Source organism: Eretmochelys imbricata, chromosome 10 (assembly GCF_965152235.1).
Source record: "Eretmochelys imbricata isolate rEreImb1 chromosome 10, rEreImb1.hap1, whole genome shotgun sequence".
NCBI classification, from domain to species: domain Eukaryota; kingdom Metazoa; phylum Chordata; order Testudines; family Cheloniidae; genus Eretmochelys; species Eretmochelys imbricata.
Window position 1 is genome coordinate 46,554,976 of NC_135581.1, and position 274,008 is coordinate 46,828,983.

Consider the following 274,008-nt stretch of genomic DNA (forward strand, 5'->3'; position numbering starts at 1 on the left):
GTCTCTGTAGTGGGATTGCGGTCATCCCTCCCCTTCTGGGTCGAAGGCAGGCCACCCCCCCTTACTACGTCACTGGGATTACTGCCTAGTCTCAGGGGAATTAGGAGCGCAGGCATTAGTGTCCCAACCACCTTAATGGGCAAAACCCCAGCCAGTCTATAGGCACCAACCCTCAGGCCCGGGCAGAGCAAACAGGGAGTCTATGAGCTCCGGCCCGGGAATAGCAACAAAGGTTTAGGGGTCCAAGCCTCAAATAGGGCACAGCACCAAACGGTCCAAAACTCCAGCCCTAAGGCAGGGCAGTGAATAGTCAAGTGTCCTAGCTTTGGCGGAGGGTAGGCTAACAATGGCCACCAGTGGGGAGGTTGACACCCCAGAGGTGGGGTGGCAGTGGGTAGGGGGACCTGGGCCCATCTGACTCCACCGGGTCCCAGCCCAGGGCCCTAACAGTGGCGGAGTGTTCAGTCCCTAGGGCAGCAGGGAATCCCACTGCAACACACTGATCGCGTTTCGGGCAGCACTACAGCCAGATTGGAGTTGGCTGCCCCTAGGCCACTTCCTACCCTCCCTTCGGGGTGTACCTGGATCAGTGGCTGTCCTCCGTCTCCCCTGGGGCAGGTGGCCAGCATCAGTCCCGACAGCTCCTTTGCTAACACAGGTTCCTCCAGGAACAGGGTGTTTCTTAGCTTGGCAGCGAAGCCAGCGGACTGGAGAGAGCAGTATGCATCTGTCTCCCTCGCTGTCTCAGCCCCAACTGAGCTGGATGCTTCACCTTATACACTTCCTGTCCTGCCTATCCACTTCCGATGAGAGGGATGAGATGGGTCTGGCTCTGGACACAGAGGATGGTTCCTCCCCTTCTGGGTCGGAGGGAGGCCACACCACCTCACATTCAGTGTTGCCAGCTCTCATGATACATTCTTAAAGCCCCAGCTCCTGGAATCATGCGATTCACAGCTTTCATTTAAATAAAACAAAACAAAAAACCTGACAAAGTACCCTCATGGTTGCTGAGACAATAAGCAAAAACAGGAACCCTAAAGGCTCAAAAAGCAGAAAAAAATAAAACCACAAGATTTATTATTTTTGAGCCAATCTCATGGTTTTGGGGGACTGATTCATGATATGTGAACACTTGGGGTTGGCAGTGCTGGTTTCCCACAATTGCAGACGGGGAAACTGATGCACAGACAGACAGAGCTATTTGCCTGAGAATACAGAATCAGTGTCAGAGCCAGGAATAGAATCCAAAACTCCTGCCACTCTGGTTTACCTCCCCAGACCATGCTGCCTGTGATGGACAAACCAACCACCAAGAGACGATGGAAGAGGCAGAAGTGTAAGTCAAGACAAGAAAATGGGGATTAAAAATAACAAAATGGCTTTCTCCCCTCCCTCCAAGAAGAAAATGTTATAAAGGGATACCACATTTGGCCTTAGAAACTAAACAATTTTGTGTACCATTTTAACTGTATTGCCTTTCAATTAATGGAACACGGCCTTATTCTTAACAATACAGGGCTGCCCTGGTCCGTTGCTGTTCAGCAGCAATTTACCAAATGTAGTTCAAAGGCTGCAGTTAAAACGGTTACCCACTTCACTGCCTCAGGGCTACGCGGGCTTTGCACTAAAGAAGCAACTGCATGATCCCCAAGCTGTGACGTTCCTGTAAATCAGAGCCCTGAGCTGTAGCCAGGAAAGGGGGTTAGCACAATAGGGCACCAGTGGCAGGGGCCAATGTAAACGGAGCACAATTTAAATGAAGTTACCAAAACCCAACTGGTTCCCCGATGGCTGTGTTACCAGAGCTGTGCTTGGGGCAACGGCTGGACTAGCCAGGGTTGTTACAAGACAAGGCTGGGGCGAGCGAATAGTTTATGGACTTTGCCTACCCTGGCTCTGGTTTCTACAAAGGTCAGGACTGAAGGAACAGGGAGGGTGTATGTGGGATGGAGAGACATTGACAGAGCTGCAGGGGGTCGGCAGCTGCCGGTGTGATTAATTTTGCCTGTGGCATCAGTCCCTCCCGTTCAAATACGAAAGATTTACTCCAGTTATTTAAAGACACGTCTCTGTTCCCCATCTCATGAGGCTTTCAGAAATGAGGGCACAGGGGTAACAAGGGAGGCAGCAGTGCAAATTAAAAACGCTCCTGCGGGGCGCTGCCTTTGTTAACCACGTGGCTTTATTGGATCCCGTTGGCAAAACAGGAAACATTACAAATAACTGGCTTCATGTGCCAAGGCCAACCGTAAACACATGGAGAGATTCGCAGATGCACGTTCCTGCTGATCCTTTATTCCATGCACTGAGCTGCCCTGGAAAAGGTGGTAGGTGCGGGGGGTGGAAGGAAAGATAGAAAAGCTGCATTTATTCCCCCACAGGCAAGAGGCTCCTTTAGAGGAAGTGGAAAGAACAGAGGCAAAGTGCTTTTTAGGGGAGGGATGCGGGGGAGCAAGAAGGGACTAGAGAACGCTCCATCTGCTTCAGCTGCCTGAAACTTCCCAACCTCTTACGTACGACTGGGAGAGTTGCCCCAGCCACAGGGATCCCAGATTGCTGCAGGAGTTCAGTCAACAGGTGATGTGGAGCTGGCCTAGCCGCAGCGTTTGGTGGGCTGCAGCACGCTACGTCTCCAGAGGAGACATGGGAGCCCGCGCGCCTGCCCTGGAGTAGCCACAGGAGGCAATTCAGGCAGAAGCAAAAGGGCAGATCAGCTCCCTGCAGCTGTTCAGGAACAGAGCCACCAACAAAGGGTTGGGCAGGGGATTTCAGGGTCTTTCAGTGTTAAACTAGCCTCCAGCCGGCAGGCCTGGGTATTCTCCGGAGGTGTGTGTGTAACACGGTGGCATGGCCCAAAGGTTTGGACACCTTTGTTATGGGAACTCCGAGCTGAAGCTGGTCTCGAGGTGGAGATCTCGTTAGCAGATGCAGAAGCCACCAACCCCCCCATCCACCATTGCTCTGGGGATGGGTCCTGGGGTGGGGGTCCTGGAAGCACAAGGGCTTGTAGGCAGGTTGGAGGAGGGGCAGGCAGGAGACAGCAAGAGAGGTGGGCAGGGGAGACAGCAGCCAGCAAGAGTGGGAAGAGCAGTCATCAGTGTCAGCTGCAGGGATCTGAGAAGGGAGGAGAGAGCCCAGTCCAACCTCTGCCCAGGCAGTGTCTGCGATTGTGTGCAGCGAGGGGCTTCCCCAGCGGAGGAACCGCACCCACCAGACTCTCCAACGGGCTGCTGCACAATCAGCTGGCTCCTTCCACGCTCGCTGCCCTCCTCAGCTGAGAGTTTTCATCATGGCATGGGCCTGTCTCAGCTCTGAAAGTGGAAGAGGAGATGCAAACAGCCAATGGGGGCAGAGTGACCTGGATCTCAACAGGGGACGCTGCAGCCAGTTCCCAATTCACTGGTCACAGCAGGGCAGAGAATAACCTCTCCGCTGTGAGCAGGAACAGAGAAATGACCCGACAGGAGACAGCCGATCTCGGCCCCAGCCAGTAGGGGGAGCAGAGGGGACACAGGAAAGGAAGCACCAGCTGGCAGGGCAGGGACGAGGCGAGCGATTCCAAGCTGCCCATCTGCTGTCTACTCACCTGCCAGTAAGACCCGGAACTTCTCTGCCGACATGGTCATGGCAAAGGGCTCCGTCCCGCCTCGGTCCCCGTCTCGCACGGTGAACTTCAGGTGCACGAGGGGCTCGTTGACCTGCTGGAGCTCGCTGGAGCTGAGTGTGTGATCCACCCTCCAAGACACAGAGTCCAGACGGTTCACTGAGGACAGAGGCAGAGCCAGTCTCAGGTTTGCACTGTCAGTGTAAAACACTCTCTCTATGCACGAGCCGGCGATATGGATTTGGGAAGCATTTTTCAAGAGCATTAAGCGGCTTCTCCCACCCCTGAAATGCAGCCACCTCTGGTGTGTGCGCAACACAGCAACTGTCTTACCAGCCCACAGCGACAATGTAAGACATTACAGGAAGGAAATGTCTCCAGTTGAAATAACAAGGGAGTTTCGGTCAGTGGAGTGGAGCGCTCCGAGATAGCTGTGTTATCCCAGCCACAACCCTCATTGCAAAGATTCCCATGAGTCCAAGTGGTTAGCACCGCCTCAGCTCTGTCTCTCTTTGTGGCAGTGAAAGACAACGTAGAGGGCAGAGCACTGCCTAGTGCATCACCTGCACCACTCCCTGCTGCACTTGGATTATCCCGGAGGTGAACTAACCTGGGCAGCTCCTAACCTACCGGGCTGACAAGGTCCCAGCTCAACGGGGTCGGACAACAGGGTTCTGCTCCCAGCTCCTGGTCACCCCCTCGGTTGTTGCTGAAAACCCAGGCACCCTCAGCAAACTGACCCGGTCCCACAGCCCTCAGGAGCAAGTTCTCCCCAGGAAGTCCCAGAGGAGAATGGCTGGGGAAAGTCCTATTGAACTTCCATCCATGGACACAGGAGAACAGCTGGAGGAGTGGGGGCAGTGGGTACCAGCAGGGCCTGTACCCCTGCTGAAGGACCATCTCCCATCTGCGGCCTGGAGCAGTGTCAGGTTTGCACGGCCAGAGCGGGAACACTTACATCTCAGGCTGCGTGCCCTCAGGCTGTCCTGTAGGGGGCTCTGTTTCTCCTCATAGGACCGGCATAATCCTGTGGCATGTTCTACAAAACACAGAGACCAAGAAATCACCCACCAAAGAGCATCAGATCGGTCCCTGCACAACACGACTCCAGTTCCAATGGGCTCAGAAGGGATCCTGGCTGCAAACAGCTGAGTTGGCCTGTTTAGCAGGGGGACTCTAACAGGATGCTGATGCTGGGGCGTACAAGGGATACCGGGGGGACAGTGGTACCCTAGGGCATTTCAATCAGAAGATGGCCCAGGTACTGCTCCAAAGTCCTTCCTGCTGGTTGACACAGCGAGTTCTAACTTCTCGCTGATGGGAGAGTGCTGGAGCAAGGGTGGAAGGACACAATTATCCAGAGTTACAGCCTGGTGCGTGGGGTGCATAGACCGGGCTCCTCCTCTGGCTGACGTCACACCAGACAGGTTGCTGCTACTGACCCCAGGGCTCCCCAGTGCACTGCAGCCCACTCTGAGGGACCCATCCCCTGGCACTTCCCCTACCTTTGGGCAGCCCCAGCTGTTGCAGCTCGCTGGACAGAGAGTCGCTGTCTACGCTGTGTTTGGCCGCGCTGGAGAGGATGAAGCTGAGCACGGCAATAGTGGCCTTCACGTCCCCAGACTCTGGAGAGAGGAGGAGAAATCTTTGGGCCTCTGCATGGCAGCAGGGCTCTTCCCCGCAGGGAGGCAGCTTTGATAAACCCTTGCAAGGGTCCGTCTCCATTGACGTAGGATCCGACAGCCCTTGACGTGGCCTGCCCTTTGCAGTTCATCGTCTGCAAGAGACTAGAGAGGGTGCACGGACAGATGCCGCCTCGCACTGGGCCACGAGGGGCAGCAGGGAAACAGGCATAAAGAACTGGACTCATTGTCACCAACCTGGGTGAGAAGCAGCAATGGGCAGGGGACTAATATGTGTGGTAGGGGGAGAAGAGTCAAGTGCAACTGGCAATGGTCAAAACAGGTTAGGATTTAAACAAGCCTGGGACAGGCAGAGGTTAAGTCTAACTATAATCAACTGATGCTAGGGATCCAAATACTAATAATGGCCAAGGGCCAGAGGAGTAAGGGCCTGTCTAAGCGAACACTTAGCTCGTGGCAAGCAGGGGTGTAAAGCTGCCCTGCCCTAGCCAGCTGCGCACTGTCCGTGGACCCTGCTGCTGCAGACTAACAGCTCCCTAGGGCACTTTCACCTACTCCTGTTTCCAAGCAGGGCGGATCCCAGGCGCACTGCAGAACTCGGGGTGTGGAGCAGGGTCCACCCGGTCACCTAGCACGTGGCCGATTTACACCCTGGTTTGCTGAAACTAACCATTCATACAGCCAAAGCCTAAGGTTAACACTGCACCATAATTGGGCCAGTGGCAGTAAGGGCCAAGCCACAGCACGGCAACTCAGCTGGGGTCAGCTCATTCATAAAAACCAAACCAGACATTTCACAGCTTACATCACGGTCCCATCTGGCCTCGATCGTCCAGTCTGATCTGTGTAACACAGCCCACTGGGCGTCCCTGAATTAATGCCTGTTTGAACCAGAGCAGATCTGGATTTAGAAATCGCCAGTGATGGAGAGCACTTGGGCAGTTGTTCCAGTGGTTAAGGACCCTGTTAAAAACACCTTATTTCCAGTCTGAATTGGTCTAGCTTCAACTTCCAGCCATTGGCTCATGCTAGACGTTTGTCTGCTGGAATGAAGAGCCAATTATCAGCTGTTTGTTCCCCATGTAGGTACTTACAGGTTCCCATCACGTCACCCCTTAACCTTCTCTTTGTTGCGCCGACCAGGCTGAGTTCCTGGGACCCATCCCCTCCCCTCTGCATTGCCACACTAAGACAGCAAGTTCTGCAGGGCAGGGACGGGGGCTGTTCGGGCAGCGCCTGGGAAGTTTTGATTGCTACTGTGATCACCACAACCATCAGGCGCAGGGCTCTTCCACACACTCAGGAAATGGTGTTATCCCCCAACGCAAGGGCCCAGAACCACCCAAAAATATAAAGCCAGGGCAGCGTTTGGAGTGAGAAGGGGAAACTCGTCAGGCTGCCAATTAGCAGCATCTCCCCCAGACAGAACAGGGGCAAGGACCCTGGGAGATTAGCAGGGCTCCTGTGCTTGCTCACAAGCAGAGGGTGCCGTTGGTTTCCAATGGCTGAGCATTAACTCTTCAGGCCTTCACTGCTTCAGGACGTGCCTCTCCACTCGTGACCCCAGCCAGCGACGCTTTTCAGACAATGTTGCTAACAAAGCCGAGCCTGGCGCCCATAAACACTGCAGGTAAAATGTCCTCAGCCAGGGCACTGGGGTGTGGAATGGGCCGGGGGGGAGGTAAGAGTCAGCCAAAGCCTGGCCTAGCATCCCAAAGCCACCGGTTTTCCGCAGCCTTCCTGCCGTAAGCACAGACAGAGGAATGTCAGTTCTAGTAATGAAGCCAGCAAAGCTCCCTGGAAGGCGGGTGAGGCAAAGAGCCAAATCCACCGTGACGGCCTCACGGACAGCACTAGAGGAGCCCAGGTTACGGGCACCCAACTGCTCTGAAAAGGAACGACACTCACCAAACTTGGCATCCGACGTTAGCTTCAGGATCTTTTCATACTGCAAGAGAAGAGCAACACGCAGGTCCATCAGCCCCAGGGGACCCTGCTCCCGGCGCACACAGCACGGTGCAGAATGATCACTGAGCCCTCACTGAGCAGATCCTCCATGGGGCAAGCAGAGCCAGGTTAAGGCCAACACAAGGGGCCTCTGGTTTTGGGTGCAGTTGGAGTCAATAGGAGCAGTGGGGGCTCAGCACTTCTGAGTAATGGGGCCAAGGTGTCTCAAGGGGGGACCCAAATTACTAGAAGCTGTTGGATTTAGCCTAAGTAACTTGCCCAAGGCCACATGGCACATGACTGATCTGGGACTAGGACTCCTGGGTTCCTGGCTCCCACTAGACCAAGCTGCCTTCACAATGAGCGGGTACAGGATGGGCCATTCCCACTGGCTGCTAGTGCTCCAGGCATGTCCTACAGGGAACCTCCACAATCCAAACAGCGGGTCAGCTGCTGTCTGTGATGGGCGTTACAAATGGCTCAGGCCCATGTCCCCAAGCGGCCAAACCCCCTTGCTGGGAGACTGCAAGGGAATCCATTTTGTCAACCACCGGCCATTCTCCTAGCAATGGCAGGGCCAATGGGTGGATGAGGTGAAACAGACCACACAGGACCCTTAGAGCAACTATTATTTACTAGTAAGTATTTAGCAGCTGTACGACCCTTTCCACCAGCAGATCTCCCCGATGAGGGACTATCACTGGCCTTCTTTTACAGATAGGGACACAGGCTTTAGGCACCCTGCCCAAGATCAGTGGCAGAGCTGGGAATAGAACCCAGGTGTCCTGACTCCCACTCTGATACCCTACCCACTCCACCGCACTGCCTGCCCTGAGGCTGGCCAGCTCGACATGGTCCATGCCACCTAGCCAGTGGGAAGGGAGACTTGAGTCTCTGCAATCGCAAGATCCGAGCTCAGCTGGGCTGAACATGGGAGAAGAACGCCCTTCACTTACATCAATCCCCTCGCCCTGCAGGTCCTTGAGCACCTGGCCACAGATGAGCTTCAGCTTCACCGAGGACTGGAAAGGAGAGAGCAAGAAAATAAAATCCCAGCACAATGCTGGGCCCGGCGGGCACTGTCTGGCAGGAGTCTGAGCTCCCCTCAAAACACACGCTCTCCGCTACATCAGCGGGACCCATTTCAGCCTTGCCCTGCCCCAGCCAAACAGCCACTGGTTTGGGTTGTTTTTAAACCACTTGCTTCTTGCCACTTTGGGGCACACCATGGTTTGGATTCCACAAAGAGACTCCCTGAGAGTTGGATGCAATGGTCAAGCTAAAGCCCCAGCCAGCTCTTGTAGTGCACTGAGCATATTGCTCGAGCCCTCAATCAAAGCCTGTTCTACATACTTCCCAAGCCTCTCCCCGCTCTCTTAGAGATGCCCTCTCAACCGGGGACAGGTGCAGAGTTCACGCCGGTTGCTCAGGGACCTGAGCTCTCCCCCTTCATCAGACACCCCAAGTCCCAGAGCTCAGATCGGGATGATTCACTCAGATATTCCCATTGCTCCCCCAGGCCGTAGATACCCCTCTCGATGGTCAAGGTTCCATGCTGACTGTCTGGTTTCACAGCACCCGATACTGTCTCTGCGGGGGTTTAAGAGCAAAAAGTGCTCAGATCCCAGGCTGCTGGGCACTGGGTAAGATCCAGAAGAAAACAGAGAAAGAGAAAGCGTCCACTTAACTATTTTGGCCAAGGTGCTGATTTCGGCCAGGACCCAGTCGGGACAGTCCAAGTCTCCGCAAAACCGGAACCTCTGGAAGGAGAAGATCGGGGGCAGTTAGGACCCAGGCGGCCTTTGGGCCAGGGGATGTCAGCGGCAGAGAGTCCTTTGCAGGGCAGCCCTGCTGTTCTTGCCAGAGCAGGGGAACCCTCATTTCCCACCGTTATTGCTGCCCTGTCTCCATTGCACCAGAAGAGCCGCCCCCCCCAGATTTCTCTCTTCTCTGGGTACTTGGCTGCCCTCATCTCCGGTCTCTGCTCTGGCTGAGCCTGCTGCAAAGTCGGACAACAGCTGGGTCGATCTGGAGATGTACAAATAACTCTCCTCCTCAGGCCCTGGGTCCCCACTGTATAAGGCCCCGTGAACTCAGGCGCAGCGGCTCCGTGCACAGAGACCGTCAGCCTTTGGAGCAAGCTCCTGGGGAGAACAACCAAACTCAGCTGGCCAAGCTCAGCCCTGGCACGAGGGGATGCAACTACCCTGAATTCAATGGGCTTCCCCCAGGGCTGAACTGGGCCCAGAGTCTGAAGGAGACAGACTCATCCCTGGAGAAGGAAAGAGTTGGAGGGACCTGGGGTATGCCCAGAGGGATCAGTCTGATGAAGGGGTGGGGTGAAGGTGGGACAGGGCAGATGGCCCCTTCCTGTTCCTAAACCTCTTCCGTTCCTAATAGCTGCCAGTTAGGCCGCAGCTTCAGCAGTTTAACCCAGCAAACGCTGGTACAGACCATGAGCCCACATCCTGGAGCAGCTGCTTTATACCCGCTGCAGTTAGGCAGTGAGTGCAAGGGGACAAGTCCCTGGCAGGTCACGTACACAGGTCCACAGGCTACAGAACCAGGCATAAGTCTCTCAGAGCAGGGGACAAACAGCTAGGTTGAGGGGAGCAGGATGGCTGATCCCCCCAGTGTTTAACATTAACGTGGCTCTGAAATGATCCTTTCCCCTCCCACTCATTCTCCTGCACATCCAGTGCTGAAGCCTTTAGTACTCCCTGCTTTGGAAACACAGGTGCTGCTACAGCAACAGCCCATCAGACCCGGCATCCTGCCCCCAGCCCTGGCCAGTGCTGGCTGCTTCAGAGGAAAGATGCATTACAAGGAGTTGTCACTTGCCCCATCCTGCAGGGCAGCACTCTGGGTGGTGGGAGTGAGGCAGGGAAGGCAGCATTTCCTTCCTGACCCCTGCAGGCTACTGGCCTGCACCCTGAAGCAGGAGATTCATTTATCCCGAGCACATTTAACTAGGAGAGGTATTAGAACTCAAAGGGGTGTCATTCCATTCACCGGCTGCCACTGTGGGTTCCCCAGGCCAATTACCCACTGTGCAAAGGGGCAGCGCTTTCTATTTGCTCCAGCTCCTTCCTGGGACCCCACTGATCTCAGGTCACCGGAGGGAGGAAGCAGTTTTTAAGCCAGACCCTTCACAATGTTTAACCCCAAATCCCTTCTCCCCCCAGCTCTCCCCCTTCTCTGATGCACATGTTAGGAAGCTCGTGACACTAGCCTGGCGAACCCCAAGGACTGGGCTAGTAACGGGGAGCCCCCAGGCGTGGCTCCCGTTGTAGCACCCAGAGTCCCTGCTGCCCCAGGAACTCAGCTCTGCATCGCCCCCGGCCCCCAAATCCCAGCAAAGGCCTAACACCCCCCAGCCAGCCATGCACAGCGCCTGCGCTCACCATGGTTTCCTGCTGTCTCTGCAACGCCGGGCACGGGACCCCTCACCCACGCCAGGGCTGGAAGCCATCAGCTGATCTCGGAGCGCAGTCAGCTGACCACAGACTTCCCTGCGCCGCAGCCTGTCAGCAGCTCGCTGAGCCGAGTCAGCTGACCGCAGATTTAGTGACACGTCAGCCGTGGAGCCTGCTGACTTATTGCACAGACTGAGCCTCAGCCCCTGGCAGCTCTTCTCTGCTGCCAGCAGGGGGCGGCAGAGGCCTTCAGATCTGGGTCTTAGGCGTTCTAGTCCCAGCTGCGAAGCAAACACCGTGGGTTGCCCCTGCCCCTTCGGCTACTCTGAAAGGGAGACAGACTGAATGAGCAACTGGATGTCCACTGGCCTGTTAACCCTGCTAGCTACAGCTGCGGCCCCCTGCTGCACAGGATGTGAGCATCTCATGCTCTTAATGTATTTGTCCTCACAACATTCCTCAGAGCTGTAGATGCTGGTGCTGGGGGTCGGCCCCACGCTGGGTTGAAGTGGTTCCCATCATATACAGGGTTTACAGTTTAGTTCAATAACTCTCAGCACCCCCACTAGACAAACTCTTCCAGCGCGCCTGCTCAGAGGGAGGGAAGTACATAGCACAGAAGAGGAACCGAGGCAGAGAGACTAAAGCCCAGATCCTGAAAGCTACTGCCTTCCCTTGATTTAAATTCAATGGAAGTTGGGAATCTAAATATCTTTGAGGATCTGGGCCTAAGTGATTTGCGCAGGGCAGGGACTGGACCGGACCCCCCACTCCCGGCAGCAGAGCCCCTTGGAGGAAGGGCACCTCTGCTCTGGAACCAGTGTCTGCCAGGGCTGTCCCGAGGGAGTGAGCTGGGCAGGGAACAAGAAGCAGCAGAAGAACCATTCCATGGGCCACCCTTCCCCGGAGAACTCCCCAGCTCCACTCCGGGCACGGCTGAGAAGAGCTCAGCTCACTGGGTTAGGAGCAGAGCAGGTGGATGCTGAGCTGTACTGAAAGTCCAGCTTTGCTTATCTGACCTTTGTCACCACAGGAACCCAGTGCCTCACAGTCACTAATGGGTACTCCGCTCCCCACACCCTTCCACATGCTATCCCCATCATGGGGGGTCGGGAATGGAGGCCCAGGCTCAGGGAAATGAATTGCCCGAGGTCCCACAGGAAACCTGGGGCCAAGAGGGGAATTGAACCCAGCCACCCGAGTCCCCACCCCATGCCCCACCCCCAGGGCCATTCTTACAGCCCTGGCACCTGAGTCCCCACCCCTGTCCTGCCCCCCAGGGCCATTCTTACAGTCCTGGCGCCCGAGTCCCTACCCCGTGCTCCACCCTCAGGGCCATTCTTACAGTCCTGGCACCCAAATCCCGACCCTGTGCCCTGCCCCCCAGGCCGTTCTTACAGCCCTGGCACCCCCTGGGTTCTGAGCTCTTGAAAGCTTGGCAGCACCTGTTCACTATTGTAATTAGCCAAAGGCTGCTGGCCACAGACCCACCAGGTTTCCTTTTGTAGGACAAAGGACACCCAGCTGCACCAAAATCCAGCCCAAACTCTCTTCGGGGGAGGCTGGAGTTGGCCTTTTGAGCAGAGATGACACCATCCGCGCACCAGCTGTTCTGAGCAGCTGGGCTCAGCCATGCCCCCCAAGCAGCAGAGCCATGCACAGGACCTTGCCACGCTAGCCCGAGAGCATTAACTCGTGCCTGGCTCCTAGAAATGGCTTACCATGGGATGTCGGTTACTGGAATCAGGGTGGGAAAGGAGGGACCCTCCCCCACTAACTCCTCTTCCAAATCCATTCAGCCAGGACCAGGAGCTTGGGGAGGGGACTGAGCCCGGGACCTGTGGAGTCCCTGCTCCCACTCCCTGAGCCTCCAACCCCCTGAGTGGTGGGGCTGTGATGGGCAATGGGGCAGGAACAGAGCTGGACAGTTATCCCAGCTGAGCGCGGTCTGTGGTCTCCATGGTATTCGTGAGCACACTAGGTGGGGAGAGGCGCTGGAGTGTCTCCTAGCAGGAGGCTCTCAGGGTAATTTCAATGGAGAGCTAGAGGTAGGTTTAAGCTGACACCTTCAGATCGCAAATCCATGAAGGCCAGCGGGTTTGGGGGACTCCTACCTTCCCCCCTGCGACAAGGAACAGACAACAGCAGGGCTGAGTCCGCAGCTCCAGGGCGGAACAGGAACACATGGGGTGCTGCTGACCTCACCTTCATCCTGCGGCAGCTAGTTCCCTGGCAGCACCACACTAGGATTTCCACACATACACCCCCAAGAATAGCAACATGGGGCTCCTGGGAAACAAAGCCCCACTCTGAAATGCAGCGCCCTGCCGCATACCCTGCCTCTCCTAGGGAGGCTCCTGAAGGGGAATAAAGGTGTTTTCCAAAGTGCCCAGGGGTCTGACCTCCTGGCCCCCTTGCTCATTAACAGCATTCACAGCAGCATTCCAGGCAATACAGGGGTCACCCCCACTCCAGCCCACCCCAGGGAGGAGCTTCTCGTGGGAGAGTCTGGGATACAGCTAAAGGGTCACCTCCTTCCTCGCCCATTCACTAGCGGGAACATCCTCCTCAGGCAGGCAGCAGCCACCTCAGTCTGCTCAGTGCTCTTCATTTACTCTGCAAGGATGGCAGTGTCACTTGACAGCTTGGGCAGGGACTGGCTGGAGTTTGTGCCTAAAAGAAAAGGTCCCAGAGTAAGACAGACCAAATCTGGGGTAGCAGCTGCCGCGCTCAACCCCACCAGCAGCGCAGGATCTACAGCTGCTGGAAGAGGAAAGCCAGGGTTAGAACTGGAACCGAGAACTTCTGCCACATCCCTGTCACTTGCACATCCCACAACTGGGAGCTCACTCTGCTTCATGCATTAGCAGACACTGCAGCTGGAGCAGTGGGAGTTGTGTTTGTGCAGCATGGCTTTTGGAGGGCCCTGGGGTGGTGCTGCCTAGTATGATGGGCAGCAATTGCTTTATAATTCCGCCTACAGAACTGTTGATCATAGACCATCAGCCTAGCCACCAAGGCTCTTCACAGCCTAGTTGTGATGGACTGGGGCAGGTATTCAGTGGAGAACCCACCCCCCATTTCAGAGTGGTAGCCGTGTTAATCCGTTTCAGCAAAAAGAATGAGGAGTACTTGTGGCACCTTAGAGACTAACAAATTTATTTGGGCATAAGTTTTCATGGGATAAAACCCACTTCATCAGATGCATGCAGTGGAAAATACAGTAGGAAGATATATATACACAGAGAACATGGAAAAAATGGGTGTTGCCATACCAACTATAAAGAGACTAATCAATTAAGGTGGGCTATTATCAGCAGGAGAAAAAAAACTTTTGTAGTGATAATCAGGATGGCCCATTTCCAACAGTTGACAAGAAGGTGTGAGTAACAATAGGGGAAAAATTAGCATGGGGAAATAGTTTTTACTTTGTGTAATGACCCATCCACTCCCAGTCTTTATTCAAGCCTAATTTAATGGTGTCCAGTTTGCAAATAAATTCCAATTCTGCAGTTTCTCACTGGAGTCTGTTTTTGAAGTTTTTTTGTTGGAGTATTGCGACTTTTAGGTCTGTAATTGAGTGCCCAGGGAGGTTGAAGTGTTCTCCGACTGGTTTTTGAATGTTATCATTCTTGACGTCTGATTTGTGTCCATTTATTCTTTTGCGTAGAGACTGTCCAGTTTGGCCAATGTACATGGCAGAGGGGCACTGCTGGCACATGATGGCATATATCACATTGGTAGATGTGCAGGTGAACGAGCCTCTGATGGTGTGGCTAATGTGATTACGTCCTATGATGGTGTCCCTTGAATAGATATGTGGACAGAGTTGGCAACAGGCTTTGTTGCAAGGATAGGTTCCTGGGTTAGTGTTTTTGTTGTGTGGTTGCTGGTGAGTATTTGCTTCAGGCAGGGGGGTTTACAGTCCTTCTGTAAGCAAGGACTGGCCTGTCTCCCAAGATCTGTGAGAGTGAGGGATCATCCTTCAGGATAGGGTGTAGATTTTTGCTACTTCCCTCTTCAATCCTCACTGTTATGAATAATTCCCCCCACCCTGCCCCAGGATGAGACTTCAGGATTTTTCCCAGGTGGGTGGAAGCTCCCAGTCCTCCACCAACAGAGAAATAGATTCATAACACAATGCAGAAATCTCTCCAAGGTGCATGCAGGTCAGTCACTAGGTACCATGTGATGCTGCCTGCATTGCTTCATGTTGGTCTTCTAGGAGATCCTTGGACCCTTGCTAGGCATCTAGGATTAATAGGGGTCCTACCACACCATGAGCCTCTGCTACCCTGACTGAGGACTCACCTGTGTGGGGATACAAGAGTGTTACCAAGAGCACATTAATATTTCATTAGATACACCCTCCCCCACTCATGTTGGGATGAGGACCCCTTAAAATAAGGGGTCATTTTGATCAAGCCAGCCTCTGTTCTTCAGGTCAAAGGTGTATACCCTGCCCCCCTACACAGGTTGGGTGGGGAATCACAGAACCTACCATGCCCAGGGGCCACATCTCTCTGGAAGCATCTCCCTGGTCCTTTGTCCAGCGGGCTGCCTCTCCTGGACTGTCCTCCAAGCCAGGGCTTCTCAACCTTTTCCTTTCTGAGTCCCGTCCCCCGCATGCTATAAAAACTCCACGGCCCTACCTGTGCCACAACAACTGTTTTCTGCATATAAAAGCCAGGGCCAGCATTAGGGGGTAGCAAGCAGGGCAATGGCCTGGGACCCCACACCACAGGGGACCCCGTGAAGCTAAGTTACTCAGGCTTCAGCCACAGGTGGCAGGGCTCAGGGCCCCGGGCTTCAGCCCCATGTGACCAGGCTTTGGCTTTCTGCCCTGGGCCCCAGCATATCTAATGCCAGCCCTGCTTGGTGGACCCCTGAAACCTGCTTGCAGCCCCCCAGGGGGTCCCAAACCTCTGGCTGAGAACCACTGCTCCAAGCAACCCACAGTTCCCAGTCTCACCGCAGCCGTAGATGTCTCTGGTGCCTTCCACTGGAGACCAGCTAGACCAGGAGAAGTGGCAGAGTCACTTACAGTAAGACTTGTCCTCTCCGGGCTGCCCATCCCACGAACCCCACCTGCCCACAAACCATCACCTCCATAGGGTCCTACTCCAGCTACTCATGTCACCTGCTTTGTTGAAGGGATAAACCTTGTTCCAGGAATCTGGGGCTTGCTCAGCTGCAGTGACTTTCAGGTGGCAGGTGATCTAGATCTGAGGTGAAGTGGGAAGAGGGGTTAGGACCATCCCAGGGGACACTAACACCTGCTTAGCCTGGAGATCTGACTGGAGCAGAAATCTGGGAGCTCACCATCTCCTGCAAACCTGAACACATCCACCATGAACTGCAGTGTGTCCTGCCTGGGGGATATGAAGGCTGAGGGGATGTCATCTGATCTCCCATCCACCAGGCACCTACACACAAGAAACAAGGGTCAGTAAGAGTCCCTGATCAGTCTTGTTTTAGACTAGAAAGGGCTCCCAGCTCTTACCCACTGAAGTCAATGACAGCATAGCGAGGAGAGGAGTCCCTGTCTGGGGTCAGGGTGGCCACACAGCTGTCCACAAAGAGCCAAAGAGTCACATGGTTCCCAGTGCTGACATCAGCTTGGATATGCATGACCTCCCCCAGCTGGAATCCATTGGAGGGTCTCTCAGCACTCCAGTCATCTGCAAGGCAAGTTCACAGTGAGCAGGACAGACGGGCAGGCAGTGCTGGGCTCCCCTGAAGGCTCCTCCCACCTACCATTCATCAGGTACAGGGAGAAATCCAGCCTCTCCTCAGCAGACAGGGTGGAGCTGAAGGGAACCCACATCAGCTTGATGGCTTTACTGCTCACATTGTCCTTCCTGGGAGAGGAGCAAACCTGACACTGAGCTAGATCCCACAACAGCGACTGAATGGGAGGGAGGGATCTGAGCATCTCAGACATTCAATGGGAATAGTGACACTCAATGGGAATCACAGCTGGATTGGTTCTCAGGATCACTGGGTTGCTGGCAGGGGTGAGGTTATACTTCAGGCTTGTTCTGTAAACCAGGGTGTCTGGGGTCATCTGAGAAGAACCAGACATGGAAGCGTTAACACTAGCATACAGGTCATTTGAAAAGCCATTGAGATAAGCCTGAGAATGAGCCTCAGCCAGATAGAAACAAGATCTAAAGAAGGGGTCTCAAACTCAATTTACCGTAGGGCCAGTGCCAGTCCTCAAATCCTCCCCGCGGGCCAATAATGTCACTGAAGATGGTGTTCAGAAAAGAAAATGTTTATATTGTATTTTTTATTTCGAATTTCTTAGAAATAATAAAACTGTCATATAACGTTCTGCAATTCTTCGCCTGCCAGAGGGTGTTTAGTGTTTGCCAGACATCTGGCAACATTTCAGTTCTGTCAGTTTTTTGATGTTTGGCCTCAGAGACTGAGCAGTTGAAACCTTCAGGATTGCAGCAAGGTGTGCGTCAGAGAATTGTGTTCGGTCGTTATGTTTGACTTATATTCATTGTGGAAAAAAGGGATGCTGCCCCCATGGCTGACTCTGCCCGGCAACTAATGATGCTGCCTCCATGGCTGACTCTGCCCCGCAACTAATGATGGTATCTCTGTCCCTCTCCCCCAGCCAATTGGAGCTGCGGGGCACAGTGCCCGCAGCAGACATCGGGCAGCGTGTCTGCACACATCTCTCCCCCGCAGGCCCCAGTGGGAAGGTTCTCGGGCCACAGATGGCCAGCGGGCCGGGACTTTGAGACCCTTAATCTCAAATTTTCCAACAAGTGCCCGGTCAACTGGGAACTGCCTTTGAAGGACTGGACACTAGAAGCAGGGGATTTCAGAGTTCAGTCTGCTAGAACATCCATAGGAAGACTAGCGCCACAGTAGTGCCATTTTACACAACTCTACTCACCAGTTTCCTCTGTGCACATTGTGAAGGAATATCAGACAGTAACCCCCCCACCCTCCCGCCCAGTATAACCTGTTGGCTGCTTGTAACATACTGGGGTGCTATCCACAGCAGTGGGAAGCTGTGTCACCCATTGCCCTGTAACCAGCCACTAGCATGCAGGTCACCACCAGATGTTTTTGTGTAACTGCAACCTGCCAGTCACACCTTGGCTCTCACCAGCCTGATTCTACTGCAGGGGGACCCCAACACACTCCCAGTCCTAGACTTCCCCCAGAAATGTATGTACACACACCCTGCTGGAGGTTGGAAGAATTCCACTTTTCAGATGTGGTTTTCCATCCTCTCTGGTAAGTATTTTTTTAAAACTGTATCTGTGTCTTTATTTGGCCTTTTATTTTACTTCGGTTTAAAAAAAATCACCCATTTACGTTGCTTATGTCATATTCCACTGGTTCTTTATTCCATCGCTTCAATATTGGCTGAAGCCCACAGACAGGTTTCAGGCAAAGTTTGCTTCATTTTATACCGTAATACCTTGTTTATTTGTTACAGGCAACACATAACAGGACACAAACCCAGGGCCAGGCAACGGAGGAGCAGGGCAGGAAAGATCCATCTCCATTTTGAGCTCCCCCCTTGCCCAGTGAAGTTGGGGGAGCAGTAGGAGCTTAGCCTCTCTGGGCGTCAGGCCCCAAGCAGCTGAAGTGGGGCCCCTTGGAAAGTTTTGCCCCTCCCCTTGGTGATACCACTCCAACAGCCTCCCTTCCCCCACTGGGGCAGGATTCCTTCTCATTTGGGGAGAGGTGGATGGGGGGAGACTGCCCAGCGTTCACGAGCAGTTGGGTCAGATTCTGCCCCCAGTGTCAATTAGGAGAGACCCCACTGAAGTCAGTGAGTGACCCTAGGCGAGTGGAGCGCAGAACCAGCCCAAATAGACTGACCACGGGGAGATACTGGGGTGACTGGGATGAGGCCCCTTGGGTGTATGAAGCAGCAGGCTGTGGAATCTGCAAACCCCCAACCCCAAATTCCTTTCATTTGTGTTTTCCCGGGGTCAGAGCCAACCCACCCCCACCACCGCACTTGGCCAGTGTGACCCCCTCCTCCTCAATGCTATGGGACCTCCACCATTCCTGCCCCCAGCCGCTGGAAAAGCAGAGCACAATACCTGAGGCGTGAGTGGCTCCTACCTCTGCTACTGGCCTAAGAGCTGGGGGTTTGGCCGCTCCCCTGGAGCTTCTGCAGGGAACAAGACATAAGGGGTGCCTGGGCTAGGCCAAGCCAAGCCATTGTGGTGCAAAACCCCCCTCCCCCAGACACCTGGGCAGTGGGGTGGGATTGCAGGTGAAGGGGCGCCTTGGTTCCAAGGAGAGGGAAGATGCTCCCCCATCTATAGCCTTTTCGGGGGCATCAGATCCAGCCTGCTCATGCTGAACTGAAGCACCAGGCGCCTCCCTCTGGGCAGGGGAGAGAGGAGGCCCCAAAGGGGTGGGGGAAAGAAGGGACACACCGCATCCCCCATCCCCTGAGGACCAGGTGGAATATTTGTCCCTCCCCTCGGAACCTGCCCAAACTTTCCCCAGGGTTCAACCCTAAACCAGAATATTTTCTGGGCTTCCAAGACAGTGGATGGGAAACACCCCCCCTTCCAAGTCTACACCTGCTGAGTCAACTCCCCCCACAAACCATCCATTGCCCACACAGCCCCAGAGACACAGCGGCGGTCAAGCCAGGCTCCTACCTGAGACTTTCAGGCCCCGGAAACAGCTTCCATCGTTGGCTGAAGAGCTCTCAGACCTGTCCCCTGGCTGGAGAGAACAGACCCAGACCTGACACCTGGGGGATGGGCTCCCAGACCAATCTCTGCTGAGAGCTCCCCATGGCGCATGCTAATGGGGCCTGGGTACAGGCACTAGGAGGGAAAACCCAGAGCTCAGTTCTGGCACGTCCCAGCCAGGGCCCCCCATGCCCACTGAGACACACATCATGGGGCCCCCACTCCCTGCTGATGGGTTCACCAGCCCCCACCCAGGCCCCACCCCTGCTACAGAGACTGCCGCATTCTCACCCCACCCCACCCCGCCGTGCCCAGCCCCCGAAGTTCCAGCCCAAACGTCGCAATCAAGGGCTAAAGCCAGAAGCAGCTCCTACCTGGGCCCCTGAGGCACCAAATCACCGGATCCCTCTGCTCCTTCTGGTGGGCAAGGCGGGCACCTCCAGCTGGGGACAACACCAGGGATGGGCCAAGCCACACGGCTAGAAGAGGGCAGACCCTGCACTCACTCCCCCCATCACAGATCCCACTCACCCCCCATCCTGATTGTGTGGGGCTCCAGTGGGGCTATAGGGATGCACAGGCATGAAGGTGGTCGAGTTCATGACATGTAAAGTGCCAGACACCTGGCCACCCTTACAGCGTAGTCATGCTAAGGCCCTCCTCAGCGATTCTTGCTTAGCCCAGCACAGTTCTTCAGTAGCAACAGGGCCCTCCCTCCATGTAGGTTCTTGGTCAATATGGTGCATTAATGGACAAATCCTCAGCCCAGGGCCCAGCCTGAGTAGCTGGCCCAGGCAGTGGAAAGCTGGGCAGGGGGACAAATCCCCTCTCCATCCCCCACAGGGGATGGGGGGGGTGGGGGAGGGGAAGAAAAGAGGGTGCCACGCAGCAAGAAATGGGTCCTCCAACTCACCCCATCTCGTCTCCTACCCCATCCTCACCCACTTTGTGCCCCGGCACGCCCGGAGCTGATCCACAACTGAGCTCTGCGCAGTGCTAGGATGCTCAGGCCTCCTGCAGAACTCGGCCTTCCCTCCCTTCATGCAGCAGAACCCCGCCGCTTCCCCGATGGCCCTGCCCATTGCTGGGGCGGTGAGGGCACCATTCTGCCCTAGATGCCTGCAGTACTGTGCTTCCCTCCCCCACACGGCCTGTTGTGGAGAGAGCTCCCTTTGCAACGCTTCATTGCTGCCGTGACCCTTTCGAGAGCTGCTCCTGTGACTGAAGCAGCCCCGAGCGGCTTTGAGATACTTCACCTCTCTTCCCCCATCCACCTGCCTGGCCAGGAACAATGGGCGGAAGGGAGAGCAACAGCTGCAGACTGGAAACTTGCACCAGAACAAGAACATCCCAAAGGGAAGCGAGAACGCCACCATCCAGGCAGAAAAGAGAAACACGCCTCCCCGTGCCTGCCAGCGAGCTAAAGCCAGACTCCTCTCTGGGTCAGTGAGGGCTCAGCTTCAGGAGACAATGTGATCCGCAAAAAGAACAGGAGGACTTGGGGCACCTTAGAGACTAACCAATTTGTTTGAGCATAAGCTTTCGTGAGCTACAGCTCACTTCATCTGAATGCATCCGATGAAGTGAGCTGTAGCTCACAAAAGCTTATGCTCAAATAAATTGGTTAGTCTCTAAGGTGCCCCAAGTCCTCCTGTTCTTTTTGCGGATACAGACTAACACGGCTGCTACTCTGAAACCTGATCCAGTTGCTCCCTCCTATGCTGGACAGATTATCCAATGTACTCAGTGGTGAGCTGGAGCCGGTTTGCACCGGTTCGCTAGAACCGGTTGTTAAATTTAGAAGCCATTTTAGAACCGGTTGTTCCGCGAGGGACAACCAGTTCTAAAAGGGCTTCTAAATTTAACCCTCCAAAAGTGGCGCCTTTGGCCCTGGAGCACCCAAGGGGAAAACTTGGTGGGTGCAGAGCACCCACCGGCAGCTCCCTGCCGCCCCCACCGCCGGCCCCAGCTCACCTCACCTCACCTCCGCTCTGCCTCCTCCCTGAATGCGCTGCCCTGCTCTGCTTCTCCGCCCCCCCACCCCACGAATCAGCTGTTTGCACGGGAAGCCGGGGCAGGCTGAGAAGCAAGTGGCGGCTTCCCGCTCAGGCCCAGGGAGGCGGAGGTGAGCTTGGGCGGGGGGGGCGCAACGAGGGCCGCCCGTGCCGCAGCAGATAACCCCGGGGGAGGGGGGCGCAGGGGAACCACTTTCTGTCCCAGCTCACCTCCGCCATCCTTGGCCTGAGCGGGAAGCCGCGGCCTGCTTCTCAGTCCTCCCCGGCTTCCCACCAAACAGCTGATTTGCGGGAAGCTGGGGGGGAGCGGGGCGGGGGCGGAGAAGCAGAGTGGGGCGGTGCGTTCAGGGAAGGAGGCAGAGGGGGAGTGAAGGTGAGCTGGGGCCGGGCGCGGGGTGGGGAGCTGCTGGTGGATGCTCTGCACCCACCAATTTTCCCCATGGGTGCTCCAGCCCCGGGGAACTTTTGATGTGATCAGTGGGGGAGCGGCCGCTCCCCATGCTCCCCCCCAGCTACGCTCCCACGCCCCTAGGAGCCAGAGGGACCTGCCGGACGCTTCCTGGGAGCTGCACCAGGTAAGCACCTCCGGGACTCCCCACCTCGCCCCCTGGCAGGTGTCTCTGGCTCTTATGGGTGGGGTGGGCACCCACTACGGTGGCCCATGAGACCCTCCTGCCTGGTTCTGGGGGCAGTCAGGGGACTGGGGTGGATGGGGCAGGGCTCCTGGGGGGGCGTCAAGGAACGCGGGGGGGTTGGATGGGACAGGAGTCCTGGGGGGAAGGGGTGGGCAACGACCACCTCGTGGGGTGAGGAGGGAACCCGTTGTTAAGATTTTGGCAGCTCATCACTGGATGTAGCCCCTGCCCGGGTGAGCACAGACCCTGCCCTGGGGCCCCAGGAACTATCAACAGTCCCCGCTGTGCTGAGGGCTCTGATGCCACACGGTGCCCAGATTCCAGGAGGAAAAACCCAGAGCTCCCTGCCTGCATCCCACCCTACTCCTAAGCCAGGTCAAGACTGAGGTGCCTGGGCAGGGCTGGGATCATGGGATGGGGTTGGAGGAGGCTGCAGGTCAGGACTGATGGGCATCAGGCCTGCATTCCTTCTGGCTTAAGTACCAGGAAGCACTCCAGCTCAGTGTTAAAGTGCATTAGCCCCAGGCAAGTTCACCCAGCCCCTGCCCATGCCATGCCTAGCCCTCCATTATCCCCTCTCCTTGGGGAGAAGAAAACCCAGGTAGCAACACATGGGGGAGAAGGGGGAGAGGGAGTGCACAGCTGCAGGGCCCCCTCGTCCCCCTCCACCAGCTGCTGATTCACTGCCTGGCACCTCTGCCCAGCTTCCGGTTCTGAGCTGGGGGAGGATGCGCCATGAAAAACAGTCCAAAGAGAGCAGAAGAGGAAGCTCCTCTTTGCAACTTGCACTCCTCCTGGCAAAAACACCTGGCAGATGGACGTCCTAGAGGAGGAGTGCACGGGAGGGAGGCGGGGGGGGCATGCCGTGGGAAGGAAGGCCGCAGACTGGAAAAACCCCTCCCTTGTTCCTCTCTCACCCTGGGAACACCGTCATTCCCAGCTTCCCACCGCAAGGAATGGGGCTGATCACTGAGGACACGTCCCACCCCTAGAGACAATGTTAGCATCATCATCCTTTAAATGCGCCTCCATAGCGATTCAGGGCCAGTGGAAGCATTTTGCTCAGAGAGGAGAAAGGCTCATGATCCACGTTATTGCTTTCTGTTTTGTTTCATCATGAAGCTGGAAGAGTTTCGTTTGCAAGATCAGCAGACAGAGCGATTGCTGAGAAAGGCAGGGCCCGTGGGGAAGAGACACAATCTGTGGGTAACGTTCCTTTCTGTAGCATCCATCTAATGATCATTCTCCTGCGCGGCCTTGTCAGAAAATGTCCTACTCACAGTCAGCCTCGACATGCACGTCAGCAGAGTCCAGACCTGCCACCCTGGGCTGTAGTCATGGACGAAACAGGGGAAGGGCTTGTTAGTTCCTGCCTGGGAGATGGCCACGGAACCCCTGCGTGACACAGTGGAGCGTGCTTTTCCCTCGGAGCCAATGCCCCGCAGCTGAGTTAGCAGGCGCTGTGCTGCTGGAGTCGCTGTATTTCAGATTAAATGAAAAAACGAGGTCCTGTCTGCTCGTGCCCGTCAGCAATCCCCCCAATCTGAAAGCACCAGGGGGTCAGTCTCATGTTATTGCTTGTATTGCTGGAGGGCCTGGGAGTCCTAGATCTGAAAGGGCCCCATTGTGCTAGGCGCTGTACAAACACAGACCAAAGATGCTCCCGCCTCTAAAGAGCTAACCACCTCCAACTTGGGTAGCTAGGTTCCGCCTCCCTAATTTCCCTCTGCAGTGGCAGCTGGAGACAATTGTTTTCTCCCCTTCCTGTCCTAAACTGCCACGCAACATTGCTGTGTTTTAGTACAGACTTGAGTGGAATCCTCCGATAGGCATGGCCAGCTCTGTATCACTCCCTCCCAGGCCGCTGCAGAGGGGGCACAGGAAAGGAGGTTGTGGCCAGTGTATCCTTGCGCTTCAGCCATCTGGCTCCTAAAGTGGTCTCATAGGGGCTAGTTCAGCCAGGCCTGAGAATCAGCCATCTTAGGGCCCTTCCACCCCCTTTGCAAGCTGCACCACTAAGAGGGGGGTCAGTTTGGAGGATCTGGCCCAAGCTGCAAATCAACAGAGACTCAGGTCCACCGTCTCCATATTTGTTGCCTCTTTGGCTTCCTCCCACTGCTCCACCAACAGTCCCTTGACCATCACAATATCTTTGCACACTGACAGTGTACGCACTGCTCCTCACTGGGGAGTCCCTAAATCTCTCTGGTTCTAAGGCCCCAGACAACCCTAATCAAATGCTGGCTCCAATCCAGACTGAGGGGGGTGAAATACAAAAAGGAAATTGAGCTGCCCCTGCTTTCTGTTCTGCAAATATCGCCCCTGCAAGGAGCTCGGAGGGGAAGCTGGTGGTTACACCGACTTGTGCACTATGCTCGGATGCACAGCTCGCAGGAACTTGTGTCGGGGTCCCTTGCTGAAGTGAGTTTAGTGGCGTGGGGTGAGGTTTTGTCTCCTTGCAGAGTCACCCGTCCACACCTGCCTGTTGGACTTGCATGTATTAGATCTGTTTGCTCCATCTGACTAGCTGTGGTAGTAACTCTGACGGAAACACTAGTGTAGACACGGCTCTGGCATCTTTGCCAACCTGGTGTCTCGCTCAGCTCAGAGCAGGTCTGCACAATGCAGTGCCTAGTGCCGCAATCTGCGCCAGAGATCATGCAATTGCTATCACTGGTGGAGGTGAACCTTGGGCGGTACTGGGAGAAAGGGCCTTCAGAGGCCAAATCCCGCTCAGTTACACTGGTGTAATAATAGTACTCCTCTACACAGATAGCACTTAATGGGCCAGATCCTGCGCTGGCGTACAGTGGCATAGTTCCAATACCTTAAATGGAGCAATGCTGATTTACAGCAGCCAAGGGTTTGGCCCTATGCCTCAAAGCACTTATTCCCAGACAGTTCCTCCTAATACCCCCGTGAGGTAGGTGCCAATCACATCAACAGAGTCGCTCCAGATCTGCGCAGACGTAGCTCAGAGTAGCAGCTGGCTCGGCCGCTGCAAAGCTCAGAAGCTTTGCCCCGCTGTACAAAACAAAACCCGTCTGCTTTTCTAACCACTTCATCTTCCATGCTGCTGTTTTAGCTCTGTCTGGTTCATGGTCTCGCCACCCTGTGCTCTGGGGCTTGGTTGGTTTTCTGGTGCTGGCTCTGAGCCAGCCACTTGGTTTGAGAAGTGAGTGGGCCTGACCCAAATACCATCAAACTTTGCAGTGGCTTGAAATTCAGATCTCAAATTACTGCCACAGGCCCATCCCTTCTCAATCATAGAAGCGGATGACTGGAAGGGTCCTTGAGAGGCCAGCTAGTCCAGTTCCCTGCAGTCAAGGTGGTCCTCACAATTTGCTATCCATCTGTCTGTCCAGATGCCCCAACCTACATTCAGTAACCACCCGAGGCCCCTGCTCCCCAGATCAGAACAGCTGCATTTCAGCACCCCACAGGTATAAATAACAGCCCAAGAAGGCATGAAGAATCAAGCGTCTTCCACAGACACAAGCTAGCGCTTAGCCCAGGTTTGCCCCGTTTCTCAGCTGCGCTAACAACATATATTAACCTGCAGCCAATGAGCCAAATTCAGCTCCCGCTTCTTCGGCCTGCTAGTGATGATAATGTAGCAGTCAGGCCTGTAGATTGGCCTGAGCTAGAATTTTGGGTTTTGTTTGCCCATTTGACTTTACATATTTGTATATTCTTACTCGTACGTGTGAACAACGACACTGTGTATTACATGTGCCCACAAGCAGATGGGATAAAAAGAGAGAGAGCTTGTGTGTTACGTGGTATAGTGGGAGTGTAATATATAAGTGTACATTTGAAGACTACCTCGACTCCTATCTCAAGAAAGGTCAAGTCAAGAGGGGCCAAGGAGGGGTCAGGGGAGAAGGCATAAGAAACAACAACAAGCCAGAGAAAAGGTATCCCTGCCCGGTACATACCCTCACTCCCTACCCCTCCCATGGGATACAAAAGAGATGGTACCGAAGGCCCCAGACTCAAGACCCTCCAGAACAGAATATGACCATGAATAGTAAGGGGCATGCACTGCAGGTATATTTGGGCCTGCTAAGGAGGAGGAAAGGGGAAAAGGCTCTGCAGCATATAGAGCTGTGGATATGCTCGCTGGGATTAATCCCAATAAACATCACATTGCCTACACTTCGGACATCTGGTCTTCTGCTTTCTGGCTGCATGACAAGAAGCAAGGGAAGGGCGAAGGGAAAGCCCTTGACACCGCTTACACCTGCATCACCCGGCTGACATCTGTAGGAGCTGCACTTGCGTTTCTGCCAGCATGAGTGAAAACATCCAGTCCCATTTTTAGGCAAAGCCTTGATGCTCTTTCCACATTGATACTTGGTGACAAGCTCCAGGCAAGATGGGAAATTGCTTCTCGCAGGCTTGTAGCGAGACACTGGGGCAGGCAACCCCTCGTCCAAGTCTTAACCCACGTGCGTGACCTACGGCAGCTGAAACTGGAATCGGGGCTCTGCAGGGTGAACCAAAATGAGGCCTCCTCCTGCTTGAGCCAAACTCATCTCAGCTGGAAGCAACTCTAAGATGCATGGAGCATGGGAGAATAAGCACAGGAGTGCTTGTAAAGCCAGTATGGGTGACTGTGGTTGGTAGCCAACTGGTGGAGCAGCATTGAAAAACCAAACAACATGGGGAATGAATTCCCCTCTGCTAAGCAGGGAAGAGGGATCTTTCCAGGCTAGACAATAGATACATTGGCAGAATCCCAGCTCATTGCAGAGGATTGTCTTGAAATTTACACCAGGAATTTAACAAGCAGCTTGTGTTTAGCTGCAAGCTCTGGGGCTTGACCTCATTACCACCCATACCAAGAGCAGCCCTGGGATCCCCATGTGATAGGAACTCAGGCTAAATGAAACCAGGCCCCTCGTGCCCTGGCAGCTCAATCCCAGCACAGAGCAAGTTGCACAAGGAGTTGTGTGGTTAGCAATCAATTGCATCTGCAAGCTCCCCCAAATCTGCAGCTGTATCAGCATCGCTCTGCAACGAGCCAGGCAGGGGAGAATGAAGGTCACGGCTTCCTCAAATAGAACAGTCTGATCAGATCAAACCAAGGAGCTACTGGGCCAGATTCACCAGCATGCTCCAGCTGTTTGCACCACTCCAGGAACAGCAGGTCTTAAATTCTCCCCGAGTATTTCCTGGAGCCCCCAGTCTTCAGCCCTGAGTGGGGAGGGGAGAGCACCAGGGCTCCCACAGGTTTGAAAATATTTACTGGAGCTCTGCTCCAGACTGCTCCAGCAGAATTTAAGCCTTGAGTGACAGAAAGCAGCTGGAAATCCATCTTACCCAGCCAGTTAAATGGATTTTGCAGCTGTTTTGCATCAGAGGAGTCAATGCAAGGGAGCCATGCTGTGAACCTGGCCTATTTATTTTCAGGCACAGCAGAGACAACTATAGAAGTCATTTCATATTGCTATCTTGGGCCTGAATGCAAGGGCTCAGGTTCTGACCTATGCTATGCTATGGCCTCTTAGTGCCACTCGCTCACCTCAGCAAGGTCATAATCCTGCCCTAATCAACCCACTGGCAATTCCCTCAGCATAGCGGGCAATCTGCAGCTGGCAGAGGGCCAGCTCTACAGTACCCTACCCTGCCATTCTAAAGCCAGCAGACCTTAGAGCAGCCCTCAGGCTGCTCTAAGTTATGCCCAGGGTAGAATCAGCCTCTAGCTGCCCTGAAAATTGGGAGAGCATAAAAATAGTTTAAATCCACCTATGCCTCCTCTGGTGGGTCAAGCAGAGCTCTGGTACTGTGGACAAGCTATTCCATGCTATTATACCCAGCCCCTATGCAGGGGCATAGCGGGTAGAGGACAAATCCTTGTGCCCGCTTCTCCACCTTGCATCCACTGCAAGGCAAAGCGCAGCCTGACCCCAAAGGTGTAAGGCACTGAAAGGATTAATGAGCCACACTCAGCTACTATGGGACAACCAGCACAAGGGTTTTAAGGGAAAGATTATCTGCTGGAGACAGCCCTGCCAGGCGCCGGCTGTGAAACAGGGGGAGCAATGCTCCAAAACAGTCATGGTTCTGGGGCTGCAGTTCAGACCCCCTTTCCCGCTTTGAATCATGTGTATTCCAGTGGTGCAGAAACACCCACCAACTTCTCCATTCAAGCTGAACAGGTCCAACTCCCAGTCCTAGCTCCAAGCCAAGTGGGCACCTCAGAAGGGGGCCGGGGGTATTTCCTGAGCTATTCTGGTCTCCGAGGGTGGATATGGTGGTTTCACTTCCTCCCCAAATGCACTCAGCTCCCCTCCTTAGTCAGCCTGGGGATTCACACCTTCACATGTCACCTCCCAAGCAAAATGATTCTGCTGTTTCGACAGCTAATAACCCATAGGGAGGAGAGATCATGCAGGGTTCACACTGAGATCAGGGCAGCAGCTGTTGATTACAAACTATTCAGGAAATGAATCTTTCAGGAGAAATCCTGTTCTAATGGGAGCAGGAATAAAAAGAAAATTATCCTGAAAGAGAACCTGGTAATAATAAATATAAAGCACATTCCCCCAGCCAGCCACCTCTTCTTGCCTTATGTTTTCCCTCCCCATAAAGTTACTAGTTGGATTGTTACAATATTACAGTCCTTTATTATTTATTATTTATTATTTATAACCAAGAGGGCTCAATTATGCTAGGTGCCGTATAAACACCAAGTAGCATAGTTCATGCCCCAAAGAGCTTACAGTGTAAACTGACAAGCTGGGGAAAGGGCTGGGGAAAGGGATAGAGAACTGGTTGATTCCCTCCCCCGCCGTCACTGCCCCCATCAAAAAACAGCATATATTCAAATCTGAAAACTTTGACTATTCGGTTCCAACATGATGATTTGGTTACATGATAAGTTTAGTTGAATTTGGGGGCTTTGGGGTGGCTTTATTTTTTTTTCTAAAACTTTTTGGGGTTTTCTAAATTCTTCTCATTTTTGGTTTGCCATGTCATTGCATGGGGTTTTCCACACTCCATGTTTGCATGGGCACACACACAAAATACTTGAGAGGCTTACTGCTGCTAGGTCTCATGCCTGGGGGCAGTGGGGAGGGGTCTCTTTACAGTTTGGAAAGTTTTCAGAAGTCACAAAACAAAACAAAAAAATTGGTAAAAAACAAAAGATATTTCCATTTCCAAAACGTTGAAATGGAAACACTACATTTTGAAAAAAATAAAATAAAATAAAATAAATCAAAAATAAAGAGTAGGGGGAAACTCAACCAGCTCTAGATTTTGCAAAAATAACCAATAACATTACCATAGTGTCACGAGCCCTAGTCATGGTCCCCGACCCTATTGAGCTAGGGGCTGTACAAACTAAACAACAAAAATGACAGAGTAATGGCTTGCCAACGTCCTGTTCTTACTTCTGCAAGCAGCCCCATTGGCTCCAGGGGGACTACTCACATGATTAAGAGCTGCAGGATTGTTGTATGTGGCATATACATACACACACCTGCCTGGGTATCCTTCCTCAATGCAGTGGAATCATATTATAAAAAATTCTTCAGACCATCTCCATTTGGATCTGCCTAAGCAATCGCTGGATCCTGTACACCACAGCAGGCGCCAACCTGGACTGGGAGGGGAACAGGAACAAAACTGCAATCTTGCAAGTGCCAGCAGACATTTTAATTAGGAACCAACCCTTCCTGCCCTCCCCACCCCCCGGGCAACTCTTAGCACCCCTCAACTCTGGGGAAATGGGAAGAAAATTGAACTTTGGGGGTCTGGCCCGTAGGTTGTGTTTATGCCAAGGCAGGTCAGACAGGCAGTAATCGGTTCTAACCCATCTTCCCTCAAGAAGCTGCATCGTGGGGGTAGTGTACAGCCAGGGGGTAGTGGACCCTTTAAGAAGGTGGGCAGCACATAATTTCCTCTATGGCTGCCCAGTGCTACTGGCTGGCGGAGACTTGGCAGCGGGATCATGGATCTGCCCTTCTCCACTTTTCCAACCCCTTTGGGATGGCTAATGATGACAGAAGCATTGGTCCTGCAGAGTCCTCGCACTGCCTGAACACAGGGACCCCCACTGCCCCAGTCCTATTCCTGGCAGGACAGACCCTCTCTGTCTTTGGAGCAGGTGCACAAAAGCCTGGCCCCACCTGTATTGACACCTCAGCAGAAATCAGGATTTCCTACATCGGCAAGACTCCAAGAAGTTACGTCCATCTGATCCTTCCAAATTCTCCCTGCTCATCACAAGCAGGAGCGGCTGTGAGTGTGGACTGTGCGATCAACAGAGTCAAACGCACATTACCAGTGATGAGCCCTAAAGCAGAATATGCACCTGTGCACATCACCCATCTTCCTGACAGGGCAGGTCTCTTAGGCCTTGTCTACACCAAAAACGTAGGTCAACCTAGTACATCACTCAAGGGAGTGAAAAATTCACACCCCCGAGAGAGGTAGTCCAGCCAACCTAAGCCCCAGCATGCACACCAGCAGGCTAACGGAAGAATTCTTCTGTCACCCTTCTACCATCCCTCAAGGGGAGGGGTTACTGCAGCATTGGAAAAACCTCTGGCATCACTGTAGTGAATGTCTACACGACGGGGGTGCAGTGGCGCAGCTGTGTCCCTGTAGCACTTACCGCAGACGTACCCTTTGTGGGACAGGGCGGAGTGCTTTGAGAACAGCCAACACGGTTTGACTACGGAAGGGGACTGAGAAGCCAGCCAGTTTTGTTCTCTGACTCGCTGGCAGGTGAGCCTCCTGTTACACACCAGCTCGGGAAACTGAGCTTCACGGTCACTGAGAGAACAAAGTGCAATTTGCTCGGACGTCATGAGCAGATGTGAAATAGGGCTCACACGCTGGCCAGCTGTGCACGCCTGCCAAAGCTCACACACTCCTGAGGAGACTCCCTCCTGTAACTGAAGGATAATTAAGTCTCTCCCCATTGCAGGGAAGGATTTTTGCAACGATGCTTCAGTGAGACATTTAGGGTATGTCTACACTGCAACAAAAGACCCACGGCCCAGCTGGGGCTGGCCCGGCTCAGCTGACTCAGGCTGCAGGGCGTTCAGCCTGGTCTCTGAAACCCCATGACGGGGGTTGGTCTCAGAGCCCCTGCTCTAGCCAGAGCATCTACAATGCAATTTGTAGCCCCTCAGCCCAAACCCTGTGAGCTCAAGTCAGCTGAGCCGGGCTCTGAGACTGGCTGCCGTGGGTTTATCATCTCAGTGTAGACGTACCTTTAAAATCTCTGTCAGGATTTTAGGAAACCTCCTTCATCCTGACAGTCACCATTTTACCACCTTGGATCACGTAGGCAGGAAACCCTTGCGTGGCGAGCCATCAAGAGGCCTTGACACCCCATTAAATCCCACTTAAACCAGAGTTTAAATGACGCATGGGCCACATCCAATCCCTCTGCACAGGGGTGAATTTCACCCCCTGTGCTTGATTATGGAGGACATGATCATAATCAACGTGCAGTATGCTAAGGGTCTAGGAACATCCATGGGCCCCAGGCAACTTCCTGCACTGAGATAATTATGGCTATGAGAATGAAAAGAGATCAGGGACAGTGTCTGACTGATGGGCAGAGTGAGTTCACTTAGTCCATACAGGGTGTGAATGCCTTCTGCATTAGCTAATCCCTTTCCGCATCTTTTCCAAAACCCCACACCACCTCGGCTGTATTGTAAACAGAGATAGGCCATGTCTAGCTCCCCTGCAGAGATCTTAACTAGAGATTCAGAGCTGGTGTTGCAGCCTGAGCCATTCCCATACTGTGAATAAGGAAGGATGATTCACAGGGTAACTTGAGCTCCTACACTCAGTGGGAAGTTGCTCTGTAGAGGAAGGTTTTAACCATGGAATTAGCGAAACACACAGCAGAAGGTGGGATCCTAGGGACAACTCCAAACCACATCTGCCCTAGAGGAATCACTTCCCATCACATCAGTGTCCCTCCCCCCATCAGTTTTGCTATGATTTCTATCAGACATGTGCAATTGTGTCTAATTCATCCATGTAATTATCATGGCTGCACATGCAACCCGGGTACCTGCATGCACGATTGCACGGACATGGCCCAGGCCAGCTGGGAGAATGACAGCCGTCGTGGGGATAGGAGATTTGCCATGCAAACTATTAACTGCACTGGTGCAGCATCAGGCCCTACACATCAGTGTATGGTTAGACTTGTAAACATTTTCACACATCCAACTGCACACAAGCACACTCTTCTGAAATCCCACTGTCGGTTACTGGACTACCTGCTCCTCTGGTCTCAGAGCACCCAGCTCAGGTGCTCAGCCTCTGGCCCTTACCTGTCCAGCAATTCTTCCCCTCTTAGACCAGAGTGGGCTCCCCCCCATACCAGTCTCTTTTCACTCTGCAGGCTTGACGGGGTTTCAGACAGGAGCGTTTCCTCCCGGTGACCAGTGATCTAGCCCATGATCCTCAAAGATATTCAGTCTCCCAACTTACGTTGATTTCAGGGGACATTAAGAACCTAAATACCTCTGAGAAGTTGAGCCATAGTGGACGGCCTTCTTGGGCGGAAAAAAAGTCTCTTATTTAGCAGTTGGAACAAAGCAACAGAGGAAAGGGATTTTAAAAATAAACAGCCTGCTTGTACATTTACCCTCATCTAATCTTATGCTTCACAGCTAGTGAGACAGGCTTTGCCCTTACATTACAGGACCAGAACCAGCTCACAAATCTCATGTCCTAGCAAGCCTGAGCTGCCCGTGACCCCTTCCCCCGTCACCACTCCCAGCGTTCCCTGCTACTCTTCCCCCATTGCTCGTCTGAGAGTCTCACTCTGGTTCTCCTAGACCCACCCTATTCAACCCCCACCATATATCCCACCCATATTCAGCGGGAGCAGCCATGAGGGCCTACCCAGGAGAATGCCCCTCTGAGACACTCATTCAGTTGCAGTGGGTTATAACCACCAGCTTGACAGCTGTGTCTCCCCCCAGCCTGTTGATAGTGTCTGATCCTATTAGGAGCCAAGCACACACATCACATTTTGGGATGCAGATCAACAGATGCAATTAATAAAAAGAGCTAGGACCACATTTCATCACACCTGCCTTCAAGGCTTATATAGTTAAAATATGAATGGAGTAAAAGGGGAAAGTAAGTTATGCCACTTCGAACAGCCTCACTAACCTGGATAGTAAAAAGGGAGAACTAGAAGGGAAAAGAGGGGACACGCAAACAGGGACGAGAGAACAATAGCAAAGGAAAAGAAGGAAGTTGATTTCTTAAAAGAAAATATTTATATATGCTATGTAGGAAGAGACTTCCAGCCAACTCAGAGCTCATCTCATTTATAGCAAGTGATTCCCGTTCCCAGGAACAAGCATCTGTCTCCTCTCTGACCCAGCAGGCCTCTGACTCCTACACTCAGAAGGGGACATGGGAACAAGCACTTTGTACTGGGTGGAGAATTCTGGCCACCATGAGCTAAGGGCAGAGGTGTATCAAAGGGAATCTAAGCTATTGTCATTTACACCTCCTTCATGCCCCCCTGCAAGCCATTAGGAGGTAGGCTTTTTTGGTGGGGGGTAGCACCATCTTTCTGCTGGTGTTTGTACACCAAAAAGCACAATAATAATAATTAGTAGTAGCCCACAAACCTCTTCTTGAAAATCACCCCTATAGCTGATTATCAGGTTTCAGAGTCGCAGCCGTGTGGGACTGTATCCGCAAAAAGAAAAGGAGGACTTGGGGCACCTTAGAGACTAACCAATTTATTTTATGTCACTCCCCAAAGCAGCATAGGCTATATCACTGTAATCCAGCAGGCCCAGTCTCCAGCCACAACCCCAGCACAGCACAGAGAAAGAAACATGGAACAACCAACAAACACTAGTTCTGGTCCCAGACTGGGCTGCTACCCTTAGTTAGCCTTTCAGGCAGCCACTGCTTCAGCCCCAGACAAATCCAATCTCATTCCTCTCCTAGTCTACTACCAGGGTCCTCATTCATATTCCCTAGCTGGGACTCATCACATCAGACCCACTCATTGATGCAGGCCAGCTGGGTCACACAATTCCCAACACCTGTCTGCTGGGCCCTTCACCAGACCAGGGCCGGCTGCTCCCCAGCCCCAATGGCTCCTAAAGGGGTGGACAGCCCTTTTACAACTGCCAATAGCACTTCCATGCTGGTATAACTGCATCTGCCCTAGGAGGGCTTGGATTGTACAGCGATCCCAGCAAAGCTTCCCTACTGTATACTAAGTGTGAAACTATCTCCAAAGCAACTTACTCAGATCCCCTCCCAGTCAAAGACAATGATCCTAACGCTGAGAGTTTATCTACATGGGGAAATTGATCAGAATAGCTGCTGCAGAATAAGTGCATACACCCAAGGAGCTATTCCACAATAGCTATTGTGCTTTAAATCCTCACCCCACCTCATTGCAGAATAACTTCCCCAATTGGACAAGCCTAATGATGCACTTCTCATGTTCAAAGCCCTTTTCAGACAATACCTAACTGAAGTTTACAATGGCTCTTTGTCATAAGGAAGCATGGTTTTTCTCATTTACAAATGGGGAAACTGAGGCACAAAGCAGTGCATTGAATTGCCCAAAGGCCACAGAAGAAGTTCGTGTCAGAGCTGCAGTTAGACATCGGGACTCATCGACCACACCTGCTCTATGACATAGGAATCAAACCGGATGTGCGAAGTCTGTTTGCTGTTCCACACCCTCTAGCCCTCATTCACCCTGTGACATCCAGGAAGCAGTGAAACCTTCGCTCTCCCGCCTTGCCTTGATTCCCAGAGAGAGGCTTTGACTCGGACTGCGTCATCCAGCATTCCTGACTGTGCCACTGACAGTATCCGCCACAGAGACCATATCAGAGGAGCCTACATACTCGATATCTGCAGACACAAGGAAATAGTCAGTCACGAGTCATAGATGCAGTACTCCAGGGAGCCTTACTAAGAGCAGGATGGGGATGAAGTCATGCTGGCTCACAGCTCTGGTCAGCCCCATATTTAGCTGTATCCCAGGATCACCTGTGTTGTCAGCCTCCCTCCTGCCCATCACTGATGTCAGCATTGCTGAACCTGGAAAGGGAGGTCACAGGAAACATTGTGCAAGTTATAAGCGAGACCTCGTGCATTTCCCAGCTCCTACCTCCGATGCCATGTGCTGCTCTGTCCCCAGGGGCTGGAGCTTACCCCTTCTTACATGGTTTGTAGTATCCATAGCAACAGCTGAGTTCAAAGCTGGGCTCTTTGTCAGGGCTCTGCGGAGCTTCTTATCTGGTCCCCATCACCTGAGGACAGAGGCACCGACTCCCTGGGGGCTCTGGGTCTGGAGCACCCATGGGAAAAAAATAGTATGTGTTCAGAACTCACCAGCCACAGCAGTTTGGCAGCGCCCCCCATTAGCTGATGGGCGGCACCGCCAAACAGCTGTTTGGTGGCTGGGGGAAGAGCTTGAGGGAGGGTGGAGAGAGCAATGAGCCGGAGCGAACCTTGGGAGGGGGCGGAGCGGGGTGGGAGGAACCGGAGCTAAGGTGGGGCCTGGGGAGGAGGGCAGAGTGAGGGCATGGCCTTGGGGAAGGGGGTGGAGCGAGGGTGGGATGAGGCTGAGCAAGGGCTGGACCTCAGGGGAGGGGTGGAGTGGGGGCAGGGCCTCGGGGCAGAGTAGGTGTGGAGCACCCCCAGGGAAAAGCAAAACTCAGCACCTATGCCTGAGCACCTCATCTTCATTAATGAATTTATCTTTACAACATCCTGGGAGGTAGGGAAGGATAAGCCCCATTTACAGATGGGGAAACTGAGGCACGATGAGGCAACGTGACTTGTCCCTGGCCACACAGGGAGTTTTTAGGAGAACTGAACCCAGGTCTCTGGAGTCTTAGGCCCAGAGCCTTAAGGGTAGTGAGGATCCCAACTTCTACTGATTTCAGTGGACATTAGGAGCTTCCCTGCCTATGAGGAACTGGGCACCACAAGAACTTTCAGCCCCTTGCACCAGCCAGGAGCTGGTGTAACTTCCACTCTCATCTGGAGTGAGGCACACAGGGCTGAGGTGTTTCCCTGGGTGCTGTGAGGGCTGATTGCAACGTTGGCAGGAGGTGGAGGGAGCGACACAGGACCCTTGGACTGGCTGTGGCCCTGCAGGAGGGGAAAGGAAAGGCAAGACCCTGCTGCAGGTCAGGGGCAGGGGCAGAAGGACTTTGCAGGCAGGCTAAGCCCGAGGTCTCGGTGCTGTGCTCAGCCCTACAAGTAGCCAGGTCATTAGCCCTCACAAAACCTCTGTGGCTGTAGTTACACCACACATTTCCTGTGCCCTCCAGGCAAGGAACTCCAAGCACTTGGCAAATATCGCCGAACAGCTCTTGCCACACCCAGGCTGAGCTTGAACAGCATGTTCACGCCCATTTGACCAGCAGGGATCTGGGGCACAGAGAGGGGGAGTGACATGACCGAGGTCACAGAGCAGTTCAGTGGCAGAGCAGCGAATAGACCCTAAAACTCCTGATTCCAACCCTAGGCTAAACCACAAGCCCACCTGCCTTATGACACGAGGGTTAATTAGTGGGTTCCTCTGCTCTCTCACAGTTTCCAATGTAACAAGGTAACAAAGAAAGCCCCGGGGAGGAAGGGGGTGGGTGGGTTGGCCCTGCACAAATCGCCTCTTTCCTGACCTGACCAAGACCCCACTGTCTCTCCGCAAGGAAGAGGGAGCCAGAGACCACAGGGTGGGAGTGTTGACTTTCACACAGGAACTGTTGTACCTGGCCTTGCACTGGGAACAAATTTGTCATGTAAAAATAGCCTCAAAATAGCTGCCATGGAACAATTGAGTCATTGTCTGCATGAAGGGTTGATGTACAGGTTTTTCCTCTTCCATGATCTGCGTTTTTCTTCGCTTCCAGAGACAAAAATAACCCTGGCATGCCCCAGAGAATGGGCTTTGTTCTTTTTTTAACAATGCCACTGCTCTTTGGGGTATTGTCTGCATAGGAAATACATGTGGTGCCATGGAAGATACTGCTAGGAACCAAGCAGTAGCTTGAGTCATAGACCCCTTATTTCATGCCATGAAGGGCAGCGGTTCTCAAACAAATTCACAGTGCCTACAGTTAAAACCACGTACTAACAACACTTACACATACTTATTTGGAAGTAAATAAAATAAGCTTTTCCAGGTCAAGAATAATATGTACTATTAATAATACTACAAATGTTACACAGTTATGACTAATTATATCAATTTTTTTAAAAGGTTTATTGTAACAAAATTTCTCACATGAGGACCCTGATGACCATACTTGTGAACCCCCGAGCTAGGGTTTCTTTCTCTTATTAAATGGAGAGGACAGCACTGCTTCCTATTCTGGCAGCAGATGGGGCCTTAAATGCGACACAAGGAGCCAGGAGGCAGCCCCACGCTGAGCCCCTAGCTGAGGGGATGTGCCAGGGCAGGCGGGTGGAGCATGTTGGGGGCAAAAGGGGAATAGCTGTAATGCTCGCTAGTGCAGTGGATTCTGGCCTGCTGCACGGCCCTTAGGTAACCCTAGGGAAGCTTCCTGGAGTGGTCCCAAGGCTGCTTTAACTTCCATCAAGGGCTGTTTTGGCCCACGCAGAAACTGGCTCTCTATTTTCTGTCCATCTCCATTGCAAAGATAGCGCTCAGCCTGTGAATCAGTGGGTTGCTGTCCCATTAGCCCAGCCTTGCTGAAAATTATCTCTAGCTAAAAGAGAAAGGGGAGCATAGGAGCCAGCCAGTCTGGCGCCTGGGACAGTATGTGGGCCCCCACACATCATTGGCAGCAGAACCCCACCCCATACTGTAGAAATGGACTGGGCTTCTTACCCTGAACAGATGAACCGAGTGTAAACAGGCGCAACATTATCTTCTGCAGGCAGCCTGAAAAACCAGCTGCGAGCGGCGTCCCTGTCAGCTCATAGCAATGCATTGTTAACTCTGAGACCTCTCAACCGCCCTTTCAGCTAAACTATAAGATAATAATTGTAGTGATTTCATGGCTAATGATTTTTACCAGGGTGTGCTCACATTTAGCTAATGTACTCACCCCCACAACCCTAAACTGCTTCCCATACCTCCCCAGGTGACCAAACCCCCAAATAGCGCCCAACCAGATGCCCAGACCTCCTGCTTCCCCTTGCTTCCCCCTCTAAGATGCCGTGAGTCATTGGCATAGTCGAAAACATATGTGGACACAGTGTAAAATACATTGCCTTTAATAGCAACGGTGATAACGCTGGGGTTGCTGCATCGATTGAATTATTTACATTCCCTTTTACTTTATTAAAACCCCACCCGTTTGTAACGTAAATGACAATGATGACGATGCAGAATGTCCAGGCTGCTGCAGCAGCGTGTTCCCTGGGGTTAAGCTCACCACATGGCACCTCGGTTTGATCCGGAGAGCGGCAGCACGTCATCGCATGTTGAGGGCTGTCAGCACCTCTCCGGTTTGCACTGCCTGGTAGCCGCCAACACCTGCTGCTACGAATGCAGAATCTGGTGTGTATAGAGACGTGCAGAGCTGCACCCCCAGCCGCGGGGGCTTCCTCCCTGCTTCAGCAAAGGTGTGACAGCATCGACCTAGCCTTGTCTACAGTGGGGTTTAGACTGACCTACCTAAGGTGATGTGGCACGACATTTTTCACTCCCCTGAACGATGTAGCTAGGTGGGTCTAATTTTTAAGTGTACACCAGGCCTTAGAGCCAATTATTTGGTGTTCACCACCTCCAGCCAGTAAGACGTGGACACTAACAGACTTCTGGGCCTGACTACACAGGGGTTCCTGGATCTCAGCTCACAGCCCAAGTACATGGGGATCTCTATGGGGGGAGGGGTTTAGACATGGCTAGGTCGATGAGCAAATTCTCCTGTCAACCTAGCTACTGCCTTGCGGAGAGATGGATTAACTACGGTGCCGGAAAAGACCCATCCCAATTCCTGCAATGTAGGAAGCGTTTGCATTACAGCAATGGCTGTGACGCTGTAGCAACTGGAGTGTAGCCATGGCTTAATACGCCTGTTCCTAAGAACTGTTCGAAGGCATTGGGCTGGCTCCTCTGCCCGGGTAAAATGGCACAGCTCTGCGGGGAGCTGAGAGCACAGCTGGGTGTCTGGTCTGAAATGTTCATAACAATGAGCTTCCAGTTACAGTTCCATGGTGCCTTTCAGCTGGATGGGATCTAAACAGGCTCCTGGAATGGGCTAAATCTTTGTGCTTGCCAGTGTTTTAACAGTCACAAGAACACAGTTCGGTCCCACCTATACCCTGGCTTTCCACTGGGTAACAAGCAAGTGCCCTTATTTGGCTAGAGCCCAGTGGGCCTTCAGACTGTCCATTCTTAGAAATGTTTCCATGTGGCTAGTTGTAACTAAGCTCTGCGGTTCACACCTCCCGGAGCTGCACTGCATGGTGTGGGGAAGGATTCACACCTTGGCGGTAGGCTCAGTGGAGGCTGCAAATTGCACCTTGTGGAGGGCTGAATGCTGTGAGAAGAAGGGGAGCTCACACCTTTGCTGAAGCAGGGAGGAAGCCCCTGCGGCTGGGGGTGCAGCTCTGCACATGTCTCTATGCACACTAGGTTCTGCATGGGGCTAGAGGAGAGCAGCCCGGAGGTGACTCGCACTGGTATGCTGGCAGGAGGCCCACAGGAAGGACATGCCAGCTGGGCACACCTGGTACGTCGTGAGTGACTCTCTGCAGCACCACCCTCAGTGCAGGTTCCTGCAGGGTGACATTTTCCTGCACACACAGTATCCGTCCGGCTCAAAAGTCAGCCCAGGGGTTTCAGCGTGAGTACCCCTCTGAGACACCAGGTGCATCCGTGGGTAGCTAGCCCCACCCACTGCGTGCAGCGCCAAAGCAATGCTGCTATTTATAGCGTGCTCAGCACTCGCTTAATCAAAGCTAGCACAGGCATGGCTCCTTGAACGGGGATTCAGGCCCCCAGCTGCAAGGGCCACAGCCACACAGGGCAGGGTCCGTCCCCTCCACCAGCTCTGGCCCCCACCCCCTGCACCCAAAGTTGCTGTGGGTGCCGTGCTTTATTGCTGCCCTGGGACCCAGCCTGGCACACAGGGGCCGTGTGGTAACAATGTTGTGGGCTCCCCCCCGACCCCGTCTCCTAGTCCCACCTCAGAACCCCGGGCCGTGGCTGTTTCAGCCTCTTGCCAGAGGGAAGAAGGCTCAGGGCTAAATCCTGGCATCGATCTCCTGCACAAGTCACAGATCAAACACTCACGCAGGCTTTTCCCAGGACGTGCCCTCACACACATTCGCAGGGTGAAAGGATGCTGGCACTTAGCACAGAGTGAGTGCTTTTCTGCCTTGCACTCCCAGTGCTTTGGAAAGACGGGCACTTTTCATTGTTGGGGAAACCGAGGCACCTAGAGGTGAAGTGAATTGCCCAGAACTGAAGCCTATGGGAGAGATCATATAACCTACCTAGAAGAGGAAGAACCATATCCCAGGCTGTGGGAGGTCTCTTGGGAGAGGCAGAGGGCTTTAGTGGATAGTGCACTGGACCGGCTCTTGGGTGAGTCATGTTGCCGCTCTGTGCCTCGGTTTCTCCTCTAACCCTTTTTCTGTCTTGTCTGTCCAGATTGTAAAATCTTCAGGGCTTACACGATGTCTCTCACTGTCTGTTTGTTCAGCACCTAGCGCAGTGGGGCCCTGATTTCAGTTGGGGGCCTCTCCGTGCTACCATAATAACTAAGCCTTGTGTTGCGTTTGGTTTCAGAAGCCCCTCCTGCACATCAAGGAACCCAGGGAACACATCTCTGACAATGCTAGATGGCAAACCACCTGTAAATGCACTGACAGGCCAGATTGTAGCCTCAGCCATGTGGACCCATTGAGAGTGGCGGAGGGCTCAGTGCGAGTTGATCACTAAGGTCATGCCCAGGAGCAGAATGTTGACCACCAACAAACTTGTTTTGCCAGCTGTGCCCCCTCCAATTCCTGCCTTTGTTTAAAGAGACGGGGCCAAGATTTCAGGCTGCGATTTGGCTGTTTTTGGTTTTTGGTCCATTGTCTGACTCCCGCGGAAGCTTGACTCACATTCCACTCCCCGCCCGCCCCATCGCCCTGCTCGTTTTCATTTGACTAACAACAACTTCTTTTCCCCATTTTTCATTTAGCACATGTTTTTTGTTTCATTTAAAGAGACGTTGTCCCAATTACTGCAGGTCAGCCAGAATATAGGAGTTTAGTTTTGCTTAAAAACTACAGCTCTTTACTGAAATGAATACACATGGAGTATCAGAGTGATTACTGCTACAGCCAATACACAGCAGCCCCCAGCCCGCAATCGAATCCATGTAAGGCCTCATAGGTGGCTGGCGAACCCTGCCTTCGAGGAGGTTAGCCCCCAGCCCCACGCCTTCCACCTGAGGTCCTCCCCCCTGCCCGCCAGAGCCCCGAAGACCTGCCTCCTGCCACCGGAGGAGCCCCGGCTGGCCTGCCCCAGCCCGAGCACCGGCACTAGCCACCCCTGGCCCCCTAAGGCTCTGACCGCCAACCTGAGCCCCAAGCTCCAGGCCACTGGCTGGAGCTGAGCCCCCACTGGCTTCAGGGGAGAGGGTGAGTGAGGGCGGGGCCTTGGGGTGGAGCATGGGCGGGGCCCTGACCTCAGTTACAGGTGACTTAGCCTCCCCTGGCCTTCGATACCCGCTGCCCATGCAAGGCCCCACACCCCATACTCCCACGCTGAGCTCCTTGAGCTTCACATAGGTTTTCATAGATTCTAAGGCCAGAAGAACCATTGTGATAATCTAGTCCAGTGGTTCTCAAACTTTTGTACTGGTGACCCCTTTCACATAGCAAGCTTCTGAGTGCGACCCCCCTTATACATTAAAAATACTTTTTAATACATTTAACATCATTATAAACGCTGGAGGCAAAGCAGGGTTTGGGGTGGAGGTTGACAGCTCACAACCCCCCATGTAATAACCTTGTGACCCCCTGAGGGGTCCTGACCCCCAGTTTGAGAACTAGTCTGATCTCCTGCACAACACGGGCCAGAGAACTTCCCTACGACAATCCCTGCCTAAAGTGTATCTTTCAGGAAAATATCCAATTTTGATTTTAAAAATTGAAGTGATGGAGAATCCACCATGACTCCTATTAAGCTGTCCCAATGGGTATTGACTCTCACTGTTAAAAACGTACATCTTATATCTAGCCTGTATTTGTCTAGCTTCAACTGCCAGCCATTAGATCACATTAGACCTTTCTCGGCTAGATAGGGTGACCAGACATGCCATTTTTAAAGGGACAGTCCCGTATTTAAACCCTCCTGCAGGTGTCCCGACTTCTTAAAAATAGGCAAATTGTCCCATATTTTCTGTCTCCCCCCCACTATCAGTACTGGCAGGTCCTGCTGCTGGCTGGGTCCCTGCTCACCAGCCACCCGCCCACCAGTGGTGAGTGGGGGGGCGGTCCAGTGGCCGACGATGGGGGTGGGGGTGCAAGAGTAGTGGCGGGGTGAAGCTGCAGCAGGTGGGGCTGGCCGCTCCCGCTGCTGGTCTGTCAGCACAGCCCCCGCTGCTTGCCAGCTCTCGGCCAGCAGGGCCCGCCCCCCATCCCGTTCCCAGGAGAGAGCCCCTCCCAACATACCCCGTACCTATAGCCGACGTTCTTTGTTCCTAGATGCGCTGGCTGCACGCTGCGATGGCTGGCGAGTGCGGGCAGGCGCTAGGCGACAGCCGGTTAGGTGTCACCTCTGCTGGCCACCCATCGGCCCTTTACATGCGTCCCCCTCGCTGTCCTCTCCCTGCTTTGCCCTGTCACCCCCTGCATATCTTCATATCTCCTCCATGTCCCCCCCCCCCAGCGGGGTGTGTCCCGCTCCCAGCGCTGTGCGGAGAACCAGCCCCTGGTCAGAGCGCTCAGCTCACCGGCAGCCTGGCCGGCAGGCTCCTTCCTTCCCTCACGGCTGGGCCGGCGCCCCGGGAAAGCCCAAAATCCTCCAGCCTGGGGTGCTGGCTAGGAGGAGCCAAGCCCTGCATGTGCCAAAGCCCCGCACAGTGCTGGCACAGGGAAGCCTCCCCACCCCTCAGCTAAGCTCTGACGTGGTGTGTGGGGGGAGGGGGAAGCGATTTCCAGCCTATCTGCGCCCCAAACCTGCAGGCTCCACAGCAGCCCCCAGGCAGGGGCTTAGCACCCTCTTCACCCACCCCCTAGGGCACAGAGCTGCTCCGTCCTCTAAGCCAGTGCGACTCAAAGTGGTGGTCTGTGGATTGGTGCCAGTCCGTGAGCCATCAGCTGCCGGTCTGCAAAAGCCTTTCCCCCACATCAGATATCTTGAGAAGCACTGGTCTAGGCAACCTCCCCTGCTGAGCCACCTCTCTGGCCTGGTTTGCTGAAGCCCCTGGTGCACAGTGCATCCTTAAAGCTTCACCCCTTGTTGCCCATGCTGAAGCTGGAGGACAGGTGGCAGCTGGGTTATACTGGTGGCTAGCAGCAGCCTGGAGGTGTTAGCTGCCTTTCGACGCCGCGGGCAGGAAGGGACAAGCTGCTTCCAGTCACGGGGGGAGAGAGATGAGCTCTAGCAAACCCCCGGGCCAGGTCATCCCTTACCCCATGCAGCTGGAAGTAGCTCCCGTCCCTCCCCTCCCCTCCCCTCCCACCCAGTGCACAAAGGCGGCTGCTGGCCACATTCTGGTATGAACCCTGGCAGAAATCTGGAGAGGGAGCCTGTGACCCTGCATTCCCCCCCCGCCCCACACACACACACACACACATGTGTTGCCTCGGGAAGACACAGCACCAGGTACCAGGAGAGGTGGGTCCATCCCAGGCATGGAGGATTGAGAGTGCCAGGCAGGGACAGTTGGTCACAGTCCCCCCCCATCTGAGACGTGCTGTATGGATAAGCAGAACACTTCTCTCTGCGGGGCCAGCACCTTGCCCCAGCTCGGAATTCACTTTTGAACGGACGCTTCCCCTTTTCCATCACTGCCCCTGAATTCCAGCAGTGGATCTGCAGTGAGATTAAAATCTCCCCCAGCTCCCAACCCCACTTTGTCCCTAGCTGCCCCCCTCACAACGTGGTGCGATGCAGCAACTTCCTTAGTGTTCCTGTGACTTTGCGGCTGTGCTTCGACTCAGGCAGGGCAGTTTTGAACGACAAGAGAGGCTGGCATTCCATTTCCTTGGCTTCCCAGCAAAGTCATCTTAGCCACACTAACCAACAGACAGGAAGAAATGGTGTATTGCTGAGAATTAGGACTTACCCAGCATACCCATCATCTCCACCCCGTTCCCCAATGCCCCTCCCCATCCGTTTCTGCTCAGTCTGAGTGTTGATTAAGACTTCCCACAAGTGGAATTACAATCCAAGGACACCTGAATACACACAGTCAGCAAATCATCTAGGCATGCGGCTAACTGCTTTGCTGAATCGGGGCCTGTTTCCCGCAGAGCAGCTCTCTTTCCACATGGCAGGACCCCTCCAGCTAAGAGATGGGGCCCTAATCATGACCACACTCACGCTTTAGTTAATGAAAAGTCACAGCTTTATTGAGAGGTTTTTTGGGGGGGAGGGGAACTTTAAAAAATCCCCCTCTACAACAGTGCGATGCAAAATTAACATGGAAACAGATAATAAATAAGCCTTTTAATAGTCACATCATTATGATACTAAAGTGCTTTGAGAAAGGCTGTAACAAAACCAGTGTATAAACACACAAGAAAGGGTTTGCGAATATCAGAAAACGTAGTGCAGCAAAATATGCTCCATGGCTGGGTGGCCAATGCCCAGGAAACTGACAAAACATGTGATGCCCACAGCCTAAGGAGAATTCTGCTTATTTCACAGTTTATCCTAATCTCACTAGTTGAGCTGAAATGGTCAGAAACAATCAACTCCTTCTAGCATCACTGAGAAGGCAAGACTCTTTTGAACAATTTTGATGAGACTCAGACTTGGGTATCAAAGTCTACATTTTGTCCTCCGATACATGCCAGCAGCTCCCAGAAACTTTAGAGGGACATGTGTGCAGGTCAACAAAGCCAGAATTTGACACCAGAACTGGATTATTTCCAGGAAAGTCTCCTCATCCATCCATCACCACACTCATCCCCAGGGTATCTGAGTACCTCTTGCACATCTTTCTCCTTTGCACACAGCCCTGCTTACAGCCAGCTCAGGCTCATGAGTGCTACGTGTGGGTATTGCTGTCTAATCTGTCTACAGGCAGGGCCACTAGTGCCGGTTCCGGATTCCTTTTCTCTAGTGTATAAACTCAATATAAAAAGGTTAAGCAAGTAGAAGTCAATTTAAGGTATAAAAAAAATTAAGTATTATTTTTGGACCCAAATCTCTGAATAGAGATGGGTACAAAACAACCCCCGAATCTGAGGCTATTTCCTACTCTGGGGCTGTTCAGAGACAGCTTGCTACTTCGTGGCTAGCTCCTGTCACTGTGCTGGCTCAACGAGACGCCAGAGCGACCTGCCCCCTGACCTTGAGAGACGTGCAGATCCAGAACTTCACAGGACTCAGGCCTAGCTCCAGTTCTATTGCAGGCACACCCATTCACGCTCGGATCGATCACAAATGATTGTAATATCCAGGTGACTAGCTCCTTATATACCCTGATGATCCACTAACAAACCCACACAGAGGTGCTCAGCTATTGGATTTACACACACACACACAATGATCTGCTCTCACTCTCAAAGGTATTTACACACACACAAAACTGAAATGCATTTCTACCAGGCCTCTCTGACCCCTCCCAAGAGCATCTCCTTTTCTGGTGAGCAATAGAATCATAGAATCATAGAATATCAAGGTTGGAAGGGACCTCTGGAGGTCATCTAGTCCAACCCCCTGCTCAAAGCAGGACCAATCCCCGATTTTTGCCCCGATCCCTAAATGGCCCCCTCAAGGATTGAACTCACAACCCTGGGTTTAACAGGCCAATGCTCAAACCACGGAGCTATACTCCAGGGCCCTGGAGTTGCACAGTGCTTTAGGGTAATGGTGGTGTAGATATTTGGGCTCGGGCTGGAGCCTGGGCTCTAGGATCCTGTGAAGGGGAACGGCCCAAGATCTCAAGGTCTACACGATTAAATAGCCCCTTAGCCCGAGCCCTGCAAGCCGGAGTCAGCTGGCACGGGTCAACGGCAGGTATCTACTGTCAGGTGTCTGTAGCCATATGCTTAGAGAGGAATCTCTCGGAGGCAAGCCGGGAGACTTGCCTGGACTCTGACTGGGCAGGCTGGGAGTGGAATAGATAATGGTTTCCAAAAACGTAGCAACAAGAACATTAGACAAGACCAACAAGCCGTCAAGATGGGCAGTTCCAGCGGATCCCCCCCAGCCTTGATCCTCACCACATGCCCAGAGTCTGCAGGAACCCAGGACAACTGCATGAATTAATGCAGCTCATCCTCTGTATCCATGTGCCTCTCCTGACTCATCTCCTCCGGCGCAGCCGGACTGACTCTTGTCCCTGCTTAGCTGGGCTCTCCCTGCCCCACAGGCTGCTGCTGTCTACAGCAATTGCTCTGCCTTTCCCTTTCAGCGGAGAAACACCAAGGCAGGATCCTTCCCCGGAGCACTGGAGCACCCACAGAGTCGGCGCCTATGCGCTAGACACAGTCAGATCAGCCCCCTGCGTTACTCTCTTTGGTGGCATTAGCTTCAGTCCAGTCCTGACCCCTCTCTTTGGTGGCCTCAGCTCCTGTGCTGCATGGAATCAGGAGAGGGATCTGGGCTGGTTTCATCCCCTCCATTCAGTGTCCCTAAAACACCTTCCGGCATGAAGCTGCCATGATGGAATCGATGGGTATGGACATGTGGGGGATGGAATCCATCTGCTTGGAGTGGAAGGGATGCCACTTACGGAGCTAAGAGGGGGCCGAGATGCACAAAGATGAATGTCCAGAGAGCAGCCATTGGGAAGGGGCTACCCCTTCCTTTCTAAGGTGCTGGTAAGAAGGTGAGGGGTATCAAGAGTAGCCCAGATGGTGAGTCCTGGCCCATGGGCGTGGACACCACCCCACCCCTTCACTGGAACAGCAGGGCAAGAGCCATCATCTGCAGGAAGCCCAGCCAGAAGGAAGGGGAGGTGGCCGCAGCTTGGCTCCTCCACTGCAAAGTCTGGGAGGGCTTAGGTTGCTTCAGCAGCCATTCCCTCACGAGGGTTTGGGAGAAACCGTTCTCCTCTGAGATGCAGGTGTAGCGCCCGTAGCGGTCGTGGGTCACGTTCTCGATGAAGTGGAAGCAGGGCCAGTGGGTGGAGCAGTTCTGGATGCAGCTGCCATTGTGATGCCACTTGTAGGTGGCGGCATGGGATTCGGTGGGGCAGTACAGGAAATAGCGGGAGAAGAGCGCCACGGTGACGTTCCGGTAGCTCTCCAGGCTATCTGCTGGCAAGAGAGAGGAAACGAGATGGTTGTCCCCAAAACATGGTAAAGCATGAAATGGACCTGCTTCCCCCTTACTCACGGGAGGCGGGGAGGAGAAGGCCTCAACCCACCTATTCTGCATGTCCACCCAACGTGAATACACAAGCCTGATCGAAGGGGAACATTTCCATTGACTTCAATGGGCTTTACAAGGCCAGTGTTTGGAGGTTCCCTCCTGCTTCTTTAAAAGGCCTCAGACCACACCCGGGCAGATTTTAAAGGAGAAAATCTTTGTTCAACCCCAGCAGCTCCCTGAAATAAGTCAGGGCCAGCTGGGTGCCTGCAGAGTTCCCATTGCTATCAGCGGAGCAAGAGGCATGCATACAGGAAAGGAATGCGGAACCTGGGTTTACAGCAGGGTGAAGGGTTACTACGGATCGTGGGGGCTGCACACAGGGTAGTCTGACTCCTGCTTCCTTTGACTTCAGGTATTTTACAGAGGTTAGTTTGGCTGTGTCCCATTGTCCTGGGCTGGAGTGGATCAGAACTGCGCCACTGCATGTCATAGACTCTATACTGCTAATAGCAATTCTCTAGTTCAAGTGGCAGGGGCCCATGCTTTCAGAACAGGAGGAGCTGAGCTCTAGTCCTGAGGAAGTTGAGTGGCCTCAGTTGGCACTGTGCTACGTGCCATGAAATGCTAGGGGCTGTGAATCCATCACCTTATTTAACTACAAACAGGTATTAACACAACCCTGCACATAACAGGGGTGAGAGATTCAGTCCTTCTCACCTGACTGCAGGTACTAGCTGCTTAGTAGCTTCAGTCCCCCTTCCCACAGAGGGGAGAGCAGTTTATGCAGAACAGTGCTTACTCTTGGCCACTAAGGGTCTGTCTTCTCTCCAGTGTTAGCCGGGAGATCAGTACTCCTGGGTTAAGCTAATGCCAGGAGCGAGCAGCCACTGCAAAGCCTTGCCCATGTTAATGTGTCCTCACTGGTGCTGTGCTCCCCCATGGGTTGCTAGGATTTCTGGGGGCCCATTCCATGATTCCTAGCATTGCAGTGAGCTAAGCCACTCTATGATTCTTCCCAGGGAGTTGTGGGAGTCTGTCCTGCTGGGCACAAGGTGGATTTGGGGAAGGCAATGAAGGACTACCAAATCGCAGGTGCATCCTTGCTGCAAAGTGGGCAGGTTACCAGTGCCAGCGAAAGCAGCACCCAAGCGCTAGCCTGCACCCCCTGCTGAGCCGGCTAGCCTGGGTGCAAAGCACTGCTAAATCCGGAGAGAGGGTTTTGCATGTGGATGGAAGGGGGGTTGGGGCAACACCCAGGAAAGAGCCCGAGTCAACTCTGCAGTGAAGGCAGATCCTACAAGGTACAATCTTCCCAAGGAAGGTAAAAGGGTGTATTAGAAAACCTCTTCCTAAGACATTAATTACCTACCTTACCCATGCCCTACCCGCCCAACTTTTCCCAAGAACAAGTGGCTCTAGAAATCAAAGAGCAGTGCTGATTATAAATACCTTCCTGCTGTTTGAAGCTGGAATGGGGACATATTTCCGGTGAGGACTCCAAGGTCAAGTTCTGTAGCATTGTCCTGAATAGAAGGGAAGTGGGAACAACTATTAACAGAGAAACAAAAGTCACCTAGTTGTTTATATTGGATTTCTTTCCTGGCCTTTGAAGATTTATCTCCTAGGGATCAGAGTTGGCCCTCCTCCTTTCTGTGACTGGGTGAAGGGAGAGAGAGACGTTGTACCATGCCCAATGATCTCCTCCACACACATTCACTCTACACTAGTCTTTTAGGGCCTGTCTACATTACAAAAACAACACTAATCCCTGGCTCTTATCTAGCACATTTGATCAGTAGAACTCAAAATGCTTTATCAGCAGAGATCAGGACCATTATCCTCATTTTGCAGATGGGGAAACTGAGGTAGAGGGGGGAAGTGACTTGCTCTAGGTCACCCCGCAGGCCAGAGGCATAGCCAGGACTAGAACCCTTGTTTCCAGAGTCCCAGTCCAGTGCTGTGGCTGCTAGGCCACGCTGACCCCTCTGTGTACCCAGGACTGTGATCAAATCACCTTCTTGTCTGGGAGGACAGGTAAAGCAAGTTATAACCATGTTGGAGAGCCAGGTGCCTGCCTGGGTAAAGCCATTAGTAATACTTAGTGCTGTTTGCATGGGTAGATCTCAACAGCTCAGGCTATGATACTTCTCCCCTCCCCTCCCCTCGCACTCTTCCATGGGAGAAACTATACCCAGTAACACCTAGGCAGGTAAGTGTTCTCCGTGTACACAAGGACCTCAACCGCTTGTGGAGCAATGGGCCAGAGCATGAGCTGGGGTCAATTGGTGCAGCTCCATTAACTTGGATATCGCTATATTGTTTCATGCCCGCAGACAGTCTGGCCACATGTGAATAAGGGTCTCACAGGCTGACGCAGAGGTGGGTAGGTATCATCCCCTTCTCATTGCTGGGCACTGCCACGTTCCACCCCAGAAGTGGGTGCATTTAAAGCAGGGCGTGAAAGCTCCATCTAGGCTCAGGATGAGCCAGGATAGTGGCCAATGGATACAGAGCTTTCCAGAGGAAAGCTAGCATAGTTAGGTCAGCTTCCATGCTGCAGTCACATGGTAACCCGAGCTAGCGTTCATCCTGGAGCAGTGAAGCTGCAGCAGGGTGAGCTTCCCCTGTCCAAACCCACCCAGGCTGCCAAACCCACCCAGTACCCTGGGGAGCTACTTGTGGGACAAGCCAGTGCTCAAGCTTGCACTGCTGCAGCTTTGCTGTTCTGGGACCCAAGCTAGCTAGATTGTAACTCGAGGTCGGCAGCTTGAGCGGCAGTCCCACCAGGCGATTGCCATCTGGATAGGCTTTACGCCTGTGACGGGGAAAGCAAGTGGGTGTTAAGGGTCGGGGGGTGTTTATTGTCGCCCGCACTGACACCAGGAACAAGCAATAAAACAGGGAGCATCAAAGGGAGACGTACAGGTTAGCTTTAACGGAGACGCATTTCCCATCTGCCCAGCCGCAGTAGGGATCCTTTGCCATGACGCAGCTCTCGCAGCTCCTGTGATATACCTCGCACATGTCCATGGGCAACTGGACCACCTCGCTCGGCGAGCTCACATAGAGCTTTGCCTGCACGGGGAAAACAAAGCAGAGCTATCACTCTGGCAGCAGTTCCTCATACCAGGCGCCTTCCCAAACCCCCCCTATTTACAGAGTGCTCTTCATTCCAAGGGCTCCCAACGCTCTTGGTGGGCTAATACGTACATAACCAAGGATCACTACCATTGCAATGCAGCCATCTCTGGGGTGGAACGCCGCAGCTGTGTAACAGCAGACAGTACGGCGATGCTACACAACAACCAGGAAAGTGAAGAAGAATGTAGCATCCCACCCGAACTGCAAGAGGAAGCTGAAATTGAAGTTACCCAGGTTGGGATTTGGAAACTGGGCCCTGGGATTAACATCCCTGTTCTTCCAGGAAGTGGCTTGGGATCCCCAGTGCTCAGGGGCTTGATCTGGTGTCTGGGTGTGACGAAGCAGGACTGTTCTTAATGTTTCCTCTGAATATTGCGGGGGTGCCTCAGTTTCCCCTATATAGTTCTTAAGTATCTAGGTGGTGGGATAAGGGTGTATGATCATTGCAGAGCCCTAGAGGGCAGGTGTGTGCAGGGGTCTGGACACAGAGAATGGCCGACACCCTGTTCCTGGCAACTGATGGCCTGGCCCTTCCCCCCTGCAAGGTGAGAGCTAAAGGGTTGGAGAACAAAGGAATCAGGTGACCTCCTGGCCCAGGAAAGGGACAAAGCCCAGAGGAGGAGGGGCTGGAGAGAGTTTCAGTTTGGGGCTGGCTGGGGACATGGAGTGAAGTGCAGACGTTGTTGTCTGGCTCACTGTCCCCCCTAAAATGGACACAGCTGAGGGGTCCTGTTCTCTGCACCTACAAGCTCTGTTTTAGACCATGTTCCTGTCGTCTAATAAACCTTCTGTTAAACTGGCTGGCTGAGAGTCACATCTGACTGCGAAGTTGGGGTGCAGGACCCTCTAGCTTCCCCAAGACCCCGCCTGGGCGGATTGGCTGTGAGAAGCACACGGAGGGGCACAGGATGCTGAATGCTCCGAGGTCAGGAAGGGGGAAGCCGTGTGAGCTTTTTGCCCTGCAGACAGTCTGCTCACAGAAAGGAGACTTCCCCAGAGTCCTGACGGACTTCATAGGGAGCAGTTCCAGAGCATCGCCCGGGGACTCCGTGACACTGGGAGGCAGTCTTTGCCCAACGAGGAGCAATTCCAGGGAACGTTACATCTGGAGATCAGGTATTTTAAAGAGTCTCTCTCCCTTCCTTTACGGCTAGCACCTGACCCTTGGTAGTGTGAGTGATTTGCCCACAATTAGCAGGTGGCATCAGGACTCTAGGTAGGACTTGGGGCAGCGTTTCTCAAATGGGGGTCTCGACCCAAAAGGGGGTCACAGTAGTGCCACTCTTACTTCTGCACTGCCTTTGGAGCTGGGCGGCCAGAGAGCGGTGGCTGCTGGCCAAGCACCCAGCTCTGAAGGCAGAGCCCCCACCAGCAGCAGCATAGAAGGAATGGTGGCATGGTATGGGAGTGCCTCGTCACTTTTTTTTGGAGTGGGGAGGGGGTGTCCCAGCAAAAAAAAAGTTTGAGAACCCCTGACTCAGAGAAATGTCCTTCAATCCTATGGGAAGCTGGAGGCAGCTCCAACATACAGACATCCTGAGCCCTGATAGGAAAAGCAGACTGTTTCTAAGTCTGGTGCCCAGATTCTGCTGCTTGTGTCACTGCAGGTGGGATGAGGCCACGCAGAGCGACGGAGGAAGGAACTCACCCTTCTATGATCCAGGGTCATGGCCAGGATGGGAGCTGGCTGTTGAAAGGGCTGGATCTCCAGGATGTTCAGGACGCCGTGCGGCATCTCCACTATTTTGTGGATATACCCTTTGTCTGCAAGAGACAGGAGAGCAAAGGTCAGCCCACAAAGCAGGGAGACTTGGAAGCACAGGAGGATGGTGCCAGGGCTATGCAGAGAACAGGGGAGAGAAAAAGCAGGGTCAAGATCAACGGCCCTGGGTCTAAAAGCAGAACCTCCCTTTTCTGCAGCGTCTCAAGCTGCATGGGAAGACAATGCCCTCTTTGCGAAACTTGGCATGAATTAGTCACAGGAACCAGCAGCCCATTGAAGCTTCCAGCAAGGGGCTGATTCCAGGGCCCTGACCGCTGCTGCTACGGACGGCAAAACAATGGGGGCCTTTTTGGAAAGGGCTCGGCAGAGCAATAAGCACCATGGGAAACAGCCAACAAAGGCTCGGCCTGTCACCGAGTGCTCTCAGCTCCATACCCTGCAGCTCCCAAGAGCTGGTTCCCTATTGCCACCTCTCACAGACTGGGAGAGGAGGCCCTGCTGCGAAGAGCAGGAAGGTGTGACTGTCCCTTTAACACCACAGAAGGGAAAATAAACTCAACCCAGATCTTTCCCCATCTTGGGGCATTTGACTAGACCACAAGTCTGGCCTCTCTTCCTCCTGCTCATGAGTCACATCAGGTTGGGGGAAAAGGAGGAGTACATATTCTCCTGTCCTGTTCTCTTTGGATGCAGACCTCCTTGTCCTATGTCACAGGTGGCCAGAGGGTTGCACGCCCTCTGATCCTGCCCCTACAGCACCTGGTTGACCCTGGAGAGTACAGCCCACTGAAACTGACAGTGGTGCACTGGGCCATCCCAGGGCACAGTGGGGCCGGGCAGCGCTCCCAAACGTTGCCAGCAACCAGCCCACCTGGGAAGGCTCTGTTGCCAGAGGGAGGAATCCCAGGATCTATGGGGTCGCTGTGCCACTGGGGGGGGCAGGGGGGGTTCTGGGAAGGGAGCACCACCTCCAAAGCTAATGATCTTCCGGCCCTGGTTCTGTCTCTTGTCCTCATCCCCAAGCCCATGGATGCTCCTAGGCAGGGACAGAGGGGTTGGGGGTGGGGAGGAGAGCACAAGACCATTGCCAACACCGCCATTTAAAAAAATAAAATAAAATAAAATTAGGCATCAGGGGAGCCCTGAAAATAAACAGACAAAACTGTGGGTTCTTCAATGGGCCTCCTACTGCTGGGTCCCACTTTCGAGCTCTTCTCTGCAACCAGGAGGGCTAGAAACTTTACATGCAAATTTCAGCTTTTCTTTTTAAAACAACGATCACCTGAGTCCAGGAGCTGGGGCTTTAAAGAAAACCTTGAGCATTGAGACTAGAAAGAGCGGGTGTTGCTGCAGAGGGCTCAGGAGAGGCCATGATGCTAGAAGCATGGGGAGGGGACAGCTCAGTCCTGAGCACGCGATGAGGCGGAATCACACGGCCATTCTATCTATTCACCTAGCTTAGGTACTGTGATATTGGGGGCTGCACAAGTATCTGAACGCCTAACACAATCCTTTAGGTATTTATCCTCACTGCACCCCACGAGGCAGGGCTCTGCTATTATTCACATTGTACAGTTGTGGAACCAAGGCACAGAGAGACTAAGGCCCAGATTTCCAAAGTAGCTAGGCACCATCCTTCCTCCCATGCTGGGCGCTGATCTATCAAGTACAACAGTTTGCAGCAAACCCCTCTAATAGGGTATTGGGAGTCTGACATTGTTCTCTGCATTCAGCTCAGGGCGTCGGCCAGGTCAGAAAGTCAGGTCTGTGGCGGGCAAAGATCCAGCCACGTCTGCCAACGTGGATCTGATCAGGGCACCTTCCCTGCTCCATGCTGGGAACCTCTGCTGGCTTCTGAGAAGGGCCCACCTCTCCCCTCTGCCATGCCCTGCCCAGGGAGGAAGCAGACCAGATTGTGACAGCAACTAGAGGGCAGGAGCCCAGAAGTGGCTCAGTGGGGGGAAGGCAGGTCAGCACTTGGACGGACGGACGGACGGACGGACGGACGGACGGACGGACGGACGGACGGACGGACACACACACGATGGGTATTCTGAGCTGCTGCACCTCAGCAGAAAGTTTGCATTGTTGGCTGAACCTGGTGGATTTGCAGCAGACCTCTTGAGAGATCTCCAGTCCTTCCTGCACAGGAGTACGAGCCTCCAACAAAGGATTTTGGCCCCGCTGCTTCCAAACCCATTGAAAAGGCTCAGGGCATGTGCTGAGTTTGGTTTTGCACAGCCCCAGTGTGCAAAGCAGGGGGGATGGGAGGGTGTTTGGATCTGGGCCTTTGCTTGGGGAAAAGGTTCTTATGTCACCCTCAGCCTGTCTGCCTAACCCTAGCTCTGTATTGAAAGCCCCAGACAAGCAGGAAGGTTATATGCCTGCTAGCCAATACCAGTTTCCCCAGAACCGAACATGGGGATTTGCAGTGCTTCATTTGTAATGAAAGAGGTGTCGGGGCTATGAACTGCCAAGTCGAGGGGCACCGGGGCTCAGCCCTGGCTGTCCTTTGACAAATCAGCACCTACCACAAAGCAATGTCACAGCTACCAGAGCCGCAGAGCAGTGGGTATTAAATATATGGCACAGCTCTCAAAGGTCACTCACTCTCACGCACACCCCACTTTTCCAGCCTGCACTAAGCGAGCCTCCACTGGGGCCAGAGCTTCAGGTCATATAAAGTGAGTCTAGTTCCACTGAAGCCAAACGATGGAAGGAGTCAAACGGCGCTACATCCATTTACACACGCTGAACATGTGGCAGGTGATTGCTATTTAGTAAAGGGCCCCATTTCAACAAGTAAAACCCAAGGCACTGCACTTAGTCACGACAGACTACAAAATACAGATGCTTCCAGCACAGGGCCTTCTATCTCAGGGTGTGCAGTAATGAACTGGCTAGAGGTAGGGATATGTGTGTGTGTACTCCCATACCACTTCCATCTACAGGATGGAATTGGAACTGTTTACCTGTGTGTCATAAGCCCTACACTGCTAACAGCTCATAGAGATTCTCCTTTAATGCTTTAGGAGCAGACTGCTATGCGTTCTATCCCTGCAGTCATTGGAAATTTCCCAGTGGCCATGGGGTGTAGTATAGGGACAAACACAGAGTCCCCAGGTGGCCATGGATTAGTTCCAGTCCAGTGCTCCGGAAGGGGCTGCCCTGCCTGGGTTCTGAGGGTAAAAGGTGGAGAAAAACAGTCCGTACCTGTCACCAAATAGAGGACGTTGTAGGTGTGTCCGTCCCTCGCCTGGATGCGATGCACCCCGATTTTCTGGTAGCGATTCTTGTTGTGGAATAGGGGACTATTCCTTGGGGCAACAGGCTGCACCTTTTCCTCCACTGCCGGGTGGAGGTCAGCTATTTTGAAAGTCTCGGGAGGGGTATGATTTCTGCCCCAAGGGCACTGAGCCAAGAGAAAAAAACACCACCACATTATCAGGGCCATCCAGATCCACAGGGAGACAAAGACATGGGTGAGCCATCTCCCCTGCTAATTCCCCAAGGGAACCCTGGGACAAGGAAGCTAGCTACCAGGGGTGTGCTCAGGCACCTTTGCTCTGCTGTGTCAGCAGAAAAGCCCCAGGGAGAATTCCCCCAGCACAGCTGTGGTGTAAAGCAGCCACAGGCCACCCTCGATGCCTGGTCCTGGGGGCATGCCTGGGAGGCAGGCTCTGGAGGAAGTGGGGCCATAGCACAAAGCGCTAAGGCAATTCTAGGCAGCACCGCAGCCCGCTCAGGGTGGGCTACCTAACTTGTGCCATTTTGGCCCCTGGCACAGCCCAGACACAGGAGGGTGCAGAAGGGGCTTAAACCACCATGCCACCCCCTGGGCTGGAAGCTTGGTCTCCAAGAGGCACAAGCAGCCCATATTTCAGAGGCCGTCCCTGGTTCCTACCAGGGAGGCATTAGCTAGTTGGGGAGAGGGAATGTGGTTTCTGCAGCAGCTGCAATCCCAAATGCTCCAGAGATGTGTCACACACACCCAGTGTCCCCCCCTGACCCACATGGGGACACGCTCACAGCCTGAGGCACAAGAGAGCCCATCACCCCTATCTTCTCATGCAGTGGTCATAGTCTTATCCAGCCCTGTTATAGATCTGGCCCCAACGCACAAGGAACCTCTGCAGCAGTGACAGGTGCAGCTTCCCTGTGCGCTGGGCAGCAGACTGGTGCTTCTCAGCCGATGGCCCAGTTATCACCCAGCCTGTGCCCTTGGCCCCACATGGGTAATTCATCTGAGTCACTAAGGCAGAGTGACGCTTTGCCCTCAGAAAACAGGTTTAAAGCCCAGATCCTCAACGGTAAATGGGAGTTGGGTCCTTAAGTGCCTCTGAGGATCTGGGCCACAGAAACCCTTCTCCCTCTCATCAGTCACTTGCCTTGTGTCTTCAAGGTCCCCACTGTCTAACAGCATTGACATCAACGGATCAGCCCCCAATAAGTTCCCCCTTCTCTAGCTCATCCCATCTGAGGAGCTCAGAGCCCCATTATATACATTAAGGACTGAAATGTGCCACTGTCACCTGGCCAGGAACTTAGATTGTAAACTCATTGGGGCAGGGACCATCTTGGCAGAAGCGCCCTAAAAGTGTGTGAGGGGCCCCACAGGTACCCAAGTGCCCCCCTGAGGCCCTGCCCCTTCACTGTCCATCCCCCCCACGAGGTCCCAACTCCCGCTCACTCCTCTCTGCCCTCTCCTCCTGTTGCTCGCCCTTACGTCAGAAGTGGGAGTGCATAGCCCTCATACTTTTAAAAGTGGGGGGGCATGGCCCCCTGGCCCTCCCTGTTCCCAGCACCCCTGGTACAGCACCTAGCATCATGGACTCCTGGTCCCTAGAACTAATCAGTATCCCCCATTTTTCAGGGGGGAGAAGCAGAAGCAGTACAGAGAGATGAGGGGACTTGCCCAAGGTCACTCAGGAGGTTAGAGGAAGAGCTGGGAATACAAATCAGATCTTCCGCCTCCCGGTGCTTTAAGCATCAGACCACCCACCCAGAAGGCCAGCTGTCACTCACCTGTCCAGGACGGATGTGGGGCATGTCCTTAGTGTAGCCTTTGAGTTTCGATGTCCGGAACACAGTGTCAATGTCACCGATGGTGTAGACACAAACGGCAGAGTACCCCCTACAAGCAACAAAACAAACAGAGGATCAGGGCCTGGCCGCCATTCTGCTACTGCTCAAATTCTTAGCCATTGTTTCTCCCAAGCTGGTGGGGGGGGGAGGGAAGGTTTATTACATAACCATGGATAGGGACAATTCTAACTATATCCCAGACACGTCTCAGCCAATGAGAATGGAGGGATGAAGCAGCAGGTCCAAGCCATGTGACAGTGGAATAGTAGCCATATGGGTGAGGCCATATTAGCCAGGACACCAGAGTCATTTTGAAATAGATGCCAGCATCCTAAACCGGAAACCGTGACTCAGGCAAAACCCCCACTGAAATTAACAGCAAGGGCACCAGGGCTGTGCTTAGTAGAGAGATGCTGAAGGCTCTCTATTCCCCAAGGAAAGATTGTCTATCTTAGGTACTTCTATGGCACTATTCCTGGAGCCTCACAGTGTTTTATGGATTTATCCTCAACCACCCTGGGAGGCAGGGCAGTGCTGTTATCCCCATCGTACAGATGGGAAACTGAGGCATAGAGAAACTAAGCAACTTGCCCAAGATCACATGGGAAGTCAGCAGCAAAGCAAGTGAGTTTGCATCGAGGAGGAGGAGGAAGGTCGGGGCTCCTATAGGGGGACAGCTGCAGAGTGAAGCTGCAGGGAAAGGTGGTCTCCTGCAATGGTCCCCCCAGGACAGGACATGTCCTCAGGAAGGAGGGGCTGAGCCCAGCTTAAGCCTGGGTGGACGATTGTGTTTGAGAACTCTGTTAATTTAATAAAAACCCAGACCCTTGGAAGGGCTGTGACTGAAAGACACTGTGGAGTTTGTTGAAGGAGCCCTGGTGAAGGGGGAAAAAAGGGCAGGGGCACTTGGGTGGCAGCTGGCCCCGTTACACAATAGGATCACATTGTGATGTGGCAGCAAATGCCACACCACTGGCATCTTCTCAGCATGCCGCTATCTCAGCGTCCAATGACACTGCTGTCAATACAACAGCATCTCCTGACAGACCAGCGGGCAGGGAAAATAAAGGCTTTAATTGCCTTGCGTGCTCATAAAAACTGGGAGAGTGGCGCCAATTTCAGAAGATGCAAACCTGAGCATCGCCAGGGAGAGACCTCACAGAGAAACTAGCTTTTTAAGAAGTGTTTGCTCAGCACCTAGCCCTGTGGGACCCTGATCTCTGAGAAGAGCCTGTGGCCACCCCCATAATACTTCAATCAATCAATCACTCTCTCTCTCTCAGTTCAGTGTCCTGGGCATTTCTCAGTGGTGTCTCAAATCAGCAGTATTAAGCACCATAATGAGAAACAGCAAGGGGAGAGTGCAAAGCAAGTTTCCCTGAGCAGGGATGGCTGGAGGAAGCGCCATATGGGAGCATGTTGTCCCTGGAGCTAATAGTTTGTCACAGAGCTGACACTTGGCCTCCCCATCTCTGCAACCCTGGGAAGATGGGCCCCTGAAAGTCTTGACTCACACTGGGAGAAAGCAAGAGAAACAGACAGCGAAGACTGATGGGAAACAGACAGGATGGAAGGGAGCAGCAGACACCCAAGGGCTAGACATCCCACGGAGAGGGCCCACCCCAGGATTACAGAAAACAAAATAGCCTGTAACATAAATACTACAGGGAGCGAAGGGGAAGACTGTCAAGGTTAAGACCTGGAGTGGGCCAAGTTACTTGGGTTAGGTTAAGACATGGAGACCGTCCTGGCTTCCCCCAGAACTGGCCCTAGTAGGGGAAAGCCAGCCCGCCCTTTTTATCTGGCTTGCTGGGCCCTGATTGGCCTTTGCCTGCTCCCACCCCTTCTAGGCACCAGTGGACCAGCTCTCACTGATTCTGCCTGCAGCTGATCACGGGAGGCCTCTCTAGGCAGCCCCTAGCTGTCCGAACTTGCTGCTCTTCCCTCCCAGCAGGGCACCTGCTGAAGGTGGAGTGCACCAAGGTGTTGGGGTCACCAACAGGGGGCAGTGAATGCCTGGTATACCCCATCACAGGGCCCCAGTCCTGCAAGGGACTGGGGCCTTGATGGGGATGAAGGTGCTCAGCACCTCCCAGGGTTGGGCCCACAAGCGGTCTTCTCTGATGGCATGAGCAACAAAGCCACGGGTGGCAAACAGTAGCAGAGGAGCACTTGCTTTCAGTTTCATGCCTTTCCCTCTCAGCTATGAGGGAGCTGGGGTGAGTGGACCAGCTATCTAGCGGCCAGCTCCTGAGGTGCCTTTGAACACCCCTACCCTCGGCTCTGAGGCTGTGGCCTGCGTGGGCCAAGATACTCACCAGGAGTTGGAGAAGAGTCCATACACTCTGGTTTCCCTCCAGTTCTTGTCTGACGGGACAATGAAGACATCCTGCAGCAAGTCGAAGTTGCCCTTGGTGGCCGGGTTGACACAGACCAGTGTGGCCTTCAGGAAGGTTGTCCACTTGGAAGCAGAGAGGGAGCTGGTGCCCCCTTTGTCACCCTGGGGGACACAGCAGAGCCTCAGAGCCCATCCCAGAGGAGGGGGATGCAGGAGGGAATCTCTGGCACACTCCCAGCCCCTTGAATGGCTCTCCATTATCTATCTATCGTACTTACATGGCCTCCCATCACCGCAGCATGTGAGCACTTCACTATCTTTAATGTGTTTATCCTCACAATACCCCCATGGGGTAGGGCAGAGCTGGTATCCCCATTGTGCAGAGGGGGAAAACGAAGGCACTGAGAGACTGAGGGACCTGCCCAAGGTCACGCAGGAAGTCTGTGGCAGAGCCACATCCTGATCCCTGGTTTGCACCTTGGACCACTAAACCATCCTTTCAGCTTGCTCCCTTCCAGCACTTCACTTCTAGGCAGGTCAGAAATCAGGGGGTGCAAAAAATGACCTACGGCAGCTGGGTTCTCTCTCCACCTCCAGCACTGCTTTGTAATGCCCAGAGCAACCTCCTCACCATGCGGCCGCACCAGCTCCCAGAAGCAGGGGAAACTCATGGAGGCAATGCCATTGGCTTTCTAACCCGCCCTGCCTGTCCCACTCTGCCTGCTCTGTACCTTGCACAGCTGGGCCACTCTGGAGACATTTAACGGGGCCTCGGGACTCTTGTCCGGATTGTCTTCTTGAAAGAAATAGTAGATCTTGTCATCATGGCGCTCATCTTGCTTGATGACAGTGGCTTTCACAAACTTCGGGTCTGGAATGGAGGAGGAAGAGCCATGAGAATGGGACAGACAAGCAGACATGTCCTAAAAATCTCTCCTAATAGAAGGGCACCTGTGACAACAATCGCCAGGGATTGAACCAGGAACCTCTAGGACTTAAACAAGTGAACTTCTGCATCTGAAGAGCCATGCTACAAAGCCAGGAACTGAAACCGACTCAGATCCTCTATAGATCAGACACAAAGAGAGACCACCCCGACACACTCATCCGTGGCTTACCCCTGTTCCTGTTCCAACACCCTGGTTTAAGGCTCTGGATCTTGCCTTTTGCAGCTTCCTTGAAATGTCAAGGCTTTGGAGTCCAGCTCAGTCGAGTTCCCAGGCTGGTGTGCATGGAAGGAAACCCGTTTCATGGAGACAACTGAGTGCATAGGGGAAATGCCACGGCATGGAAAGGAGGACCTGCGGGCTTTGCAGTTGTTTGTGTTTAACCAGGGAAGTCCGGTAACGATGCAAGAGCCCTATTAATACACCTCCCTGGCTCCATGAAGTCAGTTGGAGGGGAGCGCGGAGGCTCATTACTTCGTGTCCCCCGGCACGGAACAGCCTGATTACGTGATGCCCTGGGAGCATCTGCTTTGTTTGCTTCTGCAGGCTCCGTGTTTGCGCTTGACCTGCTGCCATTTTTGGCCCTCATCTGTGAGGGGGATAAAATCCCCTCGCCAGGTAGAAACCCCTGACTCTTCCCTCTGCCAATCCACCGGGGGGCGGGCGGAGGGAGGAACGATGCTTTCCAGATTTGGATTCATTACCATGCCCCGGCGATAAGAGGAGCAGCCTTTGGGCTCCACCAGGTGTCCATTTGTGGCCAGATGGGCAACTGAAGCGCTCTGCTCGGTTGCCACCAACAGGCAGTGATTGCAGCTGGCGGGCCAATTAAACAGCTGCATTTCCTTCCGGCTTCAAACACGGGACGCTACGTCCATTTTTCCAGTTCTTTTTACACAGCTACTTCGGTTTCCCCCAACCTCACGCTGGAGGAACGGTTCCTCTGCAGCCACTACCCAGAGCATTTTGCACAGCACTGGCATTTAGTCCCCATCATTACCGGGACAACTTCCCCAGTGCAGCTAAAGCAAAGGTCCTGGGAGTTGCTAGCAATGGCTGGGGCCAAATAACAGGTGGAAGTTGTTTATCACTCCAGGGACGCCTTATTGTTCAGTGCTGCAAAGAGCAGGCCAGTAAATGCTTTGATTTCCTCTGCTCCAGTGTACGGCAGCCTCCCCATGGCTACCTAAGGAGATTGCCTTGCCTGCCATACTCCCACCCCCGGCATGCTGCTGCTGCGCTGGAGGACTTGTCCCCAAGCCACGTACTGACTCTGTGCAATCCCAGAGCAGCAGATAGGACTGGGGCAGAGGATGCAGGACAGCTTGTGGAAAGAGAACAAGGTGGAAACACCCTTACGTCCCAAGATCATCCTCCTGCTGGGATTAGCCTGGCAGGCAGCCCCAGCCCCAGGGGCGCTCTGCCATACTCACTCTGCATCACTGTGTCGCTGGTGTAGAGCTCCCCAGTCCCTCGGACCTGGCGGAAGCGGGGTATTTTCCCATTGTGTTGGTGCAAGCTGATGGTGGAATAGATGTCTTTGCCTGCAAGATGGGAAGGATCGTTTGCAGCCGACTCGTTTTTAGTTCTGCCAGTACTTGCCTAGGGAGTATTTTTCCCCTCAAGGGATCTAGCACAGGTGAAAGGAGCTGGGTTGATGACCCTGGAGGGCGGAGTCCCCTCAGATCCGCTGAGCGGGCCTGGCCTGGGTCACGGTGGTGCCAGCTCAGCCTGTATCAGCCCTGGTCTAGCAAAGAGCTCATTCTCCAAGGCCCACTCACGCCGTGGCTTCTGCGCTGGGCCAAGCCCTGCCAGTTGGGGTGGGAGTGGGGGGCTGGCTTTGGATCCAGGCACTCGTCCCCTGGGGGCCAGAATCAGCAGCATCACCCCTTAGCTAAGGAAAGAAACAATTCAACAGAGCCATGGAAGCAGCTCTGGTTTCCCAGGGGCAGAAGAAGAGCGGAGGGTTTCAGGGGAGAACGGCATTCACAGCAGCCTTGGACAGGGCATGGGGATGAACTCCCCACTCCACTGCCTTCTCCCCTGGGCATAGGGCTCAGTGGTAAGGGGTAGTGTTGGGGATGGGAGAAAACCAAGGGCCCCCAAGATAGGCAGAACGAAATGTGGCGCCTGGAAGCCCATCACAAGGGCTGAGCCTCTGTGTGCCTGCCTGGGTGAGGAGGATGGGGCCAGGTCCCCTGCGAGAGGGCAAGAGAACCCACCAGCCTCCCTTCTTTGGGCAAGTGGATGAGGTGTTGGCAATGCCAGACTGCCCAGCAGCTTGGGCACTGGGCAAGAGTGATAGGGGAGGGTTTGCAGGGTTACTACCCATCACCATGGACTCTGGCCAGCTTTGGCAGGACAGTCCCAGGCTCCTTCCTCACACTGCTCCAGAGATAGGCTCTAGCCCAGCCCGGAGGTGGCTCACCCTCTCCTGAGGCTTCCTCAGCAGCTCTGATGCTAGAATTAATGGGACTGACCCTGCACTGGGGGCCCACGACATCACCCTGTTCCTGGCTGGAGAGCAGTGCCCACTTCATGCTCATTCCACCTTGAGCTTCTCCCCAGCACGGAGATCTAAGGCCTGTCCTCTGACCAGCACCAGGCCGATTTACAGACCAGCGATGGCATGGCATGGAGACGGCACCATTCCCCCAAAGCCCCTCCCCAACGAGCACATAAACAAGGCAAAGCTAAAGACTCTGGGCCAGCCGCCCAACTGGTGGAAATCAGCGTGGCTCTACTGACTTCAGTGTTACACCAGCTGGGGCCCTGGCCCTGCGGTGCTACGGGCCGAAGAACAGACACAAGCATTCGGACTTACCATCAACAAGGACCAGGGAGTTCTGGTTAGGCACAAAAGGGGCCAAGCCCTGGGCGGCCTCTCCAACTTTATTCCGATCGGCCTGGGGAGGGCAGAGGGAACAATTAAGAGTCACTGTTGGTAGGAGGGGTTCTGGCACCTTGTTGTATTCTCCCAGCAGGGTAATGCAATCAACATTGGCTCCAAGGCCCCTCTGGAGCAAGAGGAGATTACCTGCCCCCCAGTATTTGGGCCTGGCATGTGCTCTGGCTGCAGGGGGTCCCATGCAGAGCTAGATTGGGTTGGTGCACCAGGAAGCTCAGGAAAGGTGTTTCCTCTGAGTTAAGGCTGTGGGGGGAGGGGTCAGGTCAAGTGTTCCAAGAAGAACTCTGGCATCAAAGCTAACCTGGAGGAACATTTACAGACAAGTGCATTGGCTTGGCTGGTGTTTTCCTGCATTCTCCTTTGCTGTTACTCACTAGAGATAAGTGATCCTTCCTGTCCTCTGCCACGGATCAGATTTCCCAGGCGGGAGCAGAGAGTGGGTTCGGTCATGGACTATTAAACTCAGCTTCCACATAGGCTTTCCCCACATAGGCTTCAAAGCACTTTGCAAAGGAAGGGGAGTGTGATCATCATCATCTGCATTTGACAGATGGGGAAACTGAGGTACAGACAGGCAGAGCAATTTACTCTGGTCATAGTGCAGGTAAGTGGGGACAGAACCACAGGTCCGATGGAGAAGACACTGGAGTAAGCATCAGGTGATCCAGGTTCTAGACCTGCTCACCTGCAGGTGACAAACTCCCTGGCTTACCAAGTTCCAGCAGGTGGGCTTGCAGGCATTTGTCCCACATAACAACAACATGTCGTTGTACTTGCCAATGAAAGTCAGGTAGTTCTTCTTCTCCTCCTGGAAAAGAAAAAGGGGTGCATGAGCCACGGTAGACAGTTTAGTGAATCCCAGCTGCTCCAGGCCCAACCTTAGGAGCCCTGGTAGTACCACTAAGCTGGAGGAGACACCAGGATTTTTCTGGGTATTAAAGCCAGGAGGGACCGTTCCCCATTGTGATCATCTAGGATGTCCTCCTGGCACAACACAGGCCAGAGAATTTTACTTGGGGAGGGGACAGCAGGATCGGAACACCCTCCAGAGCTCCAGTGTGGGACTCTCAGCCACCCCCACCCCGTAGCACAGAACTGACTCAATCTCCTAATTATACTTTCCCCATATTAATGGAATTTGGTGACTCCATATCTCCTGTTCGCCCCCGTCCCGCCAGAACTTCCCACCCCACCCCTGACCCTCAATTCTTCTGACTCATGTTCCCCCTGACTTAAGCCTACATCCTCCACCCCTCTAAGTGCCCATCAAGGTTCCTTTTACGCTGGGTGGCTTAGGAGTCCTACCGCTGAATGGAAAAGGTGCGCTAACAAAGCAGAGGGCTCCTCTGGACTATCTGGAAAACTCCTGATATTTCTCAGAGAGCTAAATCCACCTGGTGAGATCTCCAGACTTACAGACTTACTGGTTTTTGGCAGGCTTCTGTATCATGTGCAGGGAAATCCTCCTAGAGAAAAGGAATAAGCGTGGGTTAGTTCCTGCCCTTGCTGAACAACTGTCTGGAAGTGAATGACGAATGCCGGCAAAGTTCGGTGAACCCATGCGCCACCCACGGGCTGAACTGGCCAGGAAGATGTGGGTGGCTGCATGGCTGGGTCAACACAGATAGTCGGCACTTTCCAGATGGTTCCCATGTGGAAGCTACGGGTTGGGAGCACTTGGGAGGCTGGGCCAGTTCAGGGCCATATCTGGGAGTTTGGGATAAATGGAGGTGGAAGAGAGGCCGCAGGTGGGCAGAGGGTACAGCTGGGGGAACTAGTAGTGGGTTCAGGTCAGGATTCTGTCAGAGGGCTGTCAGGAAGGGCTCAGGTCTCTTGCTGGGGGAAGTGAGTAGGCATCAGTGGCTGGGTGGAGGAGGGAGTGTTAAGAGGGACTGGGGTTTTCAGAGGGTTAACCAGACTGTCCATTTGTATGACAGCAAGAGGGGTGGTGTCTGTGCCTTATCCCTAAGGGGTTAACTTGCCTGGGGGGAGTGGAAGGGCATGGAGACAACATCACCCATGCTTCCAGTGCCCAGTCCATGGTATAATTCAGAGCCCAAACCACACTGGCCTCCATCATCAGTGATCTCACTGGCTAGTCTATGTGACATCAGAATCACTAATGCTGAGGTCCAACTCTGGCTGGTCAGCTCCCTGGATAGATTGTGCAGGGTGGTTATCCAGAGGGATTAAAACACGGGGCTGGGTGTTGAGACACTGGCCTTCTCTTCCCAGCTTTGCCCCTGACTTGCTGGAGGAGGCTGGGCAAGTCACTAAGCTGCCCTGTGCCTCTGTTTCCCTAGCTGTGCAATGGGGAGAATGCGGCTGAATGACTTCACAGTGAGCTTGGGAGGCTAAGCCATGCACACCTATAAAGCCTCCTTACCGCGTGGTTACTGGAGCTCTCAAAGTCGAAGTAGTAGAGCTTTCCCTCTGCTCCCACCAAGAGAGAGGAATTCCCCTCCTCATGGTAGAGAGTTGTGAGAGTCTCATGCTTGTCCAGCAGAAAGCGTCTCTCCCCTAGAAAACACAGCAAAGAAGAGACTCAGCAGGAGTGTCCATGAATCCAGCAGGGTCGTTGTCGGATTACCAGCCACCCTGCCCCACTGAGGAACAGGAAGTACACACACTGATCTACGCCTCTCAGCTAGTTACTTTTGCCACACGGTAAACCCAACTGCGGAGACACCCCCCAGATCAAAGAGACCGTCACCATGTGCAGTAATCAGTAACACCACACCTGACGGATGGACCATCTAGCCTGGTACTCGGTGCCTTTCAGAAGGAGGCCCAAATGCCCGATGCACATCCACTTGCGCCATGCTGCACTGGGGGGGTGGAACCACTTCTTACCCTCACTCGTCCACCAGCACCAGGCTGGAAAGCTCTCGTCAGCTTCCTCGTAGCAAGTGAAACTGCAGGCACTGTGCACATTGGAGCAGCTTCTCACAACTGTCCTGAGCATTTACCAGCCCCTACTCATGTGACATGATAAGACAAGTATCTGGCCCACAAGAAGAAAAATAAATGGCTTTCCCCAAGTCAAGGAGAGCCCGGCCAGGTGGGGGCAGAGCAGGGGTCCGGAAATCGGGGCTCCTGGCTTCTAGTCCTGCCTTTCTGTGCCCTGCTGCATTGTACCAGAGCCCCAAAGGACATTGAAACAGAGTCTCTGCTACAGAGGGGAGCTAATACAGCCATGAGCAGGGGCCCTGTGTGGGGTGTGCAGCATGTAAAGACACTGTACCACGGAGCAATTCATGTTAGGGGTGGGGCAGGGGTTAATTCAGGTCAGATAAAAGCATTTGAGCTGCTGGGGGCTTAACTCAGCTGTGTCCACTGGGAGCTAGAGGCCTGAGGAGAACCAGCCACGTCTCCACTTTTGCGTAGCGCGGGTGGGCCGTGCCCGTCTCCTGGCACTGATCATGCTGGCGTGGCTCAGCCTCCAGCACAGAGGGGCCTGAGCCAGACCCCTGCAGTTGGCTGCCCTGAGCGTTGAGGGCTCTCAGAATCCAGCCCCCCTCCAGATCCACAACATTTTGCAGGCAGCTGGTGTCTAGCACAGGCCAAACCCCCAGATCTAGCCACCCCCAGATGGGGGTGGGGGGAATCCAGATCCGAATGCAGGGGCTCAAATCTCTCTCTACCTACCACACCAATAGCCACTCTCACTACCACCCGCACACTGGTGTCTGCCAGCTGATGCCTCCCACTTCTGGCTCAGCCATAAACAAGAAGAGAGCTAGAGAAGCAAGGCAGAGAGACACAGAAAGGGCAGGGAGGATCCTGATGCCCTTACAGGATGTGGTGGAAGGGAGGGGTTGGGAATATTTGATGCAGGAGGGCAGCAGATCAGAGTGGTTTGTCACTGACTCCAAAGCAGCCAGGTTATTGCTCTTCTTCCCAGACACCGCTAATTGCTAAGTGCGCTGTGCATCTGACCCTTCTGTGTGCAGAACAGGGAAGAGGATTACACAGCTGCCGAGAAACTGGGGGAGGAACAGATGAGATTACAAGGCTGCAGCCCTCCCAGGCAGACAGGAACAACATGCCAGACAGCCAGCATCCAGCCTTGAAGCTGCCTGCCAGTGTTGCAGAATCATACACTGCTCCCCCTACAGCAGCTCACAGCTGAGGACCTCAGAGTGCCAGGTAAACAAATTAACCAAGACTCACAAACCTGGGAACTAGGTCACCCCGTTTTGCAGATAGAGGAACTCAGGCAGATCAAGCAGCAACAGGACCTTCCGCGCAGCAAGTCAGTGGAAGAGGGAGGAACAGCTCCTGCTGTCCTTACTTACAGGCTGCATGCACTAGCCCACACAGTTCCATTTTGCTGCGCTCCCACGGCTCTTCCCCACCCAAGATCTAGTAGGTCAGAGGCAGCATGAGCTAGGTCAGGCCTTACACTGCTGAGTTCTACTGCTGACACCACCAGTGGCCAGGCACGTGCTTTCCAACATTGGGGAACTAACACCACCTCTGAAAAATCAGACAGCTGTTCCATGGCCTGAGGGGAGCCCCTCCTACTCCCTGTGCCTCATGAGGCTAATAAAACTCACTAGAGGGGAGGTGGTCTGGGGAATGGTGTCTACAAAGTGCAGTGAACTGATCAAGCCCAGTCCCAGTGGTGAGGAGGATTGCTATTCATTCTTCGCTTACGCAGCCGTGCACCGAGGGTCATTAGTGCAACAGCTGAGCTGCGGCGAAGATCCCTTCCCTGGAGAGGCCGTAGTGCGACTGCGTTGGTTCCAGGACGGGGAATCCTCATTGCCAAGTCGACCTGTGAGAATCACCCACCCTGGGATTTGTTAGGTTCTGCTCCAGCTGGGCTGGGCTTTGAGGGAAGCTCTGGGCTTCTTCCTCTCCCCGGGGCAAGGGCCCTCTCCGTTGATTCTCATGTCACAGCTGAGTTCTCTAGCAGAGTTCTCCTCCCACATCTCCCTTTGGTGCCTGACTCTGCAGGCCTGGAGCCACAACCGGAGCAGAGAGACCTGCGAACTCAGCCTCCAAGTGGGGGTGATGTCCCTGGGCAGTGCAGCTGCATCTGTGCCCCCTAGGGGGTATCTATAATATAGTGTAAAACAGGGGCATGCGCTAGTCGGATCCCTCCACCGTAGCCACATCACTCGGATTGCAAACTGCAGGCTGGCCACAAGACTTAGCGGGGAGCTAAACGGCAGCCTTGATGAAGAACGTAAAGCCCTGGGCCGCCATCAGAAGCAGTATTCCCCGCTGGCACACCAACGAGTGCAATGCATGACTTGTGCCCGCCCCGATTTGCAGCTGGTTGCTACAGGCCAGAGCCTTCCTTGCCTGGGCTGGTACACTCTCCTGCTTGCTAGTGAGACATCTCCCTGCTCGCTAGTGAGACATCTCCCTGCTCTCCGCTCTTCTCCTTCCTCTATTGCAGTGTAGCTGCTCCTTTCTGCTGTAAGCTTCCTCCCAGCGGTGCCCTGCCACTAATAGCGGACATGAGGATCCTAGTTTTTCCCTAGACTGGGGGAGGGGCTGTATCACCATCTTCTCTATTAAGAGCCAGGCACACTTAAGTTGCTGTGTCCAGACTATTCAGAGATCTGTCATTGTTCTGACTGTCTCTTACCCTGGCCATCTCGCTGCCCTGGTCTACACTTGGGCCTGCATCTCTTTACCTAGGTTGGGGGCTAGAATCCCAGCCTAGACAAAGTCCGATGTGTGCGGCCGTGTGGGAAGTCTGCACTGGGGCTGCCTGTGCTTTGCCCGACAGAGGGTCTGCCGACACCGCAAGAGCAAGCCCGCCTCGCTCAGTGAAGGCAGCTGAGAGAGGGTGACACCAGTCTGGCGGAGACCCTGGGTACGTACTCCGATCGCTAGCCCACACTGCGCTGTCTTCACCGCTAGCATTACCCAGGTTAGCTGGACTCAAGCTGGCTCGGGAGGCTAGCCCGGAACCAGACGTTGCTGCAGAGACAGACTAGCTGTTGGGTCTTTTACGCCAGCAGGAGGTTCACTTTCAGCCCCAGCGAGCCCATTCTTTCCTGCTGAGAAGGATCAATCAGCGGTGCGCATTGAGACTCAAGTACAGGAGGAGGGGGCGGGGGAGAGTCTGCAGCCCACATGAGCCAAGGGGAAAAAGGCCCCTGAGCAAGGAAATAAATCTCCGGCACGTGCCTCTTGATTGACAGAGTCAATGCGCAGGGTGGGCAAAGAGCAGGCTGCACACGACCGAGCTTCCTGCCAGGCGCCTTCGGCTGCTGTACTCAGCAAGTCAGAGGGCGCCTTGATTGTTCTGGTGGCTGCATTGTCTTCTCTGTGTCTCCTCCTCACAAGCAGCAGCACCTGGGATTCCAGCATGGGAGCTTCCTCCCAACAGTGTCCAGCTGGGACGCTGCATTGTGAACTTCCTCCCAGCAGTGCCCGGTCAATGCAGAGTGAGCACCTCCCTGGTCTGACCATGTTAGCGTGGACCAAGACTCCACCAGTGGCTTGTCAGTGCCAGACCCCAGCAGTGTGAGCTTCACCACATCACTGCCCATTTGACTGTAGGCCCAGCCCTATTGTAAAGCCTGTACTGGATCCCACGCATCACCTACTGAGGCAGCGTTGTACCTTCAGGTCACTACGCGCTGTGCCATGATGCTGCAACGCGACATGGCCAGGTTACCCCTCCTCCCTGCAAACAGAGGGCTCACCTCACCTCACCCTGCAGGCTAAGCTTGCAGGAGGCAGGACAGAACCATGAGAATGGGTGCACGATCCTTGTATATCCACAGCGGCCTGTATCGTTGTACCCCAGCCCCCTCACTCTACATCTTCACCAGAGGGGTTAAATTCCTTCCACTCAGCCATTTGTACCGCAATGTCAGCCTCTAGCGCAACTCTCTGTGGCTGCGCTTATCACCGCTTACTGTCAGCCGGTTTGGTCAACTGCAAGTCACTTCCAGGAAGCTCACTGCCCACCACATCCAGATGGAACATACAGCAAACCTCAAGCATGTAGTGTTGTGCAAGTCAGTTACAATCACAAAAGGCTTTTGGGGAAGAGATCAGGGCAGCCCTGGTATAGTGCTAGAAAGTACCATCCCTTCACGGCTTGGGAGAGAACGGTACATGGGTTGCCTGCACACAATGCTCTTACAAATGTAGCTTGCTTGCTGACATGACCTGATTGGGTCTCCTCCAGGATCTGTCCTCTGCAATCCCACAATGCTCTTTGCCAGAGCACTGTCTGTCTCGTGTCCTGGGTGGCTTGCAGGCCAAGCTGTTCCTTGGTTGATCCCTTTCTTGCAGATCCAACATCTTGGGCATGTTCAAAGTGTTGGGCCCATGTTCACTGCTGAATCTTCACCAGATTGAAGACAGATAGAGACACTGAAGCACAGGGAGGTGAAGTGACTTGCCCAAGGTCAACCAGTGACTCAGTGGCAGAGCCTGGATTAGAACCCAGAAGTCCTGACTCCTGGCCAGTGCTGGGCAAATACTGCACAAAAGTGTGTCCATGTCTTTCTTAAACTGTGGTGCCCATAACAGCAACCTCAACTGGCTATATCAAGGTAATAACCTTGGCTCCCCTAGGGTTTTACAACACAGTAGTTATGGCCATGTAAAATCCACATGCCTTTTTGCAGGGAAGACATAGCCTACTGCCTGGATAACTAAAGAGCAACCCACTGATCTTATGCTACCAGCATACTCTAGCTTTTACTTGGGGGTCCAGTGATCTTTTTCCCTCTTGTGTAACATTGGTCTTCGTCCTACGTTCAACAGCTGACCTAGGGAAACACATGCTGCCTTCAGACTTCTATTTCCCTTATGCAGCACCAGGCTGCTCACTTCATTCCTGCGGATTTCAGTTTGGCTTTTTGCAGTGTGGGCGTTTCGGGAGACTGGGTTTAGTTGAGCTCAGCCATGCTCCAGAGCTCTGCTCAGACCCAAGCTTACACAGAAGCTAATGACTTGTTTCTCTTTGAGCAGCTACAACAAAAACAATCATTTTGCTGGTGCCAGAGCAGTAGTTGTTTTTCTTTCTGTCAGATGCTTCAAAAGGGAGGGATGAATGGTGGAACTCAAAATACACAGGCTTGCCAAAGGCCATAAGTGCTTGACTTGCTGCTTTGTTTGGACTCATCTGCTAACCAGGGTTGAACCTGTCCGGTGCTTGGATGGGAGAACTCCAAGAAGAGCCCAGGTCCCGGTACTCTTCTCTCTGAATTGGCACGACCCCCAGTGCTCCCAGAAGTGCAGTGCTGGAAGTGCTGCCCTTTGACGGATTCCCCGTGTGACCTTGGGCATTGATTTCAATGCCTCAATACATTTAAGGATTTGGGTGTGCCTCAGTTTCCCCCTCTGCACAATGGGGCTAGTAGTTCTGCCCTGCCACACAGGGGTATTGTGAGGATAAATATATTAAAGACTGTGAGGTGATCACATGCCACAGTAACTGAGGCCATATAAATAGACTAGATTTAAAGCCCAAGGCTTGCCCACTGGTGGGGATTTAAAGATCTCATGGCACTTTGGTGCAAAAAGGGGTGCTACCCCCAATATCCTGGCCAAATTCTAACTTGATAAGCTGCATTCTGTATTCCTGTTGGGGTTCCATTTTAACTCTAGCTGTGAGAATTTACTAGGATGCTACGGCTACCATGATCCACTCCCAGAGGTGGGTTTCAGAGTAGCAGCCGTGTTAGTCTGCATCCGCAAAAAGAAAAGGAGGACTTTTGGCACCTTAGAGACTAACAAATTTATTTGAGCATAAGCTTTCGTGAGCTACAGCTCACTTCATCGGATGCATGCCAGAGGGGCTGCATGTCAGAGGTAGGCGAGTTGATCCCCACTCATGCAGTCTGTAAACGCGCTGGGATCCTTCTGGGTGAAAGGTGTAAGGTTGTTCTTCGATTAAGAGACCCAAACCCTCTCCAAGCCATGCTCTGCTTTTCCATGCACAGCCCCAGACTGGCATTTTCAGTGTCTGGTAGGAGAATCACCCCATGTGCATTCTTGATCTCCATTTCAGTGGAGGGGGAAAAAAAAAAGTCGCAGTTCCCAGGAGAAGACTGACCCCTCCAATGAGACAATGCCATGAGGAAGGAGGCTTCCCACCCACCCTCCAAATTCCCATCAACTCGCTCTGAGCTTTTCCATGACATTTTATCTGGGTCACACAAAAGCCCCAGCCAGCTGAAGAATCAATGGAGAAATTGTCATTTCAGATGCTAAACTGAGTGGGAGAATGCATACAAGAAAGGAGAGCTTTGTGCTTTGCAGGGAAAGCAGCCAGATCAATTACTGGCAGATACCAGGACCTGGGCACAGCAGAAGAATACGGGGCAGAGAAAGAGATAACAATATGTCCCACAGGAAAGTCGGGCAGGTGGGGGTAACGGAGAAGCAGATAAGGAGAAAGAAGGTGCTCTCATAGGAAAATGCCTCCCGTAATTAACTAACAAGAAGCGACCCATCCAAAGAGCAAATGCTACTTCTCCCAACTACTAAGGGAGCTTGCAAACATGGTCAGTTGCACAGCAAGGGAACCAAGAAACAGACTAGCTTCCATCACCTGGGGCTGTTCATGTTATTCAGCTAAGCTGAAGGGGACCACAACTGATCTTCAGTCTCAGTCAGCTGGCCTTGCACACCACATAGTAGGAATAAGCACGTTTGTTCTTTTACTTATGGGGAAGTGAGGAGGTGAATGGCCTCCTGGTACAAATGGCCCAAGTTCAGTGGGGAGTTGCCTTGATCTGCCCCTTCCAGGCACTGCAGTGTCTGGCACACAGGAATGTAGGACTGGTCCATCCAGTCTGGTATCCTGCCTCCAGCACTGACCAGAACCTGCTCCTTCACAGGAAGATAAGCCCCTCTTTCACCATGCCCCCACACTGCACCTGGCCAATTGTTCAATGCTCCAGCCAGATTTGGGGATGGGGAGGGAGATTTCTTTCCGGACTCCCCACCCCCCGCCTCCCCAAATGTAACCAGTTTATGCTCCGAAGCCAGAGCCAGGGTGGTCTAGTGCAGTGGTTCTCGAAGCCGGTCCGCTGATTCTTCAGGGAAAGCCCCTGACAGGGCGGGCCGGCTTGTTTACCTGCAGTGTCCGCAGGGTCGGCTGATCGTGGCTCCCACTAGCCGTGGTTCGCCGCTCCAGGCCAATGGGGGCTGCAGGACGGACGGCCAGCACATCCCTCGGCCCGCGCCGCTTCCTGCAGCCCGTATTGTCCCGGAGTGGCGAACCGCAGCCAGTGGGAGCCGTGATCAGCCGAACCTGTGGACGTGGCAGGTAAACAAACTGGTCCGGCTGGCCAGGGGCTTTCCCTGAACAGGCAGCGGACAGAGAACCACTGGTCTAGTGGATTCGGTCTGCTGGTCTCATGAGCGTAGGAGTTCAGAGTAATCAAGTTCTACTGCTGGCTCACCGGTGGTTTGAGCAAATCACTCCTCACTTCTGTACATCAGGGGCTGTAAAAGAGGGATATTAGCTACCTGCCCCCTGGATTTCAGGAGAATATAGTGGCTAACGTGTGTAGAGGCTGTCAATGCTCCTATATGCGAAGGCTTTAGTATTAGTGCCCGACTACAAATATCACCAGGCATTAGTACAAGTATTAGTGAGTCGTTAATTCATTAGTGCTTAAGAGCCTCGGCTGGAAGTTCCTATTATGGCTCAGATATGGTCGGTTAACAGGACTCCCCAGTCCTCTATTTCTGTTCTTCTCTTTTTCAAAATAAAAAAGAATCATTAACATCTTGGAAACCCCTTCAAAGGGGAAAAGTACAGAGGGGCCAATTCAGGGAAATAGACCTCAGTAGGGGGAATCCCTTCTCATTTCCATGTAAAAAGCACACAACCCCCTGAAAACTAAAAGAGGTCAGCTACTCTATTTATGGTACTTATCCAGCTACCATTGCAGTAGTATCGGATACGTCACAACACAGGCTGTGCTATTATCCCCATTGCCTCAATTCTCCATCAATGCAGAGTGAGACTCAAGGATGGGCCCAGGGTCACACAGCAAGGGTGTTGCACTAACCACAGATGCATCCTTCCTCCCCAGCATGCCCATGGGTCTATGACAACGACAGCAGGGTATTTGCTCTGGCACGAGGCCGTGTTCTGCTTGCATTACACTGCAGACAAGTTACCAAGGGAGAGGTCAACTCACTGCTGTCATCAGCGGTGTAGCTACTGGCAGGCAGGGTGAGCGAGGGCGGCAAGTGAGGAGCAGCCGCCCGTGATCAAAGGAGAAGGGAAACACATGATGTTTTCATGTGCTCAGTCACAGGCTTCCTGGCAGTTTCCTGATGTGTGGGAGCCTGTCCCAAGGACTGATCAGACGTGGCTCGCTGTTCAAAGCAGCTCACTTAGTCACTGGCCAGGGGGCCTAGAGATCTCTGCTCAGCTGGACCTGGTCCTGCTGCTGTATCCACCCGATTGTATGCTAAGTTCCAGTCAGACCCAACTGACAGCACAAGCCGCACTGAGGACATGATCCAAAGGCAATGGGCCTGCACAGGTGGCACGGATGGCAGGTATAATCCGGCCTGCAGACCCCATATTGCCCAACTTGGCTCTCAGATTCCAGGAGTCTGTAGAGCGGGCAGGTTAAAAAAAAAAAAAAAGTCTCCTCTTTACTTGTGATCTGGTTTGATGTGATCGGGGTCACAGAGAGGCAACAGGGACAAGCCCCCCCCCCCCCCCCTTTCCTCTCCAATGCTGTTCTTACAGAGTCACTGGTTGGCATAAACCCGACCTTTCTGTGGAGCCAGCCTGGTGACGACAGAATGGATTCACCCCTCCCCAGAGACAAGAACAGGCCAGGATCTGGTTGTTGGGGGGCGGGGAGGGAAGTCTCCCACCACAGGTACTGGGTCTCAAGGCCCAAGAAGAGGGGATGTGGCAGGGGGAAACTGGGAATGGGAGGGGGCAGGCTGGTGTCACAGCCCAGCGGCAGCTGGGGATCGGCTGCTGTAATTTTGGCCCTTGGAACAGACCAGGAAAGGGAGGGGTCAGGATGGTTTAAAGTCACCATGGTCCCACCCTGCTGGGCTGGGTCAGTGTGCGCAGTGATGCAGCGCACCATCAGCCCTCCCACATTTCCTTGTAGCCCAGGGTAGCAGGAAAGGTTAATGTCAGTCTCCCCCATAGACTTTAAGGGACCATCATGATCATCTAGTCTGAGCTCCTGAATATCACAGCCACTGACTTTCACACCCCCACTCCTGTAATAGACCCCTAACCTCTGACTGAGTGACTGAAGGCCTCAAATCATGATTTAAAGACTTCAAGTTAGAGAGTCCACCACTGACACAAGTTTAAACGTGCAAGTGGCCCGTGGCCCATGCTGCAGAGGAAAGTGAAAAACCCCCATGGTCTCTGGGGAGAAATTCCTTCCTGACCCCAAATATTGCGATCAGTTAGACTCTCATGAGACTAGACTCTCACAATGACTTAGCCCCCAGGCCGGGTTGAGCAAACTGGTTTTTGTGGTTGCTGGCTTCTTCACTTCAGAAAGCACCCAAGGTTGGTCTGTCTCATGGCTCCTCCCCAGTCCCATCACTTCTATGGGGGAAGGCCACTGGGACCTGTCTTCCTCTTGATTCTCTTCTCAGCATCTTGGGCCTTCCCACGCTCCCCCAACCCCTAGTAGAAATGGGCCATGGAGCTGGTTTGAAGTCCAAAGGGTCCCAGAGGGATTTCAGTTGGCTTCCATCTCTCTGGTCAGGGATTGACCTGGGGTCCTCTTGAGCTAAAGAGCCAAACTCTCAGTGGGCTGGACACAGGAGACCTGTCACACTCTGGCCTGTGGCTGCACCTCCCTGCCAACACCAGTTCATATGCCTGGTGAGAGCCAGTAACCCTTCACCCTGGGGTGCTACACAGCCACACAGCCAAGCAGAGGCAGGGAGAAGGCACCGGGACCACTGGAGCTATGGATTTGTTTGCCCTGGGGTCTGGGAGTTCCTTGCCTTCAACCTTGTGATAAAGTGCTGTGAATGGTGTGAGGCTGAGGAGAGTTTGTGGAGTTCTTGATCCTCTGGTCCCCGAGTGGACGTTGCAGGGGGAACCTAAGCATGGAAGGGACCTCGGGGTAGGAGCATCCTCTAGTTCTCTGCTAAGGGGCATCATAATTATCCCCATTTTACATACGGGGAAGCTGAGGAACAGAGGGCTCTATTCCTTGGGCAAGTCGCTTCTCTCCTCTGTTCCTCAGCGGCCCCGTCCATCACATCCTAGTGCTCCATCCAATAGACTGCACTGTCTCGGCCCTTCCATACGGTGAGCCTGGTGTCTTTGCTCACAGCGTCACGTCTCTGCCCAGGCTACAAAAGAGGTGGGATTTGTCAAAACCCCCTGTGCAGAGGCTGTAGGCACTGAACTAAGGGGTTCATTTGCTCTCCCTTCCCACTGAACAAGGAGGGAGTGTGGTCTCCCACATCACCCGCTGCTGCCTGGGTGGTGACGCTGGTATGTCAAGGCCACTGTGTATCAGGACCCCTTTGTCCTGCACTGTGTGTCATTACTCCAGCCAAGGGCAGCACCATGATGGCGCTTGTATCATTTCAAGGCTATGCTCCCTGCTGAATGATAAACTGTAACACCCAGAAAGACGGTGTGTGCCAGGTAGGATGTGCAGAGAAGATAGACTCTAATGGCCAACATTTCACACAGCAAGATCCTGCTCTGCCTAAGACTGGAAAGAGGGGAGAAAGAACTCAGCTGGAGAGGAGAAATAGCTGCTCTCTGACACTTCCATAGGGGGCTGTACAAAAATCCCAATTATTGTTACTCAGCAGTGCCCAGAGGTGGTAGGTGCTGCCGGCCTTGATCCGGCTATTGAGGGCAGACCCCAGGGTCTGTGGGAAACCCCACTGAAATCAAAAAGTTCTGCGTGGATGCGCCTGTATGGATGCGATTGCAGGATCAAGGCCCTAGAACAGGGGTGGGCAAACTTTTTGGCCCGAGGGCCACATTCTGATGGGGAAATTGCTTGCAGGGCCGGGGGTTGGGCTGTTGGGGCGGAGTGCAGGGTATGGGTGGGGGTGCGGTATGCAGGAAGGAGCTCAGGGCAAGGGGTTGGGGCAGAGAAGGGGTGCAGGGTGCGGCAGGGGGCTCAGGGCAGGGAGTTGGGATGCAGGAGGGGTTCAGGCTCCAGCCTGGCGCTGCTTACCTAGAATGGGTCCAGGATGGTAGAAGCGCGCACCGGGGCCAGGGTAGGCTCCCTGCCTGCCTGCCCTGGCCCCTCGCCACTCTGGGAAGTGGCCACACTACATCCCTGCGGCCCCTGGGGGAGGTGGGGGGCAAGAGGGCTCCCGCATTTCCCTCCCCTGTACCCCGTTCCTGGCCAATGGGAGCTTTGGGGGAGGTACCCTCAGGCAAGAGCAGCGTGTGGAGCTCTCTGCCCCGCCACCCTAGGGGCTGCAGGGACGTGGTGTGTCTGCTTCCCGGAGCAGAGCCCACAGCAGTGGCAATCCCGCGGGCCGGATCCAAAGCCCCGAGGGGCCGGAGTTTGCCCACCCCGCCCTAGAGGGAGACACGGTACCTGCCCTCCAAAGCTTATCTCAGACAAACAGGATACGTACGGAGAAGACAGTACTCAAGTACTGACATCTGGGGATGGGGTTGTCTTATGATGACATAAATCCTGACTTTCCATAAGTGTTCTTTATCTGCCTGACCCAATTGCCCTTCAGGCTAGCCATGCAGAAGGGCTGATTTCTTGTGTGTGCTGCTAATGATCAGATGAGCTCTTACACATCTAGCCCTACATCAGCGAGGCTGTGCGGCCACAAAACCCATTGGTTCTGAACAATTTGCTTCATGGGCTGCATCTTTATCGCCCCAGGACATAAGGGAGGCAAATGTCTGAATCCTGCCAAGCTACGGACTAGGCACAGAGAACAATGAGGAAAAAAGAAAAAAAAAATCACATGCAATTAGACAAGCCAGGATAACATAAGAACGGCCATACTGGGTCAGATCAATGGTCCAGCTAGCCCAGTATCCGGTCTTCAGACAGTGGCCAATACCAGGTGCTTCAGAAGGAATGAACAGAACAGGTAACATCAAGTGATCCATCCCTGGTCATCCACTTCCAGCTTCTGGCAGTCAGAGGGTTAGGGACACTCAGAGCATGGGGTTGCATCCCTGTCCTTCCTGGCTAATAGCCATTGATGGACCTGTTCTCCATGAACTTCTTTTTGGAACCCTGTTATAGTTTTGGCCTTCACAACATCCGCTAGCAATGAGTTCCACAGGCTGACTGCATGTTGTGTGAAGAAATACTTCCTTTTGTTTGTTTTAAACTTGCTGCCTATTAAATTCATTCAGTGACCCCTAGTTCTTGTGTTATGCAAAGGAATAAATGAATAAAGGAAATGTTACTTTCTGCACACCAGTCAACATCTATCATATCCCCATTTAATAGTCTCTTTTCCAAGTTGAAAAGTCCCAGTCTTTCTAATCTCTCCCTGTATGGAAGCGGTTCCATACCCCTCATCATTCAGGTATAAAAAGCAATCAGCCTTCATGATTCTGCTTCAGGATGCTAGCTAAGGAGTGACTGCCTGGGGCTGGGAGGACTCTTCCATCAAAGGCATGTTGTTGCAAAATTCTCCCTACTGGGGACTGATATACACCATCCTCTGAAACTGGCTAGTGGGCTAGATGGACCATCAGTCATGGCAAATCTCATGCCCCTCCTGTGTAACCACAGAGCTGAGCAGAGAGGCAATTTCATTTTGGGGAGGATTTCAGTATTTTGAAATCTGGTTTATTCTGACTCTACATTACAACCAAACATTTCGAAACCCTCTGCAAAAGGGAAGGAGCTGCGCAACCTGCAAGTCCTCGACCCCATGGCAAGCTGCTGGATGGGCTGCCCCCAAGCCACGGGCCCTGGAAGACTGGGGAGCCTGGGAACTTCTGGAAACCTGCCTGGCAGGTGGCGAGCATGCTGGGGTTCTGTCAGAACTGTATCAAAATCAGACCATCGCTGTGGAATTTGCCAAATCAGAACAAAATAAGTTTCAGTGGGATTTTTGTGACCAGCTCTGTAGAATTGTTCTGATTGGAGAGAATTAGGTTTAGAATTAAGCCATATACAGAGCAGCATCATTTATAAGAACACAGGAAATGACTCACCAGGACAAGCCAATGGGCCCTGAGCTCTGGTATCCTGTCAGATAGGGGCTAATACTGGATATTTCAGAATATACAACAATGACCCAGTGCCCTAATGATGCCCCTAATTGTGACAGACTATACTATCCTTCTTGACTCCAGCTGGGAAATCAGCTTAGAAGCATGAGCATCAATAACCCTGGTAATACTCGATCTTCCATGCTCAAGGGATGCACAGCAACATGTCTCCATAGGGTGCAGTGAGTATATTGCAAAGGCATCAGCCATTACTGGCCTGATATTCAAAGCTGCCGAGCAAACCTGAGTGGGGGCTGCGAGCATCTGTCCCCTTTGATAATCAAGCCACGTGCACTCTGCTTGTTTTTAATTAGTCCATATTTCTATTCCAGTAGTTTCCAGAGGCCCCCCAATCAAGATCAGGGTCCTGTTATGCTAGAGGCTGGATAGCAGAATTCACATACAGCCCTGGATCTGCACGAATCAGTTTCAATGGAAGAGGAGACCAGTGGCCTGGGATGCCAGTTTAAGTAATATAGCCCCAGCTCTGATAGAAAAGGCACCAGGACCTTTAGCTTCCATCTAGACAGCCATCGCCAGAGGCAGGGAGATGAAACCTCCTGGCAGTTTTACCATGGTGTGACCCACCTAGCATCATGAGTGGGTGGGTGCAGTGGGTGCCACTTTAAGTCCTATTGCGGGACATCAGGCCCTGCAGGGAGAGCGCTCCCACCTGAGTCTCAATCCCTTTCTGCTCTGCTCCCTCACAAGCACATTTACTGTGTCCTGTAGCTCCTGGTTTTATTCTTTCCTGGACTCAATGCAAGGGAAGGAAGGAAGGAAGGAAGGAAACACTTCAGGACAAATCAGAGGCATCTTGGCTTCACGCTTCTGGATAAGAATCCTGCGGAAAGGGCTGTGCTGGGGCTTGAAAGCCCACAGAAACCAGAGGGTGAATCTATGGCGGGCTTCTGAGCTCTGACAACTCATCTAGTGCTGGGGAATTTTTAAAAATAAAAAAAAAAAAACTAGGAACTATTTTTACAATAATAATAAAAATAATCCCAAGGAAAAAAGAGATCATGACAGAGCAGGGATTTGTGAATTCTGTAGGGGTCCCCACTGTGGCAGGAACCCTTGTAAATTTCCAATGAGAGGGCGTGCATCTGTAAATTGTAACGATCTCTCAGATTTACTTTGTAGGGGGGAAAATAGGGAAGCAGCAGCAGGAAAGAACCTGCTCTGCATGTCATCGACAGGCACCAGCTGAACCGCTGTGTTTCCTTATATGAGGTTTGAGGATGTCTAAAATGGCTTCATACTTAGTTTCCTGTTAAAGTTCAAGGGATAGGTCCGCAGATGGACTGTGCTGGCAAAGCACTGTGTTGGTGCTGGCCAGAATCCCGAGGCTGCTTTCCCCCGGCCCATACCTCGGCTGTACTGAGCCATTTCCAGTTGAAGTGGGTTGAGTCTGCCCTCTCCACGGCTCCACTCTGTTTATAGATCAGCAATAGTCTTACTAAAATGTTGGCTCAAACCATGGAATACAGGATGTACTTGGTACCTCTGACCTCATTCCCGGTGCAGGGGCTTAGCCATATGTGACCTGGCACCACAGAAGGGATGTAAGGCTCTGATCCGTCTGTGTTGTGGGAAACTTATGAGGGTTCCTGCCACAGTGGGGACACCCAAGTTTCCCACAACACAGACGGATCAGAGCCTTACATCCCTTCTGTGGTGCCAGGTCACATATGGCTAAGCCCCTGCACCGGGAATGAGGTCAGAGGTACCAAGTACATCCTGTATTCCATGGTTTGAGCCAACATTTTAGTAAGACTATTGCTGATCTATAAACAGAGTGGAGCCGTGGAGATCAGCAATAGTCTTACTAAAATGTTGGCTCAAACCATGGAATACAGGATGTACTTGGTACCTCTGACCTCATTCCCGGTGCAGGGGCTTAGCCATATGTGACCTGGCACCACAGAAGGGATGTAAGGCTCTGATCCGTCTGTGTTGTGGGAAACTTGGGTGTCCCCACTGTGGCAGGAACCCTCATAAGTTTCCCACAACACAGACGGATCAGAGCCTTACATCCCTTCTGTGGTGCCAGGTCACATATGGCTAAGCCCCTGCACCGGGAATGAGGTCAGAGGTACCAAGTACATCCTGTATTCCATGGTTTGAGCCAACATTTTAGTAAGACTATTGCTGATCTATAAACAGAGTGGAGCCGTGGAGAGGGCAGACTCAACCCACTTCAACTGGAAATGGCTCAGTACAGCCGAGGTATGGGCCGGGGGAAAGCAGCCTCGGGATTCTGGCCAGCACCAACACAGTGCTTTGCCAGCACAGTCCATCTGCGGACCTATCCCTTGAACTTTAACAGGAAACTAAGTATGAAGCCATTTTAGACATCCTCAAACCTCATATAAGGAAACACAGCGGTTCAGCTGGTGCCTGTCGATGACATGCAGAGCAGGTTCTTTCCTGCTGCTGCTTCCCTATTTTCCCCCCTACAAAGTAAATCTGAGAGATCGTTACAATTTACAGATGCACGCCCTCTCATTGGAAATTTACAAGGGTTCCTGCCACAGTGGGGACCCCCACAGAATTCCCAAATCCCTGCTCAGTCATAATCTGTCTCATTTTAAAAATAATTTTGAGGAAATAATTCCTAGGGTTATTTTTAAAAATTCCCCAACTCTGGAGTGGTCAGAGCTCAGAAGCCCACCCTAGGTTGGTCCTCCATCCCCTTCAGTATATGAGGGCTTTAGAGCCGCAGGACAGTACTTTCCCAAGGATTCTTATCCAGAAGCATGAAGACAAGGTGTGAAGTCCTGGGACGCCCCAATCTTGCCAGTGAAGGTGGGTGGGGGTCTTCCCCTCCACAGCCATCTCATCTGGAAATTCAGTTCATCATTGCTTTTGCTCTTTACTTCCATAGTTACCCGAATACTTCCTAATCTGTAATGTATTGTCACAAACACCCCTGGGACCGGGAGGCTGGGCTCGGCTATTATCCCCACTGTATAGATGGGGAAACAGTCACGGATCGGCTCAGTGACTCACTGAAGGTCACACAGGGTGGCTGTGGCAGAGCAGGGAGTTGAACACAGGCAAGTGCTCCCTCTCCTTGGCACCTCTCTGCTGTTCTTATTTCTCTCTAACTGAATTGGAGCAAATTAAGGCTGGGGTTTGCAAAGGAGCAGGGAGCAGCCCAGCCCCCCAGCAAATGGCAATGGGACTGGAACGTTGAACTCCCAGCAGTATAGCCACGAGAAAATCTCAAAGCACCTTCCAGCAATGAGTAAGAATTCTTAACCCTTCTTTTCCAGATGGGGAAACAGAGGCACAAGGTGGTGAAGGCGACTTGTCCAAGGTCCATCACTGATTCAGTGCCACAGCTGAGACCAGACCCCAGCTGGCCTGAACCCCAGCTACATGCTCCGAGCACCAGGTCGAACTGACTCTCTGCTGAGGCCAAGCATGGGGGGACTATAGATCAGTAAAGCCCCAAACACAAAATGACCAATTATCAAATGCTGGGCATGGCTGTCACCTTGTCTCTCGTTTATTGCTGAAGGGGGTTAGTAGATAGTCGAGCAGGAGTTCTGCACCTCCGAGACTCAGCATGTGTTCAGTAGTTGCTCGTTGAATAAGAAAAAAGGCCGGGGTCAATAAGGTAGGAGGGAGGGGACATCTCTCCCTGTCTCTCAGACACACAAACTCTCCCTGTCCCAGAGCTGCAGCTCAAGCAGTTTCCTGCTCCCAGCCATGGCACGGTCCCGACAGGGCCAGAGACACTCTAGGGCACTCGGATTTATCCTTCCTGCTCTCCACTGCTCAGATTCTTTGCCGCTGCCAGTTGGTTATCATGAGGCCCTTCCCAGAAATCATAACAGTGGCATCTGTGTTTATCCTCCCTGTCTGGGAGTCTAAATATAAAGAGCTGGTGACTGGATGTAGGGATGTTTATTTCTGTCAACTTCTGTCTGCAGTTTTTAAAAGCTGTGCGTCAGCCCCCCCACGTCCTCCCAGGAAGGGAGAGAGGATGAAACCAGACGGCTGCGCCTTTGCCCAAGGGAGTCAGGGAAGCTTGTGACACATGAAGAGCATTGGCTAATCAGTGTCTGAGACATAACAATGTGCTGCCAATATTGTAACTGGAGGCTCCCAAAGGAGCATTTCTCAGAAGCGTCCCAGGGCGGGTGTGCGGCAGGGATGAGGGTACAGCTCTGAGCCCTGAGGAGAAGCCCTCCTTAGCGAGGCTGGTTAGTGATACCTAGAGAGGGTGGGACCCCAGCAGAGGTGGAGGGGATCCAGCTCAGCCCCTTCTTCAGCCTGGTAATGGCAAATTTAACTCAGGGCCTCTCCATGGAATCAGGGACCTTGCCATGGCAAATCAGTCATTTAAATTTAGAAAAGAGGTGGACACATTGGAGAGAGTGCAGAGGAGAGCCACAGAAAGGATCAAGGGTTTAGAAAACCTGACCTAGGAGGGAAAAGTTTAAAAAGCAGAGCATGTTTAATCTTGGGAAAGAGACTGGGGGGAGACCTGATAATCTTCAGAAACGTTACAGGCTGCTATAAAGAGGACAGCGCTCGATTGTTCTCCATGTCCACTGAAGGTAGGACAAGGAGTAATGGGTTGAATCTGTAGCAAGATTTAGGTTAGATATTAGGAAACATTTTTTAACTCTAAGGGTTGTTAAGCTCTGGAACAGGTTTCAGGGAGGTTGTGAAAATCCCCCTCATTGGAGGTTTTTAAGAACAGGTCAGATAATCACCTATCAGGGCTGGTCTAGGTTTACTTGGCCCTGCCTCAGTGCAGGGAGCTAGACTTGGTGACCTCTCTCAGCCCTACCTTTCAATCATGCTAGGATTTACATAGTGCTTTTCATCCCCAAAGCGCTTCATGGACTATGGCTGAAAGGTTCAAAGGTGCCCAAATCTCATGGGGTTTCAGGGAGATTTGGGGCTTTGGCAAGCCCAGCCTCCATACGCAACTGCTCTGAAACACAGACACTTCTAGGACAGAGGGCAGCAGCCAGAGACACACCGTGAGAAAACCACTGCTCTAAACAGACACGCCAGGCACAAGGGAGATAAAAGGGGCTTCTCATAAGTATGCAGCATTTTACTGTCTGATCTACCCAATGATCCTTGCTCCTCCAAAAAGGGCTGGGGGAATTGTACCCATGCAGACCAGACAGGACCTCAGCTTTGAAGGTCTCATGCCAGACTCCAGTAAACTACCTGGAATGGAAGAGCCGAGAGGACCTTGGCCTCACCCAGATTTGAAGAGTTGGTGCTAAGGAGACTTATTTTTATCCTAGACCATCAATTTCTGAACCTCTCTGCAGTGTGGACAGGGGAGCCAAAGGTCAGCCAGAGGTTGCGAGCAGGATGCTGTGCACATTGCGGAGTAATAGCTCCCTGCAGAGTAACAGCTCCCTGCGCCGGGGCAGGGCCAAGTAAACCTAGACCAGCCCTGACAGGAGATTGTCCGACCTGTTCTTAAAAACCTCCAATGAGGGGGATTTCACAACCTCCCTTGGAAGCCTGTTCCAGAGCTTAACCACCCTTTGAGTTAGAAAGAAGGAATGTGGGGTCACATGCCCCCCCCAGATTGATTGGTCACATGGTGAGGCCGGGCCCCCTCCCTGCCAAGCGAGCTGTGTGGGGCAGGGAGAGGCAGGAGGGGAGGAACAGCTGGGAGCTGCTCGGAGGTGCTGCTGCTTTGCCGGAATGGGGGGCCGGGAGTGACTCGAGCTGTTCTGGGATAGTGGCCCCCCCAACTGTCAGCAGGCACTGGTCATCTATGGTTTAATCACTAGGACACTGGGTTACAAGCTAAACAGACAAGCCAGACACCAGGGAGGTGACAGAGGTAAAAGGTGTTCCTCGTTAGGGTGCAGCATTTTACAGTCTCATCTACCCGCCCACACACCACCAACATCCCCTGAAAGCTCCCAAAGTGAGCCTTTCTTTGCCTAACAGCTGCTCTCTTACACTTGGAACAAATGCCAGAGGGGATGCAGCTGGTCTCATTCAATGTCACTGCCTCTTTGCTGGAGGTAGAGGGTGAGGAGACAAGAGCAGAACATTGTTATTCCCACCTGTATCCCCACGGCACTGGCAGCACCTGGCATGGGCTGGGTGCAGTGATGAGCTGCCAAAATCTTAACAACCGGTTCCCTATAAAAAGTTCTGATTTAAGGGATGTGCCCCAGTATGTATTTTTTGTATCAACTGGGTTACCATACGTCCGTATTTTCCCGGGAGGAATTTTTTAATTTTAAAAATTCCTCCCAGACGGCGATTTAAGAACTAAAAAGCCTAACCTGTTCAGTTTAAAAAGATGGGCCTGAACTAGAAATGAGCTCTGTTTCACATGTGTGGGTCCCTGCCACTCCCTGGGGGTGTGCTAGGGTGACCAGATGTCCCTATTTTATAGGGACAGTCCCGATTTTGGAGTCTTTTTCTTATATAGGATCCTATTATCCCCCACCCCCTGTCCTGACTTTTCACACTTGCTGTCTGGTCACCCTAGGGTGTGCACATGTGTGGGTCCCAGCTGCTCCCTGCCCCCCTCATTGAAGCAGGTGTGCAGGGTTACTGACCTGGGAACTGCAGGGCACTAATGGACGTGGGGCCAGCTGCAAACAGGGGCGTGGGGCAGGGCTAGCTGGAGGCAAGGGGGTGCGGGGCTGGCTGTGGGCAGGGCAGGGGGTGCGGCAGGGGCTGGCTGGAGGCAGGGTGGTGGGTGCTCACGGGAAGAGCGGCTCGGAGCAGCAGGATGCAGCCCAGGCCCAGCAGAGCAGCCGGGGACCCACCAGGCAGCAGCGGGAGCCCCACGGCCAGGGGAGCAGCAACACGGCTCGTGTCCAGGGCCAGGTGGCAGCCCACATGGCTCCCGCAGCGCAGCGCCCCCAGCAGCCAGAGGAGGAATTACATCACTTCCTGGCCAGAGCCCATCAAAGCCTCAGCGCCCCCTGCAGGGAAGAGGGTTAACAACTGGTTCTAAAACTGCTTCAAAATTTAACAACCAGCTCACGCGAACCGGTGCGAACCAGCTCCAGCTCACCACTGGCTGGGTGCTCTGTGCTATTGGAGACCATAGCATCACCCCAGCCTGAATTCCAGTGTCAGCCCCAGAGACCTAGTGGCAGCAGGGTAAGCCTCGATCCCTATCGGTGTAGATTTTTAAGGGAGTTGTATGGTGGGGAGGATGGAATCTGTCTTGACAACCAGAGGACAAATGAGCTTTAAACAGCCCAGACTCCTGGGGTGCAATTCTGCAATGCACCTCCAGGGGGTGCAGCACAGATACCCTAACCCAGCAGATGGGGCAGAGGAAAGGTTGCTTAAAGCAGGCTGCATTAATTTAGAGCCTGCCCCAGCCGCTTCATGTGTCCAGGTGTGGTCACAGGAAGGAGAACGCTTCCCCTAGGTCCATTTCCAGCTCAGACACGGACTCACAGTGTGACCTTGGATAAGTCACTTCGCCTCAGTTTCCCATCCGCATCATGGTAAAGATGAAAGGCCTAGAGTCCTCTGAAGGGCTGAGCACAAATAAATGCCTATCAAGCACTTGGACAGCCTCAGACAAGACAGACCATCAAGGGTACCAGCTGCATGAAGAATTACACTAAGGCGGAATATGTACATTTCAAGAGCTCAGCCCTTCTTTTCTGAAGGACTCAAAGGCCATGGAGCCTTCCATCTTCTAGGTGAATGCTCCTCTCCCAACCAGGTCTGAAGGACGCTGCCAACTGACTGCACTTAGATCAGTGAGCGTGTCAGTCTCCACCGCTGGTGGGACACAGGTCAACATCACAGAACCATCCCTCCCCCACCACTTGTCCCCCTTGTGGACCTGGGTCTGAAGGGGCTCCGAGATCCTGTGCTCCCTTCTCACTCCTGATCAGCACCCAGGCACATGGGTGGTGCAGAGGGAGATAAATATGAGCTACTTTCTCCCCTGCACCTGATCTGGGGATAAAGAGAGCTCTTTGCACCCTCCACCCCCACTGCTTTCCACCCAGCCTCTTGCACTTTACAAGATAAAAAAGCAACAGGGAAATTTGGCATGAAGAAGCAGCTCAATTAGGGGAAGAGACTTTCTATTCTCCAAAAAGCCTGCAGATGACAAGGAACAGTTTGGAGAAGTTCATACCTCATGTAGAGGGACCCTCTGCTTGATTAGCAGCAGGCACCACTCATGTCTTTATGGGCTCCCTGCATACCATTCTAGGTACTTCCCTGGCTCCCCATCACCGCAACAGTGAGTTATGTCAGTACCTAACTCCCATTGAAATCAATGGGAGTTAAATACATAACTACCCTTGGGGATCTGGACCTGACTGCTTGGTGGGCCCCATCCCTTCACTAGGGCTAGAGAAGGGAATTCCCTGGAGTCTGAATTGCATCTTTCATCCAAATTGCTCCACCAATGACACACCCTCACTGCTGAGGCACAGGTAGTCACTGATTATCTATTTATCTTCTTTCCTTCCCCACCCCTGCCAAGTCATAGTGCCAACAGTGCTGGATATAGCATCACTGAAATCAAATCATCATCATCATCCAAGCTGGCAAACCTTCATGACTTCCTAGTCTCACACTGAGTCACTCAGTATTCCCTTTGGCTAAGGAAATGCTTACTGGGGATAACGATACAGATGTCCTCTGTAAAGCGCTTTGAGATCCACAGATGAAGAGTGCTAGATGAGAGCTAGGGATTATCATCCTTTTTAGTCCCACAATGCATAATTAGACTGTGGAACTCAATGCCACAGGAAGTCAGTGAGACCAAGAACTTAACATTCCAAAAGGGACTGGAGTGATTTATATGGATAGCAAGAAAACCCAGAGCCATCGTAATTATGGACGACAATTTTGGAAGGAGTATTAAACTTCAGGGCTTCAATCATTCCCTACGCATTAGAGATCAAAATGAGCCCTAATGTGGGGGCAGATTATCCACATCTGCTACTAGGCTTCCTCTGAAGCATCTGGTGCTGCCACTATCAGCAGGGGGATACTGAGTTCATGAACCATGGGTCTGATCCAGTCAGGAAATCTTTATGTGCCTACTGCTATTGGAGATTCTTCTGTCACACAGGTGAGTGGGGGCTTTTGGAGCAGGAAGATCTGTATTCTAGTCCTGCTGAGCCATGAAGTGCCAAGGCCATAATACTGAGCAAGGGCCAGTCACAGAGGTCAAGCTACTAACAGGACTGACCTTGGGCTAGATAGCATATGGAGTTGGAGCTAGTTGAATGTACGGGATGCATTTTGAAACGGACACTGATTTAGAAGTCCCGTATGCCAAGTAAAGCAGCATGAACTTTACATTTTTATTCCAAACCTATTTGTTTTCTTCACATTCCTATAACAGGAGGGGACGAAAACCACTTGCTCTGTTTGGTTAAAAAATGTTTTGCACTGAGTCCTAATTACGCCGATGTCACCCCCAGAGAAGATGACCACAGAGCAAATCTGCATCACTGGGAAAGGGGCTTTCTACTGGAAATGCTTATGCTGGTGACTTCATCCCAGGTGCCCTTTTCGCCTGGGGGAAACAGGGCTTCAGTCATGGGGAAACAAAGCTGTCTTTAGCGGTGGAAACACCATGTGGCTTCCTTGCTTTGATTCTTCCTCTGCTGTCTCACTTTCCATTCTCACTGGGGCTGATTCACAGAAAAGAAAGGTTCCCCACATTGCCCCTCCCCCACAAACTGCAAGCCTTGGGCAGGCATGGAGCAGGACCGGAACGGGGCATGCTTCTCAGCAGGGGAGCTGATCTCAGTGCTGCTCCACGCCTGCCCAAGGCTTGCGATTGGGGGGGACGGGGAGGGCAAATGCCCCCAAACTATGCCCAGGTTAAAAAGGGGGGGGACATAGGGGTCATAAACAGGCATCAGCAGGCACACCCACCCTGCGCTGATTGCTAACTTGGAGTCGGGGGGTCCTGGCTAGATGGGGGTAGGGTCCCAGCGCAGTACCAGCTGTCATGCTCCTGTACTAGCTATGGACTGCTCATGGAGCTTCCTTCTGAGCGAGATACACACCAGATGGGCTCATCCCATCCTTCATTGCCCTGCCTGGTATGGCTGAGGTGAGCTTTTGTAAGGGGTATTTTACACATCGCACCACCTAGTAGTGGAACAGCATCACACGGTTTGGCCTTCCATTACACCAGTACGGAAAAGCCGAACTACTGCTGCAGTAATGTAGCATATTGGGCCAGCTCTGTTTTTCCTCTTGATCTCTTACTTTGCAGCCCTATCATGCTGTAAAGCAATATCTGATCTGCCAAGCCAGGGCTCAGCATGGGATAATTCAAATGTACCTTTTCCAAAGCATAGCCCAGCGGGCCAGCATTTAGTTCTAACTGTGCAAGCAAAGAAAGAACACAAGTTACCAGCCTGAAGACACTTCCTTCTGCATTGGCAAAGGGAGGAGTGCCTGAGTTCTCTGCAACTCTGAGTACTGAGGGGCTATTTTGCAAAGCTACAGAACTCCACAGCTTCCTTTCTTCTTTCCTCTGCACTAGAGGAAGTTCAATGCACCAGAATAGACCCATGGGCCACCCTGTCTAGCTTCTGTTCCTACAATGGCTAATGCCAGATGCTTTGAGGAGGGTGTGAAATCCTTGCAATTAGAAAGGAGTCCAAGCTTTGACATTTGGAACAGGTTCTGGACTCAGTCCCCCTTGAGACCACAACTGAGAATGACGAAACATGCAATTGGGTCCCCAATACCCATGTTTGCAAACAGACATGACCTAGCTACATATACACTGCTCCTATGTCAGGATCTGGTGGCTAATCTTCACTAGAGAGACAGCCAAGCCCACTAGATGGTTCCTATGCTATTTAAAGGGATACCACCCAATTTCTGCACCATAGATCCCATCTCTCTTTACAACAGGTCTTATTGGGTAAGACTATCCCATGGTAGAGGGAATTGCTTCCCCACCTCAGCTGGCGAGCAGCTCATGCCCTGAAACTGTTGTGTGGTGAGGACTGTGTTGGAATTGCAAGCTATTGCTCTAAGAGTGGTGGAGGAAGTGGGGGGTAGGAGGTCTGGCCAGTCTTGCAGACTAAGGGACTCTGTCTGAAAGTACATGATCAGAGTCAGTATTGGAAAGGGCCATCTTAAAGAAAGGCAAGATAAAAGCTTCCAAGCCACCCAGAGCTTTGCTTCAGGTCTGCAAAGGCGCTCCCAGCATCACAGCAAAATGCAAGGGGTCAGTAATAGATCTGCCCCCAGCCATGAGCCAGGAAACGAGGCATGAAAGCTTTCGCTCTGATCTCGGCTCTCCCTGCCTTGCTGAGACACTATTGGACTCGGAGGCCAGCACAGAGCTGAGGAGACCCAGGATGCCACTCCAGCCTCAACTCTGACCTCAGCAGAGAACATGTGGGGGATACCCCAGCACCATTCTAGAATGGCTTCTTGTGGATGCTTCAAAGAGAAGCTGTCACAATGACCAGACTCCCAAAGCCACTAGGGCCCCCAATCAAACAGCATTATATTCGCTGCACAAGAGCTCTGATTCCTTCCTTACCCAGGGGATAAGCTCAGAGGTTTCACCAGCCTATGCTACAGGGGTGAATGTGAGCTGAGCACATATAGCTCCTGTGCACTGCACTCCTCCCCTCCCCATTCCCTGGAGCAGGCGCGTGGCAAGTGCAGAGATCCCAGGCACTTTGCATTGGATTAATAGGCCTTTGCACCTACCTCGTGGTGCCATCACAGATCCTGGCAGCTCTGCCAGCAAGAACAGCTGGGATCGTAGGGCTCTCACACAAGCCCTGGTTAGAGGGCTGGAAGGGGCTTCATCATACTAACCGGGAATTAATTTTAATGGGCTTGAGGGAGCAGAAGAGTCAGATTTGTGGGGCAGGGAGGTCCATATTAAGACTGACAGAGTCCCTTTAATAAGGTGGGAAATCACCTACATGGTATTAGGGACTTGCTAAATGATCCCTCCAGAGGATGTGTCACCAGCCCTGGTAGCCAGCAGCGTCACTTTAGAAGCCCAGATCCTCAGGCGGTGGAGTTCACAGAGAGTGACTGATTTGCAACAGCTGAAGCATTTCTCTCATCCAAGAGCTGTCCCCATTGCCATGCCGGCCCCAGCTGGAGCAGGTTAGAGCCAATAATGATGTGATATACATCGAGAATCGCAGGACGCCGGAGCACTTCACCATAAAGCAAGGACAGCTGCAATGGAAGTGCTGGCTTCCCGGCAATGTGCCTCCATCCCTACCCGGAGGGGCCAAGCTCTCGGAGCCAATGCAGCCAGATCCCAGTTCTCTGCTGGTGTTATCAGTGCAGCTCCAGCCAGTTACAGCAGCAGTGAAAGTGTTCCTGGCTCTCCGGCCCCTCCAGGTGAAGGGAAAAAAAAAAAAGTGCGTGGACACTGCGGGTCCTGCAGACACATGCATGAGCCACCCAAGCTCAGGCCTTGAGCGTCAGGTGGGCTTGAGTGGCTAGCACAAGTCTACTCAGGCTGGGAACCTCACCCGCACCTGCAGCGTAGAGACACCCATAAAATCCTTGGTCATTTTTGTTGCGTCCCAGTTGTGGCTGTGGGTTTGGGAATGCTGATCTGAGCTAGGTCTGAAGTAGGCCAGGCACTTCCTGGACACAAGATAAGACAGATCCTGCCCCAAACAGCTTATCATTGAAGTGTCTGGAATGCAAGTGGGGTGGATCAACACAAAAATAATTTCCCAGCCTCCTTTCCCACAGGCCAGACAGCCAAGAGAAGTAACAGCTTTGGGTCACTACCCATCTGGGCTGGATTTGAACTCCTGATCAAAGTTGCCAGACTCCCTAGCCAATCCTCTCTCTCTGCTATCCAATCTGCATCCCAGCATGACTTGGGTAAGAAAGATGTGGGTGACAGGGAGCCAGACTTACACAGCTAAGAGCAGATTTCTTAAATTAGACATGGTCACTGGATCCCCAGCTGTTCAGAGAAATCCTGGTCAGGATCCAATAAAGCAGTGGTGGGTAAACTCCATGAATGCTCACTCCACTCTGCCCCACTGGGAATGCTCCATGGGAGCTCTCTGGGAATGCTCCATGAATGCTCACAAAATTGGGGTTGGGGTGCAGGCTGGGGATTACTCACTAACCAATCAGAGTGGAGTGGGGCTGGGGATGAGGAGTTTGGGATGTAGGTGGGTGCTCTGGGCTGGGACAGGGGTGCAGGTTCTGGCTGGGGGTATGGGCTCAGGGGTGGGGCTGAGGATGAGACGTTTGGGGTGCAGGAGGGTGCTCCTGGCTGGGATTGAGGGGTTTGGAGAGCGGGAGGGTGAATAGGGCATGAGGAGGGGCTCAGGGGTGCAGGCTCCAAGTGGCGCTTACTTCAAGCGGCTCCCAGAAACAGCGGCATGTCCCTTCTCCAGGTCCTATGCCGGGAGAGGCCCCAGACCCTGCTAGCACTGGAGTAGGGCCATGTGGGCTGCTTCCTGGAGCTGCGTGGTGCAGCCCTGACCCAGAGCCCCAGCCAGAGCAGGGCCGAGCCACGCAGGCCAGCTTAAAACAGCCCGTGGGCCATAGTTTGCCCACCTCCGCAATAAAGCAATAGGGACGCGCCCTGTCTAAGCCCTGCATCAGAAGCCATCCCAAAGCATATATTTGCCATCAAGTTTCCCACCACTAATTATCAAATGTGCTCCTTGGTGACAGCGTCTCCCTGCATCACGTGCTGGGAAGCCCAGTTTGGGGCACATGTACACTACAAAGGCTCCGAGAGGGTAAATAACTGCGTAACAAGCAGCAGGGGAACACGGCCAAAGAGAAACAGGTGCCATAGAAACCTGGTTGCTTCGGCCTGCTCTTTCCACTGGGACACGCTCCCTTGGAAAGGGGTGTTTCCCCCTCATGCTTAGCCAAGAGGCTGGTGATATGACAATTTTTCCTAAGGGGAAGATTCAATGGAAATTATCCTCCCCCCCCCCACAAACTCACTCATTTCCCAGCCAGGGATTCTATGTCCCCATCTCCTCCTTGTACCATTTGTCTGCATTATTTGCCAGACAGAGGTAATAGTGGCATCTTTCCCCTGGATCGCCTTAGTCTGACTCCCTCCCCCCACATGCTGTGAATATTATTCAGAGGCCTTAATATTGGCCATGCTCTCCAAACGCCCCTGAACAGCTGCTTCTGAGCTGCACTAATCAGAAACTGCACGTGGTTGAAGAACAGAGGGTTCATAATAAGCTAGGCCATAGCTGGGTGCAAACATGCCGTCAACAAAGAGGCTCCAGGAGACTATACAGAGAAGCTATTGGTCACAGACTGACAAGAAATTTCCAGTACAGCTGTCTGCTCGGTTCAGACAAATAGCGTATAAATCAGGGACACTGCAGTGCCTTCTGTTAATGCCTTTGTACATGGCGTTAATCAAGGAGTTTGCGGGGGAGGAGAGAAACCATCAGTAAAAGCTATTCTGTTCTATACATTTACGTGTGCTCCACAAACACACTGTATACGCTTCCTCGTCTGTAACCTCACATCACTTCTAATAGCTGTGCCCCCTCAGTTTCTGCTCAAGGAGCATGCAGTACTACATGTTTAGTGTAGAGCCAAACTGGCACAGAGACAATAGGTTAAGTAACTCTAATGAATAGGAAGATAACTGTTTTACAAGACAAGCGTCCGGCATTTCAGCTTCTCAGTATCTGTGTAATTCCAGAGAGAGCTGTTACAGTGTCTCTCCAGGAACTAGGCATATCAGCAGCCTTAATTTGTGCAGTTTGGAAAGGGGATGAAATAAAAAAAATATATAAAGGTCTCCTCAAGAAAGAGAGGGCTCAGCTGTAAAAATTAAGAAACTGATCAAGGAGGAAAAAGATCTTAACACATGAGAAAAAGTTGCCAGCTAATATCTTTTCATGTACAACAGCATCAATCTTCCTTGAAGAGGCAAATACGAATCAAGACTAATCCCAAAGTGACTTTATACAGAGAGAAGATACAGATTGTTACACCAACAGGGCTATTCTCCACATGTCTCTTGTAAATGGCTCATATTGTTTATACATTTCAAGGTTGCCAGATCTGCCTGTCAGGGAGTGCAAGGATCTGTCAGGCAGTTGCTCTCTGGGACTTACCTTTTGGAGCTGTAATAATTCTAGGATTCACCCTTGAGTGCCCAGCTGTCAGGAGAAACAGGTAGCTGGTCCATAGGGCAACGAGATAGGTAGCACGTGAGTTCAGACCCATTTCCACAGCTCTCCAACGAGCTCAGCACCCTACTTCTGCAAGAAGAGTAGAGAATAACACTTAACATGCAAACCTTTGAAAGTGGGTGTGACTAAGTGATTACTCACTAACCAATCAGAGTGCAAGCAGAAAACACTATGGGGAGGCAAGGGTAGAAAACAGTTACCCCAGCTAGGTATAAGGGTTTATCAAAGCTTGGAAATTTACCAAATCAGCTACTCTGGAATAAGAGTCCACATGAGGAGTTATGGCAGGGTTTCTGGTCTGGAATTATTGTAGAATAAGAATTCCAGACTAGCTATTTCACTTCACTTCTAAAGGAAGATAAGCCCTGACTCACCAGCCAAACCCTTTATGAAGGGAGGCTGGGGGGAGTATGACATCACTGCCTGAATCCAGAACACCTGCTCCTTGTAGATGAAACAGGGAGCAGCGATTGCCCCACAGATCCAAAGGCCAATCCCTGCCAGCTCCATACAGCTGTTCTTGGGAAACTTGGCACTCTGCAAGCTGGCAGTGCCAGGGAGGGGTCACTTTGTGCCTGTGGAGACAGATGGGATAAATCCTCAGGGTTAGAGAGATACTGCAGCCCCCTGCTTACTTCTGTAGCATTGCAACCCCAAGCATTCAAGAATCATGACTGCAGGCCCCTGAAATCATGAGATTGCTTAAAAATCGTGAGCTTCTAAATAGAATACATTGGGGGTGATTTATTTTTCTTGGCTTTCTAGCCTTTGAGGGCCATCTTTACAAGTTTTCTTCTGCCACCATAAGGGACAGAAACTTACTTTAAAAAAAATAAAGAAAGCTGAGATTCTGGTGTATTCCCCTAACTTTGGTGTTTAGGGCTTTTAACTCCAGCTATCGCCAGGCTCATGGTAAGAATCACAAAAGTTGGCAGTGATCTGCTGGATGAGAGACAGCATAGCCTAGGGGGTAGGGCACTAGTCTAGTACTCAGAACTAGACTGTATTCCTGGCTCTGCCACTGGCTACTGGGTGACCTTGGGCAAGTCACTTTGCCTCTCTGTGGCTCAGTTTCCCTTTCTGTAAAATAGACCTAGACTTGAGCCAACTGGCAGTCTAGGTACTTACCTAATCCATGAAGCCAATGGAATATAGCTCTACTTAACCTTGACATTGGAAAAAAGATGACATCATGAAAATCCCTCCTGTATTTCAATTTGATACATCTTTCTTCCCCTCCAATCCTATAATGTTGTGCCGTGTTGCTGTTCACTTATAAACAGCTGTTATGTTCCACCCCAGAAGTGGTGGCATTTTTGTACTGGGTTCATTGATCCCTCTGCATACTGGGCCCAAATTTAATTTACCGCTCTGGCAGTGTGAGCCTTAATGCGAGTGTAAATGTAATTCATGCCCACTTTAAGGCCCCCCTTTACATTATCAAGGTGGGTGAAAGTACATGAAAGTCAGGTCCATCATTTATAAATCAGCAGCGTAGTATATATAAATGTCACTCCCTTTCTAGGCGCAGCAGCTGTTGTTGATAATGTGAGACTAAAATTTTTTTGCACCTAAAATTTGGTCTGTACACACAAAAGATACATACTGCTTTCAAGGGTATAATGTATTATTATTTCCTTTATAGTTTATGTCCTGAAGTATCTTAGCTCTGGTTTTGTGCTGTGTGTTTATACAATTAGTATATTATTTTTACAACATTGCAAAGTCAGGACTATCTGAACGTGATTAGCTTCGTATAAATTCTATTAATAAAAATAGGAAGACATTGGTCAGCACGGTGATTTATTGGTGCAATGGGTAAATCATGGTAAATTCAATTAACAGAGCAAAACAATTTCTAAGAAAAATGACATTTCATTTAAACTAATATGCTAAAAGGGAGATAGAGATAGCAGTCCAGAAGATACCATTATGGTCCCCTAAACTACCAGTTAAGGTATTTATTTACATAAAGCTATCTAATTGGTTAACTTTGCACCAATCCTCAGCATTCTGGATACATTGAACTCCAGCCACGACAATTTTTAGACAATGATGATCTAGGATTCTCTCTCAGTTGTAATAAAAATAAACAATCTATTCTTTGCATTAGCTGCATCCATGCATGTGATATTCAAGTGTTTTTATCCTGGCATTAAGAACGTGGCTCTGGACCACAAAATTTAGCTCCAAACTCTCCCAAGGGGTCTTGTTTCAGGGCCTTTTCAAGCCAGTTGCACTTGGTATAACAGGAAAAACCACACTTCATTAAATCCATTTTAATCTCTGAGTCTATTCTGGAGCTTAGGGAAGAAACACAATCGTTTTTATAAATAGCTTGAACTTCAGCCCAGCCCTCCAACCAATCACTGTCAAAATGCTTCCTCCAGAGGGTTCCTCTTATTTCTAAATGGCTGTTTTCATACATTTCCCTGTGTGATGGTTCTTGCATGCAGGAGGTGGGCGTTAGCTCCCTAACATTAGCAACCTTTCAAGCACTCTCCACCAGCCCTGTCTTTGCCTTACAGGTAACAAGAGGTGCACACCAGTCCCTGAGGCCCTCTGAATATTCCCCTCTGATAGCCAGCCCGACATGGACTACTCACAGAAATCCCAGATTCTCTGCCCCCAAAAGAGCAATGTACCCTGGTTTACCAGTTTTACCTTAAATCACTGCTCCTGTACACACACAGCACTTGTAAGAAACAAAAGATGGCTGATTTAAATAGGAAATAGAAATGAGAAAGTGGTGGAAACAAATGGTTACTATACAAAACAATCAAAAATCACAAATTAGGGCCTAGACTTATTACTAGTTACCTTTCCCATCTAATAAAGAAGGTTTTCCCCTAGGGAGACCAGATAGCAAGTGTGAATATCAGGACAGGTTTTTCCGGGGGGGGGGGGGGGGGGGGAGATTTAGGTAATAGTTGTGTATATAAGACAAAGCCCCTAATATCAGGCGAGTCCTGATAATATCGGGGCATCTGGTCACCCTATTTCCCCCCCACTCCCAAAGGTCAGTCCATTGCAGAGCTGGCAATCAAAGGATGGCAAAGAAAATGCAATTCACGCAGCCAAAGGAAAATAACTTGTAAACACAAAGCAGAAGGGAAACAGACCAACCCTCGCGAGAAAAATGATCTTCACATGTTTTATAATTATATTTTATATCGGGGGGTAAAATCCAAGCTTTATTGTTCAGATTTTAGGATTCATTTGAGCAGTGAGGCAGGGCGATTTGGTTGTGCTAGGGTTCCCTTTAACTTACGGCAATAAAACATGCCGGGGGGGGGGGGGGGCAGATTTTCAGACACAAATGGACTCATTCCCCTCTGTGTCTCTGAAAATCTGATTTGCACTATGATTTCTGAGAGGAGATGCTTATTCTGGGTAATAAATCCCTGATCAGTAATGTGGATCTCTGTACGCAGTAGAGGTGCCTTACCTTTGTTTTATATGCCTCACCCCTGTGAGCAGTTTAAGCTCCGGCTGCAGGAGTGGAGGGCCCTGCTGAGTGACTGTGTTCCTGAACTGCATGCATATAGTCTAAGCAGAGAGTTAGGATGTTATTCTATACTCCTCACTCAGGCAAAATCCCCATTTGGTTAACAGGAGCTTTAGATGATCGGGTCTTTAATTGATTATTTGTGACCACAGCCTGGGCTAGCGCAACATTCTGTCTTGCGGCTCAGAAAGCATGTGAGAATTATTAAAGGAATGGGGTCAGAGGCCCAGATACAGCAAGCAGGGAGTTCATTCCACACTCTCCTTTATGGTGTGCAAGGCAGAGTAGCAAGGCCCCCATTCAGCAAAGCTCGTAAGCATGTGCTTCCGTGGGTTAGGGTTAGAGTTAAGCATGTGCTTAAGCGCTTTGTTGAATCAGGGCCAGAAACAGCACTCGAGATGGGAGAGCGGCGGATCCCAAACCCCTTGATGTTAATAGGAGTCTTTCCCATGACTTCAGTGAGTTTTGGAACAGGCCTGAAATGAGAGGGATGTGAATAGCAGCTGAAAAAGGGCTGCACAGCATAAGGAGGGAACAATGGGATTCTGGGTTCTTTCACTCCTCCAGCAGCTCACAAGGACAGAATACAGGCGCCAGCCAGGATGATGTTGTGTTGAGTGCGGAAGAACCCAACAAGTTCAGCCTTATGGGGTCTCGCTGCCAGTGAGCTGCCAGCCGCGGAGCTGGGAGTTGAATTCTGTTTTGGGTTTAACGCCAATAGCTTCCCCGCCTGAGGCGGCATTTTAAAACACAACCTGCCATTCACAGCACTGGCCTTTGAAGACTAAAGACATGTTGGTGCTCAGATCCTACCGTACAATCAGGGAAAGAAGGACAGGGTTATTTTTACAGTGCCTGGGTTAGAACAGTACAAATGGACTTGCGCTTTGCCCCAAAGAGCTAACTAAGATCCATTTATACAGGAATTGCCGTTAAAGTTTAGCTACCACCGATATTTTTTGTGACACACTTTTGTGCCTTGCTGCTGTGCTAGAGCGCCTCCTAGTGTTACCATAGGTGCCGTGCATAATTTCCCAGCACAAGGTCCTGCATTATGACTGTTTGTAAGAGCAAATATTTATACGTGGTTCCTTTCATTCAGAAATCCCAAAATGCTTTACAAAACTGTAAAGCCAGTTTCCAGGCAAAGCCAAAGTTTGCCTGCACCTCTAGAGTTTTCTTTAAAATGTTGTTAGCCTCAGAACTGGCAGGTTAGATCTGGGGACAAGGTAGAATTTTTCTACCAAGCTTGAAGTGAATTGGAGAAGGGGATCCTGAATTATGACACCCTGGGCTCCAGCAATCCCCGACTGGCAGAATGGCCACTGGAGCTATAGGTAGCCGGGTATAGTATTGCGCATTTTTGGACACCATGGACCAGACCAACTTTCAGAGTTAGCCCAGACCAGGGAATTTAAAGATGGTTTAGATTACCTTTACTCAGACTCCCTCCCGTGCTGTGCCTAGCACAGCTCGGTCAGACCAGAGAACTTTGAATGGAATCTGGATCCTGATCTGAATGTCAGAGCTCTGCTGTTCTGAAAACACAAAAATCAATTAAATGCAGGATGCAGAGCAATGCAATCTTTCTGAAGTGTTTTCATTCCTCATCAGATGCCTGAACCATAACTAGCTGAGCCAGATGCCTGGTTTCCCACTTTATTGAGCAAGGACTGAGGTAAAATAGAAATTAGGAAGATTTCAAATTGTTCTTCATGGGTCAGCCCTTCCCCTAAAAAGCCCTGCCAGCCCTTCCCTTAAAAATTCCTGCAGCTTTGCAAGTCAATTTCATGCAAGTATCAGACACCTCAGTGATGGATTCTATGCAGTTTTGCCTGAATTGCAACATTCAGATGCAAAATCAGACCTAGATCAGAACCTCCCTGATGTACATTAAAGAATCACAAATCATGGAGTTTCCTAAATAAAAATTTGTATTTAATCACAGAAGGATGATTCCAAGGAACTAGCAATCATCAATCAAACAGCCACCTTACCATTAACAGTCTCCATCTGGCCTTTTTCCAGACTAAAAAAAGAAAAACTTGTGCAAGCTAGAACGTTAGTTGCAACGGTGATTCATCATTTGTCCCCAGAAAGTCTATCCAACAGAAACAGAGCAGGCCATGCACCTGATGTTTTAATTGACCTTTGTGCAAGAGATAGAGCAAATTAATCCTTTAGTTGCTGAATTGACCACAAAAAGCAGAGATCTAACAGACCACTTGCTGTGTCTTGCTACTCCAGAATCTGTATCTGAAGTGATGAAGTCCTCAAAGCTGTCCTTTTTCAGCCAATGCTGCTAAACTAAAGCTAGGGATGAAGCTTCAAGGGAAACTAACTGTGTGTGATTGAAATATTGGACAAATCTTCACCATCACGGGCAGAAACAACATTGCAGTTCCGTGCAATGTAGCCTTATTCATGAGTTCCCACAAAACACACAAGGGGAGCATCACCCAGCCACCCTGTCCCTCCCTCAAGCCTCCCAAGTGAGGTGAGTCTCAAATGATGCCCTACCTTTGGGCCATGGCTGCCTGAGAGGAATGCCAGGGAGGAACTTTCCCCATGGTACTTGGAGGGAGGTGGGTAGATGTTGCCTTCTTCTGACGCACTGAGCAGAGGACATCTGTGAGGAGGAGGCTGGCATGTCCCACAAGATCGATGTCTTTTGTTGGCAGGTGGCAGACACTGGTGGCTCTTGGTCCTTCTCATGTGCTAGCTGGATTGTACTGAAGTGGAGGGTGTGCAAGCACGAGCATGTATTTCACTGGTCTCTACTACACAGAGTCAGCACCGCTCAACTGTGTGTCAAAGCTCAGTACCGCTAACGGAGATGCTCCTTCAGATAAACAGATTTTAGGAGCCTGTGCTTTGGAAGCAGGAGGATCTGAATTCTATCCGTGCTGACACAGACGTCCAAAGAGGCTGTGACACGAGCATAAGTGACAACCATGAAGTCCTGGAGAACCATGGGTTTGTACACTAAAATCCTATTACAAGAGACTGGGATATACACCAGGAAGTCCTAGGGTTTTGTCCTCTTGATATTTCTGCTTGGCTGTGTGATCCCTTTGGGAAGGAGCAGCACATGGTAGCAGAGGAGAAAGGACCTCTCCCAGCAGAAAGGCTGCCACAGTTATCAGACAGCTTTCCTTCCACCTGGGCTTTGTTATGTACATGAAGGGGCAGTGATATGAAATAAAGTGAAAGAAGAATGGAAGAGAATTAAACTCTTATCACAGCTGAGGAGGGATATTGTTTGTTCCGGGGCTGGCAGAAAGACATTTGAATTCTTAGGAGGCTAAAGCAATCAGAAGGAAATGGAGCTTCGTAGCCTTTACCCCTTGCCATGGCAAAGGGGAGACAAATTAATGGTCAGTAAAAATGAAAGGTACTATGACTCCCTGAGAACAGGGGATCCTGCTTGGTGCCCCGTGAGAATGCATTCCTGGAATGAGTTCATCAGCCACTGCTCTGGCCCCGTCACTACAGTAGCTGAGCACCTCACAAGCTAAAACCCAGATCTTCAAAGGTTCTTAGGCGCCTAACTCTGATTTCAAGGGGAGTTAGGTGCCTAAATACCTTTGAGATCAGGGCCTAAGGGTACATCCATACAGCAGCTGGAGGTGTAATTTCCAGATCAGGCAGATGTATAAGCATGAATCTTGATTAAGGCAGTGCACAAAAAATAGCAGCATAGCCATGGCACAGGCTAGTCACTCAAGTACACACCTAGGATCTTAGGCAGGATTGTACGAGGGAAAGTTGCAGGTACTACCACCTGGGTCACTCTTTTTAAGTGCACTAGCTTGATCAGAACCAGTGTGGCTATGCCTACCCAACCTGGAAATTGCACCTCCCAGCTCTAGTGTAGATACATCCTAAGTGACTTGTCCACAGTCAGACTGGGGTGCAGGAGGGACTTGACCCCATGTCTCCCAAATTGTAGGCACATACCCAAACCATCAGACAATGCTCCCCTTTTCAACCAGATATTCTAGTTCTCAGCAGAGCCGGCAAAAGTAATAGACGCCAGCATCTCAGAAAGCCCTGTGGGATGCTCGAGTATTATAGCAGTTTATTATTTGCATTCCGCTAGCACCTAGGGCCCCAAGGAGGGATCAGGACCCCACCAAGCTAAGTGCTGTCTACACATATCATGAAACAATGGCCGCAAAGTGCTTAGGCCCAGATCCTGAAAGTTATTTAGGTTACAGTCTTCCACTGAAGTGAAATACATTGAGCAGCTGGGCCTTACAGTCTAACTAATGTTTCCTTTTTCCAGTGTTTCTGATCGGGGGGGGGGGGGGGGGGGCACGGCACAGGTGTAGCGGTTTTGGACTCACCCCTGCAGCGCCTCCCACTGGTCATCCAGGGAATTAGCGTTCCAGCCTCCAGAGCGCCCTCTGCAGGCCGGCATCCCGCTTGCTCCCGAGTCCCTCCTGGATCCCGGTGCCCCCTTCCACACCAGGGTGCTGCCACCTGCAGTACCGCACACAGATCTGGGTCTCCCCTCCCCAGGGAACCCCCAACCCTCTGCCCCACCTCGCCTCAGTCTACGGCCACTGCCAGTCATCACCTAGCCCCCATTCCCTGGGGCCAACTGCTCTGTAAGCACCACTCATCATAGGCAAGGGGGGTTTGGACCTGCTGCCTCTGCCTACCCCTTGGGCTGCCCTCTGCAACTCCAGTACCTATGTGGCCTTCCACTAGGCCTGCAGCCTGGGGGGTTTCCAGGCCGGAACTCCCCAGCTCCTCTGGCCTTCCCCCAGCCCTGCTCCACCTCAGGTACCTTGGTATCCTCCCAGCAGCCAGATCCCTCCCTCTCCACAGACTAGAGAGAGTCTCTCTGCGCCTGGCTTCCCTGGCTTTTATAGGGAAGCCTATAAAAGGGTCTGTTTGGGGCATGGCCACAGCTGAGGCTGCCTCCCAATCAGCCCAGCTTTTCCCCTGCCCCAGCCCTCTCCCAGGGCTGTTTTAAGCCCTTCCAGGAGGAGCAGAGCAGGTGACCACCCCGCTACAGGGGGGTACATCGGGGATATATAAAAGATAACTCTTGTTTCTGATGACGTGTGTGTGCATGAGCATAGCTGGGATATATAAATGATCACGCATGTTTCTGATGATGTGTGGTGTGCATGTGTACCTGGAATGCCTTGCAGCATTCTGGCGACATGTTTGAAAAGCGTAAGACGCCATCTGTGGACAATGGCCCCAGTACTATGTAGACCAGAGCGACTGTAAATGCCTGTGTTACGAATGAAGTCATTCCACTTTATGCCCAATATACAATGTCGGCTTTTTGTGTGGAAAGCCTCTGGCTTTGCCCGGCCTGAGCGGCATAGTGTCCATGTTTCACAGCCGTACAGCAGTACGGGGAGGATATAGCTCAAATAGATCCTGAACACGATTGTTGTACTGAGATGATGCTAGTTCCATATTTCTTCTAAACAACCGATGGCAGACACTGCGATGCCAATCCGGTGAAGAACCTCCGGGTGAGAGTTTGAGGAACTGGTGAGTATAGGACCCAAATAGCAAAAGCTGGAAACTTCTTTGACAGTTTCCTTATTCAAAGATTGAAGTCACTGGTGGACCTGATCCTAGGTTTTGCAGCTTTGTCTGTTACCATGACTGACCTTGGCCGACTCCTCCTCCATTTGCTGGAGTGCTTCGCAAAACCTGTCTGGGCTCTGTACTAGGGGAACAATGTCATCAGCATAGACTAGGTCTGAGAGCGAGAGATCACTGATCTGAATGCCTATTGACCTGACAGAATGCTGCATTATGAAATCCACTGCCTGACAAAAGAGCACAGGGGCCAAGACACAACCCTGCCTGATCCTAGATACTGATTTTAAAGGTGTCAACCTCCCATTCCCAAGATGTCCATGGGCAGTGGTTCTGTGTAGCTCACTAATCAAGTCCAGAAGAGTGATTGGGACATGTATGCCCTTAAGGCCTTCCATAAAGTGACTCAGTCAACTGAATCAAATGCAGCCTTAAGATCAACTTACACCATGTGAACTTGCAGTGTATCTCCAACAACAAGCAGAGGACCAAAATGGCATCTAACGTGGTTGTGTTCCTCATAAAATCTAACTGATGGGGGTGACATTTCCGATGTAGCAGGGGCTCCAAACACACCAGCAGAACATGCTCAAACACATTCCCTGCCACGGACAACAAGGTGATTGGCCTGTAGCTCTTACATTCACTGCGCGTTCCCTTGCCCTTATAAAGTGAGATCACAATACCGTCCTTCCAGGCAGCTGGCAAGGTTCCAGTTCTCCACATCAGGTGAAAGTTGGCCAGACGTGTATCTGGGATATATAAATGGCTGGTCACCCATGCAGCATGTCTTCTTTATAACTGGTGCTGTGAAATATGAGGTGCAAAAGGCCTGTTCTCATGGAGGCTGGATCTAGCTCCACAGTCTGAGACCTTATCTGCGAATTTTGCCAAACCACTGGAAAATAAGCCAGGGTTTCAATGAGCAATGAGATCCTGAGCCATGACCTGGCTCCCCTGTGGCAAATGATGTGCAGGCTCCTAGTGGAACAAGTCACTTCCATGTCTCCCCCACAGAGAAAATAACAGCCTCTGTGGTCCCAGGGATTTATGTCACGGGTCAGGGTCACAGAGTTTATACCCAAGAACAGCCCAGCTCAACAATCCCTCTCCATAGCAAATGCTCACCTTATGGGAGGTCAGCTAGTGTGTGTTGAGACAGGAAGGAAGGAAGGAAGGCCATTCCTGCAAGCAACACAGATACTGACACAAGGGGAACGTTCAGCATCAAGGGGCCTGGAATGGGGCTTAGGGGGGTGGGATAGCTCAGTGGTTTGAGCATTGGCCTGCTAAACCCATCATTGTGAGTTCAATCCTTGAGAGGGCCATTTAGGGATCTAGGGCAAAAATTGGGGATTGGTCCTGCTTTGTTAGACGAGATGACCTCCTGAGGTTCCTTTCAACCCTGATATTCTGTGATTCTATGAACACCTGCAAGGTAAGGGATAAAACCCCAATTAGTCACATGCCGCACCTGGGGGGTCGCTGATTAACTAATTGCCTCCTGGCCTTTTAAGTAGACTGAGGGAACTCAGGGATGGAGAGAAGACCCTAGAGAGAGAAGGTAGAGAGTTCCTGGCCTTGCTTGGGCCTGGGGAAGGCAGACTAAGGAAGGCCACAGGGTCAGGACTGGTCCCCATTGTGGGCCCTGGAAAAAATGGGGAAAGATCTAGGGAGAGATTGAAAAGAAAGTGGGAATCTCCCACAGAGGGAGACTCCCAGTGAGCAGAGCAGGCTCCTGTGGGAGAGAGCCCAGAGGTAGGGTTTGTAAGCAGAGAAGACTTCAGTCGCCCAAGGGGGCAGAAGAATTATGCAGTTTCTTTGCACTTGTTCATGATACCCAGGAAGGGGTCTGAAATTGGGTGACTTGGCTGGAGGGCTGAGCCACAGAAGACCTGGGGCCAGAGGCAGTTGGCCTGCAGGAGGCGCTAGAGCAGAACATAGCAGCAACACAGCCAGCACTGACAAAAGGAGGTGAGCGAGCATGGTCAAAAGGCCACCTTAGTTATTCCAGCCTCCATCCAGCCTCCTTGTCTAGCCAGTTAGGGACAGATTCTGCTGTCATTTACACTAGCATCAAGGACTCTACTGAAATCAATACGAGTTACTGTGGATTTACACCAGCGTAATTGAGATCAGAGGCTGGCCCTAGCTGTTTGGACAAATAGGGCTGTATTTAAACTGGGACTTTAATCCAGATTTACAACAGTGGAGGGGAGATCAGAATCTGGCTGTTAATTCTCAATTTTTATATTACCAGATGGGCCTGGATACACCCATAGCATTTAGGCCCATTGATTCACACAGGAGTTAGGTGCCTTAATACCTTTAAGGATCTGAGTCATGCAGCTTATATTAGGATCAGTCTTGAGATACGGATGATCTGTGCTTGGTGCAGGACCTGACTTCTGTGTGGGGGCAAGCAGTGCAAGTGGTTGTTGGCCACCTTTCCATCACTGCTTGTAATTCTGGGACCAGTTCAGCCCCTAGCACAACTTAGAGCAGCCTCCATATACATAACAGATGAGCGCTAATGTTGAGGAATCACTTTGCCCACCACTGAAACGCAGGCACCTCTGGAGTGAGATATGGCAGCTGACTAGTAGCACAAAAGTTTAGGCCAGGCCATGAACAGTACTGTAGACAACTGAAACCGCAGGTATTTTAGGTAGGCAAAATCTAAACACACACACTGGTGTTTAGCCAAGATGGCAGAACTAACATGTTCTGCAGGGTTATTAACATAAATTCCTCCCTGAAATAAACAAAACTCACAGACAACCTAGGCAGGGAGAAAAAGATTGTGTAAGCAATCTGGTTAAAGCAACCTGGGTTTTGTTCCTTTTCTTAGGTCAGGAGCGAGCTGGTTTTTCTAGTCAAATTGTATTACATTTTGTCTAGGATCTTCTTAGAAACATTCCTTTTGTCTGTGGATCAAGAAGTTAATAAAGGGGGTTTGTGGATAATTGCGGATGCTGCTTCTTTCTCTTTTCAGGTCTTTCTCTTCCTCTCATGCACTGTCATGTCAATGATTGTTTATGGTCTCTTTGACTCCATGGGCGGAGAGTGATTTTTTGAATGGCTTAGTATTATTCATGTAGCTGGTATTGATCCTTCAGACACAGCCTGCCATCCGGATGAATGATCAAAAGTACTCTAGCTCAGACTGATTGATGGACAGATGACACCAGAAAACCAGACCAAGGACAGACAGATGGATGACAACAGAGAGATGATGTATTGCAGATGGATGGATTAATGACAGACAGATAAAGGTTTGATAGACAGGCGATGACAGGTACGATAGACAACAGGAGACAGACAGATGAATGAGGAGTGGCAAACAAAGACACGCACATGCTAGACCAGCATTTCTCAAATGCGGCCTCCGTGGCCACATGAGGCCACCAGGGGCTTTTCTTGCAGCCACAGGCTCCTGGGCTGTGATGGGGTGGGGGTGGGCAAAATAGCGCCCCGTCCCCCTCACTGTTGCTCCTGGATGCACTGCCTTGGTGTTGGTTGCTGGGGCCAGCAGCAGGGATTGGGACCTGCCCCCCTCTGGAGTCACCTGGGACACAACGCTGTATGTAAGCGGGGGAATGGTCCCACGATTGTGGGGAACTTTCCTGGCTTATACACTACCCCGATTAAATGGGCTAGCGAAAGGATCTGAGTCCTCGCTCCCACTCCCTTTACCCAGGGGCCTGCCTGACCTCGAGGGCTCCCCTTCCACGCTTCTGTGTGACAGAGGCCTTGTAACCCCAACAAGGCTAGGCCCAGGATTCCTGGGGGGCTCAACCCCCAACCTTGTCGTGGTCACTTAGGACAGGGGCTAGAGTGTCCCCACTCCGGGATACTCTCTCTGCACTGGATGCTTCCCTGACCCACTGATCATTACATACAGTTCAAAGCAAATACAATTTATTAAACAGCAATCAATTAAAAAAATAAGGAAAGAATGGGAAAGGTTAAAGGAAAACCCGTCACCCCGCTCTGTGGCATGGGGACATCACAACTAGCCCTGGCTGGAATGTCAGGGCAGTTCACAGCCTGTTCCTCACAAGACCCAGCCTCCTTCTCAGGCCCTGGCTGTGCTGCAGGGATGCTGCGAGTCGGACACTTGCTCTGGTGGTGGCCACACGCTCTCAGGCTCTAGGTGACATGACCCTTCTTCCCAGCATCGCCCCTGCCCTGTCAGGGTTACAATCCCCCTTCAAGTCTGGCCAGCAGGGCCTCTTGGCTGGAGGCATCTCCCTGCACTGGGCCCGCTGCCCAGGGTCCCCCTCGCACTCTCCAGCTGCTCACCGCACCCAGCTCCGGACTACTCCAGCCTGCTCCAGCCCCAGCCCCAGCTCTGCTGCTGCTCTGCCTCCAGCTCCCTGGGCTGCTTCTCTGGCCCCTCTGGCGCTGGTTGCTGCAGCTCTCCTTCCAGCACAGGTTTCTGCTTCCTGGGCTGCTGTTCTGGCCCCTCTGGATCTGGCACGGCTCTGCCCCCCAGCTCAGCTCGGCCCCACTCTGTCTGACCCAGGCAATTCCAGCTTACACCGAGGATGGGACCCCATGGCCTGCTGACTCCCTGATTAGCCTGCCCACCCTGTCAGTCAGACTGACCTGGAGCATTGACCTCTCCCCATTGTTCCTGGGGACTGTCAGTCTCAGGGTCCTGATTTCCCATTGACCCTTCCCCTTTCTTTTCGTACTGGGAGCTAGCCAACCAAAAAAACGAACTGAGTTTTAGTAAGGGGACAACGGTGGGTGGTGGGGCTTAGGCTTTGGGCTTCAGCTCAGGGGTGGCAGGGCAGCAGGCTCTGGACATGGGCCTTTGGGCTCCACCCCCAGGCTCTGGCTGCACGATGGCAGGCTCCGTCCGTGGGTCCCATCCTGCAGCTGCAAACCTACAGGCTCTGGCAACAAGGCTTCAGGCTCCAGCCCCCTCTACCTCCTCCAGCCCCTAACTCCCATCTCCCCTGGCCCTCACTGCCTCCCCCCAACCTTCCATCCAGGGCTTAATTTATCCCCAGGCTTGCTAGTACTGAGTAAGTCTGCTGTGAAAAGGGATACTTGTATATTTGTTAATATCACTTTTCACAACAGACTTACTAGCTGGCAATAAATAAATTACAATGATTTGGACGTGTATATGTGCATATTTATTTGGTTTTTCTAAAGCTAATTAAGTATTTTAGGAAAAAGTGTGAGAGCAGCCACCAGCAAGAGTTGGTGGCCACATTCTGAGACCACCAAAAATTTTGTCCTGAGAACCCCTGTGATAGACTCCGAGGCATTAATACACCTATTGAGGCTCCTAGATCATTAAAAGACATGTAGCCAGAACATCGCACAAAAAGACAATATCCTGGAGTAAATCTCAAGGAAGCCACAATCACAAACACACACCTCCCTCCTTGATTCAGACCCTAATTAGACACCACACAATTAAAATGGAAGCAAGCAAACAAACAAACAGCTTGGGTGTAGTCTGCCATCATGCTGGGCAATCTTCCTCTGACTAATGCCAAGGGCATGCCAGAGGTGGAAACGGTCTTGTCTGCTGAAGCAGGAATTGCAGCCTAGCAACTACAGCACGGGACTGTGAAGATGTCCGCTCTGTCTCCTACTCTGACCCCTGTCATGGGCCCAAGGGACCTTTACCTCCCTCTGCCTCCGTTTCCCAAACTATACATAAGAACAGCCATACTGGGTCAGACCAACGGTTCATCTAGTCCAGGATCCTGTCTTCCAACAGTGGCCAATGCCAGATGCTTCAAAGGGATAAGCAGCAGACAACAGAACTTGCTTCTCTCTCTAGTCTCTTATATGGCCCTTACTATTGTAACATCTGAGCACCCCGTAATTGTTAATGGATTTTATCCTCCCAACACCCCCATAAGATAGGGAAGCACAATTCACAGGTGGGGAGGCCCACAGAGATTAAAGGGTCTGAACTAGGAACTGAACCCAGGACTCCTGAGTCCTAATCTAAACATTCTAGCCACTAGACCATCCTTCTATCCACCTAACAGGGGCTGGGTGAAGCTTAATATTTATAAAGTGCTCGGCGCTGCTCAGCTGGGCAAGTAAAGTATCATTCGTTATGCTGTGGGACAATGAACTGGACCATGCCTAGACACCACAGTGGTAGGCACAGCATAAGACCCTAGAATTTCAGTGGCAGTGGTGGGAAACAGGGTAGGTGACCCATTGATGGAACCTTGCAGTGCCCTTGCTGAGATGATTGTTAGCCAGGTTTAATAGAATAATCAATGTTTAAGGCCAGAAGGGGCCATTAGATCGTTTTGTCTGCATGCCTGTATAACACAGGCCAGAGAACTTCCCCCAGCTACACCTGCAGTGACCCCCTCTGCCCCCATCATTTGTGTTTGACGAAAGCATCTCTTCCAGAAAGGCTTCCAGTCTTGATCCAAAGACCTCAAGAGATGGAGAATCGATCGTTCTTTGGTAGTTTGTTCCAATGGTCCGTGACTAGGTCTCCTAGGTGCTCCAGAAATACTACCAATAATAATCACCACCGCTATTAAATATGTATGTCTTACTAGTAATTTGAATGTGTCTGGCTTGAACGTCAAGCCCTGGGTTCTGTTTTGCCTTTCTCCATAAATTAAAGAGCCCTTTAGGACCTGTTTCAGAGTAGCAGCTGTCTTAGTCTGTATCTGCAAATAGAACAGGAGTACTTGTGGCACCTTAGGGACTAACACATTTATTTGAGCATAAGCTAGATGTATCCGATGAAGTGAGCTGTAGCTCATGAAAGCTTATGCTCAAATAAATGTGTTAGTCTCTAAGGTGCCACAAGTACTCCTTTTCTTTAGGACCTGGTATTTTCTCCTGCTGAAAAGGACCTTGTACATCATGATCAAGTCACCTCTTGATCTTTATTTTGAAAAGCTAAACAGATTGAGCTCCATGAGTCTCTCCTTGTAAGACATTTTCTCCAGCCCTCATATCATGTCTGTGGCTCTCTGCTGCACCCTGACCTATATTTTAACATCCTTTTAAAAACATGGACACCAGAACAGCACGCAGTGTCGGTCTCACCAGAGGTCTCTACTCTCATGTATACATCCCAGGATCACCTTAGCCTTTTGTGCCACAGCATTGCACTGGAGGCTCACGTTGAGCTATTCGTCCATGCTGACCCCTCAATCCTTCTCAGAATGTCTGCTTTCCAGGATACCGTCCTCTTTACAGTACGTATGACGTTATTTGTTCCTAGACATACAACCTTGCCTTTGGCTGTATTAAAATGCATCTTATTTGAATATGCCCAGTTTACCAAGCGAACCAGTGACTGACTTGTCCTCATCACTACTTACCATTCCATCCGTCTTTGGGTCATCTGCACATTTTACCAGCAGTGATTTTATATTTACTTCCAGATCATGGATAAAAATATTGGCTAGTGTCAGGCCTAAAATCAATCCCTGCACAACCCTGCTAGAAACACTCCTATTTGAGGATAATTTCCCATTGAGATCCATCAGTTAGCCAGTTCTTAGTCTATTTAAAGTGTACTTTACTGATGTTCAGAGATTTCAAGAACAGAAGGGACCACTGTGATCATCTAGTCTGACCTCCTGTATAACACAGGCCAGAGAACTGCCCCAAAATAATCCCTAGAGCAGAGTGGGTATTTTTATAAACAATCTTGATATTAAAAATTGTCAGTGATAGAGAATCCACCACAACCTTGACCAAATTGTTTCAATGGTTAATGACTCTCACTGTTAAAAAATTACGCCTTATTTCCAGTCTCAATTTGTCTAGCTTCAACTTCCGGCTGGATTTTATTAGACCTTTCTGTGCTAGACTGAAAAGCCCATTATTAAATAACCTCGTTATCCCTAGCCTGATTCTTGCTTGCATATTTATACCTGCCTCTGGAAATTTCCACTACATGCATCTGACAAACCATGAAAGAGGTTTCCCCAGCTCAGGGGAAGGGGCAGAGTCCAACACCTAGGTGGTCCCATTTATTGGGCCTAGAGCATTTGGGCAGCTATGCCATATTACTGACCTTGCTGTAGGATCACACTCCAATCTTTAGACTACCCCATGAAAAACTCCCTTCACTCCTGAGTGAGCCTCCTTGGCCTCATTCAGCCAAACCCTTTTCTAAAGAAATCCCTGTGGCCCAGAATTGCTTCACTCCCGGGACAAACCTGAGGCCACAATTCAGCATCAGGATCAACCATGAGGCCACTGAGTGCTTTCAAAGGAAAGTGAGTCAGAGACCAACCTGATAGTCAGGGCTCCTGATTCTACAGCCTCTCTCCCCAGGCCCTGCAGCTCTCACTGCCTTATTCACACACCTGGGCAAGGGGGCTTGCACGAATACACTGTGTTTGAGGCTTTTCCAGCTGTAAATCATCAAGCAGCATACAAAATTGGCCACTATTAGCCCAATGCTACTGGCCACTTCTCAGAACCCACTGGACAGACTCAGACCTGGCCTACACTTACAGCAGCATGTAAGGCAGTGGCTCTCAAAGCTGGTCCACCGCTTGTGCAGGGAAAGCCCCTGGCGGGCCAGACTGATTTGTTTACCTGCCAAGTCCGCAGGTTCGGCCGATTGTGGCTCCCACTGGCCTGGAGTGTCTCTTGGCCCGCGCCGCTTCCCGCAGCCCCCATTGGCCTGGAGCAGCGAACCGTGGCCAGTGGGAGCCGCAATTGGCTGAACCTGCGGATGCAGCAGATAAACAAACCAGCCCAGCCTGCCAGGGGCTTTCCCTGAACAAGCGGCGGACCGGCTTTGAGAACCACTGACGTAAGGTACACGTAGCTCTACGCCCCAGTGAAAGGCAGGCTTTTTCCACACCCACAGTGGCATGTAGCTACATGTGGCAGTGAAAGGCTCCGGCATGGGGGAAGCAGAAGGGAAAGGCTCTGGCAATTCCCCACTACCAGAGCCTTTCCCTGATGGAGTCTTTCACTATGTCGGGGAAAGGCTCTGACAGGGGGAAGGCAGGGGGACACTACACTTCTAAAAACAGCAGTGTAGACATCAGAGGCACGGCTTGGGCATTGCTGTGACAATTGGGTGTACAGATTTACCCTAATTGTGAGTTTAACTGTAAAAAGTGAGTGTAAATTCATAAAACGTCACCATAATCCACACTAAGCCCTGGTCTACACTAGGAGTTGAGGTTGAATTTAGCAGCGTTAAATCGATTTAACCCTGCACCTGTCCACACGACGAAGCCCTTTTTTTCGACTTAAAGGGCTCTTAAAATCGATTTCCTTATTCCACCCCCGACATGGGATACTGTGGACGCAATTAGACAGTATTGGCCTCCGGGAGCTATCCCAGAGTGCTCCATTGTGACCGCTCTGGACAGCACTCTCAACTCAGATGCACTGGCCAGGTAGACAAGAAAAGGCCCACGAACTTTTGAATTTCAATTTCCTGTTTGGCCAGCGTGGCAAGCTGCAGGTGACCATGCAGAGCTCATCAGCAGAGGTGACCATGAAAGTGCCCTTACGCATGCGAAAGTTTCGCAGCCACTGGGAATCGTCCCAGACCTGCAACAGTATGCGGTCCCACCAGTTGGTGCTTGTTTCCCGGGCCCAGAACTGGCGTTCCACCGCATGAGCCTGCCCAATTAGCACCATGATGCCCACGTTGCTAGGGCCCATGCTTTGAGAGAAGTCTGTATCCATGTCCTCATCACTCTCGTCACCGCGCTGTTGTCGCCTACTCGCCCGGTATCGCCTTGCCAGGTTCTGGTGCTGCATATACTGCTGGATAATGCGTGTGGTGTTTAATGTGCTCCTAATTGCCAAAGTGATCTGAGAGGGCTCCATGCTTGCATTGATATGGCGTCTGCATAGAAAAAAGGTGCAGAACAATTGTCTGCCATTGCCCTGAGGGAGGGGCGACTGATGACATGGCTTACAGGGTTGGCTTACAGGGAATTAAAATCAACAAAGGGGGTGGCTTTGCGAGAAACTGAATGGCCCCCTCAAGGATAGAACTCAAAACCTCAAGGTTAGAACTCAAAACTGGGTTTAGCAGGCCATTGATTTCACAGAGGGAGGGAGGGAGGAGAAAATGAATACAAAACAAATCTGGTCTATTTCTTGTTTTGAGCCACTTCATCTATCTTTATACAGCTTGCTGGCAGCAGACTGTGCAGTACGACCGCTAGCCATCGTCATCTCCTGGGTGCTCGGCAGAAGACGGTGCAGTATGACTACTGGCCATCGTCTTCTGCTAGCTGCAGATTAAAAGACAGTGCACTGCCGGTACGACTCAATCGCCATGAGATGAAACAAGGGAAATGACCTGGCTGAGTCACTCCCATGTTTGCCCAGGTGCCCGATTAAAAGAGCACCCAGGACGGTTTACGTTGACGACGGCTACCAGTCATACTGCACTGTCTGCTGCCAAAAGGCAATTAACTGCTGCTGTGTAGAAATGCAGTACCACGTCTGCCAGCACCCAGGAGACATACGGTGACGGTTAGCTGAGCGGGCTCCATGCTTGCCGTGCTATGGCGTCTGCACTGGTAACTCAAGAAAAAAGGCGCAAAACGATTGTCTGCCCTTGCTTTCACGGAGGGAATGGGGGCCTGACAATATGTACCCAGAACAACCCGCAACAATGTCTTAGCCCCATCAGGCACTGGGATTTCTACCCAGAATTCAAATGGGCAGCGGAGACTGCGGGAACTGTGGGATAGCTACCCACAGTGCAACGCTCCGGAAGTCGACGGTTGCCTCAGTACTGTAAACACACTCCGCCGACTACATGCACTTAGAGCATTTGTGTGGGGACACACACAATCGACTGTATAAAAACGTTTTCTACAAAACCGACTTCTATAAATTCGACCTAACCTAACCTAGTGCAGCCATACCCTAACAAATGTGGATGGAAACAGACGCAAGAAAACCAGACAGAGAAACTGGATTAGTCTAAGCCAAAGAGGCCATGTTGATATAATCCAAGGACTGTTCAAGTTATGCTTATTAAAAACAGATGATGTGGAGCTAGAATTAACTAAAATTGGCGTGTCAGATATTAGGCCTAATTGGTAGACAAAACAATGAGAGGCTGGGCTCTTCCACCAATTGCTCTCTTTTTAGGACCCTTAAAAGGAAGATTGTGTGGGGCGCCTACAAAAGAACAAGACGAAGAGAGGGGAAGAACAGAAGGAGGCTACTGGAGCGAGCTCCACCATCATGGCTGCTACCCTCACCATCTCCGGGGGCCCCAGGCAGGGGCACTGGAATGGGGAGGCCAGAGGGCCACATGCCCCACTTTTTTTACCAGCCATAAGGGCAAGCAACAGGGGGCGAAGGGGGCAGAGAGGAGTGAGGGGGGGCAAGACCTCAAGGGGAAGCGGCAGTGTGCCCCCACACACACACTTTTAGGGACCTTCTGCTGCTCCTGACCCCAGGCCTTCATCATCCTGATCCTGAGAGATGTCCTGACCAGAACGGGCCAGAGAGAAGAAGCCAGATGACATTACTACCCCTACCATTTCCACCTGAATCCCAACCACCAGCTGGGATGAAATGGGATCGGACCTTAACAACAGCACCAGTTCATCTCACCTAACTTCTTGTCTTTTCCCCAGAAATTATTACCATCTTTGATACCATCTAAGAGACTGTCACACAAGCGTTTTCTCCTTTTAAACCCCTCTCCAGCCAACGGGAAAGGATGCAAGGGATGATGTTGAAATGAAAGCCTCATTTAATACTTTACATTGCAAAGGCTGTAACAGTTTCCCCATCTTTACTGTACCTTTAGTAAGAGGTTAAAAGATGTTTAAGGGTGTGCTTGCCATGGCACTAAGCAGGCATGGTCTCTGAATACCAAACCACAGACCTTGTTTCATGTTGCTCAGTGACTGGGTTGTGTGAACACCTTTAGCCCCTATATTCCATCTAAATTAATACAACAGCGTGAAGAGAGCCAGGTAGAGTATATACCCTAGGGTTCAGGCATGTAGGGCACTCTACTCACGTAAACCATGCCTCACCATCTACACTGCTATTCATACCACCGCTAGCTGGACATCCAGTGTCTCTACTGTACACACCCCCATAAGCGTAGACCTACTCTCAGGCTCAGCCTCCCCAGTGGTCCCAGGTGTAAGACAGACACGGCCAGCTCCCTGCTGCCTCTTCTTCACTGCATCAGGCACTATCCTATTATGTGTTTGAGCAGCACCCAACACATCACTGGGACACGAACCTGACTAGTGTCTGGGGGTTCTGCTACTGAGATCTGACGAACACTCCATAGGGCTCATCTACACGGGGAAATTGACCGGAATAGCTTTTGTGGAATAAGCTATTTCACAATAACTAATCCAGAATAAAAGTGACTTTATTCTGGAATAATTCATACTGTTCCAAAGTGGAGTAATTATTCTGGAATCAAAGTGCTTGAGTGTTCACATGGGAAGCTATTCCATACTACCTATGCTGATCACGTTCCCTGTATTGACAAGCCCATATCTACCAAGTTCCACACAGCTTGACAAGTGATGTTTTATGCAAATTACTTAGTGGTCTATTTTGCATATAGTCATGAACTTCCGCTTTTAGAAACTTGGGTAGATTCAGTACGTGCAGGAACACCAGAACTAAGGTTACCCATCTGTGCTAAATTTAGCCCCATTGTCCATATGCATAAAGTCCAAGTTCTTCTCAGATAATGAGAGGTCTAACTCTCATTGAAATCCAGGGGAGTTGGGATCCTAAATATCTTTGAGGATCTGGGCCTAAGAAACCAGGATGACACCTGTGGCGGAGGGGGGGTAGATTATTCACACCAGCCAACTGGAGGATTCTTAGCCATTCAGAGACAGAATGCTGGATTAGAATGGAGCAGGGGTGTCCTCCAGCATGGCCTGGTGATTCCTACTTTCCTAGGATAGTCTTTAATGTATTTCCCCCCCTCCCCCGGGTCATCAACAGGATATGAACCCATGATCTTTAGATACACTGGAGGAACTCAAATGACAGTGGTCTGAAGAGGAACTAGTATTAGAACTGTTTGTCTTAGCGTGGCTGAGTCTGTAACTGGGCCCACAACACACTCTTTGCCAGTGGGTCACACAACTCTTGGTGAGACAGCAGTGGCATATTGAGAATCAGGATATGTGGGTTTTATTGCTGGTTCTGGGAGGAAAGTACGGTCGAGGGCAGAGGTTGCAAACTATGGCCCGCAGGCCATATCCGGCCCGTGGGACCCTCCTGCCTGGTCCCTGAGCTCCTGGCCTGGGAGGCTCGCCCCGGCCCCTCCCCCACTGTTGCCCCTCCCCCACAACCTCAGCTCACTGTGCCGATGGCGCAATGCTCGGGGCGGCAGCGCAGCGGCAGAGCCGCGGCCTGACCCGGTGCTCTGTGCTGTGCGGGTGGCGTGGCTGGTTCCATCGGCTGCCTGTCCTGGTGCTCTGGGTGGTACGGCTATAGCACCGCCAGCCACCGGTGCTCCAGGCTGCGCGGTAAGGGGGAAGGGAGCAGGGGGGGTTGGATAGATGGCAGGGGAGTTCGGGGTGATGGTCAGGGAGCGGGGGTGTGGACAGGGGTCGGGGTAGTCAGAAGGCGGGGAACGGGGGTTGAATGGGGACAGGGGTCCTGCGGGCGGTCAGGGGACAGGGAAAAGGGGTGGTTGGATGGGGCAGGGGTCCCAGGGAGGCAGTCAGGAATGAGAGGAAGGGTTGGATGGGGTGGGGGGTTCAGGGGCGGTGAGGGGACCGGGGGGTTGGATGAGGCAGGAGTCCCGGGGGGGCTGCCAGTGGGTGAGAAGCAGGGGGGATTGGATACGGGGTGGGGGCCGGGCCAAGCCTGGCTGTTTGGGGAGGCACAGAAACCCGATGTGGCCCTCAGTCCAAAAAGTTTGCCCGCCCCTGGTTTAGGAGTTACTGACAGCATATCAAGTACATAATTTGGCATATTCATTCAGCAAGGCTGAGTGGCAAAGCAGCTAAGCCATGCGTCTGGTCTGCCAATTTAGAGATTCAGTTCTTCTGCCGGAAGTGACCGTGAGCAGTCTCTCTGTTAGATCAGCTGTCAGATGGGCGAATGACAGCTCTCTGTGCCCAAAGTTGCAGGATTGCTTTGTGGTTAATAAAAAAAAGTGGTGGAGAGCCCAGAAATATTCACACCAGTGAGTGGAAAAGCTGGAATTAGAAGTCACGTGCTGCTGGCTGGTAGCTCTCCCCACACGACCCCACACATTGCTCCTGGAAGTGTTGTCATGCTCTCAGCCATGTGGACAGGCACAACAGAGTTGTCAAGGGCACGACACTTGGCACAACTGATAACACACCCATTTCCTCGGCAGGGACCATTAAAGTGCTGATGATAATAATGAAAGGCTCTGCACGCACACACCCAAACCCACAGTGAATTAGCACATACCTGAGGCCCATCAGCAATCCCACACCACAGGTCACTGTGTCATTGCTGGACACTCTCTGTGCAGCCAGCCCTGCACGCTTGCTCCCCTCTCATACTGGCAGAGACGCAGAGAGACAGGTACAGTACTCCTTAGCTTCGGCCCCTAGGGGGCTGTTCTTCCACGCTGGTCGAGACACCCATGGACTCTGCAATGAGGCCAGGCAGCAAACAGAGCATTAAAACCATCACTACCCTAATTCAAGCCCTCCCCATTCCTGCCCTGTTAGATCATTAATAAATAGTAAGTGCTAACGATAGACTTCATAGCTTATTATAACAAATAAATTGCTAATAATAGTCAAAATTGTTTTTGCCAGTCAAAATAAGTTAACTGGCAAAAACAATAAAAAGTTAATAATAATAAGTAGTCTTCCCTGCCAGCTTGGGACTCCAGAACTCTACCTTGTTGAGCCAGACACGCTAACCTGCTGCAACACAGAGTTGGGGTCTGGGCCACACCCCCAAAGCTGCAGACTTTAACTAAAAAACAGCTCAGCAGGTCACCTCTCCAGCACCCAGATACGCAGTTCCCAATAGGATCCATACCCCAAATAAATCCATTTTACTCTGTATAAAGCTTATACAGGATAAACTCATAAATTGTCCACCCTCTATAACACTGATAAAGAGATATTCACAGCTGTTTCTCCCCCAGGTATTAATCACTTACTCTGAGTTTATTAATAAACAGAAGTGATTTTATTAAGTATAAAAAAGGATTTAAGTGGTTTGAAGTAATAACAGACAGAACAGAGTAAGTCACCAAGCAAAATAAAGCAAAAACACGCAAGTCTAAGCCTAATACATTAAGAAACTGATTACAGGTAATATCTCACCCTCAGAGATGTTCCAATAAGCTTCTTTCACAGACTAAAGTCCTTCCTAGTCTGGGCCCAATCCTTTCCCCTGGTACAGTCCTTGTTAGTTCAAGCAGACATCTCAGGTGGTAAACAAGGAATTTCTCATGACTGGCAGCCCCCTTTGTTCTGTTCCACCCCCTTTTATGGCTTTGGCACAAGGCAGGAATCTTTTGTCTCTCTGGGTCCCCACCCCTTCTGCTAAATAGAAAAGTACCAGATTTAAGATGGATTCCAGGATCATGTGACATGATCATATGTCCTGTGAGACCCCAGCCGCCATTCTTCCTGGGCTGGCCCACAGGTACACAGGAAAGTTTGCAAGTTAACAGAGCCATTTACAGTTCATTGATTCTGAAGCACCCTTAATGACTTCCACTTAATATGTTTACATCAGTGATACAAGTTTATATCTTATTCTCTTAACTCCAGACATAGAAATAATACATGCAAACAAACAGGATGAACACACTCAGTAGATTATCAGCTTTGTAATGATACCTTACAAGAGACCTTTTGCATAAAGCGTATTCCAGTTACATCATATTCACATTCATAAGCATATTTTCATAAAGCATAGAGTGCAATGTCACACCCTCCTCCTGAACTTAATGCCAGAGACTTGGACACTGTCCATGCGGGAGGTAGTACATATAAAATCCCTGTTTGTCTTTGGTCACACCCCTTCCCACAGGGACCTGCCTTGAGCCCTGGGGCTACTGGAACTGGCCTCGACCATCCCTGCCCCTGTTGGCCTATTTTCCACTGCTAGAGAGGAATTAAAGAGAGACTCTCCTATTTCCCCAGCAGCACATGTAACTTCATCCTCCCTCTGGGGCTTTCAGCACAAGATTCCTTCCTGCTGCTAACGAACCCTGGGACAGATTCTGCCACATCAAAAAAATCATTCCCAAGTAGAAATGGTGCAAAATGGTGTGCCACCGCTGCAACAGTTAGTTCATGCTTCTGGGTCTCAATTTGTGCTCGTCTCTGGGCCCCAATTTCTTTGCCTTTTAAGTCCACGGTTTGCTGGTGGGCAGCCTTTTCTTTTTCCAGGGCAGCTTTTTGTGCTTCCATTTGAGCCTGTTTCTAGGCCTCAAGTTCTTTGTCTTTTAACTCCATGGCTCTTTCGTGAGCAGCTTTCTCCCTAGCAATTTGCACATCAATTTCCATTTGTCTTAATTGCATCTATCTTTTATGTTCATTTTCCTTCTCAGCAAGCTGCAACCTGTGCAGTTCTAGCTTCTTCAGAGCTTCACTCTTACTCATTTTGCTAAGTTTTGGCCTCTATTTCCCTTACCCGAAATAAGCAAACAGAAAATAACAAACCCATAACTCCTTTGTCTGTTCTCCAGGCACTACACTTAAAACGCACTTAAAATCACTACCAGTATCTCCAAACAATCAGCTGTGAATATATCCTGTTCAACTACGCCACTGTGATGGGTTCAATCACAGAGCCCCACTTGGGACTGTCATCTGATGCGCTGAAATTACCCCTGAGCCGGTATTCCATGCCAGCTTGGAACTCCAGAACCCTGCTTTGTTGAGACAGATACGCTAACCTGCTGCAACACAGACTCGGGGTCTGAGCCACGCCCCCAAAGCTGCAGACTTTAACCAAAAACAGCTCAGCAGGTTACCTCTTCAGCACCCAGACACCCAGTAGGATCCAAACCCCAAATAAATCCATTTTACTCTGTATAAAGCTTATACAGGATAAACTCATAAATTGTCCGCCCTCTATAACACTGTTAGAGAGATATTCAGAGCTGTTTGCTCCCACAGGTATTAATCACTTACTCTGGGTTTATTAATAAACAGAAGTGATTTTATTAAGTAGGATTTAAGTCAGTGGTTCTCAAACTTTTGTACTGGTGACCCCTTTCACATAGCAAGCCTCTGAGTGAGATCCCCCTTATAAATTAAAAACACATTTTTATATATTTACCACCATTACAAATGCTGGCAGAAAAGCAGGGTTTGGGGTGGAGACTGACAGCTTGCGACCCCCCATGTAATAACCTCATGAACCCCTAAGGGGTCCTGACCCCCAGTTTGAGAACCCCGATTTAAGTGGTTTCAAGTAATAACAGACAGAACAAAATAAGTCACCAAGCAAAATAAAGCAAAAACACGCAAGTCTAAGCCTAATACATTAAGAAACTGATTACAGGTAATAGCTCACCCTCAGAGATGTTCCAATAAAAAAGTACATCATATTCACATTCATAAGCATATTTTCATAAAGCATATGGAGCGCACTGTCACACTGTCAACAACCAACAACGTATAGCACTAAACCCAGGCAGCCACTCTGCCCCCTGTACTAATCCTGCAGGGAGCTGACTCTGTGCCTGATGCTGGCTCCCACCTGCAGTCCAATCTCTGGCAGGGCTAGGGAGGGAAAAAGGCAGATCCTGACTCAGACACTCTGGGGCCACTGTATCCCCCATCGCTGTGGCTTCAGGGGCTCAGACACTGATACACTGGGTTTAAAGGGGCAGGAGAACCTCTCCCTGCAGTAACGGGCCCCTCTGTAGTTGCACGGTGGCCAAGCGGATCAGGCATCAGTTGACTCCCACAGGGATCTCCAGCTGCATCATGAGCTCCCCTCACTCCAGCATAGGGGGCTCGTCTAGGGGCAGGATCCCAGCCCAAAGGGCCCTTGATCCAGCTGGCGATGGCTGATCCTGTGCCCCTGCCCCAGGCTGGAAACCCATCACCCAGAGCACCACTTGCCTCTGCCCGCTCTCTCCACCCCAAGTGGTTTTCAGCCAAACCCATTGCTCGCCTCATGGTCCCCTGATACACAGCCCCACTCAGCCCAGAGGAGCTGGGAGATGCAGACATGGGTTGGTCCCCCTTCTTCGCTCCCCTCTGCAGTGAGGAAGAGAGGTCCCTTGCTTTATTCCTCCTCTCCTGACATTTTCAGGGGGGAGACACCTTAAATGGCCCCTTCCCATCCTGGCTCTTTGGCTTGCTACCAGACTGCCTGCCCTACCCCTGATCTGGGCATCACAGGGTCACAGCTGGCTCTTGGGAGGCAGCCAGTCTCCCCAGTGATCCCCAGGGACTGGTCCCATCCCCCATCCTGCTTTTCTAGTGGGGTTCAGTGTGGCAGGCCAGCCACCCCAACCCCTCAGCACCCTTGGGCATGGATTTCCTGCTCCCATCCCATTGTGCAGCAGTGGGACTAGGACCAGCTCCTGCTCAGCCTGCCCTGGGGCTCTTAGAAAGTGTTATGCTTACAGAAACTTATGGAATCTTTTTTAGGGGACAAAGCAATACGCCGCTTTTATTTAAAATGTCAATAGATATTAAAATCAGCATATGCTCACATTCTTACACACACACACACCCCGCAGAAGGTTCTGCAGCTGGTGTTCTAGTTACCAGCCTTATCGTTGCTCGAGTCAGTCTAGAGGCCAGCTAGAGAGAACACGAGTGGGAGCTGGGCCTCTGTCGGACACACATACCCATGCTCCGTTGTTTTTGCAGAACCAGCCCAAAGCCTCCTGGCTCTCACCCCTCTTTTATAGGAGTTGATTCTTATGTTAGTCTATGGATCCTGTGGTGTCATGCTGTAATCATTTATCATCAAAACTGGTCTTCTTCAGTTCATTCTCCATCTCCTTATCTTGTGCTTTGTTCTTGATTTAGGGCAGATGCCTTTGTACTTTCGGGCTGTTAATCTGCATTTCTTCGGCCATCAGGACAAGCTGATACTGGCGACTTCTTCTCTTTACTCCCTCTTTTGCAATTAGGCCCATCTGGCAATTAGGCCCATCTATTGCTGGCATCTTTTCTCTTATTTGCTTACATACCACACCAATCTCATTCCCACAAGGCACAGCACGTTCACAAAGAGTAGCAAAACAATATTAAAAGCAGGCCTCTACTCTAGAAAAATAAGGCTAAATAAAATAATCCTACTGTTACTAATCTAGCTTCCACAACATTCTAACAAAACAAATCCAAAGAACAATTTAGTATTTCAGATTTATAGTAAAACAATTCCATCAGTTGAACTTTAGCTCACAAAAGCACCAGCCCAGCCCAGCCCTGTCCTGCCTCAGGGAGTTGCAAACAGGCCCCGGGTCCCACTGCCAGGGGGGTCTCAGACTGAGCCAGGAGGGACAAGGGCAGCAGGCAGAGCCCAGCTGGGGAGGCTGCATTAGCTCAGCTCACTGCTTTGCCATCCAGCACCAGCCCCCCAGGACCCTGTCTCCTCCCCCCAAGTGTCTTGTCCTGCCCCTTGGGGAGCCCAACATAGCCCAAGCCCTGAGATGGTCCCTCAGCAGCAGGGCCCAGTGGGGAGGCTTCCAGTATGTGGCAGTATGGGTAACCCCCCACTTGTCCCCTGGAGTGACATGGCCTCTAGCTCAGGAGCACAGACCCAGCCCTGACGCCTGGGGGATGGGCCCCCGCACCAGTTCTGCTGAGGGCTCACCATGGCGTGTGCTCTTGGGGCCTGGGCAAGACACCAGGAGGGAAAACCCAGAGCTCAGCCCTGGAACCTCCTAGCCAGGACCCCCCAGTCCCACTGAGACACACATTATGGGGCCCCCACTCCCTGCTGATGGGGTCACCCAGTTCCCAGCCCCCGCCCACCTCATTCCCGGTCCCTGCTACAGAGACTGCCCCATTCTCACCCCTCCCCACTCCGCCGTGCCCAGCTCCCGAAGCTCCACCCCAAACATCTCAATCAAGGGCTAAAGCCAGAAGCAGCTCCTACCTGGGCCCCTGAGGCACCAAATCACCAGATCCCTCTGCTCCTTCTGGTGGGCAAGGCAGGCACCTTCGGCTGGGGATAACACCAGGGATGGGCCAAGCCACATGGCTAGAAGGGGGCAGACCCCACACTCACCCCCTCATCCCAGACCCAAATCACCCCCAGGCAGGGTTACCCACCTCCCCACGGAGTGAGAGCTAACCCACTGCCAGCCCTCCTGCGACCCCGCCCCCAGCCCCTCTGCCCCCTGGGGTGTCACACCCCATTCCAACTCCACCCTCCACATGAAGCCCCAAAATAAACCACCGGGCTCCCCTCCACCACACAGAATGAGCTTGAAGCGGCTCCCATCTCCAGTGTGCAGCCTCAGGGTCCGAATGATTGTGGGGAAGCCCCTCCCCTGTCCCCACATACAGGCCTTTCTGCAGGAACACACAAACCCAGTGCGATCAGAACCAGGCCCAATGGGGCCACAAGGGGGTAACACCCAGGTAAGTGGGATCAGAACCAGGCCCACTGTTTTTATGAACTGGCAGCATGTGGAATCCATTCCCATCCCAGTGCCAAAGCCAGGGCATCCCTCACCCAACCAGGACACTTGTCCAGTGTGCCCCATGGAACCTCCCCAATTTCCTCCCCTGGCCCAGACCACCCAGCCTGATAGAAAAGCAGCAAGTGACAGCTCCTACCTGTTGCTGGCCCGAGAGCCAGGAGGCTCTGCAGGACAGATGAGAGAAGGGTCACCCAGGAGAAAGCGGGGTGGGGTGTGGAGAAATAGGCTGAGCCACTGATATAATTTGAGGACTGAATGAACCCCACCCTCCAACACCCTGGGGCTCCATGGGGGTGGGGCACTGCAGTCCCCATGTGCAGCCAAGATCCCTCTTTGTGGAGAGGGCACTCAGCCTCCCTCCCACAGTTCATGAGCCCTGTTACCCCCTCCCCCAGGCCTACCCCATGTGCACCCCCCTGCCTCACACACATGTAGGACAGCATCAGCCTCTGAGGCCACTTCCTCGCGACTCTCTCCCCGTCCCACCTCAGCAGTCAGTTCAGGTACTTTCAATGGGAAAATCCCCTCTCAATGCAGCAGATAGTTTGTTGGGGGATTTCCCCTAATCCGCCTCATTATTCAGGATTCCCCCCACATACACACCCACAAAATACCCCCAGCACAGGACTCCAGGGTCTGGGACAGCTGGTGCCCTCACCCAGTTCATGGCTGTTGGAAATGTGGGGTAGGTGCCTCCTGGGCTAGAACCAGCAAACCCAGGGCTGCTGAGAGCTCCCTTGGGCCTCTGCCTTCTCCCTACCGCTGAGCAGGGTCCCAGTTAGCGTGGCCTCCAGCCAGCCGGGGAGAAGCACCTTGGAGGAGCCAGCCCAGCTGCAGGGAGCCAATGGGAGGTGGGGGTGGGAAATGGGGGACCTGACCCCCCTCCATAATAGAAGTAGCCACCACCCCAGGGTGCAGAAGGAGAGAAGGGAAGGATCCAGCCTGTTCCATTGATGAACAGAGGCAGTCTCAGCCCGTCCCTCCTGCTCCAGGCAGGGGTGAGCGAGGAAGCCCCATGGGGTGAGTAAGAGACCCGAAATCCCCCCTGAGACCAACTGGAATATTTGTGTGTCCCCCACCCCAGAACCAGCCCAAACTCCCCATCACCTTAGAGACGCTAGGGAGCTAAAGCCAGAAGTGGCTCCTACTTGGCCCACTAGGGGATGACCAAGTCCCACTGCTGCCTCCTTCAGGCAGGGCTTGGGGCGCAAAGTGGGGGGTAGATACTTCTCATGAAGAGAGAAAGACCCCAAACCTTCCTGGGAACACCTGCCAACATCCATTCATCCCCAGGGCCAGCCTGATAATCCCCTGGAAGATCCTGCCGTCCACGAGCAGAGAACGACCCTGCGATGCCCAGATCAGGGTGGAGCTGGCAGCAGGGTAACACAGCTGGAAGGAGCCAGGGAACCCTAGAGGAGGGGGCCCAGATGGTGACCATGTGTCCTGATTCTGGGCAAGAGACCTGCTATTTGACTGTACGCTCCTCTCTCCGCCAGGCTGTTTGTTGAGGGGAGTGATTCCATCCATGCGCTGCATAGACCCCAAATGGAAAAATTCCCATCCCAGTGTTAGATCCAGTGTCCCCCACCCAGCCAGGTGGCTCCTACCTCTAATGCTGGCCTGCGTATCTGGGGCTGGAGTCTCCCCCTTCCAGGGTATCTACAGGAGATGGATGGGAGACCCTGGGATGATTTGACAACTCACAAGCCTGCCCTGCCCACAGCCTGAACCCACAAGGGCTGCTTCCCCCCACCACCTGGGTACCTCCTAGGGGGGGGATTACCCCACCCATACCCAGGTTGGGTTTCTGAGGGGTGCTCCCACCACAGCCCCTCCTGGTAGGTGCTACCCACCCCCATCCAAGGTCTCTCCTTGGGGATTGCCCCAACCCTCACCCATATTCTTATTAGATTTGGGGACAATGGCCACCCCAAAGAGGGAAGTCTCCCATCCCGAGACCCAAATGCATTTCTCCCCATTCCCCTCCCCTCCCCATCCCTGCTGGTTGGTGCTGACCTTCAGAAATGGTCCCTGCTGCAGATCTGGAGAGAAGGTCCTGGAGGGACTCCATCCCACTGCTGCTCCTGCTGCTGACCAGAGCGGCTGGCCCAAACAATGCACTTCCAGCCCATGGCAGCGGAGAGGATTCTGGGATGGGACAGCCAGGTGCCATCAAAGATTACAAGGGGACAAGAGACATCATGACCTGGGGCCCAGCTGGAGGGACCGGGAAGTCCCTGGGCCCTGTTGCATGTGACATTTATGGAGTATTTGATGCTAGAGACCAGCACTGATTAAAGCACTCATTTCCCCAGACAGAAGGGGATCCAGCCTCTGCCATGGCCTCCTGGAGCTGCTCAGGGCAGCTTTGTAGACCCTCAAGGCCAGTTCTGCTGGAGTGCTGTGACTGCAACAAGGCCTTGGATTTCCCAGCTGGAGAAGGGCCCCATGTCCAGCCCCTCACCAATAGGGTGTTGGGGGTGTGTGGGTGTAGGAAGAGGATCCTGCTGTTCCCCTTGGGAAGCAGCCAGGGCCTGATCCTGGTGCCCTGTTGTTCCCTCCCAGAATCACCAACCCCAAGTGTTCAAAACTGCCAAGTCAGGCCCAGAATGTCACAAGATTGACAAACTGCCCTCATGGCCTTGGTGACTGGTCTGTGCCCGGATTCCTTCCGCTGCAGGAGTAGCTCCCCACTGCCAGCCTTGCCTGTCCTGTGAGCAGCGCCACCTTGAGAGGGAGCCTTGCAGGGCCTCTGTTCTTAGCTAGCCTCCAGAGAACACAAGAAAGCGCCTTTGCAGGTACATATGCACCAGTGGGGACATTACTTAACCTCCACTTAAGCATCTCTCAGCAGCACTGCAGCCTGTCCAGCTCACATACAGCTCTGTACGACAGGGGTAGTCAATAGGCAGACCGTGGGCCAAATCCAGACCACCAGACACTTTTGAATAGACCCCAAAATCTTTATTTACTTATTATCCTTATCGTTGTTGTTTTATTATGTTCTCTGAAGTATGGACCTTGACCAAGAAATTTGGACTGTGACCAAAAAAAAAAAAAAAAAATTGACTACCCCTGCTGAAGGACCTGGCCAAGATCAAGAAACTGGGGCTGGGAACCACCATCACAGTCTATGTGGGATAGACAGAGGCTCAGCTAAATCCCTTTGCTTCCCCCAACTCCTGGCAGAACAACTGCATGGAGACCCCTCTGTGAGAGGCCACTGCTGCTGGCCCACATCTGCCTTTGCCAGCTGACCCATCCAATCCCACTGCAGGCAGAAGGGAGCATGAGTCCTGACTAGTGCTCAAGGCATGTCATGATAAAGTGATCCACATGTTTGCACTCAAGTCCTGATGCCAGTAGGGAAATGCAGAGCCAGCGGGGACTTCAAATGGCCCCAGTGCCTCAGCAGTGAAGCCAAACCCCTTCTATGGCAGGCTGCAGTAGAAGGGGAGGGACCAGGGATCTCTCAGGAGACAGTGGGAGGAAAACATCTCAGCCTCTTACTAATAGGGGACCTTCCTGTTTTACATCAGAAATCAGGTCTCGGGACTGAAATGTTGGATTTCAGATTCACTCCAATAAGCCACAAAAAGCAGAAGCAACATGGTTTCTGCATGCTGCCGGAAACATGACTTTTTCTTGTGATCGATCAGGAGAATACAGGAGTGGCCACACTGCATCAGATTGATTGTCCATCTAGCCCAGTATCTGGTCTTCTGATGGTGGCCAGTGCTAAGTGCTTCAGAGGGATTGAACAGACCACACAATTTTTCAAGTGATCCATCACATTATCCAGTCCCTGTTTCTAGCACTAAAAGGTTTAGGGACACCCAGAGCATGGGGTGTGATGGGGGGGGGAGGGGCGCTCTACTCAGCACCGGGATGGCATCTCCACTTCGCTACTTTGGGAAATGGCTCACAAGGTCGATGCCTCTTCCTGCAGTTGCATCCTGTCCCTTTGCCTCTCTCTCTGTTTGCAGCCTCTGTCTTACTCCAGGAGCTGCTGAGGGCCCTCTGTGAAGTAGCCCTCCAGCCAGGTCACTAAGAAGTTCCCCTTCTGGGGTAGGCTTTCAAAGTCTCTTCCGTCCACGTGGCATCAGGCAGTCCTCATGGCCCCGGCCCCTGGCACTCCAACAGGGCCCAGACAGTCTTCCTGTTCATGGCCCCCAAACAGTGCCACTCTGCAGTGGTTTGAGTTGGAACCCAGACCTGCCCTGTACTCTGGGTTCCACTCCAGGGCCCTCTAGTGAACAGTTAGGGTCTGCATCTCCATCACCTTACTGCTCTCATCCCAGCCCAAACACCTTCCTACCAGGCTTCTTCTCCCTTACCCCAGGAGGAGGACTGCAGACTTTTTTCCTGCTACTTGCCAGCCTCCTGGCTTTGCAGAAGCCCCACCTGTCCCATCACAGGTGATCCTTCATCTAATTAGCTTCCTCCAGCTTCACTCTCCCCCCATTTGCAGCCTAATTGGCTAATTGGGCCCACATGGCCTAAATCAGCTCTCTCGGGGCTAGTGAGGGGAGTATGCCCATCACATGAGGTTGCATCCCTGCCCATCTTGGCTAAGAGCCATTGATGGACCTATTCTCCAGGAACTGATCTAATTCCTTTTTGAGCCCAGCTGTACTTTTGGCCTTCACAATATCCCCTGGCAATGAGTTCTGCAGGTTGACTGTGCATTGTGTGAAGAAGTACTTCCTTCGTTTGTTTTAAAGCTGCCGCCTATTAATTTCATAAGGTGACCCCTGATTCTTGTGTTACGTGAAGGGGTAAATAATATTCCTTGTTCACTTTCTCCACACCACTCATGAGTCCATAGAGCTCTATCACATCCCCCCTTAGCTGTCTCCTTTCCGAGCTGAACAGTCCCTTTTTAATCTCCTCTCCTCTGGAAGCTGTTCCATCCCCCTCATCATTTTTGATGCCCTTCTCTGCACTTTTTCTAATTCCAATCTCTCTTTTTTTGAGATGGGGCAGCCAGGACTGCAGGTAGCATTCATGCTGTGGGCATCAAGGTGAGGCCGGTTGCTCCTGCACTGCCTCTGGCAGGTCCCAGCGTCATGCAGGAAGCGGATGAGGCCAGGGACAGTTGGAGTCATAAATTGATGGGGGCGGATGGTGGAAGGAAGCTACTGTGACAGCGAAGCAAGGATGTTCACATCTCCATTCTGCTCTGTTTGCAACATCACCCTCTCCAAATCCCCTTCTTGTCACTGAGTGATGTGTCCTTGGCGGGGGAGGCTAGCCATGCCGTGGGCTGTTCCTAACCAGCAAGATGAAATGGAGGGGGGTGGATAACAGCCAGACAACATCACAGGGAAGCTGCCCAAGAATAGGCACTCAGCCCTGCCCTTCCAAGAAAGACAAGGTCAGTGAGGGGCAGCCCTAGTATGCAGTGGTGATGGAAAGGATAGCCAGAGATAATGAGGGTGCCAGGGCAGCTTTGGAGACCAGAATGGAAACAGCTGCTACCAACTGATAACACACCCAAGGGCCACTTCCCTCTCCCTGCCCCCATCAGCATCACTCTGTGGGAGGGCAGTCAGAAACTTAACCAGTCAGATTCACTTTGATGTCAAAAATGGGAAGTCGCTTGTGAAACATGCTTACAGCGAGACACCCTGAGGTAACCCCATATCACAGAATTAACTGAAGAGCTGCGAGCACCAACTGAAATTGTATCTCAAATGAACACGTTTCAAAAATCCTATGAGCAAGCCAGCCCATGCTAGGGCAGGTAAGTCTATGAACATTTGACTAGCACGTAACTCAGCCCATTGGAGATCATGTGCCAAACCTCAACGTAGGAGGAAATGTAGGGAGCAGCACATGTAAAAATATACTGTTCAGCACCCTTTAACACAGAAGTATGTAACAGGAAGTAAAGCAGGTGACTGCATCATCCAGGAAGAGCAAGAAGTGATAGGATCCTGGAGATTAGTACACTGGAAAGACCTGACTTGGGCACATGCACCTTTAATAAGAGCAAAAAAAATTCAACCAAAACTAGCATGAACAGGGAGAGAGCTAGCTGGAAAGTAGCTATGGTCAATGACTGAGGAGGTTTGGTAGACAGCAAATTAGAGACACGCTTGGGATTTTTCAGCCACTGGGATTCTGTGCGGTTCACATGCAGCCACAACACTGTAGAGCAATGGTTCTCAGACTTTTGTACTGCTGACCCCTTTCACACAGCAAGCCTCTGAGTGCGATCCCCCTTATACATTAACAACACTTTTTTATATATTTAACACCATTATAGATGCTGGAGGCAAAGTGGGGTTTGGGGTGGAGGCTGACAGCTCGTGACCCCCGCTGTAATAACCTCACGACCCCCTGAGGGGTCCCGACCCCCTTTTGTAGAGAAAGGAAGGTGGCGCCAAGTCCCTCTTGGTGTCACTGGCGATACCGTATCTGGAACAATCATATGCAGTTCTCAGAACCAAGATGATGTCAACAAACCAGAGGGAGTTCAGAGAAAAGTAACACAAACCAGTGATGAGAAACTGACTTGGGAACACTGATCACTTGATGATTGCCTGTTCTGTTCATTTCCTCTGAAGCACCTGGCATTGGCCACTGTTGGAAGACAGGCTACTGGGCTAGATGGACCTTTGGTCTGACCCAGTATGGCCGTCCTTGTATTCTAACATTCTTTCAAAACAAAATTGAGATTACCTCCATGGTGACTAAGGGAGATAGCATTCTATCTACACCTATATGAGGGGTTAAAAGCCACAGAGAGGAATTAGATTAATAGATTTAAAGGCTAGAAAGGATGATTATGATCATCCACTCTGACTTCCTGTCTGACAGAGGCCAGAAGAATTTCACCCAGTTAGGGCAGTAACCAGACAGGATAAATCAAGTATTTGTACATCCCCATCCAATGGCCAATGCTGAGATCACCTAGGTTGCATTTCAAGGGAAGTGATGCGACCCCTACCCCCTGAGACATCTAATAAACTAGAATGGATTAAAAGCAGTGGGCAACAGATTGCCCTGTGCCTAGTAATCCAGGATTTGCCTTCATGTGATGAACAAAACCATGTTAATATTTGCAGAGCACTTTAAAAAAGTGAAGTATGCACGCATTAAGGTCTCAGCAGGGGCCTAGAAAGCAGGAGATTTGAGCTCTACCAGGGACTCCCCATGGGTACACATCAGTGAAGGCCATATGTTCAAGTGTCTACTTATTTTGGGGGCCCATCTTGAGATACCTAGGGCCCGATTTTCAGGGGTCCTAAGGCCAGAACCACGAAGTTATTTAGGCTGCTAACTTCCATTGAAATCAGTGGACATTAGGAGCCTAAAGACCCTTGGGGATCTGGGCCAAAGTATCCACAATGGCCATTGACTTCACTTACTAAGAAATTCAATGAATTGACTATGAAAGTCAGCTCCAAATTGTTCTCCAGTTGGGCAACCAAAACCAGGTGCCACTCCTGAAAACACTGGCCTGGGCTTTTTTCCCTCCTATGAGAACAGGGATATTTTCCTTCCTCCAGGAGCTCTGTCAAAGGCTTTGAGGTCCTCGGATTAACTCCGATGTGATGTGCCTTTACTGCCACCCTGTGGTGGCTGCGTGCTCCTGTGAATTTCTCAAATTCCAAACTGGTTCCCCACAGCTGATGGAGGCAGGTCTCAGCTGAAGAGGGAATCTCATGCTGTAGAGTACGGAGTCTCTCCTTAATACAGATGCCTGTACAACCCCACCTGCTAAGGAGGCCTAAAACTCGTCTTCACGCAAGACAAAGACCCACATTTCCAGAAATGACCTGTAATGCAAGGTGCTCAGCAGCTGCGCTTGCATGTCCCTTGCATGTTTTGGTGGGGTGGAATATGGCAGCCACTACAATGAGACTAGCACCAAGTTAAGAGGAGGAAGAGCGTATCCCCGGAAAGCAAAGAGAGAACTTTTGGTGGGCAGAATGGAATTATTCCTCCTGCATTTTAGCCAGTTCCTGTCCTTCCCTACTTTCACCTACTTCCTGGGGCTTATGTGAGGATCAATGAGTGGTTGCAAAGGGTGTTGCAGATGAGAAGTGGGATGTAAATGCTACATGTTATGAGGAATCCCTTCCCCCCTTTAATGCACACAAATGATCATCTGGGCACTGTCTCTTGACTGAAATGTTCCACTGACATTGCCCGGGGACATTGGTTCAGCATGGGCTCCGGGGGAAGAGCACCCCCAGCTGCATTATCGGCAGTACCTCCTCCAGCAGCTAAGGTTAGTCTTGGAGGCCTCACACCCAACAACCACTCAGGCTAGCTCTGAAATCTACCGGGTCACAACTCCAATGACAGACAAGTGGAGAGGTTCAGCTTTATTAGACTCAAACACTGACGAACTAAAACAGACTGAGGCGTTCTAGGGTGGCAGGAATTGAAGTGCAAGCAGGAGAGGGAGCTGGCAGATGCCTCGTGGTAGCAGCTGTGGCTTTGCAGCATCTCCTGGTTCAGGGGGCTGTTGCTCTTTCCCTGTGGCTATACAGAAATCCAGTGGTCTTGCCTATGGTGGTTATAGCCCAGAGGACTGCAGTAGAAAGACCCTCTCTGAGTGCTGACACAGAGTTCCCATCCCAGCATAGTGCATCATCTCCTCTGCCATCAACTGTGTCCCGACAAGATAGGGGAGAGACCCCTACACTGCCCGGAGCAAGAGAGATGCTCAGTTCTGTTCAAGTGTTACAGGGCTGAGGTGGGGATTGGAGACAGGAACTTCACAATTGTCCTAACCTAGCAGCATCTCTGAAACATGCTACTCTGCGCTCACTCAGAGGGGGTTAGGGTGCCCCGCCTGCAAATATCAACTCCAGGGCAGCCTGAATGTCCCCTCCGGTGGCCTGGAGGGCTCGGAGGCTCAGGTCATCGTCATGTATGCCCATGTCCCGCAGCTGCTGCAGCTGCGGCTGCCACTGGCTCTGTAGAGAGAGAACAGACAGCTAAGGGGATCTGTCAGTACCCAAGTAAATAATACCAAGCTATTCCCCACCCTCCTCCATGGTCTCCAATGCTGCAGCATTTCCCTACTGCATTTCTATGCCTCTGTCACCTTGGGATCTAAGCACCTCCTGCTGGGAGCAACCCCACGGTCCTGCCCCATACCCTCCACCTCCAGTGTTTCTGCATCATTCCCTACAGCACCTCCTGCTGGGAGCTCCAGCCAGCCACTGAACCACCTTTGGATACTGAGTGGCCTGCAACGCGGGGCTTCAAGTGAAAGACTCCTGTCCTGCAATAGCTGCTGGAGTCAGGGTAGAGAGAGGTGGGTCACAGAGCCCTGAAATGACCAGACTGAGTTACTGACCTGCATGGCAGGCTGCCCAGATGCCTGCAGGGCATGCTGCAAGGCCTGGCTGAAGAGATCGTTGGTGATGGGAGTTCCTGATTGGACACTGGAGGACATTGGAGAGGTGCCCGATGAGTGACCCTGGAAGACAGGAGACAGTGCTAGTGGGATCCACACACAGCTGTAATGTTAACTGGCCACCACAGTGACCTTCAGGGCAATGCCTCCTCCACAAGGGTCTCCCCAACCCCACATTCTCCCTCCTGGGGTCTGTACAGAGGAGACTCCTGCCATAATGGGCTAGCCCAGTTCCAGGTCCCAGGGCCGTTAGCTGGGACTGGCTCTCAGCAGTCAGTACCTCGCTGTAGTTTGTGACCTGAGAGAGGGGTTCCCTGATGCTGTGCTGTTACCCTACCTGGGTGCCAGGGGTAGGAGTGTGTGAGCTGCTCTCAGGCGTGCTGGCCAGGGCCAGCGCAGTTGCCAGTTCACTCTGTGTGATTGGCCGGGGTCCGGCAGCCCCAGTGTAGCCAAGCGATGCTGGGCGGGACCCAGAAGTGCTGCTGGAAGGCGTGGACCTTGTGCTCTGCCGGGATGGAAGAAAACCCATGACTTAACGTCTATGTCACAAAGAAACTCAAGGCGTGCTCAGGATTCCAGGAGGTCACCATCAGAACCACCTTTAGAACTAGCATTGCACAACTCAGCCTGCCAGCTCCCCTGTCTTTCAACGTTAACCTTCGCAGTCACCAGGCTAAGAACTCCAGTATTAATCACAGCTGTTATGGAGACACTGGAAGCCCTGTAGAGATGCAGCGAAGGAAGATCATGCTGCAGCGGTGTCAGTAATTTCAAACAAACAATGTGACAGAGACCCAGAGTTCAGAGGTGGCTGGGGCCACCAGCAGTCTGGGCCATCTAGTGATCATTGCTGGCAAATTGAAGGGAGACAAAGAGAAAACATAGGGTTGGGGGTCAGGGGAGTTGGCTTTGATCCGACACTTGCAGTTACTGGATGTATTATACGGAGGGAATGATTGACTAGCCAATATCAGGTTCCTCAGTGGTTCTGTCAACGGGCCATGGGTTGGGACATCGCCTTAGCCTAATGATCCCTGTCAGGCAGGGTGTCCCTCCCCACCCATTGCTGAATATTCAAACAATCATACCCACCAAGACCTTGTCCCTCTGCAAAGAAACCTGCAGCGCTGCCCTGAAGCAGAAGTACTTGCATCACCCACTCTTCACATCCAGGCAAGGTGCTGCACCGCTCCTATGCTGTTTGGTGCTGGCATTCAGAGAAGCACCATTCCCTGAGCTGGCCCGACTGATTTCTTACTATGTGAGCCTAATTAAGTACTTTTGTGGCTCTTCTCGCTGTAATATCTGAGCGCCTCACAATCATTAATACCTTGAGCTTCGCAATAGTCTGGGGGAGTTAGACAGAATTTTTATCCCTAGATAATACAAATGTGGAAACTGAGGCACTGGGAGAAGAAGCGACTTGCTCAAAGTCACACAGGAGGCTCTGGCAGAGCCAAGGACTGAACCTCAGTCTCTCAAACCCTAATCCAGTGCTTTGACTGCAAGACCACCCTGCCCAGGGTGCAGCTCCAGGTTCTCTGATTTTACTGTGCCTCTAAATGCAACCATCCCCCAAACCCAGACCCCTCACCTGCCCCACTAACATTACCTGATGAAAATCATCTTCATCATCAGAGAGACCTTCAAACAAAAAGCCACCTGGCCAGAGAAGAGAACACATTCAAATGGAAAAAAGCTCCCAAACCACAGACAACGCAAAATCTCAGCTCCCATTTACCCTCCCAGCAGAGACTGTTAGATCGCCCATGCCTTCAGAGAGGTCAAATCAGCTGATAGACAACACTCAGCCTCCAAGGGAAAGACACTTCACGGACTGCGTTTTATAAGGATTGCCCACTCACCATTAAAATGCAGTCATCTCTGGGGTGGAATGCAGCAGACATTAATGTGCCTACAGCACTAGATGGGGGAGTGAAAAATAACTTCTACTAGTGAAAGTACGGAGGGAATTTAGGGAAGCAGCATAGTTACCCAAATTAGAATACAGCCAGGACAACGGCGCAAACACCTCTTCTCATGCAAACAAACTATGGGATCTTTAAAATTCAGAAGTGTTTTATGGCTTCTTGGAAAAGGCACAGCCTTCAGCAGCACAGGGCCAGGACCACTACATGGGACCCTGGTTTACTTCTGATCCAGAGGAAAGAGTGCTACCTATGAATCACCAGCATCCTAGGTTTTCCTTGGAGGTTTCCCACCCAAGTGGTGAAGAGGCTCCATCCCACTTAGGATCTGACAAGACCTACAGCAGCTGAAGGGTCATGGTTGCAGGCCTAACACACCCAGCAACTCATTTATTGCACTCTAATTGGAAGATTCCATGAGTTTTACTTAGTGCTGCATATGTCAGAGGAGAAGGAAAATCCCTCTCTCTCTCTCTGCCCTAAAGATTACCCCCAGAACAGATGCACGTTACCAACTCAACAAACCAGGCCTCCTGCTCCACCTGCCCCTGGAAGGCTCAGGGTCAGTTACGGCCTGGATTAGTCTGTAGATCCCGCAGTTCATCTACCCCATGTGAACACACAGCTGGATGCTTCACACAGGCAAACTGACCTGGCATGTCCCTGTAGGAGCTGGAGGGCATGCTGCGCGAGGAGGTCTCCGGAGTTGGGAGAGGCGTGCTGCCCGCCACCGAGTGCAGAACCAGGATGATGGCGTTCACCAGAGCAGGGTGAGCTGGGATGAGCCTGGGCAGAGACAAAACAAGAAACCTGGAGGTGGCACCAGAGGAAGGGAAGGGAGGCCACCACAGCACCCGGAGCAGCAATTTCAGGCTTCCCAGTGGGCTATGCTTCACCACCATCTCCGATCCTAGCTCTGGCAGCCAGATGATGTAACCTCTCCAGTCCACCTGGTCTAGTAATAATCCTGCCACCAGCCCAGGAGTCATGCTCCAACTTCTTTTTTTAAGTGGATTTGATGCTAGTGAAAGATGGCACGTTTGACATCCCCAAAGGTTGGAATCCTCTCTTTATCCACTGAACAGGTACAGCATAGGTCACAGCAGTTCCAGCTCCCCTGGCTGATGTATCTCATGACACAGAAGGACGATCTCTAGGTGAAGGAAGTGCCCTCCCCTTGGCCCACTCAATCCTACACACTCTGCTGAGTTGGCCAACAAGAGGGGCCAGTTCGATCCCATTTTGGCAATGGGTTTCTGATTAGGGTTGCCGACCTTCCCGGACTGGCCAGGAGTCTAATGGAATCGGCATCAATCTCCTACTGACTATTGAAAGCAATCTGGGAGATTTTAATAGGCTGCTAAAAGTCCGCATCGGCATTGCAGCAGGGCTAAGGCAGGCTTCCTACTTGCCCTGGCTTCATGTGGCTCCTGGAAGCGGCCGGCATGTCTGGCTTCTAGGCACTGCGGTGGCCAGAGGGTCTCTGCACGCTTCCACCGCCCTAAGCTCCAACTCTGCTGGGAACCACAGCCAATGGGAACTACAGGGGTGGTGCCTGGAGGCAGGGGCAGTGCAGGGAGCTACCTGGCTACCCCTGAGTCTAGCAACAGAATGGACATGCCAGTCGCTTCCAGGAGGCACCCAAGGTAAGCGCCGTCCAGCCAGAACCAGCACCACTCACCCCCTCCCACACCCCAACCCCCTCCCGCACCCAAACTCCCTCCCAGAGCCCACACCCCCTCCTGCACCCCAACCCTCTGCCCAAGCCCATAGCTCCCTCCTGCACTCCTCAGCCCCAGCCCAGGGCCCTCTCCTGCACCCCAAACCTCTCATCTCTAGCCCCACCTCAGACCCTGCACCTCCAGCTGGAGCCCTCACCCCCTCCCGCACCCCAACTCCCTGCCCCAGCCCTGAGAAAGTGAGTGAGGGTGTGGGAGAGCGAGTGATGGAGTGAGCAGGGGCAGGGCCTTAGAGAAGGGAAGGGGAAGGGGCGTGGTCTCAGGGAACAGGCCAGGGAAGGGTGTTCAGTTTTGTGCGATTAGAAAGTTGGCTACTCTATTTCTGATGCAGGCTGCCCACTGGGACCAAAAACGAGATTCCCCACCTCAACTTGCACAGGGCACTGAGCAACAATCACATGGTTGCAACTGTCAGCCACAACCAACAAAGACTGGATTTGAACTCAGGAAGCAGAGATGAAAGTTCCTGCATTGAAGTACAAATCTCTTGAGCCATCCCTCCCGGTAAAGTGCAGCAGGGGAAGCTCACTAACAGACACCCCACCTCAGTCTTTTCTCAGACTACTATTACTAAGAGAGAGGGGTTGGAAGCAGGAAGAAGGGACGGGAAAGCCTTCGACCCAGCCTACGCCAATGGAATGGCATGTCCACGCCGGTAGTTGAGAACTGGAGTAACCCTCTCCTCCCACCTAAAGAAAAACAGACTGCAATTGTACAAACAGGCATTGCGTGGTGTGGTGGCTTGGACCCAGCACTGGCCCTTCGAAACTTACGTGTCCAGCATGTTTGGGTCAGCAAAGACAGAGAAAAGATCTTTGTCTTGTAAGACACCTGAAAGAGACCAGGAAACGTACTGAATCAGGGACAGGAAACAAAAGGCACATCTGTCAAATGTGACCCAAAACACAAGCAAAAGTCACTAGTTCCTGGAACAGCTTTACTCCTTGGGCAGTGGAGCAATGTGTATTCCAGACGATATCTCTCCACTGTTATTCTCTTGTAAGGTTTCCACCTCTTTCCTACAAGGCTCTGCATCATGACCATCAGCTCCCAAGCACAAGGACCATGTGTTGAGTCAACAATGGTTGCTGCTGAGCATCATACAATATTTCTGCTCTTCAGAGCTATCTGCTCTTCTGGGCTCAGGGCCATGAGAAGCAATAACTCAGAGTCCTACTAGAATCTGCACATGGCCATGCAGAGATGCTGCTAGCTCACTAGGCCAGGTGGGCCTGGATTAGAGTTAATTAATCCTTTGTGGCACTTGGAAAGGGCAAGTGCAAAGCAGATGCATTCATTACACACCTCCCTCCCTCCACTTCCTTATGGCCCAGTCCTGCTCCAGCTGAAGTGAGTGTCCTTCGATCAGCCCCTGCCCTGTCAAGTGTAGCTACCAACAACAGATAGCACTAGTAAAATCTGACTCCCGGACAGATTCAGACCTCTCCATCTCAAAGGTGGAAAGTCTCTGCAGAAACTGCCTTTTCCTGTTCTTCCTGGAGCCTGACGCTCCCTCTCCCATGTGAGGAATTAATAGGTTCCATAGACCACCTCTATTTACTATGTCCTTTACACTGTCTGGCCACATCTGAACTCACCCAGAGCAACAGGGTCACTGCTGAGGCCAGGGGTAGCTACGATGATCTGATCCAGTGATTCCTTGTTCCCCAGCATCTTGAAGACCTACCAAAGAAATCAAAACAGATCAGCAATGCCACATAACGAGGCCAGTCTAAAACTGGGGTAGCCCAATTAAACTGTTATTGGGGCTCTCCATCCCTCTCCTTTGTTCAGTCACACATGGTGGATGACTCACATTTAGGGGTGAAGAATAAGCCACACTCACTGCGTCTCTGTATGCAGGACTGCTATGAAGGGCGGTGTGCAGGACCCGGAACTCTCGCACTGCAGCCACTTTATCCACAGGTTCTAGGGGAGACGTTCAGAAAGGGATGGGAAGAAAAATCAAGAGCTTTTATTGGTCAGTTTCATTCTGCCTGTCCTTTATGTCATCCGTTTCCTCATTGCCAAGAAAGCCAAACCCAGTCTGACAGAGCAGTGTGTGTGCGGGGGAAGAATCTAAAGACCTTTGCGCTAGCATTCCCAAATCTGCAATCCCAGTGCCACTGCTTTAATTTACCTGGTCTGATGCTGACCACAGAACACTCCAAAAGCAAAATAAAGATGGATCAAAATGAGTGGGGATCTGATTTTGGTCCTCAACAGCACCAGTGTAATTGACTGGAACTTAGCTAAGGGGCTCTTTCTCCATGTATCATGGGGCTCCTTCCACAGTTCCCATGTCAGCGTGAAACAGACACAGAGAGCTCCCCTTCGACATTGGAGGTTTCACAGAAGACACCAGATCAATCTCAAGGAATTCACCTCCTTCCACTACACCTCTGTCCCTGAAAATTACAGGCAAGTAGGAGTATGTGTCCCCATCTCAACCCCAAGAGATCAGCACCACAAATACACACACTTAAGAGTTCCAGAGGGTTAACCCAGGCATCCTCTCTCTCACCTGGTTTCTGATCCGGCTCGGGCCATGACTTCCGCAGGACATGAACAGTTGAGCCTGACTGGATGCCATAAAAGTCAAGGGTTTGGTCATCCTTCAGCTTGCGGCCACAGTAAATCAGATCTGAGAGAGAGAAAGCACAGCTCTGTAACAGAGGGTATTCCTGTGGGAAGGTCTATTGCTTGGCCTTTATGGGATAAGTACATTTCCAGGCATGCTACCAGCCTGCCACATGATGTAGCTATTTAAGTGGCAACTCCTAAATATTCAGCGGCATAAACACTTGCACATTTAAATTCCAGGGGACCTTGAAGCGTAGGACACAAGCCTGGCTGTGCATCCTCTCACAGAACTACACGGTTTAAAAGAACTGCCCCAACCCCACAGAGTCCTAGTGGTGTCAGACACAAAGTATATCTCATAGCAGAAATAGGTGTCTACTAGCCTGCTTTGTTAGAAGGATTTGTTAAAAGCAAACCTGGAAAATAGGGATGGCTAAAGTCTCCATAATAACTAACATTATACACAGCAACACTGGAAGCAAAGAAGCTATATCCAATTGAAACTGCTGTATGTAATTACCCAATTGAAATTTGACCATGATCCCAGCTTGACTAGGCCCAACCCTGCAGTAAAAGCAGTAACTCACCAATAAGTTCTGGGTCTGGGACTGACTCCTGCAGCTTTCCAGTGATAAGCTGCTTCAGGTAGGAGATGCTGCACCCACCCAAAGGACACTCTCCAAGCTCAGTCTCTGGTAGCCGCAGGATGGATTTGGGGGCCAATGGCTGATCTGCCAGCTTCACCGCAATATGCCACTCTGACAAAGACATTGTAACTGTGTCATCCAGAGGAACTGAGCCTCAGAAACCCAGTTCTGAGCTCCAGGAGAGGCTGTGAAGGGAACAAAACAAACCAACATGAGACGCTCCCAGCAAGACTTTGATTCAGCTGGCCACATAACTGGAATGGATCTACACTAGGCTATACCCTGTCCCTAACTCTGGGTGGGGATATATACATTAAGTCCCTGCGCTAGTCACCAACACCGAAGGGTGGGCCTATGCCCTGGTCCCAATCCCTGATAGACCGGAGAGGAGCTCCTCTGCCAGGCCGTACCACAGAGCCCAGCTCGGCGAGTGGACAGGTTCTAGGCGAGGCCTTTCCTGGTCCCCAGCCCGGGTTAGGGGTGGGGTCTATGGTAAGCCTTGCCCGGGTATCCAGATCCGAGTGCCCCGGAGACCCCAACCACAGCGCCGGGAGACGGAGCCACACCAGGCCGAACCCTAGGGCCCAGCCCGGGGCGAGAGGGACCTAGGGAACGGATCGATGCTGATCCAACCCTGCCCCGAAGCGGGAGTCAAGGCCAGGCCAGGCCAGGCCAGCCCCCGCAGTGGCCACGGCGAAGGGCTCCACAACCCTCACCTGATGTTGTTTACAGTCACCGGAGCACCATCCCCGAAACAGGAAGTGCCGGCGAGCTCCATGCGCCGCATGCTGGGAATTGTAGTTGACGAGACAAGACCAGCCATTGCTTCGCTCCCCGAGCGCCTACAGCTCCCAGCGTGCGGCTCGGACTCCCTGCCGCAAAGTCTGCTGGGAACAAGACTGGTCCGGCCAGCGACGTTCTGATAGGTAGATGGGAAGGTGGGGAGGGGCGGGTTATCATCACAGTAGCCAATGGGCGTTCGGGGCCGGAGGCGGGTTTCCGATTCCGGTGGGGATAAAGCTGCGCGCGTGGTGCCTGCGGAAGGAGACACAGGCTACTGCGGTTTCCGGACGTGACTGAGCTGCTGGAGGTAACGGGTGGGTCGGTCTCTGTGTCCCGAGGGCGGGGCCGGCGGCCTTGGGATCCCGCTGGGAGGGGGCTGGCCGCTCCGGGCTGGGGTCACGCTCGACCGCCCTCGTCTCCAGTCGGAGCCGCTGAGTCCGCGGGCCTAGTGAGGGGGCGGGGCGAGGAGGCAGCGCCGGGCTGGGCCTGGCCTATGGGTCGGAGCTCTGTAGGCTGAGCCCTGCTGCACCCACATCCCGGTCCAGACAACAGCAGCGTCCCCCTGCCCTAGGGCGCAGGGGGGAGGAAGCCGATCGCGTCTCCTTGAAAGCTTCCATGCACCTAACGGAGTCTGTGCTCCTCACTGTCTCTCTCAGATTAAATCAAAATGGCCGATGAAGAAATCGCCGCCCTCGTTGTTGACAATGGCTCCGGGATGTGCAAAGCTGGCTTTGCTGGGGATGATGCTCCTCGAGCCGTGTTCCCTTCCATCGTGGGACGCCCCAGGCACCAGGGTGTCATGGTGGGCATGGGGCAGAAAGACAGCTACGTGGGCGATGAGGCTCAGAGCAAGAGAGGCATCCTCACCCTGAAGTATCCCATTGAGCATGGCATTGTCACCAACTGGGATGACATGGAGAAGATCTGGCACCACACTTTCTACAATGAGCTGCGGGTTGCCCCTGAGGAGCACCCTGTCCTGCTCACTGAAGCCCCCCTGAATCCCAAGGCCAACCGAGAGAAGATGACACAGATCATGTTTGAGACCTTCAACACTCCAGCTATGTATGTGGCTATCCAGGCAGTGCTGTCCCTGTATGCCTCTGGGCGTACCACCGGTATCGTCATGGACTCTGGGGATGGGGTCACCCACACAGTGCCAATCTATGAGGGGTACGCCCTGCCCCATGCCATCCTTCGTCTGGACTTGGCTGGCCGTGACCTGACGGACTACCTTATGAAGATCCTGACCGAGAGAGGCTACAGCTTCACCACCACGGCCGAAAGGGAAATTGTGCGTGACATCAAGGAGAAGCTCTGCTACGTCGCCCTGGACTTCGAGCAAGAGATGGCCACGGCCGCTTCATCTTCCTCCCTGGAGAAGAGCTATGAGCTCCCTGATGGCCAGGTGATCACTATTGGGAATGAAAGGTTCCGGTGCCCAGAGGCCATCTTACAGCCTTCCTTTCTGGGGATGGAGTCCTGTGGCATTCACGAGACCACTTTCAACTCCATCATGAAATGTGATGTAGATATCCGAAAGGACCTCTATGCTAACACGGTGCTCTCTGGCGGAAGCACCATGTATCCTGGCATCGCTGACAGAATGCAGAAGGAGATCACGGCCCTGGCACCCAGCACAATGAAAATCAAGATCATTGCCCCACCGGAGCGTAAATATTCCGTCTGGATTGGTGGCTCCATCCTGGCTTCTCTCTCCACCTTCCAGCAGATGTGGATCAGCAAGCAGGAATATGATGAGTCTGGCCCATCCATTGTCCATCGTAAATGCTTCTAAAGAGGGTCTCAGCAGGTGTGCTCAGCCTCTGCTGATGGGGTTACCCACAGTAATTGTCAGGGCAAATGTATTTACCAAATTGAGTAGTTACTTGTAAACTTTGCCCTTGAAAAGCCTTTCATGTTGGACCAATATTGTTTGATTTACTCACCACCTCTTATGTTTAACTTGACTCATCCTTTGATGTACTGTGTAGTAACTATACCCCGTGCATCTTAAGCTCTGTTACAGGTTGCACATGTGACGAAGGTTACAGTTAACCTACAGTATTAGTGGAGAGAGAGCTACCTGTTAAGCTTTAGTTTTCCTGTGGCTGACTAGTGACCCTTTACTTCCCCTGCCTTAGCTATAAATTCCCAGGGGCTGGAGACTAGACTAAGGGTGGTTGACTTTGATGTAATGGGATCTCAGAAGTAGATTTGTAACTAACCCTAAAGGTGATAACTGTAATGTCACTGACCGCTCCTTGTATAAGGCAAACTAATAAACTTCTGTGGTTTAAAATTTAAAATGTGTTGTACAATTACTTCAGGGTAGCTGGGTTGATCAATATGGAAAAGCTAATTATTCTTTGAAAAGTACTAATAGAAATGCATGTTCCATAGTAATTTGCATAATTAAATTGCAAGTCTATACTGCAGCCTACCAGATTAATCTCATCACCGTGCCCAGAAAATGCCATGGGGACTTCTAAAACCTGCCTAACATGTCTCACTTCTATTTTGGTGTACAGAGAAGAAATTTTGACCCGCATTTTCAGCTAGGTCCTGAAGAGCCCTCCACTCAGATAGCAAAGCATGGCTAGCTATTGCTGGGTACCACTAACTTTGTTCAGTGAGGGGAAAATTGCATGTAAAACATCTGTTAAAGATGGGCAAGAGAAATGGACTGGGGGAGGGGGTTGGGGGGGGGGAATAGATTGTATGATGTATGAAGGCCCGAGTGTTAAGTGTGCTTTCTGCTGTAGAAGAGGACAATTTCTGCCCCTGAGAATTGACTGGAGAAATAGTGGAAATTCACCTAATGAGTGAAGCTGGGGTGGGTTTTTAAACTGCTTAAACCCCTCTTTTAATACTGTAAGAATTTTTGTAACTTTCTGGAAATTTACTCTTTGGCTTAAAGATCCATCATTCTGCTGCTTTAACTAAGATACAAGAACCCACAATAACGTTCACTCCAGTATCCAACATGTCCTGCCTGGAAGACTGGACATATCATTTCTGATGTTTTAAAAATATCTTCTGGACTAGTTTTAGACCTTAAGAACTCAAGCATATGCTCAACTCTAGTAAAAACTGTCATACACCTCTAAGATCAGTCAGAGGAGACTAAACCAAACAGTATAATTATCTTAAACAGAACTGCCCTGTCTTGCCTTCAGTAATCAGTCTCCAAAAGAATAAACACTGACTCCACCCTAGAGTCTTGGAGGAGGAGCAGTTTTGTATTCAGCTGGACAGCCTTTTTGGAGAAGTGGCCCTTAAATCAGATTTTGGTAGGCTTCTGTTTCAGTTCACTTTGAAAACTAATGTGAAGCTAAACTGTCTTAAGGATGAATTGAAGATGAAGTGGTGGTATCCTTTAAATAGGATACCTTCTTGATCTGGTCCTAAGGGTTGGTGGTAAAACTTGCCTACCTCTCTCCCTTTCCAAGCAAAATCACTCCACAGGGGAAAAACTACCACATGTTCTAATTTCATAAAATAGTAATTTTATATGCTGTTTCTGTATGTGCCCTGGTTTGAATCACATTCCTTGAGGCTGCCAGCAGCTGTTTAGCTCCTTCCCATTTCATTGCCTACATGTATTCTGCATGGGAATGTCCAGCTAGCATAAGCAAAGGCCAACTAGCCTGGGTGTCACACAGTACCGAACACGGGAGAGTGCTGGACTGGTGGTTTCTGGTTTATCAAACTTTAGTATGAAGTCCAAGTTGTACAATACTCAGAAATATTTTTATGTCCCTATCACTTTCAGGTACTGATATGGCAAAGTTAGTTGCCACAGCAAAATATGTGCTTGCCTGTGATCTAGGGCAGATTATATTTACCCACCTCTATCCAGCCAAAATCCAGGTTGCAGCCAATGTCCACACAGCTGGTATCCCATATAATGAGGAACCCTGGGGGCTTATGACAAAATAGGTTTGGAATATTATGAGCTGACAAGTGTGGGCCTTAGTCAGTATGAGTGTGCTGTACAATGGTGCCCAGCTCCTACACAGAGGCAATAAAGGCACAAATTGTAGGAGGTGCAGGCTGTAAGGTCTTGAGAAGCAATACTGTTAATGCTATCTGAATTCTCAGGCACCTGGCACTATGTCCACTTTTTCTCACCTGTCCTTACTCCCATAGCTACCACCATGGTGTGGTTTCTGCTCCTGTTATTTCCCCTCCAATGTGACTACCCCCATGCCTCCCTCCTGGTTCTCCATAACCTGGTCTTTAGCCTGTCCTGGCCCCTTGCCAAACTCCTGCTCCACACTAACATGCCTTGCATTCTGCTACCAGCCATGAGGACTGCAGCCTCTCTGGTTCTTTCATGGAAATAGAAAAAGGAAATAGTTCTTTCAGTCTCTTAAGGCGAACAGCTCTCTTTTTGGGGGAGGAGGGGGTTGCTCCTTTTGCTGATGGCTCCCATTCTGTTCCCAAGTGTAGCAAAGGAGTCGTTTCTAGGCACTTGCTATGGGGAGAACACTCTTAAATGCCATACATTTGACAGGCAACCAAGAGGCTGCTTACAATTGTTCAGACACCCAAGAAAATGCCTGGGAGCATTAAACTATAAATCAAGTGGTGAGGTGGGGACTTGGAACCTGAGCCTAATGCAGTCCATGTGGGTTTCTCCATTGACTACAGCAGGCTTTGGATCAGGCCCTGGATGCAGCGTCTTTTGAGGAATTACAGATACTTGCTTTGCTTCAGGGTTATAAAAGGTGGCAGCTGGTAAGTCATCTTCCTGCCCTTCTGCAAATAAAACGTTCAAATGAAGACAGTATGAGGCCAACTTGCTTGCCAAGCTGTACAAAGTCACGCTCTGATCCCAGAATTGAATCCACTAGATTGGAGCCTTGCACCCTACTTCCACTAGAGTCAAGGGGCCTTTAGGGGCGTGTTGGGATCCCTTGCAGGCTCAGGCCCAAATTTCAGACTCTGCAAACACAAGAGCTTGTGGTGCTGCTGTCCAGAAGGATACCTTTAGGAACAGTCCATACAGTCACTTCGGGAGCTTGATCAGCCTTGAAGCATAGGAGGGCCCACACTGTGTTTCAACCATCTTTTCAAATCATGTTGCCATCTAGGGAAGGTGGGTTAATCCCACCTACATTGTGAGATTGAACCATCTGGCGGCTGATGGCCATGTGGTAACTGAGCTCCCAAGGGGGTGGGAATGATAGTATAGATAATCCCTTATTAACACTGCATAAGGCATAAATCTGCCCCTATCTTCCCATCACTAGTGGGAAACCAGGGATCTGGCTACAGTGGGAAACTGACCATGTTAATAACATCCCTTGGGCCAGCCTGCAGCAAAGACCCAGGTCTACAAAGGTATTTAGGCTCCTAACTCCCACTGAAATCAATGGAAGTTAGAAGTGTAAATACCACTGAGGATGTGGACCAAACTTATAAGCAGGGTAGTTTTTGTTTTAAAAACAGCCGTGGGTGTCATGAAGAGGGACAGACCCACCAAGAGTGAGGAACGGAAAGGGCAGAGCCCTTTGTGTTCCTTATAATGCTGTTGCTAGATGAGGGTGTTTTGTGGGAGGATACTCCTGTAGGCCTGGATTTAAGAGGCACTCGCCTCTCATGGAGCAGGGATTGTGGGTGGCTACCTGCAGAAGGTGGGTGCAGTGGGGAAGGTTCCTGTCATAGGCTGGAGCTGACACAAGCTCCAGCTCTAGTGTGAGGATGGTGCCTGCCATGGAGCAAGGGGCGGGACTAGGGAAGGTACCTGCCATGGGGCAGGGATGCAGTGGAGGACAGGTTAGGATGCCTGCAGTGCTCTGCTTCCAGCATTGTGAATGAGAATAGAATGGAGTTTTTCCCAACCTCATTTGTTTCCTCATGTTTTGCTGACATCCAGCACATGCCAGCAAGCAGGGCTGCTTTGCCTCTGTGCCACTGGCTTTGCTTCATTTGGCTTCTAGCCCAATGGTACACACAATCCCTGCCAGCCTGGGAAGAGGGAGGCTGGGATTGGATTCTGACCCATCTCCTGCAAGGCAGCACAATGTGATGAATCTGGTGAGTGGTCATAGTCCAAGGGCAGCAGGTAGTGAGGAGTGGGTCAGGCAGGCAGGGGCCCAGGAAGGACAGTGACCTTCGGAGATGGCTGAGTCATGACATCAGGAATGTTGCGCCAAATTAGAATCATAGAAATGTCAGGCTACAAAGGAGCTTGAGAAATCATCAAGTCCATCCGCCGGTGCTGAAGCAGGACCAAGTAAACCTAGACCAGCCCAGATAGGTGTTTGTCCAGCCTGTTTTTAAAAACCTCCAGCAATGGGAATTCCACAACCTCCCTTGGAAGTCTGTTCTAGAGCTGTAATACTCTTATAGCAGAGGTGGGAAACTACGGCCCACCATCTGGCCTGCGGAACCCTCCTGTCCGGCCCCTGAGCTCCTGGCCTGGGAGGCTCACCCCCGGCCCCTCCCCCGCTGTGCTCCCTCCCCCGCAGCCTCAGCTCACTGTGCCGATGGCGCAATGCTCTGAGCAGCAGCGCAGCGGCAGAGCCGCAGCCTGACCCGGTGCTCTGTGCTGTGCGGGTGGCGTGGCTGGCTCCATCGGCTGCCTGTCCTGGTGCTCTGGGTGGTGCGGCTATAGCACCGCCAGGCACCGGTGCTCCAGGCAGTGCGGTAAGGGGGCAGGGAGCGGGGGGGAGGTTGGATAGAGGGCAGGGGTGTTCAGGGGGTGTGGATAGGAGTCGGGGAGGTCAGAGGGTGGGGAACAGGGGGGTTGAATGGGGGCAGGGGTCCTGAGGGGAAAGTCAGGAAGGAGAGGGGGGGTTAGATGGGGCAGTCAGGGGACAGGGAGAAGGGGTGGTTGGATGGGGCAAGGGTCCCAGGGGGGCAGTCAGGAATGAGAGGAAGGGTTGGATGGGGCGGGGGGTTTAAGGGACAAGGAGCGGGTGGATGGGGCAGGAGTCCCAGTGGGGCTGTTGTGGGTGAGAAGCTGGGGGATCGGATAGGGGGCGGGGACTGGGCCACACCTGGCTGTTTGGAGAGGCACAGCCTCCCCTATCCGGCCCTCCATAGTATTTCAGAAACCCGATGTGGCTCTCAGGCCAAAAAGTTTGCCTGCCCCATCTTATAGTCAGAAAGTTTTTCCTAATATCTAACCTAAATCCCCTTTGCTGCAGATTAAACTCATTACTTCTTGTCCTACCTACAGTGGACACAAAGAACAATTGATCCCAGTCCTCTCTGTAACAGCCCTTAACATATTTGAAGACTATTATCAGGTCCTCCCTCAGTCTTCTATTCTCAAGACAAAACATGCCCATTTTTCAACATTTCCTCACATCAGGTTTTCTCAACCTTTTATCATTTTTGTTGATCTCCTCAGGACTCTCTCCAATTTGTCCACATCTTTCCTATAGTGCCCAGAATTGGATACAATATTCCATCTGAGGCCTCACCAGTGTGCAGCAGAGCAGGACAATTGCCTCCTGTCTCTGATGTATGACACTCCTTTTTTGCAGCTGCATTATATTGTTGACTCTCATTCATTTTTGATCCACTATAATCTCCAGATCCTTTTCAGCAGTGTTACCGCCTAGCCAGCTATTCCCCATTTTGTAGTTGTGCATTTGATTTTGCCTTCCTGAGTGAAGTATTTTGCACTTGTCTTTATTGAATTTCATCTTGTTGATTTCAGACCAATTCTCCAATTTGTCAAAGTCATTTTTAATTCCAATCCTGTCCTTCAAACTGCTTAGAACCCCTCCCAGCTGGATGTCATCTACAGATATTATAAGCACACTCTGTGCCCTTATCCAAGTCATTTATGAAATATTGAACAGTATCAGACCCAAGACTGATCCCTGCAGGATCCCACTAGATACACCCTCCCAGTTTGACAGCAAACCCTTGCTAACTTCTCTTTGAATACAGTCTTTCAACCAGTTATTCACCCCCCTTATAGTAACTTAGACTACATTTCCCTAGTTTGCTTATGAAAATGTCATGCGGGATTGTGTCCAAAGCCTTATTAAAAATCAAGATATAGTAGAGTTAGTGTTATAGTTGGATTAGAGTGCAAGCTCTTTGAGGCCAGGGACCATCTGTTTCTTCTATCTGTATAGCATCTAGCACATAGGATCCCAGTCCAAGCTAATATTGCAATATAATATTTCTGTCCACATTGTGCTTTTGTATTCATCTTTCAGTGATCTCTTTAGAATAGAAAAGACCCACAAATAAGTTGTCTTTAAAAACACTGGAGGTCATTTTGGGGCAGCCTGAAGCTGGGAGGTAATCATCAATTGGTCTGATCTCAGATTTTGATGTTTGAGGACAATATTTTCCCCCTACCTGCCCACCTACAGAACAAGACCATTTTAAAATACAAAACTGCATGATTGAGGACTGGGGGAGATTGAGGAGTCAGTCCTGATCTCCTGTATAGAGGCAGCTGCTAAACTGTTTAGAAATTCACACTGTGCTATGCTGTAGTAGGTTACTGAGAGAATTTGAAGGAAACTGCAAGTATTCAGCTCTAGTACAGAGGTGGACAAACTACGGCCCACATCCGGCCCGCAGAACCCTCCTGCCCAGCCCCTGAGCTCCTGGTCCAAGAGGCTGGCCCCTGGCCCCTCCCCAGCTGTTCCCCCTCCCCCACAGCCTCAGCTCACTGCGCCACCGGCACAATGCTCTGGGCGGCAGCGCAGCGGCAGAGCCGTGGCCCGACCTGGTGCTCTGTGCTGTGTGGGTGGCGGCCGTAGCATCGCCAGCCACTGGTGCTCCAGGCAGCACGGTAAGGGGGGGCAGGGGAGTTCAGGGTGGTGGTCAGGGAGCTGGGGTGTAGATAGGGGGCAGGGAGGTTGAATAGGGCAGGGGTCCTGGGGGAAAGTCAGGGAGGGGGGGTTAGATGGGGCAGCTGGGGGCAGGGATTCCAGGGGCAGTCAGAAGGAGTGGTTGGATGAGGCAGGAGTCCTGGGAGGCAGTTAGGAATGAGAGGAACGGGTGGATGGGGTAGGGGCAGTCAGAGGACGTCAGGGGACAGGTGGATGGGGCAGGAGTCCCAGGGGAAGGGGGCCATGAGGGGGCAAGGGCTGGGCCACGCCTGGCTGTTTCAGGAGGCACAGCCTCCCCTAACCAGCCCTCCATACCCTTTTGGAAACCCGATGTGGGCCTCAGGCCAAAAAGTTTGGCTGCTCTAGTATCTTCCCTTCCGCAACCCCAAGACAACTCCAGAAGGAGGTCAAAGTGGCAGTTTTTAAAACCATGGTTAAGGTCTCATTTTACTATATGTAGGGAAATTCTGTATCTTCTTCGCAAGTTACTCTTCCCAGGACAGCTAGTGCAACTTTGCATGGTTGTGCTGGTGTGTTAGCCTTGTAGAAAGCCATCTTCAGCTAGCCAACAATGGAGGCAGTAAAACACTCCACCCCAATGCCATTCAGCTACCTTAAGAGGAAAGTATTCTTTATACAACAGCAAAGTTGTACACTTAAAAAATCAGGACATATATGAGTTAACTGCATTATATTACACTGGTTTTGCTTTTAGATATCTCCCTACTTGCAACACCATTAGAAATAGTGTTAGCTTCCTTTGAATCAAGATATTAGAGTACTTTTGTTCCCCCCTTCTCTCTTACTTTATGCCTTTCAATGTCAGAGAACGATGCGTAAAAGGAACCATCTACAAACTGAGTATGAGGTTCATAATCCTGCTATCACATCACCAGAAATTTAATATTTACATTTATTCTCTCCACTTTGGAGTGGCAGAGTACATGTGTCCAGCACAACTGTTCCTAATGAGGCATCAGCCTTCTGTATATCACCAATTTGGCATGCAAGAGTTAGAATTATGATTTAGCCAATATATGATGGTTTTATTGAAAAGTGAGATGACCAGGCTCATTCAGCCTGGTGGGCAGACCATGTGTGATTCCAAGCATATAATTATGAGAACTTTTTAAACCACAGAAGTTTATTAGTTTGCCTTATACAAGGAGCGGTCAGTGACATTACAGTTATCACCTTTAGGGTTAGTTACAAATCTACTTCTGAGATCCCATTACACCAAAGTTACATAGTAAAGTCAACCACCCTTAGTCTAGTCTCCAGCCCCTGGGAATTTATAGCTAAGGCAGGGGAAGTAAAGGGTCACTAGTCAGCCACAGGAAAACTAAAGCTTAACAGGTAGCGTGCTCTCACTCTCCACTAATACAGTTAACTGTAACCTTCATCACATGTGCAACCTGTAACAGAGCTTAAGATGCACAGGGTATAGTTACTACACAGTACATCAAAGGAATAGTCAAGTTAAACATAAGAGGTGGTGAGTAAATCAAACAATATTGGTCCAACATGAAAGGCTTTTCAAGGGCAAAGTTTACAAGTAACTACTCAATTTGGTAAATACATTTGCCCTGACAATTACTGTGAGTAATCCCATCAGCAGAGGCTGAGCACACCTGCTGAGACCCTCTTTAGAAGCATTTACGATGGACAATGGATGGGCCAGACTCATCATATTCCTGCTTGCTGATCCACATCTGCTGGAAGGTGGAGAGAGAAGCCAGGATGGAGCCACCAATCCAGACGGAATATTTACGCTCCGGTGGGGCAATGATCTTGATTTTCATCGTGCTGGGTGCCAGGGCCGTGATCTCCTTCTGCATTCTGTCAGCGATGCCAGGATACATGGTGGTTCCGCCAGAGAGCACCGTGTTAGCATAGAGGTCCTTTCGGATATCTACATCACACTTCATGATGGAGTTGAAAGTGGTCTCGTGAATGCCACAGGACTCCATCCCCAGAAAGGAAGGCTGGAAGATGGCCTCTGGGCACCGGAACCTTTCGTTCCCAATAGTGATCACCTGGCCATCAGGGAGCTCATAGCTCTTCTCCAGGGAGGAAGATGAAGCAGCCGTGGCCATCTCCTGCTCGAAGTCCAGGGCAACGTAGCAGAGCTTCTCCTTGATGTCACGCACAATTTCCCTTTCGGCCGTGGTGGTGAAGCTGTAGCCTCTCTCGGTCAGGATCTTCATAAGGTAGTCGGTCAGGTCACGGCCAGCCAAGTCCAGACGAAGGATGGCATGGGGCAGGGCGTACCCCTCGTAGATTGGCACTGTGTGGGTGACCCCATCCCCAGAGTCCATGACGATACCGGTGGTACGCCCAGAGGCATACAGGGACAGCACTGCCTGGATAGCCACATACATAGCTGGAGTGTTGAAGGTCTCAAACATGATCTGTGTCATCTTCTCTCGGTTGGCCTTGGGATTCAGGGGGGCTTCAGTGAGCAGGACAGGGTGCTCCTCAGGGGCAACCCGCAGCTCATTGTAGAAAGTGTGGTGCCAGATCTTCTCCATGTCATCCCAGTTGGTGACAATGCCATGCTCAATGGGATACTTCAGGGTGAGGATGCCTCTCTTGCTCTGAGCCTCATCGCCCACGTAGCTGTCTTTCTGCCCCATGCCCACCATGACACCCTGGTGCCTGGGGCGTCCCACGATGGAAGGGAACACGGCTCGAGGAGCATCATCCCCAGCAAAGCCAGCTTTGCACATCCCGGAGCCATTGTCAACAACGAGGGCGGCGATTTCTTCATCGGCCATTTTGATTTAATCTGAGAGAGACAGTGAGGGGGGACAGAGAACAAAGGTTTGTCAATATCTGGCTAGCCTCCCCATAAATCCTACTTAGATTACCATTCAGGCAAGAGGCCAAGGATCCATGGTTAGAAACTAACATGAGAGCAAGGCTGCAGGCCTGTATGGGGGGGTGCATAAGGCTGTCTCACCTGAGGGAGATCCCAGCCGCTCACATGACCTGGTCCTAGCGCCAGCCAGGCACAGAGAGACAAGCCCTCAGCCAGGTTAAACGACTGTACTCTAGGCACTGGCAGCAGCCTAGGCAGGGGAGTTTAAGTCTGAGCTACTTAAACTGGCGCAGTTTTGCACTCCAGACAACGGCTGTGCCGGGCGAGTCTGGGAATCCCGAGGCTCATTCCCAGCCTCTCCCCTACCCCCGCGTGGCACCAGGTGACGCCAATACCGACGTGGTTTAAGCGTGTTCACATGAGGGGTTTGCGCCCATTTAGCTGGCCTAATTGCAGCTTCCTGCCGGGGTGGGGGGCGCCCGCGGGGGCGGCAGGCCCTGCTTGCCACACCCAGCAGGCTGGACACCGCCAGTCACCTGCCACCACCGCAGCGGAGATTCTCCCCGTCCCGTCCCCGTCCCCGTCACCTGCAGCCCCACACGCTCCGGCCCTACTCAGCTCCTCCCCGCGGCAGTCAGTAGCGCCCGCGCCCAGCACCGCTTTATCACCACCGGAACCGGAAACCCGGCCCCAGCCCCGCGCGCCCATTGGCTGCTGGTGATAACGGCCCGTCTCCTCGCCCCAGTTCCGCTCCTTTCCTGAAGACTTTCCGCTAGCTGACTCCGCCTCCTGACAGCTACTTCCGGTCAGCCCTCCTGCTGAGGGGAGGGGAGGCTAGTGGCGCAGCTTCCGCTATGCACCCCGCCCCCTCCCTCCTCCCGGCCCCGTTTCCGGTCTTGCTCAGGGGGGCGGGGGAGGGGTGACGGTCAGAGTCGAGTGGCTGCGCACGGGCCTGTAGTGACCCGCTCCCCTCGCTCCGGAGGAGGTAATGGCTCCTCTGCTCCCGCTGGTGGGAGGGTTGGGAGTGGAGGCTGAGGGTAGGCTATGGGGGTGGGTGTGAGAGTAGGGGTAGAGATGGGGGTGAGGGCAGGCGGTGGGGGTGGGGGATGGGGTGAGGGCAGGCTGGGGAGTGGGGGCTGGGGTGAGAGTAGGGGTAGAGGTGGGGTGGGGGCAGGCGGTGCGGGCGAGGGCAGGCGGGGGCTGGGGGCGAGGGCAGGGGTAGGGATGGGGGCGAGGGCGGGGTAGCGGTGGGGGTGAGGGCAGGCTGGGGGTGGGTTTGAGAGTAGAGGTAGAGATGGGGGTGGGGGCTGGGGATGCGTGTGGTAGCGGTAGGGCTGGAGACTGGGGGTGAGGGCAGGCTGTGGGGTTGTTGAAGGGCTAGTTATGAAGGTTTTGGAGAAGCTGGTTGGTTATGGGGGGCTAGTTATAGGTGGTTTGAAGAGCCTGGATGGGAGGGGAAGGGGTGGTTATGGGGGCTAATTGGCAGAGTTGGTTTTGTGGGGCAGGATATGTGACTGGTTATAGGGAGGCTGAGGGAACTAGTTGGGGGGCTCTATGAGGAGGGGGTTATGAGTGTTGAGAAGGAGTGGGTTGGTTGGGGGCAGGCTGTGGGATTAGTTGGAATGACTGGCTCTGGGTTAGTGGGATTTGTTTGGGGCTGCTTATTGGGGAGGGGGATTTGGTTTGTTTGAGGGACAGATTATGGAATTGATTAGTGTGACTATGATGGGAGGAGTTGGTTAGGTGACAGGTTATGGGTGAAAGCGGTTAGTTAGGGGGCTGGTTTAGGGAAGTAGGTTACAGTGGCTTGGTGTGAGAACTAGATGTAGAGGAGATAATAAAAGCTTGGGGGAGCAGGAACATTCCATAGTGGAGCTTGTCTGAGAATACAGGGAGCATTCACAGTTTTGCTTACTACTCCTTTCTAAAACCTCTCATTTGTTTTCAGAGGAGCTTGAATTGTATGCTTTTCGGTGTTTTTTTCTGTTTCAAAATGTCCTTTTTATAGCCCCACCCAAAACTGACAGAAGAACATTACCAGTGTGGTTTAATTGCAATAATTAGCTTGTTTTAAAACAAAGAAGGAAGGTTTAAAAATTCAGATGGGATGGCTTTTTCTTTAACCGCTCTTCCAGGATGGAAATCCATATGAGCGTGGGTTACTGCATGAGAATGTGAAAGTTAATCTGAGTAGTTTCACTGACCAGAGTTGGTTGTAATTCAAAAAGTTAGGGCTTGTCTACACTGGCAATTTACAGTGCTGCAACTTTCTCGCTCAAGGGTGTGAAAAAACTCCCCCCTGAGCACAGCATGTTTCAGCGGTGTAAAGCGCCAGTGTAGACAGTGCCCCAGCACTGGGAGCTACACCCCTCGTGGAGGTGGGTTTTTTAGAGCGCTGCTTTAGCGTTGCCAGTGTAGTCTAAGCCCTTATGCAGATATTAATGCTGAAAAGAAAATCAGATGTTAAAACTGTTTTTAATTATCTCAAGTAGTAATAGCAACCCAGATGGAGAATTTAAAAAAAAAATTATCCTGATCTTATACTCTTTGTTCTAAATATCTTTATTTACTTAAAACACTCAAATGTTGAATATCTTTTTATAATCACATTGATACCTAATCAGGGTGTGGTTACTATATCTTTGGTTCTGGATTAGCATTGGAAGAGACCTCAGGAGGTCATCTAGTCCAACTCCCCTGGAGCCCTTATATTTCACATTCATGTCTAATCACAGCACCCAGGAGAAATGTATAAATCTTGGTATAACCTTTCATGCATTATTGTATCAGAGCTGTGTGAGACACACTGGAACTGCATACCAGGGCTTGTGTTTCTGCATCTGAGGTGTGTTTACCTGACCTTAATCACATACCAGTCACTTATTATTGTATTGTACATGAGACATGTATTAATTGCACACCCTCTTGTGTATTGCTACATATGAGGTATGATAGATGACATCCTAACACGCCTCAGGTGCAGCACTACACAATAAGATGTGTTGTGGGAGTTGTAGACACATGCCTTAGGCACAGTAATACGCAGTCTGGTTTGTGCTTAATGTTAGAATCCACATTCCAGTTCATTATTATTGTACAAGGGAGATGTGTATGTATTATAACACCAATGCCAGGCTGTATATTGTGCCTGAGGAGTGTTTGATGCCCTAATCACATGCCAGATGATGTATGATTGTTACTGACATTCGAACTGTGTGTTGCTTCACTTTTAAGCTAAAGGATATATTGGTGTGTGATAGTTAAGAATGCTGATAGACCTGCCATTGGAATGATTTTATTTATGACAATAGTTGCTTAATACAGAGAAAAATGTCTTTAGTATTATACCTTGCACAATTTAAAATCAGTTCCATTGTATTATGTTTGCAGAAAATATTGTTGAATCTCTTCAAGGAGAATCTAGGGACATTTGAGGTCTTTTCTTATTTTGGAATTTTGTGGAAATTAGGTCAATTAGTGTATTTGACTTACCTACAGAAGTGTGTTTTCTTGTGTTTGATCATAAAGCATTAGCAAACTATCCTCCTTTTTAAGGACCTGGTGTTGGTTAGATTGCATACCACAGCACTGGTTATGTGGGTGGAAGGAGGATTTCCTTAGTTTGTTTGCTGGCTGCCTTTCCTTTGTTTCTCGTACATTATTGACTGTGTTTTGATTTACTAGTAAGTCTCGAAGGGCAGCTACTTAGCAAGTTAGATCAACTTACATTTCTGATTTCTGTCATAATGCCTGGAAATGCACATTCTCCTTTAGCCTTTGGAAATTAGGAGCACCATTGTTCTCCCAGGATTTGCCTAGTATGTCTCAACAGTATACCTAGCTCTAGCCAGGTGTGTTAGTCTCTGTTCAAGAGGTGCCTAATGCTGGAAGAGTAGGGGATGTTGTACATCAAAATGGAGTGCTAACAAAGTCCTGTGCATCCTCCAATTAGAGTAACAGAGTGTCCCAGCTTGGGATGTTTGGTGCATTGGCAGAGCTGTGTGTGAAGAAGCTGGGGTAAAGGTTTCCAGGTGACTAGCTATTTGGGGGTAGGTTGATCTTTACTTGCATGGCATCCAAATTACTCAGAGTAACAAGTGCTAAAAGAGCCCTGTTTTTACTAAGATCTCAAGGAGCATGTGGAACTTCTGTAAAATCATGAGGTCATGAAATAACTTGCAAAGACAGTAGTATTTGGTACAGGATTATAAATACATTTACTTAAAGAGCATGCACTTAGTGCAATTATTACGATGTGCAGTTCCTTAAAATAGTATATGGAGTAAGATTGAAATCTAAATTTAAAATCTAATGCTTTAAAGGTAGTTAGTAAAACTTGTGGGAGAAGGGTCAGTGAAGAATATGCTCTTAGGGCAGGGGACAAATACTTCAGGTAAGCAGTTTGCAGTTTGTAAAACTGAGGTTATGCTGTCGTGTGTTCAGTTTGAAAATACAATTAAACACACTGAAAATGGAGTGCAAGTTTGAGCCTGAGGCTGCGAAACTCTAGGCGTTTTATTTTACGGTCTCCTGGACTGGAAAGAGGACTGGCTTTGCAGCCTGCTTATCCTCCGACAGGGAAGAAGATGAAAGTGTGTTATATTCATACAAATATTTATCTATCTTTTAGGTTCTATTGATCTCTGAAGGTTGGGGCTTGAGCCCTGCTGGATAGAAAAGCTGTCTTTTCACAGCCATGCTAACTGCGGGATGAAGCTGGAGGCTGTTGTTGAGCAGCTGCAGAAGCAGCAGCAGCAACAGCAGCAAGGTCCTCTGCAGATGGATTCCAGAGAGAGACAGCAGAGGCAGATGAGAGAAGCCCAGCAGCTTTATACTCAGCAGCTGGCAGCACAGCAGGCTGTTCTAGCAGCCACATCTGGCAGGGCTTCGGGCAGCACAGCACTTGGTCCTTTGGCCAAAGTCCCACCTGTAGTTGGGGCCACCCGAGCTTTTGATCAGAGCAGTGTGACCTCGGAGCCGGAGGAGGAGGAGGAGGAGGAGGAAGAGGATGAAGAGGAAGAGGGTTTGGAAGATGGAGATCTTGAGGAGGACACTGAAATGACTGGGAAAGATGCCTGTTCTACTTTGAAGTATTTTCATTCTCAAAAAGTTGCCCATCACAACCAAAGAGTGGTGTCTACTCTTCCAGCCCCAGGACTTCAGCGGGGACAGCAGGGAAAGGAGGAACAGGGTAAAGACACTACTAAACAATCGTATTCTGGTTCCCCATCTGGGCGGCAGACCTGGAGAATGGATGAGCAGCTCAAGCAGGTCAGTCCTGACATTTCTTCTCTCTGAACAAAAGCTCTTTCTTTCAAAAGTGAATTTAGTACTTGTGAAAGGGGCTATATTTTCCAGCTCTTGGGGTGCAGCTCTCTAACTGTACAAAGAAGAGGTAAATTAAAGCCCCTTATCTACATGTGTCAACCCTGATCAACAAGGGTCACTGCTAAAGATGGAAAAGGAGCTTGGTCTTTGTGGCTCATTCATTCCTTCACCTTTCTGCTGAGACTCTCAGCATGGGGCCAGTTAGTACCTGTTGTTGTGATGAATTTTGATTATAGGCACCTGTCTGCTAGTAACTGACTTAATTTATTTCACATAGACCATCCCCTTCTAGTCGCTATGAACTTGGACAGAATTTGAACCTCTGTCCTAGTGGGGAAAAAGTCCATATCCCGTTCCTGATCATCTGAGCAGCGCAGCCATTTTGTATTTCATGAGTGGATGGAAAGTGGCTGACTTGCTTATTGAATGGTTACAGTAGGATGTTACTATTGGGTTTGAATCTATAATTACCGGTGCTTGAAGCTATATGCCAGTACGCCCAAGAGCTTTTCACTTTACTGTGTGCTTCATCATAAATGGGCATTTCTTTAGTATAGTGCTAGGGTGCTTTATAGAGGTAAGATTAGCTCCGTTAGGTATAGGAACAGCCCATAGGTGAGTTGAGATTGGTCCTAAGGTTTAAGTTTGGGGGTTGGGATTAGCTGCTCTTTGCTACAAGCTATAGTGTGGGTGAACTTGGGTAAGTGTTCCATTAGGTGCTGTTAAGGTGTGGGTTGAATTAACTCTGCTGTGGAAGTATCTTTGGCTATTGACAGAGAGTTTCTCCCTTGGAAATCCTGTGAATAAGTGGGAAGATTGGAACTCCTTAGTGATGGCCTATGATGAGTGTTTGCTGTGAGCACTCACAGTTCAAAGCCTGTCCCCTAGATACTGTGGGTCAGAGACAAGAGGGCTTTGCTTTACACCATCATGAGTTGTTTTTTTTTTTCAGTGGGGAAAGATTCTTATTTGACTGGCATAACATGACCCAGCTCATGGAATATCATCAAACTCATATCCTGATTCGCTAGCTTCCATGTTGATGCACTTGGCAGGATTCTGTGAAAGTTGCCAAGTCAGTGGTAAATGGGATTCCTGACTCCATGCTGGTGAGCACACTAACTAAGCGACTGTAGGATTTGGCAGCCTGCCAGCTGATACTCTGAAATGCCTGTTCCTCAAGAGTGGCTAGTTTGAGTGAGGAGTTATTCAGACTGTTCTCAGGAAACTAGGTGGGTGTGTCATTCAGGTGACTAGGTCTTTGGAGAAATTGCTTCAGAACTTGATGGGCTTTCTAAACGGGAGTATAGTGGCTGAAGGGAAGACTACTCCCCTTTTTCCAGTCTCTTGATATAACATAGCAGTCAGGGAGCTGAAAGCACAGCAAAGCTTGGTGGCACATTGTAGTGGCCTTAAAAAAATGGAAAATGTGGAATTGTAGGTTCCTTTGTAGTAGCTACTGATCATGGTGAGGTAGAGGCTTGTATTTACATGTTGACTCAGAAAACTGTTTTTGTTTCTGGCTTGGCCAGTGCCTTGTGACTTTCTTTGTGCTTCAGAATAATATTTTCGTATCTTGTAAGGAATTATGGAGCTTTGTAAGTTAATAGGCTTGATTCACAGCCCCATAGCAACCCCTGTATGCCACTCTGACAAATCGTAAGGGCTACCAACTTGCCAGCTCTGGTGCTCAGGTAGTACCTCTGGCATAAGATTCCCCAGGTGGTATAGAGATATTGGTACAGCTCCACCCTGGCTTACATCCTTGCAAGCTCTCATTGGTGTTGTACTTCAGCTGTCTTCAGTTGCTGTGTGACCCTTTGGGGTCTGTTGCAACCTAATGTAGTTTTGGACCTGCCAAGTTTGTTCTAGAATCCAGGAAGTGTAAAAAGGGGTTTACAACTAACTTTACTCCCCACCTCCGTAGCCTTCCTGACTGTAGTGTTGCATGGATCTCTGCTGCATGCATGAATGTGGCCCAGTGTTTGTAAAGCACTTTGACATGCATAGATGAAAATCACAATGGTTGTATAAAATACTGCTGGTGAATCATGCTCGCTTTGGGATGGGTAAGTATCAAAGGTTGATTTGTTTGTGCCCTCAGTTGGAGTCTCCATGCAGGAGAGTGAAAATTTAACTGCAAGATGGTAGGTTCTGTCTGTTGCTAGTCACACTTAAGGTACTAGTAGTTTTACAACGGACTTCAAATGAAATAGGTTCAAGTCAGTACCAACTAGCTTGTGTGGTGATTTCTGAATGCAAAAAAGAGCAGGCAGACATTTTTCTTCTGCTATTTAAATGGTTTTTTGTTTTCCTGGTGAGGTAAAATACCTTAAAAACACACACATCTGTGTCTTTTTATTTAACTAATACGTAGCTTTTAAAATGATTTGTGCTTCCCTTTTTAGAAGCTTCAGAATATTAAATGTCCTCATTTCATCCTCTAACATTTACAAATGTTCTTCCCCCCCCCCACACACACTTTTTTTTTAAAGATGTAAGTTCAAGCTCAGATTTGTTTTGCTTGCTTGTCTATGCACTAGCATCATTAGGAAGAGGGGCTGATTAAATGATGCTGTGACTACAGCAAGCAGGGATAACATCTTTTTAGGTTGTGGAGTCCAAATGTTTTTAAAATGTGTACAGATTTTAGCAGTGGTATTTTTAACTGAACAACAAAGTGGCAGATAATAGGCACTTCTGAAAATTGTACCCAACTCCCATTGACTGTCAATGGGACTTAGGTACAAAAGTCACTTAGGTGCATTTTGAAAATGTTATCTTCTGTTTTAATACTGTACAGATGTTGAGCCTGGCAGAACATTCACCACCACATCAGATTTTGGGGGTAAACTTTGTGACAATCTCATGATATTTGTAGGTTATATTTAGTTGGTTTTTGCCATTAATTTTGGAATGGGAAGTCATTTGTATTTCTTCTCTTGATAGTGATTTTCTTTTTAAAATGAGGTCTTCCAGAAAAATGTTGACTTTGTAGCATAAGACTGAGATCCTCTGGAAGGGACCTAATACTAGGGCGGTAGAAAGATGAATACCAGCATTGATGTCTGGCTACTTTTAGAGACCTATTCAGCTTTGGACAGCCAAGTAAATAATTGTAGAACAAGCCATCAGACAAAAGAGCTGGCTCAGCTTCTGACACGGGCGGTGGGAATCCTGTCAGCACAAAACAACGAGGGAGTGTTAGCTGCTTGTCAAGGGGTTGCAGTTCTGAAAGAAGGGCGGACGGATGCAGTAGGCTCAGTCTCTTCTAGCACTGCTCAAATCCTGTGTAAATCCATCAGCTCTCCGACAGCTGAGGTTTCCCACGGCGCCTGCAGAAAGGGAGATGTGGGCTGCCCGTCTTCATCTGAAGAGAAATGAGATTTTAATTCTGCGGGTGAAAATGTTGCTTTTAGCAGACGGTTGGGTGTGAGTTCATCTAGTTTTAAGCATAGCTTGGCAGTCTCTTTGGTTACTGGGAAGAACCTCACTGCTGAGCAGATTGCAGCCAGTTCAGTTCTGCTGCTGCCTTTCCAGTTCAGGTTCCAGAGAATCCCCTTCAAACTCAGGCTGGTATGCTCAGCAGCACGCTATACCACTGCAAAACTTTGATTGTAGATATCAAAGCATATACATTAGTGCTTTTATCCCTTCATGGGCTATAAATAATAAGGCCAAGATTTTCAAGTGCCTGGTGATCTTGAGTGCCTTATAACTCTTTTTAAAACACTTCAAAAGGGCCTGATTTTCAGAGGGTTAGTGCTCAGTATTTCTTAAAAATCGGGTGTCTCAGGTTGGGTACCCAAAACCACTAGTAACTCTTCAAAATCATGACCTAACTTTTAGAAAGCTGATATGTGTTTGCAAAGAGAAGCCCACTTAGAGTGATCACTATAAACTGGCTCTGGGAAAGGGCGGCAGAAGTTCCATGGCTGCTGTGATGCTTTAAGTGTAATCAATGCTGGGGTACTATTCAGAGGGGATACCTGGTAATCCAAAGGGATTGGAAATCATGAGAACAAATGAATTGTTTTACATGCTAAATGCCCTGCCCCTTATTTGGAAAAACTCAGTGCGCTTCTTAATATGGATTTCTAATTCCACTTGTGGGTCACCTTTAAAAAGCTGTCATATAATGAAAAACAATTTTCTCTACTAGCAACTGCGTGTGTATCACATGTTTGTTTATTTCCTCTTTATTGCAAAGAACTTTTGCATGAAAACAAATTCTTTGATTCTTAAGAACTTACCTGCTTTTCCTTCTTTGAATTCATTTATTCCCCATCTGAATTCCTTATCTGCTCTTAACTGTGCAGATGACTCATGTTGCATCATGGCTGAGGTCACCATTGAAATTGTAACTTAAAATGGGAAATAAGCAGCCAGAGCAGATAAACGTCTCAGAAAAATAAATGGAATTTACTCTGTGGCCAGGTTTTCAAGATTGGGTGTGTACAGTTCCGTGCACATATCTGGATAAATCTGTGTGCACTAGTACTTGATGTTCATGCACAAAATCAGGTATTTGTGCATGTTTGTGGCCTGTTCAATGACAGAATGATATACCCAATATACAAGCATAATTGCATGCATAAATTAATGTGCGTACAGTTGTGCTCACCTGATCTTGAATTTCTGGCCCTGGATATCCCTTTAAAATTATCTAGGAGAAATCCGTGTATCTTTGTCTTCACTGTTCTGTTGGCCCTGTTATCTTTGAAGTGTAAGGCAAGGGGGTTTAATTTTTTAATTAGAATGCTCTGATCCAATTTCCAGGGAGCAGATTTGGTGTTGGTTTATATCCCATGCAACTCCGTCTGCGTGGGATTATAAATTCCAAATTTGGCTCAAGTGTTTGCCTCTAAAAATGCCTGTAGCTTGTTGTTCCAGTGCTGCTTTACAGGTGTACTAGTTAGAGTAGGTCTATGTCTACACTACAGCCCGGGTCGAAGCTCTGAGATTGATCCACCAGCAGTCGATTTTGTGCGTCTACTGAAGACCCGCCAAATCAACAGCAGATCGCTCTCCAGTTGACCCCTGTAGTCTATCCCCAATGTAAATTGGCAGGGAATGACTTTGCTATATACCAGTGCTAATCTTGTCTGCCCAGCCACACAACAAAGCACAGATTTCTTTGAAAATTAAATACAATCAGCATTGTGAAATTGCATCGCCCAGACTTTGGTTTACTTTTTTCAATTGCCCGATTCAGCAGTACCCAAATACTGTGAAGTTCTTGCCTTCCATTGGGTTCCTGTGCCACTAGGAATCAGGAAATTGCAGCAGCTGCACAGCTGGGAGAGAGTTTTAAAGGAATCTTTATTAAAAGGTGTAACCAACGAATTCCAAATTCATGCATTTCAGTCCTTTCTTTTCTTATTTTCTCCACTTAATCTTGAGATCACTAGAATAAAAAGCACCTCTAAAGCCGTAGATGTTGAATTGTGCTGTCTTGCTAGTAAGAGTGGGCAGGATTTTTCAGCTCCTACAAAGTTTTACCAGACAACGGAAGGTGTGTATGTGATAATTATAACTTGGTTCTTACAGTGCCTGAGAGTTTGCAGCTCAGGGCAGTAATCCTGATCTTATCCGTGTTTTGTAGTACAACAGTTTTCTTTATACTGGCATCTGTTTCACTTCCTAGGGCTCAGCCCCACCCACAAAAGGAATTTCTGCTGATTCTCTGATAATCCTGAAATCACCCCCTTTGTACATTTCCCATTAACTCAGTGTTTGCTGTTAAGCTAGTGGGATAGGGTAGAAAAGGGTTTTTCACAGCAACATTTAGCTTAGCGTGTAGATAGACTTCAAACATTATGGTGGTTGCCCAGTGACAAGTATCTATCTGGAAACACTAGGACTGAAATAGTAGTGATGGAGGAAGCACATCAAGTTTGAGGTACGTTGGCAAACCTAGGTGAGGCTCCAAGTGTGCTAATGCCTCCTCACTTTTTGTGAATCCTAATCTTCAACAGGTTCACCCAGAATAAATACACAATGAGATTTAAGTCCAATTTCATAGTCTCATAAACCTTACCAGACCTCAGCTGAGTCTCATTAAAATATTTGAATAACAAAGCTATATTAAAGCTTTGAGAGTTTTTCCATGAGGCAAGTCTCATGCCTGAGGTGCAGATATTTTGAGTTTTAGTGGTGAACCTTTACGTCCTGGACCCTTTGAGTTGGACACAGGATTTTGGTTCTTGGGGAAATTAGACTCTGGCCACTATACAGAGAGTTGGAATATTAGTACTCAAGTTCTAAACAGCTCAATCATAGGAGTTTTTAGATGAATAATTTGGAGGTTTGGGGCTTCAAGAGGCTGGAATGAAAAACAAGTTGTTTGTAATTGTCAGTGACCTGTTCCAGTAACTTATTTTTGAGGAAAGGGTTAACTATGGCTTTTGTAGGTGGTAACTGAAACTGCTTTTGACATCTGAGCTCTGCTTTAATAAGATATTCCAGGTGGTTAGGAAGTAATCCTAAAATAGCCCATGCTCTAATTGCTTCTAAAGTCAGGCCTATCCTCTCTGGGGAAGAGCAGAACATTTTGATAGCAGATGAGCTTCAGAGGTGTGTTTGGGGATGTGGGCAAAGGGAATGGGGCAGGCAGCTTCTGGGGACAGCCTGCAGGCTGAAAGTTCTTTCTCAGGGCAGGAACTATTTACAGAATTCTGGCTTTCTTCTACTGGTACATGATGTCAGAGAGCTGAGCCAAGACACAGGGGGCAGCTTAATTTTTTTCAGATGTCAGAAATTTCAGGTGAATTCTTGTTTGTGATATCCCGGTTGGTAACTATGGAAATGATTATTTCTCAAACATCAAGTAAATTTCCTTGCTACAAAATGAGGGAGAAAACAGTAGCATATTCCTTGATATTAATTTTAAATAGTACAGAAAGGAAGCAGAAAACATCTCCTGACCTATAAAACCCCCTTTTGATGCCTGGTGGAAGGGATATTGATTTCTCAAGCTCCTGCTGTTAATGGAGAGAAGGGTCTCCCAGCATAGAGTAATTATGTTTTCCGAGAAAGAGTGAAAGTTCGATATGCTGAAGTTTATGCAGAGAGCTATATCCTCCATGCAAGAAGCTTTTATATAATAAATAAAAGATCCTACATATGTCAGTAATTGTGCAGCATTCTCATCTGTAATTGGGTAGCTATTTGTTTTCTTCCTTCTGTGTCTTGCATGTTTCATTTGAGCTCAAGTCACTAGCAGTGGAACACTGAAATTCTGATGGCTGTTGATGGCTTATGTGAAATCAGTTGATGGATCATGGTCTGTTTCTCAGTGAACTGGTTTCTGACCTCACAAAACTGGCATTGCAGTTGTCACTATTTGGTATCATTGTTGGTACTCTTGGCAGGGAGGCCACAGAATGATAGGTCATGAAGGTAGTCCCTTCAGATCACAGTCAAGACATGAGGACAGTGGGAAGTTTGTCTGTTGTTGTCCATGCTGTGGACCTGTTCTATGGATAAATTAACAATACTGGAGAATGAAGTCTACCTGGTACTCTAGACTAGCCAGAAATCCACTAACTCCAGTCTCCTTGTCCCTCACCTCTGCACTGGATTATACTCCGTTGCTACCCAGAAGCAGCCCTGATTGCATGTAAGGGAGAGTTGTAAGAATTTGATCTAGCTCATCATAAAAGAAGCATGCCTTGTGCCCTGAATCCCATGTACTTTTATTTCACCAGGTCTCATTATCTGGGAGCTTCAGTACCTTTGTCTCACTGCTGCTTGCTATGCCAAATGATGCCAATTTCATCCAGCCACTCAGTCACACGGTTAAACATTGCAATGACAGAGTTCAGCTGGCCTTTATCTTCTTTTCACTAAAAAACATAGAAGTAGTGATGCTTTCTCACCTTTTGAAGTGCTTTGAGATCTAGCGATTAAGGGGCACATAAGTACTACTTCTTTGTGTTTTGATCTCCTTGGTGATGTCTCTGATGAAAGAATTTAAACTTCATAATTCTAAAATTAATGAAAAGTATATTTTTCTTTAAAATAAAGAATGTGTTTTTAATGCTCCATGCAGTTTTCCCACAGTAGGTTTTTCTTTTTTTTTTTTTCTTCCTTCCTGGTTGTAAACTGTTCTCAGTGGAGAGTTGTTGGCTAATGTGTGCTATGTATAAAATATTTGTGGTTTAATCTGCTTTTCACACTTCCTCTCTGCCTGGGGGAATTTATACATGTTCTCTTGCCCTCTCCCCTCCTGTATTTAAAAGAGAAAAATGAGTACAGCAGGTATGGCCAAGTATTTAAAATGTGCCTATAGTGAATTTGGGTGCTTTGATTCTAATATACCCAACTTTAAATGGGGGTCTATTTTCAGAAGGTGGATGCTTAACTCTGTCTGAAAAACAGATTCCCTTAAGTTATGTCAGCTTGGGCACTCCAAATCACTAGTCACTTTTGAAGATCTTGGCATGTGTGTTTTATTCTCACTATTCATCCAGGTTTTTAGTTGCTCTTAGTTTTCTGGCTTCTTATCAGCAGGATGTTAGGAGCAGCTGGATGTTATCATAATTAACAAAAATATGTGTTTTTAATCTCTGTTAGCCAAGGACACCCAAATGAATCCTCCTGTGAACAAAACCTGTCTTCAGACCTCTCCCTAGAGAGGGAGGGGAATTGACCTGCTGGAATAAACAGCTGACATAACAGAAGTGGCAATAATCCCCAATTAAATATCTTTCAGCTGATGGGACTCACTGGATAATTGACTTTCCAGCAGGAATTACTGGCTCAAACTAAATCAGCGGGCATTAGAGCAGCCCACTGCTGTTTTTAAAGGGAAAATATAGCTTTGCCTGTCTTTTACAAAGGTGAAGAGCACTTGGCATCACTACCAGATGACTCCAAGATTTCAGATGTTAGAGCAACTCTAATTAAAATGTATTTTTGTTCTGAAATCTCTTCACATATTCAGTGTCTTCCTATCAGATAAGGTGCAGTGCATTTGTAACCAGAATGGCAGGTACCACTTATAATTTACCAGAGCACTTGATTGGGTTGCTGTCTGTACCAGTGGCTACTGTTGTTCTATGGTGTTTGTGGTTTGAAGATGGCTACACAATATGTTTTATCACCCTTCTGTTCCCACAACTGAGAAATAGCCAGATCTGCCTTTGCTATTTTTCAGTTCTGCTAACTATTTCTCTGTCGTGATTTGCTGAGCAAGATAGACCCAAGTGGTGTCCCTATAATGCCTAATGAGAAGTGCAAGCCTTAATCCAACAGAGTTGAGCTTTCTATCTCTGTGTAGGAGATCCGAGTACAACAGTTCCCTAAGCTTGCGCATACCATGATTGGTACAGAGAGGTCTGCGCAGGGTCTCAACCTTATTATCCCCTATTTCCCATCCCTTTGACCTATCCTTAGAGCTGCTTATGTCAGAACACTAGAGGAGGCCAGGCTGCATGTTTTCCCATCCTGAAGTATGGTAGTGCTGGTCAGATGGCTAACAGAAAGGATGAGGCTCAACATGATCAAGTTGACAAGAATGCTTGACACCTGCTGCTTTCAATGTTGGCTCTAGAGACCATAAAAAATGCACCTGTGTAAGGATGGTCAGACAGTAAGAAGCTTCATTCTTGAACTTGCTCCTTGTTTGGCTTTGAACAATGAAGTGAACCTGGCTACAGTGAATGAAGAGATCCCCCACTTCAAATGTTAGATCACTGATGTTTAACAGGTGGAATAATGTGCCCATTAGAGCTGGTCAGGAATTTTCCAGCAGCTTGGCTGGAGGGGACCAGGGGTACCCAGTTTCTGGCATGCAGTTAGGAAGTAAAATTGACAAGAGTCTTCCAGGCAGATAGCTTGCAAGCTGAAAAATTCTGCCTTGGGGCTCCCAAATGGGATTTCTCTGGAAGTTCTGTCCTGCAAAAAATTTTGCATTTTTGGCTTTTTTCATACAGTTAAGAATAAATTTTATTTTAAAAAACACGGACATTTTTTGTGGGAAGGGATTTCTATTTTCCAGCCAGCTTCTGTGGCCACATACTTGGAAGCTTAATTAAAATACGATACAATTCTCTGCTTAAATACTTCTCTCCATCCCTGTGCTGCCTACACCAGAAGTGCCCTCCCCCGTATGTGTACTCACTGTCCAGAATTGCCACCCATAGAGCAAGGGCACTCTCCCCATAGTCCAGTCATCCTCTTGTTTCTGTTCCCTTAGAATGGAAGTCTGACTTGGAGCGAAGAAGCTGACGGAGGCCGAGGAAGAGAAATCTCTCGAGATTTTGCCAAGGTAAGCCTATCTGATCATTGGATTTCACTGTATGTGAAGCTGGGGTTGGGAGAGAGAACTTTCAGCATGTTCCTCCCCGCTGTTTTGTTGAGGGATTGCTAATCCCAGACTGTTCTGTTGCAGCTTGTGGGAATGTGAAATAGGGACTGTGTACACTGAAATTCACTTAGCAACCTCTGTGTCTGGGGACCGGTTGGGTTAGGCCATGTTATTGCCTTTGATGGCTAAAAGGCAGCTTTCAGTAAAGCCTCCTAGTTGTCAGTTATGATATTTAACACTTTTGATCAGGATCCTTCTTCAGCTGGCAGTACAGGATTCAGCTTCCCGAAACTGATTAGCAATTTTGAGCTGTCAGCAGTTTGTGTCCTGTCAGACAAATAAACAATGTATTTAATTTAAACTAGCCCTTTTTGAAGGAGTGTAACTAATTGCTATGCAAATCCAGTGATGCATTTCCTTCCCAATAGCTCAGTGTGTGAGAAGAGGTAGGCAACAGAGGAAATGACCCAATAAACCCATTTTCTTGTGGAATAGACAGACTTTGAGTAGCTAACTCCATGTCTTGAGAGAAAGACAGACACGTTTATCTCATTGAGGCTTTGCTTTTCCATTGATATCCTTTCCTAAGAGAGCACCTATGGCCAGCAGAAGAAATGATTTCCACAACTACATGGACTTCATTTCTGTTCCACATGCAGGAGTTTTTGTTCCTTGTGAATATTTCTGCTAGCAGTACTGGCATTGTGTCTTTCAGCCAGTCACGGTATATCCCCCCAGTGTCCGCCAGAGGTGAAAATTGGATTCACTATGGAACAGTTGCATGATTCTCCTGCCTTCGCCTTTTCTGAAATATCAGAGGGTGATGCTAAGAAGTAGAATTTGTTTTCTGAATAAATCTTATATGAAACTTTTCAGAAATATGTAATCAGAAACACTGGATCTCGAAGGCGTTTTGCCAAAATATGTCTTTAGAACATTGGTTCTAGGCTGATTGCCAAGGTGAGTGAGAGTACTTTCCGTCTGATTTCAGAGGAGCATCTCCCACCAGGCATTACTTGTTAGCACGATTTGAAAGATCTATATCTTTTCTTTCACCTTTCCCTTCAAGGCATTTCAGGGATTGTCACATAAGTGGAAAACTCAAAGGAAGGAATAACAGGATCAGAAGTTGCACCTCCGTTGTGCCTTTAAGGTGTGAATTGGAGGAGCTAGTGTACTCTGAGGGCTGGTCTACACTATAGAGTTAGGTCATCTTAACTATATCGCTCAGAGCTATAACTTCATGCCCTGTGCCATGTAATTAAACTGACCTAAGCCCTGGTGTGGACACTGCGAGGTGTCTTCCGTTGACCTACTGCCTCTTGTAGAAGTGGATTTACTACAGCAATGGAAGAACCCCTCCTGTTGCTGTCGTAAGTGTCTATGCTTCAGCGGCACAGCTGTAGTGCAACCGCTTTACCTCTATAGCATTTCTAGTGTAGACATAACCTGAGTTTTACATTTCTTTTGGCTTTCCCATCTTTCCTTTCTGGTTTTCTGTTTGTTGCAGTAGTTTCTCTCTCTCCCCTTTGACCCAGGTTGGATCCTTGGAATCCTTTCTTTTCTACTCCTTCCTCCCAATAGCCCTGCATTATAGCAGCACTCCTCTGGCAGGGTTCAACCCTGCTTCCTCCCAAACCACAGTCTGCACCATGCCTGAACAATCCGCGGGAGATCAGTACAGAGTGTTCCCAATTCCGCCAAAGGGGCTCAGCTTGCTACACTTCAGCCTGGTCAGTGGAGGAGACCAGAACTCTACAACTGATTTGCCTCTACCTCTGTGGCAGCATGTTGTCCCACCGTCATATGAGGCCCAGTATAATATATGGTGGTCTTACCCTCTCTGTCTGCCCTAGCATGGGTTATACCGTTATTTTTCTTAATTCCCCAGCTGTATGAACTGGATAGTGACCCTGAACGGAAGGAGTTCCTGGATGACCTCTTCATCTTTATGCAAAAGAGGGGTGAGTGAGCCATCTGCTTTATTTGGATAATATAAAATGGGACAGTGCCCTGGGAGCTGGCTCAAGAGAATGAAGCTGCCAGTTGAGCTTGCTGATCAGGTGGGAGAACAGTAGTATGACCTGAGATACTTGCTTTGAGAGTAAAGGGGCTGTGCAAAGAACTGTCTGTCCTTGAATCCTGGATTGTAAGGGCACGACCAGTTTCCCTACCCTTCTTTTCACTTGTCTAAAAAAAGCAGACTCTAAGATCCATTTTGGAACAATTGATTTCTGCTTCTTATCCTGCAACAAACCAATTTTTGAAACATTCACACAAATCTACACCCTGTCTCAGAATAAGCTGCTGTGTTGACACTGATCACCCACAAGAAGCCCCTGGTGTCTTATTTTCATGCTATACATCATGGAAGATGTGTGTGAACACCCACTCTGTTGGACAAGATCTGCATATAAAGTAGGTGTTCATGCTAATGCCTAGAATCTGCAATATGGGGGCTTGGAAAAGAGATACAAAGCACTCTTTTCCTGTTACCACACTGCATTTCTTAGACCTGGATTTCTATTTCATATCATTCTGTTCAGCTGAGCCCAGGAACACAGCTGAGAGGAAATTGTCACGCTCTTTTTGCTATCAACCACTTGAGGTTTTTCTCATGACAGAAGTAGGGGGGTGGAGTTGCTCCGCTAGAATATTTTATAGGTATCTTTCTAAGTATAGTTCTACCAGTTGAAGAGGAATGATTAATAAATGCCTACAGATACAAGAACATAAGAGTCTGACCCAGGATGGCCATTATCTACCATCTATCCCAGGGGTGGGCAAACTTTTTGGCCTGAGGGCCACATCAGGTTTCTGAAATTGTATGAAGGGCTGGTTAGGGGAGGCTGTGCCTCCCCAAATAGCCAGGCATGGCCCGGCTCCCACCCCCTTTTCAATCCCCCCCAGCTTCTTGCCCCCTGATGGCCCTTTGGTGACCCCTGCCCCATCCACCACCCCCCTCCCGCTCTCTGTCCGCCTCTGGTGACCCCGGCCCCATCCAACCTCCCCTCTCCTTCCTGACTGCCCCCCGAACACCCCGCCCCTAACTGCCCCCTGCTGCCCCATCCAACCCCTCCTCTCCTTCTTGGCTGCCCCTGCTCCTATTCAACCGCCCTGTTCCCTGACCCCTATCCAACACCCCCACCCCCTTACTGCGCTGCCTGGAGCACCAGTGGCTGGCGGCGCAGCTGCACCAGAGCATGCAGCCGCGCCCATGGTCCCGCAGGCCGTAGGTTGCCCACCTCTGATCTATCCCAGTATCCTGTCTTCAGATAGTGGCTGGTGCCAGATGCTTCAGTGGGAATTACAGAACAGGGCATTATCAAGTGATCTGTCCTGTGTCATGCAGTCTCAGCTTCTGCAAGTCAGAGATTTAGAGACACCAAGAGCATGGGGTTGTGACCCTGACTATCTTGGCTAATAGCCCTTGATGGACCTATCATCCCTAAACTTATCAGATTATTTTTTTGAAACCAGTTATACTTTTGGTCTCCACAACATCCTCTGGCAATGAGTTGCACAGGTTAACTGTGTGTTGTGTGAAGAAATACTTCCTTCTGTTTGTCTTAAACCTTCTGCGTATCAATTTAACAAACAAACCAGGGGTGTCAGTCATGTGAAGGGGTAAATAACACTTCCCTATTCTCCTCCACACCATTTTTGATTTTATAGACCTCTATCATGCTTCTCCTTAGTATCCTCTTCAAGAGGAACAGTCTGTCTTTTTAATCTCTCCTCACATGGAAGCTCTTCCATACCCCTAATCATTTTAGTTGCCCATCTTTGTACCTTTTTACAATTCAAATATCTTTTTTTGAGATGTGGCAACCAGAACTGCACATTGTATTCAAGGTCTGGGTGTACCATGGATTTATATAGAGGCATTATAATATTTTCTCTTATCTATCATTTTCCTAATGGTTCTTAACATTCTGTTAGCTTTTTTGAATGTTGTTGCACATTGAGCAGATGCTTTCAGAGAACTATCCATAATGACTCCCAAGATTCTTTTTCAGTGGTAACAGCTAATTTAGACCCAATTATTTTGCATGTATAGTTGGGATTATGTTTTCCAGTGTGCATTTCTTTGCACTTATCAACATTGAATTTCATCTGCCATTTTGTTGCCCGGTCATATGGGGCAAACCATCACAAATCTGAGGCTGAAATGAATTTTCCTTTCAAATGTTTTTTCTCCCACAGGGGTTAGTAAAAAATTGGCAGGCTGACCCTCTTAATACCTCTTTTGCAGCACAGTTGAAATAACATTCCTTTGCTAGACAACTGTGGTCAATTTGTCTGTTATGTTTTAGGCAGATCTGTCATTGGAACAGAAAGATAGTGGCCTCTTTAGACATGCCGAAAGGACTATGGGCTGGCTGTGAAGAAGTTCTGTAGATGAAAAGTGCAACACCACATTCTGCTCCTTTCACTGTCTCAATCTGCTGGGTTCTAGGAACAGGCCTAGTGAGCATTTAACATGTAAGAGGGAAATACCTTGCCCTTTGCTTATTCCCGTCATAGTATAATGTTCTATAACTGACAGTGTATTAGACCTAGGAAACCATCTCACTTTCCTTAGGGCTCTTATAGAAATGGTCACTACCCAGCTTATTTCTCAGGAAACCTGGTAAGGAATTGTGGGAAACATCTGTCTTCTGAAGTTGAAGAGCAGCCAATTGCCCTTTAACTGCCTTGCACTGGAGTTTGGGCCTCACCTCCACTTGGTCTGATGTTTCACTATGGTATTTCTGGGGCACGTTCCTTTCTTGAAAATCTCAAAGGCTTGCTGAAACATGATGAGGATGGGGGAAAGGGTGGCCCCCATTGCAGTCAGATTTCCAGCTAATTGTGGGCACATCTGCTGCATGGTTTGTACCTCATTTGGCTTCCACAGCTTGGCTGTAACATGCCACACCCTTTCTGACACTGCTAGGGCTTCCACATCCAGCAGTGTGGGGATTTGCTCTTGTGGCATTTTAAAAGTTTGAGCCCTGTTTCACTGATTCTGGGTCCTCCATGGACAAAGGTTTAAGAAGTCCTAATTAGTTTGTATTTATGACTGTTATCTTGAGCTGCATGTTTCAGTCTAAGTGAAGAAACAAGAATATAGTCCTAGAAGAGTGTGACTGGCAGCAATGAAAACCTCTTGTTACCTTGAGAGAAATCTGCTCACTACCTCATTGCCTCCTTCCAATTACTATTTAATTATTAACCAGCAACATGTTCCCAGTGCAGAGGCTGAGCCAGTCACCAGCTGGCTGTTGTAGGAGTATAGCTTTGAATCAGCTGTACATTGCCAGTTTTTTTTCTTGCAGCTCTTGTTTTCCAGAACGATATTTAAGAGGACATGTTAAGAGCGCTACCCATAGTGGGAGTTAAATTCTAGAGTGCTGTTTCCAATGTTTCTGATAACTCCTACGGCTGACATCCATTTACTGCTGCTATGCAGAACAAGCTAGATTGCAAGTCATATGGCTGGAGTGGTATTTGCCTGGGAGCCATTGCTCCTGTGGCAGCTCCCTAAAAAGTCAGTTGAGAGACTCTGTGGAGTTCAGGTTCTCAGATTGGTGTCCTGCTGACAGTGAGTTGTCACCCTAGTATTTTCCTGTGATGCCTTCAGTACTGCTAACAGCAGCAGTAGGAGCAGTCACCTGTTGGTGCATATCTGGCAAACATGCACATATTTCTACACATGCTAATAGACTCTGGCATGCTCCTAACATTTAGTCACTCACAGCAGAGTGAACACACAGATTATTATTAATACTTTTCCCCTCTGCGCTCCCACCTAACACAAATCAGTCTCCTTTCTCATTAAATATAAACACCTTGTTCAGAAAGAGTCCACCAGAAGGAGACTGACAAACTGAGGCTTTAATGCACCTGGGAGCTGAGAACAAACTGCTATGTTTCTGTCCCTGTCCGTCCGTGTGTGTCAGTGTCCAGTTAATTTATACCTCAAATCCAAGTGGGAGTGAATGCAGGTCTTTTTGTCAGCATCATTGGTATAATGATGGGTATTTTCCTGCCCTATTACAGAGACTCTGGATAATGCTGGCCCTTGTTTGGTATTGGTGGTGGGGGGGATGACAGCAGACTGGTAACTAACATTGATACTGGAGGCCTGATGTGAAAAACAAATAGCAGATTTCCCAGGAGCTACTGAAGAGCTCTGAGCATGAAAAGACTTGGCCCTTAGTGCCGCTGCTTGAAATGTACCTAGAATGTGAAGCCATGAAATGGGCTTAATGCAGATCAAATGTGCAGGTCTCATCAGCCTCAGAGCACAGCAGGTTGTCACAGAATACTCCAGCTGCAAGTGATAAAATGGTCCTTCAGTTGCAGTAATGATGGAAGAGGGAAATGAGGGGAAAGCTGTAACTCTTCCTTTGTTGGGAGATTTTTTTGGGTATGTATTTAGGTGAATTGTACTCTCCATAGCTGTGACCCATGGGAGGGCTCTAGACAGTCCGGGTGACTGTTGTGCAGAACAAACTTTGAACTGGCTCAATAATGTGACCACTCTACTGACTTGGGGGGCTCGTCCACATGAGACATTAGTGCATGGCAAGCCTGGGTGTAAATCTACAGTGCACTAGCTTACTGCACAGTAGCATCTTGTATGGACACTGCTACAGCACACTAAAAATTCCATAGTGCTCTTGGATACATTTGTGTTTCGAAGTGTCCATGTGGGACATTACTGTGTAGCAAGCATGCACTGTAAAGTCAGGCACTGACCTGCTGTGCACGAATGTCCCATACAGACAAGCCCTTATCTTTACCTTGCTTTAAGTTGCTGCACCGCCCTCGCACTCTCCCCTTCTAGACTGCATCTTCCACCTCCCTTCACTGTGGGAGGGTGAAAGGTTGGGAAGGGCATGACTTCCAGCTCTGCTGCAAAAGGAGAGAATTTTAGGGATGTGAATGTTCATATACAACTAAGTATGGCACTGAGCAAGCCTTCTCACGTAGTTTTGCTAGTGCATCTCAGTCCTTAGCAGAGAATGATAATCCTAGCAAATTGTGTAGAAGTATTGTGGCATGGATAAACATCCACAAAGCAGTCGGTTTTAGACCTAACCCCTCTGAAACACACTTGCAACTTAAAATGAATCCAAAAAACAGTTCTCCAGAGAACTGCAAACACCTACAACACTGCATCACCTACAATTCCTCCTCTTTTACTTTAGAGGGGAGGAGATGGAGGCGTAGAAAAGGCTGGCAAAAGAAACGTGTGTGTAGTGTAGTTATAGCTGAGTCAGTCCCAGGATACGAGAGACACAAGGTGGGTGAGGTAATATCTTTCATTGGACTAAATTCTGTTAGTGAGAGAAGCACACTTCTGAGAGACACAGAGCTCTTCTTCGGGTCCTGAAGAAGAGCTCTATGTGGCTCAGAAGCTTCTCTCTCCCCCACGAACAGAAATTGGTCCAGTAAAAGAAATAGTTATTTCTGTGGGCCTTTGTTCTGAACTTCATAGAATCATACAATATCAGGGTTGGAAGGGACCTCAGGAGGTCATCTAGTCTAACCCCCTGCTCAAGCAGGACCAATCCCCAATTTTTGCCCAGGATTCCTAAATGGCCCCCTCAAGGATTGAGCTCTCAACGCTGGGTTTAGCAGGCCAATGCTCAAACCACTGAGCTATCCCTCCCCCCATTTAGTCATTTCCTGACTGTGCTCTAGTATGAAATCTTTAGCATCTTCAGGGTCCACTTTCACTGCATGATTGATCTCATTATGCTTTCCTCTTGGATCTGTTGGAAATTTGTTTCACTGACCAATGAAATATACTCGGATAGCACTCTGAAGTATATTTTACCTTTTTCAGAACCCTCTTAGTGCATGCCTTACACTGGGTGTGTCCACATTTAGTGTAGGTAAGTGCTAAGGAACCCACCCCAGTTGGTCATACTGATGCAGTCACAGACTTTGCATTAGGTACACAGTGATGGTCTTCCTCATGACACTCCTCTCCCTTCTCCCCCCCCCCACTTCCCTGTTTTCACCATGTTGCCATCAAAACTTCTTGGAGGTGTTCTAGTATAATGGAACTATCCTATTGGGATTATCACTAGTGTTTTGCAAGAAGTTACTCTGGAGAAATGACTGTGTGTGGAAGAGAACTAACTGAATATTGTGGTGTAACACTCTGAGGCAGCCTAAGAGATTGCATGTATTAGCACATCGGAAAAGGCTCCTTTTGAAGGAAGGCTGTTTTGTTCATTTAAAGTACTGCCTTTGTGAAGATCTCATAAACCCTCTCTGATGGTACAACTCTGCTAATTCTGGTCAAGGTTACTGTGTGACCTTGGTTTTCCCAGGTGGGTTGGCCATTCTGTTTTTGATGTGCATATACATAGGAGGGACTTTGTAAGCCTGAGCATGTGGTTTTAATTTTTTCCTTTTAGATATGGAAATACTCATGGCAAATACATGGTATTGACAAAAGCATTTACTGATGGATTCTTTTATCTATAGGCAACACTGGTGCTTATCATACACATGTCCAAGATATACCCCCTCCATCTGCCCTTTCTCAACTTCACAAGTTTCTTTTGCTCCTGCAAGGATATCTTGTTTTCTGAATAAAATAATGTAATTCTCTAAATTGGATGTAAACTCTCCACTCCTGTTGTCACTGTTAAGCAGACAGAGTAAGTGATTTTAGAGCAGATGTGTCTCCTAGCACGAAAGCAGAAGTTCCACGGTGAAGAAATCTCCCTCAGCATGCTACTCCAGAAAGAAGAGTTCTTAGTCATTGCTCTCAGGAGAGATGATTCGTGAGCAAATAAAGAATAAAACATGTGGATGTTCTGAATTAAATTAACAAACCTCTGTTCTATGCTACCTGGACCCTGAACTGTATAAAGCTCACTTCAGGATTTATTTCAATCACTGAATCGGCTACTTATTTTGGCCAGTTGATCTGATTTAAGGAGCTGAGAACTGTGGTAACTGGGTTCCTGTGTAAAATGATGGATAGGTGTGAAGCAGGGCACATCATTTACTCACTATTCTCCCCATTATTGATTACTTGTTTGTGTGTTAGTTGTATAGGCTTTTATTTATATTGCCTTCTTTTGTAGGGGCCTTGAGCACTTAAGGAGGGAAGGATCATACTGTATATGATATTAATAGAATCATAGGGCTAGAAGGGACCACAAGGGTCATCTAGTTTAACCCCCAAATCACACAAGGAGTTTGTAGCAAGCAGGAAATTGAACCTGTATCTCTCTTGTCCCAAGCTAACAGCCTAGCCACAGCACCATCATTCATCTCATTAAGGTTGCAGAGTTAGTCACTCAAGTTAGGAAATTCCAGAATGAAAATCACCCATTCAACCTTAATTCGGCCCCCTTGTGCATGTGTGTTCATATACGTCTGTGCTCGGCATCACAGTGGATCCTGGTAACGGGGTGGAGCACTTGCTGGGAAAGTTCTGCTCGTTGGAGAATTTAGCTGCCAAACTCGGACAAGTCTTTCCCGAGCAGAGATTTTTCAGAGACTTCTAACTTGGCCAAATTTTCCTGCGGCTGATAAAAGGCACAGCTGTGACATGAGAGACCCCCTGCCAAATATTAAGTCCCCTGCTCCAAAGCAGGGAAACATTAACTTTTAATACTGGCAAAATGTGTTTTTTCCCTAATCTTGGAACAGCCTGAAACTGTTAAATAAATAAATAAATAAATAAAAAAGCTTGAGGCAAACACCCAGCATGGATAATGTCAAAGGTTAAAAAGTTATAAGCAAGTGAAAACGGGGTCTTACAATGGGAAGTTTTGAGTATTCGCATAGTAGTGCTACCAGTTCTACCTATAATTAATAGGAAATTAGAGTGGAAGTTTGTTTGTTGCTGGACTCTAGAAGACTTTGTTTTTAAACTTATCCAGAGTTAAGGTAACTAATTGTTAAAACTTTAAATATTTACTGATTGGAGTTGAGATGAATAACTCCTCTTAATTGGTGTGAATGTGTTTCCACATAGTTTGCTTTGTATCCCTCCCTATAATATGCCAATCTGACATCAGTCTTCTCCTAAAATAACCAATTTAAGGACTCCCTATTAAGCTTCTCCCTGGAATGCAGAATTGAGGATGTAAAGTTCACTCCTACCTGTCCATGAGGATTTAGATTTTGTGAAGAGTTAATCTGTTGTCGCATAACCTGGATATTAGTGTTCCAAATCCTTTCCTCCCAAAGATCTTCTTTATATTGGAACTTCCTAGTCATTGCGGATGCTCTGGGCTCTTTGGCTTCCTAGCTGACTTGGCAGCCTGTTTCTAATCAAGTGATTAATGACTCTTGCTGTGCTCAAGCAACTCAAAACCTAGCCATTTGGATACTGTGGTGATGAGGGCCTTACAGGTACATAGGCAAATACAAAAAGGCAGAACTGTTTGGCATGTATTCCAGACCCTCTGCCACAATCCGTAAGCAGCTGGCCTTATGTTGCCCAGCTAAGCCTAGTTGTGGCTGTATGTCTGTTCCGCTTCCTTCATTCCTTTGCATTTCTTTCAAACGTATTCATGTGTCCACTTTGACTGGTGAAGAAGAGTTCATCTCCCACCTCTGCTTGTTAGTCCAAAGGTCGTAGGGGTGGAAACCCCACCAGTTGCAAAGCTGTTCAACATCTGGCAGAGAAATGGGGAATAGCAAATCTATTGGACCCAGCTGTGTCAGTAGCAGTTGAACAGTGGGACTTTATTTGATCTTAATATGAGGAGCAGTAAATTTCCATGGGACCTCGACTGGGATGGGAGTGCACTTGACACTGGGATGTAGTAGCCCCCTTCCCCTGAAACTTAAAATGGTTGGAGGCTTGGTCAGTATAGTAGGGTTGTGGTCACTGGGAAAGTGTGTGCACATGCCAGTTAGGCTGCCTCCGGCTCAGCAGCTGAAATCTGATAAGGGGCCGCTAACTGTCAGTCTCACTTATTGAGGAGGGAAGCAGAGACCGATGGCATTTCTAGGGGTCTAGATAAGAACTGGGCCTCCTGTCAAATAGAACATGATTAATTACCCTCAGTCCCAGCTCCTGCTTTGATAGGAGTTTCTGATGATACGCAGGCTTGCAGATCAGGTGGTGACATTCCCATTGGGAGGTGAGAATGCCCGCTGTGGAAATGCAGCAAACCTGGGGAGAGATTAGATCAGTGATGGCGCTGGCAGAGAGAGATCCTTTATTCTCATTTCCCCATAGCTGCTTTTCTCATTTTAACGTCGGCAGCTTACGCAATAGAGGTGACAACGGAACCTTTCATGTGGAGGAACTGGGAACAGTTTGAATGACTGCTGCATGCATGGTCCCTGGTTCAGCATAACTAGCCCTGCTTAAAACCCTGGATTTTGTGCTTGGAGATGATTCCAAGTAAAGCAGGAGCCTGGAATGGGGACTTCTAATGTTAATTGCATATTGCTGATTAATTTAATCAATGGACTCCATTTAGAGAGAAGAGGAATAACAGAGGGATAGTGCACATGTAAAAAGTACAACCGCATTCTCCCTCCCTCCCCAACTAATTTAGTTTTCATTTCATTTCAAGATTCAGTTCCTGCTTTCCTCATTTTTTAAAATCTCCACAGGCTTGCTCCAGCCTGCCTCACAGGCCTCACCCTCTTCCTTCTCCATTCCCTCTGATCTCTGGTGCTTCTGTCCTACCCCTTCACACACTGTTGGTCTGCTCCCCCGCCGATTCTGAAGTCTCGAATAGCATCTCTTCCCTCATCTTGTATCTGTAGGCAAGTTATTGACAATGGTCTTCTGTTTACCTATTCATTTCTCTCTCTAACTCTATGAAGCATTTTGTTAAAGTTTGTATGAAAGACATTCTGAAAAATGTTATTGCATGGCGGCATCCTTATCTAGTGTGTATCTCTCTAGAAAGGGAATCTTTAAAGAGGTATGAGGGAGAGATTTAAAGAGTACATCACTAGGAAGAGCGTGAAGAAATTGCCCAGGGAATCGCTGTGTCAAAGGAAGGGTAATGACATCTCTTTAATCAAACCAGGTTAGAACTCCCAAACCTGGCCGAGAAACAATCTCTCAAAGAAGTGTTGGCACAGGGTAAAGAGGAGAAGAAGGATAGGTCGCTGCTCTGGTTGAGTCCCAGGCTAAAATCCCACAAAGACCAGCCATCCTGAGGCATGTGTAAGGGGCGGGAGGAGGGAATATTTGGTTCCAAAATGTAGGTCTTGAAACATGTGGATAAATTACATTATCCCCAGTTTACAGATCGGAAGATCGAGGCACAAATCAGTAAAGTGATTAGCCAAAGTCATACAGGAAAATGGCAGGAGAGCAAAGAACCCAGGTCTTCTCACTCGCTCACCAGTGCTCTTTCCATTGGACCTTGTAGACTCCTGGCCTCCAGTTGTAAGAATACCTGTTAAAAGAAAGCTTATGCTCAAATAGATTTGTTAGTCTCTAAGGTGCCACAAGTACTCCTTTTCTTTTTGCGAATACAGACTAACACGGCTGCTACTCTGAAACCCGTTAAAAGAATACTTCCAAGGTTCTCTTCTTCCTCACTCCCCACACACCTCTCCAAAATTAGGAAAGAGCAAGCCAATTACTCAGCCCCATATGCTTCTCAAACAAGGGAGACATTCAAAACCATCAGAATAAAACCTTTAAGCTTCTGTGTATTTATTCAGTTACATTCTCTTGAAGGTAAAAGAAGGCTTTCAGAGAGGGGAATGGTATGGTTGGGAAGAAGGGGCTGCAAAGGTGGCTCGGTCATAACTACAGTCATGATTTTTTCAAGAAACCCCAACTGTAATTACAACTTCCTCCCCTTCACAAAATCCACCTGCCTACGGGCTGTTCGGTGGCTTCTCCTTTTTTCATATCCTCAAATTCAGGTGTCTTGCGGAGGATTTTGAAAGTGGGAACAACTTTGCCCCTCCCTATTTGTCCATCCATCTCCAGAGATACCTGACTCAGCCCCCAGCTTGCTTACTTCTCCCACCCACATTTTCATGCTTTCTACGAGCTTACTCCAGGAGCGCCCTGGCTGGATTGATCTAGAAGAGCTATCTTATCCTGTAAATCCTGCCCACCTCTGCAGTGATCCCTACAAGTAATGGCTAGGTTGTGGGGTAGTCAGGGAAAACTGATCTAACCTTTCTTTTAAAATATAATATATACAAAATATTGAGCCATTTTAAAATCTTGACTCCCATTGTCCTGCCCTTGATCCTTTGTCATATTAGAGGACAGAGACAATCTGCCTGGTTGTTTGTACAGCATTTAGCGCAGCAGAGCCCCCATTTTCATTGGGGCCTGTGGTCACGACTGCAGTATGTAGACATTTGTGTTCCTCAGAATCCCATCATGTCAGTTGAGCAGCAACCCTTTTCCGTGGGATACAAATGCTTCTCCCTGCTGTTTATTATAGTGCCTAGGCCCCAGTCTGATTCTGATTACTCAGTATCAGAGGCGAGGTGGCCTGGGGTTGTATAGTGGGCTCACTTCAAGGGAGGAAAAGGTAGTAATTCCTGCAGCAACAGTGTGGAGAGGAGCCCTGCCACCCCTTCACTGATTTGAAGGAGACCCCAAAGCCAGTGTAGCGGCTGCAGAAGGCGTTTTTGTGAGCTGGTAGAATAGAGGGAGACAGGCTGGAAAGTACAGTAAAATGAGTTTGCCATCAAACAGCAACAAGTCTTATGCTGTGCCCCAGGTCGGTGACCTTTCCCTCTGGAATTCTCCCCTCTGACCTCCAGATCATTAATCCTGATGCTGCCAGATGACAGTAATCCATCATTGGCCCTGACAAGGCTTGCAGCCGACTGTGAAAGGATCCGCTCTGCTCCAGCCTCCTCCTGTCCCGTGATGCTACTTGTTTTTCAGCCTTTCTGTGTTCAGAGCTGGAGGTTTCCAATAAAGACTTTATCACCTTTCCCTTCGTCTGAAAGGACTGGGGGAGGGGCTCAAAGAGCAGCCTTTCCTCACTTACTGTCTGCATTTCGTAATCAGCTCCTGTGAAATGTGCTTTGCTCTGGCTGACTAAACCAGTGGAGAGCATCCAGAGCTTACGGGAACCCAAAACACAACCCCTGTTGCATTCCCTAGCTCATGCAAGTTAAGAGAATGTTACTCAACGTTCTCCTTTTATGGAAAGTCCTGTAGCATTTCATAGAACGTGACCACTTCCCTCTATGCTGTGGTTTTAGCTTTCCTACAGAATGTAACAGAAAGGGTGTCTCTCTTGTAAAACTCTGCAGGATGGTTAAAGAAAATCCATTAAAAATCTCATTCTGTGGGTTTTTGGAGTCATTTTTTTATAGACTCTTATAGAAGTTCCTATAAGGGTCCTAAGTATCAGAGGGGTGGCTGTGTTAGTCTGTATCCACAAAAAAACTGAGGAGTGCAGTGGGACCTTAAAGACTAACCGATTTATTTGGACATAAGCTTTCGTGGGTAAAAAACCCACTTCTTCAGATGCATGGAGTGAAAATTACAGATACAGGCATAAATATATATTGGCATATGAAGAGAAGGGAGTTAGGTTAGAGTTAGAGAAGGTAACTCCCAACTCCCTTCTCTTCATGTGCCAATATATATTTATGCCTGTATCTGTAATTTTCACTCCATGCATCTGAAGAAGTGGGTTTTTTTACCCACGAAAGCTTATGCCCAAATGAATCGGTTAGTCTTTAAGGTGCCACTGCACTCCTCGTTTTTTCTATAAGGGTCCTGTTTTTAAAAGCTATCCAGAGGAAGAGGGTATTTCCTGGTGGTTACAGCTGGGTATGGGAAGGCAGATTTGGATTCTGTTCCTCCACTAGCTTTTTTACTCTGTGCCTCAGTTTCCCCATCTGTAAAATGGGGATAATATTTTCACAATCCCTCTGTGAGGTAGGTGAATGAATTCATTAATATATGTAAAGTACTTTGAGATCATGGGTTGAGAGGAGCTAGAGAGGGTGAAAAATTGTGATTTTGGCTAAAGCTGTTTCAAAAAAAAATCTGTAATATCTCAGTATTTCCCCTTGCCAACCCCTTGTTTTCCTGAGGAACCTTATTAATGGCCCTTTCTTTCATGTTCCAGCTGTCCCATCTGGCCACTGTCCAAGCATAGCTGGATGAAAGTCCCTTATGAGCGAGCTAATACTATTCTCTAAATTGGATTGGGAAAGAGTGGATGGTTTTGAGCAACACAAGATGGTCTCGGGGGAGGAGGAAAGAAGTGGGAGGAGTGCTCCAGTTGTGCCCTCCCCTGTCATTGTTGACCAAAGAACTGGGCTCTGATATGGACCGTAGCATCATCAGTGCAACTTTTGTAATTATCTACTTTGTTGGAACACTCTGGCATCCATTGAAAGTGGCCACCTTGTCAGAAATATCCAGCAGTAAAGGGGTTAAAAACAAACTCTCTTCCTATTTGTGGGGTGGGATGAAAGAGGGTTAAATAAGACTTTTATTCACACACCCTGCCCTGCAGAGAAGTTGAAAGTTCCCAGTTCAGTGTCTGCAAGTCCTCCAAGGAAAATAAGCGAACAAGTCATTGACATAAGCCACCAGCTCTATTAAACGAGGGCTGTGGCGAGAAGGTGGAGCACATGCTCTTGCCAGACTGTTCCTACAGAGTTTTCTATACGGAAATGCTGTCTCTGTCTGCGCAGAACCTTTAACCGTGCTAAGTGAACTTCTTTACAAATCTTAACACAGTTCAAGCTGACTTAGGCCTTGTCTACACTAGAAAATTGTACTGCTTTACTCATCCTGTTATAGTTAAAGTGGTATAACCCCTCTATGTGGACACAGTTCTAGCAGTATAAAGGTGCTTGCCGTATGGGAAGGAGAATAAGTTATCTTGGTATAGGGCATATTTATGCTGGTATATTTGCATCTACCCTAGGAGTTGTACTGGTGGAACTATACTAGTAAAAAAAAATAAATCACACCCTAACCAACACATTTATACTGTCATAATTTTCAAGTGTAGACCAGCCCTTGGTTTAAACTCTGACTGGCTAATTAGGGTGAATGGGGACCAAACACATTTACATTGTTTGGGAATGATTACAGTCTTGGTCCTGGAGGGAACTATAGGATGCAAAATGAAAACGGCAGATGAGATACCACTGATAGATAACAGGCTGGCATTACTGCTTTACAGGTGCTTCCCCGTGGCAAGAAGACAACTAAACGGGGATATATGATAGATGTATACAGAATAGTTAATGGTCAGTCCAGGGTTCCAATTTACCTTCTCCCATAATACAAGAACAAGGAGACAACTCAGTACAACTGAAAGATAGCAAGTTTAAAACTAACAAAAGGATGTCTTTTATATAGCATATAATTAACTGGTGAAACTCCGTGCCAGCAGGTATTGAGGGGAAAAGGCATAACAGGATTCTAAAAAAAGATTACACACTTGGGGCATTGGGAATGTCGGTGGAGTTTAGATGGACTCTTACACAAAGCAGAATAAAAATCATTTATAAGGGCCATAAAGTCTTTTGCTCTATGGCGTATACCATATGCCACTGTTGGGTGTTGGAAGAAATCTCCTCTGTGGACTAATTATTTCGCAATTGTCCATTACTGAGTTTCTTATTCCGTCCTGTAAAGATTTTGGTACTGACTTGTGTCCTAGACAGGACAGTGAAATTAGATGGATCATTGCTTTGATCCAGTATGGCATTTTCTATGTAATGAAATATTTGCCATGCCTACATTTTTCTTTCTTGTTAGCTAGATTTCATTAGTTTCAACTTTGAAATCGCAGCTTCTTGCTTTTAAGTTCTGGGAAAGGGGCACTGGCTGGTTAAAAATCAGATTTTCATACCTGTGTTAACCTGTGAGTTTACTAAAACTGAACAGAAGTTTGTCCCACAGCACTCTGCAAAAGGAAGCCTAGAGTCTGAAATCTAATGTACATTTCACTCTGTATGCTGATTGTTTACTCAGTTTGGACAATGAAAATGGATTAGTTAGTTTCACTTTCTGGCTCTCAGGCACTAGTTTCTTGCTACTGTATTCGGATTGCAAATGCAGCAAGGGAAGGTCTGCAACGTTTTCCAGAAAACCCACTTAAATTGAATTTTTTAAAAGAAATCAGATTTCAGTTGATCTTCAATTTCTGTTAAACCTAATTTTAGAAAGCCTAGATGTTGACTCTAAATCAACTGGGCAACAACGTCCCTTTAAACACAAGCTGCAGGAGGGAGTCGGGGGACTTAACATTTGCAAATGTGCTCATAATGCATAAAATAGCCAAATTGTGGTTGGAGGTGAAGGAGACAGAGTGCTGGAGTAAGCGTCCAAACTCCTCTCGCTCCCTAATCACCCCTCTCCCCCAAAAAAGAGAGGGGGCAGCAGTGACATAGTAATACAGAGTATCAGAATTCAGCTTCCCCATGCTTGTAGTGGTGGTGGTGGGGAGGCTGGAAGCAGTGTAACGACAGCATTAGAGTGGGGGGATCATCCACTGACCCTCTCTGGCTTATGCAGGAACAGTTCTGATGGACTCTGGAGGCAGCTGTAATCTGGCTTCCCTCTGCCAGGGAGAGTGTCAGCACCAAATAAGGAATAAGAGAGAAGAGCTTAAAATGGGAGAAGGGGGTTAGGATCACTCAAGGGAGGGGAAACAGGAGTAAGACCAAAAGTACTGTACTAAGAGCATGAGCAGAAGAAACTGCAAAAGGGGAGTGTGGCTAGGGGGAGAGTAGATCTTAGCCAAAATATCATCATTCCCTTCCACATCTGCTCTCTCATATTAAGTACAGAAAATATAAAAGAGGAAGAGAATATTCTGACAACCACTCAGAGAATCCTGATGCATAAGTAGGTCTTGTTCTTTGCCAGGAGCTGTTTTGTGGGTTCTTCAGCTCCCTCATGAGCATGAATGAAACAAATTGTTGTGTCTAGTAGTGCACTGGGAAGCTCACATAGATCAAACCTCTGTGCTGCTCCTCTGCTGTCTTTCACATCTCCGGTCCTGACTTGAAAAGCCCTCTACTTCCCCTCCCCTGCGTTTGCCTATTCCACAAGTTGCTGCCTAGCTGCATGTTTTGATTTGTCTGGTAATTGCTTTTGCCTGCAGGAAAGGATTTTCCATGAACAGGACTTGGTGTGTAGCTAAGTCGCTCTCATTTTCTTGCCTACAGAGCGCATTCTGGTCAGGTTACAAACAAGATTGCCTTCATTTCTCATTAGCGGGAAGATCAATAGCTCCAACCTGCCTGACTGTTTCTTGTCCTCATTTTCTGTCTCCATGATCCCCTCCCTGCCGTCCTGTTGTGATATTGCAGGAACTCCCATCAATCGGATCCCCATCATGGCGAAGCAGATCCTGGATCTCTATATGCTCTACAAACTGGTGACTGAGAAAGGGGGGCTGGTGGAAATCATAAACAAGAAGATATGGCGGGAGATCACCAAAGGCCTTAACCTGCCCACCTCCATCACCAGTGCAGCGTTTACACTTCGGACCCAGTAAGTATAGAGCCCTCCTGCATGCAACAGTAGGAAGTGGGGAGGGAGAAAAGTAGAGAGGAGAAAGGAAGAGGGGGGATGAGGGGAAAGAAATAAGCAAATTGTCCCCTTCTATGACAAGAATGGACCTGATTGGCTGTTTGTTTCGACCTTCCTCCACCTTGTTCCCCACAGTCTCTTCACCTCAGCTTCGCGCCACACCATCGCCTCTTACCTTCTTTCCCCCTGCTCTGCCCCCTCACCTCCTTTCTCTTCAGTGATCCCTCTCTCTTCAATTGTCTTTCTCTTTAGCTGATCCCCTCCAAACTAAATCAGCCTCCACCCCTCCAAAAGTAATAATCATGGAACGACCATGCCATTTGTTGCAATCACATGGTTACCCCTTCCCCCACCCTGTGTCTGGTCTGGTAGATTGTAAGCTTTGGGGCACAGAGCATCTGCTGCTTTGTGTTTGTGCAGTGCCTAGCATGATGAAGGCCCATTTATGGTTGGCCTAAGATACTAGTGTAGTAAACATTATAAATAATAATAATCAAATAGTCTTCTGAGTTTCCAACTTGTGTTTTAGCACCTAGATACTGTGGTAATTGCTCCCAGCCCCATAAATACTTAATATAGATTAGATAGGATAGCACTAAACCTAGGGAGAGAGGAATAGAACTGGCAACATGGCAGCAGGCAAAGGTGGCTCCTAACATTTTTGTTCAGGCTAAGAGGCAGTGTGGTTCAGTGACTTGAGCAGGGCACTGGGAATCAGGACTCGGGGATTCCAAGCTCTGTCCCGAATTCATTATGTGACCTCTCCATCCCTCAGTTTCTCATTCTGTAAAATGGAGATACTCACATATTTCACTGATGTTCCTAAAGTGCTTTGAGAGCCTTGGAAAAGGCTCTATAGAAGGGTAAAAAACAATTCCCCATCTGTAAAATGAAAATGATGATACTGGCCTCCTTTGGAGTGTGCTTTGAGATCTACTCATGAAAAGTGCTGGATAAGAGCTGTGTGCTGGTCTTATCACTGGAGCAGGAGAGTAGTAAAGTCTTTTCATTCTAAACTGCTTCTCCATAGCTTGGCAGTTCTTGGAACGTGCCTTTTCACTACGCTTTTCCAGGCGTGGCCTCTTCCCAAAGTGATTTTTTTTTTTTTTAAAAGCTTGGACAAACCATGTTCGGCCTCTTTTGAATACAAGGAGAGTTTGGGAGTTTTATTACGTTTTTTCAAACAGTCAAAACAGCTGGGTATAGAAAGTTGAAATGTGGCATGGAAACAGCTCTCAGTGAGGATAAGTACTTGTGAGTGTTCAGTCAAATTTAGTTGTGCCCAGGTTTAAAAATCGCATGCCTAGTACAGTTAATATGGGATTTTTCACCATGTTCTTAAAGCACACAGAGAAAGAAGGTGCTGCTGGACCCTGTGCAACTAATTTAGGAACATAGTGAAAAATATACTGAAGGTGTAGATTCATAGATTCCAAGGCCAGAAGGGATCACTGTAATCATCTGGTCTAACCCCCTGTATAACACAGGCCAGAGAACTGCCCCAAATAATTCCTAGAGCTGAGGTTTTAGGTCATGATTTAAAAATTGTCAGTGATGGAGAATCCACCACAGCCTTTGGTAAGTTGTTCCAGTGGTTAATGACTCTCATTGCTAAAAAAGAACACCTTATTTCTATCCTGAATTTGTTCAGCTTCATCTCCCAGCCATTAGATTGTGTTCTGCTAGACTGAAGAGCCTGCTGATAAATATTTGTTCCCCATGTAGATATTTAGAGACTGTAATCAAATCATCCCTTAAATCTATAACTAGGTCTGTGACTAAATAAATTGGCTTCTGGCAAGGGCTGCATGGGAGCTTTGGCCCCTATCCTTCTGAACCTTGAAGGCGCAAAAGGGCTAGGGACCCCTAATGTGCACTAGATCAGTTGCCTAGGTGGGAGCCCTCCTCTGATGCACCTTGGGAGCTTGGCAATTCTTTGGGCTCAGAGAAAGGAGAATTTCTCCAGTGACCCTCCCTACGGCCATTCAGGAAAGCATCTCCCTCCTCAGTTGCTTGGGCCAAGGGGGCACCAGTAATCTAGTCACATAAGTTCAGATAAGGGAATTCACGTTGCTTATGTCAATTTTCTTCCAATCAGAAGAGCTTTGCTGTCTCAGAGAGTGAGGTGCCTGCTCTATTTTATTTTTCTTTTCTATGTAATTTACTTAGAACAAACCCCTAAAACCCACCAAAGAAATTCCAGGAGAGGGGGGCAAAACCAAGAGACGATTATGGTTGTACAGCTTATCACTCGAGTCAAGCAATTTGAAAGTTAGAATTGATCCCTTAACTCTTCCCTTTGTGCATAAGCATTCAAATTATGATCTTTAATTGTATGACCATGCAAAATTTCTTAAAGACAATATTATGTCACACACTTTCTTTCAACTTCCTTTGAGAGGTACACATGTAGCATCATGTAGTAGGGTGCTGTCCTCTGCAAAGGCTGGACTATGTGTCCATGAAAGTCATCTGTTTGAAAACGACACCTGACACCCAAACTACACAGCTGGTGGCAGACTAAGCATAAGACCGCAAAGCAAAAATGAATAGTGGTTGGCAGAGTTAGGTCTTCAAAGGGCCCAGTCCTGCAAGCACTCCTGAGCAATGCTTAGTACCATGAGAATTCCCATAATCTACTTTTCTCAGGTGCTGCTGAGTACACTTGCTTTGATCTCCCCTCTCCATGTGTTTCTCTCAGGTATATGAAGTACTTATATGCCTACGAATGTGAGAAGAAGTCCCTTAGCTCTCCTGCTGAGCTGCAGGCTGCGATCGATGGCAACAGGCGGGAAGGCAGACGGCCCAGCTACAGCTCCTCCTTGTTCAGTTATTCACCCACCACCACAGGGCCTCCTTCCCTCCTGTCTCCTCCAAAGATCCGCTTCCCGATCATCGGCCTGACCCCAGGCAGTGGAACCAGCAACTCCCGTCTCTCTCCAGCGGCAGCTCTCAGGAAAGGTCTGCTATTGACCTCTGTGCAGGACAGAGAATGTCTGTGGGGGGAGTAGGCAGTGGGTGAAATTCAATTTCAATGTCTGGCCAAACTTGGGTAAAAGAAAGTTTGGGGACAGTGAGAGGACTTGGATGGCTCAGGGATAGAGAGCCATCAAGCTCCAGGTTAACCAGTTTACGTATGCGCTGGGTCAGTAGCGGCAGCATTGTCATTGATACTGACTAATCACCCAGGACTGCAGAGCAGGATGAGAGAGGGAAGGATAGAGGAATGAGGACAGGACTGGGATCAACCAGGAGTTACTGGGGCTCTAGACCCAGCTCCAGGTCTGACTTCCTCTGCTGCCTTAGGCAAGTCACTTAACCTGTCTGCATCCCTAGTTCCCCATCTGTAAAATGGTGGGTAATTCCCAGCAATGTGGTGGAGATTAATTAGCTAATCTTTGTTAGTTGTGTGAAGGTCAAAACTGTGATGGAAGTGCTAAATCCTGTTAGGAAGTGTGAGTGATGCTATTAGAGGTTGTGAAAATAAGCAGCCACCCCATCTTGGGGGCGGATTGGAAATATTCTGGTAAATTTCAGAGGAAAAAAGAAAGGGCAGGGGGTGTCTCATCTGCTCACTTTAGTGCAAGTCTCCGAAGGAGTTTCAGAAGCCCAGATCCTCAAAGGATTCAGGCTCCTGATGTTCATTGGTTTCAGTGGCTATTAGGAGCCTAAATACCTTTGAGGATCTAGGCCAGGCAGACTACACCAAAATGGAGTTAAGATTACTCCAACAAAGAGAGCAAGGAAGGTAATTCTGTTTGAGGAGTAGCAGTTCCATTTGGGAATGATGGCGGGATTTCTGTGCCCTGGAAGCGTGAGCTGATGTTGGTAGAAACAGTCTCGTACAGTGGGAACAGGCCACAGGTGCCATGAAATGGACTAGTAGTGTTTGGTTCCTCAGAGCAGCATTGTTGTCCCATTGTCCCCCTTCCACACTGGGCTTCAAAAGCTAAATGCTTGCACTGGGAAACTCTGTGCGGAGCTTGAGTGACTGATTGCTTTTCTAGGCGATGGCATCCCTCTGACTGTGTCCATGCCAAATCGCATTGCCATGCCAGTGACCTTGGCTAACCAGCAGGCAACTGTAGCAGCAAGGACGGCCACTTTGGAACAGCTGCGGGAGAGGCTGGAGGCTGGAGAGCCGCCGGAGAAGAAACTCTCACGGATGACAGAGGAGGAGCAGCGGCTTGTCCAGCAGGCACTTCAGCGCAACCTGTTCAGTGTGGCACGGCAGATCCCCATGAAGATCAAAATCAATGGCAGGGGTGAGGAGGCTCCCATGCTAAATGAGGGGGGATTTGTGTGCTGGAGTGAGCACCCCAAAGAGAGGAAGTCTTTCTTTAAACCCTGGGTATGTGGGCTTCACCTCAGTGCAGGACTTTAGGCAGTGGCACCCTTGCACTTATGCAACCTATCCCACTCTTTTGGGTGCGCCCACCCAGCCCATCAGCCAGAGTACCTTACCCTGGTCTGTTCTGATTCTAGTGCCAATGTGCTGCCGCAGGGCATGAATTCCCAAACTTCCCTTTGCTGCGCCTGTCTTGGAGACTAAGGTGTGGCACCACCTCTTAGCTTCCCTGTCACTAAAGGCGGCAGCTTTTCATATACAGATTTCAGAAGGCAGCTAGGATGTCATGGGTATACAGTGTGTGGGAAGCCCAGGTCATAGGTGGGGAGTAAGATGGATAGGGATCTGCATTTGTTGCCTGAGGGCCCTACTTATTATCCAGAGCTGAGTCTGGGGTTTTTTAAAGGGTCACGTGACATCTCAGATAAGGTTGGGGCTAGCGATGGTATTGCCAGTAACTGCTTCCAAGGAGAGAGGACCCTTCTTCTCCTTAGTATAGATTAATATGCCACTGCCCTGCTCCCAGCCTCCAGGGAAAAGCCCCTGGCATTCTGTTGGGAGGTGACTGCTCCAAATCATAGCCTCCAGGCCCCTGCAGGCTGAGTTAGAGGTTTGCGTGTAAGCCACACTCATGGCCAGGGGAAACTACCACTGAAAGTACTGGGTAAGTGGAGATTCCATCCTTAAAGGTCACTTGTCAGAATCAATGTAATTTTAATGTGACTTCCAAAGCTGATTAAACAGCACAGCACTTCCACCTATCTGCCCTGGGGGCTGCAGTTAGATGGAGAGTGAAGCCAGCAGTATCTCAGAAGATTTCAGTCCAACAGCTGTTTTCTCTTCTTCAAACGTTTTGATCCATTTAAATTAAAGAGCTCAAGCTCCATCTAATTGCACCTTCTGAGGCAGACACTAGGCCACAAAGGGTTGACGTTGAGTGGGGGAAGGGAAAGGGTTGTTCTGCTGGCCGTTGCACTTTATTCAACAGGAGCAGTGCTGCAGTGTGAAGCTCTGGTTGAGAGAAATACATGTGGCATGAGGTCAGATCTTGGTCCTACTGAAGCTGATGGAAGCGTTGTCACTAGCTTCAGTTGGACCAAGATTTTGCTTCCCTAAGACTATGGACCTACTTAAATTTCACACTTAAACTTCCTTAAAAAGGAACAGTGTGTGAGAGGAAGGGCAAACTTTGTGGTATGCCTTAAATCCTCTCCACCTTGCTAATGTCCTTCCCTTATCTCTCCTCGCACTGCTTCTGGCATTAAGATGCAGTTGTAGCCTCTACACCTAAAAACACGCTGATGAGGCAATGTGGCCTAGTAGATAGACCGCTGGACTGGATTCAAGGGAGATGGTTTCTATTTCTGGCTCTGCCAGAATGACCTTGGGCAAATTCACTTTTTCTTTCTTTGTCTCAGTTTCCCCATCTGTAAAATGGAAATAATTGTACTGACCTCCTTTGTAAAGTGATTTGAAATCTACTGACAAAAAACATTATAGAAAAGCTAGGGATTGTTCCTATTATCTTAAGAACCACTCTTGGGTTAAATACTAGTTATGTCAATAGCAGTCCTTGCTGAGACAGCAGCCATGATATCCCAGAAGGAATGCAACATCAGATGGGAACTGGAAAAACGTGTAAGATTTACACAGAAGATTTTAGTCTGAGGTGTCACCCTTGTGCATTTCCACAGGAAAAGCTCTTCTGTCCTTACTTGGCATTTGCACACTAACACAAAACCAGCACCTCATTGTGAGAGGTCATTGTGATGTGATGCTGCTGCTTCACAAACTCTGAGCAGGATTTTAGGGCCAGGGGATGTCCCACAAAGCCGGGTGATGGGGGAACAATCCCATGTCTTTTTCCACAGATATCACAGAATTGTAATGTATCTAGTTTCTAGTGCAGCAGCTTAAAAAGGGGTCCCCAGGTATGTTCATCAAGGGAGGACAAGGTGTGACCTGTTCTAAAGGTGACCAATGTCTCTTTCTGTCTCTTATTCCTCTCCTGAGTCTGGTATTTCAGAAGATTTTGCTCCCTCAGCTGGCAGGCAGCGGTACTACAGCCTAGCCATTGCTAACTGAGGGTATGTCTACATTGCAATAAAACACAGGCACACACCTGCAGCTGGCCTGTGGCAGCTGACTCAGGCTTGAGCTGCGGGGCTGTACAACTGCAGTGTAGATATTCAGGCTCAGGCGAGAGCCGAGAGAGCAGTGGAGGTTTCAGGATGAAGCTGAATAAAGCTACATGCTACCTATGTATCAAATAATCAGTGGGTTTCTAACCAGTTACCTCTGAAGGGCCAGGGTTGGGATCTGGCAGTGGTCACAAATGAAACAAGTTTAGTATTGTCAAACGTCAGACAGCTCTTCACATTTACAAAAGCCTTTTTCTCCATTCAGCACCCTATGACTCGCTACTCTGGGCGTGAGGGGGTGTACTGACAGAGCTGTATGGGGAAACCTTACGTAACACTTTCCTGCATTCTGCTTTTCTTGAAATCCTGTCATTTAATAGAAGCTGATTGTAAGCAGTCCAGTGTACTTCACGGCCGGCAGGCGGGAGCGATGTGCTTCCAAATTTCAGAGTCCTTCCCCCCACAAAGCAGGCCACCGGTTCATGAGTCGGCCTTGTGGGACTGGGGGGCAGGGAGGGCTTGGTTCAGTTTTCACTGCAGAGGGGAGGTGAAAGAAGGACCCTCTAAGCACTAGATTGTCCCTGGGTAGTGCAGTGGAGACCCAGCGCAACCTAACTCACAACTCTCCTTTTCCCAACAGAAGATAAACCAGATGCTGCGGCGGCGGCGGCAGCGGCATTGCATTTGTCACCCAGCGGCATTGGGAGTATTAACATGTCTGTGGAGATTAACGGCACAATCTATGCTGGTGAGAAAGCAACAGCTGCCCAGAGCAGTGGTGCAGCAGGGGAAAGCAGCTCTTGTTTGAATGCAGGATACTTTTAATGGATATAAATTTGCCAAACACAAAACCCAAAACTTTCGTTGCTTTGAGAGAGCCTTGAGTTGACACAGGAGCTGCTTTTCCACAGTCCTCTGCACCGCTCTGTCAAGATGGCCCCTTCTTATGTTTTTTTTAATATATTTGAGATCCTTCTAAATGCTACTGCTTGGCGATTCCGCCTTTGTGTGTGCTGTTTATAGATATTCTGATCACTTTGCCCAGTTTTCGGATTTGATCTCTGTGTACACTGGTCCTCTGCCTGAGGGTACATCTGCACTTCAGTCAGGAGACGTGATTGCAGCCCGTGTAGACATACCTGAGCTAGATTGGGTCTAGCGAGGCCAAAGCGAGCTTGAGTAACGATATCCGTGAAGCCATGGCAGCCGAGGCTGTGGCTGCTCAAGTGCATACGCAGGGTTCTGGGTGGGTGGGGTTTGCCCATGCAGCCACGCTTTCACTATATTGTTGTTCGAGCTAGCTAGATCAAAGCTAGTTCAGGTCTGTCTACGTGTGCTGCAACCGCATCTCCTGATTGCAGGTTAGACACACCCATAGAGTGAAGTAGTTTTGATTGCAGAGCTTCTGTACAAGCAGCATTTCACTGTAATGCGAGAAAGAACTATCTGGCAAGACATCCTCCCTACCTTCACCCTGAGTGTGGTACCAGGGCTGCCTTTCGTCCCTTGCTGCTATAGGAGATACCGCCAGCCCTGAGTGAAGGGGAACTTTTGGAATCTCTCTCTCCTTGTGCTGAGAAGCAGCTTTAACCAGACTAGCTTCTCTTCACCCCCTTCTGAGGAGTGTCAATTTCTCTTTACATTCCTCACTCCTGCTCAGTTGGGTGGTGATCCCCTCTGAAGGCCACATTTAACACTTCTCTAGGTGGGTGCAGAGTGCTGCATTCCCAGTGGCGTAGCTCAGTGGAACTCAGTTCTAGCGGAGCGAAAGTGTATTGAAAACGGCATCGAAGCTGTTGGGGATTTTCAAGCAAAGCGTCACTCTATCAGCCTTTGTTCTAAGCAAGTTCTGCTGTATTCGTTCCAGTTGCACTGTTGCTGCAGCTTCCTGAACCTGCTTGATTGGATTGGGCTAACTCTCGCTGGTAGAATTCCCTGAGCCCTGTTCTAAAATCTCTGGGGTTGGTAGACTCTTCTCCTCTCCAGCCACGTACATAGGTCTGGGCTAGCCAGTTGCTTCTCCTTAAGCACTATGTTGTTCTGGTGTCCCAGTAACCCGGTTCCAAATCCGTCTCTGTCCTGCAGGAGTTCTGTTTGCCCAGAAGCCCGTCGTCCATCTAATTGCAGGATCCAGCACTCAAAGCACCTGCAGTAGCAGCAGCAGCTCCCACTGCTCTCCTAGCCCAACCTCGTCCAGGGGCACCCCCAGCGCAGAGCCCTCAACCAGCTGGTCTCTCTGATGGATGGGGGAGCGGGCTGTTTCTCTCATTAGCCTCAGGCAGCTTTGCCCTCTCCGTTCAAGGCAGAGAGCAAGCCAGGAAGGAGTCGCACAGATTACCTCATCTCAAGGAACCTGCTCTGCGGTTGGTCAATGGCCAGACAATGAAACCTTCTGTGCTGGCGAGTTTGCATTGCCTGTTTGTCCAGCTTTTTTTATTATTTTTTCAGGTTTGACTGTGTTCCTGCTGGGGGGTTGGGGCGAAGGAAAGGGGGCATGTGGCATTTTTCCATCAGGGATTGTCTCTAGGGGCTGTGGGTTTGCAGATGACTGAGACATCATCATGGCAGGCGGAAGGAGCAAGGAGGTAGTAATTGGGGTGAGGGAAGGGTTCCTGTTCTCTAATCAACAGCTGCGTGGACTTCCCTAATATAACATAGTGTATTGACAATCCTACACCCAGAGCAACTTTGGTCTCTTTTCACCTTGTATTTGTTCCCTCTTGCGGTCGCTTGCAGAGGAGTTGTGCAGGTTGATAGCGAGCAAGTCTCATCTAGTCGTCCATTCTGTCTCCACTGTGTTCAGCCTCCTGATGCTGTCTCCTGTGTGTTAGACTAGGCTGAAGGGCAAATGGTCACTAATGCTGGATTCACAGGAGACTTGCATGACTTCTTCCTGCTTTGGCATCTACCTCTCTAGGGTCCTGGCAGCACACGGAGGACTCTCCCACCTCTGTATCTGATACACCGAGATGGATACGGTCTTTAGTCCAGCTAGTCATCTCCCATGGCCAGTGCAAACCTGGACCCTCCTGTTTTTTCCAGGCCTTTGCCCCGCCTAGTTTTAAATGCCCCACCAACGGCCCTTGCACTGCTTCCCTTGCGGGAGCATTGGACAGGCTAAATAAACTCACCACTGCAGCCTTTATCTTGATAGTCATCCTGACTTTTCTGTTGCTTGATGTCATCCCTTTGCTCCTAGTTCTAGCCCCTTGGCCCTTGATAGAACTGGGTTTGCACCAAATGGTGATTTCGTGCAGCGCTTCCTCTCCTGTGTGTTTCATTAGCCTCTCCATCCTGTCCCCACACAGACACATCAGCTGCGGGCCACTGTCACCCAAAGGAGATACGAGGTGATGCTGGCAATCTGCTGAGCTGTGTGTTTGTGTCTATTCATGTACTACACACTTTTTTCAGTTGGGCTCTTGCCAGGTATCTTGCAGCATACTCCAAATCACAGCCATCATTCACAAGGCTCACCTGGGCTAAAGGGACAGAAGAGCCGGACCTGGGACAGCTCCACATGGGTGCATCCCAGTTGAATGAGGACATGGGCCTCTGGTTGCGGAGAGAGGGAAGAAAATCTCCACCCATTCCCAGTAAATTCCCAATGTGGGGAGCTAGGGCTGCTTTAGTCCATCATTCCTCCTTTGTCAGCCAAGTTAGTTCCTTGGCTCACTTCCATTGACCCAGCTCCTTGCTGTTTCACTCCCCGCACGCAGGCACCCGTGCTGTCCTCTCCCCTCCTGCAGCACATAGGACAGGTTCTTCCCTGCCCTGGTGACGTTCTCACAGTCTGTGGATCTGAGCCTTCCCGCCCCCGCCCTGGTGATGTCTCTTCCATCATGCAGGCCTGAGTCAGGTTCTTTTGAGCAGATGAAATACCTCAGATATGGACTTGTTATTGTGTTACCTCTTCAGGAAGTATTGGCATATCTTAAAGCTTGTTTTTATATGTGTTTTGCTGACTTTGTTTTTAATTTTTATTTTTTATTGTAGCACCAAAGACAACAAAGCTGAGTGAAGGAGCAGGTGGCTTCCCTGTCCTTAGCATAGCCTGGAGACAGTTCCAGCAGCATTGACCCAGGAGCTGGGCATGCGGACAGGGCAATAGAGGAGGACAGATGCAGGTAGAGAAGGAAAAGAGGGCAGTTTTATTTCTCAGGCTGGCTTGAGTTTCAGGATTTCCCCTCAGAGTGAACGGTGGGGTGTCCCCAGTGGGGTTCAGGTGGTCCCAATGTGTGTTACAGAACTCTGTGATCTAGTACTGGGCTTATTTTTAGCAAGTTTTAGTAGAACAGCTTTGAAGATAACAATCCTGTCTACACTATAGATTTTGCTAGGCCTCCTGATGTGTTAAAGTACAGTTCACTCTTCCAGTGTGGGCAGGACCAAACACCTGAATTGTGCTGCAGCTTTGGATTTTACCAGTAGGATTCGGTCACACAGATAAAAATACACCTGAGTCCTGTTTATGCGATGAGACCAAACCATGTTGTGTGCTACCGTATTGTACCCAAATGGTGCATTGTGGTAGCTTTTCATGGAGCAGACAGGACCTAAATACTGGAATGTGTTCTAGGTTCTGCTTTCACTTATGTTGTAAAGGCCTGTGTTACCAAACTCTGCAACCATCCCCATATTTAGGGGGTTGAAATACAATTTGGTAACATAAGTCTAATCGACATTGTAACTCTCTTCACAGGCAAGATGATCAGCTGGCTTGAAATTAGTTTGTTATAGCATGGTCTGTTGGGCTGTCATGTTACCCACTGAAACACGCAGCGTGCAGTGCCCTTTCAGATCTGTCTGTATTTGGAGCAAAGCCGTGCTAGCTCCCACCATGTGTGTGAAAGGTTATTGCTCGCAGGGTTCTAGCACAGTTTCTTTGGGCAGTGGTTTTTCAGAGAGTCCTGCTGCAGACTGTCCCCCTCAGCAATCTATTGGACAGTTTTCAATCATAGTTCTAAGGCAACAGTCCCTGTTAGCAACAGCCACGCATTACATGGTCATAACTAGCCCAGTTCTGCTCTCGGTGTCTAAAGAATCTAAGGGGTTCTCTGCTCTACACAGGCAAGCAGTCAGTGTTGGAGGATGGCCTAACAGTCACCTAGCCATGTTATCACTCAATTGGCTCTTGCCTGTGTAGATGGGACAGAACCATCTTATCAGATTGGTATTACAGCCCTCTGAAGGCAAGGGGCCTGATTCTCCTCTTACTTATCTGGATGTAAATTATGAGTTAACTCAATTGAAGCCAGTATAAAATTAGTTTGAGATGAGAATTCAACCCAGGGGCAACCGAACAGCTTAGTGACATTGTTAGAACACCCAACACCTTGAGGCAAGATCAAACTGCATTAAGAGGTTTGATGGACTGTAATACTAGGATAACTTACCTCAAGTCAGCTTGCCTGCACAGCTGGAAATTAAGCCATTGCACATTTTCCCCTCTCTCCAGCCCATAAGTGTCACAGATGCCTCCCCGTAGTCCGAAAGTGCATTTAAGTAAGAGCTTATAAACTGATCCGAGGTTCTCTGTACTGAAATTGTAAGGTACCACTTTGGGAGCCAGTCTCGGGTCAGGCTGCTGGAGCAAGCTCCGAACTGTGAACAAAGCACCTTCTAACATCAACAGCATTTAACCTCAGTGTGGGGGATGCACACTGGGCCTGAGCCAAAGCCCACTGAAGCTAATCCCTCCAGGGGGAGGGATAGCTCAGTGGTTGGAGCATTGGCTTGCTAAACCCAGGATTGTGAGTTCAGTCCCTGAGGGGGCCATTTAGGGATCGGGGGCAAAAATTGGGGATTGGTCCTGCTTTGAGCAGGGGGTTGGACTAGATGACCTCCTGAGGTCCCTTCCAACCCTGATATTCTATGATTAATAGGGAGTTTTTCCACAGACCTCAGTAGACTTTGGATCAGGCCCATTATAAAAAACTGGAGGTAACTTTATAACAAATTGTTTAAAAGAGTATTTTCCCAATGATAGGTGGCTAATCAATAAATAACCCCAGTGTAACAATCACTGCGGATGGCTCCAAGAGGAAGGGTGTCCTAACTGGCTGGTGAAATGGTAATTTCTCTCCTGGTGAAATATTCCAGGAGAACCATGATGCTCCATCTTTATATCTACTGTGTAACGTATCACAGCTTCAGAAAGGGAGCCCTGTCCCCCAGAAGCAGCAGCAGCAGTGCCTTTGTGGGCACCGGCATGTCCCCTTAGTCCCAGAATTCTCTGCTTCTTTGTGATATGATCCATTACCACTCATGGAAAGAGCATGTACAATAGAACAGGTGACCAGACACTGAACAGTAAAGGCCAGGCTGGAGACTTAGAAGCCCAAGGGCCAGGTCTGATTTGCATATACAAATTTAATGAATGTGCTTTGAATAATTTCAATTTAAAACTAAGTACACCCATCCCTCACAGTCAGTCAGGCTTGATGGTGAATAAGAATCACTTGCTGGTTGAGTTCATCAGCAATAAAACCCTGCAATGGACAAGCTTTTTCCCCAGCTTGATGCTCCAGTGAGAGTGGATCTGAGCCTGTGGTGGCGTTTTAGGCCTCAGGAGGTACCTGCTGTAGGACGCTCCCCTGCCCGTGTGTATTAGTTTATATTATACAGCTTAGCTGGTCTCATTAGCAGACACTGTGACTTCTTTTTAACAGGCAGTCAGATTATTTATAATGCACCTGTCCTGAGGCAGGTTCTGCCTTGGGGCGTCCTCTCTCCTATTGCCTTCAGTGGAAGCTGTATGTACCCACGCATTTGTGGGGACCAGACTTTGGCCCTGATGCATTTGTGAATCTTGCAGACCTCCAAGGCATTTCATTGTCTCAAACTCTGAGATTTTTTTCCAGAGTCGGGGGATCTTTATAATTGTCCTGTTTCTTTTTTGGGGGTGGGGGTGGGGATTATTTCCCAAGGATAGGGCTAGGGAATACCTACTTTTCCTTATGCTTTATTCTCTTGTCCTGGGGAGCAGAGGTTAATATTGGGTGTTTTGCTTGCGTATCACGTGCTACCATTGTGTTTTCTTGCACAGAAAGCTGCTCGAATCACTGAACCGATAAACTGCTTTGACACTACTAGAGTATTAATGTTTATAAGCTTTACACAGCTAGTCTGGAAATAGACAGGAACTAACAGATTGTTTTTTATCAAATTCAGGGAAAGAATAAAGTTGGGACGTGTAACAGATACCTCAGTAAAATAAGCTGCAACAATAAACTATTCTCTCATTAGCTGGCTACAAGGATCAGCCATTCAGACTGTGAATACTAACCCTTTCCCTAGCCTGAGCTTGATACTAGCACTTGGCTTGATGCACATTTTGCTTAGATCCAGATATTCCTGCTGAGCTGCCAGGTTTTAGGGACAGAGGTATAGAAACCAGCAGCAGATACAGGGTGGAGGGCTGGGAGTGGGGGCGTGTCTCCTCAGCTCCAATCCATTTAACTCAGAATGTTGAAGATTGTATGGCACTCAGGGGTTTTGATATTGCAGGAAGGACTGTTCCTGGTGTGAAGTGTTCCGTTTTGCAGTGTGTCTAATCACCTTGAAACTCCAGAGCAATTAGGGTTTCGCAACAAGCAGCTAAAAGGGGCCATCTGGAGGCAAAGGTGCAGTGGGCCAGCAGCAGCAGCCTAGCGCTCTGTTTTCAGAATGAAGTGGGTGCAGACGTGCTGTCTGGTTTCCAAACCAGGTCCACACAGAGAGCCACCTCCTGTCCTCTTACATTCAATACCAGTGTTTTCTGGTAGTACATGAAGATGGAAAGGATGGAGTCCAGCTCAGAAACAAGCCTCAAACTGCACAGGCGGAGCTGTTCGCAATCAGCTCCTGGAACAAATGTGAATGTGTCACATAGTCCTTTGGTTGCTGCGTATGATCTCCAAATGGATTCAAACCAGAAGACATTTTAACTGAACAGCAGCAGCCTTGCTACTAGTTTTGTTACCTATTTAAAAAAAATGTGATAGCCTAGGCAGTGGATAAATACCTCAGACGTCTGCTTCCAACAAGTGTCTGTATATGTTGTTGTTGGGTTTTTCTATCTTACATGTTATCTGAATGTTTATATTCCAATAAACTTCTACCTCTTCATATGATGACCCTGCAAATATGTTTTGTTCCATTGACTGGGCTGGGAATCAAACTTGCCACTCCAGGTTTCTGGACTCAAGCTGACTTTTTAAACACAAATGGAAGATGCAGTAGTTTTATGAGCCACTATGCCTATGACCTTGCAGCTAACAGCCTCCCATTACAGATCTGTGCATGGTAAGGGGCCAGATACCAGTAACAGTTTGTACTTCTATAATGCCTTTCATCAGAGGATCTCCAAGCACTTGGCAGACATTAAGCGTCGGAGCCTTGAGCCAAATGAGTATTATCTGCATTTTACAGATGGCTAAATGAATATGCACAGACAAGGTGACATGCCATAAGCCACACATACATCAGTGTAAAGCCAGGAATAGAACTTGAGTCCTGCCACTCGATTCCCAGCTCTGACCAGTAGACCCACCCCATCCCAGTGTGAGATGGCTCCTTCTGAGAGAGAGAAAGAAGGACATATGCACACAACCACCCACCCACCCCTAACTACCTCCAGCAATATATGCCAAAGCTGTGTATTGGGGTTCTTAGACCTTTTCCTATCCAGTTTTAGAGAATATTAGAGAGCTAAAATGAATTTGGAATGTTTTTTAACATAAAGTGCTAGGAATTTAATCCTGGGTGGATTCCAGGTCCTAGATGTACACTGATGAAAATCATATTATCCCTCTGCACCTGTTAGTGTGGGGGAAGTACCCCCAAAGACTAAAATGGAAGTAAACTAACACTTACAGATATGGATCTGTAAGTGTCAAGGCTGATCCCTGAACCAATCTGCCAAGTTCTTTTTCATTTTCTTTGTCTGATGGTCCCTAGGTTTTGTGAAGGGTTCTTTTATCTCGTTACAGTTCAGGGTTGGAGCTTGTGATATATACGTTTCCATCCAATCCTTTGGGAGATCCTCTTGGTGATGGTCCTTTTGTCTCAGACTCACACACCTATCAGGAGTGATGGGTCTGGTTTTGAAAAGTCTCTGCTGTTGACAGTGGAGTATGTGGATTGAGAGAGGATGCAGCCTTGCCCGTGTCATGATAGTAGGGCACTTGAGGATGAATTGAGCAACATTTTAAAACTACCCCAGTAAATTGAAAATTAACACAAAATTATCCCAATAAATTAATGAACAAAAATTTGTTTTGTTAATTTTTAATTTATTGGGTAACTTTAAATGTGTTTCGCTCATACTCACTTCTGAGTGGAATTTTACGAGATGACTTAAGTGGCATGTTGCTGGGCTACAACTTGACGTTTGCTGTTTCAGAATTGGGCTTTAGTGTGCTGCAGAATTCTGTGATTTCTGGGTATCGTCCTCTACTTCTGTGGCGGGGTTGGGAGGCTTAGATTTGTCAAGTGCTTGGAGATCCTGGGATGATCTGCAAGGTATTCTTAGATCAGCCCTAGAGTCTCCTGGGGGGCAGTGAGCCGGAAAAGTATCAATTTGTGACACATGTAGTGTGGGAACTAGCTGTAGGAGGCAGGAACTGGTTTCCAAATCCCTCCAACTGTACTATTCAGTGATTATAAGAACTTATAATACTTCAGCTATTTTCTGGTTACTCAGGAGACCGCAGAGTTGTTCTTCCAGTTGTTGAACCAGTTTGGCAGTTGGATGGAAACTAGTTCCGATTCCTTCACATCAGAGTTTACCTGTCACCAGTGATGGCCTTGCTTTGGAAGTTGGCTCATTCTGGCACTTGGCACAAATACATAACTTCCATAATAGAAACCAGAGAAGGAAAATACCTCTTGGGTGCCATCTGATCTCCCCTACCCACCCCCCTCTGGTTCAGTTAGGGCAACCAGATGTCTCGATTTTATAGGGACAGTCGCAATATTTGGGGCTTTTTCTTATATAGGCTCCCATTACCCCCCCATCCCTGTCCCGATTTTTCACACTTGCTGTCTGGTCAGCCTAGGTTCAGTGTGGGACTGTTCCTTTCACAAGAAGCCCAGTCCTGCAAAGCAATGAACTCCTTGTATTTAAGCCAATGGGAGTTGAGGGTACTCAGAACACTGCAGAAGGAAGCCCTATCTGGAGTGCTTTTTCTAATCCACTTTTAAATGTCTACCACTAGGTTTCCATTTCCCTTTGGGACACTATTCTACAGGCAAATAGATATTAGAGTTGGGAAATATTTTCCCACCATCCAGCTCAAGTTCCCTCTTGCTCAGTTTCATTTCATTACTCCTAGTTACAACCCTCTTAGACCACTCTGCAGGCTCCCTCCCCCTCCTTGGGAACTTTAGATACAGAATCCATCTTGGAGCAGGCATGCTCCAAGACAGTTCCTGCCATGTGAACCCCGTTGCTGCACTTAGTGGGAAGAGTTGGGTAGCTCTTTCCTGGATCTCCCTCCAGACTCTGAGCATCTGGGCCTAGCAGAAGTTCCAATTGCTTTCAGTTCTCATGTGTTGCCACTAGATGGATGCAATGTCAGCGACCTGCTGTTGAAATATGGGCACTGCTGTGCTTCCTGGTTGGACAAGTGTTACTGAATATGGGAAATGAGGAGAAGGGTGGTGTGACATCCTGCTTAGGACACCCAGAACTATGAGCCACTGTGGTACCCCTCTGCCATAGCCAAGAACGAGAGCTTTGCTGCTTCTAAACTATGTGTCAGTTCTCTGACCTGCCCGCTTGTCAAGACTCTGCCAGTCTGAAACTTGCCTTGCAGGTAACAATCTGTGAACCCCAGTTCCTGAGTTCCCCAGAGATATTTCCCTGCAATATCCAGTTCCATTCACTGGACAATCACAGACATTATGAAGTTTGTTGCCTCCAAAAAGACAGTGCACACACCAGCTGGAGATGCACACTTCACTTCAGTATAATAACAGTGAGACGGTTTGTAGAAAAACTAAGAAAAAGTGTTTTATGAACAAAGAACAGAGATTTAAGTGATACTAAGCAAGAATAAAAGAGGCAGGTCTGGTTACAAACAAAACAAAACACACTTTCTAGTAACTAACACTTTATTTTAGCAAGTTACAACCTTTGCCTAAGCAGTTTTCTTATATGAAGTTACCAACATCCCTGGCCCTTCAGACTAGGGGCTGTTCCCTTTGTCTCCACATTCGTGGGGAACTAAAATGTCATTTTGCCCCCGTTATATTACTCAAGTCTGTTATCTCTTCCTGAAGAGCCAGGAAGGCTTCCTGGGGTGCAGATTTTATCTGCTGATGTGATCATTGAAGGGTTTTCTTCCCCAATTGTTTAGCTTGATGGCTTTGTTTACCTTAGATGTAAATGTACTTTCATTGTCCTCTGCTTTCAATGAAGCCAGTCAGACAGGTAAATAAATCCACATTCCCTTGTCTAGGGGGGACTGACTTTACACACTGCCTCCCAAACACATTTTAAGAATATATTTTCAGCACGCATCTGTAACTCTACACATATCACGCAATGATTTTCAGGACCAGCGTGTCACTGGTTTACCTATGATCCGTTACCCGACACCTTTGAGGTACATGTTATGCCAACAGCGTGTTGGGTCAATGTGTCAGGCCTGAGGTGAGTTACACTATGTGGGGCCCCTCTGGCCGTTGGATAGGACCATCTTAATGGTAATGGAACAAGAAGACCCTTCTTTCTTGCCCTGGCTGATGTCAATGCAACCAATCCACCTCTCTCTCTTTAGCCCAGAAGAATTCTCAAAAAATCTTGCTTCATCGTTGGTAATAGTGAAGTGTGTATGTGAGACAAGGCAGTCTGCTGACCACTTGAAGCAGTGCCCTGCACACACCAGACACCCCTTCAAGCATACTTATAATACTCCTCTCTCATGTCTTTCAGGACAGTCTCATTACAGGGCAGCATCTTGCTGCACCCAAGCTAAATCTCCTGATTTGGATGGTGCAGTGTCAGGCAACTGACCTGTTCCTCGTTTTCCTCAGATCTGCTCCTTTTCCTCCCCTTTTAATTAAGGCAGGATGGATATATTTCAAGAGAAGGGAGGCTCTGTGAGTATTTGGCTGGGGCAGTGGCATTCGCTTTCTGACCTGAGTTGTTGCATAGCATTGCTGTTCGATGTCTGCTGCTCCAAGTGGCGGGTGAAGTGACTGTCAATAGAAGGTTGTCGAGTGTTTTGGGATCTGTGAATGGAAGATGCTATGTAAAGGTCACTCCTCCCCCACCAGTGTTAGGGCAGGTGCACAATGAGCTCAAATTCTGCATCCTTGAACTAAAATTATCTATGTAGGTTCTGATACCAGGCCCATCATAGTGACTGTCAAACCCAAGGGTCTCTGTCAAGGTCTGTAGTATCACAAAACTGTGGGAGAAAAGAAGCATTCGCTCCATTTTACAGCTGGGGAACTGTGGCACAGAGATAGTAAGTGGCTTGCCTGAGATCACACAGGAAACCTGTGTCAGAGCCAAGACTTGAATCTGGATCTCTCCTGAGTTCCAGTCCAGTTGTGGTAAACCCACCGGATGGCTGAAGGGCTCAGACTGCCCATTTATGAGGCTGGGGAAGCATTTGCAGCTTGGTAACTAGTAAAGGCATGAGGATTGTTGGGGAGATGGGCTTCTGGTTCCACCAGTACCCGTTTCAGCAGGAGCCCAAGGTGTCAGTGGATGCTCTGCCCTACCCCAGCCTAGAATGGCTCTCCTGGCTTCATCCCAACAAGCTTTGCCCTCCTGTCCACTCCCACCAAGAATCCTGGCAGAGTTCAGATGGGCTCTGAAGCACCCCGCAGCAAAGTGCTTCAGGCCAGTTTTCCTCTCTCCTGTGCTGGAGACTATCCCTGCAGCTCCCCTGCTGCCCTTAGGACAGAGCAGCCTGTCCTCTCCTGGAATCAGAGGGGAGTAAACAGGTGGAATTTTCCATCTGTTTGCTCAGCTCTGCCAGCCTGGAGCAGTTCCTGGCCTCTGCGTATCAGACAAGCGCAGATTGCCAGAGCTCTCCGCTGCTGCCAGACTCACCTGCTTTCTGCTATCCCAGCCTCTCCAGGCAATGAGCGACTGAAAGCAGAGTCCTCTCTCTTCTTTCCCCCCCTTCCTGCCCTGCACAGGAGTGTCCTTCGGTGGCTTCATTTCGTTCCTTTCAAACTTCGAAAGCTTTGTCTCGTTCACCAACAGAAACTGGTCCAATAAAAGAGATTACCTCTCCCTCCTCCCCTCCCCCCCACTTGTCTCTCCAATATCCTGGGACCAACGTGGTGACAACACTGCATATAGACTTCCCCATGTCAGCCCTGCTGGGGTCACCTCAGGACTCGTCAGTTCTCACCGCTCACCTCAGAAGCCTGAGCGATGAAGCAGGTAAGGCGGACTCGGGAAGCAAGAGTGAACAACCTCCTGTACGAAGGGGTGGCGTTCGGCTGGCTGCAGCCTCTGCATATGAGCAGGGATGATTGCCTGTGCTTGGATCCAAAGTAGGAGCCAGCGTACTGGTGCGGCAGCAGGGTTTGGAGAGGAGCCCATTGGAACCCTAGCTAACCAACATAGAGGAGTCCTAGTATCTTAAAAGAGGCGCTTATTGTTGGCAACTGTAGCTGGGGTGTGGATAGCCATCTAGAAAGCAGAATCTGGCATCCCTGAGAAGACAGGATTAAAGAACTAGGATATTGTAATGTGAAGCTGCTGTGTTGTCTTCAGAGATTATAGATGGGGCTGCTGTATATTATTAAGGATACCTGACATTTTCCATTATAAAACCCTGTTTTGAGTTGCTTATTATTTTGCTAAAGGTTCACCATTTGGGCTGAAATTTTTCATGTTGGGTGTCTGGCTGATTTTCTGTGGGAAATTTCAGTGAAAATGGGTCCGCCATTTCCAAGGATGAGGCTAGGGAAAAATAAGGTGTTTTGCTTTGTTTTTTTATAAAAGCAGGGTTTTGCATGGGTGTAATTTCCTCTGTTAAAAGAACACTATTAAGTCTGAAAAGAAAAGCACTGACAAGTTAGGAAATGCCAAAATTAAGGTTGTCTGTGCAATCTTAATCCAGCCCCCTTGTGCATGTGCATTATCATGCAGTCTTTAATTGCATGACCATATACTGTTTTTCCACAGGACCCCTGCCTCATTTAGTGCACAGGATGGGTACCTCCTTCAGGGATGCGTCAGGGTTATGTAGCGAAGGAGGCTGTTGACTACAAGAACCTGTCTCGTCTGTTGCCCCTGCCGACTTCTGCATAGTGAATGAGGCAGGGGGCTGCAGGAAGAGAAAAGATGGTCTTATGGTTAAGGGAGTTGAATGCTGCCTTGGAGACTGGATTCTGTCCCTGTCTCTGCCACAGAGTTCCTGTGTGATTCTTGGGCAAGTCATTTAAACCATACTTCACAGGTGGTGGTCACTCATTGTGTATTCCTCATTTTCTGGGTACTTGACTTGCTACCCCGGGGTCTGATTTGCAGAAGTGCTGGGCACTCTTGGCCACAGCTGAAGTCTGTGGGACTGTGTGGTGAACATATAAAGTACTATAGAAAGTTAAGGACTCTGAAAATCGGGGCATAGGTGTCTCAAATTGGGCACCCAAAATTAGTGGAAACTTCTGACTTTAATTTCTCTGGGCCTGCATTCCCCATAACAACCGCCCCTCACCTCACAGGGGTGTTGTGAGGCTAAATTAATTGATGTGTGTGAAGCACTCAGGTACTATAGCAATGAATGCCACAGAAAAGCCCATGAGGAAATTAATAATTTTACCTTCAGAGCAGCCTGCAATAAATAGTGGACAATAAATAAGGCCTGGTGCCACACAGGTGCAGTAAGGATAAAACAAAATATTGGAAAGTTGCTCATTCAATTAGCACCGTCCATTCTGGGTACTGAAAGAGGCTGGGGGAAAAAGCGTGTGATCATATATATTATAGATTATTATAATGCACAAGGGGGGGTGGGGAATTAAGGTTGCATAGGCAACCTAAATTCTGCATTTACTAATTTTTGAGGGCTTGACTTTGCAGTCTCAGTCTTGTTTTTCTAAGGTAGTTTGTTGTTTGTGTGTAATGTATACGGTGCAATAGTGCTGCATTACATAGGCCTTTGGATGTTTTGTGGTCTGGGCCCTACTGTGTAAGAAAAGAGCCTAGAAAAAAAGGGCAGTACAAATGCTATACAGGTGACAGGATACAGGCCTGGGACAGCTTGGTTTAGCTCTTCAGAGGAGACAAAGTGGCGGGGAGAACAGGATTGCAATCTTACCATCTCTAGGACTGACAATGTGCCAACTAGCGTCTGGCAGGTTTTTAATCCGAATCAATACTTTCGAGGTTACAATAGAAAGGAAGGGCGTTACAGTAACTCAAGATGCCAGGGCTAGGGTCAGGAGCTGGAGGTGGAACAAAAGTCAGTGTTGTTTAACAGAGCCATTAGTAATAGTCTTTAGCCGCTTTTCCACTGTAGAACTCAATGCACGTTACAGAGCTGGGCTGGACTTCAGTCTCCCTGTTTTACAGATGGGGATATTGAGGTACAGAGGGGTTGAAGCTGGGATTTTCAAAGTATCTAAGGAGAATTAGGTGCCCAACTCCCTCAGGTGCCTTTGAAAATCCCAGCCTAAGGGACTCTTCTGAGGGCACAAAGCGAGTCAGTGTCAGAGCTGGGAACAGAACACAGGTCTGGCGCCCTCTCATCTATACCCTGCAAGCTGTGGGACAAAGGGTTAAAGCAGCAGCTTGCGGGAGATAAGGGAGAGGTGGGGATGATGTAGGACAGGGCAGGCAAACTTTTTGGCCTCAGGGCCACATTGGATTTCTGAAATTGTACGGAGGGTCGGTTAGGAGAAGCTGAGCCTCCCCAAACAGCCAGGTGTGCCCCGGCCCCTGCCCCCTATTCAACCCCTCCCCCTGCTTCTCGCCTCCTGACAGCCCCCCAAAGACTCCTGCCCCATCCAACCCCCCCCGTTCCCTGATGGCCCCCCCCCCAGGACTCCTGCTCCATCCACCCCCACCCTGCTCCCTGTCCCCTGACAGCCCTCGGAACCCCCACCCTTGACTGCCCCCCCCACCCCATCCAACCCCTCCTCTCATTCCTGACTGCCCCCCGGGACCTCTGCCCCATCCAACCACCCCTTCCTCCCTGCCCTGACCGCCCCCAGAACCCCTGCCCCTGACTGCCCCCCGCCAACCCATCCAACCTCCCACTCCTTCCTGACTGCTCCCCTGCCCCCATTCAACCCCCCTGTTCCCCACCCTCTGACCGTCCCCAGAACCCCTGCCCCTGACTGCCCCCCGCTACCTCATCCAACACCCCTCTCCTTTCTGAGCCGCCCCGGGACCCCTGCCCCATCCAACCACCCCTTCTCCCTGTCTCCTGACCGCCCCCGGACCCGCTGCCCCTGACTGCCCCATCCAACCCCCATCTCCTTCCTGACTACCCCCCCGACCCCTACCCCCATTCAATCCCCCTGTTCCCCGCCCTCTAACCGCCCCGCCCCCTATCGACACCCCCGCCCCCTGATGACCCTCCCCAAACTCCCCTGCCCTCTATCTAACCCCCCTGCTCCCTGCCCCCTTACCACGCTGCCCAGAGCACCAGGACAGGCAGCCGCAGCTCTGCAGCCCTGCCACCCAGAGCATTATGCTGGTGGCGCAGTGAGCTGAGACTGCGGGGGAGGGGCCGGGGGCTAGTCTCCTGGGCCAGAAGCTCAGGGGCTGGGCAGGAGGGTCCTGCGGATGTGGCCCGCAGGCTGTAGTTTGCCCACCTCTGATCTAGGAAGTCAGGCTGGATGACTGAAGTGTAACGTTTTTTAACCCTTCTGTCTGTGGACACAAGTTATAACCTGCTCCTTTGGGGCCCTGGCCTCCTCAGTCAGGAAAAACCTCACCTTGGAATCCATGGTAAGGGCGGTGCAGGATCAGGCTGAGCTAAAGAAACCACTGAGAACTTCAACAATGGCAGCTTGGTCTATCACTAACTTCATCCTTGTGCCACCTGGCCTGTCATAGGAAGCTGGAACATCCTACCAGTTCTTTGACTGCTGCTTTTAAATGTTCGTTTGTTGGGGTGGTTCTGTTGGAAAAAGAAGACTCTAATGGCATCATGGGCTTCTGTGTTTAGTGTTTCTTGCTAATTTCAAGTCAACAGTGCTTTGTTTACCAGTAAAGGGACAGTTTTTCTGCAAATGGGAGTCTAAACATTGAGTAGTGGGCTAATGCGTTAACGATTGGGCGAGGGTCTCTGGCCTGTGCTATGCAGATGATCAGAATGGTCCCTCGTGGCCATAAAAGCTCTGCATCTGAGTTGGGTTGTTTTCTGGCTCGCGCATCGCTAGCAACATCAGTTCTGCAACTGGGCCTTGCTTAACAAATCTATCATGATACAGGAGTCGGGATAGAATCCAGCCCCCTTCTTTATAGACTTCCTGGCTCTGCAGGGTTAATGGGAGGAAAAAGGAGCAGGAGCTTATTTTCTAAGACAGCAGATTTGCTGAGTAGAAAGGGATCATTTTTATAGTCCTTTCTCAGGGTCACACTGTACTCTGTGTGGTTTTTAATCTCCTCCCCCCTCCAGATCCCCTAGTGTGTAGAGGTGCAAAAGTGCATTTCATTCTTTCCTTATCCCACTGCACTCATCCGCCTGTGTCTTTTAGCAACAACTCAGTGGAATCCGGGCTATCTGGCACATCCCTCTGCAGTTCAACTGGCCATTTCCTTGGCTTGTTTTACACACTGTGCTCAACTCTTTGATTCAGTGTTGGGTAAAGTTTTAATGCATGTAAGCATCTCCCAGACACTCCACTCTACTGCACTGAGTGCAGGATGCCACTTTCTGCCCTGTCAATGCACATGGGGTGTTGCAATGTGAAATGTTACACATGTGGTGTACACAATCCTGTACCTGATCTGCTTGGTGTATTCAGTTCGTCTTCCGCTCCATCTTGTTAGCTTTGGGCAGACCGGTCATATACTGCTCGGAGGCCTTGTCTATACAGAGAACTATTCTGGAATAGTTTACTTGGCAATAGGTATTCTGGTCAATTTCCCCACGAAGCCAACTCCTTACTCTAGTATCCTCTGGGGACCAAAATCAGCCCTGGAAAGAATTGTACTTACTTATGCAAGGGCTGAATTTAGCCCTCAGTCCACTCAACCTATAGAGAATCTCCCCCCTAGCAGCACAGCACGCTGTGATTGGGCAGGAGAGGTGGCTTTGGTGGTTACTTAGTATAGCTGGAAAGCTATTAGAATGGGAGGAGATTCTAACCCCTATGCCACTGATGCACCTTTCCCATTATCTCCAGTGTATCAGCACTGATATACAGCACAAACAGCAAGGGAATCCACACCTGGCATATTCTGGCTCTCCTGACTCGCATTCCCAGAGCTTGAAAGCCCTGGGTATTAACTTCTGTGGTCTCCACTGCAATATAAAACCTTGCACATCACTGATCCCCCCTCCACCCCCTTCGCCTTCTTAATACAGGCCATTCACTGTTCAGCCAAGCAGGAACCCAGTCTTCAAAAGCTGCTTGGTCTCCTCACAAATAACAAAGGAGCTAAAGATAGCTCAGTGCAGATGAAAAGGCCTGCATGTTAAAACCCCGACTCAGCACAGTCCCACAGTATAAGACGCTGCTTTTTTCCCCCCTCCTAACATTAAGATCCCCTGTATCGGTCTTAGACCAATCTCAGCCTCTAACAATGCTCTGTCCAGAATCAGACTTTACATAGCTCCTCACTTAGGGCCTAATTCAAAGTTTATAAAAGTCAGTGGGAGTCTTTGCATTGACTTCAGTGGGGTTTTGGATCAAGGTGTTTAGCGCACTTACTGTATCCACCATTTCTCCTGTAATTTGGACTTTCTCTGGCCTCTCTCAGTGGATGGCTCCACTGCAGCTGGCCTTCCCCAGGCAGCCCAACTAAGTTTACTAAATGGGGACTTGGGTGCCTTACAAAATTGGTGATCAAGATACTGAGTTGAATGGTGCAGCGCACACCTTTTTCAGAGCTTTTGTTTCAGGCTGTCTGCAAACTCAGGCAGATCTTGCTGCATTTGTTTATGTTCTGAGGGCTTTTTCATATAAAATGTTCTAAAACTCTTAGGTGAGTTAGGAGCTGAAGTATCATTTTCAAAGGTGATGTGGACACTTAGGAGCCTAACTCTCATTGTCTTTCAATGGAATTTGGCCTCCAAAATCACTTAGGTCAAAACTTTACCCATAGTTACTCTCTTCTTTAAATGAGACTTGGATTCTGGAGGAAAATTCTGTAGCAGCTTCAGAAAGGCGGGCAGCCATGCATGCATGGAATTTGCATGGCCAAGTGATCACATTATATACAGAACTCTGTTTACTGTCATCATCTGATGATCAGCCCAGTGGAGTGTCCACTTCTCGAAATGCACCACAATTAGCACTGTCTCCCTTGTTAGGCATCTCAGCCAAGAATCAGGGAGAGTCACTGGATCCTGGTGGTAGATGTCCCCTCTCAGGGTTGAAGCATGTTGACAGGCCGTTGTGGGGGAATCTTGCACATCTGATGCCTGGTATAAACCTAGAGAACTTCAGTTTCCAAGGCTATTAATCCAGGATTGAGTGAAGAAGCAAACAATGGGATTCAGTGTCGTGATTATGTCATTATTATACCCTACATGACCAAAACAAATAGGTGGAAAGCTTATGCCAGATGGAGTCATTTGAGTGCCAGTCCCATCTTGAATTAACTAGTTCATTGCCATCCTTTCTCCTCTGCAGCTTCTCTCGCATTGGCCAATGAGGTCTGTAATAATCGGACACTTTCCCACCTGCGTCCTACCAGGTCGGTCCTCATGTTCAGGGCACTTTAAATGAGACTCGGGGTGGGGGCTGGGTGTGTGTGTGTGTGTCTGAAAAGACATTGAGTCCATGCTCACTCTTCCCGCTTGCAGGAGTGAGTTTCATAGCCTAGGTCCAGCTCCTGGGACAGATCTGTCTTGTGTACACGCAAGCCTACCTTTTCTGGGTTGAGAGTAACAGCCGTGTTAGTCTGTATTCGCAAAAAGAAAAGGAGTACTTGTGGCACATTGTGTAAAGAGTTGTCACTTTGGATGGGCTATCACCAGCAGGAGAGTGAATTTGTGTGGGGGGTGGAGGGTGAGAAAACCTGGATTTGTGCTGGAAATGGCCTAACCTGACGATTACTTTAGATAAGCTATTACCAGCAGGACAGTGGGGTGGGAGGAGGTATTGTTTCATATTCTCTGTGTATATATAAAGTCTGCTGCAGTTTCCACGGTATGCATCTGATGAAGTGAGCTGTAGCTCACGAAAGCTCATGCTCAAATAAATTGGTTAGTCTCTAAGGTGCCACAAGTACTCCTTTTCTTTTTTCTGGGTTGGTTGCTCTGCTGGAATGTTGCTTTGTGGGAGGTCTGTGGCCACGAATGGAGGGGCAGTTTCCAAGAGCTGATACCAGGGAGGGCTTGGACTGTCAAGACAAAGGGCTCTGTATCCAACAAAAGGGATTCTGCACAGAAAGAGGAACCCCAAAGTTGACCTGTCGCTAGCTGGATGGGCCACTGGGTGTTGTATTTTCAAGGGTGCATGGCCACATTTCCCAGAAGTGAGTGTCAGTCACCAATGTATGGATAATGGTGGCCAGATGTATGTCTGATGGGATGGCGTGCGATCTCCTGAGCAGGTACAGATGGCAGTGGGGGTGCTTTTAAGCAATGAGTGGTGCAATTTCCTTCCTTCTGATTTTTCTTTCATCATTCAGCAGCGCTTCCTATACGGTAAGTGCTATCTTGATTCTACAGAGGGGGAAACGGAGGCACAAAACTTGCATGATTGTCCAAAGTGTCACAAGCCTGGGGCAGAGCCATGGCTAGATTGAAGGAGTTCCTGACTCCCAGATTTGTGTTCATTCCTACATTCATTGTGACACGCTTAGGCTTGCAGCTCTCTGCAATAGTATTCACAGTTAAAGCCTCCCCCAAAATCCTCAGCAGAGTGTTTCAAATCCAAGCCCAAGATGAGTGACAGACCAATACTAAAAGAACGAGGAGTACTTGTGGCACCTTAGAGACTAACAAATTTATTTGAGCATAAGCTGTCGTGGGCTAAAACCCACTTCATCGGATGCATGCAGTGGAAAATACAGTAGGAAGATGATATATATATACAGAGAACATGAAAAAATGGGGGTTGCCATACCAACTCTGATAGCTGATAACCAATACGGACAGCTCCATTGCAAATAAAGAGCATGAACAATCTGTGCGATCTAATTCGACCCCTCTCAGGAAATGCTGCTTTTGCTGATCGCCTCCATGTTGTGGACCCAGGGATCATGTCTGGGTGGGGGCTGATGCCAGCAAGCAAAGTCCTTCCTAAATGAGCGGGCTTTCTGCCACCTCTTCTAATCCTGCTTGCTGCTCCCTCAGCTCTCAGCCTCTTTCAGCTTCGTTTTAGCTCATTGCGAACTCTAGGGGGTGGCAGGAGTAGTGGGGGAGGGGAATGCTTTGCTTTCTAGCACTTTGCACTAGAATGACGAGAGGCCCAGATCCTCAAAGGTATTTAGGCTCCTAATGCCCACTGAAATCAATGGGAATTAGGAGCCTGAATACTTCTGAGGATCTAGGCCAGGGCTCCCAGCAGCATTTGGGAAGATCAGCTCCAGGATGGTGCCCCAGAAAGACACAACCAGCACCCATTCCTAAGGGCTTGGAGCCTCATGCCCCAGAGCTGGGATTGTTGTGGGGAGGATCAGGCAGAGGTACAGACTTGTCCTGCCAGCCGCCATGTTTAAAGAAGGTGTCTGGCTATCGCACTTTTTGTGGGTAATTCCTACCTCAGGGAAGCTCAGTTCATTTATGTGTGCATTAAGATCCTTACGCGGAAGAATAAACTATTGCTACTAACAGGGCAGGAGGCAGATGTAATTCCCAGACATTTGCAGACAGGGATATTTTTTCTCACTTGTGATGTGTGGTATAAAGCCAGCCTTTGGATCTCATTAGAACAGCTTTGCTGGAGGGCTGTGCCCAGCATCGTCCAGTGCACAGAGTATCGGGCCGGGAGTCAGGACACCTGGGTTCTATTTAACGCCTTGGTTTCCCTATCTGTAAAATAGGGCTAATGCTTTGAGATCTACAGACTAGAAGTGCTATCTAGGTACTAGGCTTGGCCATTTATTGAATGTGGCTCCATTTTGAGCTACAGAAAGGACTTTAACTGCACCCTCAAGGTACGCTAAGGAATTGAATGGTCAAGGGTTTAATATCATTCAGGATCACAGCTATTACCCTGAGGAACCATGTTGTGTCTGGGTTGGAAGATGACTGCTTGAATCACAGTTAGAGTGTAGATGGGCCCATCCCCTGCCCTGGCTAGTTATCTACAGTGTGATTTGGCGAAGGTGGTTGCTGCCTTATTAAAGGTCCTGTTTCATACTGCCATGTGTGGCCTTCCATCTGAGGGTCTCAATCACGTCATTAAAAATTAAGCCCCTTCAAACCCCCGTGAGGTAGGCAGACATTACCCACAGGGGGAAGAAACTGAGGCATAGAGAAACAAAGTAACTCTCTGAGTGATTCGGGGCAGACCTGGGAATAGAACCCCTGTGTCCTGACACTCGCTGCATGGCTTTAACTACCAGTGCTTCCTGCTGTGTAAAACCTGGGAGGGCCTCCAAGCTGACTTTGGGCAAGGAGACGAGGAAGTTATATTGGCAGTGTCAGGTGAAGAATGTCAAATGTTTATTATAGCTACAACTCTGTAGCCTAAGCAAATATTGGTCCCCTTATTTTCTCTCTCTGCCATCTAGCGACCTGTGAGGGAGTAAAACAGGGGAAAGCGGCACTACGAAGAACAAGGACCAAGGCTGATTGCGAAGGGTTTGTCTCCGTGACTTAGGATTGTAGAACGAGAGGGGCAGATCCTCAGCTAGTGTAAATCAGCAGCAGCCTCTGCCACTTTACACCAGCTAGGGATCTGGCCCAGAGTACTTGGAATCTGTTAGCACCCATTGTGCATTTGTTTCCAATGACTGCGATTTCTGGAGCCATTTGTTCCAACCTCCAGGGCAAGATAAAAGTCAGAGGCATAATTCTTTTGTCTGTGCTTTAAGTGCAGGACCTTTTGGTATCTGTCTCACAGAGGTTAGTGGTGTCCTGAGATGAGAGGCTGTCGTGCCATGAGTGGATTGCTGCTGCTGCCCATCTTGCTCTGACGGCGGTGACGTAGGCATATCTGCTGTGATTCTTCAGTGCTTTGAAAACAGCGATTTAGCTGAGGACATGGCTAATAAGGTAGCTAAGAGACCACAGGGAAATGAGGCAAACCTCCCAGCCCATTTACTGGAGCAGTTCCAGTTCCCCATATCAGGGCAGGTGGAACAAGAATTAATAACTAACAAAGCATGTCAATCAGTATCCAGGGCTCAGAGTAGCAGCCGTGTTAGTCTGTATTTGCAAAAAGAACAGGAGGACTTGTGGCTCCTTAGAGACTAACCAATTTATTTGGGCATGAGCTTTTGTGAGCTATCCAGGGCATTATCATCAAGTCTCAGTGAAACAAAAATAAACCAGTGCAGGTCTATGGGGTATTGCCAGCTCTGCTTAACTGCGTTAGCACTGCTTCAGATAGCAGGTACGCAGCACTCGGCGTGCTTTCAGCTCTGGACATGATCTGCCCTTGATCTTGAGGTTATAGCTGGAGCCTGGGAACCAGGCGCTCCTGAGCCCTAGTCCTGGCTCTTGTCCCTGACTCGCTGAGTGACTTTGGCTGAGTCACCTAATCACTCTGCATCAGTGTCCCATTGGTAAAACTTCAGTTTTCTGTCCATGTGCAGCTGACAAGTAGCTTTGCTGTGAAATGGCTAATCTGCCACAAATTGGTAGGGAGAAGTGGGTCTGATGGAGGATTCTAACCAGACTCGTAAGGTTCATAGTTGCTGAAGAAGGGCTCTGAATTAGGGTTGCCGACTTGCTAATTGCACAAAACCGAACACCCTGGCCCCGACTCCTGCCCCAAGGCCCTGCCCTGCCCCTTCTCTGAGGCCCTGCCCCCCACTCACTACACCCTCCTTCCGTCACTCGCTCTCCCCTACCCTCACTCACTTTCACTGGGCTGGGGCAGGGAATGGGGGTGCAGGAGGGGGTGAGGGCTCCAGGATAGGGCTAGAAATGAGGGGTTCAGGGTGCAGGAGGGGGCTGTGGGCGGTGGGAGGGAGTTGGGGTGCGGGAGGGGGTGTAGGCTCTGGGATGGGGCCAGGGATGAGGGATTTGGGGTGCAGCAGGGGGCTCTGGGCTGGGGCAGAGGAGTTTGGAGTGCAGGAGGGGGTTCCAACCTGGGGCAGGGGGTTCAGGGTGCGGGCTCTGGCCAGGCAGCACTTGCCTCAGGCGGCTACCGGTCAGCGGGGCTGAGGCAGGCTCCCTGCTGCTTCCTAAAGCAGATGGCTTGTCCGGCCACTAGACGGAGGCATGGCCAGGCGGCACTGTACGGTGCACGCTGCCTGCACCTGCAGGCACTGCCCCCACAGCTCCCATTGGTTGTGGTTCCCGGCCAATAGGAGCTGTGGAGACAGCACCTGGGGTGGGGGCAGCACACGGAGCTTCCCTGGCTGCCCCTGCACCTAGAGGCCGGATATACCGGCTGCTTCCAGGGAGCTGTGCACAGCCAAGGCAGTCCTGCTGCGCCGCCAACCGGACTTTTAACGGCCCCGTCAGCAGTGCTGACTGGAGCCGCCAGGGTCCTTTTTCGACCAGGGGTTCCAGTAGAAAACCGGACACCTGGCAGCCCTATTCTGAATCAGAGAGGCCTCTGCTTTGGTGGTGCTTGAGAAATCCATTTACCTGGAGTCTTACCCAAATTCAGAGCACCGAAGGGACCTGATTCTGCACCAGTGAAGTCAATGGGAGTTGCAGTGGGAGATATATCAGAGGGGGCACGTAGCCAGAGTTCCTGGTTATGGAATTTACCTGTGCTATTTGCATTGCAATGCAGCTTTGAAGTCCTGGAGTGCATCCTGTGCATTTTCTTTTCAAGAAAAAAACACCTAGGAAACGCTATTAAAAAACCCCCAAAAAAGTTGTTAATAGAACATTAAGGTTGCATAGGTAAGGATTTAAAAGTCAGGAAATGATTGAGGAAATGCATGTGTTACCTTAACTCTGCCCCCTTGTGCCCATGCTTCTATGATACCACCTTTCAATGACATGATCACATGTTATATCTGATTTTTCCTGATACGTTAGATCCACAAGTGTAGCATGTTGTAGTGCTGTGCAGTGTTCTGTGTGTGCCGCTTGGAGTCCATGAAATTCACAGATATGAAGAATACACACAAAATCATACATACCCAGAATACCATAGCACATCGTAGCACAGATATTCTGAGCTACATCAGTAATGGGTCTGTGTAAGTACCTAGCTAGCATAATACTGCCATCTTGCTGGAATATAGCTAGGGTAATTAAATTCACAGCTAAGTTAGCTTCATAATTAATTGTTGAAAATAAAATGTACAGCAGATGGGTGCTGACAAAGTTGTTAAAATAGAGACCATAAAGATGTATGTAAAAAAGAATTAAACAATAAAAGTATGCTGGGCCATTATGATAATGCAAGGAATTAAAACTTTGCAAGACACAGCATGTGTTGTGAAAACTGTTGTACTGTATTGCGTTGTTTGAGAACTGCACGATCACATGGTTTAATGCTACTGCAAGAATACATACGCCCAAGGGGGCAGAGTTAAGATTCCACATGCAACCTTGTCTTGGACACTTCTGAACTTTGGTATGATTAGGTGTGTAACTGTTCCAGTAAGACATTTGATAAGGTGGAATCCATCTGCTCTGAGCTCAAAAATAATGTGGCTCAACGGTGAAGACAGCGGGGTTTTTGGCATGTGTGTAGGGAGGGAGAGCAAATGCAGAACCAGTGGAGGTCTGGGTTGATCTTTTTGAGGTCAGGATATGGATAGTGTTGTGGGGATCTGGGAACAATGTGTGTGCATGGTTAAGAAAGAGAGAGGGTGTCAAGGTTCCTTCCCCACTCTGAACTCTAGGGTACAGATGTGGGGACCTGCATGAAAACCCCCCTAAGCTTATTCTTACCAGCTTAGGTTAAAACTTCCCCAAGGTACAAACTATTTTACCTTTTGCCCTTGGACTTTATTGCTGTCACCACCAAGCGTCTAACAAATATATAACAGGGAAAGAGCCTGCTTGGAAACGTCTTTCCCCCCCACAAAATCCTCCCAAACCTTACACCCCCTTTCCTAGAGAAGGCTTGATAAAAATCCTCACCAATTTGCATAGGTGAACACAGACCCAAACCCTTGGATCTTAAGAACAATGAAAAAGCTATCAGGTTCTTAAAAGAAGAATTTTAATTGAAGAAAAAGTAGAAGAATCACCTCTGTAAAATCAGGATGGTAAATACCTTATAGGGTAATCAGATTCAAAATATAGAGAATCCCTCTAGGCAAAATCTTAAGTTACAAAAAGACACAAAAACAGGAATATACATTCAGCACAACTTATTTTATCAGCCATTTAAACAAAATATAATCTAACGCATATCTTACTAGATTGCTTATTAGCCCTTTACAGGAGTTCTGACCTGCATTCCTGCTCTGGTCCGGGCAAAAACAACACACAGACACAGAGAACCCTTTGTTTCCCCCCTCCCCTCCAGCTTTGAAAGTATCTTGTCTCCTCATTGGTCATTTTGGTCAGGTGTTAGCGAGGTTATCTTTAGCTTCTTAACCCTTTACAGGTGAAAGGGTCTTTTCCTCTGGCCAGGAGGGATTTAAAAGTGGTTCACCTTCCCTTTATATTTATGACATAGGGTTAAGTCTGGGATATTGGGTGGGGGGAGAGGGATGCAGATCCCTAGGAAAGATCCACTGTTGGAATACTTTGTCCAGTTCTGGTGTCCACAATTCAAGAAGGGAGTTAAGAAATTGGGGAGGCTTCAGAGAAGAGCCACAAGAATGATTAATTACATTACCCACTACAATACCCACCTGCTGAAGTGAAGAAATAGACTGACAGAGCCAGAAGAGTAGCCAGAAGTTACCTACTACAGGACAGGCCCAAAAAAGAAAATAACAGAACGTCACTAGCCATCACCTTCAGCCCCCAACTAAAACGTCTCCAATGCATCATCAAGGATCTACAACCTATCCTGAAGGATGACCCATCACTCTCTCAGATCTTGGGAGACAGGCCAGTCCTTGCTTACAGACAGCCCCCCAACCTGAAGCAAATACTCACCAGCAACCACACATCACACAACAGAACCACTAACCCAGGAACCTATTCTTGCAACAAAGCCCGTTATCAACTGTGTCCACATATCTATTCAGGGGACACCATCATAAGGCCTAATCACATCAGCCACACTATCAGAGGCTCGTTCACCTGCACATCTACCAATGTGATATATGCCATCACTTGCCAGCAATGCCCCTCTGCCATGTACATTGGCCAAACCGGACAGTCTCTACATAAAAGAATAAATGGACACAAATCAGACGTCAAGAATTATAACATTCATAAACCAGTCAGAGAACACTTCAATCTCTCTGGTCACTCGATTACAGACCTAAAAGTGGCAATATTACAACAACAAAACTTCAGAAACAGACTCCAACAAGAGACTGCTGAATTGGAATTAATTTGCAAACTGGACACAATTAAATTAGGCTTGAATAAAGACTGGGAGTCGATGTGTCATTACACAAAGTAAAACTATTTCCCCATGTTTATTCCCCCCACCCACCCCCACTGTTCCTCACATGTTCTTGTCAACTGCTGGAAATGGCCCACCTTCATTATCACTACAAAAGGGTTTTTTTTTTGGTTTTTTTCCCCCCTCTCCTGCTGGTAATAGCTCACCTTACCTGATCACTCTTGTTACAGTGTGTATGATAACACCTATTGTTTCATGTTCTCTGTGTATATAAAATTCCCCTACTGTATTTTCCACTGCATGCATCCGCTGAAGTGAGCAGTAGCTCATGAAAGCTTATGCTCAAATAAATTTGTTAGTCTCTAAGGTGCCACAAGTCCGCCTTTTCTTTTTAAGAATGATTAAAGGATTGGAAAATCTGCCTTATAGTGATACAGTCCAGGAGCCAGTCTATACAGTCTATAACCAAGAGAAGGTTAAGAGGTGACTTGATCACAGTTTATAAGTACCTACATGGGGAACAAAACTTTGATAAAGGGCTCTTCAATCTAGCAGACAAAAGCATAACAAATCTAGTGGCTGGAAGATGAAGCTAGACAAATTCAGACTGGAAATAAGATGCACATTTTTAACAGTGAGGGTAACAATCCGTTGGAACAACGTACTAAGGGCTGTAGTGGATTCTCCATCGCTGGCAATTTTTCAGTCAAGGCTGGATGTTTTTCTAAAAGATCTGCTTTGGTTCAAACAGGAATGAATCCCGGAAGGTCCTGTAAACTGTGTTATTTAGGAGGTCAGACTAGAGGATCACAATGGTCTGGTCTCAGATCTATAAAAGGTCCAGGATGGGTTTGGGGCATGTGATGACAGAGAGAGGAAAAGCAGGGTCAGTAAGTCTCAGAAATAGGTAGGGTTTTCAGGCAAGTATCTAAGAAATATTAGAGCAAGAAACGAAGGGGCTGCACCCCGCTGGGCTCCCGAAGTGAGCAGCAGAGAGGATGGAGTCCAGGTGGTGAAGTCTGGTAAATTACCAACAGGGAACGGCCAGGCCAGTCAGAATCCTGATACCATTAATAAACAAAGGTGCATGAGTGTAACAAGTACGGATGTGACGAGTGTGGGGGAGTGGAGGGAATGGGGGATTCAAAGATAGCAGCAGTAAATCATAGACTAGTTACATGTATGTAACAAGTTACATGTAGTACAAACATGAATGTAACTAATCTGTGACCTTATACCAATGTCTCTTGCCCTCACTGTCCTTCCTGTTCCACGCAGTGCATGCTCCTTCCCTCCCTCCCCTCCCCCCAGTCTTAAATTGGCTCAGAAGGTCTCCGGGGCAGGGACTGCACCCTGCTCTGTGTATGTGCAGCACCTAGCACGACGGGGCACCAATCCTCTGGCTGCTCATGTTGTATGAGCAATTCAACTGAAAAGCAGCTGTGTTCTGCTTGGCTAGCCTGTTGCTGCTGATGTGAAGTGGCAGGGCCTTGGCAGGGAGGAGGGCTCTGGATTGGACTGACTGGAGCAGAAGCCACACTCATTATTAACGGCAACTGAGATGACTCCCTGCCTTCTGCATCTGTCCCTGGAACTATTTAAAGAGGGCCACTGACATCTGCACTGGCAGGTGGTCTTGGGGGCTGCTGGATAGCTGGCAGCCTGCTGGGGGATTGGGGCTGTGCTTTCATGCCGTCTGCCTGCTGGGTCCCACCAGAAGCTGGCGAAGCATAGGCTCTGCTGGTGAACAATGCTGCTCTGGCTCTTGCTTAGCACACAGGCAGGCTGGACTGTGTCCTCCTCCCACCCAAGGCCCTGAGGACGCTTTACCAGGGCAGAAATCTTCAGCAGGAGGAAAGCAATTCCCCTGAATGGGAACCCTACAGATCTTCTCCCTTAGCCTTTGGGATCTACTCTCTGCCTGATGGCTCTGCTGCAGGCTGGTACCGCAGCTCCGACAACCAGCTAGAGCTCCTGCTCCGCTCCTGCTCCCTCTGCAGCCAACAGGATGGCGTATGTGGATCCCGAGCACCCAGCTCTCACCCTTTGCCAGTCCATCTTCTTCTGCAAAGGAACGAGAGAAGGGGTGGTGGCTATCCTCTTCCTCTGGCTGTTCAGCCAAGTCCTGCTCAACAACATCCGCAAGGTTCATCTCTTTCCATCCCCCACCCCTCCCTTCCCTGGGTAAATGGATTTTGTATCTTGTCTCTTGCCATGTCGCTCTCCAGCCTGGTAGATCTGTTTGTATGGGGGAGTGGACCTTTGTTCCTTGTGACCTAGAGCTAGACAGAGGTGTTCGCACAATCCCAGTTTTTCCCCTTCCTCCTCACTCCCTAATCCGCTGCCATCCTCCCAGTAGTGAGAGGAAAGTCATCGGTCGCTCCTGCAGGCTGCTGAGATGCAAACCAGCCATAATGCAGCTGCTCTGAGTCATGCTGCAGCTGGAACGCCATGGACTGACACCTCCTCTGTCACTTAGACCGGGGCTTGTTGGCACTGAGCCCAGGGAACATTGTTGACTGAGCTGAATAGACTCTCTGATGGACTCAGGCCAAAATTTTCCAGTTTGGGAGCCTGAAGGTCGGGCTCCTGAAACCATGCATAGGCTCTTAGCTACAAGTCTGGGCTGGTTTTTCAGCGGTGTCGTGCACCTGCAGCTCCCGCTGACGCTTACAAGGGCTCTGGGGACGCGGCACTTCTTCAGCTCAGGCCTTTTATCTGAATCAGGTTTTAGCCACTCAAGTTTGAAACGATAGGCCTTGCTTTAGGCACCCTGGGGTGCAACTCAAACCCCTTAGATAGTCCTCAGCCTGAGTCCATTGCGGGGAAGGGGCATGAGAGAATGGCCTAGATGGACTACGTTCTGTCTCCTCCCCAAGGCCTGAACGGATGCCCAGTCTTCTCAGACTGGCAGGGCAGCAGTCTCCTTAGTCTTGCATCCTGGCATCCGTTTTGTTTTCTGATTCAAAATTTCAGTCTCATTTCGTGCTGTTAAAGAAACAAACCATGTACTAGAACTAAAGGACTAAAGATCCAAGTTTCCATCCAAAGATCAAGAGTATGGGAACTGCCTTAAATATTTAGTATCAGGAGGTAGCCATGTTAGTCTGTATCCACAAAAACAACCAGGAGCCCAGTGGCACCTTAAAAGCTTATGCCCACATAAATCTGTTAGTCTTTAAGGTGCCACTGTCTCCTTGTTGTTTTTTAGGGCAGATTGTCCCCTGTCCTGCTTACTCCACATAGGGGATTGGAAGCTTGGTGACTTTTGACACCCGGTTTGACCTATTGATCCTAATCTACTATGGCATCCAAGGTGGATCAGCTCTGGCTCTGCTACAGGCTGGTACTGCAGCTCCGACAACCTGCTTCCCACGCCAGGCTTTGAGGTCAGGATGTCAGCATGTTCCTTCACTCTTGGCCCCACAGCCATAGTGAGGAGGTTAGGGCCATCATGCTCAAACACTGGGGGTGGGAGGAGGTGTCTCATGTGGTGACTTACAGTAAGACAAGTGTGGATGGGTAGTGAGGGGAGCCACATGTAGCTCTCCTAGGCTGGCATGGACAGCATGATGGGGGGGTGAGTGCAGGATGGGAAATCACTGGGGCACTGAGGGAACCTTGAGAGTCCTCTGTGAGTCAGGGGACAATATCAAGGCTGAGTTTACCATCATGATCCTACCATGCATGCTGTGTTAGCAGTGCCACGTGCCACACCACACAGAACTGGCTGCTGTCTGTGTCAGGACACCTCCACTTCCAGGCTGTTTGCCCTTCCTCTAGCACATGTGGGGTCACCCCACGGCTGTCAACGAAGCCTCAGACCCACTGACTTGGAAAGAAGGCCAAAGAGAGGATTCTGTTTTTTTTCCCCTGGACGTTTGACTGGAGTCAATAATGTGTCTTACACAAACAGTGCGTCAACGCGGCTGTGGGGCTGATAAGAGGAGGTTTTTTTCCATGGCCATTATCTTGTTTAGGGTGAGGCTGGGTTTATTTTAGTCTTGTGACTGATGTGTTGATCTGATGTAATAAGTCCAGCTCTGCTCGGGAATGGTGCTTGGAGAGAATGGAGCACTGCAGATGCTGATGCCCCCAGCACAGCTCTCTGACCCCGCTCCTTCCTCTATCGCTCACCATTACGCACTAATCTTTCCAGGCACGTCCTGTGCGGTGATGGGAGAGGGGCTGACAGGTTTGGTTTAGTAACAGCACAGAGTTGGACCGCTGGCTCTGACTGTTCCGGGGTGTGTGTGTGTGTGTGTGTGATAGATCTTAAGATCATTATACCTGGCTCTGACACTGGTTTGCTGGGTGACTTTGGGCTCTTCACCACCCTGTGCCTCAGTTGACCAATCTGTAAAATGGTGATCCTGGTGCTGACCTCCTTTGGAAAGAGCTGGGTATTATTATTATAAAGGATGATTCTGATCACTTCATCCTTGGCGTAGTGATGTGAACTGCTGATTTCTGAAGAGCTGAGGGAGGTACCTGCCCAATCAGTCTAGCTATGGCATTTGTAATAGGCCCATCGCTGTAGAACACAGGTGCAAACTGCTACATCTTAATCATTTCCCACCCACTGGCTAGGCACCTTCTGCCAAATGCCTCTGCTCATGCAGGAGCTCTGCTACCTGCAGCCCCTTTCATATGCTCATGCTGTAATTCCTCTCTGCTTCATTCAGTGCATTTGCAGGTGCTCCTCGGAGTGGGGCTGGCTCTTCTGTGCTTCTGCCTTCTCCTGAGCTGTGCCATGTGCTGGCGTCGAAGCGAGAGGCACAACCAGAGCGACAGGAAAGAGCAGGCATCGACACACACCCTGGTGGAGCTGGGGCCTGCTCTGCCTTCCCAGACCACCGCCGTGCCCATCCAGCAACAGTACGTGGAGTTAGAGGGAGAGGTGCTGGAATGTGCAGGGAATGACTCGCAGGGTTCTCCTGGGGCTGGCAGCCCGCCACGGAACATGTTGTGTGGGAGGGCCTCTTTACCCAGCATCCCTTTCTCCCAGAAGCTTGACCTGTTCTCCAAGACAGAGCCAGGCTGGGAGCGCCGGTTCACCATCTCTGGGGAGACTGACGAGAGCAGCCTGCTGACTCTTCCCGTTCTGGGAGCCAGCGTCCGCCAGTCATCCACCATGCCAGGGAGGCTCTCCAGCGCTGGCCGCAGGCAGCGGCCCCAGCTCCACTTCATCCTGTTCTATTCCCAGCCCGAGGCCACACTCACTGTGACGGTGATCAGCGTGTCCCACCTGCCCAAGGGCTTTCGGAGCAGCCGGGACTCTTACGTCAAGGTGTACCTGCTCCCCAAGTTCATCGAGCCCCAGCGCACGGCCGTGCGCAGGAAGAGCCTCAACCCTGAGTTCCGAGAGCAGTTCCAGTTCGGCCGCTACCACCTGGAGGAGCTGAGGGGCTTCACCCTGCGCTTTGCTGTCTACATGAAGGAGTTTCACAGCTTCAGGGACTCCTTCGTCGGGGAAGTGATGTTCCCATGTGCTCAGGTTACTTGGAACCCCGAGGTGGCCTCCAGCTACACCCGGGAGCTGTCAACCACCAAAACCAAACTCAAAAAGGTCAGGACTGGGTCACTGAACTACTAGCACCCAGTGGGGATAGTGCTGGCTGAGGTCTCCAGGGCCCCAGAGACTTAAAGGTCCACCCGTAAGGATGCAAGGGGAGGACTTTTTCATTACAGAACCTCTCTGTCATTCAGTGGAATTCCCCTTGCGGGACAAGTGAGGACTGGGTGTATCACCACTTCCCTCTGCTAGATGGGATACTAGGCCAGCTCATGTCTGATCATGCATCCTGTAGGGGCCGCAGGTCCAAAGAGTTCCTCCTTTAGCTCAAGGTGAAGCTAAGTCCGCCTTAGCTGGAAGGAGAGCAGCTGGGCAGGAGGGCATATGTGATAGGGGAAAGTGGGTGGGGAATCCTTTGGCTGTGGTAAGAACGTGAAGGACTTGCCATCCTGAAGCTCCTGGATGGGCCTGACCTTTGTTTCTGTCTCAGTGGCTGCTAGGTGCCGTGGAGGCTGGGGGGAGGAGGTGAGATTGGAAGGTATTTCATTGTCCCCTGCTGTCCATGTTGTTTCAGTGTCTCAGCACCCAGGACATGAGCTATGGCGCTGCGTGCTCCCAATCCACGTCTCTGGGCCAGCTCTTCATTCTCCTCCAGTACCAGGCTCTGGCCAATCGTATCAAGGTGCTGGTCCGCAAGGCAGAGAATCTGGGTCGGCTCACCCGCATGCCAGGGGCACCAGGTAGGGAGGTGCAAAGGGAACCCCTCTAAAAGGCTGAGGGGCAGACCAGGTTCAATAGGTCTTGGCAGCAGGAAGGACTTTGGAGGGACCAATCATTTAAAAGTCCCCAGGATCTGCTATGGCACATGCCCCTCTCAGTTAGAGACCCATTGGACCATGGAGTCCGGGCATCTCTGCTATAGGCCCTATCAGCCCCTCACCCAATGTCCCGTACAGCACACACTTAACCCTATGAGGAGCATGCCCATGGTGACACCCCTGGGACCATGGTTAAAATGAAGATATTTTCGGTACAGGGGAGATGTGGGCTAAAGTGAGGGATCCAGAATGGGGGGGAATCACAGTTGTGGGATTTCCAATTTCCCTCGCAGAGGTGACACATGGCGGGGGGGCGGGCATGAGGTGACATGTGCCCCCCCCCTTTGCTCCTTGGCTTATACTGAGCATGCTCAGTAACACTGCTGAAGCCGGCTGCCCTCCCTCTCCCCCACCCCCTTATTGGCAGGCACAGGTCCTCTCTGCCCCTTTGTTCTAACCCTTCTTTGCATCCCACTTTCCCAAGCCCAAGGGCTGTGAATCCTCTAGCCAGGCCAATGTTGCAGGCCTCTAGTGAAGAGAGTAGTTGGCTCAGAGGCCTTCTGTTGTTTAAATGACCTTCCGAGGCCCGGGGCCCTCTGACCAGCACTGATGGGAGTGTCCAGTGCTTCAAAGCTCTCTCCATTCTATCCTGATAGCTCCACAGGGTCTGACACAGAGCTTCTGGGAGACGGGACACACCTATTCAGATGCCCCAACTTACCTCCTCCTGAGCCTCACTGCGTCCAAGAACAAACCTGTGTCTGTTCACAGCAGATCCCGCGCTGTCGGCAGTCTCCTTATTCTCCAATTCCATTCCCAGACCACTACGTTGTCATTCACCTTTACCACAATGGGCGAGTCATGGACACGAAGGAGACCAAGTCCATAGCCGGCTACAACCCTGTGTGGAACATGCCCTTCCTCTTCAGCATCCCTGAAGGAGACATCCAGGAGCAGCAGCTGTGCCTGGAGTTCACCATCATGCAGGTCGGAGGGACAGGAGCGGGAGTGGGGACCAGTGTGTATCAGATGGTGTATTAGCATGCTGCAGGGCATAAAGGGGGCAGGGGCGGGGGCGGGTATTTATCAGTGCAGGCACCAATTCCAGAGCAGGCAGGTGATAGTGGGGCATTTGCAGGGGCAGGCTGGCAAATGGGTGGTGACATATGCAGGGAGGTTTGTTGGAGCCGGGTGGTTTGTTAGGGCGGGTTCATGCTCAGGGGCATTTTCAGGGGGATTGGTACCAGTAGGCACTCAGTGCCCCAGGGAAGTGTTTTTGGTGTGGTAAGGTTGGCTCCTCAGTGGAATGTTAAGGGATTTGTCAAGGCAGCTGGCACTTGTAGGGGGTTGGCACATGGTGGCATTTGGAAGGGACTGTGGGGGGTGTTGGCACAGGTGGTATTTGTGGAGGAGATGCTGGGACTAGTTGCTGTCTGCAAGGGGCTGTCGGAATGTGATGGCATTTCCAGGGGAAGGGCTGTTTGCCGAGCCTTCTGGCTGCTTCTCCCATTGACTCCTCCCTGCCTCATGCTGCCTTTCCCCTTCCTCCCCAAAGACTCGTCTCTATACGCGCAGCTGTACCCTGGGCAGAGTGCTGATTGGACCCCACGTCCCAGAGGCAGGGCTGCTCCACTGGAAGGAGATGTGCCGCCGAGGGCACATGGAATCCGCACGGTGGCATGTGATTCAGCCGAATGCTTTCAGTCTCTCCCCTTGACGTTCCCTACGGCCAGTCGGCAGGTGTCTCATTGGAGCTCCTCAGTCGGAGCAGGATGGGGAAGTCAGTGCCAATGCACGAGCGGGTGATTCCTACTGGCTGTGCAGCTGGGTTAACAACTGCAGTCATGTCAGAAGTCTTGTCTCCTACGTGGTGCGAGTCTGTTCTGTGCTGCCCTGGATGGCCTCGAGGCCACCAAGACTTGGAGCAGCAAGGAACTCGAAGCAAAGCCAGAGACTTTCCTTGTTAAGTATCTTTGATAGAGAGCATATATCTGAAATTAAAGGGAAAGAGCCCCACTGTCAGCTCCTGGCTGCTGTTGGGACATTGGCCCAGGGGAAGGGAGCACTGGCAGCAGTAGCATCAAAAGGAGGGCAGGAGATGGGCACAGGGACATGAGACAGGGAAGGGAGCAGAGGGAAGTCAGAGTGTGGAGAGGAGAGGAAAGAGCATTGACAGATGGAAGGAGCAAGCTTCACATGTTCCAGGCTTGCTCAGGATTCCAGGCTGGCACACCAACAAAGCTTGTTGTCCCCTCTCCCCAAACCAAGACAGTAACCTGTGATCAAATTTAAGACAGTCTTGGAGGCCCTGACCCACATCCAGCCTGAGGATAACCAGGCACAACTCCATTGACTTCACTGTAGTTATGATGACCACTTACCCCATGCTTGATGCTCTTATGAAGTCAGTAGAATTACACCTCCTTTGGGCTGGGTGTGGCCCCTGCTGCATTTATGTGAATTCTGCTCAGCGTAATAGGTACAATCAGTGCTACAGTCAGAACAACCTCCAGTCTGTTCCAGTCCACTCATAGGGAATGGCCGGACCACACATGGATGAAATGTCAGCCTTGATTTCTAGATCTCTGTGTAAGAAAGCCCAAGCTAGCTGTACTGTGTAGAGCACTGATCTGTGGGGTCCCTGTGAAGGAGGAACCCATCTGCCCTGAGCATGGGCAGGGAAGAGGTCACAGAAGGGCTGGAAGGCCATTTTCCCTATCCCCAACTTCCTGCATAAAATACAAGATTCCATCCCGTTCTCCCACCTCATTGTTTCAAAATGGAGTGTCGAACTCTTGCACATCTCACCTTGGACCTGCCCTTGGATGCATCCCTCTGGTGCATAATCCTCCCCACTTTACTTGGAACTACAGTTCTGGAGTTCAGAGCTGCTGCTGGAGGGCCTGGCTACAACGTGAAAAAAGGAAGGTTGCAGGGACGAGCTTCTGCAGGTGGATCCAGGAGAGCCCATCTTCCTGTGATTCCGCTGATGTCACTGAATCTTCAGAGGGAATCCCTTATTAAGCCGTGGTCCCCTTCCGATACAACACTGAGGTAATGCTGGCAGTGCCAGCTTGGCATAGAGCAGCTGCAGCTTGCTGGGCTGTTACTGCCAAATGCAGTTGTAGTTTTATGCCTATTCCAAAGGCCAACCCATCACCCCAGCATCTCTTCATTCATGTCCTCTTATCAAACCAAGCTGCAACCATAGCAGTCGGATACTTAACACAGTCCCCAGTCAATGAATAATACACCCTCCCAGGGACATGAGAAGGTACTAGCCTGGAAACTTATTTTTAAAACACAGCAGCTTTCCATAGAGGCTTGTTAGGCTCTCAAGATGCCAGACAGGAAGTGACATCATTGGGAAGGGAGCCATCACTATCGTGCAGGGCCCAGGCCTGCAGCCCCACAGCTGGTTGCTGGCTCAGACCTTTGTGTTTTCCATCCACTTTTCCCCTTTAAATAAATAAAAGGAATTTGTTCTGAAAGTGTATCACTGCCTCCATGATGTCATTTCCTGCCATACGACTGTATTGATGTCAGAACAATATTAAGGGGGTTTCCTGGGGCTTTTGTTATTAAACTCCCAAGTCTCGGTGGTGAATGGTGCTGTTAAATAATCTGGCTTGTTGGTTGTGTTGAGGGGACGTATATGTACATGGACTGTAGGTGTGTATGTACACACGGAGGAACTGCTGTTGTGTAGCTGCAGCATTGCTCTCTCCTTACTGGATTTAGAACTGCTCACCTGTGTGTCATAGGCCCCCTATTATTATGAGTCGCCTTTAACTCCTCTGGCCTGTGCGCGGCGTGGGCGTTCCAGCCCTGCCGTCGCTGTGCAGGTTCAAACGGCCATGGTCCCTGGGCCGGTGGAGATGGTGTTCTTGTGCCACATCTGGCCTGCCTGACACAGGCCCATGTTGGCGACCTCGTGAGAAGGGCAGAATGTGGGCGATATTGAAGCTGAGGAGGAACAAGGTGTTTAATTTCCTTCCAGTTGCTGTTGATTTTACACTGAAGGGGCTGAGATGCGGCGGTGACGGGTGGCAGGATAAACCCCTAATAGTGAGCGAATCACAGGGCACTAACTGTGAGATGTTCATCGGCAGCGTGTCCCCATCTGGAAAAGGAAGCCAACCCCCCCCTCCTCATACGCCAAACACTGGGAAGCCTACTTGCACCCTTAGTACAGCAATGGGCTGAACTAGAACCTGGCTCTCCTCCCCCTAGATCTAGAACTCCTGCCCGACTCAAGTAAAAAGGCTTCCTTGCTATTAGCTTCTTGGCCATCTTCCAGTCAGCCTTGATGCCCAGCCTCCCGTCCCTGGGGGCGCAGCAGAAGAACAGTCTGAGGCAGCACAGCACATTCCAGTCCTTTATGGAAGACAGACACATTATCCACACAGGAAGCAGACTAATGAGGGTGGGGATTCGCTCCCACCCCAGAAATCAGCTGCAGGGACAGCGATCGGTGCCCGATGCCAAGGGGATTTCACAGCAAGCACAGGGCTGCATGGAGGGCTGGGGGAGAGGATCAAGGCCTGCTCTAGAGGGCATCAGGCCTTCACAAAAATCAAATCCATCTGTGACTATGCTGACAATCCTTAGCTGCCCACCACTGAAACCCACCTCCCCAGGAAACCCAAACACTGCCAGTGGGGAACCTGCCCCCTCCACCAAGTCTTCTGGTGCTTTGGAAGGGCTATGGCAGCACAGCAGTGAGCAGTAAGGGAGATCTTGCTTACAGTGCAAAAGGGGGCCCACCGAGTGATCATTGCCTGATGGCTCTGAAGGCAGGGCTGCTAGGGAGAAGGGAACTGGAGGCAGTGAGCTACATGGGCCCGCTCTGCTGCCTGTTCCTCAATGCAGCAGCTGAGCCTGCATAGCTTGGGGTACTCTATCTACAGCCTCCTCTCCCTCTGGAGGTTGAGCTGTCCAGGGAAGGAAAAGCAAGCTTCCCATCTCAGGGGAATAGAAGAGGCCTAGCCTATGTAGAAGATCACCTAAAGCTCTGGGCTGGGACCTGGTTGGGCTCTGCTCCTGTGGCACCAAGGCACTTCCTAACTTCAGGGTAAAGCTCGGCTGTGCAGGAGGCAGAGCTGTCTTGGGGGCCAGCCTCAGACTGTGGGAGGAACCTAAGGACCGTCACAACCCTCCCCACCTCATGGTCTAGGTGCCAGGCGCACCCCTCTGACCGGCCCTTGCCCATATAAACACAGAGCAGGGGGTATGTTTTCCAACACTCCACAGCACACAGTTCTTCCCCTGGGGAGAAGACGAGCGAAAGCATGAACTATGCATGGCAAAAGTGAGTCAAATCCCTTAACGCATGAGCTGCAGGTGCCTTGCTCAGGCAAGGAGGGCAGGGGAAGAACCTGTAGCGTACATCGAACCATTTGCTGCTCACAGACCACGCTGGTGGCTCCCTGCTCCAGGAGGCCCAGGTGTGCGGGGCACTGAGGACTGTTGGACTTAGTTGCCCAACTAGTGCAAGAACAGCCCCTCCCCTGTAATGCCCCCAATCTGAATTCCAACCCAAAGGGTCAGGAGACCACCTTTCCCCGCTGCGAGGGGGAAACAGCCAGTTCCAAGAGAACATGCTATGTTCATTCATTTACCAGCCAGGCTCTACGGCAAACAGCTCAGAAGATAAGGAGAGGGCACAGAGCAGATCATTCAAAGCCACATGTACCCAGCCATGCAGGATTCATAGATTCCAAGGCCAGAAGGGGGCCGTTGTGATCATCTAGTCTGACCTCAACGGACAGGGTGCTTCAGCTGCCACAGCTTTCCCCTGGGGGCTCCGGGCTCATTCTGAATTTAAAGGGCGAGCCCAGTCGTTGTGCCCGAAAGGGTCTCGGCGAGAGCAGCACTGCTCCCTTGGGAGTGTACGAGGACTCCTGGCTGCCAGGCTGACTCCGGGGGCTCACTGGGGAGGAGCGGGCCTCAGGGGAGGATTTGCCAGATGCGGAATTGGAGGCTGGGAGGGGCAGCGTGGAAGGGGGAGGCAGCTTCCCGGTCACAGGATCAGCAGGGAGCTTGCTCAGTGGTAGCATTGGCGGTTCTGACCCTGCCTGGGACCTGTGGGACTGACTGCCACTGCTTTCAGAACTGAAGCAACGCAGCTCGTCTCCTGCCTCAGGCAGCTTGGCTAGGTACAGAGCCACTCTGCTGTGTAGGGGGCAGAGGGAGGAAGCATGGGGATCACCGCCAGACGGAGGTGCAGAGCCTTCACTCCACTGACTCAGCCCCAACTCCAGCTCCTGCCGGCTGGAGAGCCTAGGAACCAGCAGGTCTGAGGCGCTCCTTTCCTGTCGCTGCTGCTGGAGGCTGCGGATGTCCTGGATTTGCTGCTGAAACCGCAGTTTCGCTGTTAGGAGAAGAGGAAGGAGATTGTCACCGGGCATCAGATGATCAATTCCACTGCAAAGCTCTAGGCGGCAGTTCCTTTCAACGGCCTCAGCAAGGAGTGCTAGACCACTGGGACTAACTCGTGCTGCAATTCCGCTGCAGTCATGGGTTCTCGCAAGGATGGACTGTGCTCTCCCAGTGGAACACCATGAATGGTCAAGCAGAGACCCCCAGTCACCTTTTCCAATCAAAGAGCAGGAAAGGGAGCGGGAAACTCAATGGAATTATAAAGCAAACCAGTTACAGCTGCCAAAGGTAAGGTTGAAATTGCAGAATATGCATTAAGCTGCAGAACTCACTGCCACAGGATGTTACTAAGGCAAACGGCTGGGTAAATGCTGAAATCTAGTCTATAAAATAGCAGCAGCTGAGGTCACGTATGTTAGGGTAAAAATATCAAAGGCTATTAACGTCCCAGCTCAAACATGCCTTCCCGTCATGGCATGATATTGTGCTTGCGCTGTGTGCCCTGGAGGCTGTCCTGCCTTCCTCTGACGCATTCAGAAACTAGATGCAGGATCCTAGACATGGAGGATTGTTGGATTGTTCAGAGACATGGTGATTCCTAACATAGGCCTCAATCTGGAGAGAGATTGTCTCTCTTCATGTAGGCGTTGGGGCCCAGATCCTCAAAGATATTTAGGCTCCTAACTCTCATGGATTTCAATGGGAGTTAGGCCCTTAAACATCTTTGAGGATCTAGTTCTGAGCGACCTCAATTCCCATTAAAACCAGGTGGGATTGAGAGCGCTCAGCATCTCCCAGGATCAGGCCCTAGTCTGCAGAAAGGCCTTGAGCTTTCACTTTTTACTGTTTGTTTTTAAATGAGCAGCCTACCTCGGTCTCCGGTGGCCCAGCACCCCATTCCCGCTGCCCTGCAGTACAGCTGCAAGCAGCAGCCTGGTGCCGTGGCAATGCCGCCACCCTACCTTTCATGAGGTGTTCGTTCTTTTGCTGCAGTCCCTGGATCTCAGAGGCCATGGCTGAAATCTGGAAACAATGCAGAGCAGCTCTGTTAGAAACCGTGCGGTGGGTATGCTGCCTGGATGGCCCCTTGCACATCTACATATTTTAGCGGGAGGCCATGAAAATGGCAGATTCCATAAGAGGCAGACAGAGAATCTGATACAGAGGGATAAAGGTGTGGAGTAGGATGCACAGAGCATGATGGGCTCTTGCAGCACATGGGCCTGGGGATCCTTCCATAATGGTGGATGGCAGAGGAGGAGTTTGCACTGATGCTCAAACTGATTTGCAGCCTCTGGCCAGCTTGATGCTGCCTCAGGAGAGCCAGATCTACAGCTCCCCACTCAGTACCGGGCTTGCCCTTGAGCTGTGGTGCGTTCCCTGGGGCAGGGCAGGGCCATACCATTTCTGTTTTCTCTTGCAGTTGCAGCCTGAGGCTCTGTGCTTCATCGGTGCTGTTGGAGAAGCCCAGATCTCCTGGCATAGGCTGCTGCTTTTCTTTTAGCTCCTGCGGAGGTTTCCCATGCGGCTTGATGGCTCCTCTTGTGTTCTGTAGAAACCACATGAGACCAAAGACGACAGTGGGTTCATAGCAGATACCAGGAGTACCTGCTGGGTTCGTGACTCATACCTGACAGCCCTTCAGAGTCAACCGACTCCCACATTCCCAATTGCTGCCTGTGTCCCAACACCCCAAACCAGCACCAGCCTTACTGCAGTCGCCTCCTGGGTGTGAAGATGGGCTGCATGGAGCTGGACTAATGTGGGGCGGGGACAGGGGTAGGCAGTTCTTACCACTTGAGATTTCTTCACCCATTGCTCCACTGAGCACTTGTCCTTCTGGTCTCTCGACAGCTTCCTGTGCCCTTACTGCAGCTGCTGCCTCTGTCTGAACAAGCCCTTGAGCTGTTGGAGCAGCAGAGAGTGAATTTCAGGGGCTCTATGAGCCCCCACTGGCACTGGCCTAAATCTCCAGGTGCAAGAGGCTCTGGACAGTAACTAGGAAGCCTGTTCTACTTTCCATCCATTCTGGGTCCTTGGGATACCCCCACACTTTCCCAAGCTCCTTGTAGCCACTCCTGCCTTCCTGTGCCTTGCTCCAGCTAGCTGGGATATTCCATCCATCCCTGTAATCTCAAATGCCTCATGCAACTTCAGTCAGGGCTTTTGGCTACCTCCCCTCAATGTGAACATGTTCACGCAGCCACATGCCAGAACCCATGCTCACACAGCTGCTCTGACAGCAGAATTCTGCCTATGATGGTTCTCTTGCCTCGGAGATCACCTGCCCGCTTCAGAGAAGTATAAAGACTATGATGAGTCAGAGAGCCCGAGACAAAGCCGAATGCATGGCTTGTTACCTGCCCGGTCACCAGCCGATGCTGCTGTTCCAGGGTTTGGCTCTTTTCCTGGGGGCTCCTTGTGACTTGGTCGGCCGCACAGTGACTCAGCCTCTGCGGAGAAACAGACCCACATGAGCAGGGCGGAGCGATGAATGGACTCGGATCTCTCGCTCTGTTCTATTTCAGTTCCATCTCCTCGTCCCAGTGGGTGGAGGGGTCAAAAAGGCACCCTGGAGACTGTTCAGGGAAGCCGAACCATCTACAATGCAGGGATTCTGAATAGATTAGTGGTCAGAGCTTAGCCCATTAGGGGCTGTCCCATGTCTCCCTGGAAAGGGCAGTTTCTCTAGATCTCCAAGAAGGTCTCAGAACTGTCCCATCACTATGGTGTTACTAACTTAACGACTATTGTATCATGGTTCCGCTGAGATGCTCCATGCGCAATCAGAGCCCCATTGTGCCTGGCACTGTACTAGAACTGGTCCCTGCCCCAAAGATGTTACAGACCAGCCAGCTAAAGTGCAGGAGAAAAGGAGTGGCATTAGCTATGTTGTACCCATGGGGAACTGAGGCCCAGAAAGGCAGGTTGTGCCTTTACAGCCTGGAGCATTGCTACATCTGGATATCTCATGGGCTAAGCAGTAGGCAAGACTGACCCAGGCTGAGGCTGGGGAGCAGGTGTCCTAAAGAGGGTGCAACTTTGTGAGCTGGCCAGGAGCAACCTGACTGAGCGACATTCTGATAAGGGATGTGCCCTGTGGTGCTTTGTTACCACGTTTAGGGCCAGTTGAGTGATGCAGTCCATGGTGTTTGTATGTCTTGCTGTTATATCTAACTGTCTTAGGACTCACCTGGCTCCCCGCACCACAGGAACTGAGTGCCTCCAGAGCCTTCATGTATTATCCTCACACACCCCTGGGGGGCAGCACAGAGCTACCAACCCCATTATACAGATGGGTAGCTGAGGCTCAAAGGCCCAGATCCTCAAAGGTATTTAGGCACCTAACTCCCTTTGGAGAGCTGGACTAGAGAAATTAAGGGCAGGTTTTCAAAGGGATTTAGGCACCTAACAATGCCAATAGGCTTTTGAAAATCCCACTGGGCACCTAGCTGCATCGGGCACCTAGATCCTTCTGGAAAACTGGCCCTAAGTGACTTGCCCACGGTCCCACAGGGAGACTGAGGCAGAGGGCAGAAATGTACTCATGTCCCCCAAGCCCCAGGCTGGTGCTCTAACCACTACCCAGCCTCTCTGCTTTTCTCTCTGTTTCTGGACCATAGCCAGTAAAATGTTGGTTTGTTTAGGACCAACTCAAGGGGGTGTGGAGGTTAATTTGCAGCATTTACTCCAACCAGAGGGGAGATAGGTCTCATGGGAGACAGGGCAACAATGGGTCTATTTCTCTTTGTCTGCCTTGTCTTTTAGCTTGGTAATACAGTAGCAGAGCAGGCATCTGTGTTTGAAGCCCATGGTCTGAAGGGAAACACAGAGGGAACTGGAGTTATGCAAGCAGGGACAGTGGAAGAAGCGCTGTTGGTTGATGTTTTAGGAGAGAAGCTGAATTGGAAGAAAGAATTTGTGTACTTGGGAAGTACGCTGAGTGTAAGGGGACTGCTGGCCCCTCACTGGAACTTAATGGGGCCTTTTAGAAAGGAGAAGGGCTGATGAGAAATCAAGACCCTGAGACTGACAGTCCCCAGGGCCAATGGAGAGAGGCCAATGCTCTAGTCAGCCTGATTGACAACACATGGAGGCCAATAAGGGAGTCGGGAGTGTGGCGTCCTGTCCTCCACGTGAGCTGGAGCCGCCTGCCCAGAGGGGCAGAGCTAAGGAGAGAGCAGGAGCTTGAGGGGCCGGAGGAGCAGCCCAGGAGGCAAAGCTCTAGGGGTGTCGAGTCAGAGTGGGGCTGGAGCTGGAGCTCAGGCAGTCTGGTGCTGGGTGCGGTGAGCAGCTGGGGAGAGCGAGGGGAACGCTGGGCAGCGGGCCCAGTGCAGGGAGATGCCCTTAGCCAAGAGGCTCTGCTGGCCAGACTTGGAGGGGGATCGTAACCCTGATGGGGGGCTGACGCTGGGAAGAAGGGTCCTGCCACCTAGAGCCTGAAGGTGTGTGGCCCCTGCCAGAGCAAGCGTCCGACCCGCAGCATCCCTGCAGCACAGCCAGGGCCTGGGCATGAGGCCTAGGACGAGAGGAACAGGTTGTGAACTGCCCTGACATTCCAGCCACGGCTGGTTGTGATGTCCCCGTGCTGCAGAACGGGGTGATGTGTTTTCCTTTAACCTTTCCCATTTTTTCCTTATTTTTTAAAAATTGACTGCTGTTTAATAAATTGTATTTGCTTTGAACTCTAGGCAATGATCAGTGGGTCAGGAAAGTGTCCAGTGCGGAGAGAGCACACCGGAGTGGGGACACCTTAGCCCCTACCCTAAGTGATCATGATAAGACTGGGGGTAAAGCCTGCCAGGAATCCTGGGCCCAGCCTTGTTGGGGTTATGAGGACTCTGCCACACAGGAGCGTGGAAGGGGAGCCCTCTAGGTCAGGCAGGTCTCTGGGTAAAAGGAGTGGGAGTGAGGACTCATCCTTTCGCTAGCTCATTTCACCAGCGTAGTGTATAAGCCAGGAAAGTTCCCCACAATAGCGGAACCATTCCCCTACTTACATTAGTGCCACTGGGGAGAGGGCTGGAGAATTAAAAGAGCAATGTGCATGGGTGGCAGGAGTACTGTGGGATCAGCAATTAAGGCACAAATTGAAATGAGAAGCGTACGCTGTGTGTGTTTGTCCCTGCCTGCTCTCTGGTTTGAAACAATGGGTCTTACGGAGATGGGAGAAAAGAAGATACAGGCAGTAGAAAATAATATACTGAGGAGGATGGCAGGCAGGTGGCAGGTAGACAGTGTGCACATGGAAGAAATTAGGGGGAAGATGAACTTGGGACTGTGAGCGATAGATAGATTGGAAAGTGCATGTTTGTGGTGGGCTGGACGTGTGATAGGAACGGGAGAAGAACAGCAAAGAAAGCCTGGGAGGAAGAGGATGGCAAGAAAGGGCATGGGAGACTGACAATACGATGGAAAGAAAAGGGCTGGAACTCTAAGACCAGTGCCATGGATCCGAAGGAGAACTGTGGGCCCTCCACCTCTGTGTAAACGGGAAAAGAAGTGAGGAAGCAAAGTGAAGTGAGCTCTTCAGGGCAGGGACTGTTTTCTAGTCTCTGTACAGCACCTAGCACAATGGGACCTCACAACCATACTAAAAATACTAAAGGAGCAGCTAGGTGGTTGGATACAAAGTCCTAGGCAAGGCTACGTCTGAGGTCTCTGTGCCCAGAGGGTGCCACTGATGGGCACTGGGGTTGTTGAACATGCCCCTAACTCTCCGACTTTGTTACAGTGAGACACATGGTGCAGATTTGAGGGTCACAACTGAGACGGCACACAGAGCAGCTCTCCACATCCCTGCAGCATCATCCGGCAACCCTGCATTCCCGGTGGGAGCCCTTTGGAGGCAGAACCGGGACAGAAACGGACCCAGAAATGGACTGGAGTTCCTTCAGGGGATGTTAAAACCCCTGCATGAGCTGTGCTGTCCCACAGGGGGCCTCTACTGTCACTCACCTTGAGGAGCCCCTGCAGGTCACACAAGTAGGTCAAGGCCTGGTCCTCCTGCAGCGCAGCCTCTTTCTCTGTACAGCCTGGAGCCAAAGCAAACAGTGAAGGAGAGACGGGGTGAGGAAAATGTTATAGCAGCAGCTGCAAACATTGAGTCCAGCACTCCTCAGCCAGCAAGTGCCTTGTCCACCCCCCTCCCCCCCCCAAAAAAGAGCCTTCCTGTTAACCATCTTGCTCAGGTCCAGGGTGCCAATAGAATTAACAGCCAGGAGGGACCATCAGATCATAGAATATCAGGGTTAGAAGGGACCTCAGGAGGTCATCTAGTCCAAACCCCTGCTCAAAGCAGGACCAACCCCCAATTTTTGCCCCAGATCCCTAAATGGCCCCCTCAAGGATTGAGCTCACAACCCTGGGTTTAGTAGGCCAGTGCTCAAACCACTGAGCTATCATCTAGTCTGACCTCCTGCACGGGCCAGGCCAGAGAATTTCACCCAGCTCCCCCTAGATTAAGCCCAAGACTTCAGTCAAAGTATTTCAGTCCTCTGGAAACTGAACTGTTGGGCCAAATGGAGAGAACAGGAGGGACCAAGATGCCACCACTGCCCCTGCAGAGAGCAGCTGAGCAAGTCAAACCAGCAGAGGACATTAGACTCGGGGTGATCATGTAGGGAAGGGAGAAAGAATGGACTAGCAGGTGACAGTCACCACACTTGTGTAAGAAGGAACTCAGAGTCCAGTTAGTGATTCTCCAGCACCTGCCATCAGGGATCTCCAGGCCCTCTGCAAACGCTGATGAACTGAGCCTCCTAACCTCTGTGAGTCAGAGCAGCTTTTATTTACAGGGAGAAGCCCTTACTTTGAATCATCTTGTTCAGCTGGGCCAGAAAGGCATCACACCGGGAGCACTTTCTCTGGGAGTGACTGTCACGGCTCTGCCTGAGGCCCCAGTTCTGTACTTCTGTGGGGCCGGATGCCTGGTGGCGTCGGTGGGCGTCATCTCTCAGGACCTCCACTTCTGCCAGCTAGTCAGGATGCAAAGGGGAGGTCAGACAGGAGCATTTAAATGTGTGACCTGCGCATGGGCCAATCACTGAGACAGCCACAGACTGTCCAGGATTTCCAGTGGGAGAGAGGCTCTGGCCTAAGGGATAGCATAGCCTATTGGGATGGGAGAGCGACGACCTCTGTCCATAGGTATAGCACAGGCAGCAGCCGCACCAGCTTTCCTCCACCACACTGCAAATGTGCCTCTCTCTTGACCTAGTGGGAGCCCCACAAGGAGGAGTGTGGAGTTCAGTCCCCGTGGCCCATTTGATCCTTGTCCTCTGTGCTGCGACTGCCAGCAGGGATTGCACTAATGCCGGCTGTGGGGGTGCAGTTTTAAATGCAGACACCTCCATCCCCTAGGGAGCCAGGCCAAAACCCCAACCTCCTTTCATGGTGGCTGCCAACCTGCCACCAGCTTTTAAGAGCCCTAGGAGCGGGGCTGGATTTGAACCGGTGGTTCCACAGCTCAGCCTCAGTCTCCTGAGCCATCCAGACCCCCGCGATAACATCCCACATCATCCTCGGCAGCATTCACTCCAGCCTGCTAGATGTTGGGAGGGGATGGTGAGTACAGAGAGCATTTCCAGGGCTTCATACCCACCGTCAGTGCTAATTAGCTCTCTTGCTTCACACTACCAACCACTCCCCAGCCTCTCCTCGTATCCACCCCCCAACCACTCCCCAGCCTGCCTGGGTATCCTCCCCTGTCCATCCTCTCCATGGAACAAGTAGTAGCAGCCGGAGCGTGTGAGGGGAAAATGTAAATTAGGGCAGCTAGTCCATTTGGATTAACTTGCCCAGGGATGTCATGGAGATAGGGGCAGACTAGAGGAGACATAGGCCTAGGACACACCTGTGCAGCTGCACAAAGGATAGTCTCCGGCACAAGAGGTTCTCTCCAGCCCTGTCCTCTCTGATCATCCCAAGAGCTTCACGCAATGGCCACAATGTTCCAGAGGATTGAGGTTATGAACAGATTTCTCGAGTGTGCTGTTCAGAATCAGCCACGTGTTCTTGGGTGCACATTGGCTGCTGGATTCTTTTGGAAATCTGGCCCCACCTGTGGGGGCCAAGCACTCGAAAATCCGACCTGCCGCGGAGTCCTCTGGAAAGTCCTAGCCATAGTGTGACGCTGTTGTGCAGATGGGGTAAGATGGAGCTGGAAAGGAAGATCTGGCCCTATCTGTGTTACGATCACAGTACGAATTTAGTGACACCCCCCACACAAAATCATATGAGCCTTTCCTTGGAGTGCCCTTGCATGGAGGGGGGACACGGACGCACAGCTTTCTCAGGCGTTACCTTCAGCTCTAATGAAGAGGCTTGAATCTCCAGCTTGTTTTTTTCCATCTCACTTGCTTGTTGAAGGTGCCTCAACGCCTGTTCTCTGTGGACACAAGTCCCTGCTTTAGTGAAACTGCCTGTTTTCTGGAAGAGCCTCCACCCCCCGGTCCACCCACTGTTACACCATCTTTTATGTTGCAGAGTCTGTAACCAGGGGCCTGGAGGTCTGTCTGGTCTCGAGAGGCTCCAGCCGCATGTATCTCATGCTGCTCTTGTCGCAGCTCCACACGGTCCCATAAGGCTTCGTGGCTCAAGAGCATTGAGCAGAGCCCCAAGCAGGGAGCTCAAGATGCTATAAGGGGTGGGCTTCTCCCATTGGTAACCAACCTGCTCCCTGTTAAACAGAGGTGGGTGACATAAGCCCATGCACATGCAGGGCCAGATTACTATGTAGGTAGCGAGGAAGGATGAGGAAGCACACCACGAGACTGTGCTCGCGGGGTCAGATTGTGCCCCAGAGATCAGTGCACAGAAGGACTCTCCATGCACAGGTCCTATGAGCAATGGGAAAACATCAGCCACTCCTTGCAGCATCATCCCTGCCCTGTCCCTCAACCCAGGCAGGGCGTGTGGGGAGGGATGGGCGGACAGGGGTGGAACTGGTGCTCCCCTTGGAAACCTACAGGGATTATGCAGGAGAGGTAGTCCAGCCTGAGGCCCCCCAGGCTAGAGGGGGTCTCCAGAATAGGGAAGGGCTGGCAGTGCAGCTCTCCCAGGAGCAGAGAAAGCTGAAGTGTCCTGGAGCCAGTGGAGAGACATAAGGGCCTTTAGCAGATCCCTAGGGAGCCCCACCCCCACTAAGGGTGGAGAGAGAAGCCTTATGGAAAAGTCAGGATAACACTTTGTGAGGTTTCAGAGTAGCAGCCGTGTTAGTCTGTATTTGCAAAAAGAAAAGGAGTACTAGTGGCATCTTAGAGACTAACCAATTTATTTGAGCATAAGCTTTTGTGAGCTACAGCTCACCTCATCGGATGTGTTCATCCAAAAGAATACAGCTCACTTCATTGTGAGGGGCAGCTTGTAGGGAAAGCCCATCCCTGCCCGTCTCCCATGGTTTTCCCCACTGCACGGCATGACCCAGGCCAGTACAAGGAGCTAGCGCCATGGCCGACGCTATCCTCTCCCAAAGTGGCAGAGCCTAGTTTGCTCCTCCCCCTCTCCCTGGCCGATCCCACTCCCAACATGGGGCCGTAGCTCCATGCCATCCAGCCCTCAGCCTGGCTCTTCTGGCTGAAAGGGGCCCTATCAATCTAGTTCCAAGGGCTCCCATCAGTTCCCTTCTGCTCTGGAAGACCTGGGGCCCAGCTCCACCCCAGCGCAGCAGTTAAGCTCTACAGGGACACACTGGCTCTCAGTTGCTCTCCCAGCATAGGGCTTCCATGTGGGGAGCCTGCCAGAACCTGCCTGTGGCAGCCTTCACCCCATGGTGGAAGGGCTTGCTTTATAACTAGGTTTTTAACAAACCACTCTCCTGGCCCGGGATGGGCTCCTGGGCCTGGATAGGTGACTCATCCGCAGCTACCTATGTTATCACTGTACTACAGATGGCTCGGGATCCAGCTGTGCTGACCCCAGCTGGTGAACACCTTAGGGATATGGCCCAGCTCCAGCTTTTGGCTGGTGGGTCTAGAGAGAACTTGCCTCCTGAACCAGGAGTGCCTCTCATGCTCCTGATGTTTGGCGTTCCCAGGGCTGACTGTGGGGCAGGCTGTCCTGGCCTCAATGCTGGCTGCCACACATTGCGGCATCTAGGAAGTTTCTGGCACATGCCCAAGAGGAACGTTTCCCTTTAATAACTAGCACAATCCCTCTCTCTGGTGGCTGGAGCGGGGTTCGACACAGCTGAGACAACCGTTTGCTAGAGATGGGTCTGAACCAAAACTCTCGACCCAAACTGCCCCCCTCTTCCAGAATGCTGGACCCAGATCTCTCTGTACGTCACCATCTCTGGCACTGGGCCCCCTCTGCTGCCGCTGCTATAAATGAGGTGACTACAGTAGCCAGGCAGAGGCACAGAAATGCCCCCCTGAAAAGCAATAAACTGTTTCTTTCCCACATGCATCTCCACTTTCCACATGGGGGTGGTGTGTCCCCTGGGAACTTCCCAAAGGCTAGTGGAGCAGAGCTTTGGTCTACCTGGAGACATGTTAGAGGGGACAGGTCTACTAGATTTGCACTCACCACCTCATCACATTGCAGGTCAATGGCTGTTCTATTCACAGACACAGGGCCAGGCTCATTCCCGGTGCAACTCCACTGGAGTCTCCGGAGTTACACCAGGGAGGATTCTGGTGCATACATTTTAAAGTTACATGGCGGGGGAGTTGTGCCATGCAATGGAGACAGCGCAGCCTCCCCTGGGGTTTCCCCGGTGGGGGCGGCATATGAAGCACCCAGAGCTCAGTACTGCCCTAGGACTGAATCCCTGCTAGCTCTGTACCTCTCCGCCAGCTGGTGCTCCAGAGAGGCGACAAGTTGTTCCAGTCTCAGCTTCTCTGAGCTGCATTCAGTGTACTGGCAATAGACAGAGGATGCAGGTTAGCATTACTCAGTGAAGTCACCTAGTTCATCATCAGCCGCACCTGCTCTCTGCTAGCTACTTACGCAAGGGCTATTTGAGTTACCCCAGATGAGCAGCTAGCCCAGACAAGCCCTCTGATATTGTCGCTGGTGTTCCTTATTCACAGACAGTACAATGGCTGGTTCTGGGCTGTATTCTTATCCCAGGGAGTCACCCCCTGCCTGACACCAGAGTAGGGAGGGCTCTTTGCTGGTCAATCTAATTTGCTGATGTTCAAGAGAAGGGGGTAGGCAGCTCAGACTGGGGTTGAGGTAGATCTCCAGAAACAGCCAGGGACTAATCCAGCCACCTGCCAGGCATGTGCAGTGAACTCTGGGGAACCACTAAGGGAGCTGATCCAACCAATGGACACATACTGGCACAGAAACACACACCGCTTTGAGATGAGTCCGTCTGAGGGGAGAGGCAGCCTGGTTCCACTGACAGGGAATTGGCCTGGGACTCGAGAGACCACGCTGGTCAATGGAGTGACCACGTGCAAGTCACTTCCCTTCCCATGCCATCCTTTGGCTTGTCTATTCTGACTGGATGCTCTTTAGATCAGGGGAAGTCTCACTCTGGCTGTGTCTACACTGCAATTGGGAGGTGTAATTGCAGCCTGTGTACAATCCTGATCAGTTAAGAACTAGGGCAGCCTGTGCCATCACCCATGCTGCCAAGGGTACACTGCTATTTTTAGTGAGTGGCTCCATCCAAGCTAACGCAGGTATGCTGCAATCACACCTGCTGATTGCACGGTAGACATATCCTCTGTGTTGGTACAGTGCCTAGCACAACAGGGCCTTGATCTCAGCTGGGGCCTCTAAGTGCTCCTGGAATCAAATAATAGTGTAATAACCCGGCATGTCTCTGCAGGATGTTCAGACAAGTTTGGTACCTGGCTCCTGGCCGATTCTAACTCCAGCTGTTGTTCTTCCAGCGCCGTATCACGTGTTTTCAGCATGTCCCAAACCTTCTGCAGCTCTTCTCGGACCAGCGCTAATTCTGTGTCTACTTCCTCCAGGGAGGCCTGAAGCATGAGAGAGAAAAATCGGCATGACTCTCCTCTGCCAATAAGCTGTGCAGGAGGAGCAGAGAGTCAGACGCCATTAGGGAGTATTCCATTTCCAAGCACATTTATGAAAGCGCTTCCAGATACGACAGTGATGGGTGCTTTAGAAATGGATGTAATATAAAACCAGCCGCATTCCCTGATCTCAAGATACAGGCTGTTCTAGCCAAGGTCACTCAGAAGGTATTGCCGCACACTGGATCAGCAGATCCTACACCAGCCCCAGCTATGGGATGCAACCAGCTTCAGGTGTTAGCCTTAAGATGTCCACATAAGCCAGCGTGAGCCTATGGAGTATTGTCAAACTCCACAGCCATGCTGGGGCTAATCCATGGCCAAGTGACAGTTTGAATGCGTCGCCTCAGTCTCAACAATACTCATTACATGGCAACACCGAGGAGAAGTGATGCCAGTGGAAGATGAGGGTGGGTATCTCACCCACTCCCTGTCCATGGGTCCTGACACAGTGCCAGGCATAGACCAGCCATGGAATTCAAGTTCAAGCAAAACCTTTGACCCTCTTAGAACTCTTCCAAAAGTTCCCAGGACTGAGTCAGAGACCTGCCCAAATGTACTGCATAGCTCCAAGGCCTTGATCGTACAATGAGATCTCCTGGGCCTGCATGCCGCTCTCTTGGAAGGTCAGAGTCCAAAATGCTCAACCAAATGGTGGCCTAAAAGTTGGACAGGTGGGAAGGAAGCTGTGTGCCACATGGAATAACACTCAGACCCTTGAAATGCAGCGTATTCCTTACAGAAAGAAGTGGACGCAGTGTGTTCCCGGATCGAGCCCCGCTATCAAGGCTTTCTGCATGTTTCCTAGCTTGTTTGGGAAACACAGGAAGGCTCTACACTGCGTGTGATTATTATGGCCAGTGTCACCATGTTCTTGGCTTAGCAGCAACTATATTCATTTAATAATAATTTCCATTTATTTCAACACCTTCCATTCCCCAGGACCCTGCCATTCTTCCCCATTGGAGAGGAAGGGTCGCCCAGTAGTTAGGGCACTAGCCCAGGACTTGAAAGAGCTGGGTTCAATTCCTTATTCTAGCATAGACCTTCTGGTGTGACCCTGGGCACATCACTCAGCCTCTCTGTGCCCCAGCTGTACAACGGGGTAATAGCACTGCCCTACCACACGGGGGGGCTGGGAAGAGCAATACCTTGAAGATGACAAAGTGCTCAGAGACCACAGTACTGAGGAGCAGATAAGAACCTCAAGCCGTGCACCACACTTCTGCCAGACTCACAGAGCAAAACAGGGGCTTGTTTATTTCGGACTAAGGAAAACAACAGACCAAGGACAAAGCGCTCCAGGGCTAGATCCTCAGCTGGTGTAAATCTACGCAACTCCGCTGGCTTTAAATCAAGCATGTGCATAAGTGCTTCGTTCAGCTGTGGCATCAGACCCCTAGAACTGGCTGCTCTGAGAGCCTGCAGGCCACCCCTGCCGAGATGGGTTACTGAATGCCACTGGCACGGCTGCAGTTGTACCTTGTACCAAGTCACTCTAACAGTGTAAAGACGTCAGGGTGTTTCCTCTCACCTTGATGTCTCCTGGCTGCTTTAGTTTCAGTTCTTCTAATTCCTAACAGTAAAAGAAAGGAGATTTAGCCTCCCTGCCCATTCTCTTCCTAGGTGCCCTCCTCATGCTGTTCCCAGGCCTGCCTGCAGGGACTTTCTTCTCCTGGAAGATGGGTGGTTGGTTTTCATGTGTCCTCATCTCTTGGCATCCCCCACAGGGATGCACATATTCATTCCCACCATGCCCTGAGGCTGGCCCCCTCCTGGTACATCCCCACAGTGGGGGGCTCTCTGTATTTCCTTTGTGTAACTATCGTCTGCCAAGTGTCTCAGTCCTAGTTTCCTGTCATTGGGCTCTGCAGAACCCCCTGAACCCCATAGTTAGGAGAAGTTCCTTAGCCGCATGGGAACAGAGTGTGCTCTCCATTAGCCAGGATGAGCCCAGAGCAACTCCACTGTCCGTGGATTCACCCTGGCGTAAAAGTCGAATCTGGCCCCCAGACTCTTCCCAAGGAGGCACTCATCAGCAGGAAGGGACCAAAGAGAAGGTATCACACTCCATGATACCCATCCTGTCCTCTGCAGAGGACTCTGGGATTCCTACCCTCCCCCTCCATCACCTCCTATGTCTCTACACACAACAGCTGTAAAGTACACATCCAGCCTGCACCTCTCTCAGAGTCCAGATCAGCTCCTCCTTTTCCTGTTGGGATGCAGTCTCCCTCTGGAGCTTCCGCTTCAGGCTCTCCACCTCAGACAGGTCCCCTGAGGCCATCAAGCCCTGAGGGCTCTCCGTGGCCAACGGTTCTCCTTGAGGACTAGAAATCTGAGAACTGAGATACAAAGCAGATGCCGTTCACCATCAGTGGACATGATCCGCATTTCAGCAGAGTCCCTGGAAGGACCTTCACTCTGCTCTACAGCATTGTCTAGGGTGTCCTCCAATGCCCCCAGGGGCTGCAATCATCAGTTTAAGAGCCCACATGCAGATAAAAGTCTGATTCAAGTTCACTTTCCTTCCAGGTCTCCCTTTTCCTGTTCCCCTTTTCAAGCAGCAGGATGGCCATCCCGCAAGGCTGGCCATTGGTAACATACAGCCTGGAGAATGGGGTGAGTAAGGTGAGTAGCACAAAGACAGTCAGACATGCTGCTGGATATGTGGCATAGTGAATATGGGTATGTCAGGGCAGCATGCAGGATGGGACTGATGGACTTTCAGGAGACAGACGGACACTCACCTTCCTGGAGAGGACACAGGACAATCCATCTCTAAGCCAGATGTTGCTGTGGTATTGGAGGTTGCTGGGAACTTGATCTGCTGGAAAATACACACAGAGATGTCACCTAGGCAACAGCAGCTCAGACCTGTTGCTCCCTGGCACACAGCTCGCAACTTGTCCTCTGCAAAGAGGTGGCTGAATCTGGACTCCTGCTGCAGCGGAAGCACATCATCACCTCCCAGACAGTGACCTCAATGCCCCACTGCTCCCCAGTGGGGTTGGTCAGTATCATTAACCCCAGTTTACCGAAAAGGAAACTGAGGCACAAAGAGGTGCCGCAACTTGCCCACAGTCACAGAGCAAGTCAGCAAATGAGCCAGGAACAGAACCCAGGTCTCCTGCCTGTTGGGGTTGTGCTTTAGCCACAAGCCCTGGCTTCTTGGCTACTATTGTTCAGTATCTGTTAATTCTACAGGTGTGTTCTGAGGTTATTTGCAGCTCACAGCTAGAGCCAGACTGGACAGGGACACTGCAGGGTCCAATTTCCATTGCATTTCTATGCCAGACAATCACTCCCAGGAAGTGGTTAAAGCCCTGATCTTGCATCAGGATCTGCTACCATAGGCCTGTGCAGTCAGCGGGGGCCTGAAGATCTGCAACTATTGCAGGATTGGGGCCTAAGTCAGACAGGGTCTGATATAGTAGCACGTGTACCGTTGCCCTCTACCGGGGAAGGCAGGGTTGGCACATCTGTAACAGTCCTTTCTACCAACTGAATGAACAGTGTTATCTCTTTAGCTTAACAGACAGAGGCTTCTGTAGTCAGAGAGGCAAGGACTGAGTTTGAATCCTGTTACCGTCACCTGGCTGGTAGCTAAGCAGAGAGTTCTACCAGGGTACAGCCAAAATTCAAAGCACAGATGTGCACACACTCTGCACGGCTCCAATACAAACACTGAACAGAACAGGTGGAAAAGCAACCGTGGTCACGAGATACTAAGGTTCTAGGCCAGATCAGAGACAAAGCCGGATCAGCCCCATGTGGGCTGGATGCTGTAAGGGTTGAGGAGCACAATTAAAATGCAGGGTATTTAAATGTACAATGAAATCGCTATGGAGTCACCATCATGTCGCTTGAGCATTAGGGAGGTTGCAGCACCAAGCAATAGAAAATAGCTCAGTAGAGATCATGGCACAGATGTGGGTACAACACCCAGCCCTGCTCTGGAGACACCTAGAACGGTACCGACCTCATGGTGGGGAGTAGCACTGTCCCAGCGCCTGGACTGCAGCAGCTGCACTTTGCCATTCAGAGCCTGACTGCGGCTCTTTTCCAGCTCCAGCTCCTGCTTACAGGCGTCCAGTTCAATCCGCAGAACGGAAGCGCCGTCCAGCTGCCAGAGGGGGAAGAAAGCAAGATGTGTATGAACCTTCCCGATGCCCGCCCGCCCTGAAAGCCATGCTTGGTGGGACACCAGTGCACGCGGATCACAGCAGCATGGCTGGCCCCTGGATAACGGGCAATTGTTACAACACACCAGGCAGATCTCAAGGCTGGAAAAGAACAGATGGGGGACCAGAGCCAAGGAAGGAACTCACCCTTTTGTGTCCACCGCATTCCCCACTGCCAGTGTGCTCTGAGGGCTGGGGAGCAGAATTATGATACAGAAGTTTACACATACATTTCAGTCACTGGTTATTTAGGTCATAAGCTCTTTGGGGGCAGGACCGTCTCTTGGTTCTGTGTTTGTACAGTGCCTATCCCAATGGGGTCCTGGGCCATGGCCTGGGCTCCTTGGCACCCCAATTTAATAATAAATAGAAATACTTTGCTGTAGTTTAGAGACTGGCAGACTGTAGAGAAATCCAACCCAAGGCAGAATCTCACTCAAAATACCTTTGGAAAAGGAAAGTCAAGGAGGGGGAGGAATGAGCTAAGATGGAGGCCAAGGGGGTTCCACACCATAACAAAAGTACCACCTCCATCTGCTCTTAAGATGTGACAGTGGGACCCCTAAAGGGCAGATGTTGTGGAGAGTACAGGAGCCTGAGTATCCACAAGGATGCCATTCCTGGAGGGGAAGACCTAGTCCACTAAAGAATCACCTGAAAGTCCATCCATCATGCCAGGGTATCATGAGAGCCAGCACTAAGAGAGGGTGCTCCAGATGGACTGAGGGTAGAAATAACATGTGAATGCATGGCCTAATTGTAATGTATCCCTGTAGCGGAGTCAGATCCCAGCAGGAGATATTTCCCTGGGTTTCTAGGAAGCAGAAAAGATTTCCACCAGGCTCCCAAGACTGTAACTGAAACCATCATGCGTCCCTGCCATGAATCGGGCACATGGAGATAGGAACAAAGCCATTCCTACCTTCAGCTTCCTGATCTCGGACTTCATCTCAGCTTTTTCATTCTCCAGCCTCTTTATCCTGTCGCTAACAAGAAACAAATGCAGGGAACCCAGTTATTTTCCAGAGAAACCAGAGATTTCCACAATCTCCACTCCCTGGAAGCCAATCTGAGAAAAGGACGGACGAAACCAAGAAGTAAACCAATAAATCTCCAGTGTCATAAACAGGATCTTAGCCCCAGTCTTTTTTATTTGGCAATAGCAACCCAATGGAATTTTGCTGCTGAATTCAGTGGTTCAGGAGAGCCAACATTTCACACATTACAGCTGGGGGTAGATTGCTACTTGTGTGCCAATTAATGAGAGACTGTCCTAAACCATGGCACAGGATCCTTAAAAGAAAGTCTGGTCAACTCTGTGAGCACCAGGATCCAAAGTCAGCAACTCCACGATCAGCAGAGTTACACAGGGAATGAATTAGGTCTGCAGGAGCCTGGAAAAGAGGCAGATGCCTACATTGACTAGACAGCCCATCATCACCCTACACTTCTTCGGGCCTGGTGGGTAATATCGAGGGACCCAAGATCTCTCATTGTTAGAGTCTTCCTATAGTTTTATACAAAAGGGAAGTCCTGGCTTGTAACTGCCTCCAACAGGATGGCAGATGAGCCATTCAATTAACAAGAACAGCTGTTCCCTACTGTCTTCCAGGCAAGAAATCTCCCTCCCGTCACCTGCCAGTGACTTCCCAGCCAGTCAATCTAGTAGTTCTGTAGCATGACAGGATAAGCAAGAACTCACTGGGTTTCCTGGATCTCTTTGTAAAGGGCCTCTTGTTCTGAAGTCCTCTCTGAGCCTGATCCCGGTACAGACTGGAAGGAACAAATATAAGAGGTTTTTCAAGTAACTTGAGGTGTTGGCTTCCCTCATCCCCGATCTGGCACCTTCCCCACCTTAACAAACCCACCTACCCCAAAGCAACTGCCTCCCTTGTGTGTGTTTGGGGGGTGGGTGGCACATGGAGAGCTAGGATCTATCACAGTGAGTCCATAATGTCCTTTGCTTGGTTCCATCTTTGTTATCAACCAATCATTCACCTCCCCAGAACCCACCAGCCCCCAGGCTTGGAACTGGCCAGAACAGCAGCTTGTATTTAACCAAAGACCTTTTTCATTCCTTCCAATGGTACTGAGGCTGAACCCTGGCTTGTGGCGCTGCCCTGAACAGCCATTGACCTGTTTTGCTACGATTGAGTCAGATGCTAAAGAAAGTATGAAACGGGATGTGCCAGGGCTTCAGCCAGAACTCTGCTCACTCATTCCAGCCTGCTCTGATAACGGCTGTGATTTACATCCCCGGATCAAGTGGTGAGATATGACACTGTATGCAGCTTACAAAAGGGAGATGAAAATAAAAGCGAGGCAGGGGTTGACTGGTGTCTCTGCAGCACTGTGGGCACCCAGATGTACCACTGGACACTGTGTTCAGGACAGGGGAGATGAGAGGGAGAGAGAGGAGTGGAGCAACTGGCTATTAGGTGAGGGTCTCTGGGCTGGGCTATGCAGGGAGTCAGACTGGATCATCAGAATGATCCCTTCTGGCCCTCAGACCAATGTGTCTAGGAGTTCTCCCTGGAGGAGGAAAAGGGCGCATACATCTCTCTGTTGCTTACTGTGTTTGTAGCCAGCTCTTGCTGTAGCTGCAGCAGCTGGGTGGCCTGTTGCTGCTCCCTCAGCTGTCTCATTAAATCTCCATTTTCTTCCTTCAGGCTAGGGGATAAAAAGGGTTGTAAATTTACACTAGGGGTGAGACTTTCAAAATGCCTGACAGGACTCAGGAGCACAAATCCCATTGACTTTGCCCGTGATGTGTGCTCCTAAGTCACTTAGGGGCTTTGGAAAGTCCCACGAAGAGCACCACGGCTCTTCTCTCGGAGCCTGGACTCAGCTGGGTTCAGTGGCTTGCAGGGGCCCAAATCTCCATTGTCCTGAGCCTTGGGGAGTCGTTCACTCCTGTGCAAAGCGAGGGCAAAGGGTCAAACACTGCCCGATCAGAATGGTGCAGCACACCCACACCGTAGTGCCAGGCAGCAGTGGATCATCCCCCTAGGGGTAGGGACCCCACTGCCCTCTAATGAATGGAAGATGACAGCATTATGGGCCGGAAGCACGGGCAACCCTGCGTAGAGTGGGGCAACTGGGCTCAGACCCAGCAAGCTTTTCACTATCTTTCCATCCTCCCTGCCCCCAAGTTTGGGTATCTGGGACCTCAGGCTGGCACATATACCCATGTCCATTTTCAGCACCTCGGTGCCAATCTGAGCTCCCAATCCCAGACCTGGGCACTCAAATCTGAAACTGGACCCTGGGTGTGTACATGGGGACACAGCATGCCAGCCTCACCAGAGACTTCCTGGCACCAGCAGCTGTGTCTCTGGGTCGATGCAGCTGTGACTCTGCTAATGCAGAACCAGGGACACAGGGTGAAGCCTTTGCTAGGCCGTGTCACGTGGGCAGGAGACTGCAGTTCACCCAGGAGCGGCACAGTCTGCACTAGAGCCTAGGCAGGGAGAGATTCACTCGACTACGGCTACCCCAGTATTGAAATCCATGGGAGCAGAATCAAGTGCCAAGTCTGCGCTGGTGCCACGTCAGGGAGAGAACTCCACTGGCCAAATGCAGCTGCAGCGTCATGTAAGCGGGCACAACTCCATTTATGCCAGCGAGCTGTCCAGGATTCCTCTGCAATGGATCCAGAGAAAAAGGGTTTCCTAAGGAGTTCTGCCCACTGTCGTCTGCCTGCCTCTCTCTGTATGTCCTTGGAGCCCAGAGGAAGCTGCAGCCTGAAAGCGAGTGGGGAGGGAAGCATGCAAGGAATGCTCCAGTTCATTTTTAAGGTGGCTGCCCTGTGCCAAGGCATCCAGGATGGTGTGTCTGAAAAAAAACCTTCTGATAAGAGAGAGGAAACCACACTGCAGGGTGGCCCTAGCTGGAAAGGAAAGGGGATAAATGCAGGGATCAGAGCAGCGAGACAAAAGGACCTATGGAAATAACAGCTGGAGAGTGAGACCATTCACCCCCTACCTGCGCACGGCGCCTCTCAGCTCGGCCAGCTCCTCCGCATCCACCTGGAGCAGCTCGCAGTCCTCCAGGAGCTCAGTGTGCTGAAAGGCACACGGGAAGGATGGTTAGGCCTGACTAAGCAGTGCCAGGACCCCCTGCCAGTGCCTGGGGACACCTCAGGAGGAATGGGTACAGGAGAGCCCAGGGACATGCCAGGAATCCCCGATGAAGGAGCAAGCCTTGAAATCCACTGCCACAGACACAATGTTAGCACATAACCAGCCTTCAGAAGACAGACAAAGGAACCACCCCATTCCCCACCTCCCTGTCAATCCCAGGTATTTCTAGAGCTGGTTGGAAAAATTCAGAAATTTCAAGAAACCAGAAAAAGAAAGTCATGTGATTTTTGTGTTCTTTTTCCGTCCGGTTCTAGGTATGTCAAAGGGGCTCCTCACCTTGGGATCCAGAAGCTGGCCACCTTGCTAGCTACATTCCAGGGCACATCAGGATGAAGCTCAGTACAAAGCTGACATATAATCAGTGGTTTTGGTGGTGGGCTGGGTGGGGGTATTGACCATGGGGTTCTGAGCCTCTTGCTTCAAATGTCTTGTCTAGACTAGAAAACTTGCACTGGTTTAGCTAGATCAAATTAAAATCACAGTAGTTAAACTGGTGCAAAGAGTATGTGGATCTATATATAACCCTCCCACCACCCCTATGAGGGAGGTGTCCTTCTCCCTGTTCTTCAGATGGGGAAACTGAGGCAGATGGAAGGGAGGTGACTTGCCCAAAGTCACATGCTGACTTGGTGGCAGCTGTGGAATTAGAACCAAGGAGCTTGCAGCTCCCAGCTCCTGAGCTCAGTGACCCACTAGCTGGGGCGTAGATGAGAGAACGAGAAAGGAGACTCGAGTGGCTGAGTGCAGAGCTGGGGCAGGGGTGGAAAGATGGTGCAATCCCAAGGCTGCCAGGTGGGACAGAGAGGCAGCAACTGGCCTGGGGCTCACTGGCCATGACCCACCTTGGCAGACAAGCTCTGATGCGCTATATGTGCTTGCTCCAGTTCCTCCTCTTTGTTTTTTAGAGCCACGGCCACCTGGTTCCATCTGTCCTTCCAGTGCTGGGAGACCTGCTGCTGCTCTGCGAGCTGGCCACACAACTCCTCCTGTTTGTGCCGCAGGACAGCCTCCAGCTCCATGCAGCGAGCCTGCAGGGCTTTCTTCTCCGCCTGCAACAGGGACTGCGATGCCCTGCAAAACAGCACGAGTGCTGCAAAGCGCCGGGCCTGGCTAATGCACCCAGTGATGCTGCATGGGCTTCTCCTACCCAGTCTTCCCCACAGACCTGCTCCCCACTCCCACCTCTGCAATCTCCTTGGCCCTCCGTATCAGCTCAGCATGGCTGGTGAGAGAGCCTTCCCCTCTGCAGCTGCCTGGAACAGCCTCCCTCCCTCCACCTCCGTCACCAAATCCAGTGAGAAACCTCTCTCACCACTCCACTGCCCCCTCCCCAGTGACCCAAGGGGCCAATGGAACTCCCACTCCAGCATCCTTTCTGCCATCTGTACCACGCGCTGCCACCTGGAATCATTTCGCTCTGGGCAGCCTATGGGATACACACTGTGTGAAAGGTGCTAGACAGCACCCAGCGGCTTTGGGCTGGACTGCAGCAAAGAGAAGCCAGTTCATCAGATTACAGATTATTTAACAGCCAGGATGAGCTGTGCAGCAGCTGGACTGAAGGATGCCTTCCCATCTTGGCCCTGACCCTTAATGCTTCCACTCTAGACACAGAAGCAGAGAAGTAGCATGAAGAGCTCAGCTAGGGGATTCATTCTCTTTCCTTGTGCCTCTCTATTCCTGTCTCCTACCTTTCCTGCTCCCAATATTCAGGTACCTGAGCCCTTCGCAGGTCGTTTGAAGAGCTGCCACATCATTTCCCTGGCCTCCAGCATCCCTCTGCATCTCTGACTTCAGTGCCTCCTGTTCACCCAGCAGCTGCATGTGCTCAGTCTCCAGGGCCTGGATCCTATTGTTCAGGATCTTCTTCTCAGCCTCCAGGTGGTGGAGCTGACCCAGGGAGGTCTCCAGTCTCTGGTGGCTCTGACCCAGTTCAGAGGAGAGCTTCTCATTTACCTGCAGTGGGAACCCATGTGCATAGCTGAGACTTGGCCTAATTCACTGCAGTGATGTCCATGCACAGGACAGCAGCAAGTGAAATCTAGAAGCTGTGTATGACAAGATGGCAAGGATCTTGGATTCTGGTCCATGAGATCCAACTGACACCAAATGACCTACAGAAATAGACCAACTCAGCTCAGAGACATGAGGAGTTCAGGCATGTCCCACCCGTGAAATGACTCTGTTCAGGTTACAAATTCTTAGGGCTGTTGATTAATCGCAGTTAACTCACGCGATTAACTCAAAAAAATTAATCACGATTAATGGCAATTTTAATCGCACTGTTAAACAATAGAATACCAGTTGAAATTTATTAAATATTTTGGATGTTTTTCTACATTTTCAAATATAATTGATTTAAATTACAACACAATTACAAATATTTGCACTGTAAAAATGATAAACAAAAGAAATAGTGTTTTTCAATTCACCTCATACAAGTACCGTAATGCAATCTTTTTATTGTGAATGTGCAAGTTACAGATGTAGATTTTTTTTTGTTACAGAACTGCACTCAAAAACAAGCAATGTAAAACTTTGGAGCCTACAAGTCCACTCAGTCCTACTTCTTATTCAGCCAATCAGTAAGACAAATAAGTTTGTTTACATTTACAGGAGATAATGCTGCTGGCTTCTTATTTACAATATCACCTGAAAGTGAGATCAGGCATTCGCATGACACTTCTGTAGCTGGCATTGCAAGGTATTTATATGCCAGATATGCTAAACATTCGTATGCCCCTTCATGCTTTGGCCACCATTCCAGAGAACATGCTTCCAGGCTGATGACGCCGTTAAAAATATAATGCATTAATTAAGTTTTGACTGTACTCCTGGGGGAGAATAGTATGTCTCCTGCTCTGTTTTACCTGCATTCTGCCATGTATTTCACATTATAGCAGTCTCGGATGATGACCCAGCACATGTTGTTCGTTTTAAGAACACTTTCACTGCAGATTTGACAATGTGAGATTTCTAAAGATAGCTACAGCACTCGACCCAAGGTTTAACAGTCTGAAGTGCCTTCCAAAATCTGAGAGGGACGAGTGTGGAGCGTGCTTTCAGAAGTCTTAAAAAAGCAACACTCTGATGCAGAAACTACAGAACCCGAACCACCAAAAAAGAAAATCAACCTTCTGCTGGTGGCATCTGACTCAGATGATGAAAGTGAACATGCGTCAGTCCGCACTGCTTTGGATCGTTATCGAGTAGAACCCATCATCAGCGTGGATGCATGTCCTCTGGAATGGTGGTTGAAGATGAAGGAACATATGAATCTGTAGCGCATCTAGCATGTAATTACCTTGTGACGCCAGCTACAACAGTGCCATGCGAACGTCTGTTCTCACTTTCAGGTGACATTGTAAACAAGAAGCGGGCAGCATTATCTCCTGCAAATTTAACCAAACTTATTTGTCTGAGCGATTGGCTGAAGCAGGACTGAGTGGACTTGTAGGTGCTAAAGTTTTACATTGTTTTATTTTTGAATGCAGTTATTTTTTTGCATATAATTCTACATTTGTAAACTGCACTTTCACAATAAAGAAATTGCACTACAATACTTGTATGAGGTGCATTGAAAAATACTATTTCTTTTACCATGTTTACAGTGCAAATATTTGGAATCAAAAATAATAATATAAAGTGAGCACTGTATACTTTGTATTCTGTATTGTAACTGAAATCAATATATTTGAAAATGTAGAAAACATCCAAAAATATTTAAATAAATGGTGTTCTATTATTGTTTAACAGTGCAATTAATTGTGATTAATTTTTTTAATTGAACCATTCATCATGACTAATTTTTTTAATTGCTTGACAGCCCTACAAATTCTAGATCTTTTCCATGAGCTCAAAATAGAGCCTCAGGGCTTCACCCCAGTTCCTGGAAAGTCTAGCCTGGGCACCAAGCTGCAGTGGATAGATGACAAGAATGTCATGAGGCGACAAGGAGACAGGAGCTGAGGGCACCTGGATCCAAGCACCTCAGTGCTAGTTCAGATAGTAGAGGGGATTGTTGGAGAGGAGAAGGTCTACAGTCCTCCAGCAGAGGGTGGTGGTGGGCACGCACACAAGCTAACACTGTACCTGAGACTAGGGTGGCTGGTGGGGTAGGGCAAGTGGTTGGGAATATGGGAATGGAGGGAGCATCTTGGAAACCCACTTTAGTAAAGCAGCTTATTACTGGCTCTTAGGGGGCAGGGGCCCTAGGGCCCTCATTTCACTGAGAAGGGTGGGGTTTGGAAGCAGTGCTCACAGAGCGGGGTCGGTGGGTGATGCCCGCAGAGTCCACTCGTGGCTCCCCCACCCAGCTCAGAGAGTCACTCAAGGAGTCACCTGTCTGAGGGTCACCAGCTCCTCCTTCATCAGGACCTTCTCCTGGTCCTGGCGGTTGGCCTGGGCCTTGGCATTCACCAGCTCCAGGTGAAGGTCTGACACTTGGCCGTTGAAGCCCTCTTGGCTCCGCTGCGCATGTTCCAGCTGCAAGGTGAGATCCTGCACCTGCTGGTGCAGCTCCACTTTCTCCTGAAAGCCAAGCAGCACAGTCACCGGGGCGGCTCTGCCAATTTTGCCACCCCAAGCAGTCGCTGCCGACAGAGCTGCTGCCAAATTGCCACCGAGCCCAGAAGAGCAGCGAAGCTGCCGCCGAAAAGCCACCGTGGCGGGAAGAGCAAGCGGAGCCGCCACCGAATTGCCGCCGCGGGACACAGACTGCCGCCCCATTCTGCATGCCGCCCCAAGCACCTGCTTGGAAAGCTGGTGCCTGGAGCTGGCCCTGACAGTCACCTTTCCCAATGGCCTCTCTGCACCCAGGGCTGATCTGGATTCCCCGGCATTCTCCTTTCTCCCACTCTGTTCCTCCTCTTGTGTCATTGCCTCTCTTCCCCACCACTCCCCATCCTCTCTCTCTCTCTCATTTGCCTGCGCCTACTCAATACCTTTAGGAACCTCTCCCTGTCGGACAGGGCAGGCTTCAGCTTCATGGTGAGCTCAGATACTCTCTCCTCCAGCCTGGCCACCTTGGAAGACAGCAGCTCCTTCTCCTGCCCAGGAACATTACACATCAGGATGAGAAAAAACAAATCATATTTATAGACTGTAACTGATCTGTGAATCCTTCCTGGCATGTGACAGAAAGCCATGAACAACTGGGGCAAATACCCTTAGCCAAATAGCTAAGGCCTCATTCAGGAAGGAATCTTTTGTCCTCCTTCTAACACTCAACAGTCCAACCAACTTACCCTGGAAGCTTCATTTCTAGCCAATACCACCCAAGTGTCAAACCCCCCATTCCTGAGGAAGCTCATAGAGAAGCTAGCTAAAGGCCAGCTACAAGCACATCTAACTGAAGCTAATGTTCTAGACACGGCACAATCTGGATTCAGGCCAGGACACAGAACTGAAACTGCTTTAGTAGCACAGATAGATGATCTTCTCCTGTCAACGGATAGAAGCCAGACATCTATTCTCATTCTCCTGGACCTCTCTGCAGTGTTTGACACTGCTGACCATGAGATGCTGCTGTCTAGCCTGACAGAGTTGGCTGGAGTCCAGAGTAACACACTAAAATGGTTTGAGCTCTTCCTGGAGGGATGCACCCAGAGAGTAGTGACGGCAAACTGCATCTCCACCACTTGTGAGCCTCCATGAGGATCAGTTCTCTCTGGTCCTTGTCAATATCTGCATGCAGCCAGTAGGTGAATTGGCCCAATGACATGGACTCAAGTGCCAGCAACATGCAGATGACACACAGCTCTACCCACCCTTCACCGCATATGACCACGCAACCACCACAAAGATGGCCCAGTGCTTGGATGAAATCATCTCGTGGATGAAGAACCGCTAGCTGATGCTGAGCCAAGGAAAACAGAAGAGAGTATTTTGAGGAGTTTGCAGTCATGGAGCAGTCTCCTTTGATTGAAGATTCACGCCCACAGTTGATCAATTCAGTGCATATTCTAGGAGTATTCTTGGATTCCTTGTTGATGCTGAGCTCTCACATTGCAACTGCCATGAGTAATGCATTCTACCATCTCTGGTTGGCTAGGAGACTCTGTCCCATCCTGGCCTCAGTTACTCATGCCTTCATCACCTCTCAGCTGGCCTACAGCACTGCGATATCCTTAGATGTGAAACCTTCAGCACTTAGGAAACTCCAACTAATACAGAATGCTGTAGCATGTCACCTCAGCAACACAGGCTACCATAAGCACATCACACCTGGCACATGCTCTCTTCCCTGGCAATCTGTAGCATTTCAAAGCAAGTTGAAGGTCTCAGTCCTTATCTTCAAAGCGTTCCATGGCCTGCGCCCAGGGTATCGAAAAGACCTTTTAAAGCTCCCGGCCGAAGACTCCTGGTTCGCTCCTCTGGCACAGTGGAACTTTCAGCAACATGGGTCAAGCTCATCTGTGCAGGAAACAGAACCTTCTCTGGGGGTGATCCAAGACAGGGGAATGAATTCCCCCAGGAACTGAGGACCATCCCAAACCTCACCGCTTCCTGCTCCAAGTGCGGGGCACATTTCTTTGACCTGCCTTCTCTAATACAAACACAGAGCACAGGTCTGTTTAACAAAAGACCCCCAAAGAAACAAACAAACAAATAAATAAAAACCCTACCAAAACAAGACCCTCCAATCCACACGCTTCTCCCTCTGGGGAGAGGATGAGCGAATAACCAGCATGTGTCAGATGTGCAGTCACATTGCATTACTGCAAGGTGCTCAGGTACTAGAGTGATGAGCACAGAATAAAAGCCTCCACAGAACAGAGCAGAATAGAAAACGCAGCCATCCTGATTGCCAGCCAGACCACAGCACTGCAGCGCAGGGAACCGAAATCTGGGTCTTCTATTCCACAAGTGCACTCCTGGAGCACTCAACAGTTTAGCCTCTTCTTGGGTCAGCCACAAGAGGGAGAGGGAGCCCACGAATGCCTAAACGTGTCTGACTTTCCAGCCAGTAAGGAGCCCCCTAGCGCATGTGTACACTAGTCACTTCATTGCATGACACCCCCATCAGACACAGATACGCATCGCACACGTAGAGAACAGCTTGTCCTTCTTGTACTCATGGTGCATCAGCCAATAGTACAAGGGGAGACCTTGTTCTACATGCTACCAATGGGAGCTCAATCACAGGCTGTTCGTTACTCAGACCCACACATTTCCTCCATCCCCATACCCGGCTGGTGCTGTTGTAAGCCCCTTGGAGTCTGCCAATTTCCTTGTGCAGTGCTTTTGTCGCCTGGAGCGAATCCGTCACTCTCTGGTTGGCCTCGTTGGTCTGGCTGAAAGCCAGCTGTTGCCCCTGGGAAGCAAAAGGAACAAGGGAACCTCTGAAGTAGGGAACCTAAACGCCTGAACTTCTGGGGTAGCTAAGCCCCATCTCTCCTCTGGAGAGAAGCTGGAAGAAGGGAGGAGCAAATGTGTGGACACCCAGGTAGGGGTGGGAGCAACTATTTGTACATCTTCCGGGAACTCTGCAGTGATTGGGTGGGGCAGCTGCTCAAGCAGCCTCATTTGTAGACTGAGAACAAGCATCCAAATTTTGGTGTGTTTATGGTTTGAGGTTCACCCGTCCCTAAGGAGCGTGGGGTGCAGTGAGGATACAGAGGCGAGTGGACAGGACAGGAAGCATGTGAGGGTATATATTGTAACGTACAGGCTTGGAGTGTCGGAGTGAATTGATACATTGCAGGCCTGCTGACAAGACACAATTTAAACGCGATTGCTTTGAGTCCAGGCAGTAGCAGGTGTGGTTCTGGAGCGGAAGGAGTGAGGAGTCCAGTCTCAGCTCCAACATGTGATGTTTCTAATTGTGTCTATTTTCTGGACCTCATGGACTCATTGGTGCCTAAATAGTGCAGTGAATCCTTTTCCAGCCCACTTGGGTACACCCACTCTGCAATGGAAGACCTGCAGCATGGCCACGGCTGGCCCGGGTCAGCTGATTCAGGCTTGTGGGGCTTGGGCTGTGGGGCTAAAAATTGCAGTGTAGACATTCGGGCTTGGGATGGAGCCAGGGCTCTGAAACCCATGAGGGGGGAGGGTCTCAAAGCCCAGGCTCCAACACGAGCCCGAATGTCTATACCACAATTTTTAACCCCACAGCTCGAGCCTCGTGAGTCAGTTGAGCCGGACTCTGGGACCCAGTGCCACAGGTTTTTTATTGCAGTGTAGACATATCCCTAGACAGTGACAGGGGGATTGTGCACATTGGACCAAGGAACTAACCTCTTTGGCTGAGTTCAGCTGCTGGGTCATTTCATCCCGTTCTGCTTCCAGAACCTTCATGTGCTCCTTGTAACCACTCAGGGTTTCCTGAAGAGCTGTCATTTCTCGGTTCAGCTCCTCCTTCTCCTACAAATCAACAGAATGGATACATCAGCCAGCTAGGATGAGGCACCAAAGTCACGAACCACCCCCTAGCATGCACAGAGCTGGGTGAATAGTAAACAACTTGATCTGGGAATAAAAGCCACCCAGTTTGGTTCGCTGCAATCACAAAAGAGAGAGATTTTTAAGACCAGCAGGGACCATAATGATCATCTTATTTGACTTCCTGTACAGCACAGGCCAGAGAATCTCACCCAGTGAATCCTGCCTCCAACCCATCCCTTCTGATGAATATGACTGACTGTTTCACAAGCCTCCACAGGACTGCCAGGCATTGGTGAAAATATTCACAAATCCTGACTGTTTCGCAAACATTAGCAAGAGTGTCACAAACATTCCCTGGTCATCATTCTGCTATTTGAAAAAGAATCAGTCAACCAATCAGGCAGCAGAAATACCACGCAAGTATGGTGACCAGTAACGCCTCACAAATAGCTAGCACTGCCTATTCAGCGCAAACAGATTGCGAACCTTCTCCCAGGCTGGAAGTGATTGGGTAAACGTTTGTTCACAGGATTCAGGTTCGGCTCATGAACAATCCTAGTGTGACCAACTCACAATTAGACCTCGAGTCTTGCAATACCCGGTGCTTTTCGTAAAGCCCCAGCTGCTGGATTCATGTTATTATAGGAGAATTCCACCTTTCCTTTGTTAAAAAAAGTACGTTTCTGCTGCTCATAGTTGCAGAGAAAAGCTGGAATACTTGACCCAGGTGTTACTCAAAGGCTCTGTAATCAGGAGGTGACGGTAAAGAACCCAGGTACTGTTGGGTTTTCTTTAAAAAAGCCATGAATATTAAGTCAGCCTCATGATTTTGGAACACGTGGGGTTGGCCATACTGCGATCTGCTAACCAAAACGGGGCTCAGTCCCTAACAAGTGCTGCCTGTAATGGCTAATACGACCAGCTCTAGCCTCTAGCCTGTGCCCAAGGGAGAAAGAACGAGCATGTCTATCTGCTGGAAGTATTACTGTTGTGCCTGTCACTTTAAGGGACAGACTGTGCCAATTACTCCTGGCCTTGGGGGCAGTGTGGAGCTGTACTCCCCAGCGCAAGATTACTGGGGGAAGGGGGCACAATCCCTGAGATACAAGGTGGAGGGGAGGGGTTCACCTGAATCCCCACCTCTGCAAAGTGTTCCCCTTTCGGTAGCCAGCCAGTCAGCGTGGACAGGGGCAGAGCTGTAGCACCGTCCCCCCTCTGCCTCCTTTCAAGAAGATTGCTCCCTGCACACACGCTGAGTTCAGAGATTAGGATTGTACCTAGCCTGTATGCAGAGCAGGCCGGGCGGGGAAGAAAAGGGCAAGCAGATCTTTTTGCCTTCCCATGGAAGCCCCAGGGTCAGCCTCCCCTTAACCTCTGCACTCTGATCACAGTGCCCATCCCACTGCTCCATGGGAGCAAGGCTTTTCAAAGTCTGCCCAGACTTCGCAGGCCACTGACAGCAGGGAGTCTGAAGGTCACTGCTCTCCTCCTCCCCCAGCTCTGTGCTATATTTAGCTCCTGAGAGTCCTCTAATTGTGGGTTTGCTGGCTGGGAGCTGCACATTTCCAAGTGTCCCGAGTCCAGGAGCAAACAGGGAGAATCATACAGCAGAGCTCAACACAGAGCACACGGGATGGCAACTCCTGCACTCATCCCCCAAAGATTTACCCTGAGTATGTGCAGGGGAATGAGGCTCCAGGGCAAGCCTGAAAAAGCCTGCAGGGACTTTAGGAATCAGGACACATAATATTAACCCTTTGGTCTTCCCACTGCCCCAAAATCTTGCAACCTCTGCTGTGCAATTCCAAGGGCTGCAGCCTTGGACCAGTGCAGCATCCTAGTGCATGCAATTGCAAGTGCCCCGGCCCTGTTCCAGTGCTACAATCGTTATTGCGGGCAGTTGATGGTGCTACTGCCCGATGCCAGGGCTCCATCCCCTACTATGTGCAATGCTTTCTCTGAAATGTTTGGGCCCAGCCCCAGGTAATAGCCACTGGGGTTTGCTAGGCCTTCCTTACCACAGACAACCTCTGGCTGGGACTTGGGGAGACTGAGTGGCAGCTCATTCTGCTCAAGCAGGATTTGGCCTTCACCACCTCCATCTCCAAATTAAAGATCCTAAAAAACAGACAGACAGACAGCAGCTCCACCCTGCTTCCATTCGTCACATCCCAATCTCTCTGTCACTTTCCCAACTGCCCCTCCCCCTGCCCTCTTTCCAACAATCATGTCCACTGGCTGGGCACTACCTGACAGCTGTCCCCACCCCCATGCTCCAAATGGACCCCTTGTCCAACAGCTGCGCCCTGTGCCCCTTCTAGAGATGCCCCAGACCCAAACTGACAGGTTGCTCCAACCCCCATGCTCGCTCCCAACCTCTGGGCCAACCCCTGTCAGCCACTGTCCCCTGTCCCCACCACAACCCCTTTCCCTAAGGAAGAAGAGTAGGTTACGTTGGTGAGTTCAGTGCTGGTGAAAAGTGCCAGGCTGACTTATACACTGAAGTCCTTTGCTTATCTAGAGAACAGGTACAAGGGACAGAGCAGGGCACACACCAAACCTGACCTGAGGGGAGTTCATTCAAACCCTGGCCTCTCTGCTGAGCATGCCAGCCAGGGAGACAGCAACGGCCAAATCTGGGGTCTGCATTTCTGGTGTGGACACTAGTCCACTAGGACTGGACTGAGACCTTCTACAGAGAAACTCATCGCACACAAGCCACTAAACAGCTCTCAAGTGAGAAGAACTTTCACTCACTCCCCACTGGCCAGGGCTGGAGTGGACATGGATGCCTAGGGGCACTCTCCACCTCCAGTCCCGAGCCACCTAGTCTCCTGGGTTGGGGCAGCTGCCCCACTGAGAATGCAGGCTGCTGAGGGAGGGTAATATGGTGCTGACCGAAAGATTTAGACTAGGATTTCCAGGTGCACCTAAGGCAGGTAGGTGCCTAACTCCCTTAGGTATGCCTAAAACCTCCACTCTAGCTCAATGATTTCACATGCTAAACAAGAAGCTCCTTAAGCTGCCGTCTTCGCCAACCCACTGTGCACCCTCGTCTCTCTCTGTACGGTACCTCTGACCCTGTTGCAGCTGCCTGCATCTTACGTACTCCTTGTCTAGACTTCTTAACCCAAAGCCTTCCTACCACCCCCCCCCCCCCAATTCACGTACTTCTCTTGCAGGTCCCCTCTCTGTTTCTGGTCTTCATAGCGGGACAGGTCCAGCCAGCTCTTTTCCTTCTCTAATTGGGTGAGGGAGCTTTCCATCTGCTGTGGGAAAGGCGAGGTCAGGAGAGAATTCAAAGGCAAGCAGCTTAATTTTATACTAAACCTTGAAGAGAACAATGCCAGAGGAGTGCCACTCTCTATTCTCCATGACAGAGGCCAGACTATTCCCAACAGAGATAAGCCAGAAGCTGCTCCAGCCTCCCAGATAGGCATCTCTAACCTCCAGGATCATAAGCTTCTAGTTCCTCAAATGAGAGCACATGCTAGGGGACACAACCTAGCTAGTGCAAAGCCCACGGAAGTCAGTGGGATCTTTCCATTGATCTCGGCGAGCACTGAGCACGCAGGCACAGAGAGTGTGAACAGCACCATCCCGCTTCACTGTACTGCATTCACCCTCTGAAGGATGGGCACACACTGGCTCGAGTCATCCCAATGGAAACAAGTGAGCAGCCTGCCCAGACCATTGAGATGTAATGTGCTTCATCTGAGAAGCTTGGAGTTGGTTAGACTCATCAGGCTTGACCCTGAGGGGTCCTGAGCACATGTAGCTCCTATTGAAACCAATGGAGGGTGCAGGTGCTTAGCATGTCTCAGGGTCAGTCCCAAAGTCAGGTGAGTGTCTAGAAGAAGGACTAGAACCAGCAGCTCCTCCTGTGTCCCAATCAGACAGGTCCTCACAAACTCCCCAGGCTTTGGAGAGACTCCAGTTTACCTTCTGTTTAATGGAAAGTAGCTCAAACTTCACCCTGTTGAGTTCCAGCTTTTGCAGCGCTTCTGCCTGGCCCTCTAGCACCCCAGGAGTGTCCCGCAGAGAGGGCCCCAGCGCCGCTGTCCTCTGCACATTCTCTGGTGAAGATCCCCGCAGGTCCAGCTCCAATCCACTCCATACCCTTCGAGCCAGTGGCCGCATGGGACCATATTCTTCTGTGCCCCAGTCCGGGAGACGAGATAAAGAATGCCTCCTTCTGAGTGGTGGGCTGGAATGCTTCCTGGCACATTCCATGTCACTGGTTAAAACTCTGCCAAGAAAGAGATCCATCCTTTTTAATTTTAACGACTGATTGAAAGGCCTGGGAAGGCAGAGCAACGAGGATAGCTAACAGGAGACCTCAATGATGACAAGATGATCCTTAAACCATTGTTCACAACTCATTAGTCATACCACTTGTCTTTAAAGGTTACCTGGTGCAATGGATTCTGGGGCATAATTAGGAAAAATGTCTTGTCCAACCTCTATATCCTAGAAGACTCTATCGACAACTGGAAAACTAGTAGGATGATGTCATCCCAAGTATCAGGTAAATGAAACCCGAATGACTGAAAGGAGAAGGGATAACTCCTATGTAACTCAGATGCCCTATAAACAGCTGGAAGAAAACCTCTCTTTGTTAAAGATTCAATACCCACCCCAGTTCCTTCAATGAATGGCTGAGAAAGCTAACAGTAAACACCTGATACCTCCAGGGAGTCCTCAGGCAAATCCAGGGAAGACCAGATGTCTGTTACCAAATGTCTCCCAGAAACCACCGCGCTAAGTGCAGCATTGCTTCAAAGGAGGCATGGTGGGAGGGAGAGGTGGAATCTGAGAGCCAAATGCAGCCACTACACATGGCTGAGCAGAAACATGGCCTTCCTTTCTGGTGGGAGTGAGCAGGACTAGAGCAGGCATAAACTTCACTGCCAAAGCTTAATTCCGAGAGCTACCAAGCACCTTTAAATCCCTCTGATGTTAGTGGGAATTGCTGATACTTAGCCCATGTCAGGATCAGGCCCCTTGGGAAGAGCAGCAGGGGACAAAAGTATTGCTGAGTGATCATTATGGTCCCTCTGCTATTCCAGTGACTCCTGAGAGGCAGTACCCTAGGCAGCCACCTGCAGTCCTGACACCTGAAAATACCCCCAGTCCTGCTGGTGTCCTACAGGTGAATTCCATTGAATTACACTGAGATCCTACTAAAAAAACCCTGCTGCTTCTGCAGGGCAAGTGGAAATTTAAAGGCCTGGACTCTACTTCCCCTCTGCTCTTTGCTCAGGGGCTTTCTTTGGTAAAATCAGAGTTATAGGAATGCTAGTGAAACCACCATTTCAGTTTGGATGACTGTATGGATGGATACGTATGGGGATGAACAGATCAACTGATAGATCAATCAATCTTAGGGACATTTTTCCCATTATAGTTCTCAGGGGAAGAACACATTTCTTATTTTAAAAGGAAATTAACCAAAAACAGTCACTCCAGAGTATGAATTATGCTGCAGTATTCCACAGCTGATGCAATTAAACTCATGTGATTGAAACAACTTACTGCCCAGTAATTCACAACCCCAGATATGTGGTGTAAGAACATAGCAATTGCCTGCCTGAAACTCACCAATGATAAATCTAATCCAGTCCCCTGCATGCGGGATGCTTTCAAGGAAGGAGAAAACCTCTTCAGGCACCGAGTTGTGCAGGGCTATACCCAGCAGGGAAATTTCTTCCTGGCTGCAAGTGGTGATCAATTTCTGGCCTGAAGCATGAGGATGAACAGCCCTTGTTTTGTCTTACCTAGTGTGACTGCAGATGCTATTTGTCTGGCTGTGAGTGTCTGATCCATTTTGAAATGTGTTAAGCAAGCTGATCCAATAACACACAGCAGCAGGGAGTTCCGGTTGTAACTTATTGCTTAAGAAAAGGATCTGACTTGCTCTGTAAGTATTTCTTTCTGTCCTTCCATCCATCCACCTAAACTGTACTTATATAAGAAAGATTCCTTGCAAATCTTCCCAACAAGCAAGTTTTCTGCACCCCTCAATCACAAACAATTCCACTCGATTCCCACGGGATCCCTCCCATCCCAAGCTCTTTTAAAACTGAACTTACATCCCACTATCTATGGAGTGGATCCCTCGCAAGGGGCTCATGGACCTGGCTCTTTCGACGTGCTTGGGGCTAAGAGAGCCCCTGCTGGACGCTCTCCATGCGCTGTTTGCGTGGCTGGGCTCCCGGGGTCCTGGCGTCCCGTTCAGAGGGTTCTGAATGAGGTGAGGAAGAAAAGACTGATGCAGAGGACAGGGATGTGCCACTTCCATCTTGATCCCCCCCTTGATACACACACTCACACTCTCTCCTTTTCACTCTGCCCGTCCCCCACTGGAATCACTCCCCATCAATGTCAGCGATGTTGCCTGAACAAAGGCAGTGAATCATGGGAGCAGTCACTAACAACCCCTGCCACCCAGCCACCTCATGAACGCTCATGGCAACGCAGTTCAGCTTGTGAGGGAGAGGGAATCTGGGGTGTGGCAGAGGTAATGCCCGTGGCCTCTGTGCCAGAGGTGAGATCACGGGGGATTGCTGGCAGATTGCCCTCTGAGCAGTTTGAGTGTGCCAAGGAATCGAGTCCCAGACCCATCACCAGCAGGACATCAGCCTGCTTTATCTTAGGAGCCACATGGTATGATAAACAGAAGGCCAGGGGTGGAACATGACCCCTTTGCAGGAATCCCATGAAGCCCCAGAAAGGTGCCTGGTCCCCCAGCACGAAGGTCAAGCTGGTCCCATTACCTCTCCTTGGAAGGGGACCTCTGACGAGGGGTAGCTGTTTGTGTAGCTCCTCTCCAGCTCCGACACAGAACAGGGTCGAGATGCCTGTGGGCTTCTTTTACTATTCTCAGGATCCTGGCAACCCCAACCTGAGACCCCTGTGTCAGTGCCATGCTGGAAGCATCCATCACCGCTGTATCGGGACGGCAGGCCAGGAAAGCTGCTCTGCTTCTGGTGGGACATTTATGGCCCAGTGGTATGGGGGGGGGGTGCCCTCCCTCGAAGGGTCATCAGTGCAGCTGAGTCTCAGGTACTGACATTTGCTTCACGTACGGCACTTTCCCTGGAGCTTCCAAGGGGAATCTCACAGATCCAGATCTATGGGACATGGAGAAGATGAAATCCAGCTGTGGCATTGAGTGCCAGAGGCCTGTCACCAAGGGCAGCAAAAGGAAGAATCAGTGGATACCCAACAAGGGAATTCATATGGGATACCTCACCCTGCAATGTCACTCACTACTGCGCCACCTCCAAGCACATCCCAGAATCCTCTGTTCCATTTCCCAGGGTGCCGTGCGAATCGGCACACTGCGCTATGGGGCAGATCCTCTGGCTGCAATCGGCTGGGCAGATCTGTATGGTCAGGACACTGAAGAGAGGGAACAGGAGGAGGCTTGCAACCCCAACATCTCCCCTGGACTGTGCTGGTAGCCGCACTGGAGGTGAAGGCCATTGAGAACCCTTTGTGTTTTCTCTCAGATGTCACAGCGCTGAGCACGGCATAAACCCACAGACAGATGGCTGCATCTCCTCTCGCGGAGGTGACTCCCTGAATGAGCTCAAAACCAGGAACGCCCGTATCCCACCTCAGTTGCAAGGCTGAAGGCCACTCTCCCCTCCCAGTCACAGAGCCCACCTGGTCAATCCCACAGCAAACATCCCTGTGGAGGTGAGTGACACAGGCAACGATGCTGCAGAGGGAGGCGGGAGGCTCTGACCGTGGACTTGGAAGAAGAACATGAGTGGGCAGTTAAGGCTCGGTGGTTCCTTGGCAACGTCAGCTCCCAACATGGGGAGAGTCCGAAGGAGGAACCTTTTCCCCCAGCTGGCCCTATAGCTCCAAACTGGACCCCATCTCTATTCACAATGCCCTGCATTTGCCAACACAGGGTGTGTGATCAGAAAAGACCAAGCCCTGGGGAACGTGAAGTGGCCGCGCCCTGTGCTCCAAGCTCTGGCCAGGAGAAACGCAGGCACTGGGGAGAGTGCAAGCAGAGCACTGGTAAGTGACTTACCCCTCCGCGAGTCTCCCCGCAGGCCCTCGGGGACCCCGTCCGACTGAATCTCCAGGGCGTCTCTTCGTTCAGCTCAGCCGCTGTACTCACCACCTCTCCCCATGTCAGGAAACACAGGACTGCTGCTGCCACGGCAACCGAGATGGCAACAAGCTTCAAAGTGCCTGTTCCCCCTCTCCTGATAAACTGGCTCCGATTGTGACGCGTAGGCGGCTATGATGGGGGAGCGGCAGGGGCACCTGGCAGAGTTACTCACCAGCCGCAGCAGGCCCACGCTTCCCCACACACCCTGGGCCCCTCTCCTGCCACTGTCCCTCTCTCTCTATGCTCAGCACTTCCCTGGAATGAAAGTAAAACTGCCTCAAACCTGCCTCCCCCACTTCCATCCTGGGCCCCGGGGATAGTGGAATCGTGGTGATGGAGCTGCGATCCCATGTGAGGGAGCTGGGCGTTGAGGGGCTCCATCCCTGGTAGCAGCGGGGGGTGAGGGTCGCCACAGACAGTGAATTTGTAACTAACCAGATCCCCCAGCCAAAACCTTCCTCCACAACTAAACTCTCTGCTTTCAGAACAAAAAGCAAACCTCATTTCTCTGGCTCTGCCTTCCTGCAGTAACTGTCTGGTTAAAACAAAGAAATCTGATCTAGCCTTGAACTCATGACTGGCAAAGTGCACAGATATAAAAAAAGTAAGATACTTCCAATCTAACTAGAGGGAAAACAGGCAGAGAGACATTAAGTGACTTGCCCAAGGCCACATGACAGGACAGTGGTGAAGCAAAGAAAGATGGCAACTTCGTATTTGGTTTTTAATTATTTTAAAGATTCTATTTAAGTAGCTTAAAATCTCCGTTGAGTAATTTACTTTTCTCGATAACGAAATGCAACAGGTAGCAAATCGTATCTGTTATGTGGCAGATTTCAGAGTAACAGCCGTGTTAGTCTGTATTCGCAAAAAGAAAAGGAGTACTTGTGGCACCTTAGAGACTAACCAATTTATTTGAGCATAAGCTTTCGTGAGCTATAGCTCACTTCATCGGATGCATACTGTGGAAAGTTTAGAAGATCTTATTATATACACACAAAGCATGAAAAAATACCTCCTCCCACCCCACTCTCCTGCTGGTAATAGCTTATCTAAAGTGACCACTCTCCTTACAATGTGTATGATAATCAAGGTGGGCCATTTCCAACACAAATCCAGGTTTTCTCAGCCCCCCCACCCCCCACACACAAACTCACTCTCCTGCTGGTAATAGCTTATCCAAAGTGATCACTCTCCTTACATTATGTATGATAATCAAGGTGGGCCATTTCCAGCACAAATCCAGGGTTTAACAAGAATGTCTGGGGGGGGGGGGGTAGGAAAAAACAAGGGGAAATAGGCTACCTTGCATAATGACTAAGCCACTCCCAGTCTCTATTCAAGCCTAAGTTAATTGTATCCAATTTGCAAATGAATTCCAATTCAGCAATTTCTCGCTGGAGTCTGGATTTGAAGTTTTTTTGTTGTGTCAGTTTTCTTTCAATCCCCTCTTAGTTCATTTGCAGTTATAGGTGCGCTGCCTTTCCACCTGCCACTTATTCTATACATCCCTTTACAGACACCATTTACCTAGCACTTCACATTCCCCACTGCCTGCACAAGCCTTCCAACAACAATTACCTCCCAAAACGTCCATCAAGTCTCTTTCACATACTGTACGTGACTCACCGGCTATTAATAGCAGCAACCACTGATCCCTTTATTAGCTTTTCATTGACATTCATGTTTGCACTCAAAGGGGGAAAGGGGGCTGGGAATCCAACCCCCCTCTGAATGCTGGCAAACTAGCCATGCCAGGGATTCCCAGATCCAGGGATAAAGCCTGCCAACCCTCCATGTTCAAACGCATGAGTCAGGCCGCAAAAATATGAGATTTTTTTTAAAATACATGTTGGGTTCTTTGTATTTTTCTTCAAGACTTTTCAAGCATTTCTCTGCAACCATGAGGGCAATACGCTTTATATAAAAACGAAAGCTGAGCGTCTCACATACTCACATGACTCCAGGAGCTGGGGCTTTAAGGAAAACACCAAATATTGTGAGACTCGTGATCAGATCACGAGGGTTGGCAATACTGAGTAACCAGAGGTAAGCGAGCACACAGGCTGTAAGCCCCCACCCAAGGCATACCCATGGCACAGGAGGCTCTCTGACAGAGCTGTAGAACTAACTCTCCCGCCCCTTCTCCCCCATGCTGCAGGAAGCCCCAGCACAGGAGGCATTTTGAGGGCCGTGGGAGCTGGGGCATTTCAGAGCAGGTGAGGTGGGCGGTTCACCTACATGCACCGCAGTTGGCCCCAGTGAAGGGAGCATTTTAGAATGGGGGGAGCGAGCTAGAGCACTTCATAGCAGGTGGGTGGCAGTGCTGCACCCCAATGATTTTGTAACCGTGCAGCAAGCAAGTTAGAGCAGCTTAGAGCTACCTTAGCCTGCACCAGGAGCCAAACCTGCCCTCAGCAGGTCCTGAATAAGGAAGACGCTAGCCCCTTCTCTGTCCCTGGACCAGGGATGAATCTGGCTCAGTGACCACACATGCACATACACATGCGCCCCATAACAGCCCGATCAAGGGTTCCTTTCACAGAAAAAGCAAGCTGTGACTGTTTTTAGATAACTCAGCAGAACAACTCCCAGGGAGTGACAACATGACTTCACTGAACAGCTCTTCATTGCAGACATGCTAGGACAGATAACACAGCCCAGCTAACACTGGCAGTATCCCTGGGGCAGAGGTGAAAGTAAGCCGGTCTGGTCTGGTATGGCGTACCGGCAAGAGCCGGTGCGCCGTCCGGACCGGCTCCCCCAGGCTGGCGATTTAAAGGGCCTGGGGCTCCCAGCAGCATTTAGAGCCCCAGGCCCTTTAAATTGACACCACAGCCCCGCTGCCGGAGCCCCCATGTAGCGGAGGCGGCCGGGAGCC

The 274,008-nt window shown here is 50.3% G+C and overlaps 7 protein-coding genes, 1 long non-coding RNA gene and 1 pseudogene across 15 annotated transcripts; 3 read left to right on the top strand and 6 right to left on the bottom strand.

Moving 5' to 3' along the window:
* Positions 1 to 2,166: 2,166 nt before the first annotated feature.
* On the bottom strand, positions 2,167 to 10,739 carry LOC144270974 (COMM domain-containing protein 4-like). Its single transcript, XM_077827983.1, has 8 exons — positions 10,602 to 10,739; positions 8,886 to 8,957; positions 8,154 to 8,219; positions 7,159 to 7,198; positions 5,113 to 5,232; positions 4,566 to 4,646; positions 3,590 to 3,766; positions 2,167 to 3,314 (listed from the first exon to the last, which is right to left on the bottom strand). The coding sequence occupies exons 1-8, from the start codon at positions 10,602 to 10,604 to the stop codon at positions 3,274 to 3,276; spliced, it is 600 nt and encodes a 199-aa protein (XP_077684109.1). The 5' UTR covers positions 10,605 to 10,739; the 3' UTR covers positions 2,167 to 3,273.
* Positions 10,740 to 13,803: 3,064 nt separating this feature from the next.
* On the bottom strand, positions 13,804 to 16,860 carry LOC144271168 (zona pellucida sperm-binding protein 3-like). Its single transcript, XM_077828318.1, has 6 exons — positions 16,813 to 16,860; positions 16,568 to 16,680; positions 16,371 to 16,480; positions 16,117 to 16,294; positions 15,936 to 16,039; positions 13,804 to 15,838 (listed from the first exon to the last, which is right to left on the bottom strand). Exons 2-6 carry the CDS (start codon positions 16,678 to 16,680, stop codon positions 15,801 to 15,803), a joined length of 543 nt encoding a protein of 180 aa, XP_077684444.1. The 5' UTR covers positions 16,813 to 16,860; the 3' UTR covers positions 13,804 to 15,800.
* A 27,711-nt stretch (positions 16,861 to 44,571) lies between these two features.
* SEMA7A (semaphorin 7A (JohnMiltonHagen blood group)) lies at positions 44,572 to 118,550 on the bottom strand. 2 transcript variants are annotated; one of them, XM_077827815.1, is made up of 15 exons: positions 118,366 to 118,550; positions 94,806 to 94,952; positions 65,932 to 66,065; positions 64,970 to 65,011; positions 64,258 to 64,353; positions 63,462 to 63,543; positions 62,071 to 62,181; positions 60,422 to 60,561; positions 59,671 to 59,852; positions 57,293 to 57,401; positions 55,481 to 55,679; positions 52,193 to 52,308; positions 50,327 to 50,478; positions 48,853 to 48,926; positions 44,572 to 47,345 (listed from the first exon to the last, which is right to left on the bottom strand). In XM_077827815.1, the coding sequence occupies exons 2-15, from the start codon at positions 94,915 to 94,917 to the stop codon at positions 46,987 to 46,989; spliced, it is 1,908 nt and encodes a 635-aa protein (XP_077683941.1). In that variant the 5' UTR covers positions 94,918 to 94,952; positions 118,366 to 118,550; the 3' UTR covers positions 44,572 to 46,986. The 2 variants fall into 2 exon arrangements, with proteins under 2 accessions (XP_077683941.1, XP_077683940.1); XM_077827814.1 differs by having other exon boundaries at positions 44,572 to 47,348.
* A 14,326-nt stretch (positions 118,551 to 132,876) lies between these two features.
* UBL7 (ubiquitin like 7) lies at positions 132,877 to 141,669 on the bottom strand. 4 transcript variants are annotated; one of them, XM_077828195.1, is made up of 11 exons: positions 141,548 to 141,669; positions 140,772 to 141,016; positions 140,126 to 140,245; positions 139,448 to 139,530; positions 139,200 to 139,284; positions 138,375 to 138,432; positions 136,515 to 136,648; positions 135,547 to 135,596; positions 134,272 to 134,439; positions 133,875 to 133,997; positions 132,877 to 133,488 (listed from the first exon to the last, which is right to left on the bottom strand). In XM_077828195.1, exons 2-11 carry the CDS (start codon positions 140,953 to 140,955, stop codon positions 133,351 to 133,353), a joined length of 1,143 nt encoding a protein of 380 aa, XP_077684321.1. In that variant the 5' UTR covers positions 140,956 to 141,016; positions 141,548 to 141,669; the 3' UTR covers positions 132,877 to 133,350. The 4 variants fall into 4 exon arrangements, with proteins under 4 accessions (XP_077684321.1, XP_077684317.1, XP_077684320.1 ...); XM_077828191.1 differs by having other exon boundaries at positions 139,418 to 139,530; XM_077828194.1 differs by lacking the exon at positions 141,548 to 141,669 and adding an exon at positions 141,335 to 141,537 and having other exon boundaries at positions 139,418 to 139,530.
* A 137-nt stretch (positions 141,670 to 141,806) lies between these two features.
* On the top strand, positions 141,807 to 143,923 carry LOC144271157 (actin, cytoplasmic type 5-like). The gene is made up of 2 exons (XM_077828305.1): positions 141,807 to 141,921; positions 142,271 to 143,923. The coding sequence occupies exon 2, from the start codon at positions 142,282 to 142,284 to the stop codon at positions 143,410 to 143,412; it is 1,131 nt and encodes a 376-aa protein (XP_077684431.1). The 5' UTR covers positions 141,807 to 141,921; positions 142,271 to 142,281; the 3' UTR covers positions 143,413 to 143,923.
* Positions 143,924 to 151,553: 7,630 nt separating this feature from the next.
* On the bottom strand, positions 151,554 to 153,992 carry LOC144271655 (actin, cytoplasmic type 5). Of its 2 annotated transcripts, none has more exons than XM_077829129.1 (2): positions 153,839 to 153,992; positions 151,554 to 153,218 (listed from the first exon to the last, which is right to left on the bottom strand). In XM_077829129.1, exon 2 carries the CDS (start codon positions 153,205 to 153,207, stop codon positions 152,077 to 152,079), a length of 1,131 nt encoding a protein of 376 aa, XP_077685255.1. In that variant the 5' UTR covers positions 153,208 to 153,218; positions 153,839 to 153,992; the 3' UTR covers positions 151,554 to 152,076. The 2 variants fall into 2 exon arrangements, with proteins under 2 accessions (XP_077685255.1, XP_077685256.1); XM_077829130.1 differs by lacking the exon at positions 153,839 to 153,992 and adding an exon at positions 153,788 to 153,811.
* A 76-nt stretch (positions 153,993 to 154,068) lies between these two features.
* Positions 154,069 to 201,990, top strand: ARID3B (AT-rich interaction domain 3B). Of its 2 annotated transcripts, XR_013347385.1 has the most exons (10): positions 154,069 to 154,236; positions 157,882 to 158,522; positions 168,781 to 168,852; positions 170,783 to 170,855; positions 187,165 to 187,348; positions 190,089 to 190,348; positions 191,395 to 191,652; positions 194,517 to 194,624; positions 195,962 to 196,239; positions 197,873 to 201,990. XR_013347385.1 is itself a non-coding variant. In XM_077829128.1 (9 exons), exons 2-9 carry the CDS (start codon positions 157,962 to 157,964, stop codon positions 196,114 to 196,116), a joined length of 1,671 nt encoding a protein of 556 aa, XP_077685254.1. In that variant the 5' UTR covers positions 154,069 to 154,236; positions 157,882 to 157,961; the 3' UTR covers positions 196,117 to 201,990. The 2 variants fall into 2 exon arrangements, 1 of the variants encoding a protein (XP_077685254.1); XM_077829128.1 differs by having other exon boundaries at positions 195,962 to 201,990.
* On the bottom strand, positions 180,884 to 187,649 carry LOC144271657 (uncharacterized). Of its 2 annotated transcripts, none has more exons than XR_013347386.1 (2): positions 187,591 to 187,649; positions 180,884 to 181,286 (listed from the first exon to the last, which is right to left on the bottom strand). It is a non-coding gene; the product is annotated as an uncharacterized LOC144271657 (long non-coding RNA). The 2 variants fall into 2 exon arrangements; XR_013347387.1 differs by having other exon boundaries at positions 187,563 to 187,642.
* Positions 201,991 to 223,496: 21,506 nt separating the features above from the next.
* LOC144271119 (synaptotagmin-5-like) lies at positions 223,497 to 229,622 on the top strand (annotated as a pseudogene).
* The last annotated feature ends 44,386 nt before the right edge of the window (positions 229,623 to 274,008 follow it).

Bases quoted from the DNA above. Each gene is read 5' to 3' on its own strand.
- LOC144271168 (XM_077828318.1), bottom strand. From the start codon at position 16,680: ATGACCCCAGACACCCTGGTTTACAGAACAAGCCTGAAGTATAACCTC. The intron at 16,481-16,567 runs TTCCCATTGAAT...GGTTTGCTCCTC, and splicing joins ATTCCCATTGAGTGTCACTA to TCCCAGGAAGGACAATGTGA. The intron at 15,839-15,935 runs GTGAGCTCCCAG...ACTTCACCTCAG, and splicing joins GTTCAGGTTTGCAGGAGATG to ATCTAGATCACCTGCCACCT.
- LOC144270974 (XM_077827983.1), bottom strand. The intron at 3,767-4,565 runs GTAAGTGTTCCC...CTCTGTCCTCAG, and splicing joins GAGGGCACGCAGCCTGAGAT to TGAACCGTCTGGACTCTGTG. The intron at 3,315-3,589 runs GTGAGTAGACAG...TTCCACTTTCAG, and splicing joins GTTCCGGGTCTTACTGGCAG to AGCTGAGACAGGCCCATGCC.
- SEMA7A (XM_077827814.1), bottom strand. From the start codon at position 94,917: ATGGGTCTGAACTCACGTGCTACCTATCTCGTTGCCCTATGGACCAGC. The intron at 62,182-63,461 runs GTAAGTCCGAAT...CCCATCTTGCAG, and splicing joins CTCCCTGGTCCTTGTTGATG to GCAAAGACATCTATTCCACC. The intron at 60,562-62,070 runs GTGAGTATGGCA...CCTCCATTCCAG, and splicing joins CAGCGACACAGTGATGCAGA to ACCCGAAGTTTGTGAAAGCC.
- UBL7 (XM_077828191.1), bottom strand. From the start codon at position 140,955: ATGTCTTTGTCAGAGTGGCATATTGCGGTGAAGCTGGCAGATCAGCCA. The intron at 140,246-140,771 runs GTGAGTTACTGC...TCTCTCTCTCAG, and splicing joins CCCAGACCCAGAACTTATTG to ATCTGATTTACTGTGGCCGC. The intron at 139,285-139,417 runs GTGAGTCATCCA...TTTCTTTGGTAG, and splicing joins CTTATTCTTCACCCCTAAAT to GTCTTCAAGATGCTGGGGAA.
- LOC144271157 (XM_077828305.1), top strand. From the start codon at position 142,282: ATGGCCGATGAAGAAATCGCCGCCCTCGTTGTTGACAATGGCTCCGGG.
- ARID3B (XM_077829128.1), top strand. From the start codon at position 157,962: ATGAAGCTGGAGGCTGTTGTTGAGCAGCTGCAGAAGCAGCAGCAGCAA. The intron at 168,853-170,782 runs GTAAGCCTATCT...TTAATTCCCCAG, and splicing joins TCTCTCGAGATTTTGCCAAG to CTGTATGAACTGGATAGTGA. The intron at 194,625-195,961 runs GTGAGAAAGCAA...TCTGTCCTGCAG, and splicing joins TAACGGCACAATCTATGCTG to GAGTTCTGTTTGCCCAGAAG.
- LOC144271655 (XM_077829129.1), bottom strand. From the start codon at position 153,207: ATGGCCGATGAAGAAATCGCCGCCCTCGTTGTTGACAATGGCTCCGGG.